The sequence below is a fragment of the Callorhinchus milii genome, unplaced genomic scaffold, assembly GCF_018977255.1.
Source record: "Callorhinchus milii isolate IMCB2004 unplaced genomic scaffold, IMCB_Cmil_1.0 Scaffold25, whole genome shotgun sequence".
Taxonomy (NCBI): Eukaryota; Metazoa; Chordata; class Chondrichthyes; order Chimaeriformes; family Callorhinchidae; genus Callorhinchus; species Callorhinchus milii.
This window is the reverse complement of record NW_024704766.1, coordinates 2,523,136-2,735,129: the sequence shown is the minus strand read 5'-3', so window position 1 is coordinate 2,735,129 and position 211,994 is coordinate 2,523,136. Positions and strand designations below refer to the sequence as shown.

Genomic DNA, 211,994 nt, shown 5'->3' with positions numbered 1-211,994 from the left:
GGGGGGCACAGACTTTAGTGTGGGTGAGTATGTGGGCAGTGGAGTTTTCAATGTGGAGGGTGAGGTTTAGGAGAGAGAGAAGGACATTGAAGTTAGAGGAGGTGGGATAAGAGGAGCTTAGGTGGAGGTTGAAATCACCCATTATGACCAGATGTTCAGGTCAGAGGCAGAGGGATGAGAGGAGGGAAGAGATGTCAGGGATGAAGGAAACAAGTGGTTTGGAAGGACAATAAATGGGAAGGATTTTGAAGGAGAGGGAGGTACAGGGTTAAGTGTTCAAAATTGGAAGGAGCCGGGGGAATAGGAGGATAGATAGAGCGAGGGAAGTTTGGGATTTTGTTTTGTGCAGTTATTCAAACTTTTAAAAGTGTTTGTTTCCGAGGATGTTTGTGCCAAAACGTGATGATCATTAACAAAAAAAAAATCGAATTCATTCTTTCATTTCTGTAACCAAATGCCAAATGACAACTCATCTTCTGTCTCACCACTGTTGCTTTGTGTCATCCACACCTCTTGGTTGTGCCTAAAAAAACACGATTAACCAGATGCTTGTTAATCCTGTAAAATAGGGATCATGAAATGCATCGTCCATACACGTGAAAACCTCTCAATCATGCCTCTTCGTGACTAATACTGAAGGACATAAAATGAGCTTTGCTGCAGGTTTGTAACTTCTAATCCCTGTCTCAGTCCACCTATTACGACTAAAGTCCTTTAATACTTTAGGTTTAGAATCTTCCTTAAGGAAAGATGTTCTTGTACGTATAATCACTGTGCAAGGTAGAACTTGCTGCAACCAAGTTTGTCCACCTCTGACCCAGTAAGTAAGGAAATCCTGTTGCCAAATACTTGCTAAAGACCTCATGATATTATTGAATTATATAGAATGTTACTGTGCGGAAACAGGCCATTAGACCTAACTAGTGCATGTCCGTGTTTATACTCCACACGAACCTCACCCTCTTAATCACTTCTTCCATGCTGCTATATTCTCTTTGATTTGTAATCTCTTGGTCATATCAAAAATGATAGTCAAAAACAACTTGCACTTGTATAGCAGGGTAGTGTCTCGGAGTGCTTATCAGTGGCAGAGCTTTGCATTGAGCCAGGAAGAGAGGGGAGATGACAGAAAGGGCTTCAGGTGTGAACTGAAGACAGACAAAGAGCGGACAAGGTGGAGCGATTGAGGCTGAATGACTATGTTTTAGGGCAAACACAGCCTCCGATGGTAGAGCAGAGTGCACAAAGGATGTGCAGAAGGCCAGAGCCAGCTGAGCAAAAGGCGGAGGTAGAAGACTAGGGTGTAAGGAAGTCAAAGATATAGGGAGGTACTCGGGCGTGCAGTGATTTGTACGCCAATGTAAGGATCTTAAAATCCATTCATTCTGCAAAGGTAAGCCAGTGGAGCCTGGCAAGGACTGGGACGATGTGGGGAGGGGAGTACGGAGTTTGGTATGGGTGAGGATATGGACTCCAGAGCTTTGAATTAATTAGATTTCATGAGTGGTGGGTTAAGGGAGACTGACAAGGTAAGGTGGGCATTGGAAAAACTGAGGTGGGAGGTGGCGAATAGAGTAAACCCAGAACAATCCTACGTGGGGCTTGAACTCACAGAGTCTAAACTGATACCCTATCGCAGTGCTGGAGGAGTCTTGCATTGATGGAGGTGCTGTGCTTCAAACGAGACGTTTACCTGAGGACCAGTTTGTGCTCGTTCAGGTGGAAGTGAAGAATTGCTTGTCACTATTTGAAAAGTGAAAGGAATTTCTCCCAGTGTTCTGGCCAACAACCCCCCCCCCCCCCCCCCGATAAAATATGACATTAATTTCATGGCTGTTTGTGGGATATTTGCCATGAAATATCACAGTAAAATCTTCGGGTCACACCTGAAGACCTTCTTCTTCGAGGGTGCCTACGGTCACCTCTCCCCCAACTCAGCGTCATGCTTTACTTGGGTGAAGAGTGCTATACAAATGCAAGTTGTTGTTTTTGTTGTTATCCCAACAACATGATAAGACACTATAAAAATGCAATGGTTGTTATATCGAATCATCTGAAGGGCATTCTTCATCCTAACCTCTCTTGGGATCTGTGAATCACTGACTCTAGTCTCAGGGCAAGGCTCTATGCCTGAAGAATATGTGTCCCACACAGTATAAAAATCAGTATAAATTGAAATATTAGTTCTATACCCATGGTTTCCCCTAATATCTCAGGCAACTATTCTGAGCAGAAAGCATTCCCATTAGAGATTCCTTTCTTTTTAATAGAAAACTATTTTGTCCAGGGAAAAGAAACAAAGTGATGCAAAGAACCATGTACTCCCCAAAGCAATAATAATCATTTATTGTTGAAACCATGTGGATTTAATGTGCATTTAATCTGTCTTTGATACTATTATACAGGCTTTTTTTCTCAGGAGGACTGCTGGGATAATTGTTTATAAATAGGAATTTCTAGCTCACAATCCGACTCTTTATTTGGCCGTTGGGTTGGGATTCACAGCATCTGCATTCCTCCATGTTGATGACAAAAGCATCAAACACTGTAAACCAGCAAATTAATGTGTACCTCCTCTAATTCTTGACATAGTGGAATCCCTGTTATTGTCACATTCAATTTGTCAGTTGGAAAAAGCGAACAGAAGACTTTAGTGCATGAAAGCTTCCGTATGTTACTGTTCCAGACCATGTAGCTTTCCCCAGGGAAAACATTCAACTGGCTTTGTATGGTAGCACAAATACTATGATTATATGATAATTAATTCATTTTTTTAATTTGTTGCTTTGACAACTTTTAATTACTTCAATTTTTGGGGGAACTAGACTATAGCCAATGTTCCCTAAATAGTGGTACAAGAGCCAGATGAATAACACAAATAAATCCTGTAATATAAATAGACCATGCAAATACTGAGAGGTGTAAATGCCTTTAGAAAAAAAGAGAAGCACATTTGTTGTTGTAGAAAATGCATTCCTTTAAAAGCCTTGAAGGCCTTAAAATAATCAGTACTGCACATTTACCTCCTGCAACAATCATACTTAGTGGAGTCAAAGATATTTTATAAAAGCATTTGTTCATACAATTCATAACTTATAATTCATCTGAAACATCAACAGGTTGTGACATAATAATAATAATAATAATAATCCTTGCATTTGATATAGCGCTTTTCATGTCAGGAGGACATCCCAAAGCGCTTCACAGAACACACTGTAAAGTGAATTGACTGTATATTTGTGGGCGAACGCGGCAGCCAATTGCGCACAGCAATGTCCCACAAACAGTCGTGGACTGAAAATGACCAATTTATTATTGTTTTGTTTTGGAGGGATTATTATTAGGCTCTGTGTGGAGTAAGGAAACTTGCCCAAGGTTTCGCCCTCTGCCTGGAACATACAGTGCAGGCTAGAGGCAGAGCAGGATATATATTGAAAAGCTAGTGTTTTGTGCCAAAAAGTGTGAGCATTTAATTCCAGCAAATTAAACAAAACTATATGAAAATGGGTATGATAATATATTCAGGATGTGAAGCTTCCCTGTAATGTTCTGTGATTCAGTGTACTGAATCATAATTGTATTCGATGAAACAATTAAAAAAAAGTGTCATGTTCTGAATCTGTGACAAAGAATAAAGTTGTAGGGAGTCATTTGCACCTTTGCCTATTCAGGAGGTTCTGATACTCAAATCATCAGAAGATGAAAGAACAGATGTCAGCGTTTTTTTTTCCCCCTTTGGTCAGCCGCGTGTCTGAGAATTGCGGAAACCCATCACCAAGTTTAAGAGCGTGCAAACCAAGCTGAGATTTCCATGCATCCCGCCTACACGCTTACCAAATTCTAGAGTGTCACTCGGCTGATCCCTCAGAGAATAATGTAGAAAGAAAATAACGATAGGTTGGCCGATTTAATTCTATTGTCTTATCCTCGAATTTTTAAATGCAGTATTATTCCAACCAGAAATAACCTCAACTGTGTCCAGTTATTTTCAACTGAATTAAGGTGAATCACTGTGCAATGCACAAACACAATTGATTAGGGCAAACAGATGCCTATTTCAGGGCCAAACATTTCCTTTGGTGTTTGACTCATTTATTCTTCTCGTAATCTTGAACATTCAAGTTTCCTTTTATCTCAATCCCCTGCAGGGCTGTGCAGGCTGTACTTTCCAGAGGTCTGTTTCCAATCTGTTCTAATGAATGCAAAGGGGTTTTAGTCCCTTATATCAAACGAGAACTAGCAGACACACACAGTTCCCCCAACTTAATCCAAAATAATCGCCTAGACTGTCGAGAAGTTTAGAGAAACTACCTTGCTCCCTGACCAAAGCAGTTCTCATTCATTAAAAGCACAATAATAATAACATTTGCATTTGATGTAGTGTTATATCTATGATAAAGGCTTTTGGTATTAAAATATAAACAAGTCAACTATAAGGCAAATCTCCAGTCTAACCATCTAAAGAAACGCAAGCAGCCTCCCTGCTGGTCTGCAGACCATGAGTCTGTGGTTGGGAATGTTTCTGTGCACAACCTCTATTACAACTTACAAGAAGTTATTGCCTCTGGCAGGACTTGGAAGGGCAGACGAGTCATTGGGGACAGGGAATTATCCCACTCAGCTCCTGTTAAACGTGCAAGACAAAGCCCTAATGGGCAGGATGGCGCTAGCTGGAAATGCAGAAGTAAAGCTTGCTGGAAAGCGATATCAATGGCAAGCTATGCGGTTTTGGGTAAGCAGGATGCATCCCTCCAGGGAGAGAATGTGCATTCCATCCCAATAATCTATCTCTGGGATTTCTATGTGGGAAGGTGGGATGCATGGAAATCTCAGTTTGGTTTGGATACTCTTACCAACAACCACAACAACAAAATTACATTTATATAGCGCCTTTCACGTCGGGAGGACGTCCCAAGGCGCTGGAGTATGGTGATGCTTTTCTGCATCTGTCAGACACCCGGCTGACCAAAAAAAAATGGAGTATTCCTGTAGAAAACATGCCTGAATTAATCTTCCTGATTGAAACTTTCTGAAGGCATATTTATTTCAGACTACTTGGTAGAATAAACATTGCAGACTCACAGACAGAGCTATACCAGCATCTGTTCACACTGATGGCAATTCTTCAGCCCACAAAAGAGAGTCTATGTGCTTATCGCTGCTTGTAAGGGGGGGACAAAGGCCTTGATTCCACCAGCCAAATGTGTATAACTTTAATCAAATGTAGACAGACCACAGTGGGGAGCCTTGTGTGAGGCAGAATGTCTATTTGGGAAATAGAACTGATCTTTTTCATCTTATTTTGGAAAGGATTCAGATTTGTACCAGCTGAGTATGTTGTCAGAGTTTCAGATGAAAGAAGCAAATGGTCATGAAAGATAATCCCTGTATTGGATATAGTATCTTATCATGCCGTTGAGACGTCTCAAAGTGCTCCACAGTATATTTTGTAGTTGAACACGCAGCAAGTTTGCGCATAGCAATGTCCCACGAACAACCGTGAAGTGAATGATCGATTTTTATTTGGGGTGTCCAGGACACTGGGAGAAGAACAGCACAGGATTCTTAATGTCCTCCCGAACGGGCAGATGGGATTCATCTGAAGGACGAAAGATTATCAGCCTAAACTGTGAGCTCAATGCCCCAATCTGGGATGGTGAACCCACAACCTTCTGATCAGAAGTGAGCGCTCTAGGACCTGAACCGGACTGGTTTTCGGTCTGGGATGTTAGTGTAAACGTAACTAAAAATATGGCCATGTAGGCGGAACGGACAAAAAGTCTTCAGATTCAATTCTACGTTAGCAAATCTAAGTCAGACCGCATTTAGACCTGAGAGTTCCCGGATTAGGGATCAGAAAAAAAATCAGACTGATCTTGCTCGCTGTCCATGGCTGTGATGCAGGGTAGATGAGGATTAGGCTTGTGATTTGATGCCCTCAGTGTTTGAATGGGCTGTTGACACTTACTGATCGGGCTCACACAAGAACAATAACTGTTCAGTTGAGGTACTGGATGGGCTGTGGGCTCATGTAACAGAAATCCAGTAAACCAGGCTTTAGGACACAGGGAGGGGAACAAATTGGTAAAACTTACACTGCACGCACTTTCTGGAGAGGTGGATTTAAAAAGGAAAATTGGATGGCTGAAACAAAATGCTTATTTGCATATCATTTTTAGGGGTGAACAATGGAGCTTTGAGATGAGATAATGCAGTGGCACAATGCTGAATTTGTTGTGTCATCCAAAAATTCACTGAGTATGTGACTAGACACTGCAACATGCATGACTTGATATAAAAACAAATGTCGCTGTCAACGGGTAAAAAGCAGCTCCATTTCAACTTGGTCACAGTTTCCTCAATTCATTCAATAACTCATAAAATAATTTCAAGAAATGGGTTTAACCGCACCGGCTTATGCTATTTATATGCACAGTTGGTGTATTCCTGACCACTTGCACTATTACACACTCATAGAATTGGCCTGGCATTTTATAGTTGTTTAAATATAGCATTGAATGGAGATCACACATTGAACCTATGGGAATATGTTTCTGTGGTTTCAGCAGTTGATTGGATATTCGACCATCGCTAATAAAGTAGTGGCTGATTGCTTTTTCAATATGTGATGAACACGGAAAAGGCAGCTTCAAAGTTAAACTGTGTAGAAAATAATAATAATCGTTGCATTTGATATAGAGCCTTACCACGTCTTCGAGACGTCTGAAAGCGCTTCATAGGACACACTGCAAAGTGAATTGACTGTATAATTTGTGGGCGAAACATATAAAGTAGATGGAAGGAGTCACGTTATTCAAAGCCACCGACCTTTTAATTATTTTCTCCGAGTTATCTTATGCTTTCACTGAATATCTTTTATTCACCAGTCACAGCCAGAACTCATAATAAAGCTATACTAATTGTGAGTTTCACCTGACAGCTTAAACATGCTGGAGAAACGAGGTTGTCTTGTCAGTGGTGCTCTACACATTGACTGCACAGAATACTACTGTAAAAAGTCTCTCGTTGAGCAATCACTGAAGATGTGTGCTCATTCCTAACTGTGTTGTACCTGCTGGGATTGTGCATTAAGGCACAATACAGTGATGCATTGTGCTTGTTTTAATGTGGGGAACAAGGAATGCTATGTTAGGTTTATAATTGAGAAGCAGAATCATTTTCAGTCCAGTAAATCTGAATCGGTTTGCTCCTCTTTCTGTTTCTGTCTGATCTGTGCACACAAATTGTCTGTCATATCCAATTGATCAGACTTTGCCTTTCCTCTGCTGCGTTACAATGTCAGTGATATGATGGACAACAAGGTGCCAATTTCTTACGCACAGTATCTTATGCTGTTCTTTCTGACGACTTCATTACCATTTTGGTACCAGGTTTGGAATATAAGTCTCATGAATTCAATTAGAAATTATAAAGCATCCGGAATACAAAGCAGTCAGTCCCGCTGTTTTGTTAATGCAAATTACATCAATCCACATGGATATTTGACAATGGATTTAGAAACACTGAGTTGTGTTATCGTTGAGCAGCAAAAAATGTAAACTGTTGCAAACAAAGGCCGTGTCAATCAGGATAAAGTCACCAAGGATGATGACTTCATGTCCTTAATCCAGATTAAACGAGTTTTGAACATGTCATAGGATTGATTATTAAATTTATATGGGTGACGTGTGCAGTCATCTTCAATGGAAAAATCTGTGGATAAATTTGTCAGAAATGCAACCTGCTCATATCTCTTGCTGCCTGAATGGTAAGTACATTTTTTGGTAAAGGTACCAAAAAGCCTCTTTTTATTTTGAAAAAAAAATATCTTCTCCCTGCGTTACACAAACGAGAGGGTGAACAGTCAAACCGTTCCCAGGCTTCCTCTGATGTCAATGAGTCAGCCTCCTGGAAGCTCATTCGTCAGTCCGTCCATGATGGTTCGCTCTCTATCCGCTGAGGTTAGAACACTCCATCTGGCCGTGTGTTCGTGCTCTAACACCCTGCGCTGCTGCTCTACTCACAGTGATAAGCGTGAACACAGCGAACGCCATCCCTTAATCATTCCCATTTCTGTCTGGTTTCTTCGGCCAATTTAACTACGACGACAACAATTGATAGGTTGTGCGACAATGCTTTTATATAAGAATGAGAATAATCCTTGCGTTTGTGCAGCGCCTTTCACGTTGGGAGGACATCCCAAGGTGCTGGACAGTCGCATGCATAAATGAAGACTGAATAGTTAATTAGTAATGCAATTGGTTGCCATATCTTCTCCGGGGGTAATAATGCCTTCTCAAAAAACAAGGATTTAAAAGAATTAAAAGAAATAATAATTTGGTCACTCAATCCACGAGTGTTTGTGGGACGCTGCTGTGCACAATTGGGTGCCGTGGTTTTGCTCACGAAATATAAGATAAATACACTTTACGGTATATTCTGTGAAGCACTTTGAGACATCTCGAAGATGCGATAAGGTGCTATATCAAATGCAAGGATTATTGCTATATATTATCTTATTACTTGCGTTTGCTAAGGCCTTATCTCCCTGCCTTCACATTTGCCTTTTCTTTCTTTCTTTCTTTCTTTCTTTCTTTCTTTCTTTCTTTCTTTCTTTCTTTCTTTCTTTCTTTCTTTCTTTCTTTCTTTCTTTCTTTCTTTCTTTCTTTCTTTCCTTTCTTTCTTTCTTTCACTCTGTCTTTTTTTTCCATGGGCCCCTCTCTCTCTTTCCCTCTTTCTCTTCCTGCCAGAATCTCATTTGATAGCTTGCTTATTCTGACCTGACCTACAAGATGAAAACAATTGATTTAAAAATAGGGCTGTTATTGCATGTTTCTCTCGCAAATTCTTTAAGGATGTACTGGGAGTCAGCAGAAATGTATTAAATAATACAAAGCTTTGCCACATTCACAGAGGTCAAGGTGGCATTAAATCCCCAAACAGATTGGCAAACATTGTGAGCAGTATCTCACGACAGTTATCAGTGTCTTTGCTGTGAGCGAGCCTCAGCCTCCTATTACCAACGTACATTTTCTCTATAAATGTTGGGCCGGTTTCCTTACTCCACACGCGGCTGTTTACCTAGCAGTAAGTTGGAACCCAGTTGTTAGTTGATTGCTTTTCCAGGGGTGGTAATCCCTTCAATCATAAATAAATAAAATAATAATAATTTGGTCACTCAATCCACGACTGTTTGTGGGACGCTGCTGAGCGCAATTGGTTGCCGCGCTTCGCGCACACAAATCATAGTCACTATACTTTACAATATATTCTGTGAAGCGCTTTGAGACGTCTCAAAGGCGTGATAAATGCAAGGATTGTTATTATTATATTATGCACAACATGCACAACATGAAGCAGATCACAAAAGCTCTCTTTTCCAAATTCATCTGGTCCTCACCACCAAGTATCTGACTTCTAGATAAGCGGCTGCTGTGCTTCATGGAGTACAGTGCTGGAGTCCTGAACAATACACAGTCTTTGTGCAACTGGAGAATTAATGAATGTTGTCAGGGCACTCTGCCTTTTCATAGAGCAATGTTGTGCCCATACATTGCGAGTCCACATATGTTCCCCCACATATGTTTTGCGTAATGTGTTCTCCATGCCTGGATTTGACCTGTTCTTTAAATGCCAATTTACTTAGGAAGCCACTTCATATCATGTGCCCTATCCTGCACCTATCCCGCAAAGCTCTTCCAGGCACTTTCTGCAAAGTCAAGGACTCTTAAGACATTGCCCTATATAAATGCAATTGTTGTTGTTGTGATAAGGCGCTACATCAAAGGCAAGGATGATTATTATTAGTGGAGCACATGTTAGACTGCTGAAATCCTTGCTGTTATTTTGTCTAGGTCTAAGTGCATTAACCTTTAAAACTCCAGAAATAGGTTTATGTGTTTGCCTCTCCCATGTCTGACTGGGTCCCTCACAATTGTTTCAAAGGTTGAAAGGATGCATCTGTGACCCTTTCAATCTTCAGCTTTTCCGTTCATTGTCTGCAAAGCAGTCTCTTAATTAGCATTTCAGATCAGCCCTCCGAATCTGCCGAAATAGACAGACAGCTGCAAGAAAGAAGCAGAAAAGGAAATGAGAACTTTTAATTAATTAAAAGCAGAGCTATGTAGAGGAGTGATAGAGCAACAAGCTCCAGCAGATACCCCAGGGCACACTCTGGGGTCCCCAAACCTTGGCTCTTGCCAACCTGCGCCTAATACTTCCCGAAATTAGGTAAGCGTCCCTCCAGGGCGAGGGTGCCCATTCCATTACAATAATCTATCTTTGGGATTCCCATGTGTAGGTGGGAAATCTTTAGGTGGAGACCCTAAAGCACGGTCATAGGTTTCTGCGTGTGTCAGACACCCGACTGTCCAAAAAGAAATAGTGCAACAATAATCCTATCATAGAGTGAAGACGAGAGGAGCAGAAAGTAGTGGAAAGAGTGATAACAGAGCCGCAGAGGTTTTCTTTCAAAATATTCTCTTTGTGTATGTATATATATTCGGTTATTTTATTTGTTCTATACACAGGTGTCACTTGGTAGCATTCTCACCTCTGACTTCAGAGGAAGGATAGCGTCTCAGAAAGTTGTGGCCTCGAATCCCATATGAGGACTTTGAGCTCACAGTTCGGCTGACATTCCAGTGTTGTGATGAAGTGTGAGCTACAGTGGTAGGTAGTGCCTTTGGTCGCCCTCCCACCTCTCTGCCTTCCCTCACCCCTACACCACCCCCCCCCCCCACCCTCCCATGCTCGGGTCCCAACGCCTGATTGTTCAGCGCTTTGGGACGTCCTCCCGACGCGAAAGACGCTCTATAAATGTAATTTTGTTGTGATTGTTGTTCCATAAGCATACTTATTTGCCAAGGTCCTGTCTGTGTGTTCAGGTGGCGGAGTCTGGCAATGTTGCGGAGGTGGTGGTAGGCAGTGCCGGTCATGGCGCGGATGTGGAGGAGAAAGGACAGTTCGGGGTCAAACAAGACACCCGGGTTCCTGAACCTGGACGGTAAAGATCTCAATGGCCCCATTTGAAAAGAAAAGGGAGTTTCTCTCGATGTTCTGGCCAACAATCCTACAATCCACTGCGTCACAAAATTCTGGGACACTCTCCCTCAATCCCTCCCCCTTGTCCGTTCCTTCTCCGTCTTCAGGTCGTGCCTGAAGACCTTCTGCCACTGTCAAGCGCTCTGAGACAATACCCAGCACGAGGGAGGGAAGCTATAGATGTGCATGTTGTTGTTGTTGTTGTTGAAACAGGACCATTAATCAGCCTGAAGTTTAACAATCTGGTTTTCACAGGGAGAAAAGTCTAGTTCACAGCCCCATCTTGTGGCCTGGTCGACAATCACACAGAGGCAACGCTTTTTCTCCCACTCAGCGTTCACTGTCTGACATTGAACTGAAGATTACACGCTGTTGCGCGCAAAATCTGTTGACAAAATGGAGTAGCAGCCTTCTGCTGGAACCAGACAGTCTAGTTACAGCGAGTGGTAAAGTGGGCATACGTTCCTCACTCTATATCATTTTGCAACTTAGAACTTGGGCAGAATATTTAAGGTTAACAGAATATTTGTTTTAAATTTAAAAAAAAGTCCTTGCATTTGATAAAGCAGCTTTCATTGCAGGTGGACATCTAATGTGCTTCTGGATATTCTGGACACTGGATATAAAGAGCAGTGACTATGTATTTTGTAGCAGAATGCATCCATTGTCCCACAAACAGCCAAGAAGTGAATGACCAATTTTATTTGGCCTGACATTGGGATAAACTCTATTCTCTTTTCGAATAGACCACAGAATCTTGTCTGTTCATCTGAACAGGCAGACGAGAAACACGAAATAAAGCTCATAGTGTTTCCTCTGAAACACTTTGAGATGTCCTTCCTGGCATGAAAAGCTCTGGATCAAACACAAGGATTATTATTATGTTATTACACTTTAGATCACTCCGTGGAGCTGCTTTTGCTTTCTAAGTGGTTTTAAAACTTCTCTTCGACCGAGCCTTCGGCCACCCTCATACCCTTCCCACCAGGATTGAGATGTGTAAAATTATGAGGGGGTTTGATAAGATGAACATGAATAGATTGCATTCACTATCGGTATGTCCAAGATGAAAGGGACTTAAATATAAGCCCACAAATATACAGTCAATTCACTTTACAGTATACTCTGTGAAGCGTTTTGAGACGTCTCAAAGACATGATCGGGCGTTGTATCAAATGTAAGGATTATTATTATCATTACTGTATTGCACCAGTGCTCAGTCAGTCTGTTTTACAATGAAATTGGGTATTCAGCGACCTAAGCTATTTCAGCTTTCTTTGTACTTCCATAGAACGTCACATTAAAAGCATTCCTGCTTTTCTGTCTTTGTGAAGTTGTTTTGACCTTACTAGAATCACACTCATAATGATTATATGATTTACACTGAGCCGGAGATGTTACTGTGTATGTTGATATGTGCTTAACATTGGGGCAAAACATTTACTGCCTCCATTGAGACTAATTTGTTTTTCCATTGGTGAGCCAAATACTGAGATGGTCAATGTTTCTTTGCCTTAAAGCGTATCAGCATTTGAAATCGTTTCAAAAGGAGCAAAACTTTTCAGAAATATTTCTTGCTGGGCCAAAGGCCAATCCTCTTGGAGCAATAGCAAAGTTAACCATACCTGCAGTGAAATATTCAATATTTCTAAACCGGAATTGACTACTGTGGCAAATTACATGGCTGGCTCCTTCCTTCTGCATTGAGAAGTCCAAATGAGATCACACAAGTAAAGTTTAAAAACATATACAATGGCAAGTGTTAAGCTACAATCAATAATAATCTTTGCAATAATCCTGGTCATCGACCTGAAACGTTAACTTACTTTCTCCATTGATGCTGCCTGATCTGCTGAGTGTTCCCAGCGACTTTGCTTTTTATATATCACTTCAGGAATACTGGTGGCCTCTCGTACTTTGCAAGTTCTGAATAAAATCAGTAGATTTCAAAGACTGTAGAAATGTGTATTATAATATAATATAATAATCCCAGCGCCTTGGGACGTCCTCCCGACGTGAAAGGCGCTCTATAAATGAAATCTTGTTGTTGTTAATCACGTCCTCCCGACGTGAAACGCGCTATACAAATGTAATGTTGTTGTTGTGTTCTAATAAGAGGTTTATTAATGACAGACAATGGTATTTTTGAACTGTGGCATTATTTTGTAATAGGATTGTGTATGTAGCTCAGTGGTTCGAGCACTCGCCTCGCAAGCGAGAGGACTTGAGTTCGATTCCTGTTCAGAGCGAAATGTTTGGCAAGTTTCCTTACTCCACACCCCGCTGTTTACCTAGCAGTAAGTTGGAACCCGGTTGTTCGTCGATTGGCGGATTGCTTTCTGGAGGTCAGAATCCATTAAAAAANGAATGTGGTCACTGAATCTACGACTGTTTGTGGGGACGCTGCTGTGCGCAATTGGCTGCCGCATTTCTCCCACAAAATATACAGTCAATTCACTTTACGGTGTATTCCATGAAGGGCCTTTGAGACGTCTCGAAGACTTGATAAGACCCTACATTGAATGTAAGTATTATTATATATATATATATGTGTGTGTGTGTATATACACGTTGCAGCTCTGGGCCAGAATAGGTTTGGATTGCATTGTACTCAGACCCCTTTCCACAAGCTCTTAATGGGCTTTACGTTTCTTCCAATTGAAGCATTTCTGCCAGGCGAACACTGGGATCGATCCGACTGCACTTCCTGGATGAAGAGGGCAAGCGGTTAATGTATCAGTTTGAATCAATCAGATATCCCTCCCTTGAGCCAGCTGGTCCTGCCGTGTCCTGTGCGGGTGTGTGTGAGAGAGAGAGAGAGAAAGAAAGGGCTTTAGGACATAAAAGACGGTTCACCCCTTTCATCGTGATTTTACTCGTCAGCATTGTTTGGGCTTAAGGAGTGTTGCTGCAAGGCAATTGTTTTAGAGAGAATAAGAACCACACTTCCTTGTTTTTTTTTGCCCTCCCTGTCGATTTCTTTCTCTGCCAAATGTCAGCCTTCACCATCTCACTCATTAACCTTTCATAAAAGACCATTATTGCAGTTTGGAAAACCAACCCCCCAAAAAAAAATCAATCGAAATGAATGCTGGACCTGAAGGAAAGTTCAGTGAACAATGTAATGTCTGTCAATATTGAGAAATCTGGGTAACTCTAACCTAACGTAAATGATGAGCTCAAAAGACATTAAACTTACAAGTAAAAACAAGAGTCGGTTCTGATGAAAGGTCATCAAATCGAAACGTTAACTCACTTTCCTCTCTCCGTAGGTGTTGCCTGACCTGCTGAGTGTTCCCAGCGACTTCTGTTTTTACTCCTTATGAAGGAAATCTACACCAGACTCTACACCCCAATAGCTGGTCATGCTTATAAGTAGAAAGCCTCTCTGCACATTCGTAAATGATTGTAAATGTCAGAGAAAGGTTTCCCTTCAGCGAAAAGCTCACCAAGTGAATTGAAAATAACTGAGAATTCTACAAAATTGGATATTACTCCTCGTGTCCCAACCAGCAATCACACAGGTAATACTAGTTGTCACTACATGGCTGATCTTGAAGGCTTTGAGATGTACTTCCAACACGACAGACACTATATAAATGTAACTGTATTTGTATTTTAATTGTTCGATATTGCTGTGCAAAAATTGGCTGTCGCTAACTACAAAATACACTTTACATGCTTGTGAAGCTCTTTGAGATCTTCTCATGACCCATCAAATGCAAAGATTATTATTTTTACTTTAATGGCCTGTTGATGCTGTAGATTACATGTAATTTTGTATATAAATAATCACACTATATCTCCTAGAATCATATAAATTTATGGTGCATAAATTCAGCCCATTGAGTCTGCACTGGGTGTGTTGCGACATCCACTGCACCCACCCTATCCCTTTAATATATCTCAGAACCTATCCTTCTTCTTTTGAGATAGCTGACAAGTTTGCAGAAAATCATTCTGTCGGAGAAATGTATATAAATTTGGAAAGCATTAAGAGATATTCAATGCTCCAAGGAATAATTCTTTCCTGCCCATGTAGATATCAATCACAGGAAATGTGGCTTTGTTTGCTTTTATATATATAATCAGTAGATCAGAGCATGCAAAAGATTCTGATTCAGTTCTTTAATGATATTAATTAAGTGCGATATATCCATGTGTTCCTCCAAAAGGGATTGATTCCTGCTGGAGTCCGGTAGCTCAGTGGTTAGAGCACTCACCTCGCAAGCGAGAGGATCTGGATTCGATTCCCGGCAGGGCAGAACATTGGTAAAGTTTCCTTACTCTACACATCTCCGTTTAACCAGCAGTAAGTACGGACCCAGTAGTTAGTGGATTGGCGGATTGCTTTCCTGGGGGTAATAATTCCTTCAAAAAAATATTGGTCACAAAATTGCTGCCGCGTTTCGCCCACAAAATATACAGTCAATTCACTTTACAGTATATTCTGCGAAGCGCTTTGAGACGTCTCGAAGACGTAATAATAATAATCCTTGCATTTGATATAGCGCCTAATTGAGTTTGAGACATCTCGAAGATGTGATAAGGCGCTATATCAAATGCAAGGATTATTATTATATGACAAAAGCGCTTAACATTTTTTCAAAATTGTTAGCATAATCTTCCAAAGCTTTATACAATAATAACTAATAATAATCCTTGCATTATAGCACCTCATCACATCTTGCGACGTCTCAAGGCGCTTCACAGAATTGACGGTAAAGTGTATGGACTGTGTACTGCAGTGATAAGGAGGTAACCAAGCTGACACAGTTCACATCCAAACTAATTTTCACAGTTATTGACTTCACTGATGGCTGGGTTACAAAGATACATGATTGATTTACTCTATTCTTAGAGTCACAATCTGGTGGAGTTAATTAGATCGGACAACTCCTTTCACTTGTGCGGCTTAAATTAGAGCTCACTTTGCTGCAGATCTTTAAAGACATCAGTGTCAGCAACTGTCCTTCGAATGAGATGTTCAACCCAGACTCCACCTGCTTCTTCAAGTGGACGTTAAGGATCCCAGGGCACTCTTGTAAAAGAGAGGGTTGTTGCTCCCATTGTTCTGGCCAACAATCTCCCAAATAAAATAATTGGTCATTCGCTCCACTGCTGTGGACAAGTTGGCTGCTGTGTTACCCACAAAACACATACTTTACTGCACTTCGTATCCTGTGAAACACTTTTCAATGTCCTCCTGATGTGAAAGGCATTATACCAAATGTAAGGATTGTTGCTGTCGTCATCAGGAGGACGTCTCAAAGTGATTCACAGGTTATAATAATTCTTCTTTTTAATATAGTGCCATATCACGTCTCCGAGACGTCTTAGCCACGTCCCTTGCCAGCTTCAAGACCTGTCTCAAGACCCTCCTCTTCGACCGTGCTTTCGATCTCCCTGCTTCACCCCCTGCCCTCCACTCTCCCCGACACCGACCCCCAGCTTGGGTCCGTAACTCTGTCTATCCAGCGCCTTGGGACATCCTCCTGACGTGAAAGGCGCTTTACAAGCGTAAGTTTGTTGTTTTGTTGTTATAATAATAATAATAATAATCCTTGCATTTGATATAGCGCTTTTCACGACGGGAGGACGTCCCAAAGCGCTTCACAGAATATACTGTAAAGTGAATTGACTGTATATTTTGTGGGCGAACGCGGCAGCCAATTGCGCACAGCAATGTCCCACAAACAGTCGTAGATTGAAAATGACCAATTTATTATTGTTTTTGGTTTTGGAGGGATTATTATTAGGTTCTGTGTGGAGTAAGGAAACTTGCCCAAGGTTTCACCCTCTGCCTGGAATTGAACTCAGGTCTCTCACTTGCAAAGATTATTATTTTTTATTATTATAAAATAATTATTGTGAACTTTCTCAGCAAATATGTTCCCTGAGCATTAACCTTGACCCAGAACTATCAGGAAATCAAAATCTCACATAGGCTGTGTACAAACGTCTAGAATTATTAAAATCAGCAAACATTGATTGTCAGCAATACATGGGTTAATCAGGGACTGTAAGGATGGAGTGGTAAAAGGTTTGACTAATTGCATATAAAAATTTAATTAGGAAATAACAAAAGATTATAATTTTATAATAATCCTTGCATTTGATATCGTGCCTTATCAAATCTTTGAGTCGTGTCAAAGCGCTTCGCAGGATACACTGTAAAATGGATTGACTGCATTTTGTCGGCGAAACTGAGATTGATAGATTTGTTGTGGATAAAGGGATTAAGGGATATGGGGATAAGGCGGGGAGGTGGAGTTAGAATAGATCAGCCATGATTATTGAACGGCGGGGCAGGCTAGAGGGGCTGAATGGCCTACTCCTAATTCTTATGTTCTTATGAAACGCGGCAGCCAATTGCGCACAGTCGTGGATTGAGTGACCAATTATTTTTAAAAAATTTTATTCAGGAATGCAGGGGAGAAAGGATATGTGGATAAGGCAAGGCAGTGGGATTGAATTGATCTCTGCTCTTTGAGCTGGTGCGGACTTAATGTGCTGAATGGTGCCATTCTGCAAAAAATGTAGATTTGTATGTTTCTGTGTTTCTGTGCTTGTTGCTGAGTAAATCTCTCGGTGTGTGTTAAAGAACACTTGTAAGTGAGTATTAGTCAGCAAGTACATGTGGGTAGACAGGAGGCACAATTACACCATAAATAATTAGCACATACAGTGAACGGTTTGGGTGATTTGTCTCAGATGAGAAGAGACTGAATCAGATGTGTAATGTTTTCAGGAAGGAAAATTAGGGAAAAGAAAGCCAGAGAAATTGAAGAGCACGACATCAACCTTTTCCGAATATCAAATTAGCATCTGTGTAATTCGTCATTGGAGGCAGTGACAGCTTGGTATCTCGGCAAAGCATTACATTTCATCTTGATAAGTACTTAGTAGGGTTTTTTTTTTGGTCTCTACTTTTCAAGAGCAGTGATCACTGTAGGATTGCCACTCTAATCATGCAAGGTTAATTACAATCACTGCTCCAGTATTCACAGCAGAGCAGAACAGAAATGGCACCATTAAAATGGTGTCAGAACAATTTTGTAGCCTTATTGTGATGAGCATCTATTTAAATCCTAGCAGCGAGCAACATCCACTTTGGTGTCAGGTGAATTATTTCATATTCTTTGGCAACTGCTTAGCAGTGCCTGAGGTTCTACCAATGGGGTCTCTTCAATAGTGGTTGTATTATTTTTACAGCTGGAGGAAATGAGAATAATCTTGTTCCAGCGGCTTGTTGCATCCTAAAGTATTGGTTTGGGTTTACCTTTCCAAATCTATTAAAAATTGTTTATATCTTTATAAGGTCCCATCTGAGTCATCTCCTCTCAAGACTGAAGAGCCCTAGCTTGTCTAATCATAGAACCATGGAAATTTATGGCACAGAAGAAGACCATTCAGCCCATCGTGTCATTGTCGGCTCCCTCAAGAACAATCCTTTCAGTGCTTTTTACATGGCCTTTCACTGCAGTTTACTCCTTTCGAGGTATTTGTCTACATTGTCAGCCAATATGGATTCCACCACAACCACCGTTCCCGACAGGTCATTCCATATCCCAACTACTGTGTGCATGAATAACTTTCTCCCAACCTCCCCATTTGCTTGTTTACTAACAACAACAGATTAACGGGTCTATAGTTGTCAGGTGTAGTTTTGTACCTCTTATCGAACGTCGAAACAATATCTATCGTGGGATGCTGAACGTGCTCCCAAGGACGGACGGTTTAACAAAGGTTAATCTTTCACCCGAAAGTCAACGACAGTGTAGTGCGCTCTCCTGCACACATCCCCTGACGTTCACTCTCAGAGGTTTGTCAGCACAGTGGAGTGTTCGCGCTCTCGCCTCCGAGTCAGAAATTTGCGTATTCAAGTTTGGAGTCACATAGTCTAAGCTGACACGCCGTTGCACTTGTCTATTGTCGGAGCTGCCGATTTTTAGATGAAACATTAAACCGAGGCCAGTGAATGTTAAAGATCCCGCAGCACTATTCGAAAAGAGAAGGGAGTTTCTCCCGGTTTCCTGGCCAACAAATCCCCCAATACAACTGGTCACTCACCCCACAGCTGTTTTGTGGGACACTGCTGTGCACAATTGGCTGCCGCGTTTCGCCTACAAAATACGGTCAATCCACTTTACAGTAGACCCTGTGAAGCGCTTTGAGACGTCTTGATGGCATGATAAGCGCTGTATCAAATGCAAAGATTATTATCTTATATGCATCTGTCGGTCGCTTGTAACCTTACAAGTAAGATTGTACAAATTCAGATAAAGGAATAGTCTCTCTTCCTGGTGCTGTTAGAGCGATGGACACTTGCAGCATTTTCTTGGTTGGGTTTGGATTTCCAGCATACCCGATGTTTATTTTCATGTGTGTGCGACACACGGCATTTCAACAGGAAGTGCAAAGCAATGCATCACATGAAGCCGCCATCACTCAGAGTAAATGACATCGATAAGTCAAACCCGAACTGTCGCTGCAGTAAGTTAAAGAGAGAGAATAGACGGGATCTTGAATTGATTGGACAGATGGAGGGCTGAGACGGAGAAATGATTATAGCTAATGGGGTTTCCAAGAGACAGAAACTTTACTGAAATGCATGGAGTGATAATAGTCAGACCTGTAGAAATATATTATTGCAAGATTAACCCAAGTGGGCTCGGCTTGTTCATATCACTTTCGCAATATCACAACCACGTCCGCACTTCTTTACGTACTTCTGACCATTGTTAACTTCAGGTGTAAACCAGACTCTCCTGTGCGCTGGCAAAAACTGTTCCTTTTGTAGAGAGAGCCACAGTGAAGTTCTTAACATCCTTACCATGTCCTCACCTGAAAGTGTTTTGCTTTGGGTTTGTTCCTCAGCCAAGGAAAGGCGCAACTTCTGACAAAAAAGCTCGGAGGCCGAGTCGGCTTACTGGATCTTGGAATTTAGGATCTTGATTTTTTTTTTACAATGCAATTTCAGTTGCAAACCACAAGTCACAATTAATACAGCAACTCTTGGGTGTATTAGGATAGTGACGTTCGCTCTGTAAATGCCGCCTTTCAGTCTCCGCAGTGGTTAGGAAAGCTTAGAACCAAAACAGATGAAACATGAATGCCTTTGATTGCAATTCTCATTTACATCTTCGGCTTTGCTTAACACTTTCGCTCGTATCACAACCATATTTTTGCTTTGTTTGGCTTCATACGGTTCATTTTTGTTTTTGCCCCTCCTCACGGCATTCATATTTTCCTGGCAGGAAATTTTGTAAGCTGCGATAATAAGCAGAAATCACAATGAACTCTTAGCAAATTATACCCACCCGTTTGTAATCAGAGGTACTTAATGTTCATAATTGCCTTAACAAAGAGAAGCCCAATAAAATGTGAATCATACCATCCCAGTTTTCATTGCCGCCAAATTTCCCCCCAGAAAATAAGGACGCCCCTGGCGGAGGTGTTAATTGAGTCACAATCCATGATATGTTTTGCTTCGTAACAGACAATTACTTGAATTATTCTGAATGTCATGAAAAATATGAAACACTAATTTATTGCCAGGCATTCTGCCATGCTCCAGCATAATGTAAGGGTGTGTGACTGAAATACAAGTTAACAGAACACTTAAAAATGTCAAGACAGCCACACCTCGTCCATTGTTAGGCCTCAGCTGGAGTATTGGGTCTAATTCTGGGCACCACACTTCAGGAAGGACGTCAGGGCCTTGGAGAGAGTGCAACCGAGGTTTACCGGAATGATCTCAGGGATGAGGGATTTCAGCTTTGTGGAGAGACTAGGATTGCTCTCTTTGGAGCAGAGACGGTTGAGGGGAGATTTAATAGAGGTGTTCAAAACTATGAGGGGTTTCGATAGAATCAATAGGGAGAACTTGTTTCTCAAGACTGACGTAAATCATTCAAATAGTTTGGTGCACCAGTGTATCGCCACCCAATCTTTTATTCACAAGCTATGCTCCAGAGTTAAGACTCCCAGCAGTTATTCCAATGCACACTCTGGGCTCCCCCCAAGCCTTGGCTCTTGCCAACCTGCACTTAATACTTTCCAGAATTAGGTAAGTTAGGATGCAGCCCTCCGAGGAGAGAGTGCACATTCTATGCCAACAATCTATCTGGGACTTCCATATGTAGGTGGGATTCTCAGCTTGTTTTGGAGACTCTTAAGCAAGTGTGATGAGCTTCTGTACGTGTCAGACACCCGGCTGACACACACACACACAAAAATCACTGCTGAGTCACAGCGAAGGAGGAGGTTTCAGCTTCACGATTTAATATTGCTTATGTACAAAGGTTTTTTTTCCTTAAAATTCTTGTTCAGCTGCTACCAACCTAAAGTAGTAACAGCACAGATGAATATTATACAGCAGTGAGCCAAATTCTAATTGAGACATGGTGTTAAAGACACTTCTAAATCCGTGACTCAGGACTCGTGGTTTGGAATAATGTGGTCCCGTGGTTTATCTCCTCACCTTCACTGAAGGCATTTTGAAGGTGGAGTCCGCTGAGTGGTCAACGGGACACAATTGAGTGATACAATGAGACCCAAAGTGTCATCTGTGCTGGCAACGCACCTCGTTATAAGGTTCTTACTATCTGAATAAACGTTCTAATTGTTAGAGGTGTTGTCCAACTCGCAGTAAAAAGAGAATATTTCACGGAGGAGCTGAAAGTAAATCTATTCTCGATATTTTGCGAGGACGTATTTAGCTCAGTTGTCACTTAACACTCGTAGGCTGTCTGATCCTCCTCCTCGGTTGAATCGATTGAGAGCTTTCTCTTGAGAGTTTCCTTGGTTTTAAGCTCTTGAACCTGAGCAAATCCAGCATTGACCTCCTCAATGAGGAGTGCCTTTATGTCTGAAATCCACGACCAACCTGTGTGTCCTTCTATTGTACAAGTCACCTTGGAGCGAAGGAGTAGTGGTGATGGACAGACTGCTTTGATCTGTGGAAAAGCTTTCCTTTACAATCCTTCCAAACAGCTATCAACACTTGTAACCACACAAGAGCCAGGCAAATACTGAACACACAGACACATAGACACACACACACAGACAAGGTTTAAATTGTTGTGGTTGTTGTTATTCATGTCACCCTTCTTCGCAAACTTCAACAGACTTTTGCAGGTTTGCGACAATGCTTTGAAAGAGCAGTTTATTTGTGGCTCTCACTTTATGCTGCAGATAGAAAAGTAATCTGATGACGTCTCACAGAATATACCTTAAAGTGAATTGACTATATATTTTGTGGGAGAAACGCAGCAGCCAATTGCGCACAGCAGCGTCCCAGAAAGAGTCGTGGATTGAGTGACCAATCTATTGTTTTGAAGGAATTATTACCCCCGAAAAAGAGACGCACCAATCAACTTACAACCGGGATCTTACTTACTGCGAGGTAAACAGAGGCGTGTGGAGCAAAGAAACTTGCCCAACGTTTCGCCCTGCCAGGAATCAAACCCAGGTCCTCTCGCTTGCGAGGCGTGTGCTCTACCCACTGAGCTACAGGACTCCACTAACAGGAAATGGAGGAGAGAAAGCGAGGCTTTCACACACTCAGGCTACGCACTCTGGCTCAGGAGTAAAAGAGGTGATTTCTCAACTCGTCCAATTACACTGTGCAGCTGTTGTAGCTGCCGTGCATTTGCCACTCAAGCTTTATCAGATGGTTTCCTCCCCCACTGTCTCTACTCCAACATACATTACCATGGCAATGGAGGGTGGTCAGTCTGCAGTCTCAGATCTCACAGAGTTACCAATAATAGATCTCTGATACCACATTGATATCACAGAGCAAGACTGCACTAAAGGCAGGAGCTTTTATATGCCGGTCTGTCTAAGTTGCAAAGCATTTTCCACTGAAGAGCGTACAAATGTTCCACAAGGAGGCTGAGCTGCACACCGGCAAACACCAGGATAATTCCTTGATAAATTAAGTCTAGTTTTGTGCAAAAATTTCGACCTCTGGAGGTTTGAAGCTTTTGTGTGTGTGGTTTTTAAAATTTCCTCTTTGGGACTTGAGTCCACAATCTACACTACAACCGGGTTCTTACTTACTGCGACTTAAACAGAGGACATTTCAGTGCAGTTCTAGGGGAGCTCTCGACTGTTGGTGGTGCCATCTTTCAGATGAGATGTTAAACGAAGGTCCCATCTGCCTCAGGTGGACGTTAAAGATCCATCATATCGTGGCTGTTTGCTGTGTACGCTGGATGCTGATTGCACAGCAGTGTCCCACAAACAGAGTCATGGATTGAGTGACCACATTTTTTCGGGTGGGGTGGGGAGGGATTATTAACCCCGGAAAGCGATCTGCCAATCGACTAAGAACCGGGTTCACACTTACTGCCGGGTACACAGAGGCGTGTGGAGTAAGGAAAGTTGCCTAAGGTTTCGCCCCACACAGGAATCGAACCGTGGTCTTCTTGGGTGCAAAGCGAGCTAATCACTATGCTAAGGGACTCCAGAACAATTTTATTATAATTATAATGATCATTCCTGTAGTCATCACATCCAATACATGTCAGGTGGCTTCATTTTTATGAGTAATAAATGTACTGCTGTGTTACAAACTAAAATGCAGTACTTTGCAACCAGTCACACAAATATACTTTGCATTTGGTCATCAGTTAGTTGTGCTCGTATCAAGCATGAAATTATGTGGCATAAGAGCCCACTGAAACCATTTGTCACTGTCTTGCTCTGTATTTACTGAACTACATTTTCATATAAAGATTGGGGAGATCTTTTTCAGTGTTCTCCTCCCTGGCCTGAATGTGATAGTAATAGTATTTGTTGCAGACCTTTAAAATCACCATCGACCTGAATTCTTTGACCTTTAAAGCAAGCGTTGATTTTCTCTACAGCTCATTAAAGTGATGAACAAGAAAACACTGATTACAGTCATGTTCGGGGGACAGTAAAGCTGCCTTTCTGTGAAAAATGATTTGTTGAGTGCTGCCTGCAGTAAGTTCCATTCGAGTGAAGAAAGACGGAAGCATTGAAATTTTAGAGATCGATGGTCAATTGTATTAATATAATAATAATTCCTGCTATCAGTGAACTACATTTGAGCTGGAATGGAGTCAATCCTCCATGGCGTTCTCAGAGCCAGGTGGGTCCACAGTATTCCAGGGCACTGATAATCACACAGCAGCCAGTCTGCCTTATCAGCAGAAATTGGAGGGGCAGATTGGTCTCTGGAAGCACTCAGGTCCTGGAAACCTTCACAGTATAATCTGTGAAGCGCTTTGAGACATCTCGAAGACGTGATAGGGCGCTATATCAGATGCAAGGATTATTAATATTAATAAGGTAGTTCCAATTAGACAAGCAGCAGGGAGCTTGCCAGACAGTGCTTTTAATGGCAAGCTGCTACGCAGTGTCTAGTTGGTTAAACTCCAGCAGTCACTCCAATGCACATTTTGCGGTCTCCAAACTTTGGCTCTTGCCAACCTGTGCCTGATGTTTTCTGGGGTTAAATAAACCAGGGAGAGAGTGAATATTCCCTTCCAGACACAGGGAAAGTCCCATGTGTAAATGGCATACATAGGTGAAATGCTTAGTCTGGTTTGCATACTCTTGTGCGCAGCGATGGGTTTCCGTGTGTATCAGGCACCGAGCTGACAAAAAAAAGGGGTTGGTGAAAAAAATGAACAACGCAATCCACAACCACCTTTAACTATTCTTGAACGCTGCCACATTCAGACAGGAAACCGGCTACGACAAGTGGCTGCTGAAGTTAAGTAATCACCGGGGGGGGAAAAAAAAAGGAATTTGTGACTCATTAAGAATTTCAAGAAGAAATCTGAAGAAAGGCACTTGAAAAACCCTTTTTGCAAAAAAAAAAGTGGGAAAATGGGATTAGAGCGGACGGTTCGAGTCAGGCACACCGCCCGAACAATTTCCTTCTGTGGGAATTTTCTCTGCTTCCAACAACCCCATCAATACGAATGAGAGCGATCAACGCAACTGTTTGATGCTGGAATCTGTGTGTGCAGATTCAGCTAAAGAGAGAAGGGAAATCTATCAGCCAGCACTCAAGTCTCTTCCCAGATGAAGACGGAAGAATTTAGAAACAGGTACAGTAAAGCTTTCCTTTCTGCTGTAGATGATAATGGAAAGATGGGGGTAAAAATTAATACCCAGTGAAACGACTTCAAGTGTTTAATGGGCAGCACAGTTGATTGCACCTCTTCCATTTCACCTTTAAGGCCTTGGTCTGAATCCAATTTACGCAGATGGGAAAAAACATTCTCCCTTGCTCTGCTGGCTTTTAAATGCTCTAAGTGAAATATATTGGCTATTCCTTGGCTGGATCCCAATGGATGCAGTCTAAGGAAGGTCGCCTGACATATGAAACTATAACTCATGTTACTCAGAAACAGCACTCAGTGCTAATGCTAAGAGAGCTCAATTTAGTGTTAAGAGAGCTCAAATTTGTTGTTAATATTTAATGTTAATGTTAATAGAACTCAATGTTAGTAATACCATTATACAGTAATAATAAATAATAACAATAATAAATAATAACAACAATCAATATTAACAACAATGAGCCAAGCATTTGTTATAATGGAGAAATGTAGGAGAATGTCAATACGCACCACGCAAGACACCACTGATGTTGAAAAGAGTTGATTGATTGGTCCTTCATGTTGCTTTTGTGAAATACTGCATCGAATTTTCACCTTGTCTAAAAGCATTGAATCTTCCTTCTCTTTTTCAAATTGTGCCGTGGCATCTTTAACATCCTCCTGAACGGGTAAACAAGACCTTGGCTTTACATCTCACCCAAAGGACAACATCTCTGACATTGCAGCTCAGGACTGCACCGGCATGGCAGCCTAGACTTCGAGTTCAAAGCCTCGATGTGGGATTTAATTCCTCAGCCTTCACAACTCGGAGGGAGAGTACTATCAACCGAGCCAGGCAACTGTTATCCAAAGGCAAGTATGAGGGTTACAGAAGGACTGATGAGAAACTGAATAGGGAGAAGCAATAACTCCCGTTGTGTTTTGTTCTTCACGTTATTTGTGATCAACATCAAAAAGGTTGAGGCCAAGGTATGAACAAAACAGAAGGACTCAATCACAAATATCTTTACAGTGGAATTTTTAATGCAACACTCTTACTTTAACAATAATAACAACTTGTATTGAGAGAGTTTTGTCTGCTTCCTTTATTCTATCTCGGTGGCTGAGTTTTATATCACAGTTTGCCACCCAAGATACAATCATCTGTGAGGAACATTCTCTCTAGCCTAATGCATATTGATTTGTAAAACTACGCAGACTGGAATACTCATCCTCTGCGTTAGGGATGATTATTAGGAAGCTTATCATAAGGTCACAAGCCTGTGATCCATTCGTGCTTCATCCGAGACAATAAAATGGTACATTGCCCAAAGCCCGCTGAGTTAAGCTTTGCATGTTGCCCAGCATATTCCAGAGCTGCAATTAAAACTGTACGGAAGGGAAATACTCAATGAATCTTGGAGTCAGCTGAATTACCTTGGAAGCCCATCACTGGAACCCCTGCTGATCAGTGCCAATACCATTCTCCTTTGATGGAAATTCAATATCATGTCTCACTACAGCTCCTGTAAACGAGGCTCCATCACATCTGGGCACCTGCAGGAATTTTTAAAATGTGTTTTTTTTCATCTTGTGACAGTGTTGTTAAAAGGGAAGAAAAATAAACACGTTAATGCTGGAAGAATCCAGTCGCACCCGGTGTCCTGGCCAACGATCTCCCGGGTAAAATGAATCGTTTACTTCAGGGCTGAAGCGAATGTTTGTGGGCTACTGCTGCGTGCAAGTTGGCCGCTACGATTTCCTTCAAAAATATACAGTCACTTCACTTGCCATGCTTTGAGACAGCCACTTTTGACGTGAGAGGTGCTGTATCAAGTGGAAGACGACAAGAGGAGACGCAAGTATTTTTTGACAGGTCGAAGTTCCAGCAGGGCATCGAATGACAAAGATAACGAACGAGTGAGGTAACCGTGGGAGATTAATGGACTGTAGGAGTGCATCAACAGGCTCCAAATTCTTTGGCAATTCATCCCTGTACCCAGGTACATTCGGACTATGACGCACAATATAATAGCGTTGATGAGCTCGTAAGTACAAGAGTCTGGACAACAATGAATTTACTGGAGGAGTTCTGTTCACTCAATGTTCCCTTCTGATCTAATAGAGTAAATCCTGTGTCACACTGTGAAGGTGGTTACGTCCAGTGAGTAATATAATGGTAATGAAGGCTTTAAAAGTGTGTAGTAAGTGCTATTAAATGTAATGTGGGAGTAACTTACACAGTTCCTCACCTTCTGTTTAATGTGCTTAACCGTAGCCTCATGATTCATTGCAGTTTTAAAAGTTACCATCTCAGTTCACTACACTGATTTCTCACCGAACAAATCTATGAATGATCTGACTGTAATATATAAAGGAATTTAGAAATGTACAGGTCTGGAGAAGGTTATGGCAGTCCATCAGATTTTAAAAAAACAAAAATAAAATCCCTCTTAAAATAAAATCCCTAAAATCTTTCATACCTCTTACTTGATTTATTCACCAAATAGTTATCTAATTCCCTCTTGAATTCGGCAGTGCTGTCTGGCTCCACTACCTCCCCAAGTAGTTTATTGTACATGTGCTGCAAAGTAATCATGTACATAGAGAAGATGAAGGATGACTTGCAGCTGTTTATTCATTAGCTCCAAATGCCAGAACTTCCCAAGTCTGGCTCAGATGGTAACGATAATAATAATAATAATCCTTGCATTTGATATAACGCCTTATCACCTCGTTGCGACGTCTAAAAGCGCTTCACAGAGTATACCGTAAAGTGAATTGCCCGTATATTTTGTGGGCGAAGTGCGGCAGCCAATTGCGCACAGCAGCGTCCCCACAAACAGCCGTGGATTGAGCGACCAAATTATTATTATTATTTTTTTAAGGAATTGTTACCCCCGGGAAGTAATCCACCATTTGACTAACAATCAGGTTCCTACTTACTGCTCGGTAATCAGAAATGCGTGGAGCAAGGAAGCTTGCATAACATTTTGTCCTGCCCAGGAATTGAACCCAGGTCGTCTTGCTTGCGAGGCGAGTGCTCTAACCACTAAACTACAGGACTCCACAAATTATAAAGATTATTATTGTTACTTATTAATGTTCGCTGCTCTCTTCCGGAACATCAGCCTCGCTTACCCTGGAAGCCAGAGTGGCTGCAGTACTGCACTCAGCCAAGTACCTGCAACTTGGGTTCTTCTCTTAGATTTATTAACAGCATATTCAAGTTCAGATCCGTCGCAATGAATGAGGCTATCAGCTGCTGCACGGAAACACCAAGCCGGGTTGGCTTGAAGCATGAACTCTGAATTCTACCAATAAATGTTACATTGCTTTCTCTGCTTTACGTATTACGTAACGTAAATGGTGGTGAATAGTTTGTTAAAAATCGTACAAGAAATCCGCATTTGGGTTGTAACATCTTAATCAATATGATCACTCCCCCTCCCCTCTCTGACCCCCCCCCCCCCCCACCCCCACCCCCTCTCTCATTTCTGCCTCTCGCACTGAGCTCCCAGAGATGACATGGATATGATGGATGCGCACTAAAGTTTCATTTAATTTCACGGCTGCGTAAGCCAATCAAGTATTGAGCAACTGACCTCCTTGAGACCCCATGAATGTGCCTTTGCCACAAGGCTCGGCAATGCAGCTAACATGTATGTTGATAGGCGCTGTTTAAGTGATGAATGGTCATTTGCAGTGCAGCAATGTAAGCAGTAAACTCAGCAAAAAGAGAATTATTCTACTGTGCTCACCCCATGCTGTGAATATTTTGAGATTGACTAAATGCTAGTCTGCTCTGTTTTGCTAAGCCAATAAAATTTGCCTCTGTGGGTTGCGAATAACCCATTCAATTGCAAATCATGAATGTAAAATGTAATTCTACCTATAAAACCTGAGGAAAGCACTTAACTTACATCAAAAAAATCACTGTATGATGAACACAGGGCTGAATAATCTTTTCAACAAATATTAAAAATGTTGATAATAATAATGCTTTCATTTGTTATAGTGCCTTATCGCGCCTTCGAGATAAGACTCACTTATTGAGTGACCAAATTATTTGATAACATCTGAAAAAGTTATCCCCCACTCCCTCTACGGTGTAAACCTGGAATTTAATAATGACGGGTAACTCTTTTAAGAACAAAACGTTAAAGGTCAGAGAAGCAGTGCTTCAAAATACTCCTCAGTGCTTGAAACAGTCTTGTCCATTGGAAGGGTTGGCATCTGGATGAGTGAATGCACATCCTCTCCTACAGGATGGCAATAGCAAAAAAGCTGGAAAAGATTGCTTCCTGCTGTCACATCTGGGGAAGGTTGCGGGCAGGCTTGAAGGAGGGAAAAGAGAGAAATAAATGTTTTAGGATGTTTTGCTTAGATTTCGTAACAATGTACTTTGGTCGTTTAATAAGAAAGTCATTCAAACAATAATCCTTTCAAAAAATAATAATAACAATAATAATTTGGTCGCTTCAAAGCACGACTGTTTGTGGGAAGCTGCTGTGCGCAATTGTCTGTTGCGTTTCGCCCACACGATATGCAGTCACTACGCTTCACAGTATATTCTATGAAGCGCTTTGAGACGTCTCGAAGATGTGATAAGGCGCCGTATCAAATGCGAGGGTTATTATTATTGTCAACATTCTGAACTTGCAACAAATAGAGACCTCATCCTAACCAGAAAAAAGTTTCCCTTCCTCGCCCGACTGAAACGGCATCAATATTGCATGCCAAGCTCTGTGAGTGAACCTGAATGAAGATCCGTACTTCATTTAAATTAATTATGCATATGTTGCAAAAGATTTCTTGATGCACTGAGCATTCGACATGAAAAACTGGAGTGTTGCCTAGTTCCTGTCTTCCGGGATATTCTGACTCACTGCCTTGAGTCTTCCTCATCTTTCAATCACACGCTTGATTTACTTATCTGTTTAATAATCTCCCGGTGTGCGTTAACACTAATAAATCACCATGAGATATGGTTGTTATAGATGTGGTGTGAAAATGGTCTCAAATGGACTGCCGGTCATGACTTTGCAACCGAGCACCTGTTTGAGTCGGTCTCAGCACGTACCATGTGGTCCCTCTTTGTTGATATTGTTTCGCCCACAAAACACACAGTCACTACACTTCACAGTGAATCCTGTGAAGCGCTTCAAGACATCTCAACGACGTGATAAGATACTATATCGAATGCGAGGATTATTATTATTATTGTTGTTATTTATTATTAACTTTAACAACAGTGCTGTTATTTTCTGGTTTACGTCAGACACTGTCTTATCTCTCTGTTTCCGTCGGTTGAATTTGCATCACATTTTTGGGGTAGTCTGTTGGCTCAGAGGTGGGGTTGGGGTTTGTTCTACTTGATGGATTCTTCTTAATATCTATTCACTCTGTTGCCAGTTGTCTCTGCCTGATACCTATTACGAGTATGGAACTAGCTGCGCTTTTGTTGGGAGCTGATCTAAAGCTCTGTAAGGTTCTGAACTATTCTGCCAGTTGGAACACGATTAGTTTCATTAAAGTTGATGCGGATCCTCGATCATGCCAATGCGGAGTGTCCTTTCGTCAATGTTGCTGCCAGTTAACTGAAATAAACCCTTGATTCCCGAAGCTGAGTCGTACTATTCGCTCCTCCTTACCCTCCCTCCATTCCAAGGGTTCAATGGCTTCAAACCTCCGTTTAAAAAAAAACACGTCATCGGTCAACGTTCAAAAATCCTTTTTTTCCCCCCCATCTCCCTTTGGTTTCGTAGACTCACAGAAGGCGCAGCTCAGGAACAGACCATTCGGTCCATCCGTTTCGCCCACAAAATATACAATCAATTCACTTTACAGTATATTCTGTGAAGCGCTTTGAGACGTCTCGAAGACGTGAGAAGGCGCTGTACCAAATGCAAGGATTATTATTATTATTATCATCCAGTCCTGCTGGTGTTCATACTCCACACGAGTGCTCTATCCTGGCACTCGATCCTATCCCTGGATCCATATCCTGTCTTTCCCCCATATCTCTCAACTTTATTCTCCCTTATATTCTCCCTATGTGTCCAGTGTCCATTTGCCTCTCCAACAACTGACTGAGGCAGAGAATTCCACACTCCCACCACTCTCTGTGTGAAAATGTTTTTGGTGATCCACTTTGTCAAGTATTTTGTTCTTTTATCTGTCAGTTCACGTTTATAAAGGGAGCCTAATTATGAAAGAGTGCCATCTTAGATATTAACTCTTCCAGTACTCAACTTAAATGAGTTCAGTCTGAGCTTCATGACCTCCTTGTCAGTCCTTATCTCATGTGTCCTTCGTGTATGTATGGAATATTGTCCTACATGCGAGGATAAATTTTTAATTTAAAACTCACGCTTGATGTCTCCTAACTTTTGATTTATTCTGTCTTCTCTCAAGTTTTCTCAATAAAAATATAGATAACGAAGAAATGTCCAGCTAGACATTAATTCATGAGTAAGAATAGCGCAGAGACCAAACTTATTGCATGTACTTAGCACGGATCCTCCTATGTCATAAATAATTTCTGAATTGGTATCTAGGAGTCTTTTCAAACTTACTCGGAAGTGACATGTGATTATTCAGACAAGATCCTTGGTTACAAGGGATCAGCATATGGGGCAGGATAAAATGGCAATAGCATTTGTTTCTGTTTCGTCCACAAAATATACAGTCAATTTACTTTGCAGTATATTCTGTGAAGTGCTTTGATAAGGTGCTATATCAAATGCAAGGATTATTATTATTTTTAAAACAGCTATCTTCACAATGGCTGATTTCTCTGTGTAAGTGGAAGACTCAACGAAAATCTCTTTCCCAGTTTCTTACACCTGTAGCAGCTGTTAACATTTTGTGTGAGTGACATTAGTAAATTGCACTTGACATTTGCTTTTCGGTTCACTTTGAGAGGGACTCTGGTGTAGGAAAGCCTAATTATGAAAGAGCGAGCTCTTAGCTGTTAACGCTTTCAGAACTCAACCGAGATGACGTCAGCCTGAGCTTCACAACTTCTGTCAGTCCTCATCTCGACAGTATGTCTTACCGTATGCGCGGGGATGAACCCGAATCACACGCGGAAGTTAAGGTTTGGAATACAGAGTGGAAATTCAATCCAATAATCATTTTTGTGCATTTGATATAGAGGTATATACAGGTAATGCTCGTGACCTGTGTTAAGCAGGTGAACTCACATTTCCACACGCTACTGTTTAGAGATCTTCTTGGGAAAAATTCCATTAACACGGTGGCCCAAAAAAATGGCTTCGCACATCGGTGTCAAGTAAACTGATTTCAGCCCAGTCACGTCCTAAGGCACTTCGCAAGATACACTATAAAGTGCAGTGACTGCGTTTTTTTTTGTGGGCGAAAATAATCATTGTCATTGGATTTGGATCTAGCAGCTTATCACGTTGTCGAGACATCTCAGAGCGCTTCACAGGGTGTAGATGCGACTCAGTGAAATGGTTCAAACATGCCAGCAACCATGTCTATACAGCACGCTGGTAAGCAGCGACAGCAAAGACAGGTGTTTTCTCTCTCCCTGCTGTTTTGGTCTATCGGGAATCAAACCCTGGTCCTCTCGCTTGAGAGATGAGTGCTCTCACCACTAACCTACAGGAGTCCACTGACGTAAACACTAATGATGTAAACGGACCTCACATTCGATCACAACCGCAAGAAATGCTTTTGTGTATATATCAGTGATACAAGTCATGTTGACTTGTACTAAAACAAATCTAATTTAACATTTTGCAGTAATTTTACTGTGCAGCACTAGAGGGCACAACCAGGCGAGTAGCCTGATCGAGACTGTTCCATTCTGCGAGGTGCTTAACAGTCAGGGGTTATGTGGTATTGTTTTCCCCATGATTTATGACTTGGAATTTAGGTGGAAATGTGCAATTGTTATGCAAAGTCGTGGGCATTTGGCGCAAAGATAGACGGTGAAACTCGGTTAAGCGATTCACGTATTCTTTCAGAATTGGGACGGCCGTGTCAATAAAGTCAGCGCTACTTACATTTGGGGAAATTCTCTGGGAAGATTGGGTGATGCTGAGGATGCAGAGAGCAATTTAAACTTGGCTGATACAATCACTAACTCAGCATGCTTCAGCGTGTGGTTTCTCAGCTGTGGCAACTCACTCCCTGCACTCTCGAGCTCAGCAATTCCTGCTAGTTTCGGCCACAAAATATACAGTCAAATCGAATGACAGTGAAATCTCCGGAGGCCTTTCGAGGGGTTTTGATGACCTGATAAGGTGCCGAATGTGTCAAAGGGACAGATTATGATAATATAAGAGCTTTTCTTCTGTCTAGGAGCTACGCTAAGGACGTGTGGGACGCAGCAGGACATCGAGGCTGAAGCAAGACAAGAAACAAGATAAATTAAGAAGTAAAGAAACACGGTGAATGATATGAGAAATGTGAATTATTAATAATAATACTCTCATTTATCGTAATGTATCCAAGTGCTCCCCAAGATGTACTGTTCGGTGATGTATCTTATGGGCGGACAGTAAATGTTGGAATGATACGAATTATGATCTAGTCCATTGAGCCTAATATGATACTATCTCCTCTACCCGAACAATATGCTCTCGTCCCAATTCCCTGCTCTGTCTCCGTTGCATCTGATCACTACTGATTTAAATGCTGTCAAGATCCAAACAACAGAAGAGTCATGTCTAGCGGTATTTGCTCCCGCCATGTGTCTCTGCTGCGTAACTAATTGTCCTTTAAAATCTCAGACTCAGATTGATTTAGTTTGAAGGGAATGCTGCTAAAATAAGCCAACTCATACCCTCATAACAATTGACCGGGGTGTTTAAAAGCCTGGGTAGAGAGAACGAGATGAAGAGAGAGAGAGAGCGAGAGAGCGAGAGGTAAAGAGAAATAAAGACAAAGGTATAAGACATGTAACAAGAACAGGGAGATGAGGTTATTAATATAAATTGTTGCCCTGCTCGACAGGACAAATGTGTTAATCTTATTCCTCCGATGTTATTGTTGCTGCCATGTTAGTGACAATCTCAGCAAACACCGATGCGGTAAATGCCCCATATGTGTGTTTGTCTTGACATTTATTATTATTATCATTATTATTATTACCCTGAGGTTCCGCATCACTGTTCGCTATAGCAACAGCGAGTCAATTGAAAAATAAATATAAAAATTGCACAAGGTGCTGGCTGGATAGCACAGCTGGTAAAGGCTTGTCCGATGTCAAACCTACCCAGACAGACAAGGCTCCCAGAGGTTTTTGGGGCACTGGCCTTGGTTACCTCTGTGCGAGTGTCCCCAGGCACTAACGTGGCAAAATGGGGCAACACAGAACAATTACCTGGTTTTCTCGAGGTGGGTTGAGTTACAGTTACAGCTTAGGCGGTTGGATCTGTTTAGCGCCATCCACTTTGTTTTAGCGCGTGCCGTCTGCTTGAGCTTTCTGACCACAACAGCAACGTAGACCACTTGAGTTGGGCCACACCGCGCGGCACAATGGAGTCGTACCCGAGCTTCCTTTTACGAGAGGCGAGTCACCTCAACCTGTACGCGTTGACGCTCTGTTCGTTCCTTGTCGTGTAACAAGCCTTACGAAAATGCCCTCCGAGAGGGAGGAGGAGGAGACATCCTTCGCTGAGTCAAACTTGGGTCTTGTCAGAGCCTGTCTTCAGGTGGGCAGCAAGGATTTCAAGACGCAATTGAGAAAAGAAGGGATTTGTTCCCCCAGTATCCTGATCATCATAAGTTTATAACAATAAATAATAATATATCATAATAATAATAGATTATAATAATAATCCTCGCATTTGATACAGCGGCTTATCACGTTTTCGAGACGTCTCAAAGCGCTTCGCAGAATACGCTGCAAAGCGAATTGACTGTGTGTGTTTCGTGGGCGAAACCTGGTGGCCATTTGCACACAGCAGTGTCCCGCCAACAGTGGTGGACTGAGTGGCCAAATTATTATTATTATTATTATTATTATTTTAGATTATTTTCATCCAGCGACCAGTTTTGACGAAAGGCCATCGACCTGAATCGCTAACTCACTTTCCTCTCTCCATAGACGCCGCCTGACCTGCTGAGCGCTCCCGGCGACTTCTGTTTTTATTCCAGATTTCCAGCATCTGCAGTATTTTGCCTTTTGTTCTTTTTTCTCCCCTCAATCTTATCTGTTTCAGGGTAATCACATCATATTCCTCCATCAACTATCACAGTCTTCATCAGCCCAGTGACTTTCCTCCCTAATGGCCTTGACATCCTTCCTACAGAGAGGTGCCTAATCTGGACACAACACACTAACTGGCGTAACTATGATTTATACAGGTTAACACCACCCCAATTTATAAAACCGAGGATTCCATTAGGTTTTTTTACAGCTTTGTCAACTTGATGATGTATGTTATAATATATTAGTTAATGGGCTGCAACCAGGAGAGCTCTGTGAGCCGCAGATCTGGAAGACGAGCACGGTGTTGCGTCAGGAATATATTCTTATTAAAACACACTTACTTCAGATTCCTGAGTAAAAGAATGCGCAATGCCACATGTACAATCCACATTCAAGCGCTCTGGGACGCTAGCCTGCGTGAAGGGCGCTTTATATAACTGCAAGTTGTTGTTGTTGTTGTTGTTGATGGTTGCAAACTAGAGGTTGCAATATGGGGAGGAAAGAAAATCAGTTCTATTTCTTCCCAATGAATTCTGCTCGAACAGGTTTTATCACCGCTGATAAATCATTACACACCCTGGGACAAGATATTCTTCCGAGCTTCTCCCTTTAATACAATCTTGAATTTGTGTCCTCTTTTCCTCGAATCATGTTTTAAAAAGAGCTTTAAGATCCTTTTTAATAATGTAGTGCTCAAAACTGCAACCAATATGACTTCCAACTGCAGCCTAAACAATGCCTTATACAGATTCATCATCACTTCCTTACTTATTTATTCCATGGCTCTGTATATAAAAGCAGGAATCCTGTTTGCCCTTTTAAAGGCTTTCTCTCGCTGCAAACTTACTGTTAACAAACTATGTGTGGATGCAGTTTTTTGCGTTCCTCCTATATTAATAAGTTAATAATAATCCTTGCATTTCAAATAGCGCCTTATCATGGAGATGATAAATAAGATGTTTCCTTGCCTCTCTAACCTGGTAAAGTTTGTTGGGTTCTAAATTGGACTAAACTATGTTCCAGAGGCCTATGAGAATGATGATGTGCTTGAGGTCAGGTGGCACAGCACAGGTGAAGCATGAAGTTTTCGAATCTTTCAGCAACGTGTCAAATTCACAGCTCAAAGAATAATGAATAATTACATAATTCTCTAATTATAATTATTACAAGACAGAAGAGTCTTAGCTTTGTGAAAAAGGCAGAGCTACAGAGCTGACAAGTTTCGCATCGCATGAACACATTTATTTTTAATCCTGGATTTTTTTTCTCTCTCTTTCCCTTCATTGGTTGTGTCACTCTCCCTGGCTCGGCTCCTTGCTCTGTGCAACACGATCGGCTGGACTGTGATCCAGAACAAAAAAGGTCAACTTGCTTCTGGTGCTTTTTACATGAAGGTCAACAGGAAATCATTGGATGAGTTCGCAGCATTCTTTGTCTGTGTTATTATTCTATGTTGGTGTGCAGTCTTGTGGAGTCTTGTGGAGTCCTGACTTGTGGAGTCCTGTAGCTCAGTGGTACAAAACGTATAGTCAATTCACTTTACAATATATTCTGTGAAGCGCTTTGAGACGTCTCGAAGACGTGATAAGGGCTATATCAAATGCCAGGATTATTATTAGGTACAAGGTTTGATCAAGTAATAAATACTCTATTCATTACTTGCTGCTCCAATGGTGTTATAACTTGGGCCAATAGAAAAGTGCAACGGCAATTTGGTGCTTGTGCCAAATGCTGAGCAGTGTGTTGCTGTTGATCCAAGTTTATTTGGAACCGCGTTGTTATCATCGAGACTCATTTCAAATATTGCCCTTCCAGCTGCAGAAAGGCCAGCTTTCATCCCATCTGTCTGAGGTAAATTCAGTGTGTGATAGAGAAATAAATTATACCGCTATTAAAACACCATTAACTTTTGGCCTGTTCCTTGCATAATAGGCATTCCACATCAAAAGCTCTGCCAAAAATATCTCCAACTTCCCCTCCAAGTTCATATACCATCCTGACATGGATACACAGTGGATGCATTCACATTTTTAAGACTGAGATAGATTGATATTTGTTAGGTTGGGGGCATCGAGGGATGTGAAGCAAGGTCGGGTAATTGGAGTTGAGGTACAGATCAGCCATGATCAACAGGAATGGTAGAACAGGCTCAAGGGGCTGAATGGCCTCCTGCTGCTTCTATATTTCTACTCTGATGATAATATACAAATGCTTGACAAGGATATGATAAGGCGCTATATCAAATGCAAGGATTATTATTAAGATAACAAGGCTAGGACTGCAGGGTGATGCCTGAGAGCCTCAGTTGGGCCTTGTTGACAGGTTACGAGGGAAGACATTGATTGGTTAATCAGAGAAAATGCTTGTGAAACGACTGCCGAAACACACAATAAATCTGATTGAAGAAACGGATTGAAAAAGGACAAAGGAAAAAAAAAATGCAGTGTGACGGCGGTAAAGTTGATTGAAGCGCAGTGGCACATCATTCAAGCTCTGAATGGTTCTATTAAATATTACATCAACAAAGTGTGCAATAGGTTTCCAGCTTATTTGGGTAACTCGGAGAACCTTTGTACTCCTGCAAAGAGCTCACCAAATTGGCAGAGCAAGAGGACACGTGGACACAATTAAGACGACTCACATGAAAGAAAAGTTTTGTCTCTCTCCGCAGAACTGCAGACATGCGCAACAGACTCCCAGAGAAAGCATTCAGCGCAGTATCCTATTCACTCCTTTAATGAGGAGCCGGGATCTCCTTGGAGCTGAGCTGGTTCCAAGGTAATATGCTTGGCAACAGAATGTCAGAATCGAGTCAGTCTTCTGTGACAGTCTCCTAGTCTGGTTACTGAACCAGGCAGGTCTCTTGGGCACTGACGATGACAGCCAAGGCTTGTGGGACCCCAGATTGTGGGGTGGGATTGCTGCTGAAGTCTATCCAGCCCCCCAAAAATTCATCGCTAGCCATTGAACGCGCTGTCTTGTACAGTTCAAGTTAGCACTGCATAAATTTCCCTTCCACACCCACATCCACATCCCCTGCAAACACACACCTACCCACACACACACACACACACACACAAACCCACCCCCCCACGTCCACACCCACACACCTACAAACACCCACACACACTCACCCGCCCCCAGCCACACAGACCCACATCCACACAAACCTGCCCCGCCACACACACGCTCAGCCCCACACACACCCACCCACACTCACGCGCATATGTCAGTAAGTTTTACCATATTTAATACAAAATTAAACTTCAAAAGAAAACCCAGTTAGAATTGATTAATGTGAGGCACTTAAAAAGATTATCAAAACCAAATGGTATTCTCACACGCCAGTCAGTCATAATGAAGTTAATTTGATATGTAAGTTACCGCTTCTGTTACTTAATGAATATTCAAAACTATTTTCTGAAAAAAAATGTCATTGTCTTTATTGCAGTTCAGAGATGAACTGCTAACATCAGCAGGTTAGGGAATGTGCTGTTATTTGATTCCTGTTTAACGAGCTTGCATTTGTTTTTTTATATATAAATTCCCCGCGAAATCAAATGCGATAGGTCAGAATCTTCTTTGAACGTTTTCAGAATAGAAAATGGAAAATCCTAAATATTGCATCAAATTGGAGGCAGAAATTGGGGTTAGGTTCAAAAACTATTGCATCTGATTTCACGGGGAATTAAAAAAATATGCAAACCAGATTGCCTACACTTCAGAGTCTCAGCTTTATACGACGATCATCTCAGAGATCAAAGATAACCCAAAGTCTGCTCTTCATGTGCCCTCTCACAATCTGCCCACCATCAGTGGGCAAAATGTCAGCTATCCATCGCATAGTTCCTCTGCCTTGTTCCTCCCTTCCCACCTTTAAAGCCTGACTTAAGATGAATCTCTTCAACTGTACTTTCATTCACCTTCCCCTCCACTCCGCCCTCCATCTTCTCAGCTCCAGCTGTGCAAAGTGTCCTCGTAATGTGAATGGTGCTCTGCGTGAAGGGCGCGATATAAATGCAAGTTGTTGTTGTTCACTGACGATGCTGATACGTAAGTAAATTGTTGTTGTTACTGCCTAAGCTTGCCACGAGAAAATTGCCTCTTTAGTGAGATATCTAAGAGATCCCAAAGGCGCGGTCGAAGAGGAGGGTCTTGAGACGGGCCTTGGGGAAGGCAAGGGAGGGAGCGAGGTGAAGGGAATGTGGGATGGAGTTCCAGAGGGTGGGGGGGGGGGCAGGGAAACTGAAGGCCTGACCGCCGATGGTGGGGCAAGCCGGACGGGGGGGGGACTTGGAGCAGGCCAGAGCCCACTGAGAGGAAGACGTCGTGTGACGAGACGGTGATCTTTTCATTCGTTCTGTCTCGGTAACGGGAAATCCCATTAGCTAAGCAAAAAAGATTGCCTCCCTTCAGCGAACGGCGCAGGAGAGATGACAGTGGCTGCCGCTGCCAACAGCCACTGCCAACAAAAGAAATATTGAAAGCAAAATCAAAGTGCTTTTCCAATATCAGGAAAATAATAGATTTGTTGGGAATGGTTTCCTGGCAGTAATCACACCCTCAGCTCTGGGGGTCAGACTTAGATATTGTAGCACAGAGCGACATTTTGGGCAAGTTTCCTTACTCCACACGCCTCTGTTTACCCAGTAGTAGGTAGGAACCCGGTTGTTAGTCGATTGGCGGTTCGCTTTCCCGGGGGTAATAATTCCTTCAAAAAAAACTAATAATTCGGTCACCCAATCCACGTGGGACGCTGCCGTGCGCAATTGGCTGCTGCGTTTCGCCCGCAAATAATGCAGTCAATTCAGTTTGCAGTATATTCTGTGAAATGCTCTGAGACGTCATCCCCACGAATGAGAAAAATACTTTGTGCTGAAGAGGTCAGCGCTGCTATCAACTGAACGAATGTCCTGAGGGCAATTAATTGAGATTTAGCTGGTGGCTAAAAACAAAATGAGGAAATCAATGATGTGAAAGCTGCTCTTTGTTCCACCTGCTGCCTTATTCTTCTCCATGTTTTTTGGTCAGGGCTGAAATCATTGAAGTGTTAAAATGTTTCCCTTCTGATCTCATCATCCAATCTGAAGATAATTGATTTTCGCAGCGAAAAGATTGATTTCAGGGTTTTATAGTGTGTTGGCTTAGGGTCTCTGCCCGAACAGCAAAGCTGGACTCTTGACGACAGAATGGCTGTCCGTATCATTTTAGAAGGTGTACAATGCTGCGATTACCATGACATAAGGGGCTGTCAAGGCCTCAGTTGGTAGCCCTCTCACCTCCGAGTCACATCAAATAATAATAATCCTTGCAATTGATATAGCGCCTCAAAGCGCTTCACAGAACATACTGGAAAGTGAATGGACTGTGTATTTTGTGAGCAAAATGTTGCAGGATAGTGATAATACTACATCTATTTAAAGGATTACTGGTCAGCATTTTTTCTCTGTCGGCTGCTGATTAATCTGCTGTTAATCAAGGTTTTGAGCACACGTTGTCTGTGCTGACACTCCAGAGCAGGTGATGAGGAGGAGGGAGGGGATGTGCCGAATTGTTGGAGGTGCCATCCTTTGGATGAGATGTTAAACCAGAGTCCCGTCTACCTGTCCAGGTGGACATTAATGATCACATGACACTATTTGACACTAAACACCAGCTCGCAGCCACCAAACACCAGCTCGCAGCCACCAAACACCGGCTAGAAACACGGGCATACAGATACATACACACTGTTAACATCAGACTATATAGCGGTGCTCCCTGTTAATATCAGACAGTCAGAGCCACTAAATGGTTAGAAGATATTAAACACCATCCGCAACAACAACACACACATGAAGACGTAGATTCACACAGACACACTCTGTAAATATCAGACTATATTGAGGTCCTCACTGTTAATATCAGACTATATTGAGATGCTCACTGTTAATATCAGACTGTATTGAGGTGCTCACTGTTAATATCAGACTATATTGAGGGGCTCACTGTTAATATCAGACTGTATTGAGGTGCTCACTGTTAATATCAGACTATATTGAGGTCCTCACTGTTAATATCAGACTATATTGAGGTGCTCACTGTTAATATCAGACTGTATTGAGGTGCTCACTGTTAATATCAGACTGTATTGAGGTGTCACTGTTAATATCAGACTGTATTGAGGGGCTCACTGTTAATATCAGACTTTCTTGAGGTGCTCACTGTTAATATCAGACTGTATTGAGGTGCTCACTGTTAATATCAGACTGTATTGAGGGGCTCACTGTTAATATCAGACGACATTGTTAATATTATATAGACAAACACAAACACACACAGACACATATGTTAGCACCGCCCACAGCCACTAAACACCAGCCACAGCCCCTGAACACCAGCAATAATCCTTGCGTTTGATACACCCGCCTGATCACGTCTTCGTGACGTCTCAAAGCGCTTCACGGAATACGCCGTAAAGTGAATCGATTGTATATTTTGTGGGCAAAATGCAGGAGCCGATTGTGCACAGCAATTTTATATATATATATATATGTTAAGTATATCAATGTAAAAGTTGGCACACATAGTGGTGAATCACCCATGGAAATCACCCCAAAGCTATCTAAATTAATCATGACATAATTCGACATCAGCGAATTTGTGGATCTTGCGACTTTTCTGGTCAAAGAAAATGCAACCTTGGAAACATTAAATTGTAGGTAACTGTCGGGTAATAGTACTTAGACACGATCTCTGTAATCATAAGTGTTTTTTATCTATCCCTTATCCCCAAGTTAGGTCACTTTATGCCACGTTTGCGGGGGAGCCATAAATTCTGCTTAATAATTCATTAATTATCTCGCTAATAAGAACTGAATTCACTGGCTTTTCCTTGAAATAGACCTAATAGGGAGGGGGCAGGGGAGGATTGACTTGCTAAAACTTATTCAGTGCCTTTAATCCAGCATCGCACATTCCTCTCTCGCTCACTCTCCCGCGCGCACTCTCATCCAGGGCACAACGCTTTCAGCCTTCGGGGCTGATTTAGACAATATGGCATTCAAATATGCCCAGCGCAAGATATGCCTCAAATACTACCAGCTTCAAACATCTGTGCGCATTCCTTCCTTATTTCAGAACAGCTTCAGGGCTGACCCCGATAACAGTGGACTTTATAAGTTATTTATTTATATGAAACTGCGGCACAATGTAAAGCTTTTTGTAAATTCACGTTTGTTGCCACTCTGCTTTTGAATGCCAGCAAAGCAAACGGTGGTTGCATCGCAGCATTCAGAGATGAAAATCTCCCATCTCCTGACCCCAGTCTCGACCCGAGAAGTACTTAATGTTCTGATCTGTAGGAATGGAAAGCCGAGCGCATGCGTCGGGCTGGTAATTTGATGCGATTCAGTATAAGCACTGATTCAGTGCAGCTCTAAATATAAGATAAACCCTGGGGAAATTGCATTCCCTTCAGATTGCCCTGATTCAAACTGAATGTGATTTCTCTGCCGGAGTTGCTGGGTAAATGGGGCTTTGGTTGGAAATTGCCTGTCAACCCACATCTGCGCTTTTTACATCTGTTCGTGACTGGGTGCAAATCAGACGCCACAATTTAAGCGTTACGCACCCCATGTTTTATGGATGCATTAAAATAGCCTTCGGGTGAATTGGAAAGAATGCGGGATTGTCTTCTCGGTGGCATTTCGCCTCTCTGTCTGTAGCAGCTCTCAGTACACTTCACCGATACGCAGAGCCATCCACATGCATGGAACCCACTCGGGAAATGACATCAACAGAGTTACCTTTCTGCCATTACTATAAGGGCAAGGCGTTCGCTGCTATTAACTGCGAGCTTCACACATTGAATATTTCGGGGCATAATCCGAAGAGTCACATTCATTTCAAAGTTGCTTTTTATCCCCTCATTTTCCAATGAAGGCTACTATCAATATGCAAATTGGTTCAGTGCCTCCTCTTAACTCAGGTGGAAAAGTGGAAAAACAAGTGTGGATAGTAACCACATCAGTGAATAGAATCACAGAATGCTACGGCTTAGAGCCCGACCATTCAACCAGTCAAGTCTGTGCTCTAAGCATAGTCACTACACTTTACATTATATTCCGTGAGCGTTTTGAGACATCTCGAAGACGTGATAAGGCGCTGTATCAAATGCAAGGACTATTATTATTACTATAAGAACTCGTGGATTCTGCATCTGCAGCGGGCGCTTGGTTTTGATTCAGCAGATTTTCCCGGTTGAAGTCAGAATGAAGTTTGAAGAACTCCCAAATCTCAAAGGGAACCGAGTGATTCCGGATCCAGACAAAATCTCTTTCATTGTGAATTTGTGTCCCTTCAAGAAAGAAGAAGAAACTCGGGTTTTGTCACTGTTGTGCAGCTCCCTGCCGTTATGGAACAGGCTCCCTAAGGAGACGACGGCAGCAGAAAATGTCGTTTGTTTCGAGAACGAGCCAGATAGATTTGATAGATTTTTGCTAGAATTGGCCTGGGTAGGGGGCTGAAAAACAGCCAGGTTTCCCTCTCCTCATTGCTCTATCCAGTGGCTTTCGCCGTGCAAATGAGTGAATGAGTTCACGCTAGGATTGGCATTTACTGCCTCAAGCTCGAGGAAGAAAATAGACACTTTCGTGAGATAAGTAATGGTGGTCCTACCACGCCAGAATCTTCAGGGAAAGGATAGAGAGGAGACGAAAAGGAGAGAAAATTAGGTGCAAAAGGAGCAGTTAAATAACAATTCACATCACTGCATCAAAGCGAACAAAATGCCATTTTTATAAATCCTCTGTTTAAGTCGATTAGTGAAATACAAACAAAGTAAAGATACTTTTCAATTTCTATGAAGACAAATATTGACACACAATAACGAAACAATAAGCATTAGAGGAGTTTTATTTTCGCATTACGCCATATTTGACCTACTTTTTGCCCAAAGAAAGCAAATCTTCCAAGATAGGCCAAATGCAGTCCTACCCAAGGGTATTGGGCTGGAAAGATGCCAACTACTGGAAGTGCTTTCTAGATTTCCATTCAATTGTTTGTACATCTTATCCATGGCTTCAGGTTTCAAATAACGCTGAATTTCTGAGTTGGACAGATCTAATACTAAAGTGTTCATAATAATAAATAACAATAATCCTTGCATTCCTACTTCTTTGATACATCTCGAAGCGCTTCACAGAATATACTGTAAAGTGAATTGACTGTGTATTTGGTGGACTTTGAATACCATTCAAACCAATGCTGTGGGACCTTAGTGTGTGCAAATCGACAACCCATTAGAGTTTGGTTTGCAGGCCAGAGAGGGAGGGGGCGGAGGGGTGGGGGCAGAATCTCTGCGTCCAGCGAATAGTCCTGCCATTGCAAGTCTTGCCGATGAGCCAGGCTGGCTGTGCTGTCATCAGCAGTGCCCTGGAGTATTGGGGATCCGTCTGGCTCAGGAACCAGACTCTCGAGACTGACGCAGAAGATTGACTCAATTCCAGCGTTCCTTTACACAGACGGTTCAGCTCCAAGACCCTGCTTACCTCCCCACCCACTGCACCTCACTGTTGTCAATGGGGAATCATGCTGGTAACCGTCAGTAGGTCACAGTTGTCTTGCAGATTCCCATTGCACTTATCGCCATTAATATCCACCCTCTGATTTGAAAGGTCATAGAACGACTGAAATAAAACCTGCGTTAAGTAATTGCTTTCGCAGTCCAATTTCACCTGTGCCTGAGGACATTGCAATTTTGCTGCCGGCTGTTTAATTCATGGACAGGCCGTGTTTAATTAAATTACAAATAAGTTCTCCAAAAACATTCCACTTTGACTAAATGGTTTGCTGTGTACTGACTTATAAACAGGACAAGCATAACTGGACAAGGTGTGACCTGTTTATGACATTTTGAGATGTCTTGAGGACGAGATAAGGCGTTATCTATATGATATGGAAGGAGTTTTATTTATTTATTATTGTCGTATAAATATATCTGATAAAGCGCAGCCTGCCCACACTTCACAGAGTCCTGACAGTGAACGTGCTTGATATAGTTGGCTTTGCCTCGTCTATGAGAACAACTTGCATTTACACAGCGCCCCTCAGGCAGGATAGCGTCCCAGAGCGCTTGACAGTGGCGGAGCACGGCAACGCGGTGGTGGTGGGGTGAGGGGGGAGAGGTGGGAGGTGACCTTAGGCACGGTCGAAGAGGAAGATGGGGAAGGAAGGGGCGAGGGAGGGGGAGAGATAGCGGAAGAGTGTTCCAGAGTCTCGCAGTGCGCTGAAAGCACCTCTTGATCACGCAGGTTCCGGCTGGAAGGGAATGAGCCAGTGGGCGAAAAGCATTCGATAAATATTTTGAAAGCGAAGCACCGCCGCTGCTGGAGATCCGAAACAAAATTTCCCAGCTCGAAATAAATATTTTGAGTTCTGGAATTGTTTATTTTGAAAATTCTCGCTAGTTTCAAAATCAATATTTTGAGTTCTGGAATTGTTTATTTTGACAATTCTCGCTAGTTTCAAAATCAATATTTTGAAAAATAAATTGTCTTCAATGCAAATGCCATCGTTGCGCAAGCGAAGAATGGGTATCGTGTCAGGGGATAGTAAATCTGTTGATATACGCTGAAGGACATAAAAGAAAATTGTTGCTGTGAACAACAGGCTGCCACATTTTGTTTGCAAAATATAGTTAATTTATATTATAGTATATTTTGTGAAATGCTTTAAAAGATCTCAGCAACAGGATAAGGCGGTATATTAAATGCCAGGATTATTATTATTAGACAGTGAGGCTACAAAAGCTCTTGAAAGCGATAGCATAACTGGTGCCTTTGCCCGTTTTACGCGTTCTTATTTTCTTACTAAAATCCATCTGCCACTCCTCATACGGTGTTGAGAATTGGCCCAAATGTTCCTCAATGGTATTTATCCTCCTTCTAGCATTGAGCCGTCCACGGAGCTCGGTATCATCAGCAAACAATCTAATATTAAAAAAAAACTCCCCTTATCCGAGTCACAGCGAGGGACCCAGGAATAAACCGAGAAACTAATGGAAGAATATATTGGGTTAGCAAGATTTAAGATCCAATAGTGATTACATGATTATATTGGGGCATGGAAAGGAACCAATATAACTCAACAGTGAATTAGATAAAACAAAACACAAAATACCGCGGATGCTGGAAATCTGAAACAAAAACAGAGAGAGCTGGGAACACTCAGCAGGTTTTATTATCTAATAATAATAATTATTCAGGGCAGCATCTACGGAGAAAGGAAAGTGAGTCAATGTTTCGGGGTCCACGACCCTTTGTCAGAACTCAGATAGGTATTTAGTCAAGGATTCAATTGAGGGAATGGGAGATCAAGCAGGGAAACATTATTCAACTTGTTTTTACTTTGGAATGAGCTGGATGGACCACAGTTGCATGTCGCAGTTCCATTCTGTCCTCTGGATATAACCGAGGACCATCTGTGCTTGTTCAGATGGATTGCTAAAGATCTCGCAGCTCTATTCGAAAAGAGAAGGGAATTTCTCCCAGGGTCCGGGCCAATAATTCCCAGTTAAAATAATAATCGATCGTACACTTCATGAGTGTTTGTGGGTCACTGCCAGGCACAGATTGACAGCTATATTTACTTGAAGACACAGTCGCTATACCTTTAAAAAATAATCCTGTGAGTTGCCCTTTGAAATTTTTACTTGTTTGCGTTTTGCTTGTGAAAAGATTTTTCAGCTCAAGTGTCATTTGTCCCTAAGATTAATTACCTTCTGGAGCCATCGTCGTGGGTTTAATTTTCTGTCTTTTCAAATATTATGAATTAGGCTTCGAAAATGCCCCAACTTTAAAAGTTAGACATTTTGTCAGATCGCAATGAGAAACAATCAGGTTGTTTTTGTCACTAATTTAATGGGAAAGCAATTGGCAACGGGTATGTTTTCTCTTGGTGTTAGTTCAACAAGGGAATAGAGGGCGGAATGAAGTGACAGATAAAGTATGGAAATAAAATAGCATGTCCCCTCTTCGAATAACAAGCAATCTTCCACAGCTACTATACTTGTAATTGTCGTCATGCAGTCAGACAGATGCTTATTCCATGTGTTGTGAGAGGTACTTTCATTCCATCAGCTTTGGTTTGCTTCATCGTGGGTTGGGTGACATATGCTTCGTGTTCCAGGTAGAGTGAGTTTTTGTGAGCACCGAGCCCATGGCTAAAGTAGGCCGTCGCAACGAACGCGAGGCTCATTGTACATGAGAGTTTCTGTTGAATGGAAACAAATCGTTTGTTCTTTATTGACTGCATCTCCCAGCTTCATAAAAAATTGTCAAATTTCCCTGCAAATTTCCCCACAAGTATTTCCGCAGTTTTCTATCGGCCCTGGCCATCAGCAGCCCCTCAGCAACAAAGAGGAAGATCCTATTTCCGGCTGATATCACGCCCGCAACCAGCTTGCTAGATCCTGACAGCCTGCACGAGGATGCAGCCTAGAACCTCTTTGGAAGTAATAGCAGGAATTGCGCGCGCACAGGACGGTCTTGTTCAATCGCTGATTCAGTCAAAGTCATCGGACTCAACGTGTGTCGAAAGTGAGATTTATTTCTCTGTTGAACACATCCTGATTCAGAATTTTCAGAAACTCTTACCGTGGCTCGATTGCTTTCTGCTTTTTGCTTGTGAATCCGGTCCAAGCCCAAAAAGCATTGGGATTAATTATTAATTGGCATCAAGCTCTTGATTCCATACTTTTGCACTGTCTACACATTTTTGACTGCCGAAATACTGGCTGATGGCTGTGAAATCTCACAGATCTCTCGCAATTTGACCTTGTGGTTTCCTTCCCAAATGTTATAATAAAAATAACAATAATAATAATCCTTATATTTGACATAGTGACAAAACATCTCAAAGCGCTCTACAGGATTCACTATAAAATGTAATGATTGTGTATTTTGTGGGCAAACACAGCAGTCAGTGTTTGCACAGCAATGTTCCACCATCCATGAGATAAATATACAGTCAATTCACTTTACCATATATTCTGTGAAGCGCTTTGAGATAAGGCGCTATATCAAATGCAAGGATTTCTGTTTGATGGTTATTAAAATGACCAATTTTATCTGGAGTTTTATCTGGCCGGGACTTCAAGAAAAAAAATCTCTTCTCTTTTTGAATGAAGTTTCGAGTAAATATAAATTATCAATTTACGCAATGACGTTCTACTGCTTCAGTGAATGAATGAATGAATGAATGAATGAATGAATGGATGAATAAATGAATGAATGAATGAATGTTTAAAAGTATGACTGCTGAAAGGAGGGTTTTTGATTTATTGTTTTGATTTTGCAATCAATACCATTGATCCAGCTAAGGTCGTTCATAGATCAATTCTAATTTATTCTGCAAATGATTCTGTCACCAGAACGTAACACCAGTAACTATGAAGGCCAGACTGTATCCTACTCTACTGGAGGGTTGAAGAGATAACACAGTTTAAGAAGTGCCATTCAGATGAACTAGTAATGATTATAATGTTATCAAACCAGTTATAATAGTATTATAGCTCTCACAGGTACTCAACAAGGTTCTTGAACCTAATAACACCACAGCAACAAAAGTCTCAGCAATCAATAAAGTCTCAGGTCATTTTCACTCCAGTTTTCCTGCTGGTGTACAAAAAATCATCACCACCATGGCAATAGTAAATAGTACTAAAGGGGAAATGTACCTCCACGTTATCTGCACGGTCAGTAAGGTAGAAAAAATACGCTCAGCAGAGAGGGATGAAAAAATAGGACAGCAATGGAGGAAAATTAATACTGGAGGTCAAGTAAGATAAGTGATAACTTGTTAAACTTAAAGATGTTCAGTTGCTAATCTTTCCGAAGACACATTGTGTTGTGATATAAAGGAAAGTCAGAGTGGAGATGTATAAGTAAATGACATCTGTATACACCCTATGTCACATACAGACTGCACTTTAATATTTCTCACAGGGAGAGTCCTCAGGGATTAATTACTGTTACTAACAAATCTATAATTTGACGATTAAGAGAACAGTAAAGCAAATGGCATCAAGTGAAAAGTTTTTTTTTTAGGGTCAAACGGTATCTGACACACGTTTAGGGGTCACCAAACCAAACTGAGAGTTGTATGCATCCCGAGCTATGTGTGGACATTCCCAAGATATTCATTGGAATGGAATACACATGGTCTTCCAGGAGGATCACATCCTCTTTACTTTATTCCAGGGAGTATTAGGTGCAGGTTGGCAAGAGCCAAGGCTTGGGGACCTCAGAGTGCATTGGTCTAACTCGCTAAAACCACATAGTGCTATTAAAGCACTGTCGGGCAAGCTTTCCTGCTGGTTGTCCAGCAAGGACCAGCCTATCCATTAGGGCTTTGGCTTGCATTGTTAATAGGGGCTGAATGGGAATAATCCCTGTCTCCACAGTCACTGCCTTACATCCCAGTGCAGTAAAAGGAATGTTGCATTGCCACAAATGTCATTGTCCGGGTGGATAGCAAAGATCCCATGGCACTATTGAAAAAGAGAATGGAGTTTCTCCCTGACTTCTTGCCCAACAATCTTCCAGATCAATTGATTATTCAGGTCTTGCCTTGTCTGGTTGGCCCTTACTGTGCATGAAATAGCTATCACAATTACCTACAAAAAAACATTCACGATACCTGACAGCAAAGAAGTGTTTGCAATTGTATTGATAGTGATAAGGTACTATAAAAATGCAAATTCTTTCTTTTCTAAACTCCTGCCTGAAATTGAACTGGAGTGCGAGTTGGCTTTGTGTAGCCACAATCAGTTTCTCCGATCCCACATGTACGCTGTGAAGGGCCATACTTCATAGTGATCAAACGATTCTATTAAGTGTACGTTTGCATTCAGTTTTGTGTTGTTCTTTGACTGGCCAGCTACAATTTCCACAGTGACTAACCTAGTCAAGCTGTGCCCTTAGTTTTCTTATCCCTGCAGTTACCAACCTTGCAAATGTTCACGTGTACCATGACTTATTTATTCATTCCATTTAGATTCACTAATTATAATTCGGCATTTTGTAGCTGTCATCTTCATTTCAATCAGTTCATTTCTACAGTGCGAACATCAATGTATTTCTTAGGTTAGGCTATTAAGGGATATGAGGCAAGGGTGGGAAATTGGAGTTGAGGTACAGATCAGCCATGATCTTACAGATCAATGGAACAGGCTCGAGGGGCTCAATGACTTCCTCCAATGTTTAACCATCGTCTCTTCTGGGCTAGGTTATTGAATTTAAACGTTTCATGCAAAATATTTGGTTTGTTCCATCAATGCACCAATCGCCTGCAAGTGCCTGAGAGCTTTACTGATGATTAGAATAACTTGGAACTCCCTGAAACGTGAAATTCTGCATCCATAGAATTGATAAACCGAAGGAATTTGGGGAGGAAAATAAGGAACAAATATACACAACAATACAACTAAATTCTGTAACACAATGTGTGTGATGCAGGTACGTACACATTTATGTAGTGCACACAGGGATGCTCACACTGTAATCACAATGGTTGTCACATTTGCCCACAAAAGGCACAATCACTACACTATACAGTACATCCTGTACTATACAATGCTTTCGACGATGTGATAAAGCTCTCTATCAAATGGAAGGATTAGTGTTATTAACGTGGCTGTTTGGAACGGCCTCACATATGGTGCCGGGTATCCACCGAAATTGATAAAACTGGTATTGAGTTTATAACGACAGCAACTGAAAATTGTTTTAATTGGACCCCCGAGATAATGATGTTGAACGGCTTTAGGACATTGTTAAAGTGCAATCCAAACGGGACACGAGGCTCACATGTCACATCTGTGTCTGGACAGGTGAGAGATCAATACAGGCAGGTATTCCAACAAGATAACGCCAATCAGCCGACATGTCACTTCAACTGCCAGATAGGGTTTTTTTCTTGAGATTGATGAGGGAAGGGGGGAAGGGGGAAGACAATGCACGGAGAGAAAGACAGAGGGAGAGAGAGAAAGCGTGAACACAGACAGAGAGGGAGCACAGAGAGACAGAGGGAGAGAGAGAGAGAGAGAGAGCGCAGAGAGACAGAGGGAGAAAGAGAGGGAGCACAGAGAGCTGGGGATCATAATAATAATCCTTGCATTTGATATAGCGCCTTATCACATCTTCAAGACGTCTTAAAGCCCTTCACAGAATGTACTGTAAAGCGAATTGACTGTGTGCGAATTCACTAATAATTCACTAATAAAGGTACTCGGTACGAGGTGAACGCTGAGGGAGAGGGTGACTCAGGATAGGTTGTGACTGACCTTCAGTGAACGGTCAGCAGGATTCTCGTGCAGTTTCGCTGACTCGCACCGGCTGTCAGTAACTTCCTTACTGATGAGCTTTCTCAGGTTCTCCTCAAGCTTGACGAGCTCTAATGGTGAATTGCAGGAGAGTAATCCCCAGCCACCCGAGGCTATAGTGAGGCATGGACAGACATGTGGCCGGACTTCCTTGCTAGACACAAATCTCCGATATTCCAGTGCAGTGCTGGGGAGAGCACAAAGGTGCTGCTCTTCGGACGATCTGTTGGTTAAGCCAAGGTGCCGTCTGTATGGCTGCTCAGATGGGGGTTAAAGGCATATGAAAGAGAGAGGAGATTTTTCCAGTTTCCTTTCAGATTCGAGGAGTCGGCACACGGCATTTGATGTAGCGTCTGACAAAGCGACTTTCACATCGAGAGGACATCGCAAAGCGCTTCACAAGATCTTCTGCAACATATATAGCGACTGCGCAATTTATGTTACCGGTGCTCGCAAAGAAATAGCGAAACAATTTTTGTTTGGTCACTCAATCCACGGCTGTTTGTGGGAACGCTGCTGCGTGCAATTGGCTACAGCGTTTTGCTCACAAAATATACAGTCAATTCACTTTACAGTGTATTCCGTGAAGCGCTTTGAGATGTCCTGAAGACGTGATAAGGCGTTATATCAAATGCAAGGATTATGATTATGTTTATTATTATTGCTGCCCCAGTGATATGTGGAGAGATGGCAGTAAAATATTCCACTTGCTAAAACCTGGATGGTTTTCCCCTACACCAGTCCAAACTCTGCTATCCTTCAAATGAATTAAAGATTGTATTACTTTCTAATGTGGTGCAAGACACTCCCACACATTTTCGTTATGATCAAGAATGCCATAGCTCGGAGGGCATTCAATCAGAAAAACCCTGTGTGTTTTTAATCGCAAAGTTATTGAAAGATTTTTTTTTAGAAATCACTTAATTGTTTTGATCTCATTTTATTCATGTATCTCATTAAAGTAATTGAATGTGTAGATGACCCACTTATCTCTTTATGGTGAGAAATCTTGCATATTAGTCAGAATGATTATATGCAGATGTAGTAAAGATAAACATGAAATGGAAAATCAGATTTCTATTTTATTTTATTCCCTCAGAATCACAAGTCAAGCTCAGATAAAGATGGTGTATTATATTATATTATATATATAAAATTGTGGTATTCAATGGTGCATTTTGGCGTAACTTGTAAGTTCATCGTCACAAAGTGCACATTTCCCATCATTATTTTTCGTTTTTTGGATATTTTCAACATCTGTCTCTTTGACGTATTAACAAAAAAAAATTCGCATCAGGAGGTCATCTCAAAACACTTTACAGGATTTAGTGTGAAGTGTAGTGACAGTGTATTTTATAGGCGAATGCAGCCTGGTGTTTAATATCCCCGTGTCAGCCTGGCTCAACTGGTAGCCTCATCTCCGAGTTAGAAGGTTGTGGGTTTAAGCCCCAGGTCGGGACTTTGAGCTCATAGTCTAAGCTGATACTCCAGGACTGTTTGTGGGACATTGTTGTGTGCAAATTTGGCTGCCGTATTCGCTTACGAAACACGCAGTTACAACACTTTGCAGTAAAGTCCGTGAAGCATTTTGAGATGTCCTCCTGGTGAGAAAGGTACTCTGTCAAATGCAAGGGTTACAATTAAAATGATTATACTCCATAGAGCATCTTATTCTAATTTGATGCTGGAAGTGGGAAATGAAAAGACAATATACAAGGATTGGAACCATTCTCTTTGTGAAGCTGCTAATCTGACTCTTTGCCCCATAACTGACCCACTTTTCCATAAAGGACAGGACTTTTGGAAACAAGCCTTTGCTTTTCGACTTGACTTTGACTTTTTTCCATTCACCTGTCAAAGATCAATAGGTCACAAGAGACGTCAGGACGGAGAAGAGCCCTTTGGCTTATTTGATCTCAAACTTCTACAATACCCACTCTCCCCCTTTTCTCATGATAGAATCAGACAGTTTCTTAAATTAATTCTGTGTTCTGGCGTCTGTTGTGCCTACCAGTAGCATCCTGCAGCTGTTAATCACCCTCTGAGTAAAGACATGACTCCTCATATCCACCTTAAAATAGCCTTTCATAATGCTAAACCTGTGCCTTCTGCAAGTGTACCAAAGTATTGTCCTGGGTTTACTTTGTGTGTCCTAGTTAGAATCCGAAGAGGACTTAACAGCAACCAGAAGTAATTGTAAGCAGGACTTACTAACAGAATCAGCGTGTGCGTTACACTGAGATAAAAAACTGATGCAAACAAAGAATTAATTACATCCGGTAAGAAAAAGGTTTAGAAACAGCAGGTTGTCCGTCGGTAATGTCTATTTAAAGCTGAGGCGCAGAGCTTAACGTACACATTGGTAGTATTCCTAGGCAAGGCTGTGTATTCAGGCGCTGTGTCCATACACAGTTACCATACACAGTTACCTTTCTCTTTGACTGTGCCTTCAGCTCCCCTCTCGACTCTCTACCCCCCTCCTCGCTCCCTCCCTTCCCTCCCCTCACCCTGACCATTTCCCCCCAATGCTCGGGTCCCGACCCAACTGTACAGCGCCTTGGGACGTCCTCCCGACGTGAAAGGCGCTCTATAAATGGAATCTTGTTGTTGTTGTTGTTGTACCTTCATAAAATAGCACAAGTTGTTTCTTGGGTGGTTATATCGCACTTGATGTGTGCAATCCTGGGACGTGCCCACGCTGCTTGTTGCTGGTTTGCTCAGCTGTAAGTGTGACGAACAAGTTGATTTAACGGGCGTTGTACCAGTCAGTCGTTCCAGATGTCCTAAAAATCTTAATAAAGGTTTCGATGCCTCCCATTAACGTGGACATATTACTCCCAGAGAATTCCGCTCTCAAACACCCCCTGCCATGAAAACACTGACATGTGCCGAACGTGTTGCGTGGATTTTTTTTTTTTTTGGGGGGGGCGACCAGTTCATTCACGGCTGTAATTAATTATTGATTCATCGATTCATGGATTCATTTAAAAATTGCAATCTTTCTGTTCCTTTGGCTTAACTTTCGTAAGTGCACACTTTCCCTTTGCATGACTCTGCTGTTTCTAAATGAGGCGTCTATCAGACGCTGGTGCACAGACTAATTCCTGCTCTAATAATCGTGCTGTTTCTCCAGTTTGTGCAGCGCTGAGATTTCTGATTATCGGCTGATTTATCACACTGCAAGCCTCGCATCTGTGCATAAGCCAGTGTGAAGGCAAACTGAAGGACAGGCTTGAATGTACATTAGTGCACAAAGAGATCTTCCAGATCATCCATCAGTCAAGGTGATCGCAAAGGTCCCAGATTTTTATTTATAACCTCAGCTAATTCCGATGGAAGCCTATTAACCGGAAACATTTCTCTGAAAGCAGAGACTTTCTCGGGCGCCGGTTAATTGCCAGAACTTTCCATAGTGTTTTTTTTTAAACGCGACACACACTGGGATGCAGGAAGTACCTTCCTTTCACATCTCTGTGTGTGTATAATCTCTCCATTGCCTCCCAGTGGATCAGGAGGTAGGACACTGGCTTCAGAATGGCTTCATTACTGTAGAATTATTCGCCGCTTCCGAGCAACAGTGGAGTGCCTCAGTTTGCAGATAAACTGTAGATTAAATATATATTAATAATAATAATAATAATTCTCGCATTTGATATCACGCCTTATCACATCTTCAGGATGTCTCAAAGCGCTTCGCAGAATACACTGCAAAGTGTGTAGTGACTGTGAGTTTCGCAGGCGAAATGCAGCAGCCAATCTGATCTCAGATGCTTCATTCACACCAAAAGGTAAATGAGATTTTCAGTTTACTCTATTGACTCAGCGTCGAAAATAACCTAACAGCAGAAAAACAAATTTACCTTTCGTTGTGAATGTTGTGAGTTCAAAGTCAGGACTTTGATCTCACAGTCCAGACTGACACTCCAGTCTCACATTGGGGGAGCGATCCACTGACAGAGGTGGTTGTCCTTCCGATGATAATGTCAAACTGAGTTCCTGTCTGCGTGTTGAGACGATCATTAGTAATCCCACGGTACAATTCGAAAAGACAAGCGAGTTTCTTCCAGGGTCCTGTCCGACGATATCCTGGATGAAACTGGCCGTTCACTTCATGGCGGTTTGTGCACAAACATTGCCGTGCGCAAACCAGCTGCCTACAGATGCACAGTCACTACACTTTACGGTAATTCCTGTTGAGCACATTGAGGTGGCTCAGCAACGTGAAAAAAAAGTGCTATGTCAAACGCACGGACTTCTATTACGTGTCAAAACTCCAGTTCCCCATATTTTGAATTGAATGGACGACTAGTTTCAGGGCATTATTTGATATATGCTCTGTGTGGTTGTGACAGACAGACAACTGGTACAAGAATTTAATTGCAAACAAGCTCGGAACCACAGAAGCAGAAGGTGAGTGTGGGGGGGGGGAGCAGGCTGTGTTTGAGGGCAAGCTGTCTGTGAGGCGTTCTAAACTGTGACTTTCTAAAATTGTGTTCCAACAGCGGCAACGTTTCCTGAAACACTAAACATTTTTGTTTTAAAATTTCGAATGGATTATTAACACCCCGGGAAAGCACTCCGCCAGTCGACTAACAACTGCGTTCCTATTTACTGCTGGGTAATCGGATGCGTGTAGAGGAAGGAAGGAAACTTATTATTTCCCTTATTAGAGGGGCAGACTCTGACATTGCTACAGAAGACGTTGACAGGAGCCAAGGAGTGAGGCTTCCATCTTGCCGATATTTATTATTATTATTATTATTATTTAGCTGCAAGGAGTTTCTGTTTATCCAGGCCCTGATGTCTGCCAGACAATAATCTCACAGAACATCAGCAATCCTGGTGTCACAGCTGGAGGAGGAGAAGTAGATTTGGGCTTTTATCCGCAAACACACCGATAAATAATAATTTGGCGGTTTTAATTCATTTTTTTTTGTGGTTTGACCGTTATTTGCTTAACTGTCTGCGCTCCGGATTGCATTTTCCTTATGGTTAAGCAATTCATGTGGTGGAATTAAAGGACTATAATTGGAAAATGTTACCAGTTTAATAGATTATGGATATTTCATCCCAAGAAGGAAGAGATTTACATCGATTTACAGAGACTGAATAGCATAGAAAAAAAGACCATTGGAGCTAATCAGTCCGAGCTGGTACTTATACTCCACACGAGTCTCTACCTTCTCCTTACCCCCTCCCATAGTCTTGTATTCTCGCCTCCCTCGTGTATGTATCTATCTTCCTCTTAAATGCCCCAGATTATATCCTGTATTTTTATTATGGTCCATTTCAGGGAGAAAGTGGGAGAAAGTGCAGTGACAACTTGGGACATCTGTTGGACCAAACGAGGCTGGAACCAATCCTTTGCTGCTCTCTGAAATTAGCTCTCTTCCAGTTGGGTGTTTCAGGTGCAATAAATTACTGTTAAAAGCAGTCAATTACACTGTGTTACATTTACACTGATCTTTTGCTGTGAAATCTCAGATGAGTCAATAAAGTGAGTCAATAAAATACATCGTAGGGACTGTTGCCCACTCCCACATTACTGATCCAAGTGAGCACAGATGTTTTCCCCACGTGCCTTTGTGTCATAAAATCCACGCACTTTTTTTTAAATAAAAATATACTCATCCAAACACCTTACAAACGCCCCAAAGATTTTTTTTTAAAAAAATAAACACATATTTGCTTTCTTTTGGAGAAATAAACTGCGCAATTTTTTTCCCCCCAAAAAAGCTGCACTGCTTTAATAAAATGAATTGACTGTTATGTTTTGTGGGCAAAACTGTGTATTATCTACTTTTTTTTGGGGGGGGGGTGTGGGGTGGGGGGGGGTTGTGGTTGGGGGGGGGTTGGGGGTTGGGGGGTGTGGGGTGGGGGGGTTGGGGGTGGGGGGTGGGGGGGATACGAAAATTGCTGAGAAAACCTTCCTGAGGAGGAGGAGGAGGATTTACTGTAATGTGCTGATGTTCACCTTTCATGTCTCCTCGAGGCTGGTCAGGCAAACCAGGGCAGGGAAGGCAGACAGGGCAGGGAAGGCAGGGAAGGGAAGACAGGGCAAGGGAAGGCAAGACAGGGCAAGGGAAGGCAAGACAGGGCAAGGGAAGGCAAGATAGGGCAAGGGAAGGCAAGATAGGGCAAGGGAAGGCAAGACAGGGCAAGGGAAGGCAAGACAGGGCAAGGGAAGGCAAGACAGGGCAAGGGAAGGCAAGATAGGGCAAGGGAAGGCAAGATAGGGCAAGGGAAGGCAAGACAGGGCAAGGGAAGGCAAGACAGGGCAAGGGAAGGCAAGTTAGGGCAAGGGAAGGCAAGATAGGGCAAGGGAAGGCAAGACAGGGCAAGGGAAGGCAAGACAGGGCAAGGGAAGGCAAGACAGGGCAAGGGAAGGCAAGACAGGGCAAGGGAAGGCAAGTTAGGGCAAGGGAAGGCAAGATAGGGCAAGGGAAGGCAAGATAGGGCAAGGGAAGGCAAGACAGGGCAAGGGAAGGCAAGATAGGGCAAGGGAAGGCAGACAGGGCAAGGGAAGGCAAGGCACTGCAGGGAAGGGAAAGCAGGGAAGGCAGGCAGGGCAAGGGAAGGCAAGACAGGGCAAGGGAAGGCAGACAGGGCAAGGGAAGGCAGACAGGGCAAGGGAAGGCAAGGCACTGCAGGGAAGGGAAAGCAGGGAAGGCAGGCAGGGCAAGGGAAGGTAAGACAGGGCAAGGCACTGCAGGGAAAGTAGGGAAGGCAGGCAGGGCAGGCAAGGGGCAGGGCAGGCCAAGGGAAGGCAGGGCAAGGGAAGGCAGGGCAGGGCATCAGCAGAAGGCAGCAGTACCCTCCCCATCTCCTCGCCATTGCGCATGATACTGCGGTGCTCAGCCTCTGCGCCTCAACCCACCTTGGAAAGGGGGCGGGGCTGGGAGGGGGGCGGGGCGGGCGGGGCTGACGGGCGGCGGCGGCCACCAATCAGCGCCGGGCTTTGCCGCGGATCGGCCAATGGCGGGCGGGGGGGGGGGCGGGGCGACCGTCAAGTTGGGTTGCGCGCGGGGGGGGGCGGTGCGGTGTGTGGAGGGTTCGTGGTGGTGAGAGGCATCTTCGGGAAAAAAGAGAGCAGAGAGAGGCTGTGCTGCGGGGGGGGGGGGGAGGGGGGGGGGAGGGAGGGGAGGGAGTGAGACAGAGAGGGAGGGAGGGAGTGAGACAGAGAGGGAGGGAGGGAGTGAGACAGAGAGGGAGGGAGGGAGGGAGGGAGAGAGGGAGGGAGTGAGTAAGTGGATGAGTGACTAAGGCTTAAGCTGCGGGAATGTAATCGAATAAGAGGGAGAAGGAGAGAGAGAGAAGGAGAGAGAAGGAGAAGTGGAGAGAGAGAGAGAGGAGGAGAAGTGAAGGAGAGATAGAGAGAAGGAGAGAGAGAGGAGGAGGAGAGGAGGAGAGGAAGGAAGGAGGGAGGGAGGGAGGGGAGGGTGAGAGAGTAAGGATGCAACCAGGTCTACATTGAAGGGGACATGACCCCAGAGGATGGCCTCGAGCTGATGGTCAGATAAAGAAGGAAAGGAAAGGAAGAGGGAAAGAAAGAAAGGAAAAGAAAAAAGAAGGGAAGATGTTTGATTGGTGCCGTGAAACACCTCCAAGAGTGAGGAGCTGTTGAGCGATGTCCCACTCAGAGCTCACAGTGGGGTGACTGTACTATGATTTGGTATGTGGCCACTCTGTTAGCCAGTGTGGTCAGCACCAGAGGAGCAGCAGCTCAAGGTGAGTTGAAGTTCATCACCTCCCCACCCCCCCACCCCCCCCACACCCCTCCACCCCACACCCCCACCCCTCCCCACACCCCTCCACCCCACACCCCAACCCCACCTCCTCCTCGGCTTCCCAACTCCATCCTCCCACCCACCAGATCCCACCTCCCAGTCCCCTTCTCCCAACTCCCCCCACTCCACCCTCCAGCTCCCAACTACTGTATTCCCAATTCCCACCCCTACAGATCCCACTCCCCCCCCAACTCCCATCCCAGTCCCCAGCTCCCAACCCCCAGGTCCCATCTCCCAACCCCCAGGTCCCAGCTCCCAACCCCCAGGTCCCATCTCCCAACCCCCAGGTCCCATCTCCCAACCCCCAGGTCCCATCTCCCAACCCCCAGGTCCCAGCTCCCAACCCCCAGGTCCCATCTCCCAACCCCCAGGTCCCATCTCCCAGCTCGGGCTGATCCTAGGGGTGGGGGTGGGGGGGAATTGAAATTGATGGGTGTCCTCTGCCCCGGTGGGAATAGTGCCAGGAGGCTTTCCTTTATGTATATGTGTGTGTGTGTGTGTGTATATATATATATATATTTTCGTGGGTTTATTCGACTGACTTGTCTGTGGGTATCGCTTTCTCCTGTTATTTGGGTTTCTGATCAAAGTGATTGACTTGTGTTTGAAGGTTAAACCGAAAGGGGAAAAAAAAAACTTTGGGGTTTTTAATTTTTGTGTCAAAGTTGCACGGATTTCCCATACGTTAATAATTAAATGGCAACGGTGGGGGGAAGGGGTGGGGGGTGGGGGGGGGTGGGGGGGGGGGGGTGGGGGGATTGTGGTCCTCTGGAAAGTGACTGTGTTCTGGGAAACTGTTCCCAGTTTCAGCAACTTTGTGATGTGCTGTGTGCTGTTGTGTTGGTTGAGCTGTGGTTCTCTGTGTAAGTCAGGAATGACCCTGGAATGTGACTTACAGCGTTATGATGAGTATAAAATTATTCTCCTTCATCCCAAATGTTTAGTTTTGTATTATCATTTAAAATCGTTCGAAACGTATCACTTAAACGACATCCATTAGTTTTTTTTTGAGGGCTGTAAATTTTTTATGCTTTATATATATAATATATATAAAGGTGAAAAAATAATAACTTGCATCTTTTAAGGGGAAAGGATTCAGCCATTCAGCAAACTCATTTGATCTCAGGAGAGGCTGAGAGAAAGCATTCATTGCGCTGTTCTTTTTTTTCTATTGAACAAAAAGTGACAGTGGTACCAGTTTTTTTTTTAAATTAAAAAAAAGGTGAAATATTCAGCTGTGGGAAGTGCGAGAGCCACTAATGAACCAATTGATCAATAAAGGGCGTTCGGTTTATCACCGGTGAGATGTATTTTCAGTATTAAGGCGTGTGACCAACGTAGTGGTACCATTACGATACCCCCCAATAAGTCTTAAAAGAAACGATGATGTTTTTTTTTGGTGTTTTTTTTTAGATAACAATGTAGGTATAACACCAGGTATTTCGTAACCTTAGTGCCTGTGCGTTGTTGGAATAGATCTCTGGCATCAATCTCACAGTGACTGACCTCCTTAAATGAAGATGAGCAGTTGTTGGTACCCTGTGTGGTCCCCTCTTCCCCAAAGCCCACAGACTCTCCTCTCCCTCTCTTGTGTGTTTTTTTTACACACACACACACACTACGATGGGTTCGGGGCGAATGGCTGTAGTCATAGTTCCAGTTCTGGTTACAGAGCGATCACTGAATCATGTTCCAAAGCACTTGGGGGTTTCTCAAAGGAGGGGGAGAGGGGGGGAGGAGAGGGGGGGGAGAGGGAGAGGGGGAGAGGGGGGGGGGAGAGGTGGGAGGGGGAGAGGGGGGGAGAGGTGGGAGGGGGAGAGGGGGGGGAGGGGGGGAGAGTGGTTAAGGTTAGTTCTGGTCCTGTCGGTAGAAATCCCATCCAGTTCATGTGCTGATTTTGATGATGTTCTACTCTATGTGTGTGTGTGTGTGACTGTGTCTCTCTCTGTGTGTGTGTAGTGTCGGTGTGTGTGTGTGTGTGTAGTGTGTGTGTGTGTGTAGTGTCTGTGTTTGTGTCTGTGTGTGTGTAGTGTGTGTATCTGTGTGTGTAGTGTCTCTGTGTCTGTGTGTGTTAGTGTCTGTGTGTGTAGTGTCTGTGTATCTGTGTGTGTGTAGTGTCTGTGTGTGTAGTGTCTGTGTGTGTGTGTGTGTGTGGTGTCTGTGTGTCTGTCTGTGTGTGTGTAGTGTCTGTGTGTCTGTCTGTGTGTGTGTGTGTAGTGTCTGTGTGTCTGTCTGTGTGTGTGTAGTGTCTGTGTGTCTGTCTGTCTGTGTGTGTAGTGTCTGTCTGTGTGTGTAGTGTCTGTCTGTGTGTGTAGTGTCTGTGTGTGTGTCGCAGTTTCTTGCGTTGGTTGAAGCTTTATATTACGCACCGAATGAGCGGAGTGGGCAGTGTGTGTGTGTGTGTGTGTTTCCCTGCGATAGAATAACAGTCTGGTCGGTGGGTCCAAGACTGTGACATTATTATTAACCATCAAGTGGGGTGTGTGTGTGTGTGTGTGTGTGTGGGTGTGTGGGTGGGTGTGTGTGTGGGTATGTATGTGGGTGTGTGCAAAAAAAAACCCACAGCGACATTGCGGAATATTGCAACTGCATCTCTGCAGAGATCAGAGGGGGTTTTAAAGAGAGAGATTGATTGCCTTTTGGAAACCGAGTCATGTTGCTTTGCTATTTGTCTGGCTTTGGGGGGTGGGGGGGTGGGGGGGGGGGGGGGGGGTGGGGGGGAGAAGAGGACATCATTGTTTGCAGATGGATTTAGATTGTGTCTTACAGCTCTCACAGGTAAAAAAAAAGAAGAGGGGTCGCCTCCAATTGCCTGGAAATAAATGTCCAGTGATGTGGTGGTGGTGGTGTTGATGGGGGGGGGTTGCAAGGAATAATTTGATCCATTGCAAAGGGACACACACACACACACACTGCAGGGAGGGTAAGCTCAGTAGCCAATGGCGAGCCAATGGCAAGACCACGATGGCCACTGGGGGAAAAGTTCCTGCTTGGAAATTTTGCTGCATTACAACTTTCCCAGGATTTCATGGCAACGCTTTTCGTTTCTCTGCACATATTAACACGCAGCCTCAGGCGTAATGATGTCATCTCTGCACACACTCACACCACACTCACTCACACTCACAACCACACTCACTCACGCTCACACCCCCTCCTGTGCTCCCCCCGTAGATCTCGAGCAATTGGCGTGATTATCGAGAGCCGAGCGTCGCCACCTCAATCAGTTCACTTGCGGTGAATAATTGCGGAGTGAATTGAGAAGAGATGGCATTCTCTCACTCACTCTCACTCTCTCACTCACTCTCACTCACTCACTCACTCACTCAGGTTGCTGTGTCTTTTTTAATTGAATGATTCCAAGGTGTTGGTATTTGGACAGCGGCTGCGAACAGAAACTTCCGAAGAAAAAGTGTCGCTGATTGAAAAAAAAATGGTTATTTTCCAAGCGAACAGTGCTGTCGTCGCTCATGTTCTTAAAATCTGCGGGTTGGGGGGGGGGGGCGGATGAGGGGGGCAAACTGGTTTCGTGTATTATACAGAACAAAACTATACAAAGGGTTTGGAAGAAACACGGCAGCCAATTTTGCAACCTTTCTCAAGCAGGAAATCCCGATGCCCCTGACACAAGCTCACACGAATGGTCAGTCCAACCCGAAACTATTTATAGATGAGCGCTCCAATTATGTAAGGAATGAATGCCCACGTGAATTTTCTTGATTAATATGGAAAAACTGATCCCGCGATCGCAAAACTCAGCAGCAACATATTGATACATGGTGCTAAGTGTGTTTGTGTTGGGAGCTTGCCAATAAGTATAAACATATTCTGATGCTTTTCCCCCAATGGCTTAGGAGGCAAACACATTGCCCAGGGTGGTACTGAGTCACACAGGCAAGGAATGTGTTAGATTTGACCCATTGTCCACACTTAGTTTGTTCATCTTGTCCAGAGGAATAATGAGTTGATACCATTCACCCCAGTGTCCCTGGAAGAGAAGCAGTGCTTCCGATTTAGTGACCTATAGCGCCTTATCACATCTTCGAGACGTCTCAAAGCGCTTCACAGGATATACTGTAAAGCAAATTGACTGTATATTTTGTGGGCGAAACGCGGAGGCCAATTGCGCACAGCAGCGTCCCCACAAAGAGTCGTGGATTGAGTGACCAAATTATCATTATTTATTTTTGAAGGATTTATTACCGCCAGAAAAGCGATCCACCAATCGACTACCAACCGGGTTCCTACTTACTGCTAGGTAAGCAGAGATATGTTTGTGGAGTAAGGAAACTTGCCAAAGGTTTTTCCTCGCCCGCCCAGGAATCAAACTTTGGTCCTCTCGCTCGTGAGGCAAGCGCTCTATCCAAAACGCTACAGGACTCCACAATCATTGGGTGTGGTTCAATGGGTGGTCGCACCCTAATACCTTGCCAGTTTTCTGGAGCGGGAGTGCAGACATGGTCTCCACTTTGGGGAGATGGTGGCTATGAGTCCAAACCTGTCCTTGCTGTGTTTGCAGGGTAGCACAACAACAACAGCTTGCGGGGTAGCGTCCAGGAACGCTTGACAGTAGCGGAGGAGGGCGGAGGAGAGGTGACCGTAAGCACAATCAAAAAGGAAGGTCTTTGGATGAGTTTGAAAGTGGGGAGGGAGGGGTCGAGAGCAGAGGGGGTGTGAGTTTTAACTTAGGTGGTCATTGTAATGCATGAGCCATCAGGGGAGGGCTCCAAGATACTTTTTCTAAATAGTAATCACTTTGTGCGACAAAGTACCACATGCATTAAAGGAAATGGAAATGGCCAGGCTAAATCAATCTCGGTCGTATACTTGAACTGAAGACCATTTTTTTTCCGAGGCATTTAGTTACGAGTTCATTTGTAAATTGGTCTACTCTGTAGACCCGAGCTGACACGTCCTATAATTCAGCTGCTGTTAGAAGTAGCATGGGTTAGTTTTTTTTCCCCGGAGGTCAAAGCTAAATGTGTCATGTTTTACCACCGGAGAAGTCTTCACTTTCAAGGGTTGCAGCACTTTCTGTGTTCACCATGTTTGGCTGTAAGAGCCCATTGAGATGTTGAAGTCAAAAGTCAATGGATTGGGGGGATCGGAAATTAGACCTAGCACACCCTTTCTTCTGAAATTGATTGTATTTAGTGGGGTGGAGTATTTATTATCCACTAGAACAGCTAGGGGAGACCTTTGTTTAAGTCAAAGGGGTATTGTTTCATGTATATCAGGTAGAATGTCCGGATGATTAGGGTGGTTTTCTTGGTAGAAAATGGGTACCTCGGGAAGAACAAATGCTTCTGAATGATATTTTGTTCAGTGTTGAACAAGTCTTGGACTTAGGAGTTCACCTAAAGATGAAGCTTCTATTCGGACACTTGTCACACTGGTAACAAACGGTAACGGCAGTAAGGTTGGCAGTCTGTCTGTCTGTTGCCTTGTGCAAGGTCAATACTAGACTTGAAATGGGTAGCAGTGTTTTAGCGCCTCAGAATTGGCCACAAGATGGTGACAAACTGCTTTTCCTCCAACATAAATGACAACACGGATGTAGAGTGGTATTGATGGACCGAAGACCTATTGTTTTTCCTTTTATTGATTCAGTTGTTTGCACCCAGTGTGGAAAGTGCCCGTAATCAAAATTATGAGACAGCAGCTGAAGTGGTGAGAGGTTCCACTGTGAGCATTTTTTTCCCGCAGCCTGTGATGGAGAGCAAATGGAGCGCAGCACGGAGTGGATTGCCCAAAGTTGTCTCTGATTGACTGGAGGTAGATTGGCCGAGGTTTGAATTATTTCCGCTAGCAAGTTTATTTTGCTAATTCTCTCTAAAAGGGCAGCTGGAGGAGGAGAAGTAGATTTGTGTGTCACCCGCATATATTTGGAAGTTTGCCTTGTGTCTGCGGACGACATCGCCAAGCGGGAGCATGTAGGTGAGGAAGAGAAGAGGGCCAAGGATAGAGCCCTGGGGTACACCACAGGTGACCGGGCAGGGAGTGGGAGGAGAAACTGTTTGAAGAGACGGTTGTTTCAAAGGCATCATTAGGAGTTGTTCCAGAGACAACCATCCTACAACCTGACTGCGGTAAAATCAGCGATCGCTGAGCGACAAGCCTGTGGAAAATGTTGTCACATTAGGTAATCACTACAAAACCTTCAATGCTTTCGTTGTTCAAGGTGCAGTCTTGCATGACTGACATTGCCTCAAAACATAGAGTTGATACAACCAAACTAGAAATGCTTTGCTCCTTCAAGACAACATACAATAGAGACATGAAAGTATAATATGCACAGCCCCAGGGAGATGGGAGTGCAATCGGACCAGTTGTATGCCTGTCCTGAGAATAAATCAATGCTATCTAGCCTCCAGTCGACGTATTTGTCTTGAATAACTGAGAGTGAGCATGGCTCCTGTCAGTGTACCGTGGTCACATCCAGGTTTGTTGTGCTTCCAGCACACTGATACATTGATGGGAACATGTGGGTGGGTGGTTTGAATGTGTTAAGTAAAAAAAGTCAGCCATATTGTTAATACAGGGTGACCAAAAAGTCGTGGTACCATTAGATGTCCAATAAGTCTTCAAGAAATTACGATTTTTTTTAGATAACAGGGTAGATATCATGACTTGTTGGTCAACCTGTTGTTGTTCCCAATGTGCTCAAATCGTGCCCGAGTCCTTGTCCTATCATTCAGAGTGGTACCTCTGTGTCACTTCCTCCTTTATATAAGCTCAGGGGCAAGGTGGCCAGAGCTGATGATGTGTGATCACTTTGCATAGGCGTTAGCTCTGATCAAGCCTAGCGTCAATGTTTGGATCCTGTCGTGACTTAATTAGAAGGCTCGCTCATCATTGGGAAGGTTGAGCAGATGGCAGAAGATGTATTTCCCAATCAATGTACCTGTGAATCAAGATGATTATTACTGCTGCGTTACTGTGAAGTTATTTTGAACTATTTTAAAAACGTACTTCAAAGTAACAGCCCAGTCTTGCCAAAGAACATTTTGTTCCCAATTTTAATTCAAAGGGAAGTTCCTGCCAAACCATATGGAGTGTCTCAGTGACTCAGCAAGTCGGTGGTGAATAAATTAGCATTTCTCTACGACGACTCAAATTTACGATTTTTTTTTCTTGGTATCAAAATGGATTAAACAATTTCCCGGATAAAATTGGCCATTCAATTCCTGGTTTGTGAGTTTGCGAGGCAGTAATTACTGTGTGCCAATTGGTTGCCATGTTCACCTACAAAATACAGTCACGACACATGACACTTTGAGATTGCCTCCTGATGCGAAAGACACTGTCATTACTACAGCAACAACAACTTACTTTTCTATGTAGTTAAACTGCTGTAACTTCCATAAGCGCCTTTCAGCAATGGAGCTGAAATTGCAGGAAAATAACTATACTTGGCATTCTTTTCACATTAAATTCTTTTAGTATCTCATCTTTCTTTTTCTCATTTGTTTATGTCTTTGGTGTGTAGAGATTTCTTTGAACAACATAAGCACTGTAAATCGGGAAGGTAATTTAATTACCAAAAAGCCATAGGAGGTCCACAAATCCCCACCTTGTTTATGAGAACAATGTTCGTTTCATACTTCGCAAGGTATCAAAAGCAAAGGCCATGTGGAGAAATCTCTTAACCATTTAATTGTTTTTCTCTATCAACGATGAAATTACAATTAGATGGGTTTACCAACAACGTGTACGTGTGGATCAGCACGCATAATGGGCAATAATTAATATTTAGGAGTGCCTTTCATATTGGGAAACATCTGAAAAGTGCTTCACACAGATTAACTAGGAGTCTGAGGCTGTGCTTAGGAGTGGGGGTAGGGGTGAAGCTGATGGTGGGAGGGCGAAAGCATGGTTGAGAAGACATGGTTGACAATTTACAAATGTCTGCCCCACAGATTATTTGATCATTAATTCATTCAGCAACTCCGCCTGAATAAAGAGATTGATCGAAGACATGCCCCTTTCTTTTCGGTGCGATCAGACTTGTAAATGTAATAATAATAATCCTTGCAACTTGATATAGCGCCTTCTCACGCCTTCGAGACGTCTCAAAGCGCTTCACAGAGTATACCGCCAAGCGAATCGAATGCGGGCAAGACGTACTGTTGTCCTAGAGTGAAAGTCGTCAATCGATTGCCTAGCTTCAGTGTACTGAACAGTAGAAGTGCATTACTGAGAACATTTTGTGTTGGGATTATGTTTCCGCGTGTAACTGAATCAGAAATTCTATGCAAAGGGAATGAATGGGGGAAAACACTGAAACTTTGTTGAGTGGGACAGAACGGGAAGCAGTTCAGTCAATTGAAACCCAACACAACATACAGTCGCGCTGTCTAATAGCCAAGCCTCTTGTCGTATCAGGGGAATGGGATTGAAACGGTTTGAACCTAACAGGCAGCCTCCTGATTCAGAGGCAAGAGTACTGACACTGAGAAAACTGAGACCGACATTAAGGCTGTGCAGCGGAAGAAAATGGGAAGTGGCTCAGAAGATTTAGGTTCTCAACCACCGGTGTAAAGTACTGCAGGTTTATATTGGGTTTGGAAAATGGGAATCCTGTTTGAATTTGTATCCATCTAATTTGTTGCGGGGTTGCGAATATCACTGAAATTGTTGATGTGTGTCTAGATATGAAAAAGAAACACCCTTATAATAATAATAATCCTTGCATTTGATATACAGCTTCGAGATGTTTCAAAGCATTTTACAGAATATACTGTAAAGTGTAGTGACTGTATATTTTGTGGGCAAAAATCTATCTAGGTCAGGGGATCATTAGCAATGGGTGCCTGTACTATATGAATGCAAGTTATTGCGGTCGTTGGAGCCCAGGATTGTTGTCAACCTCATGACTGGATATTTGATGCGTAATCCCCAAATCTCAGTAGAATCGCAGCTCTGAGGAAATTCTCTGATTTTGATGGTAATTTTGTATACAGGAGATGATGCTCATTAAACTGAGATTCCCCCTCTATTAAACAAGTATGATTGATATCCCAATTCATGAGGTAAAATGTAATAAATATGTCGCTGGTCATCTGCCTTCAGTGATTAAAAGTGGCATTTCAATTCATTGTGTTGAATTCTATTGATACAAATTAATTGGCAATTTGTTCCAAATCAATTATTAATTTTTTTTTCCCTCTGGAAGATTTGGATCAATGAGTTAGAATTTTAAAACCGAGTCTCCTCTTTAGCAACATGCTGCCTGTCACAGCTGAAACTTTAATTAGACTCAAATTCTGTGAGATACCGTACAAGCTATTTTATAGGACTTTTTCTTCTGGTTGGAGAAAGCTGATCAAGCACGAGTACTGATAAGAGGTCATCGACCTGAAATGTTAATTCATTTACATCTCTCCATAGATGCTGCCTGACCTGCTGAGTGTTCCCAGCGACTTCTATTTTTATTTAAGCATCTCCTCATTAGTCTAGGGATTTTTTATACGGCTTTTTGCCCAGAACCAATTTCGGCACAAACTGTTTAGCAATAACTTTGCACTTTTTTTTATTTTCAGCAGTTTAACTCGTTGAAGTTCTTTCACACTTTTTTCAATGATATCACACTGCTTTACAAAATCTGTCGAAGTCTGAATCACCTGCCAATGGAATGAGAATCCTGCTCCTGGCTCTCTGAGATGCATCCTGACCTCGTTCAATACAATACAAAATTACATTTCTATAGCGCCTTTCCCGTCGGGAGGACGTCCCAAGGCGCTGGACAGTCAGGGATTTGGACCCGAGCTGGGATCAGGGAGGGTGGAGGGCAGGGATGATAGGAGGGTGGCCGAAAGCATGGTCGAAGAGGAGGGTTTGAGATATGTCTTGAAGGAGGTAAAGGAGGGAGTGAGGTGAAGGGAATGTGGGATGGAGTTCCAAAGATAACAACTAAAACTCGAGTAGAGTGAGTCCCACTTTCCCAGGTTGTTTATTGAATCGTAGACGTGTTTTGTGTTTCCTTGGGTTTTCCTGCCCTGTCAGGAATAACACAGAATTTCCTAACTGTTCGATGCGGCTTTGCATGAAGGTTTTGTTCCCAGAGGCACAGTGCTTGTTTCCTGTCTCAGCGAAAAATATTGCTTGCAACTCAGTAGAAATAAAATCTCTGCGGACATCAAAGCCCGTGCAGGCGGTAGGTTAACATTGATGCTACTATTTTGTGAAGCTGATTTATGATTTCAGCAGATGCTACCATCACACAGCCGTTATCTGAACCACACCTGCTTCAACCAGAAGAGGCAGAAATGACCTTGAGTTTAACATTCAGTGTGTTGCTGCAGAACTTCAGATCCTACTCATGTTTTCCGAATCGTTCTCTGGAGAAGGAAAGTTAAAGTCACAATTTCTGGTTGAAAATGTTCAGGCGTCTGAGGCGAGGTAGCTTCAGATTTCCTGCAGCTGAAGCGGCAAAGGAAAGAGCGGAGAAACTAGGAGTTATTGAAAGGTTATCAAGAGCGGGAGCAGAACGGTTGAAAGCTCGCCTGCCAACGGTGGGGTGAAGGACATGAAGCAGAACACTGCTTGAGAGAGTGTCCAGGGCAGTCAGCTCACAGAGGCAGGTGGGGCAAAGCCATGGAGGGAATGAAAAGTGAGGGTTAAAACGGCAAACTTGACCAGATGGGACATGAGGAACCAGCGGAATTGAGCGAGGAAACAAAATGTCAGGATCACAAGATTGGTTTCGATGAAGAACTCCTTCGTCCCAATTGATGTCATCGTCTCAGAATACCCACCCTACCATCTTCTCACCACAGCATCAAGCTGTTTTTTGAATGAGTTCAGTGTCCCGGCCTCAATCACGCTTCTTGGTAACTTGACCCGTTAAATCGGAGTAAATCAGAACTCCCTGTTATCTGTCCTGAAATTGCCTCTTGCAATTGCAAACCTATCTCCTCTTGCTTTGTGGTCTTGGTGCATTCCGAAGTACTGTTCTGCGCTTACTTTTCCAAATCCATAAAAACATTTTTTACACTCTTAAGTTTCTGTTTGAGAGGTCTACTTCCAACACTGAGGAGCCCTAGCTTGTCTAATCGTTGCTCGAAACTCATTCCTCAAACACTTGGGGAATAGTTCTAAAAAGGAGAAATACGAAAGGGAAAACGGAAAATAATTGCACTATTAAGGGAATAGTTTCGAGAGCTAGCGGAGGCCTGGTAGACTAGATGGCCTCATATTGTTGTTGGAAAAATACTTTTAATTATTATAACAATACAATAATCCTTGCATTTGTTATACAGCGCCTTATCACGTCTTTGAGACATCTCAAAGCGCTTCACAGAATATACTGTAAAGTGTAGTGACCGCGTGTTTTGAGGGTGAAATGCGGCAGCCAATTGCGCGCAGCGGTGTCTCACCGACAGCCATGGATTGAGTGACCAAATTAAATTCACGTGTAGGAAAAAGACAAAGAAGACAGATTCGTCCTGAGTTTCAAAACTCCCCTCACATAAACCTACACAAGTTCTGGGACTTCCATTGTAGAGATGTAGTCAAAAGATCAAAAAAAAATTCTTATTATAAAAGATCACACCTCCAGACCTAAAAATTGGAATCAAAAAGATTCAAACTTTGCAAACTTTTTTCCCCAGAGACAGTGAGTGGAACCAAACTGGCAGACTTGGAATTTGCATGAGTTTGGGGATGTTCCACACTCCCGGGACAATTCCCAATTGTGTATCCTCTGTCTAAGATCCAAAACGTGACATTTTTGTACCTTAAAAAATTCAGTTTGATTTTAGTTTAAGCATTGGACGTGGGTTGCTCCCTCTAGTGCTGCAAATAACGTAATGCTCCTTCCAATGCAGCGTGATTTTTCTTTCGTCTGCGAGAAGTAGGTCTTTGTGGGTGTCCTGTAAAAGCTCCTCCCACCACACTGAAGGCAGATGCCCACCAGATAGCTGATGAGCGCTCCAAGATGGTACCCTGGGTGAAGAGCGCCCTATAAATGCAAGTTGTTATCGTCGTTGCTACTGAGTAGATTTGTAATGGAAAGCAAAACGATGAATATTACCGAGTGGAGATCTGCCGTGAATTCTTCTTCACGTTAATAATGAATGATACAGATGATATTTGTAGTGTGTAATGTCATCATCTGTTGAAAGCAGCTGACTCAATGAGCCCATGGGACATACCAGTAACTATGTCTTCCAGTTCAAGGAACATGCATTTAGCTCACGTCCCTGCTTTAAAGCTCATCAGCTTCTTTTCTCCTTAATGCATTGGCTAGTATTCGTTTCACTGGCAATCTTTATGTGACATGATATCCAAAGTCTGTGTGAATTTTCACTGCGACCCCTTTGTGCTCCTCAGCACTGACTTCAACACAAATTCAACAATAATTGGTCTGAAGCAAAACGAAGAGTTCTGGCCTTCAGAATCCAAGTTGACTGTGTTCAATTTGCCCACGTGTGGAGAACTGTAGCTCAGTGGTCAGAGCACTCGCCTCGCAAGCGAGAGACCTGAGTTCGTATCCTGGGCAGGGCGAAATGTTGGGCAAGTTTCCTTACTCCACACGCTTCTGTTTACCCAGCAGTAAGTTGGTTGTTAGTCGATTGGCGGGTCGCTTTTTCGGGGGTAATAAGCCCTTCAAAAAAAAAAAATAATAAATTGATCCCTCAAACCACGACTGCTTGTGGGACGCTGCTGTGTGCAATTGGCTGCTGCGTTTTGCTCACAACATATACAGTCAATTCCCTTTACAGTATAGTCCGTGAAGCGCTTTGCGATGTCTCGAGGATGTGATGAGGCGCTGTATCAAATGAAAGGAATATTATTATTGCTATCTTTCCAGGTGTTTGTAGGATCAAACAAGTTTACAGTGCAGACCTGATCTCAGACCAAACTATTCGTTCAATCCCACTGCCCTGCTCCATCCCCCACATGCCCTTCCAAGCCTTTATCTTTCCTCCATCTATCTACTTCTTCCATGAAACTCCTAATCAACTCTGCCTCTTCCAACTCTTCCACGTGTCAAGAGCCTCCTCTATGAAAAATTCACTCATGTTACTTTCTATTATAAGCCTCAGGCAATGTGGCCCCTGTGATTTGAGATAAAGCAGTTTCTAGATACCTCTCCTGCTTTGTTGCTTCTGTTATCAAGGGCAGAAAAAATAACTGGGATTCCCCAACCCTAATTATCTGCCTCATTTTCTTCAGTCGCCTTTCACGAAGGACTGATTCCTTTAGACAATCCCTGTTTCGTGCTTTCATTTAATGGGTTTCGGCACCTTCTCCGCCTGAGCTCTTGCCCGGTGGGCAAGACTCCTCCAGTCACCCACATTAATCTGTCACAGACTTTTTCATCTGAGTCACTTTAGACCAGATTGCCTTTGACGTGTGTCACTCATTTCTTGCGTACAAAACTGAGTTGATGTTTTAGCTCATCTTCAGCTACTTTTTGGCAGGTCATTCCAGGTCCTAACCACCAGCAAACCACTCTTAACTAACCACTAAGCTACAGGCCTCCACAGTAACCGTTGCTGAGAGGAACGCTGGCTGTGGCTTACCCTCAATGTCTTCCAAAAGACTAGAATGGTTGATAGAGTGTGTTCGGTGGCTGGTTACTCAGCAGATTTTGAGTGAAGCAGGGAGTTGAGTTCATAAATCCTGCTGTAGTGACCTGATGTCTGAAGCTGTCCGGGTTAATGACTTTCTGCCCATGTTAGTCCCGCTTACTTGCACAATCCCCCTCAGGCAATGAATTGGTTCAAGCAGCGGTGCTCTCACCACTCAGTGCTCAAATTAAACTATTTAACATGAAAAATACACAGCCTATGAACCTCAGGTCTTTAGCAGATGTATTGAAGAAGGGGTTGAATGGCACGGCTCTCTCTGGTTTCCTTTTTTTTGAGAGGAAAGAGAGCCACGGCTGAGAAATCAATAGCTCAGCGCTTTGTGATTTGCCTTCGTTTGCAGGTGAGAAAGCAGCAGCTGAAAGCTCCTGTCGTTTGAGTCTTTATCAAGTGATCGGTATAAATCGTACAGTCGCCCAAGTCTGCCTGAGTCCCGTTGAATTTCCTACTAAATCCACTTGATTGTACCCGCACTAAGTTGTATTAACCATCGCACAACTCGTAGCATCCCGAAATCCCCGCCATTCATGTCATGTCTCTTCAATCCACGACTGTTTGTTGGGACGCTGCCGTGCGCAATTGGCTGCCGCGTTTCGCCCACAAAATATATGCAGTCGATTCACTTTACAGTGTATCCTGCGAAGAGCTTTGAGACGTCTCAAAGACGTGATAAGGGGTTATATCAAATGCAAGGATTATTATTATTATTGTGACTGGAGCTCAGCCTCATGTCATGACCACAAGAGCAGTGCTGTACTTACTCACTGGCAGGTTTCCTCTAACTGACAGTTATGTAAACCATAAGGCTGCACTTATCTCCTCCCTTTATAACTGAAGACGCATCAAATGCAGGATTATTATTTATTTCACATCCTCTCTCTGTCAATGCTGTGCAGCTTTGGAGGCTGTGTGAATGCTTAGCGACCTGCATGCAAACCTGATTCGCAAAGCGAGAGGTTTTGACGGAGAATATCATAAGATCTTTATTACGGTAAGAATCCAGATGGCTGGCTGGTAACACAGAATAATAAAAATAATCCTGGCATTTGATTTAGGGCTTTATCGGGCCTTCAAGACGTCTCAAAGCACTTGGCACTTGCCTGGGAAATGAACCCAGGTCCTCTCGCTTGCGAGGCGAGTGCTCTAACCACTGAGCTGCAGGACTACACCTTCAGGATTCCGGGGAGATTTAACCGCATTGTGCTACTTCTAGTCGAAAGTTTTGCAGCATTCACCGCCAACTGTGCTGTATGAAGAAGGGTTAACACTTTCGGTCCTGAATGTCAGGACATGCAGAGTGAGCCGTAAAAACCTTAGGGCACTGTCGGAGTCTATTCATCCATTGTATCAATGTCAGTGTGTTTGCTCCGCTAATAAGGCTATATGTTTCCTAATCCCAATCCCCTATTCTTTTCCCGTATCCATTAATTCCCTCCACATCGGCACGTTACTAATTCCCCTTTAAACGCCCCCAAATCAGCCCTGTTCCAGCAGGGCTCCTGGCAATTCATTTTGCTTTGGATAAATTTCCGGGCGAAAAAAACCTTCCAACTTCTCCTTTCAAGCCAACGCACCAGCAGCCACTCATTCATTATTTACATCTATTAAACAAAAGCCTCTCATCATAAATAAACAGGAAGAAGAAAACAAGCATTTTGAGCGTTGTAAAGTGAACAATTGCAGCTGGCCTTTTTCTGATGAACACATTACAGCACTCGGCGCAATGTGTTGCTGTTTAGCCACTGCTACATATGTCACTGTAACTGCGGAGAGAAAGCTCATCCTGTCTCTTGTTCAGCTTTCACCTGTGAAATTGGGCTTCTCAGTGACGTAGCCCTTTCAGAATGCAAACAGCCGTGATGGTAGAAGAGCGCATTGCAGGCGGAGGGGATATGACGGCAATGTTCTGTGAAGCGCTTTGAGACGTCTCGAAGACGTGATAAGGCGCCTTATCAATTCCAAGGATTATTATATTATTACAAGAGAGAGAGAGCCAAGGTTTGGTGCTGTAATTACATTGAGTCCCAGTCCAAGAATCTATCTCTGGGATTCCCCATGTGTAGGAGGGAGGCATGGAAATCTCAGCTTGGTTTGGATACTCTTAAGCAACGGTGATGGTGTTTCAGACCCCCCCCCCCAAATATGTCCTTAATTAATTGAACACCCTTTGTTTCTGCTTGTTTTTTAAAGAAAACAGCTTCATTAAGATAATTATTAACGCCCAGCCGGTTGCAGGAAGAATATGCTGCATTCTCAGGTTTTTCGGACTGGTGAAACCACTTCATTTTTTTCAGCTGGAATTAATGTGAATGTTTCAGAGATCTCGGTGGAGCCAATCTTTCAGGTGGCACCCGATGCAAAGTCACTCCTCTTAGAAAGGAAATGTTACCTTGCGAGATCATATTTAACAATAGCAAATGAAAATTCTCGCCAGTTGATATTTCTTAGTTTTCTGGCCCCGAGACTCACACAGAGAGAGAGAGAGAGAGAGAATGAGAACAGCCATCTCGCGTTGCCTTGTTCTGTGAGCGGACTATATGAAATGTAGCACTGGGAAACGCCTTTTTTTTAGAAGTTCTTGAGTATTTGTTGGTATTGCTGGAGTTGAACCAGATGAAAATCGCGTAGACTTGCCATTGAGTCTACAGTTTCAAGATGCTCCCTCTCCCTTTCAAATCACTCCATGCCCTGGCACCTGTTCGATCTGCTCACACCCCACTCACTTCCCATGACTTTGGCTCAGGTTTTCCTCATGCCCCTCACCCACCATTGACAGTTTTGGCTTCAGCCACCATATCACTCATTTTTGTCCTTCATGATGGACGATAGACAAATGCAAGTTGTTGTTCCTGAAGCACGTGGCATGCCAAGAGCAATCCTCTTTAAGATTCTTGTTCAATTAAGCAGTGAGAGCAAATTAGATGGCAGTAGTTATTGATTTATGAATTGAAGGACAGGAGATTGCGAGCTTTGTATATAGTAGCAAATGATGTTTTTGTGAGTGAATTGTAATCACTGAGGTAACACTGGAGCCCTTGGCTGGCTGCGGTAAAGTCAATTAACTGTATTTATTGAGTTGTGTTTACGCATCCAATGGGGATGTAAGAGTGTGTATGTGTTAACAAAATATTTCATCAACAAATTGGAATTTCTCAACCCATGCCAGACTCCTTTCCCCACAACTGATTCGGAGAGGATCCAAACCAAGCTGAGAATTCCCACCTACACATGGAAATCCCAGAGATAGATTATTGGCATGAGCTCTCCCTCTCCCTCTCTCCCTGGAGGGGCACATCCTGCTTACTAATTCCAGGTGCCCAGCCGACAGTGTCAAGTTGTCCTTCCAGCATGAACGGGTGCTTTGTAGACTTTGTTATGTTTCTGGAAGGGAAATGCAAAGTATTGCTTATGCGGCCCACAGAACGTTTGTCAAATAGGGATTCTGGCCAGAAGCAGCTAAGAGGTTGGGATACCCAGTCTTATGTAATGCAAAGAGCTGTTCTGTACCAGAAAAAGTGAGTCCTCAATCAAGTTTGACGATTTGGATGGATAGCTTCGCGCTGGGAAAAAATCATGAAATGTTGCTAAATTAGTAATTAGCTGTTGAAGGGAGAGAAATGGTTCAATTTCTAATTCTTTTCCCTACACGTCGAAGTATTACCGTTGCCCTCAAATGATGAATGTGACAAGTGAAGCCGGGGAGAAATGAATGGTCCATACTGCAGTTGTTATTGTGTATGAAAAATCTTTTTTTTTTTTTAATCGAGCAAAATATTGGTTATGTAAAAGTAGGTCCACAAATACATCAACGACCACTTGCATTTAAGCAGCGGCCTTCAGGCAGGATAGCGTCTCGGAGCGCTGCACAATGGTGGGGTTTGATCTTGAGCGAGGGAGAGGGAGAGGGCGGAGGAGAGAAATAACCCTCGGCGCAGTTGAAGAGGTAAGTCTATCAAGCCATGAGCGAGAGAGTCTTCTAAAGGTGTTTTTACGTGCGTTTTCCGTTACCAAGGAAACCACTAATAGTGGGCTAATAAGAATCTTTGTCACTTGTGTGTGTGTGTAAAAGCATATACCTCACCTTGACCATCCTTACCCTGGAACGGTTTAAAATATTTACCAAGCAATTACAATAAAGAACAGGACTTTGTACCTGTAGCAGATTGAGAGTGTGAACTGCATTATCCATTGCAAGCACCAGAGAAACGTGAGGAACTCTCTCACGTTCTCTCTCTCTCTCTCCCTCTCTTTCTCTCTTTTCTCCCTCTCGGGGCATCATTATTGCCATTTCTGTCAAGGAGCAATGGCCAACACAGGAGCTGTGCAAAACTTGACCTGGATTGGAATTCAATACTTACACGAGACAAGCCAGTAGCTGAAGGATTGGTAATGGCACTGTCATCACTCTGGTTTGTGCCGTAACGTGTGTTTGTTTCAGATGTTCTTCAACATCACTTGTGGATCATTTTGACATGGGCTTAGACCTACCTCATTGACCACATTTTAGTCATCTCTTCCCACTTGTCTCTCCCCAGCATCGCTCCTCTTTGGCTCTCACCCCAACTCAGGTGCCTTCCCGCAGTGTCAGGCATTCTGAGATCCCCTCCTGATGTTAAGGACACAATGTAAATTGTGTTATCGTAGTCACCATCACTCTCTATGTATCTCACTCTGTCTCTCTCTCTCTCAATCCCTCCGCCTTGGCCCCTCCCTACCTCCCTCCCTTCCTCCCCATCTTCAAATCTCGCCTGAAGACCTTTTTTGATCGTACTTACAGTCACCTCCCTCTCCCGCCTGGATCGTGGTCAGACTCCGCCACTGTTAAGCGCTCCAGGACTCTACTCCGTGTGAAGGGCGCTATATAAATGCAAGCTGCTGTTGTTGTCTTTCTCCTTTCACTCATCATCTAATGGTAAGGCATGAGCTCTGAATGAGCTATCTATGGTTTGTAGAGCTGTATCTGAGGGCTGTGATTATCCTACTGTGCTAAGCAGTAAACAAGCTCCCTCATAAATCATATGATTTAATATACAGGATGTGGCTGTTGAGAATAAGCCTGTTTATAATTTTCCAATTTTATACTGGTGGAAATTTTAAGTTTTAAGGGTTGGTGTGGCTCCCCAAAAAGATAGGAGAGGCAATGAAATGGGACTTACTGCTCCGTAAATGGCTCTGCTCTTTGGTGCCGGGTGCCTGACACTTCTGGAAACCCATCACATTGCGTTAAAGCATCCAAACCAGACCGAGCTCCACATATGCACGTCACCGACACATGGGAGTTTCCCTGATCACCAGAGAGTGTTAGGTTGGCAAGAGCCATGACTTGGGGAGCCCCAGAGTGTGAGTTGGGGTACTGCTGGAGTTTAACTTGCTAAAACCAGATAGCTACGACAACAACAACAACTTGCATTTATGTAGCGCTCCTCGTGCACGGTGGCGTCCCAGAGCGAACGACGTTTGAGCCGCGGGAGGTGACCGTAGGCACGATCGAATAGGAAGGTCTTCGGGCGCAACCTGAAAATGGGGAAGCAGGGGGGCAAGGCGGAGGGATAGAGGAAGAGTGTGCCAGGGTTACGGGGCGTAGTGGATGAAAGCACAGCCATTGACAGCGCTCGTCAAGCTTTCTGCTGCTTGTCCAGTCAGGACCACTCTCTCATGCAGTAAGTTTCTAGAAAGTGAACTGCGTTAAAATGCAAATTTCCGATCAGAATTAGAAAAATGTGTCGAATTGGAAAATAAATAATGACACCAGAAGGTTCTGTTGCCAACGGAAATATTTACAATGCTTTACTTTCTTGGCTTGTCACCTTGCAAAATGCTATTGATGTTTTAATGTGATACAGTAAATGGTTTACATGAAATGTGCATAGAGGGTTGAAAGGAGTAGGTTTGTCTGTGAAATTGAAACAAAAAGCAAGGAAGCCGAGTAAATTAATTCTGCCATTTAGCTGATTGAAAGGACTTGGACAATTCTTAATGACAACAACAGCAAATTATACTTGTACAGCGCCCTTCCCGTCAAAAAGACGTCCCAAAAAAGGCGCTGGACAGACAGGGGTTTGGGACCCCCACTTGGGAGACCTCAGGAGGGGCGGAGGGCAGGGGTGCGTGCGGGTGGGAGGGTGGCCGAAGGCACTGTCGATGAGGAACGTCTTTAGACGGGACTTGAAGGAGGCAAGGGAGGGAGTGATTATTAAGCTATTGAAGGACTACAGTACCAATTGATGAAACAGAACAACAGTCGCAGTCCTGTCGCTTTATTTATTCCCTTCATTGACCAGAATCAGCCCATGTAAAATTGGGTTTAGGGGAAGGCTTCAAGCCATGTTTGATGCATGTGCAATGTGACTGTGGCAAGTTGCTTACGACCTTTCCTTATGGTGCAGTGTAATAAGTAAGCCAAAGTAATTTGTAGGCTACACATGACAACATGAATTGAGTTGCCATGTGGCCAATGGTAACTCAATGTGACTGGAATTAATGCAATATAATGAAATAATCTGCCAGAAAGTGCCTATTATTGGTGGACCCTGGTTCAAGGGGTTGGGCTTCCTGGTGTTCAGGTCTGAGCCCCGCGGAGTTAACAAATGGAAAAGAAAGACAATTTAAACGTAAAACATCGGGAAGCGAAACGAGAGTGAAGAGGCATAGAAGGGAGACAGGAAACTTCGGGAGAGTCAGTCTTCCAACCAGAGAGAAAAAATAACAATAATAATAAATTGGTCTTCAAGAGTCTCAAAGCGCTTCACAGGATACACTATAATGTGAATTGACTGTAAAATTTTGTGGAAAAACCCGGCAGCCAATTGCGCACAGCAGCGTCCCCACAAACAGTCGTAGATTGAGTGACCAAAATTATTATTATTATTATTTCTTTATTCTTTTGAAAGGATTGGTACCACCGGAAAAGCGATCCGCCAAAATAACAACCGGATCGCTTTGTCCATTCTCTAACGGTGTTACTTCACATAAAGGGGGGAAAAAAAACCTCCACGTAAAATGCTGAGTAGGCAGCACTTTGGCTCTGGCTCCGATTGCTGTCGCTGCTTCCAGTAACAGAGAGATAATTGCAGCTGAGAAAGTGCACACACTGCAGTATTCAGGCTGCTTGTTGCTCCTGTGTTCTGCAATGACAGCGTTCCAACGTCGCTTTTATCTATTGGAACAGACTTCTGCGGCTTTGCGGCCTGCTCGCTTTTTATTGACGCTGACCTTCAAGCCTTTGCATTAGCCATTCAATCACATTCAGGTCAAAGTTGGGTTGGGTTGAGCAACATTAGCCTTTTTCTGATGAAACTCCTGCTGTAGCTCGGATGACTCCATTGAATTGTTACCATATTGAGACGCTCGCTTCTGGACGCCTTCGGAATTGCATTTGGTGCATATTCGCATAAAGACCATTATAAAGTGTGCTGCTTGTTCGCCACTTCGGCCTGTTTCACAACCGGGATTGCATTGTCTCGGAAGACTTACTTTCTCAAAGATGGGTACCACATAAAACCAATGTCCCATCCATACAGCATGTGACGAGCTCAGGTTTTTATACCTCCACCTCATACTCTGCCAGTCGTTTCCAACTGCAGGTGCAAATTGTTATAGTAACAATCCTTGCGTTTGATAGAGCGCCTTATCACGTCTTCGAGACCTCTCAAAGCGCTTTATGTGGAGATTGTGTATTTTGTGGGCGAAACCTGGCTACAAGGGCCACTCCTAGCTGATGGGACACAGCAAAGGAAAGTCCTATGTAGTGCTTTGATATATTCTCCCGACACGAAATACGCTGCATCAAAAGCAAAGATTATTATTGTCGTTCCTGCCCAGTGTCTTCACTGTGACTCCTTTTGTTGGCTTTTTTCACTGCCCCCGTACAGTCGCAGGCAGTGTTCTTCAGGTAGTGTGTCCTTGGTCATCTCACTTGCATGTTCAGAGGGGATTTAATGGAGATGTATTACGTTTTTAAATAGGACACAGAAAATAAACCTGCAACAGTATTTGCTGAGGTATTGAACCAGCGGAGGTTGCGGGGCAGTTTTAGCACAAACACAGAAACAGGAGTAGGCCATGTTCACCATCTGGTTCTTAACCAGTACATTTGCAAATGTAACTCCCCCCACCACCCCCCCTGCAATTTGTCCCTTGTGTAAAACACAGACAAAAAGATCAATTACCATTATAAAGTCTTTTCAGTATGCAAACCTCTCCGGGTGTTCAGCTGTTAAATAGGACTGTGCCAATCAATGATCGTTGTAATTGAATACGGGATTTTTTCTCTGGGAATAACCAGATGTGTGCTGGTGCATCCAGCAACACTATCTGCCGTTTGAGAATCAAATGAACTCCGCAGACACCAAAGCATTCGGAGTCCACCTTTCAGAGTAAATACAGGACACCTGGTGAGGGAGGGATGCTGTTATTGAACCTTCGTTCGCCCTCAACCCTCCCCGAATGTAATTTTGTATTGTATTGCAGTCTAGCTTCTAATACTGCTCAGGTCAGGGACTGTCATAGCACTGATCAGGCATAAAGTTATCGGTGGTACGACAGAATGTTATGAGAATAATAATAATAATAATAATCATCCTTGCGTTTGGTACAGCGTCTTATCACATCACAACCGCGACAACAACAAAAACACTCCAATCTCTTCAGCTGTTGCCCTATCCAAACTTCCCTTCCTCAACAGGTGTTGGAATGGGTTGTGACCTTCCAGCTTTGTTCCTTCCTTGTCGCTCCAGGTTAGCGCTGAGCATTTGAAGGGGTTAGACTGTTGTTCCTGGGCCACGGTGGAGGGGATTTCCTCTGTGGGTGGTGTAATCGTTAAAGTCACACTTTTAAATGGGAGTTTGCTCTGCAATAGGTCGGCCGAATCTTGAGCCAAGTCGTGAGGCGGACAAGTTGCCGAGCTCCAAACAGCTCCGAGTTCAGTGTTTCCACTCGAGCACCAATGGATTTTATTTTCCTCAGCCCGACGACAGCCCAGAAAAAAATCTTTATTGACGTGTTTGCTGCTGTAAATTACAGTCAACCCTTCTGCCATTGTGTCCACTGAATAGATGCTAGCGAGAGTATTGGATCTGTCTGCGGAGAGTGAACAAAAGGCTGATTTGTATGTATTGGTTGTCATCAGAAAGTTGCAAACCTCTGCTGCTGGCAGCGAGTCTGGATGAACTAATGGGGGCATTTATGTTACCAGCCAGATTGTCCTGAGCGTTGGGAGATCTTTCGGTTCATTTCGAGTCAGTTTTGCTCGGAATCACAAATCATTTTGCAAAGAAATGAAAACCACCCTAATATTTCTCATGAGCTGGTTAGGATTTAATGGACTGCGTCATCATCATTCAGAATTGAGGTCTGTCGAAGTAAACAAACCACGGCTGAGAATTCTGCAAAGGTTCCTTCACTACCAGGGAGCTCAGTAATAGTAAAAGAAAAATCCTTGCGTTTGATATAACGCCTTATCGCGTCTTCGAGACGTCTCAAAGCGCTTCACAGAATACACTGTAAAGTGTAGGGACTGTATATTTTATGGGCAAAACGCGGCAGCCAATTGTGCACAGCAGTGTCCCACAAACAGTCGTGCATTGACTGACCAAATTATCACTATTTATTCATTTATTATTTGAAGTGATAATTATCCCCAGACAGCAATCCTGCAATCGACTAACAACTCGGTTCCTACCTACTGCTAAGTAAACAGGCATGTGAAGTAAGGAAACTTGCCAGATGTTTCGCCCTGCCTTTACAGAGTTTAGTTTACAGACAGTAATACAGAAGAGTGATCTCTTGTGTATTATGTATTATTGATCACTTGGCTTTATCGGTGAATACTCAAAACTTTGCCATATTTTGGCTCATGTTGACCACAGTTTGCAACAGTGCGGTCGGACAGAATTGACCCATGTCCACTGGAGAGTTGGGAGGTTCTCACGCTGGTCTGGAGGAAGGGGATGGAAGTATCTATCTGACCCTTTGATGTCTCAGATTTCATGGGTACAAAGCCAAATGGCCAACTTTAGTAGATGAAAGGTCATTGACCAGAAACGTGAACTCACCTTCCTCTCTCCATAGATGCTGCCTGACCTGCAGAGAGTTCCCTAGACTTCTGTTTTTATTTTAGTGGAGCGCATAGGTACACCAGCTCAAAGCTCTCAGCTACCAGTCTTGAGTTGGATAGAATTATTTGTCTTTGACCTACCAATCAACAAATCTGGTCTCTCTGGTACAACGTCTTGTTTTCCCTATGTCTGTAATCATAGTCCCCTGTTCTCCACGATTCAAAGCTCTTGGCGCATTGCGAAATGTCAACGTTCCATCTCTGCGTCGCTCCAGAGGTTGAATTTACATGTCTGAATGGCCTCGATACCGCTTTGTGCGTTCTTCCTTCATTAAAAACTGCTGAATTGCACTTACGGCGCTGGTGATTCTGCCCCGGTTAGTGGGAGTCCCACTAGTGATCGTTCTTGTTCCATTTGGAAAGTGGACATTGATTGTTTCTCAGCTTTCCTGAGCTCCGAGCTTCATTATAAGGTCGCCACATGACCTGTCAGCTCAGCCATTAATGCTGTCAATGGACCTGTCAGCAACACAGAAGTAATTCTGTGCTCAGAATGTCAGGACACACGCTGTTGGTTCCCGAAGCAGAGGAGAATGACGGAAATACCATTATCTGTGAATTTTAAAAGCTTCTCTTTTTTGAGCAATCACATCACAGCCTCGCCTCCATTCATAAATGGTTTTATTTCTTTATTCTTGTTCACAAAGGCGAAAAGGTGAATGAACGGTGACAGTAACAGGTAAATACGTGATTTGTAAAGAACGTACGGTATTTACAAAAACAAAGTGATTTACAAGAACATGGAAACAGGCCACTCACTCCAATCGTGTGAATGTGTAACTTCCTCTTGAATGCATCTATGATACATATGTCGTTGAGACATCTCAAAGCATTTCACAGAATATACCGTAAAGTGAATTGACTGTATAGTTTGTGGGCGAAATGCAGCAGGCAATTGCGCACAGCAGCGTCCCAAATTAGTTGTAGATTTATTTTTTCAAGGGATTATTGCCCCCGGAAAGCAATCCGCCAATCGACTAACAACTGGGTTCCTACTTGTTGCTTGGTAAACAGAGGCGTGTGGAGTAAGGAAACTTGCCTAATCGAATCGAACCCGGGTCCTCTCGCTTGCGAGACTATTGCGCTAACCACTACGCTATGGAATTCCTTCTAGGTTTGCTTGCCTATCAAGTGTACGTTAACAAAGAAATGAAGAATTGGATTCCACAGTAATCTGGTGCCATCACCTATTGAAATTATAGCCTTCGCATAATGTTTCGACAACATTCGTAATTGTATTGGAGGAGCCAGAGCCAGAAATAAATGAACAGAATAAAAGGCGAATTAATGCATTGTATCATCCTGTCTGAATTTCCCCACGAGGAGCAAGTCTTCAACCATTTCATTACAATTACAATAGCAGCTGACAACTCTATGTTTTTGTTGATCTTGCGTCATCCAGGAGTGCCTCAGAAGAAAATCGCTATCAGACTCTGAAGTGCTCATAAGCTTCCTGCAGGTTATTGGCTGTTCAAGAGTGTCTGTAAAGAGCTCACAGCCTCCTGTTTGTCACCTCTTAAATCATTCCAGTCTCTGACCCTGACCAAGACCGCTTGACTTCATTTTTGCCCCATCGCCTGCTTCCATCTGTCTCTCGCGCCAAATACCGCACGTCAGTTGATTGACGGATCGCTTTTCTGGTGGTAATAATCCCTTCCAAAAAATAATAAGTTTGATCACTCAATCTACGGCTGTTTGTGGGCTACCGCTGTGCGCAATTGGCTGCCGCGTTTCACCCACAAAACACACAGCCACTTCAGCTTACAGTATACTCTGTGAAGCGCTTTGAGTCGTCTCAAAGACGTGATAAGGCGCTGTATCAAATGCAAGGATTATTATTATCATTATTACCTGAGTCATCAGCAGAAATTTTTGTCAGCTGGGGTTTGTGTGTAGGAAACATGGCATTGAGATGGTACAGGATACACCTCTTGTTGCCGCTCGCAGTGAGAGTGGGTTCATTTGTGTCAGGAAGGACGCCTCTTGTTTTCTGGCGATCAGACAAGAACAGTTACAAAGCTGGTCCTGATGTTTGGTTTGTGCTCGATCATGAGTCAGAATCCTTTTACAGCCAGTCTTGGTTGCTACGAAACCTGCATGAGTGGGTTTTATGCCTGATTTGCTCTGTTGTAAAACTTTTCAACAGCTCTATCTCGTGAATCTGGCACAAAATGCTCCCTGTGTGCCGAGTGAAAGTAGTTTGTGTTTGCGATTGTTAAGCTCAAACTTTCCTCTACCTCTGCAGACTCCATTTTGTGCCACTTGTACAACGGTAAGAGGCTAAGAGCGCTTTGTTTTAAAGTCGAAGTCGAGCGGGGAAGCTAATCTGGGAACTCTTTCCTCATCGAAAACAGCTCTCGCTGGAATAAAAGCAAAAGTCGCCAGGAACACTCAGCAGGTCGGGCAGCGTCTATGGAGAGAGCCAAGGGAGTTAACGTTTCCTGTAACCCTCACTGTAACTGGTTCTTAGCAGGACCTTTGAGGCATCTGCAGTTTGGGGTTTGGAGGGGAGATTATCCTCAGACGCTCCAACTGAATTAATTAGTTAGATTTTGGCACCGGCTTGTCCACGAATAATTCATCATTTCCTATTTATCAAGGTTTAATTCCACGTGGGATTTGGGGCAGTTACAGAGAATGAATGATTGAAATGGAGATTGATTGATGGTATCTTGCCGATAATTACAACTCCAAACTTGACCTATGAGCGAGGATTAGACAAGCTACAGCTCTTATTAATGCTTCGAACGGGATCGAAAAAGTAAACCCAGAACAATGCTTCAGGATAATAGCATCAACAACTCGGATTTGTGCAGCGCTCCTTCGCGCAGGGTAACACCCCGGCGAGCTTGTCAGTGCCGGAGCACGTCGCTGAGTGGGGAGGAGACCGAAGGCAAGGTCGTGTAGTGAGGTCTTCAGGGAAGATGGGGCAGGAAGGGGCAGAGCACAGGGATAGAGGAAGAGCGTTCCAGCATTTTCGGGGCCTAGTGGCTGAAAGTGCAGCCACCGATGGTGGAACGGAGGGCACGAGGGGACATGCAGGAGGCCGGAGCCAGTCGAGCTGAGGCAGCAGAGTCACTCTTCTGGAAAGATGAGATCGGATGGGATAAAGGCCCTTTCTTCATCTGCGCTAGTCTCGTTGAAGTGTAAGATTGCAGTGAAATGAAGGCAAGACGTAGCAGCGATTTATCTTCACTCACCAGCTGGGCAGCAGGGAAGCGCGTTGGGATGCAGGAAGCATTGGGACGCATTCAAAGGCAAATTTGCAGAAAATAATCCCGTTGTGAGCGTTTGCCTCGCTCAAGTGAACAAATTCACTTGTGATTGCACGATTTGAAACTGTGGGGCTTTGACGGGCGTCGATCTGTACGACTGGCACAATACCCACAAGTTTAATGGGTCGATGAACTGAATCTCACAGTAGGTTAGTTAGAAAGCTGTCTTTTTCCCCTTCCAGGATCTGGGTTTGAATGCAGCTGGACTGATGGGAGATTAAAGTCTCCTCCCTCTGTTTCTCTGTAACATTTGGCAACGCTATGATTTGTGAGTGGCAGACGTCCAAACATAAAGCTGTAGATAATTGGTTATTAAATTAGCAGCTTCAGTCACCAAAGCCCAGACCAAGGGTGGCAGGATTAAGAAATACTATAGAAATGTTGCTCTGAACCAGGGGGTACTAAAGTATACTAAGGTACAGACAAGGTGCAACTAAACTGCACTACACCTGACTGAATGCGTTTCATGTTCAGATGTTAAACCGAGATCCCGTCTGCCAGTTCAGGCACAAATCGGTTCACTCACAAAATACACAGCCTCTACACTTTGCAATACCTCATGTGAAGTGCTTTGAGACATGCCTCTGGTGTGAAAGGTGTGTAAGAAAAATAATCTCAAAGGGAGGAACGTAGCCATGGTTTCCATTATCATTACTCTGCAATTTTTTTGTTGTTTGAACATTATTTCCATGGATATAAAGCTAAGCCAAGCTGCAGGTAATCTTTATAAATAAATAATCACAGCTACTTTGATAAAGTGCTCTCAAGCTATCCAGTCCTAATTTGAAGTTCAAGGAGAGCGCACTATCAAAATATAGCCTGGTAAGTACTTTGCATTGCTATAAAAAGCGCCACAAATGATTGCACCAGTGGAATTGCAAGGGACACAAACACTCAAAATCATAATTTGTTAGACTATAGTGTATGTGAGCATTCAGGAAAGGGGTTCATGAACTGTCGGAGATGTTGAAATCTTCTATGCAACGATCTCTATTCATAGAACCACAGACATGTTAGTGTAATTTGTGTAGGGAATAGAAAGAGGAAGTTTGTTTTAAATAGAACAACCATACTGTCTGCTACAACAACAACAACTTGCACTTATATAGCTCCCTTCGGGCGCAGTAATGTCCCGGAGTGCTTATGCTAATCAGGAATAGCAGCAAAGAAGCCACTCTGTCTTCTGGAGTGTGTGATATTTAGTTGATACCTGTCCCTGCAGTCTTCTGTCTTCTTTCTCAGTCTTGTCTAGCTTCTCTTTTTGAAGGAGTTAGACAACACAGCGTCAGCTCCCTTCTTGGGAGTTTGGTTTCACATACGTACAGTATGGCCAAATAAATCCCCGACCGTCCAGCGCCTTGGGACGTCGTTGTGACGTGAAAGGCGCTGCACAAATGTAATTTTGTATTGTATTGCAATGCCTTAACACACGTGCTGCAGTTATAACGTGATGGTTTGGGTCCATAAAACCCACGATGGGCAAAAAGGGAGCAAAAGCGAGGTTGATGTTATTTCCATTGCACAACGCTTGAGTGCTAGGAAGCCAGCCAGCCATCACTGGAAGTGCGCTGAGCTTCCAGTATACCACAAATGACCAAAGACTAGACTGTGAACTCTATATTCTGGCATGGCCCGATGTGGTTTGACTACTGACACCATTGGTAGGAGACAAGGAAGGGAATTCTTTAGCTCTCTGTTTGCACTGCACAGAGAAGATGTCCATCAGCTTGGTCGAGCTGAGGTGAATATCCCGTAGGAGTGTGTTTGGCACCCTGGAACGTCTTTCTGACGTGAATGGCGCTATACAAGTGTAATCATTTGTTATTGTTGTCGTTGTTGTTTGCGTGCTACTCTCTGGCTGCGTTCTCCAAAATGTTCTACGTGTATTTTGCCTGCTTTAGGTAGATAGATTTCTACCAGGCATTCCTTGGTGATCCTCGTCACAAAATAGCAGCTGGAAAACCATTTACTTCTGTAGTTTAGAATCAATACTGCAGTGTGAATACTTACCATAAACCAACAGCCAGGGGCAGCCCAGAGAGAGAGAGAGAATCGAGTGATTTGTGTGCATTCACCAGCTGTGTTTCCAGTCCGGGAATAAAATCACATAAATCATAGCTTTCAGGCCAGGTCCTAGGAGTTCTTCTAGTTTGTATTAAACAAACTATTTCGAGGAATTTTAAATGAACTTGTTGGTGCAAGCTAAGATGACAGACGGTGAGCAGTTCAAATAAAATCCATCCCGAGATCAGTGGGTTAATAATAATAATATTAATAATAATCTTTGCATTTGATTTTGCATTTTATCAAAGCGCTTCGCAGGATATACTGTAAAGTGAATTTACTGTATATTTTGTGGACGAAACGCAGCAGCCCATTGCGCACAGCAGCGTCCCACAAACAGTCGTGGATGGAGTGACCAATTTATTTTTTGTTTTATTTTTAATACCCCGTAAAAGCGATCCGCCAATCGACTAACAACTGGGTTCCTACTTACTGCTGGGTAAACAGAGGCGTGTGGAGTAAGGCAACTTGCCCAGTGTTTAGCCCTGCCCCGGAATCGAACCCAGGTCTTTTCCTTGCGAGGCGAGTGCTCTAACCACTGAGCTACAGGACTCCACGATCAGCGATGCATAACTATATGTAGGTCCTGGTTTCCCTGCACAGACCTTTAATCAGTGAATATCTCTAACTGCAATGCAGTAATAATGCAGAATTGTGTTTTCTATCCTCTTCAAGCTTATTTTCCTCCGCGTGAGTTCAAAACCTGTTATTTTCTACTAACTGCTTTTATTTTAAAACAAAAAATAATCAAAATCCCGAAGTGTAATCCCAGGAGGTTTTGCACACGGGATTGAAATGACCTCGAGCTGCCCTGAGATCCTCTCTCACATGTTTATATGTTTTCCACTGCGCGGAACAGATGGCTCACACCTAGACAATGCACTTCTTAAATGCATAATTACATTTTACATTTCCAGTGTGTTATTTGTAAATTAAAAAATCGCACAGGAGCTGTTTATATCGCCTACACTTCCCGGGGACAAATCTGCAAAACGTAGTGGAATAGAGCACTGAGTTGGCAAACAGTAATGCATTCAGTGCACCCACTTGGCTTGTCATCAGTGAACGAGAAGTGCAATATCACAGGTCCAGTTTCAGAGAAAGAGGGAGTGGGGAGGGGGGAAATGGGGGAGAATCTGTTTCCTGCGTTCAGCTCTGCCCGGGAATCAAACCCAGGGCCTCTCGCTTGCTTGCGAGGCGAGTGCCCTTAACCGCTGAGCTACAGGAATCCATAGGGCAAACGGAGAGAGCTTTTCCATTGATTAGCAAATTAATCACAAAAATGTGAGGAATATCTGCAAAAGAAAACAAAAAGGGAGAGACAGATTTGTTTTTTGCTTTGAAGGTTGTTCGAATATAGGATGTTGAAGCCAGATTTACAACAACAGCAACAATTTGCATTTATGTAGTGTCCCGCACACAGGATAGCATCCCAGAGCGCTTCATTCAACAACCGTCACAAAGGAATTAAAGAAAAATAATGTGAAAGTGCACGAGGAAAGAGTGGAGCATAGTTTAAAGAGCTAGCGATGGGATAGAATCATTGAGTCAAATGGTCAACTCTATTCCTATAGCCCTTCTGTTATTCCTGTGTTACACAAGGTTGAATGTTTTAATACAGTTCCTTGAAACAATGTGCCTTGAGAGGAAATTTGGAATTAATATACAGTATAATGAGAAAAAGTGGAAAAAAAATCACTTTCCTTAATTGCACACAATTGCACACGAAGGTCAATCACTCTCAGGATGACATGTTCGTGTCAAATCGTTTGATGTAAGTGCCATAAAATGAATCTATTGTCCTCTTGACCCTCTGAGGAAATCAAAGGACCCACCAGGCCGGTGGTAAACAATGTTGAAGATCCGTCCAGTTCGACACTGAACCTTTGATTGTACAGTCCGTGGAGAGTAGTCGAGATTGAATATTGGTCAACGTTGCAATTGGAAATTGAACCCCAGACCTGGAATCCAGCAGAGGTTAGTCAATGGGAGTCAAGAACTTCACGAGGAAAACTACCAGGCTGCACAACGACAGCGGCACTATCCCTTCATTAGCAAAGTGGAAGTGACACAGAGGTCAGTGAGCATGACGCCAGCAAATTAATGGAGTGATCGAGGAACACTAGCCGCTAGAAGCACCCAGCAGTGCTTCTAGATACTCTCATACCTCAGACCATATGGACCTTCACTCGAAGGGAGAGGGGGCTAGATGGGCGTGGGAGGGAGTAAGGAATGGGTGAAGACACACGTGGAGTACAAGCACCAGCACGGACTGGTGGCCTCTCTCCCTCTCTGCTGTACATTCTTCTTTTCTTTGTAAATTTGAGCGGGCTTTTTTTTTGTTGGGTCAGCCGGAAATCCGTTAGACTGGTCAGCACGTGAATAGGATTTACAGAATTAGTCGATAACGAATGAAAGATGCGTATTGTTTTTGAAGCCACAGCGACGCGGGGTTTTTTTTTAGATGAAATCTGCTTAAAACTCCTCCGTGTCATGCTGGGTCTCGATTGATATTTTTAACAAAGTGTCGGTAACGTTTTAAGAAAGTTATCATCAATGAACACCTAAGTCTTACAAAGAGAAACAATGGAACGCTAGTTAACCTGTCCTGATTTGTACAGTGTTTAAACTGCGGTGGACGGATCGAACTGTCTAACTGTGATGTTCTCAGTGAGCGGCTTCACTGTGAGAGATAGTCACAGCACTGCTATCGATCTCACTGCAGGTGGAATACAGTATGAAATGGACTGTTGACCAGTTTTGTGGGTGACTTAATAAACTGCTTTAGCTGTGTCCAGCTGTCAATGCACATCGCAGAAATGGGGCTAAACTGGAGGGGATCGGAATGGAAATTCTTAATAGACGTACTTTTTTTTTAAGACAAGACACTTGCTATGAGCTGACCCTTCTTCCAGCGCCTTTGGACGTCCTCCCGACGTGAAAGGCTCCATGCAAAGGTCATTTTGTTGTTGTTTGGTTTGGATACCAAACAGTTTACATTGACATCGCACCGTTCACAACAGTAGGATATTGCAAAGCTCTTTATGTGCTCAAACTGGGGGGGGTGGGGGAGAGCTGAAGAGGGTGGGTGGGAGGGAGGGAAGGAGGGAAGGAGGGAGGGAGGTGAAAGAGAGTCCGAGTCTGTGATTGAAGGGAGGGTGGATTCAGAACAAATCTGCGGAAACACCACTCCGGTGAGCGAGTCGTAAGCCTGTGAGGAATTTTGTTCAATAACAAGTACAAATAGGTTGTATTTAGAACAATTGCCAACTTTTGGCCTTCTGGAGAGACAGTTCTCAACGCGTGGCTACTCCCTTACGTTTGTCAAATAGGTCTTTACTTGAGTTATGCCCTAACTAACAACACAAGTTAATCCAAGTGGTGAGGAGGAAGCACGGACACACACACACACACACACACACTAGCAAGACTCTGATGTTTCTTGACGCCCCAGAGCTTTACCACGAGGAGGTTGACATTCCTCATCTCTCACACACACACACACACACACAAAAAAATCTTCCAATTCCAAGCTGGCAACGTGGCTGAGGTTCCACCACTCTGGAGACAACGCGTATGTTATGTGCTCACCGTGTACGTTCAACTGTTTGCAACACTGGGCAAAGCCTGTGTGATTTGTCAGTCATTAGTCTGTAAGTGAGCTGTTCAACTCAACAGGAATAAAACCATCGGTACCTATTGCATTATTCACACGATTTGCTTCCCCAACCCTCCCGCACGCAACACTGAGCGCAAGGATTGGGTCATTTCATTTTAACCAGTTCAATTTTTTTTATAAGCTATATATATATATATATGCGTGTCCACTTTGGCTGCAAACGTGCTAACTTTTTGGGGGTATCTTTCATTCAACTCCAGCGATCCTTGATTTAGCTCGGGCCCCTTCGTTGTGGGCAAACGAGGCAGTGATTTTCTCCAGCAACAGAACCCATTTTGCTTCGTGTTTTTTTTTGTTCTCTCAGGTGATGCTGCATTCATTGAAGCTGCTGCTTGGTTCAATTTGCGCGAAGGCATCTTTACTTCCATACTATCTATTATTAATAAAATTGTAAAAGTTTAACGGGTAAAGATGTTTTTTTTTTACAGGTTCCCGACACTGCAGCCCTGTCTAATAGTCACTCCAGTCACTAGCCAATTAGGCAAATCCCCTGTTACACTGCTCAGCCTCTCACCCTATATATGTATAATCATAATAATAATAATAATAATAATCCTTGCATTTGATATAGCGCCCAATCACATCTTCGAGACGTCTCAAAGCGCTTCACGGGAAACACTGTAAAGTGCAATATCCCCCATGTTGTATTAGAATCTTTCAGTTTCATTCTGCTCACTTCTTTTACACCTGGCGTAAAGCGCCTCTCGTTTTTCTCTTAACCTTTCTGACCCTATCATCCCCTAAGATGGAAAGCATCGCTTTGTTGCCACCGATTGAGGCTCGCTCTTAAACTTGTTTCACGGTTGGCTTCCTTTCATCGCACACCATCTGGGCCTAATAACCTGAAATAAACTCACTGCCATGTTTCTGAGACAAATAAGTTCAGGTTATCTGGCTTTGCGATCCCAGAATGGCAAATCTTAAACCTAAAGGGGGAAACAAACCGACAGCACACAGCAGTGTCCCACAACAGCTATGGATTGAGTGACCAAATTATTAGTTTTATCTATTTGTTTAGTTTTTGAAGAGTTTATTATCCACCCCCGGAAACGCGGAGGGTCGATTGTTAGTCAATCGACTAACAATTGGGTTCCTATTTACTGCTAGGTAAACGGAGGTGTGTGGGGTAAGGAAACTTGCCCAATGTTACGCCCTGCTCGGGAATGGAACCCAGGTCCTCTCGCTTGTGAGGCGAGTGCTGTACCCACTGAGCTACAAGACTCCACTATCTATGGACATCAGACGATCGAGTCATTTGGTCCCTCACACCGCTGATTCTCATGGCCAGTGTACAATTTTCAGACTCTCTAGTCGAACAAATCTCTAAAAATAGAGTCGTTTCGGCTTGATAATGGAATTTTCTTTCTGCATCATTGGAGAAATGTGACCAATAGGATTCTAATGTGCATCTTCTATATCTAGTTATAGGCTGAGGAGAGATGGTTTTCTTTGAAACAAGTAATTTGCACTGTGTGTGGATCGTGATGAATTGATCGGTTACTGAAAATTGCCAATACAATCAGCAGCAAATCTGAAGATACTAACCGCTATGGCACGCTCCAGAACTAATTACGCAGCTTACAAAAAGATGATTCGCCAACATTTCACATATTAGGAACTCGAATTCTTCCATTTCTGACCCTCCTGGTCTACACCCTCCACCATCCCTACCCCCCACCCCCCCCAGCTCGGGTCCAAATCCCTGACTGTCCAGCGCCTTGGGACGTCCTCCCGACATGCAAGGCGGTGTGTAAATGTAATTTTGTATTGTATTGAATTGCTGAGCACTCAAAAGGAAAGCTTGCAATAGTTTCTCTGCAGGCACCAGCCTTATTGATGATCTACAATACATCTCCATGATAAAGCCACAGTACAGAAATCACTGCACCTCAATGTATGGCCCAATAAATCTTATGACAATGATAGTAAAAGACCGAGATTGTGCGTCCAGGGGTTGTTTGTATTCTGTACAGATAACTAACCTCGGTAGATCAGAAAGAAAGATTTATGGGGAGAAATTCCACTGGGAATGCCCTGATTCCCTCTGCTTATGTAGCATTTTGGAGCATCCGGAATTTGGCAAATTGTCAAATTCAGTCTCAATTCTGACAGCTCTTTTCTACATGAAAAAAAAATGGCTTCAAAGTTAAGATTGTTTTTCAGAACTATTAAGATTGTATTTTAAGAATTTGGCAAATTCTGATACGCTTTAAAAATGCCGCGTAAGCAGACTAAGTCTGGACCCAGGTGGGATTTTTTCCTCGTCAGTTTGCAACAACCGCGAGTACAGAGAAAGGCACTCGTGTTTCGACCACAAAATATTCGACAGCGGATTTTACACTGTAAATATATGTTACGGTCAATTCATTTTACAGTGTATCCTTTGAAGCACTTCGAGACGTCTCAACGACATGATAAGGCGCAATGTCAAATGCAAGGATTATTATTATTACTCAACATTGTCTTATTATTGTCTTTTATTAATGGCTTAGAATAAGTACGGTGAAGGATTAACCGGCATATTTCGGATTGCTGTGCATGCATATTTTTGTCCTAGGCAATGAAAAACCTAAGGATGTCTATATACTGCTTATTTTATGGAAAACTACCACTAAGCATGTTAAATCAATCAACATGCTTAGAAAATCGCCACCAGGAATGTCATTACGACAGTGGTTGAATAAAGCACATGCTTAAAGTGACGAAAAGAGATTAAGCAAAATTGCTTGGAGGAGTTTACTGACAGAGAGCAGAGGTAAAGCAGCGTTGGCAATGGGTGAAAACTATTGTGTGAATTATTGTGGAATATTTATATTGCATAGCAACGCAGGACTGGAACCTTGCAATCTTATTCACCATCTACATTAATTCTGGTCACCGTATATTCAGTTATTCAAGTCCCGTTCTGTGAATAGTTTTAATGTATTATTTGCTTACAAGTCTCCCAAGTTTTGTTTTGCATTGTAAATCACAGCGATCACGATGTGTGGCAACAGATGATTTAAAAAACGTGCCACCACACACGCCTTTGTGTGGAGGTGATTTGCAAGACTTGAGTTGAGCACCTGACCTCTCTGTTTGGAGAGTTTGATCATGTAAGAATGTACTAAAAGCAGCATTAATAATAATAATCCTAATAATCCTTGCATTTGATATAGCGCTTTTCACATCGGGAGGACGTCCCAAAGCGCTTCACAGAACACACTGTAAAGTGAATTGACTGTATATTTGTGGGCGAACGCGACAGCCAATTGCGCACAGCAATGTCCCACAAACAGTTATGGATTGAAAATGACCAATTTATTATTGGTTTTGGTTTTGGAGGGATTATTATTAGGCTCTGTGTGGAGTAAGGAAACTTGCCCAAGGTTTCGCCCTCTGCCTGGAATTGAACTCAGGTCTCTTAAAATGTGATTGCATTGAAAGCAGCCTTGCCCACAGGTAACCGATATCATTAAACTAAACGGATTCCACCTCCTTCTCTGTTCGGATTTTCTTTGTTTGAGATGAACGGGAGTGCCTCATCGCAAAGGTGGAAATGAAGGTGGAATTTTAAGATGATTCATTGACCATTTATGTATCTAAAGTTTCCGAATCGATGCGCAGATATTCTGAAGGTGCCAAATCAGGATTGGGGCAACTCAGAGAACTTGACTTAGAAGTGAGAATAGGCTTTTCTTAACGATTACACCGATCATTTGTGAGTTGACAACCGAAATATGCTTTTGTTTTGGGCGATAGATTGGTGGGCTCAACGCTTGAATTCCAATTCTGTGCCGGTGGGAGAGTTGCAACATCAACAAATTACATTTGTATTGCTTTTCACATCAGGTGGACATCCCAAGGCACTGGACAGTCAGGGATCTGCTGTGTTATTGGAGGTGCCGTCTTTCAGATGAGACATTAAACCGGAGCGCTCTCTGCCTATTCAATTGGACATTAAGGATCCCACGGCACTATTAGAAAAGAGAAGGGAGTTTTTTCTTTCCCGGTGTCCTGGCCAACAATCCCTCAAATAAAATTGGGTCACTCGCTCCATTCATGGGCTGCTTGTGGGGGACATTGCTGTGCGCAAATTGACTGCCAGATTTGCCTATAAAAATAAAATCACTACATTTTACAGTGAATCCGGTGAACTGCTTTGAGCCGCTTTATTTGTTTCTGAATATGGTTAGCTATTTCGTATTGCTCTCCACTGGCCCTTCAGAACATTGTATTTATTTAGCAATTCAAAACGTAAACTGACTTATTTCCTTGGTTGTTATAGTGAGGTTTTTAACGCTTCAAATCCTCTTGCTTTGATGATGTTACGCTTATCCCTATTAGAGTAAATAAACATGCTATGTTCATTGATTGGTGAGTTTGTAACCAGCTGGAATAAATAATATCAAGTGCAAAGGGGCTGTTGGAAGAAATGTAAAATGCTTTTACACAGACGATACTTAGAATGTAACGGTCCTCAAAAACAAAGCCGTGGCAGTATTCTGCCACGTAAACCATCAGGGGGCAGCAAGCACAGAGTTGCTGAACATATTGCCAATAAACAGAGGTTTGGCACTTGTGAGATTTCCATATTCCTTCCTTGAATAACCTGTCCAAGCTCCCTACCTTCACAAGTCTGTCTGAGATTTCTTCCTGCCTTGGTTACGCCTTCCAGCGAGTCAGGACGTCCTCCTGACGCGAAAGGCTCAGTACAAATGTAATTTGTTGTTGTGCAAAGGAACCGATCAAACTGTCACTTTTTTCCCCAATTTGCAAATCCCAAGAGGGGTCCGCGTATTCTCCTTGATTTTTTTAGAGAGGAAAAGTAATCGTTAGCACGTTACACCCAATTAATCTAACCCATCAACTGTTACATTCTGCCGCTCCTTATCTCATCCCTGGCAGCTGTACAACACTCAAGTTGTGTTAAATGTTGCTTGTCAGTCACCGTTAATGGCCCTCAATGAAAAGCGGGGGAGGCAAAGTTACTGTTACTTAATGTAAGAAGTTTTGCGTTGTATCACACGCTTTGTGATTAAACGCTCCTTAGTCATTCAGCTTTTTCAGCGGTCGGTTCAATGTAATAAACATTTCTCTTATTTATTTACAACACTCAAACACCTGTTAACGCAGCATATGGTGAAAGATTTGCCAAAGCACAGCAAGGCTTGTTGTTCTCAGCGAGCTCAGGCACCAGTTTCCATATGGCAGTTCATTTACGCACCAGAAGGAAAGGCAGGTACAGTCTCAGTATAGACTCAGGCTGCGCTGAGAGTCAGCAAGACTGTTGGCTGCGTGCCTGTTGCATCCCAGGGTGAAGCCCGCAAGGGTTTAATCCCAGAAAGTAGCACGTGGTAATGTGAGTCCTGCCAGTTGGGCAGTTAGGCGCTGTGAGCTTTACAGTCTGGTCCTTACAACAGTCCATTAGCTCGATGCCGTGTGTTCTGCAAGCCGCCTCTACTGTTACTTGGCAATCAGAGGCTGTTGCTAATGGAATCCCATTGGCACACGGTAGGTGCAACTGAAGTCGTCCACAGGCTGCTCTGTGTCAGACGTGTAATAGAGTACATTGCACATGGGTCAATCCTCGAACATGGTGAACATGGTGTTGGTGAAGATTATGAACTGGCGCAAGACATTGCCCGTGAGCCAGGTTTAGCTTTAGACATGGTCCACAATGGCTGCCCCAGGCTTAGTCCGTGGATTTATTTGCCGTGGGTTCGAAGGATGCGTAGGATTGTTTACGAGACAATAAGCAATCGAATAATGGTTCAAATCAATAACTCTTTACTTAAGAAAAATCAAGACTTCGTACAACAGGCTTTCAAAGATCTACAGTACAACAAACTATTAAAAATTTCTAATATAATAGCAGTTAACACCAGATAGTTCGATAGCGATCAATTACCTATTCTGAGAGAGGCTACAACAACAACAACTTGCATTTATATAGCTTCCCATCCCCCCAGAGGATAGAGTTTAAAATACTCATAATACTCTTCCTCGCTTTCAAGGCTCTCCATGGCTTTGCTCCTCTCTACCAATGTGACTCGCTAACTCCATACAGAGCTCTCCGCTCAGCGGACTCCAGCCTGCTCCATGTCCCCCGCCCGGCCCGCCCCACCATCAAGGCGGTTAGGCCTTGAATTGCATTCCATCTTCACGTAAAATTGCACTGCTTTTTGGATAACCTGTTGTGTCCATACCCCAGTCTCTCTTCAGAGCAGGCATATTCATTGGTCATGTTTGCTTTTGACGACAGAACATAATTCTACACATATAATTTCCTCTTTTATTTCCAATAATGTAAGGAATATCAGATTACATAGGGGCTTGCTTCGTAGCACAATGTTACACCATCATTACTATTTCAATACCAGAAGAAATTCCTGTAATAATGTGTTCCCTTCCATTACACTAGACTGATGGATAATTGCTTTCACCCACTGCCTTTCATGAAGCGTAAAGGCATTAAAACGCTTCAAAATACTCTAAATAATATCAGTTTAACTTGGCGGTTGAATGTGATGAGAAAATCTGGAAATGTAACACTCAACATAGCTTTCCTCCACCATTAACCGTTTCCTGTTCAGTAGCTTTCACAGCTAGAGCATTAGTAGTGAGTCTTTTCACCCGGTCAAAGACAAGCCAAAGCCCTGACGGATAGGGTGGTCCTAGCTGGACAAGCAGTGGGAAAGCTTGCCACACAGCAATATCAATGGCAAGCCATGTGGTTTTAGTTGGTTAGACTCCAGCAGTTACCCCAGGGTACACTTGGGGGTCCCCAAGCCTTGGCTCTTGCCAACCTAATACTTGCCGGAATTAGGTAAGCAGAATGCGACCCTCCAGGGAGAGAGAGAGAGAAAGAGAGAGAGCGTGCACATTCCCTTCCAACAATCTAGCTCTGGGATTTCCGTGTGTAGCCGGGATGCATCAAAATCTCGGCTTGGTTTGGATACACCTTAGCATGCTGATGGGTTTCCGCATGTGTCAGACACCCGGCTGACCAAAAGAGAACACAAAGACAACAGCCAGTGAGAGGAATGGATGCCCTCGATAGATAGAACAGTGCGCATTAACTAGTAAACTGACTCATTCCGTGTGGGTATAATTCACACTGGCCATTTCATCAGTGATTGCTAAAAATGGCAATCTTTTTGTAACTTCTTTAGTGCAATGAATCTAATGAAAATTCCATTTCTAGCGATTATATGGGCAGAACACAATATTATTAGCCTTTACATCATCATTATCAAAGAAAAGACTTGAAGGTAAGATGTTATAGTTGAAAGGGCTTTTATTAAATAGATGTCTATCTGGATTGCATGAGCGCAAAGAGGGTAATAAGTCTTTCTTTAAATTAGTTGCACTTTACAGTGATTATTCCTTTTCTTTCCTCTCACTGAGCTTCAATTCTTCTTGATTCGGGTACAGATCAGCTCATGACAAACTATTTAATCTGGTAAAATAAAAGCTTGGTGTCCAGTTAATGTTGTTATCAGCCCTCAGATCAATATTTCGTTTCCACTTGTGTCGTCACATTTCCTAAAGGCAATGTAACCCTCATTGCCTTCTCTGCGTCTCCCAGATCTCAGTTTGGTCAAACTTTAGTTAAGATTGTTTTTCCCATAATTATGGTACCGTACCGCGTTTTCCTACAAAACACATAGTCATTACACTTTACAGTAAATCCTGTGAAGCGCTTTGAGATGGCCTCCTGACGTGAAAAGTATTATATCAAATGCAAGGATTATTTTATCATTATATTCATCCATAGGGTGACTGACTCCAGCACCAATGGATTTTGGAGGCAATGGGGTGAACAAAGCAGCAGAGGTCCCTGGGTTCAGAAGCCACTTCCAGCCTGAACTAAAAAGCTATCATCTTTATTATTCCCTGTTTCTGTGGGATTAATGGCTGTTTTAGTGGAGGGATGAAAAGCCTCGCCTCAAGCTAATGAAAAGCAGATAAGCTACAGCAATGTATTGAGCTGCATTTTGGATTTATACAGTGGCCTTTTCTCTATCGAGCGCTCATTGTGGCTCTGCTCTAAGCGTGGATTGAAGCAGTGTGCGCGCGGAAAAGCAGCTCATGGATTAATTACGCTTATTGTAGCATTTTGACATTCAAAAGAAGAAAGCTAAAATTCTTTCAGAGGCAAGAAAAAAAAAGTTGCAATTGGTGCAATTTGGGGCCACCAAAGTCCCTCAAACTTAGATGAACCTTTGGACGAAGAGTCGCAAGCGGCTGGCTGTTTCTTCTGCTTTACTGACGGGATCCCAGCTGACTCTGAGAGCATTTGTTTTTTAGATAGCTCTGTTCCTGTTTCATGCACAGCGGTATTTGTGTGCACCATTTATACGGTGGGGCATGTAAACCAAGACAGCATCACAGCGGGAGTTGACACACAGCAGCAGCAGTACATGGCTTCACCCCATTCAACCGCTTTGTGGCAATAATTGGCTTTCATTACAAGTTGAGATGTTTCAGCCTCACGGCACAAATCAAGCCTGTTTTTACGTCCAATAGAGAAGGCACAACACTGAGAGCCTGTATTACGTGTTTCCTTCCCCCTTTGATTTCTACTTTAAGGGATTGATAGGCTTTGAAAAATAACTGGCGAGGAACCATTTCTGCTTGTATTTAACTCGAGGGACAAGAGGAACGTGAATTTAGCGTTAGAATTGGGTGCGTGGAAGGGGAAGTTAGGGGGAAAAAAACCCGACGTCGAGGATTGTCTTAAGTGTGGAGTGAATTGCCAGGCGCGGCTGATGATTCTTTGTGGCATCCGGGTGTCTGGCACACGTGGAAACCCATCGCTGTGCTTGCAATCATCCAAACCAGACTGAGAGTTGCCCACATGTACGCCACGTACACATGGAAAGCTCCCTGGGTTTGGAATGGAATACGCACTTTCCCCCCCGGAGGAACATACTCTGTGCATGTAATTCTAAGAGCATATTAAGGGCAGGTCGGCAAGAGCCAAGGCTTGGCGACCCCAGAATGTGTGTTGGGGAAACTGCTGGGATTATTAGTGTTTGTAATACTCATTAAAATCTTAATTTGCTTTGAAGTATATGACACACAACCCAGAAATGTAATCTTCAGTTAAGAGGGACTATTTTTTAAGACGGATAAACTAAATTATAAATGATAAAAGAACTGCGTGTCTTTGTCCATAATCATCACTACTGTGCAGTCTGATGTGCAAGAGAACATTTCTCGATGCTAAACTAAATTGCATATTCTCTCTATCAGAAAGCGGGCACACAAATGACCATGATGAAAATGGAATTGATGCCAATGATTAACTGTGAAATACCATGACGCTTTCTTCACACTTTTAAGGTGTAAGGCCATTTGTGGAACCCGGTTGTTAATTGATTGATGGATCACCAAAAAAAAATAATATAACAATTTGGTCACTCAATCCACGACTGTTTGTGGGGACGCTGCTGTGCGCAATTGGCTGCCGTGTTTCGCCCACAAAATATACAGTCAATTCACTTTACAGTATATTCTGCGAAGCGTTTTGAGACACGTTGCAAAGACGTGATAATGCGCTGTATTAAATGCGAGGATTATTACAATACAAAATTACATTTGTATTGCGCCTTTCACGTCGGGAGGACATCTCAAGGCGCTGGACAGTCAGAGATTTGGACCCGAGTGGGAATGGGATTGGGATCAGGGAAGGTGGTCGAAGGTACAGTCGAAGGGGAGGGGTCTTGAGACGTGCCTCAAATTATCATTAACCACTCCAGCACAAAATGATAGGGAATTGGCCCCGATGGCATTTGCAGAGGAGTTTACGTTTGACTGTTTCTTGCAGGTACCTACAGTGCACGGGAAGAGCCAGAGTTTGAGACCGCTCGCGCCGGTGACAGTATCATTCTGGGATGTGACGTGGTGCACCCAGTGAGCGGACAGCAGCCCCCTTATGTGGTAGAGTGGTTTAAGTTTGGAGTCCCCATCCCAATATTCATCAAGTTTGGCTTCTATCCTCCTCATGTGGATCCTGAATATGCAGGTAGGACATCAGTCAGTTACTCGCTCGGCTCAACGGACTTGGTGTGGGACGCCGAGACGCGAATCATACAGATGAAAAGTTTATATATATTTTAAAAAAAGACAATTTTAGTTCTTTTAAAATTGTTCGATTCTTCCATGTTGATGCTCAGTATGACACACTGCTATCCAGTGAGATAATGCCTCGTGACTTGTCCCATGGTTCGGTCTAAACTGTTCACTCGGAGATTTTTTGCGGGCCAGCGATCATCCTGATAGATAAATAACTTGGTCATTCACTTTAGGACTATTTCGGGGTCTGTGGTTGCCGGCAAATACGTATGCGCTACACGTGACAGGATTTATCTGTGAAGCACTTTGAGGTGTTCCAATATTGGCATTATGAGAATGTTATGCTAATTATCATTATTTATTATTATAAACTCTACTTTAGTTGTGAACAGCGTGAAAGGACCTTAGATTAATTCACCCTTGGACTTTCTCCCCCCCACATCTTCCCCCCCACCCCCCTCCCCCTCTCTCTCTCCCTCCCTCCCCCTCTCCCCCCTCTCCCTCTCTGCTTCTACCCCTCTCCCCCTCCCACCCCATGCCCTCCTATGCCCCCTCGCCCCCCTCCCTCTCCACCCCTCTCCCCCCACTTTTTTGACAGTAGAACCTTTCTCTGAACTGGAAAATCCCAATTCAGCAAATTTATCATATTTTCTTCAGAATAAGTGAAATCCTCAGTCAGGCTAAATTTATCAGGAATGTGACCAGTGGTACGAACGGATGGATCCAAAGCGAAATATAGAGAAAATGCCTTGTAATCACCTTGATTTCAGTTAGGATAAGCCACAATATATTTTACGGCCCCTTTTCAAATCACACAGAGAAGTGAGCCTTATTAGGTCATCGGACTTGAATTGACTGTAAAGATTAGCTTTGAACAAAAAGAGACCAAACCGGGACTGTGCTCCAGTTTACTTCCAGACACTAAACGAGTCCTTCCACTGTTTTGATTCTTCCCCTAACTGGATAGAATGCCTACTTAAATCTAGTATTGTCGGGGCGAAACATTGGACAAGTTTATAATAACATTATATATATATATATTATTATTATTATAAGAGGTTAAACCTCTCCTACTCTGTTGCTGGGGTTGTTGTGACAGATTAGCAAAGCATCTCCTTGTGTTGGGACATGTAATAGGATTTTGTTTTTAGTTTCCTCCTCAATGAAGGCGGGAAGAAGCCGCCGCTCGTGTATCTGGCATTCTCTTGCACTCAGTCTGTTCGTCCACTAAAACCACAGCATTTCCACTTGGGAGAAATTAGTGCATTCAGCACCGCCTAAGAGTTCTCATCAAATATTGAATACTCTTAAGATCTCATCTGCAAGTTAATGATGATAACGGAGGGCAGAACTGTGTACGGTTGCCTCAATTGATGCAAATTTCGCCCACAAAACAGTCAATTCACTTTACAGTATATTCTGTGAAGCGCTTTAAGACGTCCAGAAGACGTGAAAAGCGCTATATCAAATGCAAGGAATATTATAGATTATCATAAATCTGGAACGAATTAGAATATTAAAAAGGTGGAGAAATAATGGAATCATTTTCTGTTCTTATTTGAAGACTGTTTATCTGAACTGACCAGTGTTCTTGAGCTGCCACAGCCCCCAAACTCTCCTTGTAAAACGAAAAGCTCAGTGTTACCCTGGCTCACCCTCGCCGAAGGTTGTGGGTTCAAGCCCCACGTCAACTCATCAGAGATCTGTTTCAAATCAATGTTTCGTTTCCAGTTCGTCTCGATGAAATATTTCTTGATCCACAAGACAAGAGAGACAGAGGTGCAGCAAGGTTGAGTGTTTTAAGTGCTTTTAAGCTATTTTTGGAAAGAACAGGGGAGGAGGGGAAGAGAACAGCGTATAGTATGTTGGATGAAAGAGAGAATTGGGTCATTTTATTTTTGAAGTGAAGGGCATTGATACATGGAGCATAGAATGAGAAAAAAAGCCATTCAGCCAATCAGCCTTCCACACACTATCTCCTGGGCAAACAAAATTCTGCATTAACATTCCTCGATGCCCTGAAGGTAATCATATTAATCTCTAGAGTATACATTGATTCCCAACTCAAATACTAAACCCTGGCCTAACAGCAACAGCAATGCAAGGTAACTGAGTTGAGGAGAATAGACTGAGCCTCATCAATAATAATAATAATAATAATAATCCTTGCATTCATATATCGCCTTATCACATCTTCGAGACGTCTCAAAGCGCTTCACAGAATGCACTGTAAAGTGAAGTGGCTGTGTACTTTGTGGGCAAAAGCGATGGGAAACCGCTTCACAGTTACGGCATTCAGCAAACGTTTAACACACGCTGAGTAACGTGTTGAAAATTGTTAACGTCAGCCGTTACGAAACACAGCGTAAAGTGCCTGAAGCCGCTATGCAAATGCAAACAAAGATGCTCGTGGTCTCTTACAAGCTGTCACGTCCTTTAATGGTTAAAACAAAGGGGAAAAGGGAGAGATTTGAGAGTGGAGCCGATCTCTCATTGATTGCTGACTTGACCAGAAATTTAAGCCTGGCCTCATATGGCGTCAAACAACAACAAAGTGGAAACCTATTTCGAGCTTCTCAGTGTGTAATGACTCCTTAGTAATGCTGAGCGATACTCTGTTCTCTCTCTCTCGCTCTAAAATCCTGAGAAACAGGCGGGTTCATTGATTTTCTCCTAATGCATCGTCTAAAGTTCCGCTTCAGAAATCCCATTCAAGTTCCACGTCAGTCGAATACATTATTAAGGTTTTGTCGTCTCCGAGGCACACATGTACACTACGATACACCGACTTCCTGAAAGGAACACCCACATCGCCTCAGAAAGTAGGATGTCTGGCATTTGAGAATACATGAGCAGCTGTAGCCTGAGACAAGACCGTGCTTTATCTCGAGCAGTGTGTGGGCTGAGGCTTCCTGGAGACTGAAAAATTATAGAAAATTGGAAGAAACTCTTTTGATCCATTCATTCCATTTCAACACATTTACGTGTCACACTTCAGGCAGTTTACCACTGTGTTGCCCCCACAGCTCTCGCGTTTATATTGGATAATGTGGAGTGTGTTGACAACGCTCTGTGTGATGGGGTAACAAGTCAACCCACCCTACAGCTGATGCCTTGGCACATTTTCTCAATATTCCACGCAATCTGCTGCAAGTTACACGCAACCGAATTTGCAGTATTTGCAAAAACTCGATTCGCCCCCACGCCCGCCCCGCCCGCCCGCCACACTCCCGCAGCTTTGGGCAAGAGGAAGATTGCATCAATCTCCCGACTGCACCTTCAGCCACCCTCCAACCCCCTACCGTCACTGCCCTCCGCCTTCCCTGACCCGAACCCCCTCCCCTGCATGGGTCCAAATCCCTGACTGCCCAGCGCCTTCGGATGTCCTCCTGAGGAGAAAGGCGTTGTACAAACGCAATTCTGTATTGTGTTCTATCAGAACAGCGCTCCCATGGGTCAGCTCAATGGATCTCCGGTTATAGGAACATCTGTTCCGCTTATTGAGGAATTCCATTGAATAAGTTCTTCTGGAATGTCTTTGACACAGATTCTGGAGGCGTAATGATCAGCGAAAATTTCTAATAAGCACTGAAAATAGTGACTTGTTGCCAGGGCAACACCAGCCACATTCCCATGTCCTTGACACATGCAACCAGAGTCAAAGCTGCTTAATCAACACAAGAGCAACATCTGAGGAACAACATTTTGCGTCACAGGTTTCCTGTCAGGTGCATTTAAGATCCGCAGCTCACAGCGCAACATGAAGCACCGTTACATTATTTTAATTAGTTGCGTACCTGTGGGTTTTAATCTCTCTTCCAACACACTCTTGTACCTAGACCGCTCATCAAGCAATTAAATTCCAGGCAGCTGCCTGGATGCTACCCGCAGCCTGGCGGGGAAGGTCATTTGAATGGATTTGTAAGATAATGAGATTTTTTTTTTGCCATTCTGGGGTTTTTAGACATCTTTTTTGAAATAATGACAATCGTTTGGACACCAGAAATTCAGATGCCATCTCACCCGCGCTTGGGATCACAGCTGGCGGATCTCACTTGGACCAGCAAGAGATTAGAGGCAGCGTAAATTAAACACTGTGCAGACTCCAGCGCAACACAGGACACCTGTGTATTTACCCCGTCTCAATTTATTGCCCCGCAATCTTTTTGTGCAGTTGCAGTTTTACAGAGGAGGTGTGGAAGAGGTAGATTGACTGTTGACTCAGCGCCTCAGACGCTGCCAACAATACTTTATCTTGGTTAAATCAAGGCAAGATTATTAACGTTTGAAGGCGTCAGCCTGGCTCAGTTAGAGGCACTCTCACCTGTGGGTCAGCAGGTCGTGTGTTCAAGCTCCACCACGTGGGAAGTCACGTATCCTCGACTGACGCTCCAATGTAATACTGGGGGAGTACTGCAGTGTTGGAGGTGCCATCCTTTGGATGAGATGTTTAATCGAGGTCCCTGTTCAAATGAACATTAAAGTGCCCAAAGCATTGGAGAAGTCAAGTCTGGAGGTGGCAAAGCCGTGGGTAAGGTCCAGCTCGACTAAGTGGCCTGTTCCCACACTCTATCACTCTTTGTCAGAACACAAGATAAACATTAACAGCAATGGGTTCCCCCGGGCTTTCATGTATGTCCAGCTACTGATACCCGATATTCAATCAACTATCATTCACCGTAAACCTGGCGAATGACACACACATACAGGAGACATTTGTGTTTTGTTGCGGAGTTGAGGTTGAGATATATTCTGTGGAAGCAGCAGGAAAGAAAGCAGCGCTTAAGCCCACAAAATATTCGCTTTACAGTATATTCTGTGAAGCGCTTTGAGACGTCTCGATGACGTGACGAGGCACCATATCAAATGCAAGGATTATTATTGCGATTATTACTTAACGTTTTTGTTCTTAAGTCTACATTCTTTTCAGCATAAGGGGTCCCTTCACTTCAACTTCCATTACAAATGAGCTGAGTATTCACAGCTGAGTTTCAGCAATTAAATCCATTCTAAGCACTGCAGAATTGTAAAGATGTTAATTTAACTGCAATATGCAGCACGCTCGTGTGATCAGCATATTTCCTCACATCGATTTAATTTCAACCTGTCTTTGAGTGTCAGAGATTGGGAATTCTGGTGGGATTCCTCTCTAAGAAATCTAGTTAAATAAAATGCAAATGAGCTGCTTTAATATCCGAGAAAATGCAATTATTGCACTTGCGAGAAAGATAAGTATTTGGAAAATGCCAAGAGTTCCGCACAGGCAGAGGTATGTTGTAATTGTTGGCTCAGTTGGTATCTCTCTTGCCTCTGAGTCAGAAGGTTGTGGGTTCAAATCTTATGTCAGGATTTTGAACTCGTGTCTCAAAGCACTGAAAGATTTGACACTCCAGTGCAGTGTTAGGAGTGCCCTTTGGATGAGACATTAAACCAAGATAAAATCGCTTCGCAGAATATTACTGTGAACTGACTGTTTATTTTATAGGCAACTGCAGCAGCCAATTTACTGATGAATTGCACATTAAAGATCCCATAGCTCTAGTTCGAAAAGAGAAGGGAATTTCTCCTGTGTCCCCGGCCAACAATTCCCCCCTGGATAAAATTGATCATTCACTTTCTTTTACGAAGGTTGTTTGTGAGACGTTGCTGTGTGTAAATTCGCTGCTGAGTTTGCCTACAAAACACACAGTCACTTCACTTGGCGGTAAAATTCTGTGAAGCACTTGGAGACGTCTCAACGTCTTATATTCTATTTAATATAAGGCTCTATATTAAATAGAAGGATAGTTATAGTTAGAAACTAACTTCTTTTAAGAACTAAAACGTAATCGTACATGGAATTTTGCCAGTTCTGGATGGGGTAGGATTATATGTAACGATTGAAACAAAGATGTAGAAATTATAAATGTTTTTGTCATCCCAACACCCTATTCTGCCATATATCTTTGTATTGTAAATGAGTCCTAATTCATTGACAGATTCTGCCCGACTCATATTCTACACACCTTTTTGTATTAAAATCTGCTTTCAAAACCTTTTACAATCAAAAAAAGCCACACACACACACCCCATAGCTCTCAGGCTAAATGGATATGCATCCTCACATATCATTTCAGCCTTTTCAACAAGATGCAGTGGGGAGAGTCAATTAGATAATATTAACAATCTAATAATCTTTGCGTTTGATTGAGCACCTTATCCTGTTGGAACGTCTCTAACGTTTCTTCTGTAAAGTGAAGCGAATGCATGTTTATTGTTAAATGCAGCAGGCAATTTGCACACAGCAATGTCCCACAAGCAGGCATTGAAAATTAATGACCTCTTTTTTCAATGTAGGAGATTTTTGGCCAGAATACCAGGAGAAATATGCTTCTCTATTCAAATAGGAAACCCGGCGGTTAGTCGTTTGGCGGATCACTTTTCCGGGGGTAATAATCCTTTCGCAAGAAAAACAAATTGGAAACAGGAATAATAATTTGGTCGCTAAATCCACGACTGTTTGTGGGACACTGCCTCCGTGTTTCGCCCACAAAATACACAGTCAATACACTTAACAGTATATTCTGTGAAGCACTTTGAGATGTCTTAACGACGTGATGAGGCACTATATCGACTGCAAGGCTTATCAGTATAAATAGCGCCATGGGATTTTCAACACCCACCTGAAGAGACAGACGGGACCTCAGTTTAACATCTCATCCTTTTGTACTAACGTTTCCCAAATTAAACTATATCTGCCACTGTTCCACCCATTTGGTCGATTGCCACTTTGCAGTTTTGTGCTATCTTCACAGTTCATGGTGTTCACGTCATCTACAAACTTGAATGTACTTTCCTTCATTCCTGTATTCAGGTCATATATCACAGATCAGTTGGATTTCAATATTTTCATCTGGTCTACATGGTTATTTCTCTTCCTGTTGCCCATTTGAATTTATTTGCCACAGCCTAATGCATTATCACATCGAAGTCACACAACCGTGATTAATAAGTAAGTCCTATAGCTCTATGTGTGGGGTGTGGGTGTTTTGCAATAGTCTATTCAAAACAATTCATTAATGTGATCGGTCAATAAAGCACATAATTGAGGAAATTATTGACTTTTCTCACATCTGTCCACTGATTGTCAACGCCATATTGAATTTACGTCTGTTTTTGCTATTTTTCCGCCTGGCTCTAACACCATTTGGCTGAGTGTGCAGTTTCTCTTTGGCATAATGCAGTTTAGTCAACTTTTGATGAGATTCTGCCACAATCAATCACGGGGCGATGCGATTCCAAGGTTAATATCTGTCACGTTTGGAGTCTCATGATCTGAGGCCTGACCGTGACCCTAACAGGCACTTCCCATGCACACGTTGGGGCAATATCCGTGTGTGTCCTGGCTCTTTTTTATGTGGATCTGCACAATCGTCTAAGTTAGAAGAGCTGATGCAAGCAGGAAGCAACTGATCGCATTGATGTGATTGGGTTCTTTAACGGAATAAGCAAGTGTGAGATACTTGTAAAGACGAGATCTGTTAGCACCAGTCTACTTGTCACTGTTGATACAGCGTGTTAGCACTTTGCAATAGTTGAATTATTATTGTTTCTGTCTTGGACTGATAATAATAATAAAAATAATAATAATCATTCTTGCATTTGATACAGCGCCTTATCACGTCTTCGAGACGTCTCGAAGCGCTTCACGGAATATACTGTAAAGTGAATTGACTGTATGTTTTGTGGGCGAAACTACGAGCCGTGAGCAGTCCAGGCAATAGATTGGAGCGCTCTCTCGATGAACTTGAACACCATCTAGAGCTCGGTGGTTTTCAAGGGCATTTGTTGTGCAAATAGAATTCGACATATTGTCAATGCTGACACAGAACAAACGTGTTATCTGTTAATCCTGCCGTGCACACACCCTGCACACACACACACACACACATACACACACACTGTTTAATGCCACTCATTGTCCTCACACCAGCCTCGGGCACAATAGATAACTCGTCGCATTTTGAGCTCCATATTCAGATCTGTCCTTTGAGTTCCTGGCAGACATCCAGAGATAGATCGACCTCTGATATTTATCAGTGGACGTTCAGGAAGAAAGTCACATGAAACTGTCCAGTGTGTGTGAAAAAAAAGCAATAAGTTCCTGAACATGTATTAATTTTGGGTGTGGCACATTGAGGATGCCTTTGACTTAAATTTCAGCGAAAATGCATAATTGTACCACAAAGGGGTGCGATTTTTACATGACAAATTGATCTTCAATGTAGTTGCAGAGGATCTGACCTGTATATCTCAGAATAGAAATGTAGTTTAGCCCCAGTCATATGTGGAACTGAGCCACAGATCAGAAAAGTCCAGGTTTGATCTCTAGTCTGTCCTCAATTCGCAATGGTTAGAGCATTCGCCTCGCAAGTTAGAGGACCTGGGTTCGATTCCTGAGCAGGACGAAACCTTAGGCAAATTTCCTTACTCCATATGCTTCTGTTTACCTCGCAGTAAGTAGGGACCCGATATTGATCGATTGGTGGATCGCTTTTCCAGGGATAATAATCCCTTTAAAAAAATCATAATCATAATAATTTGGTCACACAATCCACGACTGTTTGTGGGACACTGCTGTGCGCAATTGGCTGCCGCGTTTCATCCACAAAACATACAGTCGATTCAGTGTACAGTATATTCTGTGAAGCGCTTTGAGACCTCTCGAAGACGTGATAAGGCGCTGTATCAAATGCAAGGATTATTATGACGAAGCAAGATCAGGAAAGGAAGGAGGAATAAACATAAACCAGTGATCCTTGGCCTTAAATCTTATTGCTGCAGAGAATAGGAGGTCCACCTGTGTCTTTGATTTGGGTCTTGTGTTTGGTTTAAGTTTTCCTTTGGGTCTGCACTTAGTGCCGTGGGTTTCTCCCTTGGTCTCTTTCGCTGTAAATCAAAGAGAATTATATAATTACATTTCAATGTCTTTAAAGTCTACTTTGAACTCCAATATACACCAGCAAGAGCAACAAATCACATTTATTACTCTCTTTCCATGAAAGAAGCTATGAGAGAAGCCTCTTGCGTGTGAGCAAATGGCTTCTTTGTTTCTTTTAAATCACCATTTCAAATGAATTTTTAATAAAACGTGACTGTGGCCCTCTCTTACGGCGCAGTTAATCCACACAAATGCTTTCCCTTAAAGCAAAGTCTGGCTTGCAACGCAGCTAGAATATTGCATCCTCCAGCAATATTTTTCAATTCATACCCTTTGAAATGGCCCTCCTGTGTATTAAGAATGTTCTCATGTCTATCCCATGGGCCCTGTTATAAGGAAGGGTTCAGGACACAGATCTTGGTTCTAACAACTGCTCAATTTAGCACAGAGAGAATAGATTTTCTCTCTTCCTGCTGCAGTATTTCCCAAGAACAGATTCTGTGCCCCAACAACAATACAGTGGAGTTGTGTCAGGGTCTTCCCTGAACCATTAGTTACCCTTTCTTAGATTGGATTCTCTAAAACTACAAATGGAATTCATTAGTAAGGACTTTGAGTTACAAACGGGGCATTTCTTCTGGTAACCAGAAATACGAGACTCAGACGGTGGGATCGTTGGAGCAGAGTTCATGGGGTCTGCGTGACGGACTTACCGGGGTTACCGGGGGGCGGGTGGTGGGGTGGGGTGGGGTGGGGTGGAGGGGGTGGGGGCACTGTTTGTGACTCTGGTTCGTTCCTAGGAAATTCCATGCGGGTTAGCGGTTGTCACCGGAAGCCCAGAGTGTGGGGATCTGGGTGGTCAGAGCAGCGAGCAGATGTCCGTTCGCACTGCGAGCAGCCAACGCTGCACCAGAATTCCCGCTGTCAAATGGTTGATTTAACAATTAAGAAATGCTTGATAAACGCTCTTCTCACCTCGGAAAGCGAAAGGGACCCGGGTTCGATTCCCGAGCAGGGTGAAATGTGAGGCAAGTTTTCCTTACTCCACACACACACACACGCGCTGCTTTTTACCTAGCAGTAAGTAGAAAACGAGTTGTTAGTCGATTGGCGGACAACAAGCCCTTCAAAAAAAATAATAATTTGGTCACTCAATCCACCACTGTTTGTGGGGCACCGCTGTGAGCAATTGGCTGCAACAATTTGCTCACACAATATGCAGACAATTCACTTTACAGTATATTCTGTGAAACGCTTTCTGTGAAGGGCTACTACAACGATAATAATAATCCTTGCGTTTGATAATAGCGCCTTGTCAGGTCGTTGGTACGTCTCAAAGCGCTGCACAGAATGTACTGGAAAGCGGATTTTGTTGCCGGTGTACATATTGCGGGCGAAACGCGAAACTGTGCAGAACTCCGAGCAGCATTCTGTGCTCCGACCGTGCTGATTTGCTACAGGCTGGCTGCAATGCGGTTGGTGCTGCGTTTGCTTTGTAGTGAGTCAATGTCAGGTTACCTTCGTGCGACTGAGATTTTAATGTTAAATGAAGTGATGCTGGCAGGCAGCGTGGCACGAGCACAAGCAAGCCAGATTCCTCAACAGCTCTGGAAACCCCGTTGAAAGATCTGCGTTTGTTGGCTTTTCTGGTTTCTTATGACACCGAGGAGATGCTTGGGAAGAACTCTAATTATTCTGGCTTAACACAGACACCGCGACAATAATTGAATGCATTCTTGTACGAGAGACAGCCTCACACAGTAAACAATAAGTAACTGTGACAGCCAGCACCTACAACAACAGAAACAAATTGGACAGTTTCTGCCTACAAGAGTAAAATGCCTTCCTCCTTTTAAATAGGTTTGATTGAAGAGCAATAACTGATTTCTTTCGATGTGTGCTGGGAAATGAAACTAGGGGTATAGGAATTAGGAGCAGGGGTAGGCCATTCGGCCCGTCGAGCCTGCCCCGCCATTCATTAAGATCATGGCTGATCTTCTAACCTAACTCCATCCGCCCGCCTTATCCCCATATCCCTTAATCCCTCTCTCCTTTAGAAATCCATCAACCTCAGTCTTGCATATGTTCACGGACTGAGCATCCACAGCCTTCTGGGGTAGAGAATTCCACAAATTCACAACCCTCTGAGTGAAGAAGTGTTTCCTCAACTCAGTACGAAAGGGCTGACCCTTAATCTTGAGACTATGACCCCTAGTTCTAGATTCTCCAACCAGCGGAAACAGTCTCACACTGACTACTCTGTCAAGCCCCATAAGAATCTTATACATTTCTATAACATCACCCCTAATTCTTCTATATTCTAGAGAATATAGGGCTAGTTTACTCTCCTCATAGGTCAACCCCCCTTCATCTCACGAACCAACCCAGTGAAGGACTGAAGCTTGTGGTGTCCTGTATTGCACAACAGTGTTATTTGATCTGGGTATGACTAGGTTAATGGCTGGATAATAATATAAGAAGAATAATCCTTGCATTTGATACAGCGCCTTATCGCGTCTGTGAGACGTCTCAAAGCGCTTCACAGGATATACTGTAAAGTGAATTGACTGCATATTTTGTGAGCGAAACCCGGCAGCCAATTGCGAACAGCAAAAAAAAACAATTGGATCACTTAAGATTGTTATTTCAGTTCCTTAACGCCAGTGATGATCCCCTCGAAAACTCAATCTTGAAATGGTAATACATTCTTTGTGATCGATTCTCGCACAGAAATCCAACCCAGAAATGACAACGACAACAAATTACATTTGTACAGCGCCTTTCACATCAGAGTCACGACTGTATCAGCATCTTGAAATGATGAGTATTTCCCTTTTTTGTCTGCTCTCAATTCAGACGACAGCCAAGAGGATCGTTCTAATATTGCACCGACCGCATTCTTCCTAATTAGCTGAATGTTTATTTCTTATCATTTAACCATATACGGAGTGGAGTAGATATCGTCACAGGCGAACCACAATGAGAAAGAATTGCAGTTCTGTAATTTACTACGATTGGATGTCAAGTGAGCGGATTCTCACCTTTGCGATAAAAACGACGTGTGTCTCTATTTTGCTTTGCATTGAAACGTGTAATTTGGTTCACCTTGAAAGAGCGGTCACCTGTGCAGAGTGGCTGGTGCTTTCGCCTGTATTACAGCTCACACTTAAGGTGCATCTCATTTCAAAGCGTTGGGAGTTGTTTCATGGTGATAGGGTGCAATATTAGATGCAAGCATTTTTCTTCTTATCAAAAAGGCACGATCCGATTTCAAAGGATGCCATTCGAGTAAGCTCTACATACCTAACGTTCACTCTCCTTTCCGATCAGTTGTTTCGTGAACCTTTGGGACCTTTCAGTCATGAAAGGTGCTGGAATAAATGCAAACTTGTTCCTGTCACGTGGAACTGAAACTACAGTGCATTTGTCAGGAATATTTAATTACTGTGCCACTTAGAAGGTAGGAAGCAGTCGGATGGCATGTGTGTTCTCAGAAATAAAGTCAGGTTAAATCTGTTAAGAGCAGCTTTACGGATAAAAAGATCATCTTTTTATTTAATAACAGACTCACTTGTCGGTTTTGTGTTTTTTCAATACATTCAAGTAGTGATTTACACATTACTTAATCAATCAACCAGTTAAAAGAGTCCTTTTCATTTAAAAAAAAATCATATTTTCCTTCACGTCCAAATGCGCTGCTTTTAAAATTTATCAAAAAAAATCAATCTGAAGCTTCACGTATGAGTCAAAGGGTTTATTAAGTGAGCCATTGAGCTGTACGAATGGGGACGACCCAGGCTTGATCTTCAGTCTGTTCTGCATTAGTGGATCTCAGCAGGATCTCAGCACTAGACTTCCTAGGATTCATGTCAGTCCTCTGCTCAGCGAGCGGAAGAATCAGCCAAGATTTCTGCTATCCGGCGAGGTGTACATGTCAGGATAGGATCAGGCTCTTCTGCAAAGCGCTTTGAGACCTTTGCCTGAAGTGAAAGGCACATTGATACAACACAGTACAAAATTAATTTGTACGGCGTCTCTTGCATCGGGAGGATGTCCCAAAGCGCTGGACAGTCAGGGATTTGGACATGAACTGGGGTGGGGGGGCAGGGGACGGTAGGGGTAGAGGGTGGCCAAAGGCGGGGTCGAAGAGGAGGGTCTTGAGACATTCCTTGAAGGAGGTAAGGGAGGGAGTGGGGCGAAGGGACTGTAGGATGGAGTTCCAAAGGGCGGGAGCAGAGAGGCTGAAGGCTTGACCGCTGATAGTGGGGCAGGCTGGTCGGAGGATGTGGAGCAAGCGGAGACTGCTGAGCGGGGGGAGCAGGGCGCATTCGATATTGATAACCAAAAGCATTGATTCTTATTAAAATAGAACCTAGATCAAGCAGAAAAAGGAACAGTCCTAATACTGCAAATAGTACTCGCATTTATTATCGGCCCTCATGACATTGTTGAGATGTCTCGAATGCTTCACGGGATTTGACTGCGTATACGTAAGAAAATTTTCTGTCAATATGTGCACAGTAGCTGTACGTTGATGTTATCTGAAGATTCTTGGCCCGGCTGTAGGTTTGTAGCACAACCTATAATTAGCTGCATACCCTGAAATAAATTATAAAAAAATTGTAAATCACAGTAATTTTTTTTTGTGTAGCATATTATTAAGTTTATCTTAAATGGTAAACACTTAGATGGTAAATACTGAGGACACCAGAAGAATTCGCCTTCACCTTTCACATTATCGTAACCAGATTTGCAGGGAATTACACAACACAAGATGTTTTTCTGCTCCAGGAGTTTTTCATGTCGTCAAAAATATTAGTGTTTGCCTCTCGTGTACCAACACACCTGCATCATGTTACAAGAAATATTTAGTGTTGTCTGTCATATTCAAAATGTCAGAAAAAATCTCTGCATCAAAAGAAACCCAAACCAGAACTGCGATTTGTAGGATTTGATAAATGCCAATCGATGCCGTTCCCTTGAATGTTATTCTTCTAGTTTATGATGATGCTATCTTCTCAATTGGATTATTGATTTCTCATTCACACTGCAGTAATAGTAATAATCCTTGCATTTCATAGAGCACTATTGGGAGCATTGCTCAGAGCACTTTGCAGGATTTTACTGTAAAGTGTAGTGACTATATTATGTCGTCAAGTGCAGCAGCCAATTTGCCTACAGCGAGGTCCCACAACCAGCCATGGACTGAGTAACTAATTTTAATAGATAATAAATGTTATCTGTGGGAGACAACAGGTAGATGTTATCTGTGAACTGATAATCGACGAGTCTTAATTCTGCTGCAGTATTGAGTTGGGGATGCAAAGGGAACGGCTCGTGCAAAAAAAAACAATTGCTTGGTCGAAAAGTAATTTAATCCTTCTTGTTCTTGTTCTTAATGAGCTTGTATTATTCATTGACATAACACCTCCAGCAGGAGCCTGTGTGAGCACAGAGTGATATATTTTTTGGTCAGCCAGCTGGGTGTCTGACACATGTGGAAGCCCATGTCATTCAAAAAGCTGGACACATGTTTGCTTGTATCTTATCTTATCTTATCTTATCTTATCTTATCTTATCTTATCTTATCTTGTCTGTCTACCTCCCTCCCTCCTTCCTTCCTTCCTTCCTTCCTTCCTTCCTTCCTTCCTTCCTTCCTTCCTTCCTTCCTTCCTTCCTTCCGACCGACCGACCGACCGACGTGAATTCCTTTGCGTCTGTCTGCCCATTCTGCTCGCCTGTTTATATCTTCGTGGCTGTTTCTGGGACATTACTGCGAGCAAAATGGCTGCCGCGTTGGAGTACAAAGACGCGAACACTACACTTTTAAGAACAACTCTGTGAAATTGCTTGGAGGCATTGCGGAGTGGCAATCCTAATAATGGTTGCATCAGGTCATCACGGCAGCTCAAAGTGCTTTGCAGGATGTAGTGTAAGTCAATCAATAAAAATCTTGCAGAGCACCGTCACCACTGTAACGTGTAGTGACTGTGCCTTTTGTGGGACGGTGCTATGCAAGGAATATTTACCACGAGAGACCTGTTTGATCCTGGCTCGACTTGGAAGGTGAGGAGCCTGGAGGCTGTCGTACACCGCCACCCTTTTAATTTTAGCTCCAGCTGATGCCAGGTTATTGTTGAACCCTGTCATACACGACAGCTGATGTTTAATTTAATATCATTTCTAGGCCTCGTTGGCCTGCGCCCTGGGGAAAATCCTATAAAGAACAATGCACAAATCAGCAGTAAACAGCGACGCGTAAACCGTCAACAGCAATGCCTATATATTCTTAGCTTTCAGACGTTAAATGTGTCTTCCAGACCCAGAAATTAACAGCTCTGGCAGCCACGAGTGTGAACCGTTGGCATCGGAGGTGCAGTTTGTCAAAGTACAATACTCGATGCCGTTGCCAGACACAATTAGCGTGGCTGAATGAGTTCCCTCTCTGTGTGTTGACATTGCTGGCACAGCTTGCGCACCGAGCACAGTCAGCTCACTTTAACACAGAGCACTCGCTGTAGTTACTGCTCACAGTCGATGTATTACTGAGCGCAGCTGAGAAAAAATGCTTCGTAATTCACGGCTGGTTTCCTTGACGCGACGGACAGGGCCTACTCATAGCCAGTGGTGGCCAACTCATGGCCTGCGGGGCCGGAAGCCAGCCTCCCCCGAACATTCAGGCGAGTGTTCAGTCGCCAGTGTTTTCTTAATTGAAATGTTTTGTTGCTTTATGTCGCAATTCAAGAGATATTCAACCAAGAATTTTATTTTATTGGCCCACCGTAAAGGTTGGCCAAATACTGGCCTCGGACAATATGGCTTCCGATCGTGTCATAGCTTTCTAAGAGAAGATTGGGGAAAAGTGTACAACAACAACAACAGCAACAGCTTTTAGATAGTCCCCTCACAAAGAGCGCTTGTTGTACTAAACTTATCGGACTGAATGTGTCGACCTTAGCAAATTAAACTGTAAAAATCGCTGGTCCGAGCAACGTTCCATGTTTTATTATTGATTAGGAACATTTCAGCTCTATCTCACTGTCTGTCGCAACCAGAAGTGATGCTTCTCCTCTGATATCTTGAATCGATACCTGAGTGCTTTTCAAGGTCATTATGACGTTACTCCTGATCTTTCACCCACAGAGGACGTAGACGCTGGATTTATCTTTCTTTACAGATACAGCCCTGATTACAGCCTTGAGCCCTAATTACAGAAAGATGGAGAAACTAATTGCCACATAAAGCTATTGGCACCTTAGGCTCTGGAGAAAGCTTGCCGGAGAGCAATATCAATGCCAAACTATGCGATTTTAGCTGGTTAGACTCCAGCAGACTCCAACAGTCTATCTCTGGGATTCCCATGTGTAGGTGGGTGGGATGCATGGAATTCTCAGCTTGGTTGGAGACTCTGAAGCAGCGGTGATGGGTTTCCGCACTTGTCAGACACCCGGCTGACCAAGAAAAATCACTGTGCTTGTTTCTGTGTGCTCGTGGCTGCGTAAGTTGCTGCGTGTGTGGCTGTATATGTTTAACAGCATTGCAAGGAGCCTTCCACCCCCTCCCCCACCACGATTATGGAGATTAACTCTGTCAAGGTGAAAGCCTGAAGCACATGAACGTGGCAATAGAAGACGATGGTCTACTCTCAAGTCTCTGCCAAAACCTCTTTAGCAGGTGCTGTAAAGGGGATCCTATAATGAAAGGGTCAGGCTGGCTAAGCTCAGTGCTTCTCTTTGACAGCTCAGTGCAATGAGGAGTGAGGAAGAGTGTACAGTAAGCTGTAATTTTCAATAATAATAATAATATTGAGAACCGCACTACCAAATCCCACGTTTACACTCCGCTTGTGTGTGAGTTAGCGTTTGCTAAGCACTGCAGAAGGTTTGATGATAACCTTTCGATTTAGTGCAAACTCACGCTGAAGAGCAGAGCGAGGACTTTGGGGAACTTTGCCTTTTTAGCTCAGTGACATTTACAATCTAATGATCACTGCAGTTGGTACTGCAGATTAAATACAATCACCGCATGAAGCTCTTTAGAATAACATTAAAACGAGACAAAAGACGGCACTCGAAATCAAAGAAGGAAAATCCGGAATGGAAATCGATTAAAAAAAAAAAACGTTAACATCATAAAATTTAAATGATTTGTTTCAAAATAAGGTCCGGGCACTTTTTTTCTTCTCCTTTGCGTGTTAATGGCCTAGTCGGGAAATATTCAATCAGGAAAATTTGCTTTGTTGGCCGACCGTAAAGATTGGCCACCGTTGCCTTAACACGTAGTAACTGTGTGTTTTTTTGTGTGTGCGAATGCGGCAGCCAATTTGCACTCAGTATTTTCCCACGATCAGCCTTGAATTCAACGAACGATTTTATTTGGGGGATTTGTTGGCCAGGACAATGGGGGAAACTCCCATCTCTTTTCGAGGAGTGCCATGGAACCTTTAACCCGCACCTGAACGACAACACAAGTTGCTTTTATATATCGCCTCTCACGTCGGGAGGACGTCCCAAGGCACGAGACAGTGAAGGGGTTTGCTCCCGAGCTGATGGTTGGCGTCAAGAGGGGCGGAGAGCAAGGGGGCTGGAGGTAGAAGGATGACCAAAGGCCCGGTCGAAGAGGAATATCTTGAGACGGGCCTTGAAAGAGGCAAGGGAAGGGGCGAGGCAGAGGGGCAGAGGGAGGGGAACATGGAACAGCCCATAACTTTCTGACTTCAAAGCGTCAATGAGCGTACGTCATTTGCAATCACGGATGTGTACTATTGACAGGCGTTGACCACGGGAGCATTAGGAGTTCACCCACCTCCCTCCACCTCAATGTCACGTGTTCTGATTTCTTTCTTAATTGACCCTGATGAGTAAGGTGAGGAATTTTATCCCCAACAAGCCTGATGGGGGTATAAGGTGAACATCATTCTTACCACAAGACTACGCAGACCATCACCTTTTAAAGGCAATGAAACTGACTCCTCTTGACTGTTCCACACGGTTGAGTGTATCAACAACATGTATTTATATAGTGCCCCTCACGCATGGTAGTGTCCCAGAGCTATCGGTATCTGTGGTTTGAGACCCCTGGATTTTGCACGTGAATGAAATATTCTTGCCTTTTTTTTCTCTGTAGGTCGAGCGAGTCTGTATGAGAAGGCCTCTTTGCGTATTGACCAGCTCCGCTCTGAGGACCAGGGGTGGTACGAGTGCAAGGTGCTTATGTTGGACCAGCAATACGACACATTTCACAATGGCAGCTGGGTGTATCTCACAGTAAATGGTAAGTAACTCTGCTTGAAGCCGGTGAAACATGCTGCAGATGTGATCGACTGATTGCAGGTTCCATTTCACATCCGCATCAGTTTGTCAAACCGGGTTGTGTGTCACAAGGATGAATTCAGCGGCTGAGTAAAAATCACGCTTGATGCGTCGCTTCACTTGCACGTCGTTGATCTAAAAAGGGTGGCAGCAGATAGTCAATGACTCTCATGCATCCTGCCAATAGGGGAGAAATCCCACCTCGGTCTAGACTGACTCTATTTCAGAGCATTCAGGATTTGACAAATTGTTGAATTCAATTTGAATTTTGAAGTTGGTGACAAGAAAGCCAGCCTCACGTTGAGACTATTTACGTTGACGTTACCAAATTCTTCCCAGGACTGACAAACGTCAATCCAGTCAATCTAGACCCAAGTGCAGTTTCTACCCAAACGAAGGTAACGCTAGCAAAGGTATAATAATGTCTCTGTGGGCGAGGTCTCCCATTAGTATGGTTGTTTGATTCGTCTGATGTGATGCGCAATGTTCCATCACTGAGAACCATTTCCCAATCCCAAATACATAAAATTGTCATTCTGTATAGAAAATATTGTCGTGGCTATACAATGTCATTTTGTATTGCATTGTGTTGTACGTATTGATTGTAAGATAATATCGGGAGAGATAAAGGGGGAAGGAATGCAGCTGTTCCTCAGAGCATGTGAGTTCTCTGCACTCTCCCGAAAAGCAGAAAGGTTTTATGTGATGATTAAAAAGGCCACATTTTCCTCATGGGAGGATATTAAGGCTTTCTGCCCAGAATCTAACATTTGCGAGTGGTTCGGTAGATGTAAGCTGTGAAGAAAGCTTGCTATGCTAGGTTTAAAAATAGGGTTGAAGAATATCAAATCAATAAGGTGATGTTAACTTGTATGAATCATTGGTTATACCGCACTGTGTCCAGTTTTGGTCACCGCACTTCAGGAAGGAGGATAGAGAGGGTGCAGAGATTTACGAGGATCTTTAATTATCCAACCCCAAGAGGTGATTTGATATATGAACAGAGACTAGAGGACCTGGAGCTATTTTCTATGGAACAAAGCCAGTTGAGGGGAGAACTGTAGAGGCGTTGTAACATTATGAAGTGTTTTGTTGGCTTAGATAAACGTGACACCATTTGCACTGGTTGGTGACTTAAAGACATCAATTGGAGGTATTTAGCATGAGGGCAAAGGAGGAGATCAAGCTGATTGAGTAGATAATTTTTCTGGACATGTATTCAGTGAATGAGGAAGCACTGATCAGTGATTAAGCTCTGTTATAGTGCTGATCAGGGTCTTATGAACCTAAGTACTGAGTTATAATTGGGCTCCATATGGTCAGAACGGTGGTTCAGTTTATGAGAAATTTTATCGTAAGCCTTATTTTGACAACATAAATTCTGTAGGCCTTCTCTTGGTAGAAGAATCTTTGTGGTAGCACTATCAAAACATTTAATAATAATCTCATTGAACATCTTACATCTGTCCTAGGATCAGTCACTTTACTCCATCCCTTTCACCTGCATTGGACGTAGACTTACGTTCGGCTGTTTAATGTGGCGTTAACATCATCGACGTTCGTCTTAGATTGACTAAACATGTTGGTTTGGCAAGAGTTTGCAATTGGAGCATGTTCCTACACGCACACAGCAATATTTTCCACATGTCCTTAAATTTATGTCTCTGTGAGGTCGAACCTGCAGGTGTACACATCAGTTACTATGCAGCTGTGCTCAGACAATACAGTAAAACTCGCATAAATTTTATCTGTATAAATCATATAATCGCCTAAATCGTACTTAATAATAATAATCCTTGCATTCGCTATTGCGACTTATCACGTCTTCGAAACGTCTCAAAAACGCTTCACAGGATATACTGTAAAGCGAATTGACTGTATATTTTGTGGGCGAAACGTAGCAGCAAATTGCGCACAGCAGCGTCCCCACAAACAGTCAATTTCCTACTGGATCGATCTGAATGTATTTGCGCCAGTTCATATGAACAACAACAACAACTTGCGTTTATACGACGCCCTTCAGCCGAACGAGTCTTAATGACCACGTAGCTCGTAACACCACTACCGCACTGACTGTATCAAACGGCTCAGCTTCTCTGTACCAGCAGAGGGTTAAGGAATAGACGTAAACCGATCTACTTGGAAAAGCATTGCTACTCCACAGATGAGCGTGAGTCTTAGCAAGTAAAAAAAAGGGATGAATTGTACTTGATTCTTCAAACCAAGATATTAAGATCCTTCAGTTACAGGTCAATTGTAGTCAAAATGCACAAACGAAAGGATACCCGATGTAGACTTCAGTAAGTAATTGTTGGTGACAGTTCTAACAGAAATATCGTTAAAGACTGTTCGGGCAACAGAGCACGATATACTGAATTACACTTTCCTTTCTGTAACATGTGAAGCAGCACAATCCTATTAAATGTAAACTGTGCAATGTAATCCCAGGGCAATTTTCCTATTTTCCGTGGATGACAGTGCAGAGGAATCCTGTTAATATAAGCTTTTTTCTTTCTCTAATCCTACCCACTGTCATACATATCTGCTTTAAGGTTTTTGGTCAACAGTGAGCACAACAGTTCGTCTAATTCAATGTGAAGGACAGAAACGCACAGTGGAAACTGAGATTATCAGGTCTTGTGTCTGAGAGAGGTTTGTGTGCGCAGAGACAGCTGGGCATCTGATCCCACCATTCACATGGGCAGAGAAACGTTTACTTTCTCCGCTCGTAAAAGTCCAGACATGTTGCTCATGTCATTGTTGAGTAGTTCACCTGAAATCTGACGTGTCCTAACATTGTGGAAACTTCGGAGCACGTTGCCAATACCTGTACCATTGGCCATCTGTGCGATGTGACGGGGGCCACTGTGCATTGGGCTGTGCTCGATGCAAGCTGGGCAACTGTCGACATGCTGCTATTTACATTTATCAAATTATTGACTGAAAATGTTTTAATTAGGGAAGTGCTCAGGAGACTGTGACGAGATCAGGGTGGAGAGAGAGAGAGAGAGAGAGAGAGAGAGAGCTGGAGCTCGGAGGAGCAAGCTAGCCAGCGGGCCACGCACATGAAGCGAAATTGTCTGTTGGGATCAGAATTTTATGAGGATTGGGGTTTTAATGAGACTCCAATTTGAAGTTAAGTTTGTCGAGAGAATATAACTGAATCAACAGTTTTAGAGTAAGGTTCGAGTGGCAGTCAACATCCAGTACCTTTCCTCCACCTCCACCACATTGGGTGCCTCTGTCCGTATCTCCAGCCAACGTAGCCTAAATCCTTGTCCTCATCCTCCCAGACCAGGTCTCCCCAGCTCTGCTGCTAAGAAAATCCAACTGATTCAAAATATCCTCGCCCGAACAGTTAATAATAATCCTCGCATTTGATGTAGCAACGCAGCACGACATTGACACGTCTCAAAAGTGCTTCATAGGTTTTGCTGTCAAGCAGAATGACTTGGCCTCTGTAGGCAAGCTAGTTTGCGCACAGCGAAATGACACAACTATGCCTGGCAACGAAAGATCCATTGGCCTGATCTCAGTGATTGGAACGGTAGAGTCAACTGTCAGAAAGGAAATGGGAAATTACTCATCCAAAATTAATGTCATGAAAGCACATGTTCAGAACCCACCAACCTCATACATAGACTTTTTTAAGGAACTGACATCCAAAGTTCGCAGGGGAGAGCCATGCAACATAGTTTACCTAAATTTATAAAAGGCATTTGACCAAGTAGTGTACTGACCATTCACATCACTCGACTCCTTTACAAACTGATGCCATTAAGAATCCAGTTCCCACAATCACAGCTCCCAAACTCTAACAGAGTTTGATTTTACTGCTTTTACAGTTGATTTGCTTCTGACATTCCCGCTTCGTGTTAGATAGAAAGGCGTTAACAAGACAATAACATTTTATGGAGGAAATATAAATTTTATTACATTCTCCATGGCAACTCAGTGTGTATTCTAAAGGTTGTTGTGACCAAATCTGCGTTCTGGGCGATAGGAATAAAAAGAGACACTCGGGGAAGGAGTCGTCTATAGAAACAGAGAAACAGCAATAGGCCATTCAGCCCCTCGAGCCTGTTCCGTCATTCTATAAAATCATGACTGATCTGTACCTCAAGTCCAATTTCCCACCCTTACACCGTATCCCTTAGTACTCAAATATCTATCCACCTCAATCTTGAAGATGTGAATGGATGCACCACTTGTTAACAAGGCAGTGTACTGAGACCTTGGTGGATATACCTGAACTAGAAAGGGGTGAGAGATAGACTATTTCCTCTAAAAAAAATCCTTGCAGTTAATGTTGTGTCTTATTACGGAATTAAGACGTCAGAAAACACTTCACAAGATTTACTGTGAAGCGTAGTGACTGTATCCGTAGGTGAGCGTGGGAGTCACAAAAAACCAATTGACCAGTTTTATTTGGGAGGGGTGGGGGGGGAGGTTGTTGGTCAAGTCGCTACTTATGAAATGCTTTGATGTGTTTTTTTTTAAAAAAGCACGATTATAACCTGTTTGCCTCATATATTATGAATAGCTGCTTTGGGCAAGGAGCTGGTGACCAGTTGGAACCCATGGAATCATATCATTCATGGGTGACACCCTTGTCAAACAACAACAAATGACATTTGTATAGCGTCAGGAGGACGTCCCAAGGCGTTGGCAGGGAGAGAATCTGGGGGTGGTGGGGGGGGGGAAAGAAAAAGCAACAATCAGCAGATGTGCGGCAACGAGCAGATGGCCAAATCAAAAGCGAACGCAATTTCCAACCTTTAAAATACCTGTGAAATTGCTCCAGATGCTGGGGAACAAACAAGGCTTTGAAATATTGTTTTCACTCCGATGTTGTTCCCTGGCATTCTGTGCTGCTCGCTTGAGCACTAATCAGCTTTGCGCAGATGGAATAATGATACTGTCTGTGAATTTCCTGATCAGGAGCGTCAGCAGGAACAACGCCAAAGGATATCCTCGCCTGTGAATGAACTAGCTGTTGGCATGCTCCACAAGAATAAATGTCCTCACTAAAGCTGTGATATAATGAGTGAATAGAGATCATGCAGGAATAGGTAACACCTAACTGATTAAGCCTAGAGAGGTGTTGAAATTAATATAAAACTCCCTTTGCCTTGTCGTAAAAGTGATATGAATCTTAACATTTTATTGTGCGGTAACAGGCTGCTTTGTTTCATTTATACACTAATATATAATAAATAATAATAGCAAATTGGTCACTCAATCCACGACTGTTTGTGGGGACGCTGCTGTGCGCAATTGGCTGCCTTGTTTCGCTCACAAAATATACAGTCAATTCACTTTGCAGTATATTCTGTGAAGCGCTTTTAGACGTCTCGAAGACATGATAAGGTCCTGTATCAAATGCAAGGATTATTATTATTATTATTTAGATATCCAACTCTTACTGGTGGGGCTCATTCATTCAAATTAAAGGTCATCATTGGTATTTGTAATGTGTTCCTTGGTTCCTTGTTTGTGTGTCCAATTTTCTCCGCACCTCCTCCCAGGACATTGGACTCATTTAAGTCATATCTTGCAGATTTAATGGAAATACGGTAAATTGCTATAGTGGAAAGATGATCGGTTGATCTTACCTAAAGCAGCTGGCAATTTTCGACACTTTGAGATGTCTTTCTGATGTGAAGGATGCTATATAAACGTAAATGGTCGATTGCATTCTATGATGTCACCTGGGAGCACCTTGCTTATCTAGCCAACGCGTATGCAACAACAATTTGCATTTATATAGCGTCTTTCATTCAGGATAATGTCCCAAGAGTGCTTCACAAAGATGGGGTTTGACCGGTGAATAATTAGCGTGCTTCTGAGCAGCACCAACAGTGCCAGTCGGTACACAGCCCATTGGAACATAGATAAATGGTCTGACACAGATCTAACACCGGACGTTCAAACCACAGTCATCGCTGTCAGGCGAGGTGAATGTTTTATTTTGTGTGCATTTTAAGAAGAAGCTCACCATCAGTTTTAAATGATCCTTGTTAAATATTTCAGTGTGATTACATGCTCAATGATCACTGCATTGAAGTGTGTTACTGATGTTCTGGTGTTACCGACGCTGAAGGCAATATCGCTGTGGGATAGGAAGCCAGTGTGCATAAATCACATTAGAAATGACTGTATGTGCGAACAGACAATTCTTTGTGAGCTAAACAGATGCGGCGAGAAGGTGACTCTAATAATGAGGCCAACGAGGTGTGAAGTGCGATTCTCGCTGCAATTTGCCCTATCTGTAGCAGCAAATACTGATAATGTAATACTGATAATACTAATAAAAATAATAATGATTTGGTCACTCAATCCACGGCTGTTTGTGGGGACGCTGCTGTGCGCAATTGGCTGCCGCTTTTCGCCCACAAAATACAGTCAATTCACTTTACAGTATGTTCCGTGAAGCGCTTTGAAACGTCTAGAAGACGGTGAAAAATGCTATATCAAATGCAAGGCTTATTATTATAATGTGTAACAGACTGAAAGATAGATGTTGGGAATATCGGACCAATTGCATGATGCGAATATTTCAGTATTCCACAGCTGGGTACCGGATAGGGTTAAAAATAGTCAAACTGCATTCATTACAGTTCACTGGTAGGTTACTTGAGAACAGTCCTGCCTGGTGAATTTTTTTTTGCTGCCTTCGCAGATTTACGCTCTTACTGAAGGTTAAAGGGAGCATAATCCTCCTCTCCCACCATGTTCTGGTATATTTACAAGGGATTTACTGTATCGCTGAGTGGCTCAATAAAATTGATTTTGGATAGGCCGTGAACCCAGATCTGAGGACCGAATAAAGTAGTTTGAAACACTTGCCAGAAAATTTACATGCACCAAGAAAGGCCTGATCTCAACATGAAGGGAGTGAGCTTTGCATTGTTGAGGACTTCTTGTATGGGAGTCATTGTTTGTGAATTTCTCCGACTTGGTCCAACCAATTGAGATTGCCAAGTGACCTTCAGCGGCAGAGTCAGAATCTCATTTCGCTGTCTGAATCCTCTGCTGCTCATTAGCAGTCAAATACGCCTGGTAGCTTGTGCCTGTGTGCTCTGTTACCCACCTACGCAGACCAGGAAGGTCACAGCTACTTTGATGCTTGATCTGTGCAGTTATTTGATGTCAGGAGGGATACCGTGGGAGCACAATTGTGGCCCGTGACTGAGGAGGATTTGTTCAGGGATCCAGTCCTGATTACCATCCAATGCCACCCCCTACCCGGAAAGTGAACAGCCCGCCAACACTTTGAAGTCACACGTGAAGAAAGTACCAATGGGCTATTTTCAGTTACTTTTAGGAGAGAAAAGAACAAGTCTACTCATCGAGGGGGGCAGTCCGGCAAAATACAAAACACAAAAGAAACAAGATTATTTTTGAACACAACCAACGCAACTGAAACCTCATCCGCGCCTTCGTCGCTGGTTTCCCCAGGAATCCAGTTGTTAGTCGCTTGGCGGATTGCTTTCCGGGGGTAGCAATCAAAAAGAAAGTGGTCACTCAATCCTCGACTGTTTGCGGGACACTGCTGTGTGCAGTTGGCTTCATTTGGCAATTACCTGGCCCCGACAGTCAGCTTACCAGCAACTGAGCTAAACTGGCACTATAAAGAGAAAATTAATATCAATCAGATGCCTATTTCGAGTCGAAATATAGGATATTCAGGTTTGCAAAACTGTTCGGGGGATACCGTGCAACATTGATAAGACTAGTAGGTGTAACAGTTTGCTTCTGCAATGTAAATTTACGCCCACTTCACTGGCCAGGCTTGTTGGCCTGCAGTTCGATGGAGCCTGTGGGGAATGTTCCTGTTAAGACTGAGCAGAGGATGGATTTTTATACATGCAGAGCTACAAGCCAGAAGGTTGCCAGTGATCTTGCTGCCTGACCTAGTTAAAAGGGAACAGAATTTTCATCTTTGTGGTCCAAGGTCTCTTCAGAATCAGTGTGGCACACAGAAGGAGAATGGGAGATTACTGTAATCCTCCTCACGCGGCCTTGGAGCGTGCGTTGCAAATAATGCCCTTCCTCACCATCTTACCCAACATTTTAATTACTGATTAAGATGTGCCGATTTGATTCTTGTAGTAGAGTGACGGCGAAATTAATTACTGCTTGGAAAAAGCCGAGGCTCTTTACAACTCCGTTACTCTGTACGATTTGTGACTTTATTCATGCGTTTGAGAGTTTACAAATAAAACATTAATATTGTTGCAAATCAGACATAAATGGATTTGGAGAAACCATCTGATATCCCTTCTTGTTTTATGAAAGCGCATTTGTTTCCCACGATTTAAATAAAAGCCTCCGGATTTGCTGCTTTTAAGATATCTTAACTTGAGTTACTTACGAGTTTTTCAATCATTTGCAGATTATAATATTGAGACTTAGAAAAATTCCCTGGAACCGTTAACTGAAAGAGTTCTGGAACTCAATCAAACCACCAGCACAAATAGGATGAGATTGTAAAGAATGGAGGAGTCCAAACAAGCAGTAAATCCTGCTCATGGATTATGAATAATGAATGACGAAAGCTTTTAACAAATAATGTTTTTTTTGCACCGGAAAATAAACTGTGGAATTATAACAATATAATTTAAGAAGCTAAGAACAGAGAAAAGCCATCCAGCTCAATATTCCTCTTTCTCTTGTCTCACACCATGTGTACAGGAGAGCTCTGAAATGCCGCAGATGTCCTTTTCCAGATGAGATGTTCAGTCGCGATCCCGTCTGCCTGTTCAGATGGATGCTAACGATCTCATGGCGCTATCCAAATAAAATAAGAAATAAGGAGTTTTCTCCCAGTGTCCTGGATAACAAACCCCTCAAACAAAATTGTAAACTTGCTACGGTAAACTTCACAGGATTGATTGCAAAATGTACAGGAGTGCAAATGAAGTGAAACAGCCGAGAAGTGAATGCAAATCCTTTCCGGTTTCGAATAGCGCCATGGGATCTTTATCATTCACCCAACAGGCAGACAAGACCTCAGTTTAACGTCCGATCCGAAGGAAGCCACCTCAAACGATGTGGAACTGCTTTGGAGCGTCAGCTTAGAGTGCCAGGGCTCCAAATGCCACGTACAGCCTGAACCCACACTCATCTGACTCAGAAACTAACAAGCATCTGAGTCAGAGGGCTGCCAACTGAGCCCAGGCTGACACACTGCAGGGAATTATTCCAAATGATGTAAACTACAAGCTGAGAGCAATTTGTTTGCTTTTTTGGAACAGAATGACCGAGCACAATAAATGTGGACTGAGTTGGAATTATTCCCCCCTCCCCCACCCCAAAAAAGAAAAGGAACAGAGAGATGACTGATTCCGCAAGGAACGGAGGAATTTTAAGTGCTCTGAGTGACCACCCTGCGTGGAGGGGGCTACACAAGTGCAAGTTGTTGTTGTTGTTGAATTGGGTTTGGAACTCAGAACGCAAGGGAGTTATAGTTTTCTTTTGTTATTTTGAATTCCTGAACAGGAGCCCAACTGATAAGACGAGTTAGGAATGCTCAATGCCCCATTCTTGGGTCTCAGTTCCCTATGCCCTTTGGCATAATAGATTATTTTCTGTACTGGCAACTATTTCCGTGGCTGGAGACACACCAGGCTTTGTTCTCGTCGTCAATCTCATTAAGTACGGCACGGGTTGAATAAATGTTGAATAATTCATGTGTTGGATTTGTGTGACTCGATTCACCAACCCGAAGATTTTATTCTCCAAAGGGATCTGAGTCCGATCCCACTCGCACTGTTGATCGTGCTCGCAAGTCGACCATTCGACCAAGTGGGAAGCACTTTATGATACTTCATTGCGATCAGACATTAGACAAAATGCAGGGTTTTGAGTATCTCTGCATTTGGCTTATAATTTCATTCATCTTACCAGTTTCGTCAGCGCAATGTGCATAAAACTTGGAACTATCGTCTCATAAACCAACAGCTGAGCAGTATTAATCTCTCACTTAAGAGTTCAGTCAGATTTGCTGGTCTGATATGGTAGGACGCTGTGGCCACAGGCAGGATTACATTTGTGGGTTAAAAGGTCTAGAATAAATCAGCTTGCTTTGTACCTTTTAAGACTGACAATAATTGTTTCACACCAAATTACTGGAGCAAAAATAAGTTGCTTTCCTATTTTTGTCGATCTAGGAAACACAATTAAATCCCCGTAGAGAGAATCACCTACATAATTGACAGTATGTACCTCAGAAAACAATTTCCTGTGATTTTTATACATGTCTTTAATTGCTTGCTAGACTCATTAGTTAGAATTGGTTTTAATGGGAATCAAATGGGGCTGAATTCAAATGTTGGGATGAAGGTTTGGAAACTGCACCAAGAGTGATCCCAGAACTACGCTACTCTGAATTGTATTTAATTTAATGATCCCCACAATGTATACTCATCACAAGTACCAAATGCTCCAACGACATTAGCTGAGCTTCCTGCAAGCCGTGAAAGGTTTAGCGAAGGAGACAATCCATTCTGCGCATCAAACCTTTCCCTTCTCATAGCTCACAGCCTCAGGTCTCAGATGTTTCCAAAAAGGCAGGGGTTTAAATTGCAAACTTGAGCGCGCAAACACAGATGACACAAAACCGGCCTTGTGGTCCATTGCCAGGTGTGGCTCGAGCATCTTCAAACCCACGACCACTTGGTTGCAATAATAATAATAAATAATAGTCCTTACATTTGATAGAGTGCCTTATCACGTCTTCGAGACGTTTCGAAGCGCGTCACAGAATGCACTGTAAAGTGAGTTGACTGTGTATTTTGTGGGCGAAACTCGGCAGCCACACAGCAGCGTCCCACAAACAGTCGGGGATTGAGTGACCAATTTTTTTTGAAGGAATTCTTACCCCCCCGTACCGTACACTATTATACAGCAGTAACATGTCAGGTGTAACAGACATGTGGCCATCTGTAATAGATTGCCACACGTCTCTCATTTTGTCCCTCGGGCACAGCCTCAACATTGTCACAACTTTTTGGATTATGTTTTTGGGGTAACAATAGAAAAGCTGAATATGTAGAAAGAAACCACAGCAACCTGTTGACCTGAATCTGCACCATGCTGGCTCTGCATATCAGGATTCACTTTACTGTGGAAGGCTGCCAAACATGGCTCTTGGCATGAGGCCAAAGAAATGGATCTGTGTGCTTGTCAGTGGATGTGAAAGTGCTGAGATTTATCTCTCGAGAAACCCTTGTGACACAGCTCCTCTTTTAAATAACGCTGCTTTCAGACAGTAGAGTTTCAGTGATGTGGGTTTCAGCTGCACTGTCAAGAGGTGCCATCCTTTGGATGAGACATACAACCGAGTTCCTTTCTGATGTTAAAGATCCTACAGTTATAATAATCCTCGCATTTGATACAGAGCCTTGTCACATCTTCGAGACGTCTCAAAGCGCTTCACAGAATATACTGTAAAGTGAATTGACTGTATATTTTGTGGGTGAAACGCAGCAGCCCATTGCGCACAGCAGCGTCCCCACAAAAAGCCGTGGATTGAGTGACCAATTTATCATTTTTTTTTGAAGGAACCATTACCCCGAAAAAAGCGATCTGCCAATCAACGAATAACCGGGTTCCTACTTACTGCAACGTAAACAGAGACGTGTCGAGCAAGGAAACTTGCCTAACATTTTGCCCTGCTGGGAATTGAACTTGCGAGTGCTCTAACCACTGAGCTACATGGCTGTACAACTCGAAAGGAGAAGGGAGTTGCACTTGCAACAAGACAGAATAACAGGAGGAGATAGGTTTAGAGTTGTAAAGGGCTATTGAAGGACAGACATCAGGAAGTTTTTCTTTACACGGAAAGCAATCAGCGACTGGAATAGGTTGGCAGGAAAGGTGGTAGAGGCCAGGACACAGCTTGACGCTATGATGGAGGAAAGGAACGGTGGGTTTCTGGAAAGATGAGATCGGAGGGGTCAAGGAGCCACACCTCCCTTCATCCAAAACAATCTCGTGATCTCCTGAGTTATCAAAATGTGTTGAGCAGATAAACGCCTGGTAACCCTACGTTTCAACAGCACCATCTACAGCCCTGATATCAATCCATTATTCATCTCAGTAGTTTACTAGAAAGCACGGTGCATATTGTTGCAAGTCTTGCCGATCTGCTATGTGGGTCTGTTCTCGTAATGAATATTAACCCACCTTTAAATTTGAGGAAAAATCGGGTCTGTCAGGCACCGCTCTCATATCCATGTGCCCACTGCTTATTTCATGAGGTTCTTGGGTTAATTGGCTGCCTCGTTTGGCCCACCACATATGCGGTCAATTCACTTGACAGTATATTCTGTGAAGTGCTTTGAGACGACTCGAAGACGTGATAAGACGCTATATCGTATGCAAGGATTACTAGTAGTAGTATTATTGCAGTACTATACTACATACTACATGTACTACTATACTACATACAGATCTGGTCCCCGCAATGTAAGGCCAAGGCCTGGTAGCAGTGCAGAGGAGGGTGTGAAGCTGATCCCCAATCATACAGGAATCAGCTATGACCAACCGGCAAACAAGCTCTTCAGTCTTGTAAGAAGACATCTCAGTTGTCTTCGGACAGTTGTTCGACATTTTAAAATGAGATTGAAAAAGTAAACCCAGATCAATACTTTAGGATGCAACAAGAGGACATAGGTTCAGAGTTGTTAAGGGCAATTTCAGGACAGGCACCAGGAAGTTTTTCCTTACACAGAGGGCTGGAGCAGGTTGCCAGGAAGGGTGGATGTGCCCAGGCTTTCCAGGGTTAGGGATGGGGTGCCTTGGGGAACGATTGCACACTGTAAAACTGGTGAATAGAAACAGGAGTAAGCCCTTCAGCCCATTGAGCTGATCTGTACCTCAGCTCCAATTACCGCCCTTGCCTCATATCCCTTGATATCCTGACCTTGCAAACCAAACGATTGCTTACTTGCTTGTTTGTTTGTTTTCTTGTTTGTCTTTTTCTTTGCAGCACCTGGAACTCTAAACTGGTGAGCCAGGGAGGAGTGTGGAAACAGACCTTTGATTGGCAAGGCCACAGAGTTTCTGTTCTTGGGGATGTTCTTTCCTTGCATGCCATGCTGACGCCAATGAAGGCTAAGATCAGTGCAGGCACAAGACAAGTTTTATTCTTCAGCTGTTCTCCAAAGGTTTCCAGAGAGTTTGAAGACTTTTAAAGCAAGCCGGATATCTGTCACACCGTTAGAAATGTCATTTTGCTGCAGGAACATTTTATAGCGAGTCTTATCGAACTGAACTGAAGTGAGCAGTCATTAATACCCTTCGCTGAGTCGTGATAAACTGCATTGTTACAAACTAAAACTCCACACTGTGCAGCGAATGATTGTTCACGATACTCATGGAAAAGTTTCCGTAAGCGATCGATTGAATTTAATCAAAACAAATTGATATAAATAATAAAAAATAATCCTTGCATTTGATACAGCGCCTTATCACGTCGTCGAGGCGTCTCAGAGCATTTCACAGGATATTCTGTAAAGTGAATTGACTGTACATTTCGTGGGTGAAACCCAGCAGCCAATTGCGCACAGCAGCGTCCCCACAAACAGTCGTGGATTGAGTGACCAAATTATTAGATTATAATAAGTAAAACAATTTCAATCTTGAAAACTACCAAGAGGTGAGAGATGCTCTGTTTCTTAATAGATTCAAGGATAATTAGGGCTTTGAATCTGCAAGAGAACGTCTAACAGTTCAACTTGCAAATATAAGTAATTTCTCACCGAAAAACATCTTCTGGCCAGTAGCGAGAATCGTTAACATTGTGAGAAGGTCACATTGGGAAGATTATTGTGCTGTGATGGAAAGGAAGTTGCCAGATGAGGTTTCCAACTGCAACAGCTCTTCCTCAGAGCAATAAACTGCAGCGAGCAGATGGTCTGTTCAACTGCAGCTAATCGGAATACAGGACTTGGATTCTGTACTGCCAGCAATCACATCAGTCCCTTCATCAATCTCCTCGTTAATGCATTGAGCAACGCATTCGATCAGAAAGTATTGTACTGAGGGAGCTGAGGTGCCTCAATTCTTCATCGAGATTTGGAGCAAAACTATTTAGCGCAATATTTGGAGCCGAGCAAGCAGAATGACAGTGAGATCTTTTTAATGTCAATCGTTTTATAACAATACTAACAATAACAATCCTTGCGTTTGATACAGCGCCTCATCACGTCTTCGAGACGTCTCACAGCGCTTCACGGTGTACGCTGTAAGGTGAATTGACTGCGTGTTTTGTGGGCGAAAGGCGCCAGCCCGTTGGGCGCAGCAGCGTTCGCCCACGCACACAGCCGTGGATTGAACGACCGAATTCTTCTTATTATTTTTTTTGAAAATGTCATTCGTTGATTTTTGTTGCCAAAAAGGTATCTGGAATTCAATTGGCAAAGATGAAAAGAATGGCACAAACAATGCAAATGTGTAAGATGGGAGAGAGAGAGAGAGAGAGAGAGAGAGATTAACGTTTGCCTTGGATGCTTTGCCCCAGATGGAATGACTTCATCCTTTGTCCATTTCTCAATTCTGCCTCAGGAATTCAATCAGTTGCTTAATGGTAAAAAGAAAAAAAGAAGTATAGATTAAATGCTGCTGTTTTTAAATTAAACTCAGGACCACTTGATTAAAAAAGCTGTCTCAGTTGTACTCCAGTGAGAATCCTCCAAAGAAGGTAATCTGAAGTATGCATATTTACATATATTAATGTGTATGTGATTATTACATGATGTGTGTGTGTACATATATAAGTCCGGTAGCTCAGTGGTTAGAGCGCTCGCCTCTCAAGTGAGAGGACCAGGGTTCGATTCCCATCAGGGCGAAATGTTGGGCAAGTTTCCTTACCCCACACGCCTCTGTTTGCCAAGCAATAAGTAGGAAACCCTGTTGTTAGTCGATTGGCAGATCTTATTTCCGAGGGTAATAATTCCTTCCAAATCAATAAAAAATCATTTGGACACTCACTCCACGACTGTTCGTGGGGACGCTGTGCTGTGCGCAATTGGCTGCCGCGTTTCACCCACAAAATATACAGTCAATTCACATTCCAGTGTATCCTGTGAAGCGCTTTGAGACGCCTCGAAGATGTGATAAGACGCTATATCAAATGCAAGGATTATTATTATTATTATATCAATATATTCCAACCAGCACTACCACCTACTATGTAATGCTCTAGGATCCTCCCAGGTATCTGATAGAGACAACAGAATTCTCTTCTACAGCTCTCCAGCGCAAAGTCTCACTGTTTCAAAACATTTCTCTTCACTACAACGTCATTCATTGCACATATCCTCCATCTCAATCATGTGAAACACGAGTAACAATTCGAGGTGTCATTAGCCAGAGCATTAAAGGAAATTTTCTTGATCGCTGTATGTCTGGTAAATTAAATCCTTTTGTTGCAACTTATGGTGCATCATTATGGTTGTGTGGTTTTCAAGAGATACAATTCAAAGGCTCATTAATCTTGTTTACAATTGCTGAACATTCCTTTAGTGAAACAGTCTTTTTAATGCTCTTTATCTCTCATTTATATGGCAATTCCAGCAACTAAATACTAAATGTACGCTGATTCAGCAGACGAGTTGTTTAGTTTTAATGATCTGACCAATAACGCTGTCCTGTCTCATTTAGGAAAGAATTTATTCGCAGCCGGGTGTAAGAATTTAAGCTTTGTTGTACGGCACAATGGTGAAGCAGTCAAGCCACTTGCTGTTCCCATGCTGATTGTAGATTAAATCAATACAGCATCTACTCAATCAAACACTTAGCTGGTTGAGAAATGGTATTGAATCAAAGACCGGAATGACTAACCGGTGACTGTGCTTTGGGAGGAGTCCGGTCTCTTCGAAGCCAACTCAGTGGTAAACTTGTCAACAGCCGCAAACGTGTTGGCTCAGAGGCGAGAGTTGCTACTAACCGATCCCAGGCTGACACCTCGACGTTCAATTAATCTGAGCGCATCCGTTCTTTCTCTTTCCAGCGCCACCGACGTTCACGGAGACCCCTTCACCCTACGTGGAAGCCAAGGAAGGGAGCAGCATCACCCTCACATGTACAGCTTTCGGAAACCCCAAGCCTGTCGTCAGCTGGCTCCGGGAGGAAAAACTGCTGGCAAATGATCGGAAGTACACGGTAAGAGCAAGGATGAGGAGAGCTGTTCAGTAACTAGCACTTTTTTTTATAGAACTCATTTTTAGCTCTACAGATAATAATAATAATAATAATAATCCTTGCATTGATATGGCCCCTTATCACGTCTTCAAGACGTCTCAAAGCTCTTCACGGGATACACTGTAAATTGCAGTGACTGTGTATTTTGTGGGTGAAACACGGCGGTGTCCCACAAACACTTGTGGAGTGAGGGACCAAATTATTATTATTTTTATTATTATTATCAGTACCATCATTGCACTTCAATCAAGTTGCTATTTGACCTCCATTCACTTCTGTTGTTACATTGCTCAGTTCATAGCATTATAGGTTTCGCCCTGCTCGGGAATCCAAGAATATTATTATCATATTATTTATATTAATATATGCCAGCTTCTCCTTTCTCTCTCTCTTTCTACCTCTGCTCTGTTATCTCTGTGAATCTTTCTCTCTCTGACTCTTTCAAACTTTCTATTTCTCCCTCCGAACCTGGATGAAATATCAATATCCCTGACCCTGTCTGTTAAAGACTTCTGCTACCGGCAAAATAATTCTGTTGGTGTGTACGTGCAAAAATTGGTGGGCTTGCAAGAGAAATATAGAACCAGGAGGAGGCCATTCAGCCCCTCGAGCCATTCTATAAGATCGTGGATGATCTGTACCTCATGTCCGATTACTCGCCCTTGCTCCGTTAGGTCAGCAATGTACACACTTCTTCTGCTGGTGTTTTAACAGGCCCTTATTCAAACTGCATTGGAATCGTATGTTGATGAGCAAACATAGAGATAATTGGCGCAGGGATAACCTTCGAAGTCATGGAGTAAAAGCGGGGATGATTTTTTTGGAAAAACGGGCGACAGTGACACAAACGTGAGGCTGAATAATAATAATAAAGTGCCTAATGGCCTCATCTCCAATCACAAGTTCTCCCCTCAAAGTGACAACGCACTTCATTTGGTTGTCAAATCCAATACTATTTGATTTAAACCTTTTTCAAAATAAATTCAAAGTTTCATTTTTTTAAAACAAAACGTTTACGTGAAGGGAAATCCCATTCTGAGAGCACAATGCTCCCCGCACCTGTGGCCTGCAAGCTCAATGATCCAAGGTTTGGACATTACTTCAGTGAAGCGAGTAGAAAACGTACGGAACAGACTCCCTAGAGAGACGGAAGGTGGAAGCAGAAAATGTTGTTTGTTTCGAGAACAAATCCGATAGATTTCTGCTAGAAAATAACATCTGGGGATGCAGTATAGAGTTTGGGACGCGCCATGGCAAGCAACTGCCAGGATGGTTGGAAGGCAAAGTAGGCGGACCTTGGTCTTCTTTTGCCCAGCAACTTCTTAACGTTCTTAAATGTGTTACCTGAGCTGTGTAGAATTAACCGAGCATGTGTTACCTCGCGGTGTGCTGCTTGGCAACCGGATATTTCATTTCCCCAAAATGAGACGACAAAATTGTCTGAGGTAGGAATGGTGTAACTACCAGAGCTCCTGACTTATAAGCGAGGCACGGGAAGAACACAGCCTCTAATAGTCCGTTTAGAGATTCCAGTTGAGCTAAGGTTCTTCCGTGAATGTTAACTCACAACAACAGTCAAATTGGAGGAGCAAGCGCAACCAGAAAAGACACCAGTTTCTTCTTACACAGCGACTGAGTAAGAAGGCCAACGACAACTAAAACCTTCTCTCCTGCCAGAGAGAGAGACCACACAGCTCATAGAAGTGAGCCACAGCGCTGCACAGTAGTAACTCGAGATTTGTTGTTGGGCGAGACTCGACAGGTTTAGAGGCTTAAAAACATGCACTAACGTTCTGAGGGGATAGCGCACGTCTCATTAGCCGTAACATGACACATCGCGCTCTGGGAAACTCTTGACGGGTTGGGATAAACGGGAGAGAAGGCATCAGGGAAAGTCAGTCATTTGTGTGCGTCTCTCCAACAAACAGATGTCCCCACATCAACTGAATTTGGCTTTGGCTCAAATGAACTACCCCGAGAATACAGCTCGGTTTGGTTTTTGATTTGTTTTATTCGATGGGGGTTTAAAAGAGTAAAAGCAGGTTGGTGAACTGTGGGAAAATGGAATCTCTAGTCGCGGTGAACAAATGCCTCAAAGACGTTAGACCCACTGCAAATACACAGTCACTACATTTTATTGTAAATTCTGTGAAGCTGTCTTGACATTTCAACGATGTGATAATAATAATAATAATAATAATATGGTACTATAACAAGTGTAAAGGTTATTCACCCACAAATTGTACCGTCAATTCGCTTTGCAGTATATTCTATTCTGTGAAGCGCTTTGAGACGTCTCAAAAAAGGTGATCAGGCGTTCGATCAAAGGCAAGGATTGTTATTATAAATACAAGAACTTGATAAGTTGCACGCAAGTGGACTTGGCTTGTACAGCTGTGAAAACCTTTTCGTTTTGACACCCAAGGGGAACAAAAATAAAACACATTTGATTTGACTGAAGTGAATCTAGTTTCGTACATTCAGTGAGTGTCTATTTCTGGAGTGATTCACTGGGAGCAGTGCACGTAACAATGATAAATGCTCATGCCTTCGATTTTTGTCATTTTTTTTTAAAAGAAAAGAACCTTTTTATGATAAGCCAAATTTCTCATTTGCTCGGCTCGGTTCCCGACTCGTTCATCTTTCTTAAAATGTAAAGGCTTTTAGTGCATAGCCGGGTTGGCCTTATTATCAGTGTTTCGATTTGCAGGTATAAGAAATGAAATAAGCTTAATAATAATAATAATAATAATAATGCTTGCATTTGGTATAGCGCCTTATCACATCGTTGAGACAATGTGTACAAAGTTATATTCATCTTAAATCCAGCCAAGTGCAGTCCCCTGCCATAGCCCGATCTAGGCATCAGCTAAAGTACGTGCTTACACTGGGGAGCAAGCACCGCAGAATTTATTGTAACAGGTTGTCAAGACCTAAGGGACAGTAAAGGCTTTCAAAGGTTGCCATTAATTGCTTCATATCGTGCCCTCGACATAGAACGAGACGGAAGCAGGCACACAAAGGATACTGGAGTTAAGCTGGTGGTATTTATTTCTTCGGGTCTCTTCGGTGAGGTCCACTAATTGCTCAGCTTGCAGTGGAAAATTGTTGCTTTGCTTTGCTTTGCCGCACGCTGCCATTTCAACGAAGTGTCCGCGTTTGAAAGGAACAGCACCTCTTTATCGCCTAAGCTCGATGACGCCAATTGAGTTGCAAATTTTCAGCTGAGGCATATTTAAGGTCCCCTCGTGAGTCGTTTGAATTGCACAAATGGTTTTCGCTTTCAAGCCCGTCACAAAGCAACATCAAATCCTGACCTCTCGGACAATGAATTAAAGATCGCCCGGAGTGCCACCGCGCAAGGTGAAGACAATAAAGCAATGTGAGAACTGTGGCTACCATTCTCCTAGCGCTGTGCTTATTGCCATGGCTGCAGAAATAGCCCGTGGACAACTAATAAAGCGAAGCTTTGAGCAGGTTTCCTCGCTCCACACACCTCTGTTTACCCAGCAGTAACCCAGTTGTTAGTCGATTGGCGGATCACTTTTCCGGGGGTAATAACTCCTTCAAATAAAATAATAATAAATTGGTCACTCAAATCCACGACTGTTGGTGGGACGCTGTTGTGCGCAATTCGCTGCCGCGTTTCGCCCACAAAATATACAGTCAATTCACTTCACATTATGTCTCGAAGACGTGATAAGGTGCTATATCAATTGCAAGGATTATTATTGCAATAAAGGTCTTCATTCCCCTCATATCTCATGACTCCTACTTCCCACTCCACCTCTCTTGCTGTGGCTCTCTGCATTACTTCGTACGACCTAGAGAGAGAGAGAGAGAGAGAGGCATTGCTGAGAGCGACGGGAAAGTGGTGACACTAATAGCCCATTGCCCCCCCCCAACCAGCTGCTTGCATAGAACTAAGGACTCACCCCAAAATATGATCTGCCTTAGGGCCCCCAGATAGCTTAATCTGTTTCCCTGGGAACCTTGTCCCATCATCCAGCATATAAAACCCAGCAATGATTGACTGATATATATATCCTGAGTAATCCACCAACCGGTTTTATTACTTGTCCCATTTGAGGCCATTCTCATATCACAGTAATACCTGTAACTAGATTTATATACAATCTGTAATTAGATATACATGAAACCCTGTCGTGTTGCTTTCAGAGGTGTCTGATTCCCCTTTGTATTTGCTGATTTATTCTCTTAAGATCTTCAGGCATGATTTCACACAGAGTGAGAAAGTGACGACAGATTCTGATCCATGGATAGAGGGCGGCAGGCAAACTTCTCATGCCTGAAATGTCGTCTCACTTTGGCCTGAAACAAATCGGAAAACCAAGCTAAACAGAGGCAGATTACACCTTGACGTAACACGCTGTCAGGGTGTGTGAATGATGAAGTGATGCAGTGTTCTGTGTTGGAACACAAAGCGGTGGCTGACCAGCAGAGGTAGCGGTAAACAGTGAATACAAATGATGCTTTGTGTAAGGAGCCATCGTACGAGGGAGTGCAGCAGCGCAATTAACATGAGACATGGCAACAACCCGCGGAACGCAGTTGTCAGCTGTTAATGGTTGCTGAGCGCACAGGAACTCAGAAGACGAGCTGAGAATGCCAAACATCACTGCGAAGTGTCCGTTTCACAATCTGCAAATGTCACTCAGAACCAAAGAAAACTACTGTATTAACAGTGCAGTCACACACCATCACTCCCACACTGCAGCAAGCTTCCCAATTGTGGCATTGCTTTTAATCTTATTGCACAAATAATATGTGGTGGTTGCCTGAGAAACCCCAAATCCTCCCCCGGCCCCCCTCCCCCACCGCCCCCCCAAAGTATGACTTTTTTAGTTTTATCATCTTGTGCATTTTTTTCCAAAGATTAATCCGTCATTTTCTAAATCGCCTTTTTATTCTCTCCCCTCCATTATTAAAGCTCCCCACCTGACCTACCTTTCACAGACCCATGCTGGCTGACTCCCTGATCAGCTTAGTTTATCCAATTGTTCATTTATTCTGCCCTTCGTGATGTAATTCACGTTTCACAGAGGCGGTTTCAGACTTTCAAACTCTAAAGGGCTCAGCGCCAGCATTCAGTGAACCCACCCTCGCCCACACACTCCACAATAAATCTCTAAATCTCTCACGGTGAAAGCTTCTGTGCTTGTGCTTGTTCTCAAGAGGGTTGATTTAGGTATAAGCTCAGCTGTTTGGCTTCCCTCAGACATAGACTTGATCCCTCTGTCCCCGTGTGCAATTGACAGCCGCGTTTCGCCCACAAAATAAACGGTCAAGCGCTTTGAGATGGCTCAAATTATTATTATGCCCCGTGTTACTCCAAGCCTTTCTTGCTAGCTGCGTCCTTGATGAATTTCTCTGCGTCTCTTTCTAGAACGGCAGTATATCCTTCCTATAGGAAGTAGCCCAAGCTAAACACAATACTCCAGATGAGATGTATAACCGTTGTGCCTAGTTTTTAGCAGATGCCTTCTGATTCTCCTCTGTCTGTCATCCAAGTGGTTCTGTCAAAACATGCCATTAGGAAAGCTACATCTGACCTACCTTTCACAGACCCATGCTGACTCTCTCCCTGATCAGCTTAATTTATCCGACTGCTGATTTGCTCTGTCCTTGATGATGTGTTTCACGTTTTACAGAGGAACTTTCAGACTTTCAAATTCTAAATGGCTCAGTTGGGCTTTGCTGCTTCAAAAGGATCAGACAAGATACAAATACAACATTACATTTGTGTAGCACCTTTACGTCGGGAGGACGTCCCAAGGCTTTGGATAGTCAGGGATTAGGACCTGAGCAGGCGGTGGGGTTGGGATCAGGGAGGGTGGAGGGCGGGTAGGGTAGGGAGAAGGCTGACAGCACGGTCAAAGATGAGGGTCTTGAGACATCTCTTGAAGGAGGCAAGAGAGGGAGCGAGGCGAAGGGAAGGTGGGATGGAGTTCCAAACACTCATTTTCTTTTTAAAACTAATGAAATTGCATTTCTCACAAATAGTATTTGGACTCTCGTGTGATTTTCTGCAGCAGGTTGGATGTTCCTGTGCACTGTATCAGGGAAAAAAAAGCAGCTGTTTTGTTCAGAAGCCCGTTCTGTGACAACCTGAAACATAACTCAGTGTAGCATCCGAGTAGTCCAAATATTTGCTGGAAAATATGGTCCATTGGGTAATATGTAGGTAAATCATTCCTAAATTGTTCTTAACATCTGCCTTTGATTCTATGTCTGACAGAATGGACAATGATTGTAATTAAAGTTATAAATGAAATGCATTCAGACAGTCTCCATGGACACAACACAAAACCACCCACCAATCAACAGTAATTAGCCCTAATGTGTCCAAGAGAAATCGCAGTGTAAGAATCAGGAATTTAGGAAATAAAAATGTTGTGTTGACATATTCCAGGAGTACCAGGGGACACACCTCGGCAATTTACAGTGAAGGGCACACAATATTCAATGGTCTTCTTCAAGACCCTTGTCTTCGACAGCGCCTTCGGTCACCCTCCTTCCCCTACCCTCCCCGCCCTCCACCCCTCTTGATCCTAACCACTAGCTCGGATGCGGATTCCTGACTGTCCAACGCCTTGGGACGTGAAAGGCCCTGCACAAATGTAATTTGTTGTTTGCTGTTGCTATTCTGGCAAATACTGTTCTGAATACGAGTGTCATCTCCTGTTTTGCACTACTCTCCTTCATCTAACGTAGTGCACAGATATCTTGTTGGCTTGTAGCATCGGAATGTTCATTTTGGAAATGCCGTTGTTTGAGGAAATGTGTACTGAGAAGATGCCATTTGGTCCATCAAGTCGTCTTCCTACTCAGAGAGCAACACAAACCCTCGCCCTCTGAAAGAAGGTTGCACAGAAACAGTACAGAGCTGCAGCCAGTGCTCTTTTCTGAACACACCATTCATCGTGTCTGGTTTCAGACCCAATTTCTGATTTGTTTCCACGTGCCTCTGTTCACCCTAGCAGTAAGCAGGAACCCGGAGATGCTAGTCGAGCAATCACAAGGTTGTCTCTTAGTCTTTTTCTCGTAATTCTGCCACTAACACAGCTGTTTATCTCTTGACAGGTGAGCGATGGAAGTCTTACCATTTCATCAGTGGGCAGGAAGGACCGTGGAGCCTACACGTGCCGCGCCTACAGTATTCAGGGAGAGGCTGTTCACACAACAAGACTGTTGGTTCAAGGTAACCCTTTATACGCAGCGCTGATGGATGATTCCCCGTAGCAACATTCAAATATTTTGTCTGAACCTTTTGACGACAGACAGCAAGATTCTGTACCAGATGGGGGGGGAGCAAAATAGTTTTAAATAAAAATACTGTAAATAATTGAGCATTTAGAAACATAGGAACAGGAGGAGGCCATTCAGCCCCTCGAGTCTGTCCTGCCATTCTGTAAGATCATGGCTGATCTGTACCTCAAGTCCAATTACCCACCCTTGCTCTGTGTCCCTCAATACCCTGACCTACCAAATATCTCTCCACCTCCGTCCTGAAAATGTAAATGGATTTGCTCAGTTATGTTTCGTAAAAAGTCTGTTCTTTAGGATTCCAAACCTCCAAAGAGATTGGCTTCCAAACCTCTTGGATCTTCTTTTGCCTAAGCAAATTCTTATGTTCTTATTATCTGGGAATACAGTGTATAGTTTGGGATACGACGTGCCAAGCGACTGCCAGGATAGTGGCAGACGAACTAGATGGACCTTGGTCTCTTTTCGCCTCGCAAGTCCTTATGTTCGTATGCTCCCATTCCAAATGGAAGAGGTCCCTATCTATTCTTGCTACTGTGGCAGAGATAGGAGTACATCTTTAACGCCGTATTTATGCTGCGCTTTTCATGATTAAGACGCAGTACAATTTGGAGTCTGGCAGCATGACTTGGAAGCAATCAAGCATCATTGCCTGAAACCTCCTTAGGAGCCATTTTGGCATTGGATCAGTTCATCACAATTCCAATCTCAACACCCCGGATTGCGAATCCGCTCCCAAATAGGATTCGTTGGATGATCAGCTGTGCTCAGTGTCGGTAAAGAGCTCAGCACATGATTAGTTTAGATCACAATCCCAGATTTATAAGTACATTAACATGTGCTCCCACCCCCAACCCCTCCCCGCTCCCCCTCTGTTTCACAGGCTGTGCTTAGTGCGAACGCAAGGATCTCTGAAATGTTCGTGTCTAACAGCCTCCAGCTAATGCAATTAGTAGTGAAACATATAAATCAGGCTCGCTACTCCACAATGATCTATTCCTGCAGACACGATCATTTTGCTTCCAGTTGTAGAAACCAGCACCGGTCAACTGTGGGGCACAAGGCAAGTAATTAACGTCCGATCCCAGCCATCTAAAGCAGCCCTGTCAATCTCTTTGACCTGGGATCAGTTCACTTTTCTTCGACAAATGTGCTGTCTTTTTATTAATAAGCCTGTAGCTCAGTGGTGAGAGCACTCGCCTCGCAAGCGAGAGGACCTGGGTTCGTTTCCCAGGACGGGTGAAATGTTGGGCAAGTTTCCTTACCCCACACGCCTCTGTTTACCAAGCAATAAGTAGGAACCCAGTTGTTAGACGATTGGCAGATCTTATTTCCGAGGGTAATAATTCCTTCAAAATCAATAAAAAATCATTTGGACACTCACGCGTTTCGCCCACAGGGTGTACAGTCAATTCACTTTACAGTATATTCTGTGAAGCGCTTTAGACATCTCGAAGATGTGATAAGGCACTGTATCAAATGCAAGAATAATTATTATTGTTACTATGTTAGAGTGAATTAAATTGATTGCATTAGATCGATGAGTTGTGAAAAGTAAGTTAATAACATGTTGCAGAACGGTTAATGTATTCCGCTTTATAACACCGCCGCTGCATTAAGTCCTTTCTTTCAGTCCATCTCTTCTACAAATTTATCTGCCAGTGGAATAAATACACTTCTACCAATATCAACCATAAATATTGAGTCGGGTAAAGTTCTAAAGTGTTGCACTTTTTAGCGAATTGAATTCTGCATCTAATCCAGTTAAACTGTTTATTGCTCAAAGAAATGTATTTAAGTTTCTGTATCCAATCCACTTACCCAGGTTTATAAGATAATAACAGGATTAAACCTTGCTGGGATAGGGACGCCTTGACTCTGATGAGACTGAGACAAATGTCCTACCTAATAGATTATAAGTTTTCTCCGTTTCTTACCAATGCCCCAGGGACTCTTGAGAACCCACGCTGCGAGATTGAATATTGAGCCGCTATCTCATGCACAATTAGTCAAAGGTGAAATCGGCTCACGGAATTGATTAAGACGGGCGATGGCAAGTATTGTGTGGTGATGAGAAGTTCAATCAAGGGTTCTTGCACAAAGACAAATGACCAAAGCCAAGTTAGACTCCTCTCATCCCATCACTCCTTGCTGCAGACCTCCGCACTTGCTGTCTGACTGACTGTAATAAGGTCAAGCCTCCAATCACCTTCCCTTTTCACTCGACGTGTTTAGAAGAAAAGAAGGAAGAGAAGGGGACAGCCGTTGAAATTGTCCAACGCCTTTTTGTCTCTCATTCGCACCGACACTGACCTAAATGTCATCAACATCTCAAAGGATGATGTTGCTTATTTTCTATAATTAAAAGACCATGAACTTTCACGGATTTAATTTGGCATGTTACGGTTAATCCTTAATAACACAGTGGGGTGGGGGGAGGAGAAAAAGAGCAGTCAGGAACCTCGGTGATGCCGTTTTATCCCTTCTTGAGTGACACGGACTTGCACAAAGCAAAGCACTATACAGTGCCCAGCTTCCAGCTGTTAAACCATTCGAAACAACAACAAATTACACCCTTACAGCGCCTTTCACGTCAGGAGGACGTCCCAAGGCGCTGGACAGTCAGGGATCAACACCCGAGCTGGTGGTTGGGATCAGGAGGGGTGGAGGGCGGGGAGGGGAGGGGTAGGAGGGTGACCGAAGGCGCGGTCGAAGAGGAGGGTCTTGAGATGGGTCTTCAAGGGGAGAGATCAGGGCCCAATTAGTCCTCCCTTCCTTTTAGGGAGGATAAAATCAGCCAGGCTTTCTGCTCCTGGTCCTTCTTCAGCATTCTCTACTGGTTGTACACGTGGGTGACAGCAAGGTGAAGGCGAGGGGTGATGCCCCCTAGAGGTAAATCGCTTCGACTTTTGATTGGGATGGTTTCCGGGGAATATTCCTATGGACACCGTTAAACTAGAATTTGTAGAGTCCACATCAAAATACTACCGTCACTTGTGGATTTCCCTTTAACCTGGCACTGCGCGCAAAGTTGCTCAAGATTGCTAGAGTGCCGCTGTTAGTCGAAGATGTGATAAGGCGCTGTATGAAATGCACGGATGGTTTTCATTGCAGAGTGTACCTGTGACCCTCCCAAGAACACGTATGGTGTCAATTCTGACAATATTTTGTTTTTAATTTTTTATTCATGGTTTTAATATGGCTGTTTGCAGTTTTTACCATTGTTTGCCGTTGTAAAGCTGTTTCGACGCAAACAATGAGGACGATGCTATCTATAATTGAACGCCGCAGGGAAATGGGGGAACAGTGAAGCATTGTCGGGTTGACTGTACCGAGAATTCCTAGAGGTTCTCTTTGGTTGCAGAGCTCTGCAGTGTAGCGATTAAACCGTTGACTGTATACCTCGTGCTGACAGCTTCAGACCTCACTGCGGGTCCTTGCTGCTTGTGTCTGTCAGCTGCTCGTGGATTATGTGCCAACGGTTCATTGCTGGGAAGCTCGGTTCGTGAAAGCTTACGTGCCAGGACCTTGGAGGAGCATGAAAGCTGTCTTAACTCCCTCAGGATGCACAGTGTCCTGTCAGCAAAGCGGTGCAGAATGTTGTAACCTGCTAGCTATGCCCTCCTCCGTTTACAAGGTCGCTCGTGGGAGAAGGATGTAGGATAAGGATGGGAGAGAAATGCATCCCTTACCGTACGTAGCTCACTGTCCCTCCAAGAGTAAAATACAACACAACATCCACTGTTGGAACCTTATTGATGTCATTTAAAAAACAGGTCTGGATTTTACTTCTAACACCGCCGCCTCCTGATTTTTATTTCCACGCGATCAAAGCGGCAAAAGATTTTAAAATTGAAATGTAAAGTGGGTTAGTTCTATATATAGTCAGAGGTTAGTTGGATTTGGAATTAGGGAAATCACTGCTAACGATTTCACATGGGCTTCGAGTCTACAAAGATTTGCATTCGATAATCAGCCCGTATCTGTTACCTTGTTAGACTGACCTCGACAATAATTATCCGAGAGGCCAAAAGGTGTCGAAGAGCTTTCTTCATCGAAACCAACACACTTCGGAAGAGATAGATCTGTGATTGGCATCACATATGCTCTTGGGAGGGTCACAGTCTAATTTGACATTGAGAAGCCCTGTGTTGCAGTTTATCGAAGGCGCCCAATTGGCCTTTAACAGAGTGACCACTCAACAGATTCCTTCCATGTCAAGGGGGTATTGAGGGTCAGATGTGGACTTACTTCTTTCTGGCTAAAGAAAAGGAGAGCAAGGTTGAAGTGGGAGGGGGTGAAAGGAGAGAACAGTTATAGAGGTGCATAAGATGCAAACTGGGACAGAAATGTGGATTATCATTTAGGGATTTTCAGTTACCAGACTTTGTCAAGGTGACTTTTCTGTTACGAAGATTAAAAACTAGCTTTGTCGTGTGTTCCAGTTGAAGCTGAGGGCACCCACAGCACGTCCTGACCGACAGTATTTCCAGTTCTCTGCCCTGCCACCCCCATTTTTAAATTTGTCGAACGTTATCTGTGAAGCATTTTCTTTTCCTCTGTTTACCCAGCAGTCACACACCTCTGTTTACCTGGCAGTAACTGATTGTTAGTCGATTGGCGGATCGCTTTTCCAGTGGTAATAATCCATTAAAAAGTAATAATAATAATAATAATATTGTGGTCGCTCAATCCACGACTGTCTGTGGGACTGTGAGGTGCTGAATTATTAAGTCTCTTTAACCAGCCCTAAATTGTCAAATCATTGTGTGCATATTCCTTGGCAAAGTATATATGGGGAGAGATGCCAATTAAACCGGCTAACAGCCCTCATGTGTTTGTTCGAGAGAGAGAGAGAGAGAGAGAGAGCAATTCAGAATCTGACACTGAGAATTCTCGTGGGTTTAAGTGAAAACCTTTCCACTTTCTACAAAATGGCCTTTTTTTTTTTTTTCTTTTCTCCTCCCGAACACTTGTCTCTTCATCCTGTTCGGCGGTTTGTGATGGATTCTCCCTGCCTCTTGCCGATGGGGAATCATGTCCGCAAACAGAACGTGCGGCGAGGGATTCCTGAAATAGAAAGTAACTCTCTGCTTGTCACAGAATCAAGTCGTCGTCCTGCCTGCCTTCGGGTAACTGCTGTGCATGTTGTGAGAGAGAATAATTATAGCGGAGTCGTGGGACCACAAGCTACACTTTTGAAAAAACGATTAATCCTTAATAATGATCATGAAAAGGATGTATTTAGCGACTGAATGATAGCATCACTGGAAAAAGACTTAGTGCCTTTCACTTCATCAAGACGTCTCAAAGTGTTTCACAGGGTTTTCTGTAAAGTGTAGTGACTGTATTTGGAGGCAAATGCGGTAGCTAATTTGAACACCGCAATAGTATTCCTTGCATTTGATATAATGCCTTTCACATTGTCTGACAAATACCCGTGAAGCGGATGGTCAATTTTAAATACAAATCAAAATAATTTGCTCACTTTCAGTCCACGACTGCCTGTGAGACACTGTTGTGCACAATTCGCTGCCGCATTTCGCCCACAAAATACGCAGTCAATTCACCTTACAGCGCAGTATATTCTGTGAAGCGCTTTGAGACGTCGCGAAGACTTGATAAGGCGCTATATCAAATGTAAGGATTATTATTATTATAAATGTCCCACAAAATATCCACATTTTCAAGACGGAGATAGATAGATATTTGTTAGGTCAGGGTATCATGGATATGGGGCAAGGTTGGGTGATTGGACTTGAGGTACAGATCAACCATGATCTTATAGAATGGCGGAAAAGCTCAAGGGGCTGAATGGCCTCCTCCTGGTCCATATATCAGCTTGTCCTGTGCGTACAGGACACTTAAAAGTACTACTTACCCAATAACACTGAAGGCTTTTACTGTTCTCTGGGTCCTTTTGTTGCAGTGACTGAACCTGTGACTCGCTCTGCTCTGATTGTTAACCAGACGTTTGTCTTGTGTCCTCAGGTCCACCTTTTATCATCTCTCCGCCTGAGAATATAACAGTAAACATATCGCAAGATGCCCTCTTCACATGCCAGGCCGAAGCGTATCCCGGCAACCTCACGTACATCTGGTTTTGGGAAGAAGATAACGTCTTCTTCAAGAAGTAAAGCCTTGATTGTTTTTTTTTTTAAATCCTTTTTGCCGTTGCAACAGATGGGACCTGTTTTTTTTGCGGTTGCATTTGCATTCTGTTTAAAAGGGGCTTCCTTTCGGCAGCTTGTGACATCCATTCTTGCAGAAACTACGGCCACAGTCCACGTTGCTTGATGTGCAGAGTATGGGAGTGTTACCTACTGTGGTATTCCTCTGGCCCCTTTGACCCAGCGCCTTGGGGACGTCCTCCCTACGCGAAAGGCGCTCTACAAAATGTAATTCTGTGTTTGTGTTGCGTCTGCGGAACTCTGCAGGTGAGAGACTGCAATCTCTCCCAGATTCTGCTGGGACGTCTGGGGCGTCAGCGCTTTGGGACGTCCTCCCCACGTGAAAGGCGCTCTATAAATGGAACCTTGTTGTTGTTGTTGTTGTTGCTCTGTATACCTGTCCAGTGTGAGCTGCGTTCCAACGGGAGAAAGTGGGACGAGAGCAGGTTCAGAACCAAGGAATACAGTAATAATTCTTACATTCGATGGAGCGTCTGTCACATCCGGAGGACGTCTCAAAGCATTGAATAACGTCGAGTGACTGTATCTGTGTGCGTGTGTGTGTATGTGTGTGTGCGTGTGTGGCCAATGGCTACAAAATCCATTGGACACTGGCTGGGAGCCCGTAGAATACTGCACTTGAGGAACAGAGGTCCTCCTCGCTTGTGGGATATATTCCCTATTCTACAGTTCCCACTTGGGAGTGTATTATCCCAGAATCTTGGGAACGTGTGCATATTGCCACCTAATGGCACCATTTATGTACTGTACAGGCGGAGATTTTGTTTTGTGCTAACGTACCCAACCAATCTAAACGAACTCCCGCAATCACACAAGAAAGTAGTTTGACAACGGGACTAATGCTTTCTGAGAAACCAATGAATAATCCCCTGGTCTGCTTAATCCAAAACACTTAATGGGTTTTCTTTTCAGGCTCTTGAGCGTGGAATAATTATGTGACAGGATGGCCTGACCTCTCAGTTCAAAGATCTCTCAGTTTCAAGACGGAGTCGGATAGATATTTGTTAGGCCGGGGTATTGAGGGAGACGGGGCAAGGGCAGATAATTGGAGTTGAGGTGCAGATCAGCCATGATCTTATAGAATGGCGGAACAGGCTCGAGGGGCTGAATGGCCTCCCCCCCCCCGTTTCTATATTTCTAAAGGTTCCCCCTAAGCTGTGACGCTTTCCTGTCTCTGCTCTTTTTTTTACTGCCACCCTCACCTCATCGCGTAATTATTACTGTTTTACTTGGTTTCCTTCTGTACCACCCTCCATGCAATTTGAGATCCCTAATATTTTGGCTTCTCACCAATCTAACAAAAACCTCTTCGTGAAGGCCACATGACGTCAAGATGTAAAAACGCCGCATGAAACATAATAAAATATATTTAAAGAATTTAATTAAAGAAACGCACAGTCAGTTCACTTTGCAGTGTATCCTGTGAAGCTCTTCGAGATGTCTCCGAGATGTGTCAAGGCGCTGTATCAGATGCAAGGATTGTTATTATTATGATTATTATTGGAAAAGGATCTTGAGGGGAAACTTCTCATGGAGATTATCTCCTTATACGGTGTGCTGCAAGCCTGGAATCAAATATTTGTCAAACGGATAATGTTTTTATTGTCTGGTGCCTTAGGTGGAGAGGATTATTGTTTCAGGATATTCTGCTAGGAACTGAAACTGTATCTGAGTCACTCCCAACTGAATTTGGCCTTTGTTTCATCGACGCTTTATAGCACTGTTGCTTTGAGGTTTGCTTTGACAACATTAGTCGCGCATTTATCATTCTTCTTCCGTCTGCCAAGCACACCGCACTGCAGTGAGGGTATACATATTGCAGATCAGTTCACGCGCCATTCATCGGCAGATTAATCGTTCCTGAAAGATTAGGAATTCGGTGGCGTCACGCGACAGTCTCATATCCAGTGCCTTTCGGAATCTACGCTGGCTCCAAGCCCTTTTTTTTTAATAAAAGTCGAAATTTAGACTACGCCATATAATAGATAAATGCAGAGGCCACAGCATGCTACTGTCCAATACAAAATAATGAATTCTGGGATTCATCACAAAGCAATAATTTCTGTCAAAACCACTCTGATATTGTCGCTTGCAGCCACCAGCTAAAACCCGCACAGCTTGCCATTGATAGCTCGTGTCTGGCCAGCTTTCCTGCCGCATGTCCGGCAAGGACTCCACCCGTTCGGGCTTTGGCTGCAGGGTTAATAGGAGCTGATTGGGATGACTCCTTGCCTCCCCTCGGTGACTGGTCGGCTCTTCCAGGTCCTGTCGATGGGCCGGGCTGGGCTGTCATTAGTAGTGAGTGCCCTGGGATACTGCGGCCCCTCCTGGCTCAGGAACCGGACGACAGAAACCGCCCGCAGAGGGCTTATTAATTTGCCGTTGCCTCAGGCAAACGTCTCCGCCATTTCAACAGCGATTGGGATTTAGCTTTCGAGGTTCGACGCCATCGCAACTTCGTTGTGTACACCGAGTGAACATTTTCAATGTCACTTGTGTTCCAACCCTCCTGAAGGGTAGAAAGCCCAAGCTAGATTGCTCACCCCTGCTACAGCTGTTCGCAGTGAAGTTTTAGAGAAACTATTCAGCTGGGATCAGCAGAAAGGAGTTTTCAGCAGTAATTGATTTTTTTTCAGACCTCAGTGAACAGGGCCTGGGATCTAACGGTAATAATGAGTTCAAAGGCACGTATCTATAGTGCCAGATTATTAAAATGCCAGGCAATCTGTAGCTTGTAACAACCTCTCATTTACACATGACTTCTCCTCCATTATTGCTTAATTTAGTTGCAATATGGTAAACTGTCAACTGTCAATTTGTTGGCAAATAGTTTCACGTTACAAGTGGGGATTGTGGGAGTACGGTGTTTTTTTCAAGAGATTCTAACACTGAATTGGAAGAATTTTCCGCAGATTTGTGTCTCCACTGACGTGTTAAGACAAAATGGTCTGATGGCAAAGATTGAGGTGGGATTTTGTGCCTGTTGTTGGGGAGGAGAGAAGGAAAAACATTATTCTGTATCTGATGGTTCTGTACCCAGCGTGAACATTCCAGGCGTGATAGCAAATCAAAGGTTATTATTGTAAAATACAGTGAGCTGATTAATGCTGTGGTCTTTCTCTGTCTTCGAAGAGCAAGCTCTCTTCCGTCTTGGGATGCACAAGCCCGGAGAAGAGACGATTGTAAAGTTGCGTAGCCAACATTTTACTCAGTGGCATAATTCAACTAGAATATCGTTAATAAAAGGCAAAATTACTGCAGATGCTGGAAAGCTGAAGCAGAAACAGAAGTCGCTGGGAAGATTCAGCGGGTCAGGCAGCGTCTATGGGGAGAGGAAATTGAGTCAACGTTTCAGATCGATGACCTGAAAGGTTCTGCCGAAAGGTCATCGACCTGAAACAGTAACTCATTTTCCTCTCTCCATAGATGCTGCCTGACCTGTTCCCAGCGACTTGTGTTAACGTTTTGTTTTGGGGATCTTGTTGTCTTTCACAGTGACCTGAAAATGAGAGTGCGGATTTTGATCGATGGAACTTTGATCATCTTCCATGTGAAGCCTGAAGATGCCGGGAAATACACCTGCGTCCCCAGTAACAGCCTCGGGCGTTCCCCTTCAGCCTCTTCGTACCTGACTGTCCAGTGTAAGTGTGTCCTCTTTGGGGAGCGATCAGCTGAGCACCTTATTCCTATGTTCTAATTTGCACGTATTCTTATTGTCTGAGTTCAGCCAAGGCAGAAGGACGAGTGCATCGGATCAAGAATTTGAAGGGCGATTTTAAGATAGATGCCATAAAGTATTTCTATATATATATATATAGAGAGAGAGAGAGAGGCTAATTAAAACCTTGAACAGTCTAATAAAACAAGTACTGCAAGGCTGCAGCTTGGAAAATCAGGTTGCCTTTGAATATTATTTGCTAAATATTTAGACAAAATGATCCACTGCCTGGTCCAAGATTGTAATTATATCCCGTAGTTGTGCAGAATATAAATAAGACTCATTAGGCTTAGCTGTGCTGCAAATGGATAGCTCGGAGCTGCAGGGACGGCAGATGTGCACATGATGCTCTTACTGCAATCTTATTACTTCCCCGGAGCAGGAATAATGAAAGCAGCGTTGGAGTTTTCCCCAGGAGAGGTGGTAGAGGCCAGAACACTAGACTTGTTTAAAAAGCAGCTTGATGAGAGTAGGAGAGTGGGTGTTCTGAAGGGATGAGATTGTAAGAACCAAAGGGCCTTCGTCAACCGAACTAGCCTTGTGAACACAAGATCGCAAGATTAGCTGATGATTTAAACCTCCCTCTTACCCTCCCATCAAGCCTCTTGTCTTCCGATACAGGCTTCTGTATTCCCAAACAACCATCACTGCTTAATATCTAAACCAGCATGCTCACAGAACAGGATACCACGTGTTTGCCTGTGCACCTGCTCAAGGTTTAGAAAGATGAATACGGAGAGCTGCGAATATACAGGAGAGAGAATGAGCTGCAAATACCATATGGTCTCCACTAAAAGGCTGAGGATGGTAGATAATATAACAGGATATTGGATCCATTTGTTTTCCTGAATGAGCTCCAATGGAAACCAACCCAAGACAAGTAGAGAAAAGTACCTTTGGTGCGTGTGCTGTCACGTGTGCAAATTGATGTGGGGGGGGGAAAAGTAAGAACTTAAGAAATGCTAGAAAAAAAAGACCAAGGTCCATCTAGATCGCCTTCCACTGACCTTCCTGGCGGTCGCTTGCACATATGTCCTGAACTACCTTTGTACTACATGCCATCATGTTATTTCCATCTAGGAGTAGTCTGGTCGCAATATACAGCGATGCAGAGCCCGAACCCCAATTTAATATCTGAATTAATGCCTCATTCATGACTTTTCAGATCCAGCGCGAGTTATCAACATGCCTTCCATCATCTACGTGCCCGTTGGAATGCCTGGTTACATCAAGTGCCCGGTAGATGCAGATCCTCCAGTTACACAAGTCAAGTGGACCAAAGACGGCCGCCCACTAAAGATTGAAAAGGTAAAATGTGGGACATTCCCCGGTTACCCGCAGTACATTTCATTTTACAGCCGTTTGAGAGTCATCTCTGGAAACGATTGGAGATTCGCTAACGTTACCTTTACTTACATTACTTTTACTTACATTACTAGCTGTTTTGGTTGCCTTGGATCTCTCTCCCTCAATCCCTCCACCTTGCCCATTCTCTCCCCCTCTTCCTCCCTCCCCACCTTCAAATCCCACCTAAAGACCTCCCTTTTTAATCATGCTTGCGGTCACCTCCCTCTCCCCCCCCGGCTCGTTGTCAGACCACCACTGTCAAGCGCTCCGGGAAGCTACCCAACGCGAAGGGCGCTGTATGAATGTAAATTGTTGTGGTTGTTATCCTAGTTGGTTGGTTTGCATTATTCACAGTCACTTTTCCTTTCTGGCAGTATCCCGGTTGGCGTTTGCTGGATGATGGAACCATTCGACTCGAAGAAGCTACAGAGGAAACTCTCGGCACTTACACCTGCGTGCCTTACAATGCTCTAGGTACTATGGGACAATCTACCCCAGCTCAACTGGTGCTTAAGGTAAATATAACTTAATTAAAACCTGTGGGGGTTTTGGTGGAGGATGGGATTTCAGTCAAGAAAGCTCCGGTAAATGTGGTGAAAACAAGGACTTGCTTGAGACGTCTCAAAGCGCTTTACAGAATAGAATGTAAAGTTGAATTGACTGTGTATTTTGTGGGCGAAACTCAGTGTCAGATGTGCAAATAATCACAGATTAAAGAACGCAATGAATTTAAGTCTCAAAATTTAACTTCAGGGACTAGTTGGGGTTCTCAAGTTTCAACAAAAAAAATTGAAATTTTGGTAAAAACAGCTCTGAAGGTCCATTAGAGTATTAAACACTTTGTGCTGGATATCTCCTCAAATTCATACTCCGAACCCCTCACAGCTTTGACGCTAATTAGCCGGGAAATAGCCAAGACCACTTGTAAGAACCTCCAAGCGCTAAGCAGTTAAAATCAATCAGTGAACACGGTCTTAGAATTTTCCGTTCAAAGCCTTTCTCCAGCAGTAACACCTGATCATATGTTACCTTGTAATTGATGAAGGAGCCTTAACTAATCACCTTAAAATAATGACGACTGGAGGTGTATCACAGACCCCCAGGGAGCAACGAACAGGTACAGTAAGCCGTAATGGTGTATATACTGCTCATTTTATTTTTAAAAGGTAATTGTGCGTCCCAAGATATAAATAGAAGAGCTAACTGAAAAACTTTTTAAAGTGCCTCAAACTAACTGACACAAATACATTTTTTAGTACACGCTCGTGTTTGTTTCTGTCAATCAATTATTAATTGCAAAATTCCTGTGTTTTTTGAGGCATTTTGCAATGTTTTATGCTCTGGTTTGGGGTTCTATGCGTAATTGTATTCTCCATTGAATTGAAATTGAATTTAAATTAATAATAATCCTGGCATTTGATGCAGCGCCTTATCACGTCTTCGAGACGTCTCAAAGCACTTCACAGAATATACTGTACTGTAAAGTAAATTGACTGTATTTTGTGGGTGAAACTTAAACTGTACTGATACTGACACAGTCTCAATAAATATTAGATCATATCTTTTTTTATAAATGGAATGCTTCTGCAGCAGGAAGGGCCGTCAGTTCCAGGTTTGCGACAACAGTTTAATGAAAGTTAAATTTGACGAGTGTCACTTCAAGGTGAATTGACGGTGTATTTTTGTGGGCGAAATTTCATGGCTGATCTGTGCCTCAAGTCCAATTACCCGCCCTTACCCGTATCCCTTAATACCTGCCCTTACAAATATCTATCCACTTCAGTCTTGAAAACCTGAATGGATCCAACATCCACAGCCTTTTGGGGACAGAGAGTACCAGATTTCCACTACCCTTAGAGTGAAACACTGCCTCCTAATATCAGTGCGAGCTCTAATTTTAAGATGATGCCCCCCCCCCCCCCCCTTGTTCTGGATTGTTGTTTAAGTGTTAAAACTAACTTTCAGAGTTTCCTTTTTTCCAGGATCCTCCTTACTTTACGGTGCTTCCTGGCTGGGAATATCGACAAGAAGTGGGTCGAGAACTGGTTATTCCATGTGCTGCCGCCGGAGATCCATTCCCAGTTATCACTTGGAGGAAGGTATGTGCCCTTTGCTTCTCTTACTTACTACAGACTGACCAACTAGGGCCAGACCAACCCTGAGTGGCATTGTGGAGTCCTGTAGCTCACTGGTTAGACCGCTCGCCTCACAAGCGAGAGGACCCGGGTTTGATTCCCGTCCAGGCGAAATGTTGAGCAAGATTCCTTACTCCACATGCCTCTGGTTACCTAGCAGTGAGTAGCGAGTAGGAATCCGGATTGCTGATAATTCCTTCAAAAAGAAATACTATTAATAAACTGATCGCTCAATTCACAACTGTTTGAGGGATACACAACTGCTGTATGCAGTCGGCTGCCAATTGCACACAGCAGTGTCCCACAAACAGTTTCACCCACAACATACACAGTCAATTCACTTTACAGTATATTCCGTGAAGCGCTTTGAGGCGTCTCGATGACGCGATAAGGTGTTATATCAAATGAAAGGATTATTATTATTGATCTACAACTCACAAGTAGTAGTAAATTAGCACATGGTTGTTAACCCATTGCAAAATGTAGCCAAGAATATGTTCTCGCTGTTTGTACAATTACATAAACAGTTCTTGGCTATAAATTGGCTACCAAACACCTTGGGATGTGAGTTCTTTTTGATGTTTGTTTGGAAAATTCTGGCTTCTTCTCTTGCCCTGAAACGACTTTCCAATTTGGGTTTAGGTTAATTCAGCTTTCCCCATTGCCGCATAAAGAAAAGAACACCTTTCCCTTCACAGCGGCTGCTTTAATAAACACGAACAGATGTGTATTGTCGAACAATACGATCCTGAAATTGCATCGTGATCATTTATTAAATTATGAAACACAGACTATGGTTCCCCTGGCAGCTTGCAAACGCGTTCAGCGGTGCCTGGCTTTATGGGAACGTGATGCTTAACGAATCTCAGCAGTGCTTTCTCTCTTTGGCAGGAAATTAGCATAAATTTAACGTGCAATAGAACTGTAGCTGAGCCAACTCGTGACCCCTGAGGGAACGTGAGCCACAGTTGCAGTGCTGTATGTGGCAACGCAGTGACTATCTGAGCTCGTCGGACATTTCCCTATCTCTCCCCCACCCATCCCACAATGGTGCAAACAGCCAGTGTAACTGCTCCATCTTTGCTTATGTGGAAATAGGAGCCGGGAAATCTGCGTGAAATCTACATCGTGGAGTCCTGTAGCTCAGTGGTTAGAGCACTCGCTTTGCAAGTGAGAGACCTGAGTTCAATTCCAGGCAGAGGGCGAAACCTCGGGCAAGTTTCCTTACTCCACACAGAGCCTAATAATAATCCCTCCAAAACAAAACAATAATAAATTGGTCATTTTCAATCTACTACTGTTTGTGGGACATTGCTGTGCGCAATTGGCTGCCGCGTTCGCCCACAAATATACAGTCAATTCACTTTATGGTGTATTCTGTGAAGCGCTTTGAGAAGTCCTCCCGACGTGAAAAGCGCTATATCAAATGCAAGGATTATTATTGTTATAATTATTATTATTTTTATCATAACAGTCTGGACATATGAGGTATTATGAAGCAATAAAACCCCCAAATAAAACAATATATAATTTTGAAGTGAGTGAGTAAGCAAGCGGTTGGCGTAAGTGCGACTGAACTAATTCACACGTCTGGTTTTTATTGAATCTTTCAAGGTAGGAAAGCCTAGTAAAAGCAAGCACAACATCCTCCCAAGTGGCAGCCTGCAGTTCAAAGCCCTCAGCAAAGAGGATCACGGAGAATGGGAATGCGTTGCGACTAATGTTGTTACAAGCATCACTGCCAGCACACATCTGACCGTAATCGGTAGGTAATCTCGCCTCGGTAAAGCGTCAAGCTTGCTTCATCCACATGCATTTAGGATTGTCCATCACACCGAACCAGGTTTGTGTGGAACCACCTGCATGTGGTCTAACCAACTTAGTCACCTTTGGCAGACCGCTTTTTCCGGGGGGGGGTAATCGTCCCTTCAACAAAAAAAATGATAATAATTTGATCTCTCAACCCGCGACTGTTTGTGTGCGCAATTGGCTGCTGCGTTTCGCCCACAAAGACTCACAGTCACTACACCCTACAGTGTATTCTGTGAAGGGCTTTGAGATGTCTCAACGACGTGATAAGGCGCTGTATCAATTGCGGCGATTATGATTATGTTATTATATGCGTGGACCCCAACCAAAGCATTGTATTGTAGCAGGACTTCACGGTCCTCACGAGGTTGTCAGCGTCAGCCACTGTATATAAAGTGTTCTGATTTGACACTGGAATATTGGAGTGAATTGTCCAGGTTTCCTCGTCTCTAGCCTATGTCAAAGCGCAGTTGGCTCTTCCTGATATTGCCGTGAGAAGTGACCCCGCTATCTTCCGTCAGAAAGACTCCTTACATCAAGGAGTCTTTCTGATACAGACCGGTCATTATCCGCACGGGGTTTGATGAGACGCGAGAGAGGAACTCTTCAACAACAAAGGCTTTCAGTTTAATTTCACACTTGCCTGAGCGGTGTCCGAGTCTTGTCCCTCTGACATTTTATGCAGCCTCCAACGTGTTGTTTACCCGAGTGTGTAGCTGCCGGAATGTCGATGAGAGTTTCCTAACCAGGGCATTGGCAGTAAATTCTTTTCCTCGGCTCTGTGGAGCGTAAGTCCAGAGTGATTTAGAAGGTTGAAACGTTACGAGTTGTTTTATGTGGTTGTTGGCTATGTTTGGTCCCACAGTTTGCTTGCTCACTCGTAATTAGAATCACCTCCCTGGGTTTACGCAACGGAAATAATTTCAAGAACAATTCCAGCTCTTGAAAGTGCGAGAGGCGAGAGAGTGTGTGTGTGTGTGTGAGTCTTCAAGACGCCTCACAGCGCTTCACAGTAAAGTGAATGGACTGTACGTTTTGTGGGCGAAACGCAGGAGCCAACTGCGCGCAGCGGCGTCCCCACCCTGTGTCGAATGCAAGGATTACTATTATTATGTACTGACAGAGTGGGGCGGGCTGGGGGAGGAGGGGAGGATATGTGTCTACTCCATGTCTGTGCGATCTCTGTCTTTGTTCCTGATCATTTCTAGGCACAAGTCCATACGCTCCAATGGACGTTCGAGTCACAGCCACAATGACCTCAACTAACATCTCCTGGGACCCGGCGTACGATGGTGGATATGAGCAGACATTCACAGTCTGGTATGGCCTTGTGTGAGTCATTCCAGCATGCTTTGCTTTCCACCCTTTCCTTCTCAAATTCTTTGCTTACAAAGGAATGTTGTCTCTGTATGCGTTTAGGCTTTGACAATGATTTGCTTCTCAGTTGTAAAGCTGCAGGCTGCTGATTCGCAGGAAAAAGACTACTGGTTGGCTCCAATAGATCTTGGGGCTCGCTTGGGCTCACTAACTCCCTCCACATTTCGTTTGTCCTTCACCGTACCTTTCTGGTCGAGTTTCCCTGCTGTTCTCACAGGAGAGTGGCACGCTTTAACCTTAACCTTCTTAACAGTGAAACTCTCAGAGCCCACTGTGAGCTGAAGAACGTAAGAACGTAAGAAATGCTAGACGAGAAAAGACCAAGGGCCATCTAGTTCGCCTTCCACCTTCCTGGCGGTCGCCTGCGCACATGTCCCAAACTCCCTATGTACTGTAACCCATAATAAGAACGTCAGAGAACCTTCACCATTCAGTAAACATTTATCACCTCTGTCTGCGTTAGATTCAAGCCTCGATTCCAGGGAACACTACTCCAGCTCCATGTTCTAACACACTTCACCAGTCATTTCCTTGTACACTTAATCCTTGCCGTGTAAAACTGCGTCTCTTAAAAGTCAACGTACTGCTGGAAGCAGCACCTCCACACTGACCCAGGCTATGACTCCAGCTGAGAGTTGTGTGTGCGTGTGCGGACAGGACCGACCACAGCTGTGACGTGCTCCCAGATGGAATAGTTTGTTAACATTCACTGCTCAAGCTCACATGTCAGGAATGACCCCTGGGGTAGCGTAACAGAGGTCAGAGACCTTATCTCTTCAGGTGGGGGTGGGAAATGGTGGGGGGGGGGAAAAGTCAAGTTTAAGTTGATTAAGCTGGTTCAGGTTAGCTCATGTTGCAGCAAATGCACTGTGTAAGGACATACCTAGCCATCAATAATAATAATAATAATAATCCTTGCATTTAATATAGCGCCTTATCATGTCTTCGAGACGCCTCAAAGCGCTTCACAGGATATGCTGTGAAAAAAGTAATAATAATTTGGTCACTCAATCCACGACTGTTTGTGGGGACTCTGCTGTGCGCAATTGGCTGCCATGTTTCGCCCACAAAATATATAGTCAATTCACTTTACAGCATATTCCGTGAAGCGCTTTGAGACGGCTCAACGATGTGATAAGGGGCTTTATCAAATGCAAGGATTATTATTATTTAATATGATACTCTTGAGTGAATCGACTATATTTTGTGAGCAACACAACTGCTCTGATGCCGTTGTCCCAAATGCGCTGCTCCGCGCGATGGGCCATTTCGAAGTCTCCCAAAATAGTAACAGTAAGCTTCACGATCCAAAGGGCAGCGCAGTGAACAGTGGGGCCCGGCGAGCAAACTGTGAAACTCTTCCGGGACCGTGAATGCTTCATTCAAATCAACGTTACGACTGGGTGGTAAAGCTGTCCGACTGCACCTCACACAACCGTCAGATCAGCATCCAGCAGCCCATTAGCCTGCAATCGCTCACGGCCAGGGTGTGCTTGCTGGCCTCCCATCTAAAAGAAGTTAGCTGCAGGTGTAAATCAAAGCGGGGAAAAAAAATCTTCCATGTAAGCATTGTCCACAACCCGACCGCATCTCCCACCGCTACAATACAACTGCAGATTAAAAGCAATCCTCTTCCAAAGTACAAACCAGTCTGACTGGAAGCTCCAATGATAAATTCAGAAAAAGGACTAATAATAATAATAATAATGATCCTTGCATTTGATGTAATGCCTTATCAGGTCTTCGAGATGCCTTATCGGGTCCTCAAAGCGCTTCACAGAATATACTATAAAGTGAATTGACTGTGTATATTGTGAGCAAAAAAAAAGGAAATATCTATCGGAGGTCGAACAATGTTTTTTCTTAAAAACAGAGTCTCGAAACCAGAATGAACTGGGATGAGATCAGCAACGAGAGCTTGTCATTCAAAGTCCCCGTGTGCTAATGATGCACTTCATCGACCAAAAGATTTTCGCTCAAAAGTTAACGCAACCTCCTGCATTTTTTTCTCTCTCTCTCTCTCTCTCTCTCCCTTTCTCCCTCCATCTAATTTAGCATAAATAGAAGTGGCCAAAGTCAGAGTGATTCACAGGCTGTTCACGTAATGACTTTCACAGTAGTGAGTATGCAGGAATTCAAAGTCTTGCCTCTGTCATCTCAATATCGGTGTCGGGCTGATCTGAAAAGGAAGCTTCTTACAAACAGAGGAGCTGCAGAAAGCTCAGAGATCCTTACGTAGAAATGACAGAGAACTAGATTTCAAACCTGAAACTATGGAAGAGGAAAAGGCCGACAACTTGCGTTCGTACAGCGAACTTTCACGTCCCGGAGCACTTGACAGTGGCGGAGTCTGACCCCGAGAGAGGGGGAGAGGAAGGGGCGATGTGATCGAAAGCACGATCAAAAATGAAGGGCTTTAGTGAGGGGGCACCAGTTTATAATCCCTCGAATCTCATTGTTCCTCTTAAATCTATGCTTATTTGAGCACTGCATTTGTCTCCCAAGGCTCCTGTAACACCACCCCGATTAGATCATTTGGACTCCTAATTTAAGAGCTTATTTCCACTAAGGCCTGCTCGCCAACAACAAAACTGGCGTTCTTCTCACAAAGCGGTTCACGGGAGTTCGGTGTCGAGTGCCACAGACATAAGGTGGCGCATATAACACTCTGGGAAGACACTCCACGAGTTCTATTTAGCCAAACGGCATACTCATTACACTCACTGCTCCTGATTGACGCGTTCATCTGCAGGCTGCAAACCAGATGCCATTCGGCAGCTCTCGGCCAAGCTCGTCCCGAGGAAGCCCGAAGAACAAGGGCTGACACATGCGGAAACCCATCACTGTCTCTTAAGAGCCTCCAAACCAAGCTGAGATTTCCATGCATCCCACCTGCCCACGGAAATCGCAGAGATAGATTGTCGCACTCACTCACTCCCGAGAGGCTCGCATTCCTGCTTACCTCCGGGAAGTATTAGGCGCAGGTTGGCAGGAGCCGAGGCTTGGGGACGAGATTGGGAGGAAGAAATCTGTCATATGATTGAGAAGCTTCCAGCCCTACAGTGACGAGTCAAAAAATAGGACGCAGTCGTTCAGTAGGAGCCAGATCAGGACTGGGAACACAAGCAGAATGGAATAGCCTAGTTAACAGAGGTGTTAGCTTGTGTGTTCCCAGCCTGTGTGTTAACTGCGGTATCTCATTCAGCACCGACACCTTCACAGCCAGGAGAGTTTGCACTGCCGCAGCTGCAGTCTCTGGCGCAACCCAAACTAATGTGATGCGTGACTTTCATTTCGCTATCTTCCATTTTCTTGAAACACAAAGCTTTCCTTCCGAACAGCACGATGATTTACATCAGCCGACATGCCACGCTGCAGGTGGTGTGTTCACATCCAATAAATAATTCGCAAGTCTCTTTAAACGGGATGAAGGTTCCTCTTTACCTTAGCTCAAAAGCAAAAACCTCTAACGAGTCAAATTCATTAAGATTTTGGTATGCCGTTGATTCCTCATCTAATTGATACAGATGAATGCTCCAATGCCTTTTAATGTATTTCAGCCCAGTGATTTCCAGGGGAGCCCACAGTATGATATATTGCTATCTAATATATTGCAGTTCTTCCTATTCCTACATTTTCTGCATTGCACGTAGTTTTTTGGATTTGATTTTCATTACTAACCCTTTCATTAGCTCTAATCTATAGCATACACTGGGTAAAAGTTGACCTTGGTGAAACATCTTACGCGAATAGAATGCAATACAAACTTTGCCGTTTGTGCAAGAGACGTGCACTCTTTCCGCCTCTCCGAGACTCAATGAATCCTGGCTCCTCCTTTGCCACCCGGTCCCATTCGCAGATATCAACTGCTCTTCATTTGATGGGCACAAATGTGCTCAGTCTCCAATAATAATAATAATAATAATAATAATCCTTGCGTTTGATACAGCGCCTTATCACGTCTTTGAGACGTCTCAAAGCGCTTCACAGGATATACTGTCAAGTGAATTGACGGTATATTTTGTGGGCGAAATATTCGTGTCCATGAATTCTACATATAACAATAATCATAATAATCCTTGCATTTGATATAGCGCTTTTGACATCTTCCAGACGTCTCAAAGCGCTTCGCAGAATATACTGCAAAGTGAATTGACTGTATATTTGTGGGCGAAACATATGAATGAACTGCAAGCTTTTACCCAGTGTGTTCTGTATATGCAAGCTTGAGCTAAGCACCTTCACCAGAGCCAGCCATTTAAATAACCAATCTGCTGGTACCGATTAGTTTCTTCCAATTGCTGTAAAATCACAAAATGTTTATTTTGCTACAGAATTCTGTGCATCAAGCGTATGAGAAATGCAGCCAGGGATGAATTGTAGGAGCGGTTTGCCACAAAGGTGGCCCCCAATAATATTTCCCCCATTACCCCTCCCCCCCCCACCCCCCCACACCCACACCGCAAGGAGGAATCACTGAGCTGGCAGCGTCAGGGTTCACAAATCATAATATTCTTCAAATAAAAATAAAAATAGAAATTAAATGTATGATGAGAGCCCTTCTGTTTGAAATCTTGATTCCACAATATCAGTTCAGGCACTGTTTATTTTCTTGACCCTCCTCACTGGCTCCTCCTGCTTTCCCATGGGTTCCTCCCACTGGATCCCCCACTCCCTCGCTGGCCCCTCCCATTTCCCCCCTTCTCCCACTGACTCCTCCCCTCCTCCCACTCTCCCTCTCCATTAGAATAGCCCATAAACCCTCATGATTTCTCGTAACCTTAGCCTTAAAAGCCATTAAAATTGAGATACGTCCGAGTGGGAACGAGGGAGTGCGTGGACAGGAACGCTCCGGTTATCGGAGCGCGAACCAAGGTTTCGAAAGAAGAGCGTTAAGAGCAGTCAAACAGGGTGTAGAAAAGGCAAATACCTTTAATGCAAAAATTCTGTTACCGTCTTTCGTGCCAGATTGGTTCCACTCACTCCGAGCCGAGCACCGACGCAGCAGATAATGCTAACTATCTAGTTTTGCGTTTGCCACAGGGTAAAGAGAGCTATGCTGGGACCCCATGACTGGCGATCACTCCCTGTCACCACTGGCCTGACCTGGCTCCTGGTGGAAGGTCTGGAGCCTGAGACTGCATACCAATTCAGTGTGTTAGCACACAACAAGCTGGGCACAGGCCCCTTCAGTGAGGTCATCACTGTGAACACACTGGGTGAGTAGGTACAAAGTGTGCTCAACGTGAGCCAAGTCAACCCTTTTTTTTTTTTAATGACACTGTTGTGCTTCAACTACGTGCAAAACACAGTCGACAACAACAACACATTACATTGGGAGGACGCCAGGGGATTTGGACCCGAGCAGGGGGTTGGGATCGGGTGGGATGGAGGGCAGCGAGAGTAGGAGATGGAGATGGAGATTCCACAGAGTAAGTAAAGCTGATGATAGCTGGAAAGGGAGAAAAATTGGGTGGGGCGGGGTGGTGGGGGCCATTCATATAATACTTTTCGAGAACCCAAGTGTGTAAGGCAGGGCATAACCAAAAGGAACACACTATCAGCCAACTGGAGCATAAGAACATAAGACGAAAAAAAGACCAAGATCCATCTGGTTCACCTTCCACCATCCTGACACGTCGTGTCCCAAACTGTACACCGTATCCCGAGATATCGTCTTCCAGCAGATACCTCTCTCTACTGGAATGTGGGGTGCAGAAAGATATATAATCCTGCTTGTTCTTTCAGCTTTTCCCATTACCACGCGAGAACCACTGGTGCTGCTTTCTCCACCAAGGTGCCTAACAGCTAACCGGACACAACAAGGGGTGTTGCTGTCTTGGATCTCACCAGCCAACCATACTTATCCGATCGACCGTTATATCATGGAGTTCCGTCTGGGGGACAAGTGGGATATTCTGGACGAGGACATCCCCGGGAGCGAAACCGAGCTGCTGACCAAGGAGTTGAATGTGGTAAGATATGAGAAATCCGGTTACAAAGGTAATATCGCTTCGATATTTGCAGTGAGTACAGGGAATAAGTTGGTCACTCAACCCACGACTGTTTGCGGGACGCTGCTGTGTGCAATTGACTGCCTTGTTTCACCCACAAAATATACAGTCAACTCGCTTTGCAGTAGTTACAGTATATTCAGTGAAGCGCTTTGAGACGTCTCAAAGACGTGATCAGGCGCAATATCGAATGCAAGTATTATTATTATCTCTTTGCTTTACAAAAGCAAAGTATGATGGCATTTAGCCAACGTTTTTCCCGAGAAAAAAAATGTTTCTTTCACGTCGATTAAGACGAAGTGATTTTGGTGTGCGATGTTATAGTTTACACAAATCCAATTCATATCTTTTTTACTATTTCTTTCTGTCAGGACTCCTGGTATGAATTTCACATAATAGCTGTCATGCAGGAGCTCATCAGTGAGCCCAGTAATGTGGTTGGTGTATCTAGTTCAGGTGAGAAACTTATTGATTAAATAAACACATTTTAAATAAAAAATTGGTCGCTCAATCCACGACTGTTTGTGGGACGCGCAGACGTGATAAGGCGCTGTATCAAATGCAAGGATTATTATTATTATTATACTAAGGTCAAAGGTGCCCGTTTCTGGTTCGTGTGAAAAAAATAACTCAGCAAAGAGACACTCCAATTGGTATGAATTGTTTCAAGGGACCCGCAATTCATACGTCCAAGTCACTTGCGTTAAAACGACTTCCACCAGTGCTGTAACAATCCGTGTTGTCAGGGAATCAAGTGATGAAATGTTAGAGCCGTCATTCACTGTTGATTTTTACGTTCTCCTCTTTTAGATATCTTCTCACCGGCTGATTTGCCAGAGGAAGGTTTGGCTCGGCCGGTGGTGGCCGGGATCGTTGCCACCATCTGCTTCCTCGCTGCTGCTGTTCTGTTTAGCACACTGGCCGCTTGTTTTGTCAACAGGCAGCGGCGGCGGAAGAATAAGAGAAAGAGGGGTAGGTAGGAGCTTTCCTTCAAGTGTGCGGTGACGTCGAAAGGATCGTTTCGCTCACAAAATACGCAGTCAATTCGCTTTACAGTCTATTCTCTGAAGCGCTTTGAGACGTCTCGAAGACGTGAAAAGGCGCTGTATCAAATGCAAGGATTATTATTATTGTTATTATTCAGTGTGTGACTTGCCAATTTAAGTGCAAAGGTGCCACAGTGGGACTTGCGTTTCAGGCATCATCTCACAGTGTACCAGACTTCTGGCATCCATCCAAATACCCAAAGGGTATTTGGGTGGAACTGAGAAAATATCTGCGTACAAGTTTCGCAGAGTTTCACAGTGAAAACTCCCTCTAGGATGTACGATTCGCCCACAAAACACAAAGTCACTACACTTTACAATATATCCTGTGAAGTGCTTTGAGACTTCTCAAAGACGTGATGAGGCGCTATATCAAAGGCAAGCTTTATTATTATTATTATTATTATTATTACTACCCCCCTCACCCTTTTTCTATCTGACATCTTGGAGGACATGTGCCCACAGTTTGACTTTGATAAGAATCAGCCATGACATGAAATCCTTCAGTTTGATAGATGCCAAATCTTGTTATTCTGCTGCAGAGATAAATTGGGCTTGTTGGATGGATATAATGGTTGGTAATGGTTCACCAGGTTTCGATGCCGAGGTTCACACACAAAGAATGACTACTTAGGTAAAGGAATTAGAAGATTATACGAGCTACAACCAATCGCGAGTTCCTGCCTCGGGGAGAGAAACAGCTTCGCTGTTTGTCTTCTATTTGCCACATTAGTCATTCTAATGGCATTCTGATTCCTAGGGATATTGGCTCCTTCTGAGGAGATTGGATGACACAGTTTATTAAGTTGATCCTCAGTTTAATTGACATGGTTTCACAAACAGTCAGAAAAAATCTCCTCTCTCTGACGATGATTAAAATTCCCTTGGAATTACTATGAGGAGTCTCAGTTCCGTTGCCAGTAGATTTGTGCCCAGCACCAAACTATTGTCAAGTGTAATCTCACTCAGAGGGGCTCCAAAAATGTTCAAGAATTCAAAGTGACACAGGCATTATATACGGTCTTGTTTTGAGCCACATTATTAAGGCATCGAGGTGCATTATATCAAGGACATGCAGGACGTATTCTGAATTTCATACCAGAGTTTCCATAATTAACCTTTTGCCGCTAACTTTAGTCGCAGAATTTGCTCCTTTTCCCAACACAATTGCGCTCAGTAAATTTTACAACAAAACCGGATTGAGAGAGAAATTCATTGGATGTGTGGGGGCGCGTGTGTGCATATTTTCTCCTCCATTTTTCCAAATTTTCCTGAAGATATGTAAACTAAAATGTTGGGCACGTTTCCTTACTCCACACACACACCTCCGTTTACCCGGCAGTAAGCAGGAACCCGGTTGTTAGTCGATTGGCGGATCGCTTTTCCGGGGGTAATAAGCTCTTAAAAAGGATTTCCTCTCCTCTAGATTGTTTTAGTGTTACATTTGCCCACCCCAGCTGTATAAAATGTAATGTATAATGTTGCATAACTTAATAAATGTCCGGGTTCCTTTGTAACTATTTCGTTGTCATTGTGCTCACTGTCTTGCAGATCCTCCACTTTCAATAACACACTGCAGAAAAGTGTGGAATCCCCGTAAGTAACACATCCCTCTTAAAATGACATCCATGTTCCTTCCTCGTGTGATGAATTGATGTTTGTGTTCATTTTCTGGGCATTGGCCTGGCTTTTTAGGTCTGAGCGAGACCAGCATTAGACCTTGTTTTACAATAATGTCAGAAAATACTGGGAATGTTTATCTAACGTCTTGAGTCAACGGTGATACCTTTGGTTATTGTATGAGTTGTAAGTGCATTGAATAGTTGAAAAAATTGTTAGAACCTATTCATATTATAAAATGCAAAATAAATTCCGATAATATTTGCAGTTTCCCTACAGGATACTGGAAGATATGTTCTCAAAACCTTTGAAACACTATAGTGACGTAGCTTTTTTCTTAAACAGATGCCCTGTTGAGCACTTTGGTTCAGTTCCATGTGAATACAGCACGAAACAGCCATTAATTCTGCACTAACGGCTAAGCTATTGCTTTAATAACACACATCAGTTGGTAGTATCATTACACGATAATTCCCTGACCATTATCCTAAATTGTGTTAGTTATGATATCTTACCTTAACTCACGGTGCAGTGCAATGTTTTCCGAACGAGTGTTGAAGAATCGCGAACCGCATTGTAAATTTTTCCATCTTCATAACCGAGTGCGTCGTGTGACGAAATGACTTGTTATTAATGAATAATGCCCAACGGCAGCCGCCAGATCTATAAAGTAAATGGGTTTCTTCACTGGCGAAAGTAGCAAATTTGTAGATGTGAATGTTTACAGGGTTACTGTTGCCTCTGATTTTGGTCTCTCAGATCTTCCTCAGGAAAGGTGAGTCCTGAAAGCATCAGAACACTACGAGCTCCGTCAGAGTCCTCCGAAGATGCCCAAGCCATACATACCAAGATGAGTCTTGAGAAGGAAAGGGAAATGTCCCTGTACAAAAAGACCAAGCGAGCAATAACCAGCAGGAAATACAGTGTCTCCAAGCACGAAGCTGAGGCTGAAGCCACGACCCCTATTGAACTAATCAGTAGAGGCCCCGATGGGCGTTTCATCATGGATCCCATGGAAATAGAGACGTCACTGAAGACGAGGAGGATCGAGGGATTTCCCTTTGCCGAAGAGACGGACACCTATCCCGAGTTCCGGCAGTCCGATGAAGAGAATGATGAGACTGTAACTTCAAGCACTATAATGGGTTTGAAGTCTCAGCTTTCACCTCTTTCATCGAGTCAGGAATCCTACTTACAGCCACCAGCATACAGCCCACGATTCCAGAAACCAGAGGGAGGGATAAATAGCAGACTGCAGGCCACAGGTCAGATTAGGCGACCTCCTAAAGGGTACCCTCAAGGTCAGTTTTATAGCTATCTCACCACTAGCTCCGTAGACCCAGATGGACAGCCATTTTACATGCCAGATATCAGTCCCCTCAGTTCAGTAATGTCATCACCTCCACCTCTTCGCGAAGGACCTTACGGTCAGCCCACCCTCCCAGAGGGTCACGGAGAGATCGAAATACAACATTTGGTCGCTTCTAGTAGCACTTTGCCTTTGACACACACGCCAACCGCTCTGCGATCTCCCGATCCATGGAGAAGGAAGGAGTTGTCTATCAGCAGCATAGAAAGTTCTCCAGTGATGTTCTCACACCACCAGGAAACGTCGGAGAGTACACTGCCAAAGGCTGGTCTTCCAAGGGGTGGTCCCCCTTCCTCGCTCCAGGTTCCGGCACCTTACCATAGCGTGCTGCATCTGGAGGAACCAAAGAGTTGGACTAGCAAATCTCCCAGCAAAACAAAAGGATCCGTGTCTCTCGCTCCCAAACAACCAGGTCAACCTATGCAACAGACCAGTCAAGGGCAGCTAAAGCATACCAGCCATGGTATGGGTGCACCCACATTGCCTTATACTGAATCGGCCAAACAGGCTGGTCCTAGTGGCACAAGCACATTCAGTCTGGACACCAGGTGGTATGAACCTAGGCCCAGGCCCCGAGCCAGCCCCAGGCAAGGCAGAAGGACTGAGGCCAGTTTACACCAGGTGGTTCTACAGCCTTCCCGGCTTTCCCCTTTGAGTCAAAGCCCTATGAGTTCCCATCACGTCTCCCCAGAGATCTCATCCCGCCCGAGGCCTCGGCCTAGTTTCCTGCAGCACCCTCACAGCATCTTCCCTGCAGGTGTCTCTGTGGAGATGTCAGAAATTACCCTTCAGCCTCCCACTGCTGTTAGTTTATCTAGAAGGTCCTCTCCGTCCTCCTCACCAGCACAAAGCAGCACTGCTGGGCAGGGCAGCAGACGAGGAAGTCCCAGTTATAGACCTCCTCTGGCACTGACACCTTCGTCGAGCAGCTACACAGGATCCCCTTCTCCTGCAACTGAACGCAGCGAGTTTTATAGTCAAATCCCTTCCCAAAGGAGGAGAAGTGAAGACATCCCTCCTTTCGAACACCCACCTTCACACTTATCTACTTCAGGGTAGGTATTTGAAGAAGACCGTAATGTACAAAAAAATGTTGATCCAGATTAGTTGAAAAAGCAGTTTGGCTTCTTCCATAGTGTTAGGTGTGAAATGATTGTGTTGAAATATTAGAATAAAACCCTATAAATACAGAAACTAAATATAAAGTCACTTGCCATTATAGTTAATTTGTGTTAGTAATAAAACTGAGAAGAGCGACTGGACATCAGGAATTGTACGGCGTTCTATCAGCTCAGATATTGTGAAGAAATGTGTTTGTGCTGACGTTCTTAGAATTGCACCCAGAGAGAAGCATTTTAATTTCAGTTCCCGCAAGAATACAGAGCTCGAGTTCGAAACATCCATTTTCCATCAATGTTATTTGCACCAATTTGACAGAAACATTCTGATGCGTTGTCAGTCGTAGAATACTATAATTGTAGACTTTCGTCAGTCTTTATTGGGTGAAGTACCACACGGCAGAAGTGGTTGAATCCGATCGGAGAGTTTTGAGGTCTTGAAAAGAGGCTTTAGCGAGATAATCCAAATCAGACAGTGGTCTGTTGTCAAACTGAAGGTGATTCCTTGGAACAGCTCCGAGAAAGGGAATGAATAACGGTGTTGTGGTATTGACCTCGCACTCAAAGTGGTTTTTAGAAGCCTAGGTCAGTGATATGAAATGTTTGACACTGACATTTCAGCTCCAGTGTTGTGGAGATTTCCTTAAAACCAGATAATGCAAATTGTTCTTTTCACTTTATGACTGGAAGTTCTAGATTACTCCTAATTGCAGAATCTGGTTAAGTATGATGGTGTATTTTATGGGGTATAAATAATATCAGCGTGGGGCAGTGGGGGGGGGGGGAGGGATTTCCAAGGAAATAGCAACCTGAGCATAACTAAAAATGTTGTTATTTCAGCAATTACAGTGTCAGGGTTTCATTTCGTTTTGCAAAATGTGAATGAATAAAAATTGGGGGAAAAAAAAGAGTAAAAGGGAAGTATGCGAACCCTAAATGGCAAAGGTGACATTGAGGAACAGAAACATTCGAGAGTTGCGGTTATTTTGTTTTTCAAGGCAGAAATGTGGGTAGAAGAAGCCTTAAAAATACTAATGGGATTCTGGATCTTATATACACGAGCACAGAATACAAACGTGTGATGTTAAATTTATATTTATATATAAAGTTGCACTGCAGTTGGAGTATTGTGTGCAGTTCTGGACACACCGTTAGTTATAGCAAGGTCACCAGAGCTATATAGAGAGAGAGGACAAGTGCACAAGAATGACACCAGGAATAATGGGTTGTTTTCAGAGGCTTGAACCTAATTCAGGCTTTTTCACCGGAGCAGAGAAGGCTTTGAGATGATCTAACACAGATTCTTAAAAAATTTCAAAAGGTTTTGGTGAGGATAGATAGTGAAAGATTATTTTCACTGATAAATCAATAAATAGGGGCAAAAGGCAAAATATCGCAGATGCTAGAAACCTGGAATAACAGAAGTCGCCGGGAGCGCTCAGCAGGTCAGGCGGCATCTATGGAGAGAGGAAAGGGAGTTAACGATTCAGGTCGATGAGCTTTCGTCAGAACCGTTCTGAATAAGTAGAAACATATGGTCAGGATTGTCACTGCAAGAGTTAATAGGAAGTCAGAAGAAACATTTGCAGACAAATAATCATTGGAACCTAGTGGCTTTGCTATTAGTAAATATTGAGACAGAGACCATAACAGTGTTTAAAAAGGACTGAAAGCATTTGAAGAGGAACAAGATAAAATGCATCAGGAAGGAGCGGGGAATTAAGATCAGAGTAGATAGCTCCAGCGGAGGACTGGCAAGGAAATGTGCTTAATGGGCCAAGTGACCTCCTTCTGTGCTGTAATTTCTGTCATTATTTTACAAAGCCTTCCAACTCTACAGGTTAAAAGCACAACACAGTGCTGATTCCATTAGGGAATCTTGTATTATTACAAGTGATAACATGATTATTACAAGTGATAACTATCCGGGTGTAGAATAACATTGAAATGATGGATGAAGAATAATGCCCCTATGGGGATGTATTATTACAAGTGATAACATGAGCCTGACAGTGTAACAGTGATTGAGCTGTGGTTCCTATTTGATGATATTTCCCTTTCACTCTCACTTGTGAGTTACCTGCAACCTCACTGCTCACAAACTTGATCAGAACAGACCAGAAACAGGTCATTGTAAGAAAAAAAATAATGACGGAGCCAGCTTCAGTAGCCCATAGTCTTAAGCTTTGTGCATTTCGTCGGACTTAATTTGAATTTGAAATGTATCAAAAGTACTTAAAAGACCGATTGACCACAAAATATCCTCGGAAAAGCCAGTTCAGAACCTTTCTATTTGACAGTCCTATATATAAATAGATAAGCTATTGACAATTCCAACTGCTAATTACTTAAGATATGTATATATTGATGCACATATTAATATGTCAAGGCTAGATTTTTAGTCAAAGTATTGATGCATTCAACATCTTACCAAACTTTCAATGTAAAATTTTGCTGATTCTAGTACTATCTTTTTTTTCTATTTCTTTTACACACAGAAGTACATTTGTGCATATATGCACATATACACTCACAAACATATACGGATACCTGCGCCCCTCCAAGACGAGAAAATACTTACACAAAGACGAGAGAGACTCATCTGCTCCATGGGTCCAACCATTAGACCCTGGAAGGTACAAAGCCACAGAAAGTAGTAAATAAAATGGAGGGTTTTTCATCAATCAGCAAAAAAGGAGCCTCAAATTTTATGTTGAGTTCAGCTTTCCTTTGACCTTTTTTTTAATAACAGCAACTATATTTTTTGCTTTATTACAAGGATCCAGAATTGGACTCCTATAATAATAATAATAATAACAATAATCCTTACATTTGATATAGCACCTTATCACGTCCTCGAGACGTCTCAAAGCGTTTCACAGAACATACTGCAAAGTGAATTGACTGTGAATTAAATTGTGGGCCAAACGCAGCAGCCAATTGCACACAACAGTGTCCCACAAACAGTCGTGGATTGAGTGACCAAATTATTATTATTATTATTTTTTTGGTAGGAAGGGAAGGCTGAAACTACACTGGTAGAGGGTCTGCTTGTCTCACTGCAGGTACATCTCTCTTGGTGGTTAATGAGAATGCTCTCAGTTGCTGACATGGAGAAATCTATGCCTGGCCAGACTTGTAGTAAATCTAGATGCCACCAAATGGATCTGCAGAGAAGGAAAATGGAGAATGGGCTTTAAGAATTTCAACTGCAAAAGTGGACTCACCAAAAGAATGAATGGATGAAGGAATAATAATAATAATCCTTGCATTTGGTATATAGCGCCTCATCACGTCTTCTAGACGTCTCAAAGCGCTTCACAGAATATACCGTAAAGTGAATTGACTGTGTATTTTGAATTGAACGGGTGAACGCTGCTTCAAACGGGTTTGCTCTTAGGGTTCAGCAGCTTCCTAAAACTCGAGATTCCTTTGCAGGAAATTGGTAACTCAATGATTCGGTGGTAATTAGAGCCCTCACCTATGGCCTCGGACGCATTTTTCAACCCAGCTCATTGTCTGCTGGAGTCCTGGGTATTCAGCACCTCCTCAGCTCCGCTGAACCAGTGAAAGGAAGCAGGGAAAACAAATGTTTATCCCCAGCATCCATAGGAACAGCAGCAGGGCGTCAATAAAATGCTAAAGTCTCATAACTATTGGTCCCATGCTCCCTCCCACCCACTTCCCTGCGAGAAAGTGCCTGGCTTCTACTTAGCGACTGCCCACAGTGGAATGATTGAAATATTGGACCCCGCTCACATCCTGAAGTACTGCTTAGTCTCCCGAGGCCCAAACATTAGTGACTAACACTGCCCGTGAGCTGAAATAAGGAGGCATTTCAAACCGTTGTGAATGTTATTCTCATTCGAACGGGATGGTGAAGTGCTTTTCCTTTTGCACACCCTCCTGGATCTGGTTTCGACAACTGCTCCTACCTTCACCCCCCCCCGTGCCGACAGATCCAATGCAAACGACGTGAAAAGGAAACCGAGGAGGATTAGCGTGGTGTAGCTAACCTTTAAAGCCGATTCCTCTGATTGTTGTTTTTTAAACTTCCACATCCTCTCCTACTTTTTCAGGTATGCATTCGAAAACCCATAATACATTCACATATGCCTCAGCTTTGCTCTCGATGAGATCCACCACACACTGATCTCTTAAAATAGCGATCTTTCATTTGTTCTTACAATTGAATCTCCTATTCTAAAGAGTTCATGTAAATATTGCTGTTTTGGGTGATGGGTGTGTGATAGAACCCCCTAAGATATTTCTCCTGCTATTTATTAAACAATATCACTTACTTACAATTAATATGTTTAAACCAGTTAAAGATCAATTAATGATCTTTAAAATTAAGTCAATTAAAAATTTAATGATTTTCAGGAAGAGGCAATGGAGCGGATCTTTCCCAGTGATATCTTTATATCTAGTCTTAATTGATAAGAAGTGCTCAAGGGAGAAATTCTTCTTGCTGGCTCAGGATAAAGGTTCTGACCATGTTCAAACCGCAAAAGGGATTTTTTTTCATTTAAATGCATATTTTAATAACATGCAGTCGGAGGAATTTCACCCCGTTCAGTCAGATCCAACCTACCAACATCATCATCATATGAATAGTATCAGGAAGCAGTTGCTTCCAATCACATTCAGCTGTCTTGTCATAGAAATACCCTCAGCTGAACAAGAACCGAGTCATTCATTATTCAAGCTCTCTGATTGTCTGTGCTCATTCTGAAACCTTTAATTCACTTCTAAAATACCAACCAATAATGTTGTCCGTAAGCATAGACCAGGAGATGTTTTCGATATTTTAATTTGTCTACTTTCAAGATCGTAAATTTAGCTTTATTAATAGAAAGGTGATTTTTTTTATAGATAAGATCACAAATTGAGGAATCCCGGACGTAAACCAGTTTGATACACAGAATACTTCCACTAAAACAAATAACTTGTTTGCTCGTTTGCTCCTGATGCGTTGTGATATCACACTTCCTCTTGCAGTCTTTGTCTATCAAGTTAGGAGATTAATGGATTTACTGCTTCATTTCAATCTAATGAAAGTTGTCCTTATGCCTTACGCCTCAAAAATGCTTATGTATTGTAATTTGCAGTTGGTTATGATAGTGCAGCCCTAACTACAGCTTTTTGAAGTCTACCCCATTAGTTTTGAAAGTTGCTTTTCATTGGTGACTCATTAAGTTCATAAGGAGATTGTTAGATCTGAAAGCCTCAGTCTAAATTCACGTTGCCATGAGATTTATACCTACTCGTGTTTTGAGCCTGAGTTTAAGGTGCATACATTTTGGGACAATACAATACAAAATTACATTTGTATTGCTCCTTTCGTCTCGGGAGGACGTCCCAAGGCGCTGGACAGTCAGGGATTTGGACCCGAGCTGGGAGGTTGGGACCATGGAGTTTGGAGGTCAGGAAGGGCAAGGGTAGGAGGGCGGCTGAAGGCATTGTCGAAGAGGAGGGTCTTGAGATGTGCTTTGAAGGAGGTAAGGGAGGGAGTGAGACGAAGGGAATGTGGGGTGGAGTTCCAAAGGGTGGGGACAATGTTAGGAATTGAATCCTAACAGCAGGGAGAAGCTGAGCCGATCTAGTGGTCCCACTGCATTGGATCAGGTTCAGGCGGAAGCAACAGTAATGTGCAATGTTGGCATTATTCTGCAGAGTAATCTAGGCTAAAGTTTCACTTAGAAAAAGTCCCTCACGTCGAAATGGCAGTGAAAGGAAGTTATTCTTCTGTAGTACAATATAACGTGCTTCTGTTACATGTAACATTTCACTTTGTCGGATGATCTGTGTTGAGACTAAGGTTCATCATCTTCGTAAATCTCTGAAATTTAGACAAAAATATTAAATAATATCTAGCCGTCATTAAAAATGTCAGCGTTCGGCTTCAGAAGTGAGCAAAATGATACAAAAAATGAGAATTAATACTTCAATTTTTGCAAATATCCAATAAATATTTATTTGTTGAATTTATTAAATATTGCCCTTTACTGTATTTATTAAATACAGCCCAGCATTCCAATAGCAAGCCTGAGATAGAATTCAGCAATGGCTATATTTCTCCAGCACTCAGTCAGGGTATTCAACAAACTACTCTGGAATAGTGACATGCCTTACCTCCCAGGTGTTGGATGAGGAAGGATTAGCTAAATGGAGCCTGCCCTATGGGATAGCGAGCGCATGCTGCCAGCTAACATACAGAAAGATGCTGACATCAGCAGTGCTCAGCACCACAGTATACACAGGGCAATCCCGTTATAGCACAGTCACCGGAGTTAAAAGGGGGCGGAAAAAAATATCCGACTTGCAGGTCGTCAGATGACTGTTGACGTTACTTCTCTTAAGAGCTTAAGTGCTATGAGCAAGAAATGGCACTAAGATTCTTCATGAAATGCAGGGCACGAGAGGTGAGCTCATCGCAGGAAGCCACAAATGATCCCCTCTGTCAGCAAATACAAGACCAAGTGGTACAGACTCCATCCTGAAGTAAGGCGCTCAGTAACAGGGCTGCCTTGCAATAAACCCATAATAAAATAATTGATGCTGAATATGCTAGAGACAATTACACCACTTGCACTTTCGATAGTATTGTAAAAGCTTTTGACATCAGTTGACCCCAATTATAGTCGTGTTAGTGCACTTGTAATTATTTGCAAGTATTTCCTGTCCCCAGTTTAGCGTTCAGTCTTCACCAGAGACCAGGCAAGATTCTATTTCTCTTGGGTTCAATTTATGTCCTTATTCACACAGAAAAATAATTGCCTTTTCTCAGTTATGGTCAGAACTGAGCACAAAGGGTGTCACTGTCATATCGGTACTGAGACAACAACATATGTTCATTTGTATAGCACCTTGAAGGACATTCAATATGAATGTGTTTGATATTAACGTGAAATAAATTGCTTCATGGTAAAGATGTTGGAGGCAATGCTTGTGATTATGCAAAGCTGGTGGGAGGGGGGGGGGGGGGTGGTGTTCCTTAGACAGACAGACAATTAATTTTCTACCCAATTCTGAAATGATTCTATCACATCTCTGCCTAGTGCAATTTTCTTATATTATAGAAACTGTAATAATTCACTGTTCCTCGATCACTTGCTGGTAATTCCCATCTACTCCCAATTTCTGCTGTGAATTCTGAAGTGGTTACAATGAAGGCTTCATCCTGCCTTCAACTCTACGATCACCACTAAATATTTATCTTTAGTACGACTGATCTCTGCTCTTGGCAAGCGAGAATTTCCCGCAAAAGGGTATGATGCGGAACTATTTCCTCTGTCCGCCCACTTAAAAGGGAGCATAAAGAAAGGCAACATGAAGGTTGATGAAAACATGGTACTTGTTCAGCAAGGTCTGTCCAACCTGTTAAACATTTCCCTTTCATGGTCTACACAGGAGCTAAACACAATACTTTGAATAAGGTTTGCCCAGCGCTCATTTAACAGAAGGAACATTTCCTTTTATATTCAAGGCCAGCATCCAATTTGCCTTATTGATTTCTTTCTGCATGAGAAGAATATTTTTGAGGTTTATCATTTTATCAAGCTCAAGCAGGTGAACCAGATTCTCCTCTATGGCACAGAGGGTAAAGACGATGGAGAACAGAATTGAGTCCCTCAAATTCCTAAAGAGAGGTAGTGATGACTAGATTGCTGCAAAATTAAGTGCAGTACACACTGTGAACTTGATCAGAAGCTTCTGAAACGCCAATAAAATACACGCTTTAGCTTTTCCATTAAGTACAAGCTCAGTGGGGTACAAAAGTGGCTTTGGGTTGTTAACCGTAAAAGCTAAGACTATTGCAGTATACTCTTCCCTCAAGGAAATATTATTCAAAAGGTCGGGTTTCATTATTGCACCATTGTGCTGTGTTAAATTAATTCTCCAGCAGAATGTGAACTCCTGGACTCAAAGCTCAATTCTTCGCTCTCCCAGACACACTCGATCACAGCCTTGATATTATGAGATTGAAGGTTGACTTAATGTATCTTGAAACCTCATAACCCAAGGCCGCCTGAAGTTGTCAATCACCACAAAGTGTTTCGTTTTTCTGAATGAACACTTTTGAGCGCGTCACAGGTAAATAGTCCTGTTTTGTCGTTGTGCTTGAAAACGCCTCGTTTTTTAAAAAAATATATGATCTGAAAGTGTCTTAATATCATTTGATTTAAGATTCTGTTCCATCTTCATTGATGTCAGTGATGTGCTGTGCTGTGTGGATCCCAGTGGCATACCGAGCCTTCTGCTCATGTTCTGCAATGTCGTCGTTTGCCTAATGAATATTTCTTCTTTTTTTAAAAAAAAATCAATTGATGATTCGGAGTCTTAACTGCTTTGTTTTTGATTAATCTCAGCTATCACGGCAGTGTTGTTGTGACCAGGTCCTCAACACCTCAATAGGTAAGGGTTAATCCGTGTCTGAAAGGGGAGCACCCGATGTGGGGCTTTCAACTCATTTTTTTTTCCTTTTAAAGGGGAATACGATACTTGGAATGTGCATTACACACACACCATCATTTTCCATTGTTTGTGCTTCATTCTCCTATTTCTTTTGCCCCGCAATATTTTTTTCTCTCTCATTTGCCTACTGGGGAACTGCTGCTCCTTGCCATCTCCAGTGGGTTGGACGGAAATCAAGCACAGAATACTCACAACACAATTTCCCACCAGTGCTTTTCCATTACTTACTGGAGAGTTACCTTCGGTGGGCAAGACTCTGTACGTTCTTACTTCAAATTGTTGTTCCCTTTTTGGCAACCCCTCCTATCTTAATGAATGATGATATCTCACCAACATGAGTCTCCCACTAGGGGTTGAGAGCGATCAAGAAATGCTAAGAGACTTTGCGAGCGCAGGTTGCAGATTGGAGTTTCAGGTACAGTTGCATGGTCAAGAAGCAAGTGTCTTTAACCATCACGCTTCGTATTTCTGTTGCATTTTCCATGCTTCGTTTCCTCTTCAGACCAGGCATAGGTTTTACAAACTGTAGCATTCAGTGGACTTTTAATAAGAACATAATTGTGTTGAATTAACAACAAACTTTCACCTGGAAGATAATACAATCCATGTCCCACAAAAGGGCATATGGTATTCTCAAGAAAACACGGTGCAGGTTCTGTACACTTATCAATGTTTGCGAATTAGATGCCGATGCTGCTTAAATCATCCTATGTTCTAAAAGTGTGCTTGATGCAGTAACACAAGCATTTGTTTTAAAACTGAATTGGATTGGGCAGCTCGAACTTCACAACAAAACATTTTTTTTNAGAGAAAGGATGTAAATGCGATCACCGTCTCATTTGGAAACAGTTTGATGTTGGAATGACAAGATGGGAAAAAGTGGCTGCTCTGGAAGGGTGAAATAATATTCACATTGATAACAATAATCCTTGCATTTGATGCACCGCCTTATCATGTCTTCGAGGCGTCTCAAAGCGCTTCGCAGAATATACTGTCAAGTGAAGCCACTGCATATTTTGTGGGCAAAATCAAACAGGTCAAAGGGCCTTCTTCATCTATACCAACGTTGTGATCTAATGTAAGGTGTTGATAATTCTTAATGTGTCTGTAAGGTTCAAGGTCTTCACTCTCTGAAGATAGGCTGTACCTCTCCAGGCTCTTGGGTGTTGTTACCAAGTGCACTCCCCCGACCACCCCCACTCCCCCCCCCAAAAAAAAAACCTCTTTAATCTATGTTTTTTTCCTTTTGGTTTTGAAGTATTTTAGAGATTAAGGCATCGTAATATTCAGCGATCAGGGAAAGGTAGCCATTACAGATCAGAAGGATGCTGGTTCGAATGTTGGTCTTTACTGAGCTAGCTGGGTAAGGTGGGGGGAATAAGGCGGGATTGACATTAGGGTCAGATAGCTTGCAATCTGAATATTGCAGCTCACACATGAAGAATTGGATGATTTGGGGGTAAGGTCCTAGAGAGCACCTTTTAAGACCACGGAACTTCCCCCCCACCAGCGTGGAATCAACATCTCCAGCGTAAGAGCAGCGATAGGAGAGATAACTTGACCTATTTAGCTAAGTTCCCTACTGTTGCTGTGAAAGACTTTCATTTTTGACAGCGCACCCACTTGTAGGTTGGCATTGAGTGCTTTATGGTACGTCTGGAACTTTGAAACCTTTTGTGTTTTGAAAGCGCAAGTGTTCCCCTTTAAACTTACATCTGCTAAAGAAAAAGCTTTGCATGCTTCGGCTAAGTAAAACCGCGTTGTGTTTGTCTTCTAAGTGGCTATCTGTGATTGTTCCCTGAATCCCATTGTAGATGCATACTTATGTTGTTAAGCCACACATAAGTGATGCTGTGCTACACGGGAAGGCGATTTACTAACTGCCTTTAAGTGCCTTAGTCTTATTCTGTACATCAGAGCTATTTTCATCATACAAAAGCCAAGATTATTCTGATGTCTAGATTGCAGGAAAGAGAAACTGAGAAGTGTAAAGTCTGCAAATATCCCACTTTAAACAATAATAATAATAATCCTTGCATTTGATACAGCGCCTTATCACGTCTTTGAGACGTTTCAAAGCGCTTCACAGGACAGACACACTGTAACATGAATTGACCGTATATTTTCAGAGGGTTAAAAACTTGTTCGAAAAGCGTCCTCGAAAAAAAGCATTCCGCACAATTCTCAATCACATTCCTGCCTTTGTTCCCTTCAAAGATTTTCTCCATAACCTCTTAACAGCCTCATAAATCCAGCATCTATGTATTTCCTTTCTAAACGTTCCCTTGATCGATTTTTGCCTCTAAAGCCTTCTATGCGGTATAATTATTGAACGAGGTCCCTCCTTGAGCTTGCTGGTTATTGACAATTTTTAACACATTCCAGGCAGTTTCACATTGGCTTTAGACTCCAAAGGATGGTTTTATCTGCCCTCTCCTCTGACCCCCGTAAACTGGGTTCAGATTCTCCATTCCCGCCAAGAGAGGGAGGAATCTTTCACCTCATCCATGCTGTTTGGATTGAAACCCATCTCCCAGAAAGGCGACAGACCTCATGCAGATGCACTTCATCACTCAGTCATTGAAACATAGAAATAGGAGTTGGCCATTCAGCCCCTCGAGCCTGTTCCGCCATTCTGTATGATCATGGCTGATCTGTACCTCAAGTCCAATTGCCCGTCCTTGCCCAATAGCCCTTGATATCCTGACCCAACAAATATCCATCCACCTCAGTCCTCCTCGATATTTTGTTTAAATAATAAACTGCACAAACTCTACTGCAACAAATATACTTATACTGAAATATCTTCACCTTCACTTATTTCCAACCAGATTGCTTCCTTACTTCCATCAGCCCTGCGGCTAAAAATAGTCCTGATATCCACAGGTTCAGATAACATGTGGGCGACTTTGAACAGAAATATGAAATGTACTTTTAGATGTGTAACAACTTCTTCCTTTGAAATCCTGCATCTCATTAAATATGAAAATACAAAATCTATTCCTGAAAATCACACAAACCACAAGGAGTTCGAAGGTTCCTTCAACCCCGTTGAACCAGATATAACGGGATTGCTGACAGCATAAGACTGATGTTAAATAATTTACAATCAGTAATGTTTAGTTTACAAACAGACATCCACCATAAATGTGATCTCAAGACTGTCGTGCCTTACGTTCTTTCTGAACTAAAGTGCAGAGAAGGGCAGACGAGTGATGAAAGTTGTTTTTACTCCTATCTATCTATGTGAATCTCAAAAAGCCCAAACTCTCAGAGTTATTAACTCTATCCAGGAGCATCAGGCTTGCAAAAAATAGGAATTGCTGGTAGCCAGGTTAAAGCTTCTACGGCTCACACGCTTGATGATTTAGAGAGGGTAAAGGCAGGTTGCATTGCTGTGCGATCCCAGTCTGCTTCGTGTTTGCTGAGCTCAGTCGGAGCAGGAATTGGATGCTACAGTGCTCCCTGGAATAGGAAGAATACAATCCATCCCGAGATCACTTCTGGAAGATGAGTGTTTGTGAATACTCGGTGACAAGAGGATCAGTGTCAGCTGTGACGCCTCCTATGGTCACAGAGCACGATATTAAGGTTCGCGCAGGATTATTGGCGAGGTGATAGAGGGTAGGGAAATGAATCAAATGCCCTCAGGAGGGTAGGAGGGAATAGCGAGACAGTTGGAGAATAGAAATGGGCAGAGCTTTGTGAAAAAAAAAGTGATAAAATTTAGGTTTATAATCCTTTAAATTTAGATTGGCGTATTCTCCTGCTACAATAATGTCCTGAAGTTCAATTCTTATGAGGAATCGAAGAAACACGGTGATTGCAATGTCCGCGTAACTAACGAGAAGTCCCGGTGGAAACGTGCATGGGAACATTTACCACCAAATGGAACCTCAATAAACTGCCGTAGCTTTTTGGCATTTGACTTTTGAGGTATGCAGAGCGCGTCAGGAAGGGAATGGGAGGTTCGATCCAGCGGCAAAGCTGGGAGTGGAAATTTGGCCATTGCTTGTCCACCTTAAGTTGGTGCTCTCCCAAAATTTCCATTCCAAGCTACACCACTGGGACGAAAAGGCAGAAAGTAAAATCAAAGAGGCTGCCTTCTCTCTGCCCTCGGCCCTCACCGTAAAACCAGAGGCTAAAATTCCTCGTGGCTTCAGCATTTAAGTGGAGTTATCTTGAAATTTTTAAATGGCGCGAGCGTTCTTGAAAGTTCTGCAATCCGATCTCAATTCGGAAACCACCTTTCCACAGTTCGTTTTAAATCCCTTTCAAAACTACACCCAGAAAGAAACGGAGAAGTCTTAGTGCAGTAGTCAAGAACCTACGTGGTGAAAATGCTCTCCCTCTGAGTCGTGCTTCCATTTACAAAGCTTGTTGTTCCTAGAAAGAACTTGCTAGGTCTCTTATCCTGATCGATGGTATGTTTTGGCCCTTTAGCTGCCTGCCCGCTCTCAAGTTTCTGTTAATATTTCCAATCCAGCACTCCTGGGCACTTTAGTTCACCATTGATTGTTCAAACCAGCACCACTTTGTAAAGCAAGCAATTTCTTCTATGAAATCTTGTGTTCAGTGACCTTCTGGCTATTAGGGATTGGGATAAACGGGACCCAAAGAATTTGTTCAGATAATCAATGCTTTCATCATTTAAAAGTAGCACCAGGGTGTAATTTTTTTTGTTAATGCACCACTTTCGATCATTGAAAGTCCACTGGATTCTCTTTAAAACAAGTTTTAATAAAACTGTTCTAAAGTAAACACATCTATCTCATCCCGCAATTATTATAGGTGTGCATTAGAACTCATAACCATTCATTTTATTCAACACATCTCTCTCTGATGGCATTCTCCTGAAGCTTATACAGCATATCATTCTGAAAAATAATCAGGTATTATATACTCACCAGAGTATTAGGTTTAAAATCACTTCCAGTCATGTTTCCACTTACAATGCATTAACGCTTGTTGTCCCTAGAAAGAACTTAGGTTTTTTTTCTCGTGATTGACGGGTATGCTATTATACTTGTTCTTTTCGAGTTGATTTAATATCCATGAAGAAAATGTGTTCCAAAGCAACATGAAAGAAACCTGGCTGGTTCTCGTGTTGACTGCTGAGATTGTCTCGGTGCTGAATATTACAGGCTAGGACAATGCCTCCCTCAAATATTACTAATAATTAATATAAAATGTGTTCTCACAGCACTAATTCGGCATCGAAGAGTTGGTGTAACTTTGATTTCAAGCACAGGATCTAAACAGTATTCACCTGATGTTTCTAGCACAAGCAGCTTCCTACCAAAAAGTCAATAGCGACCCTATTATCTCAACAAAATCATCATTTTAAGACTTGTGAGACAGTGTAATGGTATCATGACTTTTTGGTCACCCTGTATTTAAGGGCCACCTCCCTCTGATTAACAACCATGTTGTCATAAATTTGGTTCCCCTCCATTGATTTATACTTGCCATAATAATAATAATAATAATTATCCCATCCGTGTGTTTTGTGATTCTCAGTTTAGCTGAGCTATCTTATAATCATTGCTTTCCGCACGTGTTACACACCCAACTCACCAAAGAAACTTACTAACAAATGCAAAGATATAAAGTAATAACCCCACTTTCAGCCGAAGCGACTGATGCGCGGGATACACAATCGTCACGAAAGAGGGGAAACCTCGTTATAGTGAACCTTTCTGGGTCCGTTAGCTCTTGTGGAAAAATGGCCGACTTCCCAGTCGTCAGATCGTTGTTCCATCACTTCCTGCGCGCTGCGGGCAGCGCTCGGGAAGTGATGTCAGTGCTGACCTGACGGGCATTTTGTCGTGAATGGAATCCCATCGCGTCGACAACCGTTGCCCGAATCCCACATTCAGAAATACCTTCAGGCTCGGAACACCGCGAGAGATTCCGCAAACCGGCAGGAATAGGGATAAAGCTAATTAATGATCCGCTCGCTTATTTATTTATCTATGTATTTAATTATTTGTAACCCCTCTGAAGGCGGGAAGTGACAGGGTCCATTAAAATACCACCGAGTGCTATTAAGGTACACGCATAACCAGCTGTGCCCCACCATTCTACTGTTGGAAGGAAACGATAGAATAACAAATAATTATCTAATTTTCGGAAAAAAAAGAGAACGCACAGCAAGGCTGGGCTCCACCGCACTGTGCCACAGAACGATAAGTATGGGGTTTGCCTCGACACACAGTCCCCTATGTCTTTGTCCCCAATTTGATCTGTGCATTTATGGGCAGAGTTCTGAGCGGAAACCAGGTACTTTCCCCTCGGGAAGGAATTAAAGCCAGAAAGAGTCCTCTCACCTTTCTCACACTTCCCAATAGCGTGGCCCCGAAAAAATTTGGAATCAGGCCCCTTTTTTTTGGCCAAGGAAAATCTTTGGCACAGCGAGAGGGAGGAATAGAATAAGAGTCTGAATGGTGGTTGTTCTTAATAAGGAATTCAAGTCACCCGAACGAGGGAGGGCCCCAGAAATATGTCAAGTCGAGCCATAGTAACTCTGCACAACACGTCTTTTGTGGAGCAAAGTTCCCGCAGATCCAAACGAATTGCACCAGTTATTCCTTATTAAGGAATCCCGTTAAAAACACCAGGAGTGAGACCTCAGTATACCTTCATAATACTGTCCCAGTCTGATAATGTGTCTGCCTTGCATCTCGCCAGATCATTTGGAACGGTCTGTTTCATCGACTGGTTCATTTGATCCAGCCGACCCCAATCACAGTGACATTTTGTTTCCTCTCCATTGTGTTATCCATTTAACATAACTGTTCCAGACATAAATGTTGCATCTGTTTTGCCTTAACGATCAATGGATGGATGGTAAACTATTGAAAATACTTTTTAATCAGACACAGAGCGACTGTTAAAGCCGAATTTTTTTTCCCCCATTTTGTTTCGCTTGATCCCCAGGAAGCCTTCAGATACACATGGTGCTGCTGCTGTACCTGAGAGTTTCGAAGCACTGAGGTACCAGCGCGTGCGGAAGTCCAAGGAAGCAGTACAAATCACTTTAAAGGCACGGCGGAAAAACAGTGAGTGACATCCCGGGTGCGGAAGGGCTGGATATTGGAAACCACTTTGAAGAAGATCATAAATGAGTAAAGAGGCTTAACTAGAGGGCGCCTTCTTCCTAAACAAATTCAGATTGGATTTACATGCATTTAGAGCAAGGAACTTCAGAGCAGGTTTAAAAACGTTCCAGGGCACTGCTGATAAGCGCGCAGCCCAGTCTGGCTCATCGGCAGGACCTGGAAGGGCAGACCAGTCATTGGGGGCAGGGAGTCATTCCTCTCAGCTCCTGTTAACTCCTCCAAGCCAAAGCCTTAATGAGTAGGGTGGTCCTAGCTGGACGAGCTGCGGGAAAGCTTGCCAGACAGCAACATCGATGGCAAACCGTGCGGTTTGAGTGGGTTAGACTCCAGCGGTTCCTCCCAACGCCCACTCTCTCTGTAAACGTTTCGACTTTGATCGTTTTGTCGGGAAATCATTGGGGGAATTGATTTGAATTTCAGCATTAAAATACAAGAAGCAAAAGGCGATTCCACTGGAAAGAAATTCTCACGTGGTAACTCGCAGGGCACACGCGGTGGGTTATCTCTACTGCTTTTAAGAGAATCACAATTCGTCCGATTGTTGAACTGAGTTTGGAATTTGAAGCCGTTTATTTTCTGTATTTCTTGAAAGAAATCGTACAGGAGAAGAGAATTGATGACTGTATTTATCAATTTGCCAAATTCTGGACACTCTAAAATGCTACAATATTGGGATTTGAGTGGTAAACACAAATGAATACAACAAAAACGGTTCCTTTTTTGGGACAAAATAAAGCAGGTTATCAATCAGCGGAGCAGGATATATGCGATGCTGATATCAAACTGATGATAACACTTATCGAGCTCCGCTTCAGCACCTCTACAACAACAACAAAATTACACTTGTAAAGTGCCTTTCACGTCGGGAGGACGTCCCAAGGCGCTAGAACTCTAGAAGCAAAATCTGCGATTAATTTAGATTTTGTGATCCAACAAACGGTATTTTGTTTCACTGACCTCATCGCTGCTCCCCGTCTCCACACTGCTTTTAGCATTTCATTCAATCGACTCATTTCAGATAATATCTTCCTTTCCTGAACGAGGAAAATAAAGTGATATTTGAGTCTGTTTTTCCGCCAGTTGTAGTTTCGATTTTCTCCTAATTTCCCCCCAAAAGAAAATAACATGTGCTGGGCGCATCTCCAAGGGCAACAGCTGTGGTACAGCTCTGGCCATTCTGCATGTTAGTCCAGCAGATGGCTTGACTCTTGAGTGCAATCATAGTTATTAATAATAATAATAATCCTTGCATTTGATATAGTGCCTTAGCATGTCTTTTAGACTGTTTGTGGGACGTTGCTGTGCGTAATTGGCTGCAATTTTGCTGCCCACAAGATATACAGTCAATTAACATTACAGTATAACTTGGGAAGCGCTTTGAGACGTCTCCCAAGATGTGATAAGGCGCTGTCGCAAATGCAAGGATTATTATTGTTGTTATTGTTATGAACTGAGTTATTGGAATCGCTTCGAAGTGATTGTTTTCGGCACTCAGCTTTCAGTGAACGCGAATAAAACGAGAGGAATGTTATACTTGTAGAGTGTAGTTATCGTTCCTGCAGTTTTGTATCAGTCAACATGATTCCGATGCTTCAGGGAATTGTATTACAACATTGCCCACTCATCAGCTTCCTGTACAATATATAAATAAATATTGCTACCATTCCTAGTCCTTTACAACCAGTGGCTATATTAATCACTCCCACCGTAAAGAGCGTTCAACATTGCGCTTCAAATATCTGCCCACATGGCATTTTTGGGGCTGAAATTGCGCAATTATTATGGAATAATGCAGTTTGTACCCTGCACTGATATCCACTGAAAATGAGCTGGGGATTGCACAAACTCATTTTATTCAAAACCTCCTAATAGCCATCACTTGGGGCTCAAATAAAAAATAAGTTTGAAAGGAAATCGCCAAACAAGCTGCGAGAGACAGAGAGAGAGAGAGATTCGCTGGCACATTCTACAAGGTGACCAAAAAGTCGTGATATCTACCCTATTATTATCTAAAATATATATAATACATATATATGTATCATTTCTTTGAGACTTTATTAGACATTGTGATGGTATCACGACTTTTGGGTCACCCTGTACGTTAACAACAGCATGACAGCCATGGCATGATTTCTGTGCAAATAAAGGTTGGATGATTAATTGCACAATTCGTGTTTTGCAGCCCAAGGTCACATCGCGCGTAAGCACCAAGTTGTACTACGGGCCTTTGGCGATGCGACCGAGGTCTAGAAAATAAGGTATTGAGCAATAATCTCTAGATAGTTTCATCCAGGCATTTTTGCTTATATCGGCTTTGCTGTTACTTCCATCTTCTCCAAACGCTGTGGTCATTTGTAATATAAGAGTTGCTCGTTTGAAAATTGGGCTCAGGCTTCTGATCAGAACACAGAGATTCAGATAATCAGAACTGGAGAGAAATTAAGCTTTACCAGCCCATCACAACGTGGTCTTCTGGTCTGTGGGATACAGACTTAATTCACCAAAACCTTGAGTCAGTATCTTGCAAATTGAGATTCCAGCTCAATCTGGGGTTGGCAGGTGCATTGGCTTCAGACCCAACTATTCTTTTGCAACAGAGGCAGCCAATCCAATTCACACCAATCTTAACTCATCAACTGACCTGGTGGCCCATATTTAGCAATGACGTGTTAATTATCACTTGTGAAGTGAGCAAATTCCAAGTTGCGATTTTCACCCCTTCTTTGGTAAGTTTCAGAGTTCCTGAAAGATTACTCCAAACACATCAGTCCTCGTCACCTAATAACCTTGAATCCTTTTAATTTTCAGGGACTTATCCAGTTTCTGTTTGAAATCCTTTATATTGCTTCAGTGCGTTGGGAAAGAAGTCTCCTTAGAAACATTATTTACTCTCAGAGAAACCATGGCAACTGTCCCTTGGCGCACTACAGTTGACAGCTTCTAGCCTGAGAGTTGGAATGCTGATGTGATTAAGGGCCCTGACTGCGTTATTCAGTGATAACTAAAATTTTGTTAGCATCTAACGGAATTCTTTTGTGTTTTTGGTTAGGTTTTTCAACCTCCCAGGTCCAGCAGCCCCATGAATCTCAGGTTCTCCAGTCCCAAGACATTGTCTACCTCCAGAAGAAGAAGAGACACTCCCTCCAGGACTCTCGTGCTTGCTTCTCTGCCCTGAAAGAAGAGTTTCACAAGTACAGACACCAGCTTGAGGATGAGAAGACCATTCTGGTTCGGGCGGATTATGACGAACAGGAGCAGGCAACCTTGTTATAGTACTAGCTAATAGTCTAACTATCTCCTTGTAATTTTTCTCCGTCCAGAGTAATCAGGTCCAGGTCCCTGTGGTAGAAGTTAGCCTTGTTGGTCTCAGTGGTAATAAACAGCCGTGCTAGCTACTTGCTCCTCAAAAAAGTATCAACACAGTATTATTATATACAGTATCCCGTAAAAGGTCTATCTAAAGGGTGGCAATATTTTGTCTTGTCAGCCTAACTGATTTAGTTTTAAGTGCTTATACAATTTGGTGTGAAGGTGCAGATTATTTTGTAATTATTTGATGTCATTCATTTGAAATTACATCCAATGGAGGGGGAATGAGGTGATTTGTCAGCCTGTCAACAGAACCAGAGCCCTTCCCTCCGGGAATCATTTCATGTAATGCCATTCTGCCAAAAGCCGTTCAACAAATGGTGGTCATATCCTGTGGAATGATACATGTGTTTGATAGATCCCGATACTTTGTGATGTCAAGTTACTCGATTTCCAATTTTATTGGGGCCACTTAATACGGTGCCACATCAGAAGCTTCACCTTCTTGTCTTTGTGCAGCAAAACCGACCGAACAGTGAAGTGCAATGTCTTCATGCGTGGTAAGACTTGAGTTGAAACTTTAATTATCAAAAGTACTTGGACTCGCTGTGGTTCACGGATATTTTCCATCTAACCTTTTACCACTCGCCTTTCGTTTTTACTGTTAAAAAAAATCTTCATATTGCATTAAATGTTCGAAGAAAAAGCCACAGCAGACCTTTTGTTAGATTCCGTTGTGTCCCAAATCGATTCGAAACCGTTTCCGATTGAGGACGATATGATTTTTGAACTATATGATATGCTTTCGCTCTGTACGTCATGGTATGGAGGCTGTGTGACATTTCTGAGTGGGATAAACCCCATTCGGAAAAAGTGTGCAACAAAATATTTTCAACTCACCCACGTAATTAACAAGGTTTTGAGCTGAGGTTCACAACAAGTGCAGCGGTTGTCGAGTGTCCGGGTGAATGCAATACGCCGGTGAAGAGGTTATCGGATGACACTATTCAAGGTAGAGATAACAGTGCAATTTGATTTCTTTCTGTCCCAAGACCTACACCAAACGGTCACTATGGGTTGCCATGTTGCTGTGTTTTGTGATGTTTCGATACAGTGAGGTGCTATGAAAATTCCAGTTCTTTCTTTCCTGTGAAAAAAATAAAACAACATTTATTATCTTTGTCGGTGTGTAGGGGAAGTTTTAAATTCGCTTTCATGGGATAGCGAGTCGGGCTTATTTACTCGTCGCACTTGTTAATCAAACCACCAGACTTTGTTTGTAACCTAAGTTGCTTTGTTTTTTTTTAAAAAAAAATATTCTCTGTGTGGTTCCAGAACCTGTGCACATCAATCCAGTACCTCAGCAGGTTGTTACCCACATTGGGATCTGGGTTGTACCACTGTGATAGAAAATGCCTGCATTGATTTTAACATGGTAAACCCATGACCTGCATCAGTGCACTTTTTGGAGACTGAAGCTGGCATTCACTATCACGGTGTCGACCAATAAACCAGTTTAAGAATGGTAGTGCTGGCGGCCGATGACTGAAATGAAATGTGTTAGGTTCCTTGCCTTGCAGTCGAGGTTATGTCAATGGTCAGGATCTGCATGTGTGTGGGAATCCCGCCCCTCTTTTTCTCTCTCTCTTCCCCTGGCTCGTTGTCAGACTCGGCCACGTCAAGCGCTCCGGGACTCTACCCTGAGTCTACCCTACCCTGTGAAAGGCGCTGTGTAAATTCAAGGCAAGTTGTCGTTGAACCAAAATCGCTTCGCTCGATCCAAAGACGCGTTGAATTTTGGCTCTCGATGACCGGCTCGAGTTGGGCACGTGTGCGCCCTTCGTGCGGTGATGATGGGATTCGAACCATGAGTTCTGAAAAGTGCTAACCGCAAAATTTACGTCGCTGGAGTAACATTTCATTTATAAATCTGTCCTTTAATGAAGTGACACCCGGAAAAAGAAATTACTGAAATAAATGAAACAAATCAAATTTAGCACCTTTTTAGATAATATATGTTTTTATATGTTTACAATACGTTTGCGAGGAAGGAGGGGGAAGAGGATGAAAGAGGCTAACATTAATGTCTGGTATTGGCCAGAATTAATTTGTAACCCCTACAGTCAGCACTTAGTTTGAGTGTTATGTGAAACGCGTTAATACACGTGACTCTTTTCGCTTTGACAAGCATATATTTAGGATCGCTGCAGGCAGCAGCATCCTGTCCCTGTTCCGGCTATCGTCTTTAAGGTTTGTTCGGGGGCACTGCAGCACCATCAAGATGCAAACTTCATTCCACCCAGAATTAGAGCTGCCTCTTAATCACAAACAACTGTCCTCTCCCAGCAGACGGGCTGTTAAATACACAAGATGGAAGCTGTGCGTGGGTGTGTGTGAGTTCTAGTATAGTAAAAACATCACTGCAACAGAGTGTGTGTGTGTGTTAAAAAAAAAATGTAATTCCAACAGATTACGTTAGATGATGCGATTTATAAAAATCCACTGGAGGAAATATTTGCCGATAAAAGGGAATTGCCGCTTGGAATCATGACAATTTATTCTGCGAAATATCAGTGTGGATAAATTGTCGTTCTGTGAAAGACTGCGGTGCGTGAGATGTTTGTGGTCTAAGCGCTCTGGGACACTACCCCATGTGAAGGGCCCTATATAAACGCAAGTTGTTGTTGCTGTGGTTTCACGGCTTGTCATCGCCAGCTTCTAAAACTCAGACAGGATGTTCTATATCTGAATCAGATGCAGAGAGACAAATACCTGTAGTGATTGATGTCCTTGGGCGAAGACTCCCACACATCCCATGAATCACACTGTTATTGCGCTGTATCTGTGGAGAAAAATGACTTAGATTGAATTGTTCAGAGTTGAACATCAGTGTGGGTGGTACGAATAGGTTTCTTGTCAGTGAATGGTGATTCCCTGAGTTATCCGAAACATTTCATAGTGACCTTAATTTTTTTTAAAAAAATTTTGCCTGAAAGGAATGGTGAATAAGCATCATATCATTTCACCGGATGACCAATTATATTGTCAAAAACAAGTGCAAAACATACACTTAAATAATAATTTTGCTGATTTGTATTTAATCGCCTCTCTATAAAAACAGTCATTTTTGAAAGTATTTTTTTTTTGGAGTTTAAAATATGAGTGTAATTTGTGATACGAGACAAATGAAATGAGAGCAGTTTTCGCCTGTTCCCAAAAATGTGGGTTAGATCATTTTTTTTCCCCCTCTTTATAGCAAAAAAAAACCCCTTATGCACTGAAACCATTCATTTTTTTTACAGGTGCTTTATTACTGATGCATGACACTTGTGTACAGTGAATAAATGTATAGGATGATGAAAGTGAATTTTGCCTGGAACAAAAATGTAGAAAGGAGTCGATTGTAGGATGTAGTGTTTAGCAGAAAGCAGAACGAATCTGCCACATGGTAAAGCTTCGGGGTGTAATTTTTTAATACGGGGAGGATTTCTTCAAGGTAATCGACCTTAAATTGGAGGTGGTCATTGAAATCGAGATGTTCTCTAATTCTAAGGATAGCGAGCGGTGTGATACCTTAAAATAGTGAACACGAGTGTGCGAAAAGTCCCAACAATCTGGTGCCGAATAGGATGCAATACAAAGTTAAATCTGTGGGTAGCGCCTTTCGCGTCGGGAGGATGTCCCAAGGCGCCGGCCAGTCAGGGATTTGAACCCGAGCTGGTGGGGTGTTGGGATAAGGTAGGGTGGAGGGCAGGGAGGGTAAATGTGGGTTTGAGTCACAGACGCAGCTACAGTACAGCCGCATTTTAACACGTCAGAAATGTGTTTGTAGCACTGAGATGAGTGGGACATGGACCCCTGGGCTTGTGTGTAGTCGGGTGACGTGCTTCCCATGCTTAAAAAATAACCGAGTTTGATTCCTGCGCCTTATGCTGACACGTGAAGTGGTGAACCCAAGGTTTAGCCATACACTATAACATGGCTGACTTCTGGGGCATCAGATGCTGCTGACATTACTCTCTGTTGCACTTACACAGCGGGCAAGAAGTGGCAGCGAGCGACCCCGAGACTTGAATCTCGGCCAGTGTTTTAGCGTGTGAGCACAGGGAAGTGAGCCAGGATTAACCCAGCTATTGTGACTTCTTTGTAAGGAAGATTGGGATTTGTGGGCCCTCCAACTAATGCCTACGAACAACACTGTACAAACTGGAAGCAATTTTATCAATTAATCTAAAGATGCAGTACTTACTGAAATGGAGCATTTTGAAGCGCAATAGAAAACACAAGGATTACCTGCTTTCCCCACGTTCCACAATCGATCCAACTTGTATTACTCCACATGACTCCATCGTTACATACCTCCAGACCTGTTTGTTACATGTCATACTTGTGACCTGGTAGAATGGTATCCTTATGATAGGAAAAGAGTACGTGGGATCAAATAGAAACATAGAAAAATTGAAATAGTAGTAGGCATTTCAGTCCCTCAAGATATTCTATCATTCTGTAAGATCATGGCTGATCTGTACCTCAAATCCAATTACCCGCCCTTACCCCATATCCCTTCATGCCCTGACCTGACTGAGGTGGATAGACTGACATCTATCCACCTCAGTCTTGAAACTGAGAGATCTTTGAAGTGAGAGGTCAGGCCAATCCAGTCTTGGGTGAATGGATCCAGCATCCACTGCCTTTTGAGGGAGAGAGTTCCAGATTTCCACTACCCTTTGGGTGAAAAACTGCCTCCTGATTTCACTCCTAAATGGCCTAACTCTAATTTTAAGATTATGCCCCCTTGTTCTGGATTCGCTCACCAGAGGAAGTAGCTTATCTGTATCTCGGCTGACCAATTAATCCCTATCCAGTGGGTTCCTGGAAAATCCATGTTTGTACATATTGGATTAGGTTGAGCTATGATGCTCCCCTTCCTCAACCCGGGTGAGGTACTGGGTGAGCACCTGGTGAATCAAAACCCAGCAAGATGTCGTCTTGCCCGAAAGCCAGAGAAAGTAAAGATGTTCCCAGTTGTATGAAGCACGGCTAAAGAAAAGTAAATTTATTCTCAGAACAGCAACAAAGATTAAGGGGAGATAGGATATGAGGTCATAAAAATAATGAACAAAATTGATAAAGTTGATGGTCTTTTGCAATACTTGGGTAGGAGAACGAGGTTATAAAGCTCTGTGATTGGAAACTGAAAGAAGGCGCAATTTCTTCTGCCTCGGTTGCCAATGGGTGGGAAATGCTGCCACCTGGTGCGACAGAATGGGCTAAATTCTGATTGAAGAGAGGATGAGGGTAACGTGAACTCGAGGTAAGAAAAAAAAAGATTTAAAAAAATAATCAACCGGAAAATTAATCATACAATTAATCTTGCTCAGTTTCTTGCACGGTTCTGGAGATTGGTCTCTCAATTGATCCAAACAGAAGAAACGCTGTTTCAATACTCCAGAGATGTCCTCCATGCCAATGTATAATGAATTGTACCATTGTGCAATGCTTATCAGGAGATGAGCACATCTGCGACCCCTGAGACTTTGTTATTGACGTGCAAAAGGCAGCCATTCAAATCCTCACCACTCGAGCAGAACAAACCCGACTTCCTGAACATTTTGGCCGTACAAGTCCTTCCTGTTCATGGTCGACAGAGGATTTCTGGTCAGAGTTTGGATAGTAACATCTATCGTTGCAGCCCCTGAAGTGGAAAAACCCTGGAAAGGAAACAACATGGTCAAAGCCAAGCTGTTGTTCTTTATCACTGTTTCCAAAGCTGATGTATCTTTGGGCTCTCACGTACGTCTGGTCAAACTGTTCAGTGAACTGACTGATTCTTTCCACGTCTTTCCCTGGACTTTGGACCGAGGCAGTCAAGTAAATGTTGAGAGCAACTGTTACTTTGAGGTCTATGGCAACACTACAGAGTAAGGCAGTAGATCAGACAGCCCCCTTCGAAGCCTGAAGCCTGTGCTGTTTCGAACAGCTGTATTGATAGTGTCTAAATCGCGCTCAAGATGATGTAATTTTCTACGTAATTAAAATTCTCCACAAACAGATGGAAATGTAAAGCTGTAGCTCCGCAAAACCCATGTTAAACAGCCCACAGAAAATCAGCCTGTAAATTTGCACTCGTTTCTTAATGCACTCCCCAGATGATGTGACGCATTTAAATTCACAATTGCTTTGTAGTGCAGAGATTTCCACCCCTCGGTGCCTATAAATGTCATGATGTTTCATTGCACTCCACAAAATTATTACTGTCGATGTAATAACTGTATTTGTGAGCAAACGAGACAGTCAGTTTGGCAATGGCGCTTGCTACAAATAACCATAAATTGAATAACCAATTTATCTGAAGGATTAATGGCCAGGATAGTGGAAGGAACTCCCTTCTCTTCAACATCCGCTGTACAGTCAGATGGTTTAACATCCGAGACAATGCTCTCCACAAGTCATTCAATAATGGGAATCATTCTCGATGCTCTCCTCTGTTCTGCCTCCAGGACGTACTTATGTCATGATGACTAGAGCTGTACTCTGGTTGTTATTATCTTGACTATGACCTCTGGTTTGAACTAACTGATTCGGCAATGCAGCCTGCCTTCAATCAGCTCACACCCCACTCCACTACCCGCCTCATTCACTCGGCTGGCACGAGTATTCTGTACGTCCCTCATTCCCTCCACTCCACCTTTAACGGCCTCACTTTCAGCCGCTGTGCCCCGAATCTCTGGAACTCCTTGCCTCAATGCCTCCATCTTGCCCCCACCTTTGCCCGTCTTCAAATCGCGCCTGAAGTCTCTCTTTGACCGTGCCTTCGGTCACCTCCCCATCTCTTTCCAGCTCGGCATCGAACCACGGTGCTGGCAAGGTGCTCCGAGATGCTACTTACGTGAAGGGCGGGACTCGAAAAAGGGGAGAGAGGGGGCAAGGCGGAGGGATTGAGGGTGGAGAGTGTTCCAGAGTTGGAAGGGTGAGTTTGTCCACTCCCTATTGAAATAAATAGTATTTCAAGTTCCTGGTGGAGTGAGAGTAGATGTGCGAAAAGGAAACAAATTTACAGCCAATGCACTTCTTAAACTGAAGTTTTCTTTCACTTCTGTAATGCTGCATTGATTTACAACGGCTAAAACCGCGAGGGTTACCCATTTTGGAGTTTTTTAAAAAAAAAATATTATCTTCCTGTTGCCTGGTGTCCTGTTTTGCCAAAAATATAAAGTTATAATTAATTTATTATGCGCCCCGAGACGCCAGCCGGCGCGAAGGGCGCTATGTAAGTTGCATGTTGTCGTTGTAGTTGTTTGGTTTTTCTGTTTGTTGCTAAAATTTATACTGTATCTTGATCCTTTCTGAAGATTGAAGCACGGTGGCTAAAACGTAGTACCGGAAATCAGACTCAATCGTTTTTATCAGCCGCCCCACTTCCCCCCCCACTGCGCATCTGTCCCATTTCCGTAGCCTTAGCACTAACAGAACATTTCTACGCTCAAAACATGGTGCTACATTTCAAAGCAAAGGCAGGTGACTTGTGTAACATTGGACGGTGATCTTACTGACTGGAGAGCTGGTTAAACTGTGGAGGAATCATACCCAGGTCACATCCCAACCTCTGTAAGTCCAGTCAATTTCAAGACTGGAAACCTTGACAATATTATTCCTTCCCGGAGCTGTTAAGGCCAATTCTAACCCCCGATAGTCACCTCAACTGAAATTAGTAAGCGATGGGTGAACCTGGGACCTTCGTTGGGTTCTGTGGCTCATACTTCACCACACATTCATTAGGTGTACAAAAATAACTTGTGTCCTGGCTGCTCTGGTAAAATAGGTAGTCTTCCAAATATGGAATTCTAATCATAAATTCCTGTTAACAATGTTAAATGTAAGATTGAGGTAGTAATCATTTCAGAAGTGTGACTTCAATCCCCTTAACAGTCGTTTGTGTGTCTGTTAAACAGTACCGAACATTTTCCTTAACATTATGATGAGTCACAAAGGAGTTTTTTTTTATATAAAGAAAATATCATCTTTGTGGGCCATTATAATTTTCTATGGAAGTGCAATACCGATTACTCAGAGAATGTTCACACTCTGCTGACCTCTTTCGATCAAACTATCATCGTAAAAAGCTTGGGTTGCAGCAGAATCCAGTAAAGTCGAAATGTATAAATATGAAAGAGAGCTTTGAGGTTAGAGAAGGAAAGTGGGACTCGATGGGAAGCTCTTTCAGAGAAGGGCACGGATATGATGGACCAAATGACCTGCTGTGTGATAGAAAACTCTATAAATCAATAGTATGTAGTGGTGCAGCCTTCTCCTGTTGTTCTGAGCACATCCTTACGGAGGTCGATTTGAATTCTCTAAAAATGCTTGCAAAGGGAAAACCACCAATACGTCTGCGTCTCTCAAACAGTACAAAAGCGGTCATCGAATCAAAGTTATGACATTCTGCTCCGAGGCAGTGTTGATGAGGACTGGAGAATTTCAGAAATAAAAATGCCGTCTAGCACATCCATTTATGTTTTGATTCTTGAACAAATAAAATTCCACTGCGGAAAACTAAGATTAAGATGCAAGTCCCTCCCGATGTTCGGTCTCCCCGCGGTTTTGAAGGAAAAAAAAAAGCACGCGGAGACAAGACAGAATCGTAGCTAATGTAAGATTTAAAATAAAACTAAACGTAAAGGGATCCTCATGGTGCACGCGAGTATTGTAACTGCTTGAAATGTTTCTATAGAGTCTGTTTCGAAAGAGTGTAATAAAGATAGTAGTCGATCATTTCTGCAGTAAAGGTGCATTTTTGTTTAAAAGCTGCCACGTGTAATTAGTAATTATCAATGTAAGTGTTTTTGATACGCAGCCTGCATAGACCAGAAAAGTGTGTGCTCTCTTTTTAATATTGATGTGGACATAATTTTAATATGAATGATATTCAGTTTCAGAATCGGTCTCATTTGAGAAATACATTTGATTTGTTCAGAACCAGCAGTTGAGGAGTTAAGGAGTTTTTTTTTTAACTGGTTCATATTGATCCATAGAGAGATATTATTTGACTAAGTAACACTGTATGAACAGTATATTGACCATATTTTGTGGAAATTAAATACTTCCCGTTCTGCTCCACTGTAGTGTGGGCCAATGGTTGCCTTCACTGCGGCTTATCGCAACAGACCCACTTTCAACCTTAAAATAGGTTCTCAAAAAATCCTCAGTTGTCATCGACGATGATAAATTTGAATGGAAATATATAATATAAAAGATATTCAATCTACAGTGAAAGTCTCTTGACATTTTGTCAAAGTGTGTTGCAGTTTATTGCATTGCAATGACAGGCCTCCACTTGCACATTTCAGTATAATGGCTGCGGTGTGCAAATGTTTTCCTGAAAAATATGGTCCGTACACTTTAACAGCATTTTTTTAAATAAACGCTTCACTCAGAATATCACTGCTTTGTAAATTACAACAGCAAACTTTTCTAGAGATAATTGTAAAGCACAGTTTTACAGAGGCATTAACCCTCTTAATGCTAATGCTTTTATCCGGCAATCGGTAAACAATATCATTGCTGTATTTATCGAAACCGATCACAAAATTAAATTCTTTGGGGGAATTTAATTGGTTCATTCTAATAATATTACGTGGAAATAATTTTATAGTCTGCCGTCTGGTTTATACAAATAAAATATGTGATGCATAAATGTATTTTTAAGGCAGGAGTGACTATCCATGGCATCTACTGCATATGTTAACTGAACTGTAAAGAGATGATGATAACAGTGTCATTTCTATCTGGTTTCTCTAACGTTAGCAGTGCACATGTATGTAACGTTTCAAATCTGGCCATGTCCTGGCAACCGGAGGGTTTTAATTGAATTATCTTCAGGTATATTACTGTTGTGTTGATTTTTTTTCATAAAAACGCAAACTGTTTGTGTGTATGTTTGAAAACAAAATGGTGCTGTACCAAAGCCTTATCTGTAGAATATTTACTGCTGTATGCCTAATTGAGCTCTGGATTTCCCCACCTGCCTGCCACCAACCAACCAGACTTAAAACCCTTTGGGAATTATGCAGTGGACTGCCTGCCCAGACCGGGCGCGGAGGGTACAATACAAAATGATATTTTTATAGCGCCTTTCACGTCGGGAGGACGTCCCAAGGTGCTGGGACGCAAGCGATGCTGAATGACTGCAGAACTGACTGACCGTTGATAAAATTAGTGAAATTATCTGACTGATTCTGGGAATACTGCAGAAATGTGTTTGAGGAAATCGCTGGATATGTAAGAGTAGAATATGCAGTTATGTTTTATGTCGTGCCTTTCGCATCGTCCAGAGGGCATCTCAAGGTGTTGGACACCTAAGCCGGGGGTGGTGGTAGGGAGGGGGCAGTGTGAAGAAGGTAGCTGAGCAGAGGGAGTAACTGTGTTTGTAGAGTGCAGAGGTAGCGTGAGGCCAAACCGTACAGTGATTTAAAGGTTAGGACGAGAGTTTATAGTTTATAAGTTTACACCAATGCAAACTTCCTAAAGTAACTATAAAGAAAGACAGAATAAGTGGATTACTTTAGTCGGAAATATTTTGATGTATTCTCCAGAGGAATTGCAAAATTCAGACACTCACAAAAGCAGAGAAATTAGAGGGGGGGAAAAAAAGCAGATTGTATGTGCCAGATCGCCAACAAGGAGGAGCGTGTGACGAGACAGGAGAATTTAGGGATTCAAATGACATCAAACCCAAGAAATTCAAGAACATGATTTTAGTGGTTTATCCGCGTCACTGCAACATGATTTTAATATCCATATCAATCAGATGAGGCCTTAAACCGAGGTCCTGTCTGCCTGTTTGGGTGAATGTTAAAGATCCCATGGCACGCTTCGAAATGAGAAGGGTTAGGGTTAAATTCCTCCCTCCCTGACATTGCAGTGTGCAACTGGCGGCTGCATTTACCCACAAATACAGTCACTGTACAGTATATTCTGTGACTCACTTTGGGACATCCTCCCGATGTGGGACATCCTCCCGATGTGAAAGGTGTGGTACCCAATGTAGGGGTTATTATTATTATTATAATATATGGTATAGCCTTGAAAGTCAGCGGCACATATTTGTGACGGTGAAATAACAGTGTGTATGTGTGCAAATATACATCAGAACGTAAACCCACATCCTGCACGAGTTCTAAATAAGACATTGAATTAATAGCTTCTGATAGTTCAGGTTCAGACTGTCAGTGGCAGGCGGTAAGGCAGTCCAGCTGATGTTGATTTCTAATCCTGTTATTTATTGTGATCATAAGGACAGAGCTGTCCAGCTTCTGTATTTCCAACTCTGCTCCCATCATCGATTCAAATAAACCTGCTGCATGTTCATAAAGAAATATGTGCGCTCAGCTAAGGACACGTGATAATCTGTGCATCAAAATAATAGAGAACGTTTAACTAAACGTAGTTTGGGAATTGCTATATGGACATTTTCAGCTGCTTAATAATTCCCATGCAACATTATTCTGCTTCCAAAATGTTTTGTATTTTGATATAATAAACCTTTACAAACAAAAACCCCTTTTGTGTGTGATTGTCCCTTTCGTGATCATATTTTTAACGCCTCCCGCGAATAAATAAATATATTGTTTCCACTGTGGCAATGACCCCAACCTTACTATACAAAGAGGGCACAAGTGTAGACTAACATTCACGAACATCCGAGATCTCAAAGCTGTAAAGTCAACCTCACTGTCGTTGCAACAACTGTTTAAAGCCGGTCAGAAACAGCCCAACTGAACATTCCCACGAACAATTGCAATCCTTGTGAATAAATTGGTGTTTCAGAAAGTGAAGGAAAATCGGTGGCATTTCATAACGCATTCAATATGATAACGATCACATTGAAGTGAATTATGAAGCACCAGCAAAAAAATTTCTCGGAAATAGGGATCTTAGGAGTTAATAATAATAATAATAATTCTTGCATTTGATGTAGTGCCTTATCATTTATCAGTGCATTTAACACATTTTTGATTAACATTTTGATTGCAATAAGAGTCCTTAAACTCTGGTCCTCAGTGCATCACTAGACCTACAAATTGCTTTGAGATGTCTCAAGGACATGATAAGATGCTGTATTACTATTATTGTCCTATTATAAGCTGTTGATATATCTTACCGTGTGTGCGGTGACTATGAACCTGATCAAAAAAAAATGGAAGGAGCCCTAAACTACACAATACAATTTATATTTATACAGACTTTCACATTCCCAGGAGGACATCTCAAAAGGTGTGGTTTTGATACTCTGAAGCACAACGATAGGTTTTCTGAACGTGTCAGGTATCCAACTAACCCAAAACATGTTTTATTCCCTAAAATAAATATCCCATTTCCTGAACATTTCCTAAGGCAGTGGGAAGAGTGATCTCTATTGTTCCATTATTGTCTCTCATAACAACTCGACCAATTTTTTTTTACTGGTTCAGTTTGTAACTGCGTAACACGCCAAGAGTGATTAGGGGGAACCAATTATACCATCCTAACTTTCTCAAACTAATACAATAGAACTCTGGAAGAGTTGAGAATCATTTTCTTACTCGGCAATTACGCCTCAACCTTATGGTTTTTTTTTCTGTTCAATGAGATTGATCGTTTTCTAAGATTATTTTCACAATGTGATTCAACCCCAAATCTAATACAAGAGTAATTGGGATATTTCCACTTCTCACTTTCCAGTTTTAATGATGCCTGGAAGATGAATTAGTACCAATTTGAACTGTTGACTCAGGTCCACTGGGAACCAAATGAACATCGCCTGAAGTAATAATTACATTGTGCCTTAACAGCTGTCAGAGAAACCCATCAACCCTTAACTGTAATATGAGCTATATTTCAATACAGGCCCCATAAGCTCTACAATAATTCCTTCAAAAACCATATCCATTTACCCACAATATTACACCCAAATCAATATACTGCAATGAGCATTTTTCTGTTTTCAGAGACCCAAAATATTTGATAACTTTTTAAGATGATTGCCCCATTTTCTAATATGATTATGAATAATAATAATTCAAGTGTTTATACACAAGAATGCCGGTAAACTGAAAAGAAAATGTAATACTTCAAAGGATTAATTATCCTGTTAATGGCTTTATTCCATACTTTTGTCTATTCACTGAAGAGATGCAACTGTAATGGGAAGCATTATGCATTCAGTGTGCAGAGAGCCTGAATTGGGATTAGGGCTATCAAGGTGGTGCAGTCATTCCAAGGTCTTAGCATAAAACTAATCAACTCTATTAATATTCAGAGTGCATAGTGCTGGAATGCAGTGACTTTGGGAATGGTGTCAGCTCGCAGTAAATTTTCAAACTGAACCCTGATAAAATTGCTTTCTGTTCTCCGTTAAATGTTTTTCCTCTGTTGCTTTCATGTAGAGCTCACTTGAAATTATCTAAGGATTATGAAAGCGTAAATCTATTTTATTGATAAATATTTAATCAGGATATAACAGGAGAGTCAAATGCGCTGTTGTATATTGAGCTGATTTATTTATCAACATCTAACAGTGTGTTAGTCTATCGATATAGTACTCCCAAACAACAACCCAGATCATGTTTGCTGTCATAAAACGACTATTATACGTACCGTTATTTAATAGCACATTTTATATTTTAATTTCTCAAGATTAGCACCTGGACTAATCCAAAATTAAACCATCTTTTATCTTAACAAATTGTGAGCGGCCCGGCTACTGATTTAACCTTTCATGCCTATCCTGACCTTCCTACGTCTAATTATACTGTAACCAGACCACCCACCCACCCAGGCAGATGCTGATGCACCGGATGCAAGTTTATTAGCAGAGGGGAAACTTCATCAGCACCAAGTGACAAGCCATACTCCCCCTATTGCTATCCAATCCCAGAGATAAACAAGCACCTATCTGTTTGTGTCCTGAGCGCTCCCCCCCACCCCCCCAGCCTTTCATACATACTTTGGTCTCAGAAAGGGCTCCCTCACCCTCTCTGAAACCGTTAATATTTTCCTTGCAGGTGATTAATCAGCTGTGGGGTTTCAGCATTTCTGTTTGGTGCGAAGCAAAGCAATGCTTCAAAGAAAATGCAATTATATTGATTGTGTAGAGCCTTCACAAACTAAATTTCCATTTGGTGCAGTATTGAATTCGAAAGCCCATCAACATCACCCCCTAGCGACTGTTCGTGTGTATGCAGATCAAGCTTATTCTAAAACCAAGTGGAACAGCTTGTGAACAATCACAGATGAATAGTGGGCACTTGGTCCAAGATTGTAAACCACTAAAATGCCCTGCTCACCAGTCTCCTTAGCTCCACCATCCATAGAATCCACTTAACCGAAAACTCTGCTGTACTGGCTCCTTGTCACCAAACGGATTAATTTCAAGATCTTCGCACTCATTTTCAAATCCTTCATACCCTGGCACCTCCCCAATCTGCTAACTTCCCAACCTACCACCCGTTGCCTCCGTTTGACTGGCTCCAGCCTCCTGCTTGTCCCTCATGTCTTCCGTTCCACTATTGACCCTTTCAGCCACTACTCCCCAAAACTCTGGCTCATTCTCCCTCACTCCCTCCACCTTGCCCCATTCCTTAGGTCACGCCTGAAGAGCTTACTCTCTGACCATACCTCTGCCTTCCTCACGCCCGCCCTCTTGGGCTCTGCTCCGCCACTGTCGATCTCACTGGGAGGTTACCAGGTCTTGTTGTGAAGTGAATTGTACCTCAATTGAAGGAAAACAAGCTTCCATCAAAACACATTAAGTCATTGAATTTAGCAGCAATACTAATTATTTTCTCCCTCCCACCTCCCTATTGGAAGGAAATGACCGATCACATACTTGCAGTGGGATGGATTTCAGTTCTCAAGACATGAAATAATATCTCTCTCACCCAGTGTTCTACTTTATTTACACCTGTAATACAAATTTCAACTTGAATATACATGTGCATAGAACTAGAATGGTGATTCAGGCGCTCTGGGATGCTACGCTGAGTGGTGGGCGCTATATGAATGCAAGTTGTTGTTACCGGTGATTATAAAGTATCTGGAAGAAAGCAAGATGCACACACAATGAAGAGTCAAGAATTGTTTTGTGTTTTTTTTACTTTGAAACACTGCCGACTTTAAAGTGTAAAGAAACAGAACGTAAGTACATTACTGAAAGTGACAATTTCTCATTTGCTGCAGCCTGTACAATCCTTAACAACTTTTCAAACCTATTTCAAATTCCATAGGAGTGGGGGAAAGAAATGCAGAATAAATTCCACCACTAGATAGCACAGAAGAGTAAAATCTATTAACAAGACGATAGATTTTACAGGCATATTCTTACTCAGCTACAATATGCAAAAGCTGTGTCAAAGTCTTAAAATCATGTAATATTCCGTAATCAGATTTTCCTACAAAATTGTACGAAATTTTATAAAAAGGCTTCAATATTAACAACGTTCATGAACATTACACCAAGCTGTACAACTAAAACAAACCAAATTTAGATCGAGGTACAGTATCATTTTAAAGTTCCACATTATTTTTTTCTTCTGATTAGTCAAGACACTGCAGTTAACATTTTTCTTTTGCTCAACAATACTGCATTGGGAAAAGTTTTTTTTTTAAAAAAAACACATTAAAAAAAGTAAAAAGTTTTGGAGTCCTGGAATGGTTAACAACATATTTGTAAAATTGGAAAAATGGTGAAAATGTATTTATAAACACATGTTTCTAACACATAAGTCAAATCGTTAATGAGTCCTTCAATTATCATGCATAGAGGTAGCTGCAGAGTGTATATCACTTGTCAAAAATCTTAGGAATGTATTTTTAATCAACTCTAAAACCAATGCAATGAAATCTCCAGTTGACATGAGGGTTACACAACACTGAGCAAAATATTTTATACTCTTAGTAAAGGTTTACCTTCTCCCTTATCCCTTAAAAAGCGATTTACTTGACGTTCCACAAATTTTAATATTGGTAATGGTGTAATGGAGACAAAATACTAGGCAACTCCCACACATTCATACTCCTGGTATTAAATGCAATTGTAAATTACGGGAGCTCACGTTTACTTTCTGAATACTAGTACGTGCCAGAAAGAAACGAGTGGCAAGCCTCAGTCAACGAGCATTAAACTAACCTAACAGGATCACTCACTTTGCTGAGATCAGGCTGGACATTGCCACTTGGCAATCTGCCACCCAATCACATCACACTCCATCCTTGTAAAGCTACGAAAGCAACTCATTGGATTCATAACTCAATCATTCCTGCTACACTTCTCCAGATCTTGACAGTGGTCGATCGTTTACTCACTAAACCATTAATTAAAAATAACATCCTTAGTCAGATTCATTTATTATACCACCGTACAATTATTCTGATATGAAGAATATGCCACCTTTCAGCAATTGTACACTTAACATTGTCAAAAAGCTCTTTTCATTTCTCTTTTATTGCTGTTAATATCATTTCCCTCAGCACACAACTTTAGGGGTTTGTAAAGCACCAACAAAAAAAAGTTCTGGAAGAATTTAGTTCAAACTCACGCCAACCTTGGTCGTAAGGCTGTTAAGATATTAAAGATATTCTTCTGGCTAGGCATACTAAAATAAAACACTAAATACTTTAGAATTAGAATAAACTGGAAGTGGAACGCAAATTGGTGATTCTATTCAGTGGATCCCATTTCCATTTAATTCTCATTTCACCAAACCACAAATTTAAATACAGACGGGGATTCAATTATACTATCAACTGGGTTTGCAACTTTTTAATGCCAGTTTGCTCGTCGTCTTTCACTACTAGAATGCTCCCTCCTGGGATCATATTCCCAAGTTTTGTTGTGGCGATATTCTGACTCACGGTTGCCCCTATAGCGTTGATCTGAACTAGATTCCTGGAAGCCCTCTTGCGTGTAATAACTGTTGTCCTGCTGATACGGCAGTGGCTGGGTTTTATGCCTGTGCATTTCCAAATTCCACTGGGTTTGAGTTGTAACAAATCTCGACGGTGCAGGAATGGTATAATTTGGCAATCCTGCTGGCTGGTTGGAGGCCGCTCTATTTGGCTGTTGCTGTGGTAATCGCACAGTTAGGTTTGCCTGCAGCCCTCCCAGCTGGTAACTGGATATTCCTCTTGATTGTTGTCGAAAGTTGTTCATCTGAAAGTTTACATAAAAACACTATTTTTTTCCCTAAAAAGTAGGGGAATGTTTTTCCCCAGACATACCTGAATTTGTAGCTATAGCTTATTTTAAAAGCACAACCACTATGATAGCAAATACTTAACAGGATGCTCCACTTAGCTCATACATGATAGCATTCACACCGATTAAGATTGACTGCACACCTTTCAAACAATAATCCCAAGTTTGTTAAAAAAACTCAACACATTTCAAAGAACACCTGCCTTTTCCTCAGCCATCTGCTTGGCTGTGGAATGAAGCATGAACAATATTTTCTCTTAAGTTACTGCATTGATACAAAAATCACAACATCTCCCCTCCAACTTTGCCTCTCAATTTCTGTAATCGGCTATTATTTATTTTTGGTTGAGTGGATTGATAACCACCATTAATCATAATTGTTCAATATAAAATGTAATAAGTAATCAGGTAAGATTGTACCTCTCACATATTTAACACATTGCAAAATCTAAGTTTAAAAACAAAATCAGATTTAGGGCCAACAAAATTAAGAGTGGACAAAAATAAAACATTTCCATAGTAGGTGATCCAACTTACAATTGCCTGTCTTTGAAGACTATCAGGTGAGGAAAATGATCTCTGAATTGTATGAGCCTTATCCATCCCCCTGTTAAGAAAAATGATCAAGACATTTCAAGATTTTACTGAAAATAAATTTGAATGTTAGGACATTTTTTATAACAATTAGTGTTTTTTCTTCGCTTCATCGCACTGAGGTATCGTTCCACGAGCCCTACCCATCAACATTATCGCGCCTTACAGTAAGTATTGTCAAATACTGAGTAGGAGATGTCAACAACTGGGAAATTAAATGGAATTTTACAGAGACAATGTTGAAGATTTAAAAACAGCGTCTAGCTTACCAGTCTCAACAAATGACTAACATGAAGCGAGGATCCACAGTCGCATATGATAAATGTAAGAATGTGATAAAAGGGCTGCGAGCAAAGGAGAGAAATGACAGCAGGGGCAAACTACCCCTCCGGGCCCCCATATGATGGTTGAATAGGAGCATGGGGCGGGTTAATGATCCAATGGTAGCGCATACTCACTGTAAGTACTTGAACTGACCGCACCAAAACCACAACTTTTAACGGACTGTGGCCGCAACCTTTGGAGCAAAAGCATCATAACTTTCTTACAGCCTTACACATGTGTAAATACATAAATAAATACAGCCAGGATATTGACAGCAAGATACCTTAAGTGGTAGTAACAGGATAAACCAGAGTCCAGTTATCGGGAGTATTGATTCATTCCAAAATTTGCATTGCGCCTTTCAGGTCGGGAGGACGTCCCAAGGCACTGGACAGTCAGGGATTTGGATCCGAGAATCCAAACCAAACTGAGATTCCATACATCCCATCTACATATGAAATCGCAGAGACCAGATTGTTGGACTGGAATGCGCACTCTCTCCCTGAAGGGTCCCAACTGCTTACCTAAATTCTTACAATTAAGGGAAATATTTGAAGAGTTACAAAAATGCTTTTACCGGTTATTATTGAACTGATTGGAGTATGAACCAACATTGGAATTTGGAGCCTGGTTTCCTTCCCGGGAATCATGAACACTCCCTGGAAAAAAGGGGCAATTCGTGAAGTGAACAGAAATTACAACTTCCTATAAAGTGTGCCCGTAAGGGAACTATTCTTGAAACTAAGATGAGAATTTGACAATTACACAATGAAATTTCAAACATTTTGTAACATATTGCTTTTTTAATGGAGCCTCATTGCATCCAAATATCTCAGAGCTTTAAAGTAATAAATTAAGCGTAGGCATTTATCTTATGGGACCATTTTGCTCAGAGCAAAGTCCTACGGGGTAACCTCAACGTAGAACCTAATCCTTACCCGATCGGAATTGGATGTTGAGAGCTCTGCCAAACAGTGGTATTCCATTTAACAGGTCCTTTCCATAATGGACAGACTCCTCGTGTTTGTAATTCACAAATGCAAACTGCTTTGTTTTCCCCTCCTTGTCTTTTGGGATTTTTACAGTAATGAGGGGACCAGCCTGTGAACAGCAAGTGAACATTTTGAATCCAACTCAAAACAAATACCGAGACACAAATTTAAGATAACTACAGCAACAATTAAACAGGAAGACAGAAAAAAATATTTTACAGAGGCTGTTTGGAACTTGTTTGCACCAATTGTTGACGAGGCAAAGTTCATAAATTATTTTAAAGGGAAATTAGATAAATCCTTGAAAAGGAGGAATATAAAAGCGTGGAATGTGGGATTAGATTAGGCAACTCATGGATAAAAACACAAGCACTGACAAGAGGGGGTAAATGATCTGCTGTAACATTTATTCAAACCGTTTCCTCTTTATTCACTGGTTTGAGACGTCTCTAAGACTTGATAAAGCTCTGTATCAAATGCAAGGATTATTATACGGCAAATAAATAAAGTGAGGGCACAAACAAAGTGACTGACTAATACTTTTTTTGAAGGATCCCAGGATAATAAAGCGATCCGCCAATCGATCATAACCGGGTTCCTACTTACTGCTAAGGAAACGGAGGCGTGTGGAGTAAGGGAACTCGCCTAACGTTTCGCCCGGCCCCGGGACTCAAACCCGGGTCCTCTCGCTTGCGGAATTATTATCCACGGCGGTTTGCGGGGCACACCGCCATCGCTGTGCGCAATTGGCTGCCGCGTTTCGCACACAAAACACACAGTCACTGCGCTTCACGCGATGTTGGCGCTGTGTCAAGCGCGGGGGCGATGAGTGAAAAGTGTCTGGTGGGCTTTTGGGGCTACAAACAAAGCTATTTCGAGCCTCGTGGGCGCCTCGGGTCGTCCTCCCGACGTGAAAGGCGCTATGCAAATGCGATCTTGTTGTCGGTCGTCTTCGAGCGCGAGTGCGTGAGAGAGCGAGAGTGAGAGAGGAGGAGAAGGGAAGGGAGAGCAACGGGAGGGAGTTACAGTCCAGTCACCGCTTTCGCAAGAGACGGTTTAGATTGACAACTTGACCGGTTTCCAGTTCTTCTTCTTCGTCGTCGTCGTCGTTTATTTAATATAAAAGTTAAACGACCCCCGAAGCGACGGGCGAAATAAAACGTCCCCAAGGTTCATTTTGAAGGCGGCTCGGCCTCCCCTCACCGCCCCCCACACCACCCCATCCTCATCCTTCCCCCCCCCCCACCCCTCACTCCTTCCCTCCCCTTCACCCCTCTTTTCTCCTCCCCCCCCTTAGCCCCCCCACCCTTCACCCCTTCCTCCCCCTCAACCCTCCCATTCACCCCCTCTTTCTCCCCATCACCCCTCTCTCTCTCCCTCCTCCCCCTTCACTTCCTCCTTCGCCCCCTCTCCCCCTTCACTTCCTCCTTCACCCACTCTCCCTCCTCCCCCTTCACTCCCTCTCCCCTTCACCCCCTCTCCTCCTCCCCCTTCACCCCTCTCCCCTTCACCCCTCTCCCTCCCTCCCCTTCACCCCTCTCCCCTTCACCCCTCTCCCTCCCTCCCCCTTCACCCCCTCCCTCCCCTTCACTCCCTCCCCCTTCACTTCCTCCTTCACCCACTCTCCTCCTCCCCTTCACCCCCTCTCCCCTTCACCCCTCTCCTCCTCCCCTTCACCCCTCTCCCTCCTCCCCCTTCACTTCCTCCTTCACCCACTCTCCCTCCTCCCCTTCACCCCCTCTCCCCTTCACTCCCTCCCTCCCCCTTCACTCCCTCTCTCCCCTTCACTCCCTCTCTCCCTCTCCACCCCCTCTCCCTCACCTGCAGAAACAACTCGTACAGAATCTCCTCGGTGACTCTCACGTCGAGGTTGCCGACGAACAGGGTTTTATCGGCGTCGTTCGAGATGCCCATGATGGCGGCCTCGGCCTCCCGCCCCCCCCACCACTAACGGCTCCCCAGCCTCGCTCTGGCTCTGCCCCGCCCCCCTCCCGGGCGCCTTTGCGTGCGTGCGTGCTGTGCGTGGGTGCGTCACAATCGGACGACGTCAGAGCGCCGGCCGCGGCGTCCGACTTACGCACACTGACGTGTCAAGAAAAGTTACGGAATGACATCAGTCCCTGAGCACGTGATGGTGTTCCTCTTGACTCAGATCATAACCGTTCAGCATTAAAAGTAATAATAATAATTAATAATAATAATAATAATCCT

The 211,994-nt window shown here is 43.1% G+C and overlaps 2 protein-coding genes across 3 annotated transcripts; one reads left to right on the top strand and one right to left on the bottom strand.

Moving 5' to 3' along the window:
- The first annotated feature begins 59,102 nt into the window (after positions 1-59,102).
- Positions 59,103-191,624, top strand: igsf9bb (immunoglobulin superfamily, member 9Bb). The gene is made up of 21 exons (XM_042343825.1): positions 59,103-59,410; positions 102,011-102,208; positions 120,305-120,451; positions 136,511-136,662; positions 143,806-143,923; positions 149,980-150,121; positions 153,675-153,820; positions 155,063-155,205; positions 155,619-155,759; positions 157,227-157,343; positions 158,994-159,144; positions 160,397-160,520; positions 165,609-165,784; positions 166,314-166,540; positions 166,951-167,035; positions 167,390-167,551; positions 169,177-169,221; positions 170,001-171,669; positions 174,231-174,385; positions 187,089-187,271; positions 190,381-191,624. The coding sequence occupies exons 1-21, from the start codon at positions 59,347-59,349 to the stop codon at positions 190,602-190,604; spliced, it is 4,569 nt and encodes a 1,522-aa protein (XP_042199759.1). The 5' UTR covers positions 59,103-59,346; the 3' UTR covers positions 190,605-191,624.
- Positions 191,625-205,754: 14,130 nt separating this feature from the next.
- LOC103180301 (RNA-binding protein 7) lies at positions 205,755-211,765 on the bottom strand. Of its 2 annotated transcripts, XM_042343949.1 has the most exons (6): positions 211,605-211,765; positions 209,730-209,892; positions 209,369-209,450; positions 208,926-208,984; positions 208,411-208,480; positions 205,755-207,828 (listed from the first exon to the last, which is right to left on the bottom strand). In XM_042343949.1, exons 1-6 carry the CDS (start codon positions 211,695-211,697, stop codon positions 207,825-207,827), a joined length of 471 nt encoding a protein of 156 aa, XP_042199883.1. In that variant the 5' UTR covers positions 211,698-211,765; the 3' UTR covers positions 205,755-207,824. The 2 variants fall into 2 exon arrangements, with proteins under 2 accessions (XP_042199883.1, XP_042199882.1); XM_042343948.1 differs by lacking the exon at positions 208,926-208,984.
- Between the last annotated feature and the right edge of the window lie 229 nt (positions 211,766-211,994).

Coding starts and splice junctions, on each gene's coding strand:
- igsf9bb (XM_042343825.1), top strand. CDS start 59,347: ATGATTTGGTATGTGGCCACTCTGTTAGCCAGTGTGGTCAGCACCAGA. Junction 167,552..169,176: donor GAAGAATAAGAGAAAGAGGG/GTAGGTAGGAGC, acceptor ACTGTCTTGCAG/ATCCTCCACTTTCAATAACA. Junction 187,272..190,380: donor AAAGGCACGGCGGAAAAACA/GTGAGTGACATC, acceptor GTTTTTGGTTAG/GTTTTTCAACCTCCCAGGTC.
- LOC103180301 (XM_042343948.1), bottom strand. CDS start 211,697: ATGGGCATCTCGAACGACGCCGATAAAACCCTGTTCGTCGGCAACCTC. Junction 209,451..209,729: donor CAACATCCAATTCCGATCGG/GTAAGGATTAGG, acceptor CCTTTTTTCCAG/GGAGTGTTCATGATTCCCGG. Junction 208,481..209,368: donor AATCAGTTCAATAATAACCG/GTAAAAGCATTT, acceptor TTTTCTTAACAG/GGGGATGGATAAGGCTCATA.